Source organism: Pinus tabuliformis, chromosome 6 (assembly GCF_031772625.1).
Source record: "Pinus tabuliformis cultivar Carrire ecotype Pingquan chromosome 6, CPIR1, whole genome shotgun sequence".
Classification (NCBI taxonomy): Eukaryota; Viridiplantae; Streptophyta; class Pinopsida; order Pinales; family Pinaceae; genus Pinus; species Pinus tabuliformis.
In genome coordinates this window covers 657,912,587-658,200,944 of record NC_142292.1, presented here as the reverse complement: position 1 = coordinate 658,200,944, position 288,358 = coordinate 657,912,587, and the positions used below count along the sequence as shown (strand labels likewise).

The 288,358-nt window shown below is 39.1% G+C and overlaps 1 protein-coding gene and 1 pseudogene across 1 annotated transcript; one reads left to right on the top strand and one right to left on the bottom strand.

The window, feature by feature from the left end:
* Nucleotides 1–2,818: 2,818 nt before the first annotated feature.
* Nucleotides 2,819–9,562, top strand: LOC149260321 (homeobox-leucine zipper protein HOX33-like; annotated as a pseudogene).
* A 65,628-nt stretch (nt 9,563–75,190) lies between these two features.
* Nucleotides 75,191–261,961, bottom strand: LOC149260320 (metaxin-like protein). The gene is made up of 7 exons (XM_089420239.1): nt 261,814–261,961; nt 261,518–261,693; nt 140,435–140,775; nt 140,216–140,292; nt 139,959–140,019; nt 76,186–76,330; nt 75,191–76,027 (listed from the first exon to the last, which is right to left on the bottom strand). Exons 2-7 carry the CDS (start codon nt 261,681–261,683, stop codon nt 75,834–75,836), a joined length of 984 nt encoding a protein of 327 aa, XP_089276365.1. The 5' UTR covers nt 261,684–261,693; nt 261,814–261,961; the 3' UTR covers nt 75,191–75,833.
* Between the last annotated feature and the right edge of the window lie 26,397 nt (nt 261,962–288,358).

Genomic DNA, 288,358 nt, shown 5'->3' with positions numbered 1-288,358 from the left:
TTCATATCTTGATCTGTTCTTCTAGGTCCATTACCTTATTCATCTCCTAGTGTGGTCTCACAGTGTTACCTCCATGGAAATATTCTTAATCAAATATGATGCTCTTAGGGGTTTTAGTTACAATAGACTCGTCCTTTGCAAAATTGTGTCCGAAATTCAGAAGACATGATATTGTTATTCACTTATCCTCTTATCTAGGAATTGTTCCAAGCATAGGATATGGTGGGTGACTTCACGTAGACATTGTTCCAGGTACTATTGCACATCATCCCCCAACCCACATGGCCCTAAGTTTATCTTTCATAAGACTTCCACCTAATGTGACAACCTTAATACCATTGAAAGCAACATGGGTGATGGTTTCAGTCTACTTTAATTTTCCCATGACGAAATAATGTTCACCTTCCACTATAAGGAGTCTATGTTGAATGGCCACTATGATGATTTGATCATTGGATCTAGATGATTAGGTAGGTTATTTATTTCAGGGATTGTTTCGTACAATTGAATAATAAATATGACCCTGTAAAGAGTAATCTTCAATGAGAATAACATATGGTGAAGGAATAGGAGGGAAATGGTTATCCAACCATTGCACATGATCCTCCATCCCATCCATATTTTTTATTTTATCTAGTTGAAGGCCATTCCATGATGGTCGTTTTCAGTTGAGAACTATTACACAACTGAAAGGATTTTGGGTGAGGGATGTAGTCTACTGCATTATTCCCACTTAAGGAAACAATATACTGAAGATTCTATACTGAAGGGCCTCTATCTTCCCTTTTCCCATTTTATAACTAATTAGGTTAGTTAAATGATCACGACCATTTGTTCCTCCAATAGAATAATATATACAATCCCCGACCAGAGGAATATTCATAGAGAATAATTCTTGAGGAGGGATAAGGTGGTGATTTACATAGAAACTTTTTCATCAACCTTTAGTGTGCACTATTTAATGGAGGGTTACCCTCACAATATAAATGGATTTGGACCTCCATATGGGAAGACTTAGGTACTACTAAGTGGATTTGAGGGAAATTTTGATCATAATTTTTGAAATTCCTATGTCGCACCTTAATGGATGGAACAACGAGGATACTAGAATTGGTTATGAATGTCTCTTATTTAGTTTTCCCATGTCTTATCATGGTCATGGCACAATGTAATCATGGGAAAAATTCCTTTTTATCCTCAAAGGTTTGTGTGTTCTCTCCAATGTTCTTTGTAAGGGGTGTAAACACCCACCCTACCTCTTCCCTCTCTCAATATTTCCCAATGAATTTATAGAAGTGGAAGGATAAATTTCTGCCTCTACTACCATTCAATCCTTACAAATCCTTTACCCATATATAATTCCTTCATCCGCTAGTAAATCAACCTCCCTATTTTTTTCTGTAACTTGCATCATGCTAAACCCTTAAAGGATTACAAAAGAAACATAGTCCTCATAGTCCATAAACAAGATTGCCTTACTAAGACACTTTAAAGGGTGGATACAATCAGCAAAGAATCCTTCACATAATTAATCTACTTCTTGTTAAGCTTTTGGAAAAGAAAAATCCCCTAGAAGATATCAACAAGTTCAAAAGTTTTGTTTATTATCCTTTGTCATCCTCAAGACAACTTACGGATGGCATTTCCAGATAGGTTGTATTTTATGCCCTTGGCACCTGCAAGTCTTATGTTCTCCTTGGACATTCCATCAAAGAGAAGTTCTTGAAGGGTATGGATAAAATGACTTCTTGGATGGACACAAGATATCCAAAGTCGTGGGGCTTTGGAGCCAATATCACATTTGAAAGATTTAGAGTCCACGGACCTGTCTTTTCCTATTAAAAATTGGATTTTAACAACCCTCTCTAGAGGGACATGGAATACCTCAAGACATGGGGCCTTGGATCTAATCATGCATTTGAAGTCTTTAGAGAATATAGACCTATCTCTTCCTTTTAAAATTAGATTTTAACAACTCTCTTAGAAGGAAAGTTGTTTGGGCTATGATTTTGTGAGTTGGTTCCATGTCATCAAAAATCAGTTTATTTCTGGCTTTCCAGATTCTCCTTTGAGTAAAACTATTCAGCAACAATGCCAATCCTAGAAGATAATATTCTATTATGTGGTTTCCCTTACCTCATCCATGTCTACATCCTCAATAACTATTCTTTCACCACTCAATAATTTGGGAAATTGGGATTGTTGTTAGTGTATTAGAAATTCCCACAAATACCAACAAAACCAGTAAAAGGATTTTAGTGCTTTGGTGAAAAGGAATGAACTAGTAATACTTTCATTCACTACCGTAACAGAACATTCAAGCAATTAAACACACTAGATACATAATAGAGAATAAGTTCCCCATAGAAAACAATGATTTTTTTGCTTGGAAACCCAAATGGGAAAACCAACGTTCAATGGGTTTTGATTCTTGCTCAAAAAATAATTACAAGGGGTGAGTTGTGTAGTCTCAACATAGATTTTGTGCATTCTTACACACTAGCAATAATTGCAGATGGATTTGGTTCATACAAACAATCACATTTTCATGTTGAATCAAGTGGGTGAACATATATGATCGCTCAAGAACTCATACAAATCAACTCACCATGACCACAACTATAGATCATCGAACCTTTGGTCTAGTGAGAAGCAGGAGCCATATCGGTCAATTCTATTAATTACAATGTGGGGAGGTATTTAGATAATAAAGTGAAAATAGATTTGAAAACTGTTAAACAAGACCTTCTAAAAGGCAGTAGGGTGATAATGGGTCATTGAGAAAGGATGAATATTTTTGGAGGGATAGGGTTAAGAGATGGGTCTTGCTTCTCTTGGTGGCTCAGTTGTTCATATTGTAGATCATATGGATTTGGAGGAAGTGTAGCATTTTCCATGATGATCTACTAAGCGGCTTGATATATGTAGCCTTTCCTTCCCCCCTTTGTTGTCTTATTCCTACACTTATCATGATGCATCCATATATTGTTCCTGTCGTACTATGCCCATTGTATGAATCATCTACCATACTTTCCCAGACCATGACAATAATGGTAAAGTCATCTAATACAATTTCTCTCTATTTTATTTTATATAATGACTAGGCACCTCATGGCCCATCTAAGTTTCTAATGTAATTTCCTTTGATTAGGCATTAAAAAGTCCATGCCAAATAACAAAGGATGTTTCAGGGGAAAAAGATCCAAGCAATAGACATCTATCTGCAAGGCGAATATTGAGCAAGAGAATGAACAAGAGAGATTTCAATTAAGAATTTTAACATTTTCTTCATAATTGGCATTGCTTCCTATTGTTGTTGAGGGTATGTTATTAATCAATTTAGGAGTTTGATTGAGGCCATAAATGGATTCTCAAATGATGACTCAACTTTGATGGGTACTAATGACATGGAGGAAGACTATTAGCATAAACACATCTCTAGGTAAGTTTTTGTGTTCTAAGATTTCATTTTCTTAAGGGCTTCCATCTCTTGGTTTTGGCATTCTTTGTGCAAACGAAACTATGCTATTACAAGTTGATTTCTCGTGTTGTCAAAATATATACTTTCCATCTTCAGTATAATTTGAGGGAACTTAAGGTTCAACTATTTCTGTTGAGAGACTTTTGTCATGTCTGTGGTGCCTATACAATGCATCTTGAATGTTATGAACTGAGGTTTTTTCATTTCCAAATAATGAAGTCAATTTCTAACTTATCGAGTGGACAGGCTATATCCCCAACATTACTTATCCCTTTCTTGCAGGAAAATTGTTCAACATGGGTAGATTTATCCAATTATATCTATTTTGTGGCCATCTTAAAGATAAGTTCTTTTAGACTTCCTAGATCACAAGTTAGTTGCTTTGGAGATGGCCAATTCATGCCCACCATAGGGCATATTGTTCATCTTGAAGGGTGAAAGCTATTGTGCTCAGTAATTTAATTTGTTTTTCTGAATTCAGGCTTCTATGATCCATAATGAATTGAGAAGAGTCTTTCAGTAGAAATCACATAGTGGAAGTTTTGTCGACACATTTCGAACCAACCAATGTGGTTGATCATCAGGACCATATGAAGAGGCAAATCGTGGCCAAGGCTTAAATAGAGAGTGTTGAAAAATGTGCAATAAGAAATGTTAAATTTAGAATGTGCTAAAAATAGACCTGCTAAAAATAGCATGTCTAAAAATAGTAGTTTGGCCAGTGAGGTCATTGGCCACATTGGGTGAGAGGTGAAACTACTAAAAATAGAAAGTTCTAAAAATAGCATTTCTAGGTCCCTTCCTATTTATAGCAGTCCCTAGTCTATCTATAGGAAGTAAATTAATTTTGATCTTAACAGTAGTTGGAAATATTAATTAATTAATTCAGTTGAGTTAATTAGTTAAGGAAATTCGAATTCGAAGTCTTTGTGAGCATGCACATGAGTTGTCCCACTGATTGAGGAATTTATCCTTAATTTCCTCCACTGATTGAGGGAATAAGTATGAGTTCTATAATGAGAGAATCAGTTGACTTAGTTCTAACTAGTCAAGTCCAGTTAGATTATTTTAACAAGTTGTTAAAATAATAAAATATAGTTTGTTAATGCTTGCATGCATGTGACAACTATTATTTTAGATAACTGAGGATTCACTCATGGATAACTGTTGCATGTCAGTTCTGTCAGAGACCCAGTTGAGATTAGATGTGGGACAGTGTACTATCAGATGCTTGGATATTTTTAGTAAGTATTCCTTGCATGGAGAAGGATCTATTATAGGAGATTGGAGGACTTGTGGCCTATATATTGAGGCCTAGGTAGTCCATGATTTTCATCTTCTGATTGAAGATCATCAGAGTACAGAGAGAGCAGGACATCTATTGAGCTGATTCTTTTTGTATGTTGAAGAGGATTTCCACTTGATTGATAATACAGTGTTGGGGTTTTACGCTGGTGCTTTCCCCAGTGATATATTATGTGTTATGTGTGATTGATTTCTCTTTATCAGTTATGCATGTTTCTACTTGATGTTGCTCATGAATTCAATTATGCTTCCGCTTAATGTTTTGTAGAAGTAGAATAAGTATTATGCTTTAGGACATTTCATATATCGGTTTGTTCTATGGGTGAAATTTCTATATGGTATCGGAGCATAGGTGATCAAGCAAGAACAGTGTACTGAGAGGAGATTTCAAAGTTTTGAGTTTTGGGCCGAGAGTTTGCAAAGCAGATCTGAAAATTTATGTGCAAAATTTTTAGAAATAAATAGCAGATTTGGATTCCTTGTGGAAAAATACCCAAAATAAAAAATAAAAAAAAATCGGCTGAATCGGAGTTCGGATGAGGGAAATATCGCTGATTTAAAATCAGCTCCTTTTTTAGAAAATTTCGTGATGGCAGGAAAGTGGAAATAGATTGGTGTGCTAGCCAAGAACCTGTATGCACTTGAGGTACAATATGCATGCAAAGCCTTGAGGAGCAAGGCAAAGGTTAGATACTTGGTGGTTGAGAGGGAGAGTAAATTACCTCTCAACATGCAGAGCCAGAAGAAGTCTCAGACAATTATGGAGGAGCCACGATTAGTGCAACAAATTCAGGAGGTTGTGGAGCAACCATAATAGGGGAAGCTGAGAGGAGATCAAGTAGAGGCATCTACTCATGCAGAGACCTCCAGTAGGGGGAAACTTTGAGCCAGATGGGCTGAGGGATCACATGCAGCCTTACCTCCAGGTAGGAGGTGGGGCGATATAGAGTGATCGTCCCAAGGAGGGGCAGGATCTTTGAGGTACCCAACCTCTTGGATGAGACCTTGCTACGGGAGCCCCGATGTGGAGTAGCAGGAACTAACTGATTGGGTAGAGATAGATGCAGATGGAGCAGCAGAGAGAACGACAGTGCAGGGAATCCCAGGACAGCGCATAGCTAGCAGGCTATAGCAATGCGAGAGGCACAAGTGTTTTGCACAGTGCTAGGTGGCACAGAGAGGTGTGCAATGGTGCGAGATGCATGGAGATGTTGTAGTAGCATAGATGTCAGAGAGGGAGCACTTTTCAGCAGCAGGTAGAGCTTCAGCATCAGAGTATGTTCCTAGCCCAACAGAGTGGTCATTTGGGAGTATTTTTGTTCCAAGTGTTGTTGGAGCAAGTGGACCGGGTAGATGTGTTGCATGAAAAACATTCCAGAGTTACAGGATCGGGTTCGAGAGAAAGCCTTTCTTGTTGAGAGGGAGTGTTGAAAAATGTGCAACAAGAAATGTTAAATTTAGAATGTGCTAAAAATAGACTTGCTAAAAATAGCATGTCTAAAAATAGCAGTTTGGCCAGTGAGGTCATTGGCCACATTGGGTGAGAGGTGAAACTGCTAAAAATATAAAGTTCTAAAAATAGCATTTCTAGGTCCCTTCCTATTTATAGCAATCCCTAGTCTATCTATAGGAAGTAAAATTAATTTTGGTCTTAACAGCAGTTGGAAATATTAATTAATTAATTCAGTTGAGTTAATTAGTTAAGGAAATTTGAATTTGAAGTCTTTGTGAGCATGCACATGAGTTGTCCCACTCATTGAGGAATTTATACTTAATTTCCTCCACTGATTGAGGGAATAAGTATGAGTTCTATAATGAGAGAATCAGTTGACTTAGTTCTAACTAGTCAAGTCCAGTTAGATTATTTTAACAAGTTGTTAAAATAATAAAATATAGTTTGTTAATGCTTGCATGCATGTGACAACTATTATTTTAGATAATTGAGGATTCACTCATGGATAACTGTTGCATGTCAGTTCTGTCAGAGACCCATTTGAGATCAGATGTGGGACAATGTACTATTAGATGCTTGGATATTTCTAGTAAGTATTCCTTGCATGGAGAAGGATTTATTATAGGAGATTGGAGGACTTGTGGCCTATATATTCAGGCCTAGGTAGTCCATGATTTTCATCTTCTGATTGAAGATCATCAGAGTACAGAGAGAGCAGGATAGCTATTGAGCTTATTCTTTTTGTATGTTGAAGAGGATTTCCACTTGATTGATAATATAGTGTTGGGGTTTTATGCTGGTGCTTTCCCCAGTGATATATTCTGTGTTATGTGTGATTGATTTCTCTTGATTAGTTAGGCATGTTTCTACTTGATGTTGCTCATGAATTCAATTATGCTTCCGCTTAATGTTTTGTAGAAGTAGAACAAGTATTATGCTTTAGGACATTGCATATATTGGTTTGTTCTATAGGTGAAATTTCTACAGAGAGCAATGTAGAGACCCTAATATCACGTAACATCTATATTAAACAATTAGTTATTAAAAAAACAATATTTAATTTATGATATTAAATAATTAAAATCAAATATTATTAAATAAATTCTATTAACAATTAATAATAATAAAAAATATATAACTAAAAACAATCAGAGTCAATCTCTAAACAAGGAGCAAAGTCAAAAAATGTAAAAAGGAGTCAATAACCTAATTAGTAAATAATTAAGTCAAGATAATTTAATAAATAAAAATAAAAATAATTAATGGAAAATAAAGTAAAATAAAAATAATAATTAATGAAAATTAAGAAAAAAATATTCAAAGTCGAATAAATAAAATTAAATTCATGGAAAGAAATAAAAATAAGAGGGATAAATGAATCAGGGTCAACCATAAAATACGGGGTTGAGGCCCATTAAACAAGGAATATGCAAAGTACTAAAAGGAGAAAAGAACGAACAAGAATATAAAATACTTAAGAAGAAAATAATATAAACTCTAATTAGAAAGGACACCAATACCTGCAAAGATAAATAAGAAAACAAAATAATTCAAAAAGAAACTAACAAAACTAGGAGGACAGGACAAGGACCTAACTTCTGCTAATATTCCAGCAAATAATTTGAATAGAGACAATGGATAGAATATTAGCAGAAGTTGGGTCCCTGTCTTGTCCTCCTAGTTTTGTTAGTTTCTTTATGAATTATTTTGTTTGCTTATTTATATTCGCAGGTATTGGTGTCCTTTCTCATTAGAGTTTATATTCTTTTCTTCTTAACTATTTTATCTTCCTGTTTGTTCTTTGCTCCTTTTAATATTTTGTGTATTCCTTGTTTAATGGGCCTTAACCTAGTATTTTATGGTTGACCCTAATTCATTTATCCCTCTTATTTTGATTTCTTTCCGTGAATTTAATTTTATTTATTCGACTTTGAATATTTTTATTTCCTAATTTTCATTAATTATTATTTTTATTTTTACTTTATTTTCCATTAATTGTTTTTATTTTTATTTATTAAATGATCTTGACTTAATTATTTACTAATTAGGTTATTAACTCCTTTTTACATTTTTTGACCTCACTCCTTGTTTAAAGTTTGACTCTGATTGTTTTTAGTTATATATTTTTTGGTTATTAACCATTAATAGAATTTATTTAATAATATTTGATTTTAATTAATTAATATCATAAATTAAATATTATTTTTTCAATAACTATCCGTTTAATATAGTCGTTACATGATATTAGGTTCTCTACATTGCTCTCTATTTAAGCCTTGGTCGTGATCTGCTTCTTCATATGGTCATGATGATGAACCACACTGGTTGGTTCGAAACGCATTGGCAAAAATTGCACTATGTGATTTCTACCGAAAGACTCTTCTCAATTTAATTTTTGTTCAGAGAACATTCATGGATTGTGAAATCATTCCATAAGCAGGTAGTTTTCTTAAATGTTTTATAGAAGTAGCTATATATTTTAATCTTGGAGTGATTGTACCAATAGTTCTTCGAGACTGTTAAGTTGGAAGGGCATGATCTTACACAAGAGGAAGTTGTCCTCTCAAGAGATATGGTTTTGTTGCAATTATTATGTCCAATTTCATGCTAAATAATTTTTAAAAAGTTTACATATTTCTAGAAATAAGATTTAATTTGTTTATTTATTTTCATGAATTGACAGGAATGCAGTGGAATTGGTGAAAAGGCAACTAGAGCTCTTGTATAACTTGCTTTTGCTCCAATTGATTCATCATTTTTAGATGATGCTCCTTTGCTCCCATCTGGTTTTTGAGTGGTTGCACTAGTCTCAGAAATAGTGAGCACGGTCTCTAATAGAGGTGGCAAATAAAGTTTTGTTGTTGATTTTGAAAAGAAATAGAATATGGTAAGCATATTGTAGACATGGACTATATGAATTTGTACCAAGTGATCTTTGTGATTAGGTATGATTGATTGGGATGTTTAAGAAAGTTAAATGTACATGATGTAGGATGGTTATATTTCAAGCAACGTGTTAGATCTTGCTTCTTCCTTTGTGGTTGGATTAGTTACAACTTCAACTTTTATTAATCAGGGAGGAAACTCATCAAGGTCAAAATATGTGTTGACTATTGCTTACCAAATTATTTATGAGAACAATATGCAAGATAAGTTCGCCATTATGGACCATCAATATGTGCACAGTGTCATCACATATGTACAAAAAAATTGTTATAGCGTTAACTCCTTCTAGACTGAACCCTCTTCTTGGATCACAGCCACTTCCTGGCACCCTAGGATCACTGACACTTTCTAATTTGATTTTCCAAAGCTATAGGTAAAAGGGAACATCTAAATTTGTTGTTTCTGAACTATTAAATCCCTTATTTAGATAATAAATACAACTATTCGATAATAACTGATATGAACAAATGAGCCACCACTCTCATGATAATGATAATCATTTGATAGTCCTCACTTTCCAATGATAATAGCTTAGCAATATTTTATGAGGATATTCCCAGGTAAAAGACGTAGGTTACTTTGATGAAACTGATACGCCTCAACAACATCTCTTAGCCAAAGGTATTTTATTAGGATGGGGCCAAGTAAAAGGTTTGGGATTTGGGCTCACTCCCAATGATAATAATCTAATAATAGCAATGTCATTCAGACTTGACCCAGGAGATAAATTAAGTAAGTATTATGGAAGCTGGTGAATACTGTCTTAAGCCCGTAACACAGAGATACTAAGCTTGAGAAGCTATTTGTGGTGGACGGAACCCGTAAAGATGGACCAATCTGTGTGTGAAGAATTCTCATTGAAATTAATGAAATTGCATCGCCTCCTTGTTGAATTTGACATTGTTGGCATTAGAGGTCATGGATTACCCAATTATATAAGATAAATCAGTCATTCCCTCCAATATTTCCAATGAATAACTTTTTAAATTTTATTTTTTTATATTATCTTAAGATTTTTTTCCTGGGAAAATAGTCTTTTTAACTATTACATTAATGTTTAAAAGGTAATTTATTTCCACCAATATGTGTGTGTCTTTAAAGTTTTGAATAGTCTTTTTAACTATTACATTAATGTTTAAAAGGTAATTTATTTCCACCAATATGTGTGTGTCTTTAAAGTTTTGAATCAATTTGGATTCATTTTGATCTTGAATATAAAATCAATACGAAAAAATTAAGGTTTTTTTTAACATTTAGAAAATGTATCGTTGAGAGTTATCAATATGTAAAGTGGATTTTCACTTGTACATTCTTAGCAAGTTAAAAACAAATCGAAGACTTTTATATTGGAAAATATGAAATGCATATTCTATCAAATTTAATAAAATACTGAAAGCTTGGGAATTTTTGTTTGGATCACATACTAAAGATCTATTTTGGAAGTTATAATACAACAAAAATTGAATTCATGACTAGTTCTTTTAATTTTATATTCATGTCAATTGAATCCATCTACCTAAATTTTAACATTGCAGATAGATTTAGAGAACCCCTTAAAGGGGTCTCTAAATTTTAACATTGTAGATGGATTCAGAGACCCCTTTGTCACTAAATTTTAACACTGCAGATGGATTCATAGACCACTTTGTCTCTAAATTTTAACACTGCAAATGGATTCAGAGGGGGTCTCTGAATCCATCTGCAATGTTAAAATTTAATGAAATGTAATACTTCAATCTCAAAATTGCAATTTTCCATTCTCGGAGTGACACAGTTAAAAATGACTAGTTCATATACTTGTTGTACTTTTTAGTTGGTCATATTTTTATTCTTGGGATATAAGAGTCATTTATGTTAATCATTTTTACTTTTGTCACTTATTATCAGGTCATATATTTTAGACCTGGACTAAATTAATCATTTAAGTTAGTCTCTTTTAGTTGGGTCACTTATTATCTAGTCGTATATTTTATCCCTAGACTAGATTAGTCGTTTTTAATTGGGTCACTTAAAATTTCTCAAATTTAGTTGTAATTCACTTGAAATAATTGTGGTGACTAGCCTTTTTTAGTCGCGTAGTCACTAATCTCTCATTTTTCACTAGTGTAACATACACTAGAAATATAAGAAACTAATCATTCACGGATGAGTTTGACAGGGATAAATATTTCAGTTGGTGATGACCTTTGTCTTGATAATCATAATCCATGAAAGATATGCACTCTAGTCCTAGGTTTAATACATGAGATTTGCATGAAGAGGAATTAGCTAAATAGGAATATTTCACTCGATCAAAAAATCTATCTTGAGGATTAAGAGAATTAACTTGAAAATGTTGAAGATCCTTCAAGAGCGATTCACATCCAGTGACACAATACTGAGAGAAGAGTTATGCGAGAAAATTCTAATCTTACCTAGTTCAGAGATCTCATTAGGATTGCAAGAACTTGATATAACCATCAACTAAAGTTGAAGTGCCTCGACTTCTTGACAAGTCCCTGAACTTTCAAATGTTGAATGATTGAATTTTGAAAGCATGGTAAAGTCAACATTTGTGTGAATATAGCTATCATCAATTATTTCAACAAGATAGGTATTAATCAGATGGTAGTTTTCGGAATCATTAGTTTCATCAGATGTGTCAACGTCACCAAATATATTACACAAATTGTAAGAAACATGTTCAATGATTACCACATCATCTTCTTCATCATGGGTAGCCTTACCACCGTGTGTCAACTTGATATCTAACGCATCAGAATGTGAATTGGAAGAACATGATATATCAATTTATTTATTACATACATCTCAACATAAGGGCTGGTGAGTTGAGGAATACATTCTTATGAGAAACTCTTCTATGATCAGATTAGATTCCAGATCAAAGCTTTGAAAATCCAAGTCTTCTTGTGAAAACAAAATATCATCCAATGTACTTGGGAACTCATCACCATGTTTAGTAATGGAGTTATTCTCATCAAGGTGATGGTTTCCTAAGACCTTATCTTGGTTAAGAGATTTAGTTTTATTCAACTAATTTCCAAGATCAAAATATCCTTGATCAACCAAGAATGTAGAAACATCATCTTGACATAGAGGAATTTGAAAAAGGGAAGAGAGATGGAAAGATTCTTCATCATTTTTCTCCTCTACCTATGAAATGTGACCACCTTGTACCAGATTACCATTTGGACCAATATATTGAAAATCAAGAGTGCTTACAACAATTACTGGTTGAGTGGATTGATTAAGAAAAACAAGGTACAAAGGGTCATGAGGTGTACATGATAAATGATGGTAGGTACCACTTGAAGAAATAATATATTTAATCAGATCAAATTCAATATTAATATTACGTGCATTAATTTCATCACAATCAAGGGATCAACCTTCACACTAGTCTCTATGAATGTGTCAGAAATTCAAGGTTTTTTTGGATAATATCTTGATCATGGGAAGGATATGAAGGTGGGATAAGTGGATCAATAGTTCGATTTTGGGATTTCCCAAGTTTAGCAACAACACCAAATACTACCTCGTTTGGCAAAGAAAAGGGAGGATGAGAAGGGACAACGATAGTAGCAAGTTCCTCCTTTGGGATTTAAGATGTGTTAATATCAATATAAGTTGGAAGAGAAAAATAAACCAAGGATTCATATTCAAATTGTTTCAAGGAGATGAGAACAAAACATTGAAACTTCTCACTCATGAAATCCCAATCCACATCTTCCTTGGAAAATTCATAGCAAAGGTGAAGAAACCGATCAAAAAAATCCTCTAATGATTCATCGGGTTTCATTCTAAGTTGATTGATCCTTTTATATACATCTTGATAATCGTACCTGTCAAAATCTTCATGAATCTCCTTAACAAGTTTCTCAAATGAATGAATAGAAGCAACTAGTAATGTATGACACCAACACTTGACATGACCTTCAAGTGTGAGGGTGAATAGTCTGGCCATGACATCCTTACAATGTATTCCATTAGAAAGATAGAAATGAGAGAATTGAATCATATGTCCAAGCACAGTTAGTTCTCCCTCACCATTGAATTTAAATTGAGACAAGTCATGAATAATTTTTGTGAGGATTGTAAGATCAAGTTCTTTGGAAAAAAATCTTGGGATTATGATTTGGAGATGAGACATTTCAAGATGAAGATTCAAAATAGACTCAACGAGTTCAACTTGTCATATTGCCCTCCTTCTAGCGCCATAATTTTGGTGGTGCTGGAAACCAACAACATACAAGGGTTCTCCCTAGTATGAAGTCCCAATTAGACCTAACATCGTTTGGGATAGGAACCCCATTCGGAATAAAGGCCCGATCGCCATTATAATTATTATAATTGGCTAAAATTATCAACACAAGAGAGTATGCACATAAATTTGTGATAAGCAAGTGAGTTAACTTTGTGAAACACCAATTGCAATGCATACAAAGCACTTTCATGAGCGAGAAAAGAAAGAGTGAGCCTTTAGTAGAAAATTAATAATACTATCCTAATAAAGACACACATGAGCATAGGAAGATTCATTAATTAATTTAAGAAATAGTTCACAAAATCACAATGATCATGAAAGCAAGTAACAACGCACATTCAACAAGATATATAATAAAGCCAACAAAATAGTTCATTTTTATTAGTATGTATCAACATAAACATATGTCGTAAACATTAAAAGAATAGTTTTACAACATCCACGATACATGCATGAAAGTGTGCCATCTCTAAGAGATTGAAGATATTAGTGAGTTCCAAGTACACAATTACAATGTTGCACCACTAGCCCCAATAGTGGAACATTAAGCCACTACTTTCTTCTCCAAATAATGATATCCTCTCCTATGCTAAGCTTGATAAGCCAAGGTGAAAGACCTTTTCTTGAGTTATGAGGGTTCATTTATAATAGATGAGGTGACTCTTCATCTCCCATGTGACTCTTGATCTCCCCCATGACTCTTGGGCTACCATGAATTTTGAGCATCTATGTGACCTTTGAGCTCTTACATGACTCTAGGGCTTCCTAGTGACTTTCCACATTTCATGTGTGACCGTTGGGCTTCCACACATTTTACATTTTCTCATTTTTTGGAAATACAAAATTACATTCCAAAAATTGTGGCAAAATACATGGACAACATAAGACTTTTGTGATGACACTTTAAGAAGCCATATTTTGGTGAATGTGACATAAGACTTCATTGTAATGTATCAATTACAAGTTCCTCTCTTTGTTGCTATGTCTTCAGTTCTTCATGATAGATTTGACTTGCACTTCATCCTCACCCTCCAAAGGGTCTGGATAAGTATTGGAACCTTCTGAGTCAACATGAGTTGACATCCTTCTATTGTGGTCCAAGATTACTTTACTCCTACATGATAGCATCTTTGTGTCTCATCTCCACAAGTGTCCTTATTGTAACCTCTTCTTGTTGACCTCCTTAATCATCATCTTGCCATGATAGGATGATACACTTGCTAATGAAGTTCACTCATTACAAGACAATATCAGTCCCAAAATCACTTATTTTATCTTGTGTAAATGTTGATTTTGAAGGGATATTGCATAAGGGTTAAGAGAGAGGCCTTCTTAGGTGTAGTGCATAGGGTGAAGAGGCAAGGAGTGGAGGACTAGGCACTAGGAGGGTGCAGTGTGTAATGGAAAGGAAGGAAGATACATGTTTGTGTGTAGTGCAGAGGTTTTGGACGAAGAGATGACAAGCTTGCTCACTAGGAATGCACAGTGTGCAGTGCTTAAGGATGAGGATCCAGTTATTGCATAGGTGAGAATTGTAAGGGTTGAAGGATGGTCCCAATGTCCACTGAAAGTGTGTAGTGTGTAGTGGAGGTAAGACTCGTCAAGGAATTATACAATGGGAAAGTCCAGGAGACAAGGGTGGCAAGCTTGGACATTGTACGTACGCAATGCACAATGATTGAGGTGAGACTCTAGGGATTAAACATATTTCCATTGTAAGGGCCTAGAAACGGCCCTACTATCCACTGAGAATACACAAAGTACAATTCAAGCTAGGGTTGGTGATGAGCCCCAGTATTGAAAAAGGAGTGTTGCAACTCCCGAAGCTGTCATCTTAAATTATCAACCTGGGGTTCGTACAAACTTAAGAGGTGTTGACAATATATTTGCAGCATGCAATGTGTCCTTTCATTGATCTAATGCAATGAAGTGAATGCCATGAAATCCAAAACTAAACTAATTTCAGAAATGGAAATGTTACTCTACTTGCAAAAGGAAACCTAATTAATTTTGCAGAGAGGAAAGATTATTCTACTTTGCATGAATGTAAATGTTAATCCTATTTGTATAAATTTAAACATTAACCTATTTGCAGAGTGTAAATGGTACATCAAAAGGAAACCTAGTCTATGAAATAGAACTAACAATGTTAGAAATGGAAACCATACCTTAATATGTATGAAACAAAATGAAATCATTCTTCAATCACTGCATTCAAGATATATTTTGTCAATAGAGTTCACAAGGTGCTTCATAAAATAATCATGAAAATCATCATTATGCTCTTCAAGTCAAGAATCTCTCCACTAATTCAAACTATAAGGGTGAATTGCAATGGAGAAGAGGCAAGGCTTAAGAATCATGGATTCAGATCCTAGGGGTCATGATTCAAGCCTAAGAGATAAAAACCAAGTTTTTGGAGTAGATCTGGTCAAGTTTACATTTGCTACAAGAGGTGCTACAGGAAGCCTAGTTTTGCTACGTGAGTGAGATAACTTGTGAAATGCCCAAGTAAATCAAATGAAGATGAGATAGGAATATTTTATTTATTAATTAGGATTTCCAAGGACTCCATTCCAAGAGGAATCACTCCAAAATACCCTTGTTAACATGTGTTAAAAAATAGCAGAAAATTACTACTCTAAAAAATAGAAATTCAAGAACTAGTGAACTAGTTAACCTACCAAATGCCTAACCTAATCAAGTGAAAATTCTATGGGGTAAATTTTTTTATTAACTTAAATGCTTTTATGACCCAATGAAAGTAGAATCAACTCAAATGAAGCTCATTAAGACGTTCTAAAAAATATCAGAAAATTACTACTATTTTTCTACGAGGGACTTCTAGAAATTCTAGATTTGTGGACTAGTAAACCAATCCAAGTAGCTCAATGATGACTATGAATTTTCAAAGTTGTTATAATGATGCATCATTATCGTGAAAAACAACTCACTTCAATCATTGAACCAATATGTCCTATAACAACAAACGCATGAATAGTAAATGCAGAAATAAGAGATGCAAGTGAAAAAGACATTCAAAGGAAGTAAAGAAATTGTACAAGAGGGATCTGAGGATCCTAGGATGGCCAATCCCAAGAAAAGGCAGAGATCTATGGAGGAAACAAAGCTTTAGAGGCTAAAAATGGCACCAAACTTCATTATTTGAATCAATCCAAATACATCCCTACTAGAAATGAAAGTGGAGCTACAAAATAACGAGTTTTCTCGACAAGAAGACTAAGAAATACATGCCTCTAGAGGAAAATTTGAATTTGTACTTATAAAAATAGAAGAGGAAACATTCTTCTTGAAAGGAGACAACTTTCCGCTCCAAAATCCCTCAAAAAATGGATCTATTTCCTAACACTAGGAATCTTCATTAAATGACAAGGAACACATTCCTAGATTTTCCCAATCAGTCGAGCTCCAGAATTTGTCAAGAATTTCATGATATTCAGTTCATTTACTATCCAATCTTGGTCCATATTGTAGTAGGGATCAAGTCCCTATATTATCCCATTCAGAACTTACTCCATATTCTCTCCATATTAAAATAAAAATAAATAATATTAGGCACATAATATGAAATTACCTCTAAATCTTCCTAAGATCATATTAAAGCTAAAAGACATTATTAAGTATAGAAGGAGAGATTTAATATAGCCTTTATGTGCCTAGGAAATGTTATATGGGCCTTAATTTGTGTCTAATTTGGAGGCCCATCATACCCCCTATTGAAATTATTGCTCATCCTCTGAGAAACCTATCTAAATTCTTGCCGTATTTTTCTTCTTTTATGCCTCAGATGTATTTTCATGCAATTCCCTTCATTATCTCAATGGAATATGGTTTGGATGGTTGTATGCATTGGATGGCCTTCATGGACAAACTTTCCATGGTGGAAAGTTGTACCTCCTTTTCCAGTAGTTTCTCCCTTAACCTATTGTTTTCTAATTGTAGTTTCTCTTTCATGACATACTCCCTTAGCCTTAAATCATTCAATTCCTTGCTCATTTATTTCACTTTTTCCTCCATGAGGCCCACATCCTCTACTTCCTTGGATTTTTCAATTTTCATCCACTAGTGAGTTCTATCTCTTTTTGTAATAAATTTGTAATAGGATCCAATACTAGGCTGTGGAGTGGGCTCTTGGAGTCCTTGTGGACCTTCTCCCTCCTCTTGAGTTGTTTTTGTCCCTTCCTGTAACACTTTTTCTTCATCCTGTAGCAATTATTTTTTCAGTTGTAGCATCTTTGTTTGCACCCTTTCCATTTCCTTTGAATATTTCCTTGCTCTCCAAGGCTCTAGTGGTTGTTCTACACAAAATTTTTATTCCTATAGCACTCGGATAACTTTGTGTAGAAAATTGTTCCTTCCTGTAGCACCTAAGCTTTGCATACCAAGAGGTGGTGGATCTACCTTTTATTTTATTTTTTATTTTTCAATTTTTTTCTCTTTTTTCATTGCATGCAAAATAAACTCAGAGTGTTCTTTTGTTAATTGATTTGGACCTCACTTACCCCTTGGCACTCCTTGTCCTCCATTATGACTAAATGATTACCACCCACTTTCTCAAGTCCTCTTCATTTTTGTCTTGTTCCTCTCCCACACGCCCGGGTGTCTTGGTGGAAAAGTGAAGCTAACTGCTAGATAAGGTCGTGGTTGCTTTGCAACTAAGTTTGACTATAAAAAACTTTTCCTTCATACACTTACAACATTTTTTTGAGCTAAAATAAGTTTTTCGGAGAGGTTTTGAGGATTTCGTAACTGGGCCTTACCCTTGATGTATTTTTGCAGGTGATATTGAGGTTGCTCATATGACTGTTGAAATTGCCTTTGGTGGTTCTAAAGCTACTAGTGATGATCCTTTGATGGTTGCATGCTTCTTATGAACAAAAGTAATGGCTGATATGTTGGATTCTTGAGGTGTCATCTTCTTATGCTCATTTCTCCATGCATTGGCTTTGCTCTAAAAAATTCTCTTGAAATGTGCTTGACTGATCGAAGTTGTCACTGTAGGCCTTGTTGATGGTGGATCAAGTTGTTGCTATTGGAGATGATCAATGACCCTGTAGTAACCCTGCAGAAGTTTTGTGGCAACCCAAGATCAAGGAGAGGATCCCTCAATGCCTCATGTTGGTTAATGCTTCATTTTGGTGCTTCCCAGTGCTTTTGATTGTGGTTCTAGAAGGCTCGTGCAAACTGCTACAGGACTGTGTGTATTCCTGTAGAAGTCACATAGACCCTCCTCGTATCACTATTTCCTTTAGGTGATACCTTTAAAAATATTGACAATTCATGAGTAAATTTTTGACAAGGAACAAAGACCCTTTTTGTGGTGGAAGGGATGGAAAAAGGGATGAAAATGGGTTCTTTTTGTATACATAGATAAAATTGAGAGTGGAGAAGAGGTCAAGTGGTGTGGAAAATGAATTATGAGGCTATGGTGTACCCCTCCTCTTGTTCCTAGATGAAAAACATAAGATCTTTGTAGCATAAAAACTATGTTGGTGCACGAAGGCCTGATAGCTTGTAGATTTAATTGTTAAAAATACACATGGGTATTTAAAATAATTATTTATTATTATATAAAAATGTATAAGATTGATTTGAATGTACAATGAGGGCCCTGCTTTTATACCTCAATAGGTGACCTTTCATGAATGGGCATGTCTTTTAGACATGCCTTTTCACTTAATTTAATGACTAATTAACCTAAATAGTATTTAATTATTTAATATTTATATTTATTTTATTTAGCTAATTGTTATGAATTATATTCATAACAATCTTAACCTTTTTTGCATGCCAATCACGCTCCTATAGAAATTCTGGAATGCTCTTGTAGTAGAATTTTTGTGTCCATATCTTTCAAAAGGTAGATTGGATTGAACGAAAATTTGGTGAGCATGTTTCCCTCATCCTTATGCATCTCCCCATAAAACATCTTGGCCAACAGATGCACGAATATTGAGAAAAATAAAAAATGACTGTAGGTGATGGAGGCCAATTTCTCAAAAATTGTGAACTGGAATTTTTTGAAATTCCTTGAGCATGTTACCATCATCCATATGCATCTCACCATGAAACAAATCAGCTAATGGGTGCATGGTTTTCAAGATATGGTAAAACAAAATTATGCCCTGTGTATTTTAACCTCCTGTAGCAAAACATAACCTTCCTGTAGCATTTTAGGACAACAAGGAAAATGAATGGGAAAGGCTTGGAAATGATAGGTGGATGCTGGAAATGGATGAGGCTGATGGATTGACATGGCCTTATTCTTGTTGGAGCCTCTAAGGAAGGAGGAGAAAGCCCAAGTTTGACTTTCTTTGACTAGGTTTTTTATCAACTTTTTTCTTTTGGTGCTAACTTGTTCTTGTTGCTTGCAAAGGTTGGAGAGCACCTGCATTCAATAGAGAAAGATACATGTAGAAAATAATTTTTTTATTTTTCAATTTTCAATTTTTTTCATTTTTCTTAGGCCTACTAGTTGTCTCAATAAGGTTTTCAAATAGTAGGTCTGCCTAGGCACCTCAAAGAAGGTTTTCACCTAGGATCGTTTCCATTTTTACTTCTTTCTTTCCAACCCAATGACCGCCTCAAGGAGGTTTCAATCAATGAGTCAATCTTAAGTTCCTCGAAAGAGTTTTTCACCTAAGATTTTATTCTTTTCCTCTTATTTTTTCTTTCTCCATTTTTTTATTTTTATTTTCTATCCTACTCTACTTGAAGAAAACAAAATCTCTTTCAAGTATAGGAATACTTCCAATGGAGCCATGTGCACATCAACATGACAAATAAACTCATGTGTAGGCTTGAAATATATGCTTTGACATGTACCTGAATATGAGATACCAACTACTTTAATTGAAATGAGATCAGGAATTGTTAAAGAAGAGTATGTTGTTGCAACTTAGTGATTGTCTGAAACTAGATTTCAATATAGTTGTGATGCCATTGATTCACTTGCAAATTTGGATCACTTTCTGTGAACTCTTCTACCACAACATTAAAATATTCTTCTTTTTGTTGATTATTCTCTTGAACACATATAGGATATGATGGTGAACATGATGGAACTTACTCAATCTCTGATTTTGATGTCTTCTCTCCATTAAGTAAATCCCATGATTCTTTGGTCTCCCCATTTGAAATTTCTTCTTCTAGATGTTGTCCTTCAATGGCATCAAGAGAATATATTTTTTCAATACCTTTCCTGAGCTAAGATGAATACCATTTAAAGCAAGAGGGTATGTTTGGAAGTGTTGTACCTCAACATTGTAAGCAGGTTTAGCTACCTCAGTGTTTGGGTTTGAAAATGGTGGTACAGGTAGCTGAGTGGGAGTGAGCCTTTGAGATGGATGTGGTTGAGGCTGTGGTTTTGGTGGAGGTGGATGGTAGGGATAACATGGATTTGGGTATGGAGGATATTGTGGATTTTTCCCATAAATTCCTTGCCAACCTTGTTTCGAAGATTGGTTTTGGGGTTCAGATGGCCAAGGTTTCCAAGGAAAGGGTGTGTTACAATTACTTTAAGATGAATGTGCATAACCTTGAAATTGAGAATTAGGTTCTTGAATCATACGAGGTTGACTAAGCTGCCATGGTCCTCTTGGAGCTACATAATAGAGCTACTTTGGTGATTTACTTGCTCCATTGTCTTCTTGGTAAAATTCCTTCAACCTTGGTAATGATGGACAATATTTGGTAGCATGTGATTCTGCATGGATAACACAAATATCGATACCTCCTTTTTGCTCATTTTTCATTTTTAACATTTCTACTTATTCACTTAGTTTGCTAAGAATTTATGTTTTAAAGTTATCAAGTGAAATTCCAAATTCAACTTGACTTACTAATCTTGATGTTGATTTACTTACTCTTTCCCTTCCTCTTGATATGTGCTTGCATGTTTCACAAATTTCTTCAAATGATAATTGGTATACATCACCTCTACTCTTGAGATCAAGGAGATCAATCCACTCATCCCTAATTGTTCTTGGTAAGAGGGTTTTTATTATGTCAAATCCTAAATGTTGTAATTTTTCCCTCTTAACATTATACATAAATATACTATAAGATCCTCAAGGCTCTCATCGTATTTTTGGGTCATTCTAAATATATCTTCTTTAATATCACAAACTTTATATTTTTCTAGAAATATATTTTTCATATCATTCCATGATCTTATTGAATTAATCCCTAAACTCATGAACCACTTAAGACCTCTATCCTTAATGTTGCAAGAAACAAACTCAATTTTTTAGTGTCTAGTAAGTAACCATAAGATCTACAAAGGATTTCAAATTCAAAGAGAAAGGTTTATGGATCCTCTGACCTCATACCATGGAAGTTGGGAAGGAAAGATGGAGGGATGTTCTTCATATGAACATTGACACCAATATCTTGAAAGGGAACTCCAAGAGGATCTTCTTCATTGTCATCATCTCCATCCATTTATTCTACCTTCTCTTCCACCTCTTCTTCTACCTGCAAAAGTGGATGGTGATGTGGTTCTTACTGCATCATGTGATCAAATGGGGCGTTTTGGTGTTGGAGAAGTGATTTTTTTACGTTTTTTATATTAAAAAATTGAATAAGAATGCTAAAGCAATGCACTTTTTTGAAATGAATTATACCTAATGCAATTTTTTTTTTTTCATAATTAGATCAACTAGGGAAGAAAATAATGCATACTTTGACACCTCCCTGATAACTGCACCAAAAAGTGATGAGACCCGATATTGCAGCAAGAATGTTGCAACCACTAAGGCTCTCAACTTAAATTATCAACACAGGGTTCGTACAAACTTAAGAGGTATCGGCACTATATGTGCAACATGCAATGTGTCATTCTTTCGTTGATCTGATGCAATGAAGTGAATGCCATGAAATCCAAGCCTAAACTAATTGCAGAAATGGGAACATTACTTTATTTAGAGAAAGGAAACCTAATTACTTTTGCAGAGAGGAAATCCTAGTTACTTTTGCATAAATGAAAGGCTATTATGCTTTACGTGAATGTAAATGTTAATCCTATTTGTAGAAATGTAAACATTAACCTATTTGTAGTGTAAATGGTACATCAAAAGGAAGCCTAGTCTATTCAATAGAAATAACAATGTTGAAAATGAAAACCATAGATTAATATGTATGAAACAAAATGAAATAATTTTTCAATCACTGCAATCAAGATATATTTTTTCAATATATTTCATAAGGTGCTTCATAAAGTAATCATGAAAATCATCATTATACTCTTCAAGTCATGAATTTGTCCACTAATCCAAACTGTGGAGGTGAATTTCAATGGAGAAGAGGTAAGGCTTAAGAGGTAATTTGGTCTTACTCAATCACATATTCATAGCCTAGGGGTCATGATTCAAGCCTAAGAGACAAAAACCAAGTTTTTGGAGCATATTTGATCAAGTTTACACGTGCTACAGGAGGCCATGTTTTTCTACAAGAGCAAGATAACTTGCCAAATTCCAAAGCAAATCAAATGAAAATGAGATGGTTTTTTAATTATTTTTAATTAGGATGTCCTTGGACTCTGTTTCAAGTGGAATCACTCCAAAATACTCTTGTTAACACGTGATAAAAAAATAGCAGAAAATTACTACTCTAAAAACTAGAAATTCAAGAACTAGTGAGCTAGTTAACCTACCAAATGCCTAACCTAATCAAGTGAAAATGATATGGGGTAAATTTTGTTATTAAATTGAATGCTTTTATAACCCAACGCAAGTGTAATCAACTTTAATGGATCTCATTAACCTTTTTTAAAAAATAACATAAAATTACTATTATTTTGTTACAAGAGACTTCCAGAAATTCTAGATTTGTGAACTAGTAAACCAATCCAAGTAGCTCAATGATGAATATGAATTTTCAAATCTGTTATAAGGGTGCATCATGATTGTGACTTTTAAAATAACCTACAAAACAAATCACTTCAGTCATTTAACAAATATGACCTACAAAACAAATCACTTCAATCATTTAACAAATATGACCTAAAACAACAAAAGCATGAATAGTAAATGTAGAAATAAGATATGCAAGTGAAAAAGACATTAAAAGGAAGTAAATAAATTGTAAAAGAGGGCTATAAGGCTCTTGGGATGGCCAAGACCAAGGAAATCAGAGTCCTATGGAGGAATTCAAATTTAGAGGCTAAAAATGACACAAAACTTTCATTATTTGAATCAATCCAAGTACATCCCTATTAGAAATGAAAGTGGAGCTATAAAATAACAAGTTTTCTCGACATGAAGACTAAGAAATACATGCCTCTAGAGGAAAATTCGAATTTGTACTTATAAAAATAGAAGAGGAAACATTCTCCTTGAAAGTAGACAACTTTCCCCTCCAAAATCCCTCAAAAATTGGATCTGGTTCCCAACACTAGAATCTTCATTAAATGATAGGGAACACATTGCTAGATTTTCTCAAGCATTCGAGCTCTAGAATTTGTCAATAATTTCATTATATTCAGTTCATTTACTATCCAATCTTGGTCCATCCTGTAGTAGGGAGCAAGTCCCTATATTATCCCATTTAGAATTTACTCCATATTATGCAAAAATAAATAATATTATGCACACAATATGAAATTATCTCTAAACCTTCCTAAGAGCATATTAAAGCTAAAAAACATTATTAAGTGTAGAAGGAGAGATTTAATATAGCCTTTATGTGCCTAGGAAAGGTTATATGGGCCTTAATTTATGTCTAATTTGTAGGCCCATCATACCCCCCTACTGAAATTGTTGCTCATCCTTTGAGTAACCTATCCAACTTATTTCCCTATTGTTCTTCTTTTATGCCTTAGATGTATTTTCATGCAATTATATTCCTTAGCTCAATGGAATATTATTTGGATGGTTGTTTGCATTGGATGGCCTTTATGGACAAGCTTTCCATGGTGGCAAGTTGTACCTCCTTTTCCAGTAGTTGCTCCCTTAGTCTATTGTTTTCTAGTTGTAGTTTCTCCTTCATGACATACTCCATTAGCCTTAAATAATTTAATTCCTTGCTCATTTATTTCGATTTTCCCTCCATGAGTCCCACAGCCTCTACTTCATTGGATTTTGCATTTTGCATCCACCAGTGAGTTATGCCTCTTTTTGTACTAAATTTGTAGTAGGATCCAATATCGGGCTCTTGGAGTCCTTATGGACCTTATCCCTCCTCTTGAGTTGTTGTTGTCACTTCTTGTAACACTTTTTCTTCATCATTATTTTTTTAGTTGTAGCATCTTTGTTTGCACCCTTTCCATTTTGTTTGAATGTTTCCTTTCTCTCCAAGGCTTTAGTGGTTGTTCTACACAAAATTTGTCTTCCTATAGCACTCTGATAAATTCCTATAGAAAACTTTTCTTTCCTATAGCAACTAATATTTACATGCCAAAATGTGGTGGATCCACCTTTTATTTTATAATTTTTGTTTTTATTATTTATTTTATTTATTTTCAATTTTTTTCTCTTTTTCATTGCATGCAAAATAAACTCAGAGTGTTTTTTTTGTTAACTGAGTTGGCCCTCACTTACCCCTTAGCTCTCCTTTTCTTCCATTATGAATAAATGATTACGACTCACTTTCTCAAGTCCTCTTCACTTTTTTTTTGTTCCTCTCCCACATGTGCGGGTGTCTTGGTGGAAAAGTGAAGCTAACTGCTAGATAAGGCCGAGGTTTCTTTGCTACTAAGTTTGGCTATAAAAACATTTTCCTTAAGACACTTACAACATGTTTTTGATCTAAAATAAGTTTGTAGGAGAGGTTTTGAGGATTGCATACATGGGCCTTACCCTTGATGTATTTTTGCAGATGATATTGAGGTTATTGATATGACTGTTGAAGCTGCCTTTGGTGGTTCTAAAGCTGCTAGTGATGATCCTTTGATGGTTACATGCTTCTTTTGAAAAATATAATGGTTGACCTGATAGATTCTTGTGGTGTCATATTCTTATGCTCATTGATCCATGCATTGGCTTTGCTCTAATTTTTTTCTCTTGAAATGTGCTTGACTAATCGAAGTTGTCACTATAGGCCTTGTTGATGGTGGATCAATTTGTTGTTGTTGGAGATGAGAAGTGACCTTCTAGTAGCCCTGTAGAAATTTTTTGGATGCCAAAGATCAAGAAGATGATCCCTCAGTGCCTCATGTTGGTCAATTCTTCATTTTGGTGCTTCCAAGTGATTTTGATTGTGGTTTTTGAGGTCTCGTGCAAACCGCTACAAGACTGTGTGTCTTCCTTTAGCAGTCACATAGACCCTCCTAGGATCATTATTTCGTTCAGGTGATCCATTTAAAAATATTGATAATTCATGAGCAATTTGTTGACAAGGATCAAAGGCCTTTTTTGTGGTGGAAGGGATAGAGTAAGGTGTGAAAATGGGTTCTTTTCGTGGACTAAGATGAAAATGAGAGTGGAGAAGAGGTCAGTGGTGTGGAAAATGAATCATGAGGATATGGTGGACCCCTCCTCTTCTTCCTAGATGGAAAACAAAATATCCGAACCCCTTTTCCATGCCAATCACGCTCTTGTAGCAATTCTAGTCACTCCTATAGCAATTCTAGAATGCTCCTGTAGTAGAATTGTTTTATCCATATATATCAAATGGTAGATTGGATTGACATAAAATTTGGTGAGAATGTTTCCATTATCCTTATGCATCTCCCCATAAAAAATATTAGCCAATGGATGCACGAATATCGAGAAAAATTAAAAAATGGATGTAGGTGATGGAGGCCAATTTCTCGAAAATTGTGCACTGAAATTTTCTAAAATTCCTTGAGCATGTTACCATCATCGATATGCATATCACCATGAAACAACTCGGCCAATGGATGCACTATGGTAAAAATATTTTTTTCCTTGTGTATATTGGCCTCCTATAGCAAAATAGAACCTTGCTATAACATTTTAGGACAATGAGGAAAATGAATGGGAAAGGCTTGGAAATAATGGGTGGATGTTGGAAATGGATGAGGGTTATGGATTGACATGGGATTGGTCCTATTGGAGCATATGAGGAAGGAGGAGAAAGCCCAAGTTTGACTTTCTTTGACTATGTTTTTTTATTAACTTTTTTCTTTTGGTGCTAACTTGTTCTTGTTGCTTAAAAAGGTTGGATAGCACCTGCATTCATCAGAGAGAGATAAATGGAGCAATTTTCTTTTCATTTTTTTTCTTTTTTTAGGCCTACTAACTGCCGCAATGAGGTTTTCAACTAGTAGGTCTGCCTAGGCGCCTCAAATGAGGTTTTCACCTAGGATCTTTTCCATTTTTTCTTTCCAACCCACTGACCACCTCAATGAGGTTTTCAATCAGCGAGCCAATCTCAAGTGCCTTGAAAGAGGTTTTCACCTAATATTTTATTATTTTCCTCTTATTTTTTATTTTTCCATTTTTTTATTTTTATTTTCTATCCTGCTCTACTTGAAGAAAACAAAATGGCTTTCAAGTATAGGAATGCTTACAATGGAGCCATGTCCACATCAAGATGACATATAAAGTCATGTGTAGGATTGAAATATATGCTTTGAAATCTACCTGAATGTGGGAGACCAACTTCTTTGATTGAGATGAGATCGAGAATTGTTGAAGAAGAGTGTGTTGCTGCAACTTAGTGATTGTTTGGAACCAAATTTCAATATAGTTGTGATGCCCTTGGTTCACTTGCACATTTGGATCACTTTCTATGTCCTCTTCTACCATGACATTGAAGTATTCTTCTTTTTGTTGATTATTCTCTTGAACACATAGAGGATCTGATGGTGAACATGATGGAACTTCCTCAATCTCTGATTCTAATGTCTTATCTCCATCAAGTGCAACCCATGATTCTTTGGTCTCCTCATTTGAATCTTCTTCTTTTGGATGTTGTCCTTCAATGAAATCAAGAGAATCTCTTTTTTTCAATACCTTTCATGAGCTAAGATGAATACCATTTAGATTAAGAGGATATGTTTGGAAGTGTTGTACCTCAACATTGTAAGTGGGTTGAGCTACCTTATTATTTGGGTTTGGAAATGGTGGTACAAGTAGTTGAGTGGGAGTGGGCCTTTGAGATGGATGTGATTGAGGTTGTGGTTGTGGTGGAGGTGGATGGTATGGATAGAATGGAGTTGGGTATGGAGGATATTGTGGATTTTTCCCATAAGGTCCTTTCCAACCTTCTTTCCAATATTGGTTTTGGGGTTGAAATGGCCAAGGTTGCCAAGGAAAGGGTGTGTTCCAATTACTTTGAGATGGATGTGCATAACCTTTAAATTGTGAATTAGTTTCTCGCATCATACCAGGTTGTTAAGCTACCACGGTCCTCTTCAAGCTACATAATAGAGCTTCTTTGGTGATTGACTTGCTCCACTGTCTTCTTGGTAAAATTCCTTCAACCTTGGTAATGATGGATAATATTTGGTAGCATGTGTTTTTGCATGGATAACACAAATATTAGCATCTCATTTTTGCTCATTTTTCATTCTTAACATTTCTAATTTTTCACTTAGATTGCTAAGAATTTCTATTTTAAATTTATCAAGCAAATTTCCAAGTTCAACTTGACTTACCGACCTTGATGCTAATTTACTTACTCTTTCCCTTCCTCTTGATATGCACTTGCATGTTTCACAAATTTCTTCAAATGATAATTGGTATACATCACCTCTACTCATGAGATCAAGGAGATCAATCCACTCATCCCTAATTGTTCTAAGTAAGAGGGTTATTGTGTGTCAAATCCTAAAACATGTAATTGTCACCTATTAACATTATACATAAATTATTATATTAGATCCTCAAGGCTCTCATCTTATTTTTGGGTAATTATAAATATATCTTCTTTAAGATCATGATATTTATATTTTTCTAGAAACAGATTTTTCATATAATTCCATGATCTTATTGAATTAGTCCCTAAACTCATGAACCAATTAAGAGCTATATCCATCAATGTTTTCAGAAACAATCTCAATTTTTTAGTGTCTAGTAAGTAACCATAAGATCTACAAAGGATTTCAAATTCAAAGAGAAAGGTTTCCGGATCCTCTGACCTCATACCATGGAAGTTGGGAAGGAAAGATGGAGGGATGTTCTGCATATGAACAATGACATCAATATCTTGAATGGGAAATCCAATAGGACCTTCTTCATTTTCATCATCTCCATCCATTTCTTCTAACTTCTCTGCCACCTCTTCTTATTCTACTTGCAAAAGTGGATGGTGTTGTGGTTCTTACTACACCACGTGATCAAATGGGGTGGTTTGTTGTTGGAGAAGTAATATTTTCATGTTTTTATAAAAAAAAATTAATAAGAATGCTAATTCAATGCAATTTTTGAAATGTAATATTCCTAATGAAATTTTTTGTTATTGCATAATTGGATCAACTAGGGAAGAAAAAAATGCATACTTTGACATCTGCCCAATAATGATGCCAAAAAGTGATGAGCCCCAGTATTGCAACAAGAATGTTGCAACTCTCGAGGCTCTCAACTTAAATTATCAACCAGGGCTTCGTACAAAATTAAGAGGTGTCAGCATTATATGTGCAACATGTGATGTGTCCTTCTTTCATTGATCTAATGCAATGAAGTGAATTCCATGAAATCCAAGCCTAAACTAATTACATAAATGGAAATGTTACTCTATTTGCATAAAGGAAACCTAATTACTTTTGCAGAGAGGAAATCCTAGTTACTTTTTCAGAAAGGAAATGATATTCTACTTTGCATGAATGTAAATGTTAATCCTATTTGTAGAAATGTAAACATTAATCTATTTGCAGAGTGTAAATGGTACATCAAAAGGAAGCCTAATCTATGCAATAGAAATAACAATGTTGGAAATGGAAACCATAGCTTAAGATGTATGAAACAAAATGAAATCATTCTTCAATCACTGCATTCAATATCGATTTTTTCAATAGAGTTCGCAAGGTTCTTCATAAAGTAATCATGAAAATCATATTATGCTCTTCAAGTGATGAATCTGCCCACTAATCCAAATTGCAAAGCTAAGTTGAAATGGAGAAGAGGCAAGGCTTAATATTTATTTTGGTCTTACTCAATTGCAGATTCATAGCATAGGGGTCATGATTCAAGTCTAAGAGACAATAGCCAAGATTTTGGAGCAGATCTGGGCAAGTTTACACATGCTACAGGAGTGCTACAAGAGGTGCTACAAGGGACCCTATTTTGCTACAAGAGCGAGATAACTTTCCGAATTCAAAACTAAATCAAATGAAAATGAGATGGTAAAAATTTTGGTATTAATTAGGATGTGCTAGGACTCCATTCCAAGTGGAATCACTCATAAATACCCTTGTTAACATGTGTTAATTAATAACAGAAAATTACTACTCTAAAAACCAGAAATTCAAGAACTAGTGAGCTAGTTAACCTACCAAATGGCTAACCTAATCAAATGAAAATGATATGGGGTAAAAAAATTTATTAACTTGAATTTTGTTATGGCCCAATGAAATTGTAATAAACTCAAATGAATCTCAATAACACGTTCTAAAAATAGTAGAAAATTACTACTATTTTGCTGCAACAGACTTCAATAAATTCTAGATTTGTGAACTAGTAAACCAATCCAAGTAGCTCAATGATGAATATGAATTTTGAAATATGATATAAGAATGAAACATTCTTGTGAATTTTTAAATAACCTACAAAAACACTCACTTCAATCATTTAAACAATATGGCGTACAACAACAGAAGCATGAATAGTAAATGAAAAAATAAGAGTTGCAAGTGAAAAATACATTCAAAGGAAGTAAAGAAATTGTACAAGAGGGCTCTAAGGCTCTTGGGATGGCCAATCCCAAGGAAAACCAGAGTCACATGGAGGAAACTGAGCTCTAGAGGCTAAAAATGGCACCAAACTTCATTATTTGAATCAATCTAAGTACATCCTCACTTGAAATGAAAGTGGAGCTGCTAAATAACAAGTTTTATCCACAAGAAAACTATAAATACATGCCTCTAGAGGAAAATTAGAATTGGTACTTATACAAATAGATGAGGAATCAGTCTCCTTGAAAGGAGGCAGATTTCCCCTCCAAAATCCCTTAAAAAGTGGATCTAGTTCCCAATACTAGGAATCTTCATTAAATGACACGGAACATATTCCTAGATTTTCTCAATCGGTGGAGCTCCATAATTTTTTAATAATTTCATGATATTCATTTCATTTATTATCCAATATTTCTCCATCCTATAGTAGGGATAAATTCCCTATATTACCTCATTCAAAATTCACTCCATTTTCTCTCAATATTCTGCAAAAATAAATAATATTAGGCACATAATATGGAATTATCTCTAAACCTTCCTAAGAACATATTAAAACTAAAAAAACATTATTAAGTGTAGAAGGAGATATTTAATATAGCCTTTATGTGCCTAGGAAAGGTTAGATGGGCCTTAATTTATGTCTAATTTGGAGGCCCAATCAGTTGGTCCAAGCTTGCACAATGGGAAAGTGTAAGAAACAGGGTTGAGTGGCTATGCTCTAAGGTTTCTCAATGTGCAGTAAAGGGGGTTGTCCTCAAGATAGGGGTAGTGCATATGTATATGGGGGGTTCTCATCACTGAGGCTTAGGAGTGCACAATGCGCTCATCACTTGGCCAGAAGGTTGAATGTGCTCATGACTTGTGCAAGATGTGAGAATAGGGAAGTACTCCAAATTTGACTAAATGTGAGATCAATGAGACAAGAGAGTAAGAGTATATAACATGTTTTCAACATGATCACACACACACACATATACACCCAAGCACATAATAATAGGATAAACAGTATCCAAAACCAACATGCGTATAGTGAAATGATAATAAAGGGACACTTATCTCGAAGTGCAACACTGAGGGTGCATGTCTTTATGACATAAGTGTTGATTGTAACCAAAATATGTGCTATGATATTATGGTAGATGGCATCAACTAGTGTAAGAGAGTGCAATGGAGCTACCTATAAAAGGTGTTCTGAGGTGCTCTTAGGATATGCGAAAGAAACACATGCAAGAGTGAAAGCGACACATGCAAAAACAAAAGAAAACACAAGCGACACATGAAAGAATGAAAACAATCAAAGTGACTCTTGAAAAAGATAGATCAAGAAAAAACATCACATGGAAGGGCAAGAGAAATAAAAAGTGACACTTGAAAAAGTAAAAGCGACAGTTGAGAAACTCACCCAGAAGATGGGGCATTTTCAACCATGAGTGAGAGTGCTCCTTGATCTCAAAAAGTGCATAAAGATGTGAATGTGAGATGAGCTCTGGGTTGGAATCTTTATATAGGGCAAGCAGTCACACAATTAGGGATAGGATTCGTGAGGGAACTTATTGCATGTCGGGAAACTAGGAGTCAAGATTGAAATGTCTTCCACTAAGATATGTGATAATATTTCCTTGAAGAAGAACACTCTCATTATCAACAAAGAGTGTGCAATCACTATATGTAGAGGATGCCCTTACATTTTCATTGGGAACTGTGCAATCATTGTTGGCAAGGACTATGCAGTCACTGTGAGCAAGGATTGCGTAGTGACTATGAGAAAGGATTGTGCAGTGATTGTGAGCAAGTATTGCACACTCACTATGAGCAAGGGTTGTGTAGCATTGTCACTATGAAGTGCGCTTAGCCTATCTTAAAATTGTGCTTGTGAAGACATCAAGAGCTAGGCATGTGAAAGCAAGTAAATCGACACTTAGATTTCCCAAAGGAAGACTTGATAACTTAGACAACATGACCGACCATGACCATAATGGATTGAAACAAAACATGGCATGACCATAAGGAGGCTCTAAAATTTGAAGGTAGGAAAAAATTTGGAGGGGGTTGTAGCAGCTACAACATGGGGAAAGGGTCAGCAATGGGCCTTTGAGGAGTTAAATAAGAATATCAGTCAGACATCAGTTTTGGAATTACCAAAATCGCAACATCCATTTGAAGTGGAGACAAATGTGAGTGGGTATGCTTTGGGAGAAGTCTGGATGCACGGAGGAAGGCCTATATATTACCATTTTGAAGTATTTCATGGGGAATTTATCAACTTTCATACCTACGACAAGGAGCTTTATGCCCTGGTGCAAGTTGTGAAGAAGTGGAAGCACTATCAGATGGGAAAGGAGATAATAATCCACAAAAATCACCAACCATTACAATACCTACAAGCCCATAGTAAGCTACAATAAACCAGGAATTACAAGTGGATCGGGTTTCTACAACAAATTCATTTAGTGATAAAGTACAAGAAGGGAAGCACAAACAAGTTGGGTGGCACGGTTTCAAAGCCGCCCACATCAAAGATCAAAACTTTGAGAACTCTTATGCACATGGATCCATTCACCCATCATGTATACAAAGAGACATACTAAGAGGATGAGTAATTCAAGGAGTTGTTTCAACAATTACAGAGTCAAAGTCATATGCACAATGGCAACATCATTGAATACCATCTTTAGGATGGGTTACTTTATAGGCTAGATAAGTTATATGTTCTTAAATGTGAGCGATTGTAGTTTATCGAAGAGGCTCTAACCTCCAATTTTGTAGGGCACAAGAGGATGCATGCTATGTAGTACCAACAAGCCTAGTAATAGGAAACATGGTCTATTTCATCCCTTAACTATACCCACTCGTCCCTAGGAAAGCATTTCCATGGACTTTATGGGAGGTTCAAAACAACTAGGAAGGGACATGACTCCCTATTCGTGGTAGTTAACAGGTTCAACAAGATTTGTGTTTTGATGCCATGTAAGAAGACCATCAATAAGCAGGAAGTAGTAAACTTGGTCTTTGGACATGTTTTGGTGCACTTTAGGATACCAAGGATAATCTTTCAGACATGGACAGGAGATTTCTTAGTGTGCTTTAGAGTACATTGTGGGAGAAGATGGACACTAAGTTGAATAGGTCTAAATCATTCCATCCTCAAACAGATGGGAAAACAAAAACAATCAATAGGACTTTGGTGCAACTTTTGAGGGGTTATAATAAAAATCATTCAAAGGCTTATGATTAAAATATGGTACAACCCTCTTATAATATAACGATCAATAGTTCTACTAGTAAGTCTCTATTTGAAACTTGTTTTTGATATTTTACACCTTCACCTTTGGATATTACATATGGGAGATACGTAGGAGTAAGGGAGGATCTTACAAGGGATGACTTGAGGGCTGAAAAATTAGTTGAGAAAATTAGGCAGATCCATATACATGTACAGGAGACAATACAAAAGTTACAAGAAAAATATAAGGTCAGGCATGATTAACAGAGAACAAAGAAGTCGTTCAAGGTGGGAGACAAAGTATGGTTACAATTAAGCAAGGAGAAGCTACAAGGCTCTGGTAGGAAAATTAAGGCTTTGTGATATGGCCCATTTCAGATACTAGAAAAGGTGGGAGATAATTCGTATAGGCTTGGTCTACCCCCATACATGCACATTTACTCAATTGTGAATGTAGAGAATTTGAAACTCTATGAACCTTACATGCTAGATCAATTGTGATTTGGCACCAGATGCTCAAGCAGAGTTGACATAATATATTGTTCTGTAGAAGAGGTATAGAACTACAAGACAAGGGCAACATGACCTATGGAAGTTTGAGTTGAAAGGACAACTTCTAAGCAAAGCTAAATGGTACACTAGAGGGAAGGTGGAGGAAACATTTCCTCATCTCATGAAGTAAAAGCCTTTGGGGACTAAAATCATCCCAAAATTGGGATGCGTGATCCAAATTGGATCATAATATTGTGTTTCATCCATCTCAATGCTTTTAGAGTGGAAAAAGTGGGGGAAATAGCTTACAAGACCAATTTTACCTGGGGGACCCAATTTGGAAAATTGGGGTATAAAACCTTCTGGGAGCATTTTGAGGCATCAAAAGACATTTTTCTTTGGGGAAAAATTTTCCACTTTAGTGTCAAAACTTTTTCCATACTCTACACACAAATACCTTTCTAACATCACAAGAATTTCCTCAATCAGATTTCATCTGCAAAAGTTATTCCACTCGAAATTTGGCCTTCCTATTTTCACCACCATAATTTGAGAGGATGCCATGTCAACCCCCATAACTCATGGAAAATGGGACATCCACATGATTACGATAAGGTAGTCAAACCTAACAACTAGTAAGCTATTGTGTTGTGTTATAACTTTACCACTAGGAGGAAAAGGGGTATCATTCTTTTCGAGTGCATTTGTTATATAGATTAGCAAAATAACGAAGAGGGATATGGAGAGAGCACACAGAGAGGATATGTTCACTATAGTATCCCATGGGCCACATGACATACTTCTTAATATTCACAACTATTTTCTATTCAAAGAAAGAGAGCAGAGTGACCCCACCTTCCAGCTGGGTTTTCCCTCGAAAAGGTTTCCCAGGTTATATCTTGTGTCAAATCGTGGTTTGTGAGATTTTATTTCATTGTTCTCTATTTTTTACATAAATTTTAATTTGCACGCATATGCAATAAACAATAATCTACATATCCAGAAATCTAAAGAGAAATAAAACAATAATAGTCTATAATTTGGATTTTTAAATATAGTTTTGTTAGATTTTTGTGAAGAATGTTGATTTTGCATAGAACTACATTGTTCTTTGCTTTGATAATTGCAATTCTTCATTAAAACATTAAGTCACCCCATAAAATTATAACATTATTCATCAGCATATGCAACTATGTAAAACGAATAATATCATCATCATCAATGCAGCAAAACATAAAGAAACAATAGAAGAAAATCATGCACACACAGAGACACCAGGATTGGTCGAAGACCAGGGCAAAATCCATTACCTGGAAAACCCTTGGAAATTACTCTTCTTCTTAGATCGTCACTAAATGATTCAGCAAAATAGAGCACAATGATCCATATCTTCATCAATGCAACAAAACAAGTAGAACATCCATGGCATGACCGTAAGCATGCTTGTACTCAAAGCCCTGATTATGAGGACTATAAGTGCAACTGTCATTGACTGTAGTCAACTACTAAATATTGTTGTCACTGAACGAAATCTTCGAAATAATGATACTTCATATTTTGGTTCGAGACGCTCCCTGAGACACTCTATGTGAGTGTCTGAGATTGACCTAGATGATCCCAGGTAAACTATATGCGAGCGTCTAGGACTAAACTGGACTGCGGAAACCCTAGCCTCTCGAACACTCCCTTAGACACTGAGTGTTAGCGTCTGAGACTTCCCGGTCGCTCCTTTGACAATATTGTACCAGCGTCTAGGGACGAAAATCCTTAGTTACGAGCGTGCATCCAAGACTCAAAAACCCTAGACATGTGCAAGCTTTGACCCTGTAGTTTCAGACCCTTTGAGTGAGCTTTCCTCCATCAGACTTGTGCAAAAAAAACAATAGAGAGTGCCTAATGATTCTGTCCAAAATGAGCTTGAGGTTCATTCTATTTATAGGCTTTCATGAGGGTTAATTTGATGTTGAGGCCGACCTGTCCAATTGTATATGTGCATAGGGTCGACCTAATTTAATATACATGAGTAAATAAATAAATCCAAAAACCAAATTTCTCTTGTCCAAATAAGCTGATCTTTAGGTCGATTTTGGTTTAATGCAATCATTATCTCCATTATGTGAGCTGTCCAAAGTGGAATTTGAATGCAGTTGCATAATTTTAACACTCCCTCTCAACTAGGGATAATTATACCTCCCAATATTTGTCCATTGATCAATATGCCACCCTGGTATCTCAAGTGTCATCACTGATAATCTCTATCATGTATTCATCATGTCATGATAGTCATCACAAATCATTAATGTACATCTCAATCCATCCCTTTCTTATCTCTTGATCGTCCCTGCTCATATGTTGAACATTCTCAAATCTAGAAGAAGAAGAGTTCGTTATTGGAGGGGAGCTTAAGCTACCACCCTCTATTCATCAGGCTATTGTTTGGTATCTCTGCCCGGAATATCATTCAGTGAGCTACAACCCAAAAATATATCATCAGGCTACTACCTAGAAATATGTCGATGGGATACTACCCAAAGATATATCATCAGACTACCACCTAGAAATATGTCGATGGGCTACTACCCGGAATATTAGTCAGCGAGCTAAAACCCAGAAATATGTCATCATGTATTATCATTGGATAGCATATCATCAGGGAGTACATCTCAACCTAGAACCATATCGGGGAGCTACTACTCAACCTGGAATCTCATGGGGGAGCTACAAATCAACCCATATCGAGCAATAGGTAATATAGGGGAGCTACTACTCAACCCATCTTATCGCATACTGATCTTCCCAGTAATGACCCTTAATAGTCATGTGGTATAACACCTGCATCATAATCCTATCTTAAGCGAGATACTCGACTTACCAAAGGTAAGGATCTCACTCCCCCAAGCCTCCTCACCCTTTGGGCAGAAAGAGAGGGATAATCCCAATAAGCCCAACTTGTGGGTTTGATGCCAACTCGAGTATACTCTACAAAGACCAAGATAGAGTAAGCTACTAATCCAACCCTGTGGGTAACAGATAGGGGTGATACCCTATTGTACAGAGTTCCCTCAACCCCAGGATCCCTCTATCTCAATTCCACAGCCTGGGAGCTCAAACAGGGAGGAAGAGTATGGCTCAGTGTCCTCGATCAACAATGCTCTCTACAGCAACATATTTCTGGTAATCATCATGTCTCAATAACATTTGTCTCCTATTCATATAGGAAATCAAATCACATATCATGTTAGAACATAAATAATCATATAAATCACAAAAGGATACCATAATCATCCTCCCTCTCATGGAGGTTCCAATCAAAATCCTAAGCATGTCTCGAATAGCTGCACTGTCTCAATATATGAAATTATCTCAATTCCAACTATATATATGAGATTCTTTGCCTCTCTATGTTATCACAATGTATCCATGTCATATTTAGAACTTTCTAAAACATCTCTTCTAATGCTTCTTCATTCTGCCTCTTAGTTAGTCATCCTGGAAGCATCATACTCAACTTCAGTCGTGCTACGAACCTCTCATCATGGAAGATATCATACTAAGGAAATACTCATATGTTCTCATCTCATCAATAATGATCACAATCATCATCATCATATCCATATAGCCATTTATCATAGGAAGAATATCTCGGACCAAGAATAGATCATCTCATGCAAATATCTCAAAGGATGCTTGGTGGAAACTCTATATGAATGAATCAACTGAGGTTCTATGTACATCATGTATGTATATGGATGGATGTTCAAAAATAGAACATCTATGCTTCAATCAATTGTTGGTTTCCAATTCAAGTTCAACAATATCTCTTCAATCTGAGTGTCCAAGGATTTGCATTTCCTCTTTTTAATACTTCTTCAATAGCTTCACAATATAGATTATCTTTTCCCACTTTTTTCAAAAATCAATTCATCATGCCATGATTCATCATCTCGAGCTTCAGAAGCCATCTCCCTCTATTTTAGATCATCAAAGGCTCACTACATGTCAAGAATAGACCATCAGTGTATAAAAACCAAAACGAAAATCAAAGCCATACATTGGAACACATCATCCTAAATTCACTAGATAACAGTCAATGCGGACATATCTGGATCAGGTAGTTTGCTTCATGCAATGCTCTCTGCAAATTTAACACTTTACTGAACCAAATTGCTCATCTTTTCATAAATCAATATTGTACCATCAACTAAGTCAGCTCATCAAAGTCATCAATATCATAGTATCAATTCTCATGCCAACAAGTTTTCATCTATCATGCCATATCAATCAAGTATTAATCATAATACAAGTTATTTCTATCACAATATAAGTCATCGGAAGTGACTATGCGCATATATCATTCTCATCAAATCATCAATATTCAGATCGAATCATTAGACATTAGGTCAAATCCAAATTTGTTATCGTAGAGAGATCTATAGTCCAAAAAAATATCTCAATATCTAGTCAGAGTTCTAAATCATTGTCAAGTATCATGTAAAACTTCAAACATTGCTTATCTATATTAGTCAACCAAATCCTTTGTGTCACAAATTTCAATGGTTAAATCATAATGGCATATCTACATTCTTATCTCGGTCAACTACAAACACAAGTTCATGTTATAGAAAATATCTAAACTTTTCTTGCTCACAGATCTTTCTGTATTCATATCTATAGGATTGACATGCTTTAGGTAGACATCTGATTTCATGCACAATACTTCATTTTTTTGTTATCAACAATTCAACCCAACAACTTCAGAAATCAGTTTAGAGTGGCACTATATGTCAAAGACACCTTGATTTAGACTTCAGACAGCTTCTAAAACTTCGAATGATGGTCAACTGTAGTCAAACCCCTTTGACAGTCCCTTCAGGTTAGCATGGGAACATCTTTACGTTCCTAGACGCTGCCTTAGCCTTAGCATGTGTGTGTCCAGGGATGAAATCTCCCAGTTCTGTGCCTGCGTCCGGAATAGAAACCTTAATTTTTGTACAAGTTTTAGATCTGAGACTTTGCTACAGTTCAATAATGTCATATGTACATAAATCATAATTCAATAGTACAGAATGCAAATAGTAATATGAGTGAGAATCTTGAGAAGAGATTATCCCTCTGACTGGGAATCTAGTTCATTCATCTTCATTCATGTCATCAACCTGTCTTTACTAGTGTCATGAAACAACATATCTGTTAGATCATAAACATATATCTATCATCGTCATCAATATCATGTCATCAATCTTTCATCAAGGGTTAGACTTGAAAGATTAGGGCAGCAGACAGATGTGACATCATATCTCAAGGATCATGAAAAATAACACTTTCTATCATCGCATTTTACCATATGCTATAGTTACTCATCACATCAATACATGACCACAGTTACACTTCTATCACCATGCTTATCATTATAAACAAGATCAAGTTAGGTCATTCAATAAAACTTTATCAAAACAACGAGAGTGTCAACCCTTCCATGAGCATAATATTATCATGTATAAGAATCAAGGAGCTAACCTTCTATGTGAAATCCATCATCTCTTATGCATGTCAAGTATCAAGAGTATCTAGAGTCAAGGTTCTATATTTATTTATGGGATCAAAATATCTGACATCAAGTATATCAAAGATCAACATAGAATTAAAGAAGATCAAAAGTGTTCAATACTAGGTGCAACATTTCATCATAAATCAAATCACCCTCATATGTATGTATGGACCATTTGATAAAGATATATGCTCGATAGGGATTAATAGCTAAAACATAATAATGAAACAATATATCATGCATACCTTGAAATATTCAAGTACCTGTGCACCTTCTCATTAAACATAGGCCGATTGTAGCACTTTTTCATCTTTGGTATGTATTTCCACTTTACTCTTTTCCAAATCTATCCACCTTTACTGCATTTCAAATGATCCTCAAGAAGGATCCACTTATCATAGCTCATCAAGGATGTTAGCAACATCCATATGCTTAAATACACATGTAGGAAGTATAGACAATAATCATAATAATCAAATCCATAAGTATAAACAAAAGTAAGGACATAAGGAAGCATCATAAGTCAAGAAATACTTATCTTCAATGACAGGTGATCCTCTTCCTCTTGAGCCAACCTTCAAGAGTCATCAATATCTATAGTCCATATACAAATGTTGCCTTCAATTATCTAGCGAGGCCTACTAGAGAATATCCCATCTAGGGCTTCATCAAATATTTCACAAGTTCTTGAGCCTCTTTACATTGACCATACTATATATCATGTATTTTCCATAAACTAGGGTTTCCTATTCAACCCTAACCTCATAGAATCCATCAAACCCTAATAATCAAGTTACCTAGGGTTTTCTTAAAACCCTAGAATTCTTTTAGGTATCCATCATCCTCTTCTTTCTTTCATCAATGGTGTCATCATTAGGGTGATCTATGTTGCCTTTCTTCAGCCTAGCTCTGAAACCATGTTAATTTTTCATAGGGATACAATGTTCTTTGCTTTGATAATTACATTTCTTCATTAGCACATTAATTTCACCCCATAACATTATAACATTATTCATCAGTATATGCAACTATATAGAAAGAACAATATCATCATCATCAATGCAGCAAAACATAAAGAACAACCTTGCAAATTCTTCTTCTTCTTAGATTGTCATTAAATGATTCAGCAAAAGAGAGTACAATTATCCATATCTTCATCAATGCAACAAAATAAATAGAACACCCATGACATGACCCTAAACATGCTTGTACTCAAAGCCATGATTCTAAGGATTGTAATGCACTATCATTGATTGTAATCGACTATTGAATACAATTGTCACTAAGCGGAATATTTGGAATAATGATACTTCATAATTTGGTCATGGACGCTCCCTGAGACACTCTATGTGAGCATCTAAGACTGACATGGACGCTCCCAGGTAAACTATATGCAAGTGTCTAGGGCCAAACTGGATTGCGGAAACCCTAACCTCTCGGACACTCCCTTAGACACTGAGTTCAAGTGTCTAAGACTTCCCAGACGCTCCTTTGAACATACTGTGTGAGAGTCTAGGGATGAAAATCATTAGTTTTGAGCGTGCATCCAAGACTAAGAAACCATAGATATGTGTGAGCTTCGACCCTATAGTTTTAGACCCTTTGCGCGAGCTTTCCTCCGTCAGACTTGAGCGAACCAAACAGTAAAAGAGAAGAGAGTGCTTAATGATTGTGTCCAAAATGAGCTTGAGGTCCTTTCTATTTATAGGCTTTCATGAGGGTCCATTTGATGTTGAGGCCAACCTGTCCAATTGTATATATGCATAGGGCCGACCTAATCCAATATACATGAGTAAATAAATAAATTCAAAAACCAAATTTTGCTTGTCCAAATAAGGTGATCTTTAGGTCGATTTTGGTCCTCTTGAAAAGAGGAATTCAACGCAATCTTTATCTCCATCATGTGAGTTTTCCAAGCTAGAATTTGACTGCAGTTGCATAATTTTAACAAAGAATTATTCAGTGGAATATCCATGATAGTTTACCGATCACAAACATGGGAAATAATCTAGGGTTTAACCTAGAGGAGATTGATTGAGGAAGAAAGGAGAATTTGGAGATATTTGGTGGTGGTTATGGTTTTCTTAGTTTTCCCTAGCTAGGGTTTTGGAGCTTGAATAATTTCCCTAGCTTATGATAAGCTCTGAGTATGTATATGTAGTTCAATTTTTTTTTATATAAATAAATATGAAGGTTTAAACTATCCAAAATTGTGTAATTACATAATCAATTTTTATCTTTCATTGTTTTCTTGATTAGGTAATTTAAAACATTTGTTATGTTTATTTTATGTAACATATTGCTAACAATGTTAAGTGATTTAATATAAATCATGAAAATAATTAACGAAATTTACAATACAAAGTTGGCAAATATTTTGTATCTCTTCTCATGGGACCCCTAATGGGTTGAGTTGGAGTGATAAAATATTGTCCCCTATTTGCTTATATGCATTAAAATTTTAAATAACCCATAAGATCGAAGTTTAAAGGGGCTAGAGCTAGGAAACCTCATTGTGAGGTGAAAATTTAGCTATCCAAAATTGTGTAATTACATAATCAATTTTTATCTTTCATTGTTTTCTTGATTAGGTAATTTAAAACATGTGTTATGTTTATTTTATGTAACATATTGCTAAAAATGTTAAGTGATTTAATATAAATCATGAAAATAATTAACGAAATTTACAATACAAAGTTGGCAAATATCTGGTATCTCTTCTCATGGGACCCCTAATGGGTTGAGTTGGAGTGATAAAATATTGTCCCCTATTTGCTTATATGCATTAAAATTTTAAATAACCCATAAGATCGAAGTTCAAAGGGGCTAGAGCTAGGAAACCTCATTGTGAGGTGAAAATTTAGTTTTTCATTAAAACCAAAGAATGCAGAAATTTCTACATTCTCTCTCTCTCTCTCTCTCTCTCTCTCTCTCTCTCTCTCTCTCTCTCTCTATATATATATATATATATATAAGCTCATAGAATCAAGATGAGCTAAGAGTAATGGGCATACTAGCTTACATTGGTTCCAAGTCACAAATCTCTTTATTAGCTATATTTATGGGTTAAAACATGAACATTGATAACATTTTTTTTAAGCTCATAGAATCAAGATGAGCTAAGAGTAATGGGCATAATAGCTTACATTGGTTCCAAGTCACAAATCTCTTTATTAGCTATATTTATGGGTTAAAACATGAACATTGATAACATTTTTTTTTTTGAGATGAAAATAATTGAAAAATCATTGTGTCAACTTTAAGTGGTTTAGCACACAAATGTGAATGAATCCAGAAGATGTTTCCCAATTTTTAGTGAAATGTGGCAATGAAAATTTGACAATTTACATGTTTTTTTTTAAATTAAAGTCCTATAAATTCATAAAAACTTTATGAATTTTGCAGTGCAATTAAAAATCATTTATGGGGAATTGTGATATCTTTCTGATGAAGTTTTTCCCAAAAATTAATATGTCATTTAATTATATGTTTGCCATTAAAAAATTTAATAAGTGACTTTTGTTGTTATGCAACCAACTCACAAAATAGAAGAAAAGATAGATCAACGACTTGAGAAATAGCCTCTTCGAGGGGGAAACCTCCTTTACATCACATAAATGAACAATTATTGGATGATACAAATGACAAGACCTCATTTCTATATATAGGAGTCTAAGGGGTCACAATATAATTAGAGCCTACATAACAATAATAATATAAGGGCACAACAATAACAATAGTGGGCTTTTATGGGGCACAACAATAAAATTATGGGGGCTACATTAAGAATAAAAATAAGGGGACTACACTATCATTATAGGGACCTAACATGCCTCCCTCCTTCAAAAAAAGTGTTGTCCTCAACACTTGACTAGTTATGGATGATTTTGTATGAAATTTTCATCCTCCCATGTGGAATCTTCAGCGATTAATTTCTTCCACTTAATGAGATACTCTGAAAATTATCAATTCTGTAGTTTTCGGGTTCTTGTTTCTGTGACCGCTTCAAACTCCAATATGATTTTTCCTTCTTTGTCAAGTTTTGGAAATATTGTTTGAATTGGGAGCTTGTCACCGATCACCTTCTTTAAGCATGAAACATGGAAAACTTGGTGTACTCAAGAAAACCTTAAAATTAATTTATTTTCCTTTCTGGTATCTTGATGCATTTTTCTAAGATGAATTTGTTATATATAGAAACATATTTAATAGCTTGGAGGAGATGGATTTGAAACATAACCTCTCGAATTCACCTAAGGGGTCATTTCATGAGCTAGTGTAATATCTCCTAGCTTTTAATCTTTAAAAAGAGGTGTTTGTTGAGGAATAGGTTGTTAATCTTATGGAGGAGTATCATTTTCCATAGATACCTTATGCTCTATGAATTATGTAATGAGAGGAGGGGAATTCAAAATGTTCCCTAGCCTTAACTTGACTTCTTAAAAATCCATGAATTTTAGTACATGGTTATGTCATTATTGTACCTTGTTAGATCTATCTATTATTTGGATTAGGTGCTTGTTGGGAAAGGCATTGAGGTTACTTTATGATTTTTTGGTTATTGTCTTTTGGATCAATGGACTTTTGAGGTGGAGACGTGACTAATGCTTGTTGCTACCCATTTTAAGATGTTCATCCCTATGGAGGATTAGACCATTGTTGGTTTTACATTTGAGGTTGGTTTTCATACTTCCATTGTTAAGTTTGCATTGTCTAGCTATGTTAATTAATAGCATATCAATGTTGAGCATGCATTTGTGCATTATATCCAAAAAAATATTGGGGATGGGAAAAGCATACCTAATTAAAATGGTTGAGTTAACATGTGTCTCCTCTTGTTGATTAAACATAGTTGCTCCATAATCTCCCAAACTACTTGGTAAGTAGCCTTGATACATTTAGGAAAAGAACAATTAGAGATTTTTGTACCTCTTCTTTCTTCCTCTTTATCTACATTATATCCATCAACATAGAAAATTATAGAAATTAATGTGTAGATATAAAATTGCTCATGTAATTTACTAAAACACGAGACTCAAATCTACTCTACTCATCTACGGAATTGAATTCACGATCAAGAACTCAAATCATAAACATGCATCAATAATTAACACACATACACAAATATTTATCTAGGGGAAAGCAACTACTCAAAACCCCTTCCTATATGTATTGCATTAATCAAAGAATATGGATGAATACATATGCTTTCTCAAGCTTGAGCACAACCTGCAAGTGTATAGTCTATCCCTCTACCTGACTGACTGAATCTAGCCAACACTTAGCCAATTTTCAAGCCCTCCAAGATCCTATTTCCTTGTGTTCTTCCTTGAGGAATTAGGCCCCTATTAATTAGGAAAATCCTCAATTAGAATTATGCAATCCTTCTAGGCTCATCCTCTGACTACATGCACCACCTGTACACTTCAAAATAGTCTACAACTGATAGTACACTGCCTTGGAACCTCCACCTCAACTGGGTAACTCGAATTCTCTGCATGCAACTGTTATTTTTGGTTGATTGATCAGTTAATTGGTTGATCACTGAGCGTGACTGAAGTCACACTGCACAACTTGACCTTCCACTAGTTCCTCTAACAATTAGAACTAGTTTAACTGACAATAACTCAATTTAACTAAATTATATTGCTATAAATTAGCAATCACTCGTGCTCAATTGAACTCAAGTCTTCCAACTTGAATTATCTAAGCTAATTGGGTGACACAAGCCATGTCACTCAAGTTAACTCATCCAAGTTGTCTACTGAAATGGAAATTCGAATTTTCTCTAGTTTGACCAAGGAAAATCAAACTGAGATTTTTCTTGCTGCATTTTCAACACTCCCTCTCAGCAAGAAAGGGATTATCAGATACCCCGATCCTGCCTCTATGGAACTCAAATTTACCATTTGAAAAATCCTTTTTCAAAATATATGCATCTTGTTCCTCTGTTAGAATGTAATCAAGAAACATGATTCACCTCTACACACAATCCCGTAGATGGTGATACCAGATATCTATATGCTTGGATTGATCATGAAATACTGGATTTTCAAAGATCTTAATGCAACTTTGATTGTCACAGTATATCACAGTAGGATCCATCATCTGACTAAATAGTCCCACAATAATCTTTCTCATCCAGATCGCCTCACATGATGCTTGAATTGCAGCCATGTATTCTGCTTCTATTAAGCTGAGTGGCATTGATCTTTGCTTCCTGCTGTACTAGGAAACTGTTGTGGAACCAACATTAAAAATTACCCTTGATATACTCTTCCTATCTAATGGACTCCCTGCCCAATATGGATCTATGAAGCCACGCAGCTTCACTCCCTATGTTCGTTTGTACCATAGTCCAAACTGGGTGGTGCCTCTGAGGTACCTTAGAATATGCTTAGATTCCATCCAAAACAATTTGGTTGGCCTAACCATGCTTGACTAAGTTGGTTGACTGCATAACACATATTAGGTCGAGTGTTCACCAAATACATTAGTGAACCCACAAGTTTTCAATAGATGGTAGCCTCCACTACTTCACCTGAAGTAGCATCCTCTTTCCTCCAATTGGTGGCTAGAGGTGTCTCCATGGGTTTGCTACTCTCCATGTGAAACTTATTTAGTATCTCAGTAGCATACTTTCCTTAAGAAACAAACAATTCCCCATCTCTTTGTCATACTTCCAATCTGAGGAAATAGTGCATAAGTCCCATGTCCTTCATTTCAAATTCTCTTGCAAGGTCCTCCTTGCAAGATCTGATCAACTTATCATCACCCATTAAAATCAAATCATCAACATATAAGACAATAATCAAAAATTTACCTTCTACCAATATATGATAAAGGTTTGCATCTACTTCACTTTTGGTGAAGGCCAAACCAGTGAGATAGATTTCGATCCTAGTGTACCAAGAGTGGGGTGCTTTCTCGAGGCCATACAATTCTCGCTTGAGTTTGCACACATGTGACTCTCAATTAAAGGTCTCAAAACCTTATGGTTGCTCAATGTACACCTCTTCCTCAATAACTCCATTGAGGAATGTTGTCTTTACATCCATCTGGTGGATCTTCCACCCCATCTGCACTGACAAAGAAAGTATAGATCTAATGGATGAATACCTTGCGACTGGTGCAAAGGTTTCCTCATAGTCAATTCCCTCAACTTGAGAGAATCCCTTGGCCACAAATATGAGCTTATACTTCTCTATGCTTTCGTCTGTCGCATGCTTTACCTTGAAGATCCATCTTGAACCCACCATTAATTTATCTGTTGGTCTTGTGACCACTTCACAAACATTGTTCTTTACAATTTAATCATATTCCTCTACCATTGCATCAACCCATACATATTTCTATATTTCTTCCTTGAAAGAGGATGGCTCAATGTCTACTAACTCAGTCATTAGAGCTATGTAGCCAGTATATTGTTCTGGTGACCTTCTTTGCCTACACTGAGAAGTGGGTGCTCCCACGGTCTCTCTGGCATCATGCAATAGCCTCTCATCTTCTCTGGTTCATTTTCTCCCTTCTCTATATGTTTCTGCTTAAGTCGTTGTCTCCACTCTCTGTTCCTCAACTTGTGGTTGCTCCACAACTTCCTGAGGTTCCTCCTTTGGAGCCAAAATCTCCTAGTCTGGTTGCAACTAAAGCTCCTTCTCAAGAGAAAATATCATTGTCTTCTCTTCATTAACCTTCACATCCCTTCAAACAACTGTCATCTTGAGGGATGGTAAGTACACACGGTAGTTTTGAGGAGTTTCTATGTAACCTACAAATACCCCCAACTTAGTTGTTGGCTCAAGCTTCTTCCTAGAGTCTTTGGAGACATGGCAGTAAAAATATGCTCCAAAGATCCTGAAGTGAGACACATCTGGCTTTCTCCCCAAGAAAGCCTCCTCCGGTGTAATCATTCCTATAATCCGATGAGGACTCCGGTTCTACAAGTATACTGTTGTGTTGCATGCCTCTGCCCACAAATGCAGTGGTAGGCCTTGGTCATGCAACATCGCCCTAGTTGCTCCCACAACACTATGGTTCTTTCTCTCAACCTACCCATTATGTTGTGGGTTGTGGGGTGTTGTCAACTCCCGTCGAATTCCTTATTTTGCACAAAAAAGTTTAAATTCATTCGACATGTACTCACCTCCATTATCGCTCCTAAGAGCCTTCATGTTCTTGTGGGTTTCCTTCTCTACCAGTGCCTTGAATTCAAAAAACTTGGAGAATGCCTCATCCTTCTTCTGCATGAAGAATATCCAACACTTTTGTGAGAAGTCATCTACAAAGATAACATAATATTTGTGCCTGACAGTGGAGGTTGTCGAGAAAGGTCCACAGACATTAGAGTGGATCCTTTCAAGGACTGCATGTGCTTTGCTATCCCGATCATGGAATGAGGCTTTTGTGTACTTCCCCAAGGTACACCCTTTGCATGTATCTTGTTTCTCAAGTGCTCCTTTGGGGAGGCTTGTGGTTATCTATTGCATAATCTTCAGGGCACCATGATGCAAATGTCCAAGTATTTTATGCCAAATTTCACTGACATCGTGGCTCTGCACCTTCTCTACCTTCGTGCTTAATGTAGCACAGTCTTCCACATCTAGATTGTACATGCTATTCAAACGAACCCTGATCTGCTTCACCTGTCTCGTGGCTATGTGTCTTAGGAATGCTTTCCCTTTGCTGAAGATCACATTGTAACTACAGTCTTCCAACATTGCAACTAAGATGATATTTTTCTTTATGCCTGTAATAAATATGACATCGTCGAGTTTGAGAGGGGAAATTGACTCCCTTTGAAAGGTGATTGTACCAATACCGGTCGCGCTATAACTTCCATCATCTCCCATCTCGATGTGCATCTGGAGATCTTTCTCCTCAAGGTCACTAAAAAAATATTTGTTCCCTGTCATGTGGACTGAGGCACCACTATCCAAGTACCACACGCTCCCCATCATTGTGCTCACCATGCATGTGATAAGGGTAAATTCAAGTTCGAACTTTGAGGCCAAAGCTTCATTTGCCTCTCCTCCTAAGTTCTTCTTGCTCGTCTTTTTGTGTGGACACTTTGTGGCATAATTCATGAATTCATGACAATTGAAGCATTTAATTTTGGACAAGTCTTTATTCTTTCCCCCTTGACTGGACTCTGGTTTGGATTTGGATTTCTTCCCTTCCCCTTTCTTTTCCTTTCCAGCTAAAGCACAGTTTTCTTCATACTCACACTTGGATGAAATTCCATCTCAGGTATTCTGCCTTATTTCCTCATGTACCAAACCTGACGATAAGTGTTCCCAATTTGATAGTTTCTCCCTCTCGTTCATTGAATATTGGTAGCTATGCCAACTCTTGGGAAGGCTTAGAATGGCTAGGCTTACCAAATCATCTTCTACAAAAGTAACACCAACTCCACCAAGTTCATCACGACATTGTATGAACCTACACAGGTACTGCTAAATAGGGTCATTCTTCTGCATCTTGATATTTCAAATCTTGTCCTTAAGCACCAGTTTCCTATGGTCGCTACTATTCTGGAACAAAATTGTCAGGGCTTGCCACATTGCATACGGAGTTTCTTTCCCGTGGAGATTTGAGACAATGTGGTCCTTTAGTCCCTCCATTATGATTCTCCTCACCTTAGCTACACACTTCCTCCATTCTACTAGAACTTTGACATCAGATGATACTCGTTCTGGAATGTTAATCTCAACAAATTCCTTCAACCCATTTTCCTCCAGCACCGCCTCCATGCGGTCCTTCCAAACAACAACGTTTGAGCTGCCCTCAAGGACATACTCAAGTCTTAGACCATAGAAATCCATCGTGCTATCTCTAAAGAATTGATCCTACAAATTTGATCCTCCTACAATAACAACTTCGAAATTCCTACTCTATTGTGAATCCTACTCTGATACCATGTAGAAATTAATGTGTAGATATGAAATTTCTCATGTAATTTACTAAAACACAAGACTCAAATCTACTCTACTCATCTGTGGAATTCAATTCATGATCAAGAGCTCAAATCATAAACATGCATCAAGAATTAACACACATACACAAAGATTTATCTAGGGGAAAGAAACTACTCAAAACCCCTTCCTATATGTATTGCATTAATCAAATAATATGGATGAATACATATACTTTCTCAAGCCTGAGCATAACCTGCATGTGTATATTTTATCCCTCTTCTCGACTGACTGAATCTAGACAACACTTGGCCAATTTTAAAGCCCTCAAAGCTTCTATTTCCTTGCATTTTTCCTTGAGGAATTAGGCCCCTATTAATTAATAAATTACTCCATTGGAATTGCGCAATCCTTCTAGGCACATCCTCTAACTGCACGCACCACCTATACACTTCGAAATAATCTACAACTAATAGTAGATTGCCTTGGAACCTCCACCTCAACTGGGTAACTCAAATTCTCTAGATGCAACTGTTATTTTGGGTTGATTGATCAATTAATTGGTTGATCACTGAGTGCGACTGAAGTCACATTGAACAACTTGACCTTCCACTAGTTCCTCTAACAGTCAAAACTAGTTTAACTGACAATAACTCAATTTAATTTAATTAGATTTCTAGAAATTAGCAATCACTCATGCTCAATTGAACTCAAGTCTTCCAACTCGAATTATATAAGCTAACTGAGTGACAGAAGCCATTTCACTCAAGTTAACTCATCCAAGTTGTCTGTTGAAATGGAAATTCGAATTTTCTCTAGTTTGACCAAGGCAAATCAAACTGAGATTTTTCTTGTTGCATTTTCAACACAAATGAATGTTAAATGTCAATATTCATATCTTATAATAAGATTTCTATTTCATTCTCTGTGATATTTGCAAAATTGAATGAATGTGAGGTAGAGCTCTCGCACCCTTACTTTTCTTTTTTGTATACCTAGAGTCGTTTCTGAACACTTTCTTGTTATCTTCATAGCCAACAAGATGTCTCTATTTGCAAGAAGGTTCAAATTCTCCATAAGTTCCTCTCTTACTCCTTTAAGAAACACAAGTTTGAGGGTGTTGTCATCCAACATGAAATTATTATACCTCTCGTAACTAAGTCGAAATCTCTTAATAATCCTCTAGGGATTCATTCTCTCCTTGATCCATTCTAAAGATCTCATCTCTAGTATGTATATCCTTACAATAGTTTGATATGACCTCAAGGGGGCATATACGGGATTAATTGTATATGATATAACCCAAAGTGGGGGCATATATGGGGTTAAATATACATATAATGTGTAAATGTGTATGTAATAACGTCAAGTTGATAATAAAGAGGCCATGTGCAATGTATCAATAGGTATATATAGAGATCATGTAGTTATTATTTAAGATAAGTAATTTGGATATATGATTGTATTGGGTTATTTGGAAGAGTTTCTCCTATTATTTAAAAAGGAATTTTGTTACTTAACTCTCTTATATATCTTGCAGTTGTGTTCCACACTCACATTGGTGTACATTGTGTGTACTTGTGTTTTATTATGATATTTTGAGTATTTAGTTCATAACATTTGGTATCATAGCTATCCCCCAAGGTTATTTCAATTGGTTGAGGCCCCATTGTTAAAGAACCTTTGTTATAGAGAGGTCACAGGTTCAGTTCTCTCGACACACTCAGGGCCAGGCCCTGTGGTTGAGCCAACAAGAAGTGATCCCTTCTTTTGGATCTATATGGTGCAAATACCCAGTGGATGTAGTAGTGACTGATCTCTGAGGTCTGTGAACCACATAGAAAAAAGGGAAAAAAAAAACCATTTGATATCATAACTATGATCCTCGATTTTTCTCTCCAATCAAGACAACTTGGAATTTTTGTTATAACCTTTTTTCTTTCAAAGTTTTAAACAATAAAATTTTAAGGAGATTAAGGAGAAATATCAATGTACTAGTTATCAAAATTTCAAGTTTTGTTCCATTATAGTTTCAAAGATATATTGTATGGAAGATAAGGTTTGTGCCTAATCAAGTAATCAATGTTAATGAGTCGTCTTGGAATCCTTGCTACAAATGTTTTTTTAGGAAGTCTAATATAGTGAAAATTTGTGGGGATTGAGAAAACATATCATAGTATATGTGGTCAAAATATTAGGTTTTGTTTCTTTGTACTATCAAAGATATAATCTATGAAAATAGGGCTTGTAACTAATCATGAACGAGTCATTTTTTTATTGTTTCTATAAATTTTTGTGGGGAAATTCAGGTAGTGAAATTTTGAGGAGATGAAGAATAAATATTATGGTATAGGTGGTAAAATTTCCAAGGTATTTTTCCTTATACTTTCAAATATATACACTATGGAAGCTAGGATTTGTGACTAGTCTTGAAATCAGTTTAGAACGAGTCATCTTGGTATGTTTGTTGTAACTTTTTCCTAGAGATGTTGTAGATTGTGAAATTTTTAAGGACATAAGGAGGAATACTAAAGTACCTTTTCTAAAAAAATTATCTTTTTCACTATAATTGTATAATTATATCCCATTAAAATTATGGCTTTTGACCATCCCTAAAACTAGCCTCAAGTAGGTGTTCTTGGTAAAATAGTCGTATCTACTTCTATAAATATCAAAATTGAGTTCACTAGTTTTGTTGGATATAAGATGGGTTATATTATTTTTAATGAAAATTTCAAAAACTTATCATAAAAATTGGATACGTAGAATTTCATACAATTTATCTCTCTAGAAGAGTCCAAAATCAACAAGTTTTATGAAAGTTAACATAGCTTTCACTTGGCACATAAAAAATAATTCACTTGTGGAATTGAAGAAAAGACATATAAGAGTATTACAGGGCAAATTTGTAGACTTGCAAGAGTTTAAATTGTAGAGATACATCAAAATGAAGGTCGACTAGCAAGACAATCTCCAAACCAGGGTTTTAAAAGGTATGTTAACTTAAAATTATCATAACTTTTGATTGAGATATCCAATTGATATGATTAAAAAACCATTGGAAATATAAGAGACAGGAAATTATATTGGAAAAAAAAATAATAGAAATAGTTATCATTATTTATAGCATATTTATGGTGCAAGTTGAGGATTGTGGTTAGACCTCACTTAACAATCGGTAATACCTAGATTTATGGGAATGGTGATAAAGGTGAAATCAATATTATGGAATGGATAAGGATGGAAAATGAACATGTTTTAACTCATTTAATGGGAATAATTTATTGTAATATGAATCTTGGGGATGGTGGATGAGTATTGACAATGAAAATAGAAGAAATGTGATAATGAAGTTTTTGAGGAGTTATTCTGGAAAGGAAAAAAATGGATCAAGGACTAAAAAATGAAAAAAAATGCATAAAATTGAACATGGTTTCAAATAAGAAAAAGAATTTATCAAGAAGAAAGAGGATGAGTAATCTAAGATACAAAACCTTAATGAAGCACTCACTAAGGAGATTCAACAATTAAAAGAAGAAAAGAAAAGAAAAGGGAAGTGGTCAAAAGGATGAGTCAAGGGAAGAATTGAAGCAGATAGATGAAGAAATATGCATATTATGAAACCATAATTAAAAGAAATATTGGATGAGGTGAAGATAATGAAAGAAGTAAAAGAAGCATTGTGGAAAAAAAAAACCCTTAGATAAAGAGACTACCAAAAGACTTGACGAGGGAATCTATATGAAGGTTGAGGAATCTCTAAATACAAATGAGGTAAATTTACAAGAGGTTGAGAAATCCCCAAATACAAATTAGGTAAAATTATAAATGCAACCCAATTCTTTTATTTTTATTTTTAATGTTGTTCACGGACACTGAAGATCATTGGTCGCTACGTCCATAGAAACAATCCCGGGAAGATCCACCCAAGGGATCACTTTAAATCACATCGGCTTATTTGACTAGCCTAACGCCAAGATCTTCGAGGAGAATTGACGTCATCACATCCCATTAGCAAGGTGTTTATACAACGGGACTCTACCAATTGAGCTAACCCTTGGGGCTAATTTTGTCATAATCATCTCCACTTTCAGATCTTTCATTTTCATGTTCAGAGTTATCAAATTCATGTTCTACATTTTTCCTCTTTAAGGGGCCTTCCTTGCCCCCTTCTGCCTCTATATCAAGAGGTTTGTGGCTTGAATTTTCAGTCAAATCTTTTATCGGCTTCTCTTGCTCCTCGCTTGCTTTCAACAAGTGTTCATGACCAGATCTAATGTTGTCCAACTCTTGTCTTAAATATATTACAATATCTAGGAATTGGGTTGTTGGAGGTGTATTTTTTCCTCCCAACTCAACCCAAACCTCTCCTCCTTCACCAGGAGGTTGGTTAGAGGCTTCTGCCATGTTGCACTTCTTTGCTAATTTCTATTGTACCTTATTGCACAGAACAAAATTACATTAGTTTTTTTCCTAAAACATAATAATTATGCAATTCATTTTTTTTTCACTGTGGTTTGACCCTTAGGCCTAGTTTTTAAACCTACATCTCTGACACTATATGTAACATACCTCAAATTCACATACCAAAAAAAAAATCTTATTCATATAAGCATCAAAAGGTAACAACAATTTTATTACATATGGTCTTTATTAAATTTGTCCCACTATAGATTCTCTAATGACTCCAATAAGTTACTTAAATTCTTTGAATCTAGCCTTGGTATCCCTGGATTTCCTATTTTACATTTGTATATATTAAATATGGGTCTCGTATCATTATGACCACATTCTTATTAACTATATCTCATAGTCTTCGTTCTAACTTATTGTTGGCGGAAAAGTTTAATTTGAGTTTGACCCAGGGTTCAACCGAGGGTGCCAATAAAGAGGTCCACATAGTCTAGCACTTCGCTGACATTCTCACCCCTTTAGAACAAAGGATCGTCTCACCTGAGGTGATCCAGAACCATAAAAGGATGTAGGGGATCTAGATCTGACTAATTAGGCAATTTGCGCAACTATTACCACATTCATTTACATCCATTCGACTCATGCACTTAACAGAAAATATACATATGTAGAAAATTTGAGAAGGGCCCATAAAATACACAACCGAATATCAAAATTCCCATCCTCCATATATTATTAAACAACAGATTTCAGTTCCATTATGTCACCACCATTACAATTTGCAGCAATTATAGGCTTGCGCGTGGATATCAAAATCGATAGGAAATATAGAAACAAAACATTACAAGCTCACATCTCAAACATTACATAACATCAAAATGTTGCAACACAATCCCAACATATACAAGCCCTATCTATATTCCTCGCACGATTTGAACTTTGTGGCACCGTCTAAACTTGTTTCTCGCTGCCTTTTGTCTTCTTTTATAGTCGTGTTTTCTTGATCTAGTCTTCAATATCTCGATCGCTTGATCCATGGTTTTCCAATACCTAGGGCCATTACCTTAGTTATATGTTGACTGCATCAAAATTGACTCCTAGTTCTCCGACACGCACCCTTATATTCAGCTATGCAAGTTCCAAAACATTTCGCTGCCACTGATTTTTTGATGCTCTATTTTCGGCAGTTTTGTCCAAAACGTCATTCGCAACCGTTATTCCTTCAGAAACGAAGGACCCAACACGCCCCAACCACATCCTATTGACTTGCTCTCGAGTCAATGTGTTGTTGTTGCTGCTTCTGAACTCTGTGTTGGCTGGCTTTCACTTGGCTCAGTTGTGGTACCTTCAAACAAAGGACCCAACTCTAGAACAGTCTAAAGAGTTGACTTATTAAAGCTTTGTGAATGTGGAAACAGAGGAGTTCCATGGTTCCAGTAGTGTGGAAACCTTAGCTGAAAACTCAGTAATTGTCTTCTCACTAAGATCATTAAGTTGTGACTCAACAAGTACTTGAATCTACTTATCTACAACCATGGACAGAGCACTCAAAGTAATAAAATCCTTATGAGCCTCCGAGCAGAGGTCGTGGAGAACTCGTTGGTTACTTGGGTTGCATCTTCCAACTAGTTGATTTGGGAATTGAGTACACCTGCCTAATCTAGAAGTTTCTTCTTGTCTTCCAGGTCGAAGCTCACCATTGCTTGCTGAAATAAATTTTGGATGTTCTCGCACAAGGGATCCATCGCTGCATTCGTCTTCATGACAACACCACTTCCATCTGAGATCTAGCGGAACATGCGCTGAGATTCTTTCATAACTTGGGGAAAAGTAGCGCAAATAGAAGTGGCAATCTGGAGCTTCTCAGTGATCTAACTATGATAGGTTGTTGAAGGATCAGACGAACTCTGTTGCATATTAGTGGCAATGTCCTTACGCTCTACATGTTTGGAAACAAGTTGCTTGCATGTTGCTTCAACCATAACACAACATTCGGAAAGGGAGCAAGTAGCAAGATCTCCAGGTTGCTCTACGGCATATGGAGGAAGAGTAGGCCATAAGGACTGCAACTAAGAATGAACCACATTAACCTGGGTCTCCAATCCTTCCTTCTCGAGACGCAATTGTGTTTGTACCGCTTTGGCGACATTTAACTGATGTTGTTGCTATTCATAGGTGACCTAAAGGTTGGTGCACCTAGTTTTTGTTTGAGCCAAGCGATGCTCCAACTGAGAAATTGAAGCATGAATGAACTGAAATAACTATGGTGAGGATCATACACTGAGGGTGTCAACCGAAATTGTATCGGTTGGTGGGAGCCTCGATTGTAGTGGTTGGCTACTAGCAACCGAATTTTCTAACTTATCTTGTGGCGAGGACTCCCTCTATATGGAAGTTTCTTTATTTTGTGCAATTCGATGGAGAACAGGGTTTGGGATGAAAGTAATAAGATCATGTTGTTGAGCAGCGAGAGAGATGACTTGACGACATTTCTCAGGGTCTTTCATGAAGTCCACCACTTTCTCAGCAAAAAATGGTGAAGTGGATGAAGATGGATGAGGTGATGGATCAATAGGAGGTGGAATGGTTGATGGTGGGGGAATGACAATTGTAGGCAGGCTAATAGAAGTAACAAACACAGAATTGGTCTCAATGTCACCTAGCTCATCAGCGAGAGTGGACGAATCAGAACGGTCAGATACAGTTGTTGGGGAAGATTGAGGCGTTCCTTCGGAAGCTGTATGCGCAGATAAAGGCTTTTCTTCATCAATGGGAATAGCAGGGTCAGTGTATAGGGGTTCGGCATCAAGGTCAATGAAAGTGGAAGAAGAGATAGTGCTACAAAATTGGTGAGGTGAAAGAGGAGTAGGAGTGGTGGTGGGTGGAAGGTTAGATGTGATACCAGGCGATGTAGTAGACATAGGAGAAACTTAATGTACTTGAAGAGTTTGTTGAACATAGGAACCTACCTCTGACAAAGTAGCATAGGCCGAGCTCACGCACTCCTTATCCTTCTTCAGTAGAGGATGGATTCCCTCTGACACATCTTCATAATGCTTGCGCGAAGTGGAAGGGGCCTCCTCAACGATTTCATTGTGTCAAAATTGTAGAAGATTTGTCCATCTTGCTGCCATGTGATGACCCCAGGCCAAGTGTCAACTTCAGAGTGGAAATCATTCTCACTGATGTAGAACGGCGGTGGATGGATAGAGAAAGTGTCCAAAGAAACATGCATTGGTTGAAGATAGCAAGAACTATGAGATATCCCAACATAAACCGGAGGACTGAGTATTTTTCCAATAGAGGGAGCAACACCCGTGAAATAGAATTTCACACAACGACCATCTTGTTGAACCAGAGGCCAAATGTGAGGTCGTTAAATTTTTTGTTCACTATATCTTCAGTGTTGCGCCAAGATGCATACATATAAGCAAGAGGTTCATCTTCTGCAATTGTGGTGAAGTCATGGCCTTCTGGTGCACACCATTTATACATAACAAGGAGAATAAGAAAAAATCCAAAAAAAATAAGTGGACCAAGCATAGACATCGTTGGTAGCTTCAAATAATTCATGAAAGAGATAGATGGACCAATTCAACTGATCACCATGGACAAAGGGTTCTGCAACAAAAATGGCATCCAACGTGCATTCTCCTCTGGTATAGTGTCGCATGAGCTTAGTGGTGCTAAATTTCACAGCAACCTGAATTGGCCTATTGTTGATCATATCTAACACAGCTCCTCGGCCTTTGCAAGCGGCAATGTATTTCTTATACAAATTGCTTTCATCTGTCTTCTTGCCACGCTTAACCGTTTTCTGAAACGCTGAATAAACATCAACACCATAGGCAGAGAGTCTGGTGATTTTGTGGATATATGTTTCATGAATGGGGTATTTGTGATCCAACCAAAGAGAACCCCCATGAAACGAACTGATAAGGAACTTTTTGGAGCGTGTAATCTCATTGGTGGTGCCAAACACAAGTAAATACCATAAAAGCAGAAGGGTGGACTTCTTTAGTGGACGGAAAACGATTCTAACTTTAATGGTGGAGCGAGCATTGGGGCGGGTATTGGGCTCCATAAAAACATCAATCTAGAGCGTAAGGAATAAGGTGGGATTAGACAAGTCGTTATCGACAAGGTGGGCTTTTTCATACTTACTCAATAGATCATCCTCACAGTGAATACGGGAATCAATAGGGTACAGACTGACAGAAGACTTAGCCTGGTGAACCATGTTTGCGGAACAATAGATGTATATAAATCAGACAAGAGGACGAGAAGGTTCAGGGATGGGCGGTAGTGGAGCTAGAGCAGAAACTAAAAATGCGCGAAGGGAAAAGATGAAAGTGAAGTCGACAAGCAGGAAGATATAGAACAATCGAGGAGAGGGGGATTTAGTCGTTAGGCACGAGAAGTGCGACTTAAATTCAAATAAATGACAGGTGATCCAGACACATACTGACGAATGCAGTGACATCACAGGAAATCTAATGGCAGAATAAAACCTTATCGTAAATTGTGATATAGATTTGGTAACTAACTATGGCATGATTGGGAATATTGACAGAAAAGACAAGCATTAAAGACTCTGACAAGACAAGATATGACAAAATCTCCCCAACCACAATTGGTTGCAGAAGGGCACAACTAAAAAGAGACCACACTTGCGGAAAATATGAAAAATACAAACTATAAAACTGAGGAAATAATTTATTGACACAACTATCCTAACTCCTACCTACTACTCTCACAAGGAGAGGACACTTTATTTTGAAGTCGAAGCAGAAAAGTAGGGCTTCAGGCAAGCGCCATTCACCCATCCAAAAAAAAGAGTACCATCTAATTGAGCAAGCCAAACAACACTAGAATCTTTAATTTCCATAACATAAAAAGGACCAAGCCAATGCATTTGGAGCTTACCAAGATTCTTGTGACACTTGTCATAAAGTAGCGCTTGGTCACCCATGGAAAATGACTTCTTGATGTGGTGATCACGCCAAGCCTTCTGGCGCTCCTTCTCAATTGTTTGATGAAAATACGCAAGAAATCGAGACTCGTCCAGTTGTAATAACTCATTTACTCTATCAGGAATTGATTCATCTTCATACATTTGAGTTGCATGAGAAATGAAAATATTAGGAACAATAAACTCAGCAGGAACAACAGCTTCTCTTCCATAAACTAATTCAAACGGGGTGTACATATGTAATCGTTTGACAGTAGTTTTGTAGGCCCACAAAGTAGCAGGAACCCGTTCATCCCAATCATCTTGATTTGCAGAACAGATCTTAGTAAGTCCCCTCTCCAAGATTTTATTAAATGCTTCTACAGTCCCATTGGCTTGCGAATGATAAGGAGTGCTCTTATGATGTTGTATCATGAAATTCTGCTACAGTGTCTGAATTGTTTCATTAATAAAATGGGAACCTTGATCACTCATCAGGCTATGAGGGAAACCAAACCTGGTAATAATATTCTTAAAGATAAATCGAGTTGATGTATTAGTAGTGCAGTCTTTGACCGAAGCAGCTTCAGCCCAACGAGTCAAATAATTTGTTGCGGTAATGATATATCGAGCATGTGTGTGACGAGCAGGAGGGTGGATCGATCCAATAAAATCAATAGACCATTTTTCAAATGCAGTGAGTGCCTGCATTGGATGCAAGGGAATTTCATCTCGACGCAACGGTCGACCAACCCATTGACAGACATCGCAAGTCTTTGCATATTGTTTTGCATCCTTGAATAGAGTCGGCCACCAAAGACCAGCTTGTAAGACCTTTCAAGTAATAGATTTACCTCCAACATGTCCCCCTGCAACTCTAGCATGACATTCCCACAATACTCCTTCGCGTTCGTGATCAAGGATACAACAACGTAAGACCTGATCAAGCCCCATCTTATATAATTGTCCTGCAATAAGTTGATAGTTTGTTGCTCTAACAAATAAATGTTTTTTTGCACCGTAGTGTAATCGGAAGGGCACTAAACTATAGCAAGAAAGGTAGCAATCTCTTCTAAATAGTCAGGGATAGCTTCGATGCGGAACAAATGAGCATCTGGAAACTCATCATCAATCAGTCCCCCTGACTCTCCTGACTCCAACCTGGACAAATGACCTGGTCCCACATTTGACCTTACCAGCTCGATAATTACTTCAAAAGTGAACCCTTGGAATAACAGCAAACACCAACAAATTCTTCCTTCAAGCACAGGGTTATTAAATAAATACTTCAACATTGAATGGTCTGTGAAAAACTTGAACAGGCCTCCTAGAAAGTAATGTCGGAACTTCTGAAGAGAATACACCATCGCCAAAGCTTCTCGTTTTGTGGTAGTATGGTTCTTCTCCGCATTGGAAAGTTTTATGATTGCGAAATAAATAGGATGATCAAAGTTTCCTTCACCTGGTTACGTCAGGATAGCGCCCAAAGAAATCCCAGATGCATCAACATGGACGTGGAATTGCTTGTTCCAATCAGGATAAACTAAAATAGGTGCACTTGCAAGCTTCTCCTTCAATGTATCAAATGCAACATCACATTTAGCGGACCACATAAAACGCTCAGAGTTCTTAAGGAGCCTTTCAAGCGGAGTTGTAATTTGAAGCATAATTTCTTATGAATCTGCAATAATAACCAGTATGTCCCAAAGTGGAACGCAATTGTCGAACCGAGGTGGGTGGTGGCATATTTAGTATCACCGTGACTTTAGTAGGATCCACACAGACTCCCTCCTTGCAAACAATATGCCCCAATAATGTTCCAAAAGGCACAAAAAAAATGCATTTCTTTAGGTTCAATGATATTTGGAGTTGCCTGCACCTGTCAAACATAACCCTCAACAAGCTAGGGTGATTCTTAAGCAAACTATAAACAGTCCAATCATCCATGTAAACTTCCAAGAACTTGTGTATATATTCACGGAAAGAAACAATAACAATACGGAAGAACACAGTTGGAGCATTCTTCAACCCAAAAGGCATAACATTATATGCATATGATCCCCATTCAGTGGTGAATGTGGTCTTCTTTTTATCTTCTTCCACAATGCGTACTAATGATATCCCGAGAAGCAATCAGTAAAAGAGTTAGCTCTATTTCCCCCAACATTGTCCAAAAATTCATCGTTGAAATGGGTTGGAAATGGATCATGCACGCATGCATTATTGAGGCTACGATAATCAACACACACCCATATTTCATATGAATCCTTCCTATCCTAGATAACAATGGGACTTATCCATTCAGCTTCATCAACAGGGAATATGAGGCCAACAGCGATCATTTTGTCAATTTCTTTCTTAACTTTCTCCTTGACTTGTGGATTCAACCTGTAAGGTCGGTGCTTAACGGGTTTTGCATTTGGCTTCAGTGCTATTTTCATCTCTCCCAAATCACCTTTAATTCCCTTCAATTCTAAGATGGAACAGGGAAATAAATCCTCATATTCTTTAAGCAGATCAAAAATTTCCCGCATGGTTTGATCATCCCAGTAATATCTAATGGAAGCAAGTTTTGACCTATCTTCTATACCAATATTCATTTTTTTCAACTTAAGCAACTGCAAATGCGAGCCATCGCATACAGGATCCTCTTTAATTTTCTGCTCCCCTTCAGACTCTTTGAAGGATAAGTGCCTTAACTCCTCTAAATCATCATTTGGGTCTTTGTTAACTTTACCGCAAACAACATCTTCATGAAACCCTGAGTCATACTGGTGCACAAAGTCTCCATACCTGTTGCATTCTGCTAAAGCATCCTCACCTGAAAACAAGACTCCTATAATAGCTCTAAGATTTTGCGCCATCTTTTCATCAGCATAAGAAAAAGAGAAGTCTCTCCAAAACTGAGTTGTCTATACATCCCAATCTATTGTCAATACTTGCCATTGTTGTGTCCCTTTTGTCTTTATAAGTAGAGCATGTTTATGTTAATTGGGTTTATCTAAGATGGTTAGAAAGAATTATTGCTATCCTCCCCACCCAGGTTCAATTCTCAAAAGTGACATGTTGAGATCATATCAAGTATATTATTGTAATGGCTTCAAACCTTGTTGTAGCCTTGAGCCATAAAGAATATCTCACTCTTGCTTACACGCTGGAGTTTAGGGTGTTTGGTTACAGGGGAAAATAATAGGACATGTTTATACCTAGGATAAGGCAACAAATTTTTGAGGGAATTGTTAGGGATGGTGACCTACCACTATTTATTATGTATATATGAATCAATCATTCGATAGATTCAATTCTCACGATAATTGGGACCTCTTGGATGTAGTTCCTAAAAATGAGAACTATGGGACATTATCTTGGCCTTCTTGACCTGGATGCAGCAACTCACATATCCTAGAAGAAGAGTCCATTGTTGTTCGTGTGTCTGTTGGTATTCATTCATTCATTGAGCCATGCTGACACAGACACCAAACCCAAGGATTTATCTTTTTCCCGACGTGTATTCTACCTAGGGTTTTGTATTCGAGGTTTAGCTTAGGCACTTCCATGGGGTCATGTGTCGAATGACAAGGGATGTGTTGAGATGTTTGTGTTGTGTGGAAATCCTTTCTCGACTTTTCTATCCTTCATACTGTATTTCAGCTCTCCCTAGTTCTCAACCATGGGGTTCGAGTGTTTTCGTCTGTTTTAACCTTCAACTACATTGTGGTCAAGAGAAACAGTGAGACCTCGCAAAAGTCTAAGTTGGTCATTGTCAAGGAAAATTCCATAAACGGTAGAAAGAAAATGAAAAACATATTCGCTACATCATAAATTGGAATCGATTGTTATGTGAAACGGAGCAGCCAAGAACCAACGGAAGTTTGCGTTCGACCAGAAGCAATAGAACCTGTGGGAGATTGAAAAGATGAGACAAGAGATGAGACGAGGATAGGGTTTGGGTTGCTTCTTGCTATATTCTTGCCATCGGTCTTACTGCAAATGGCCAGGAATTTTGGGTACTATTCAACCCACATCCTGAAAACAATGACGATAGTTCGATGCCGCTGAATGCAGAAGCGTTGGTAAGTGACACAGACAACGTGCGATTTGTGACTGTCGAGACTGGGATTCCGGCAGGATTGTCTTCAGAATTGATGATGAGCGGAGTCTCTCTGCAACCGGAAGCGAGATTTTTCTTCCATAGATTTTTTCCAGTATAGTCGAAATCTTTAAATGCTTTATCTGCTTTGTGTAATCACAACCGAATCTGTGTGAATATCACAGGCAGAGTAGTATTCATCATATTTCATTATTTGGGGGTTTTTGAAACGTTTAATTCGCTGAATTTTTTAAATATGGAATCGTGGATCTCAGACTACATGTAACTACAATTTCGGAGGAAATTTTAAAATTCGTTGTTTCAAGCACCGAAGAATCGAAACAGTGCGAAATGCTTTCAAACATGACAACGAGAGAAGAAATTCCAAAACCTGTGGAAACAAATAAACTAAGGCAAGTGAAAATTGTCTCATCCGCCAAAGTTGGGAAGTGGGTTTGGGTCAATGCCAAACAGTATTGGAGTATTTTAAAACGAAGACTAACCCGTCTAAAATGGGAGCAAACAAAGAAAAAATGGTCTCAAAGAGAAAGTACTCGGGCCCCTCGCAATAAGCACTCAAACAAGTCCTCTCTGCAAGCATGTGGCAACAAGTCCAAAGGAAAAGTAATTTATGATTTTTTCTTCTATAGTCCCACATCCACCCCTGGTCATCTAATCTTTATGTGAAAGAATTGTTAAATGCAAAACAGAGGTTGGAGGTTTTAGAAGCTAAAGCGCAGGAAAAAGATCTTAAAATCCATATAATAACAGCTGAGAATAGGCTTTAGCAGAAAGCAATAAAGTTTTGAAAGAACAAGTGGCATTGTTATAGGAAGTTCTCCTCATAGGGAAGACAGAATGGCAACGCATGAAGGCAGATGTGCAAAACATACAGAAATTTGTAGTGGAAAGTATAGAGGTCGTGAATGTGAAACCATCCCAGAATAAAGGGAAAGTAGTTTCCCAAATAGACAACCATGAAGAGAAAGAAAGAGAAGAAAGGAAAGGAGATTCCACAAAAGTTTCCAAAACTTGGGCTCAAGTTATTAGCAATTTTGCTAATAGGGAAGGAGAAACAAACATTCGAGTTGACAACATGCAAGATAGAGAAAGCAAAGAATCAAACATAATTATTAAAGGGGTGAAAGATTGGGAAAAATGAATTACTCTTGACCTTGCAAGGGACTTCCTGAAAGACAAATTGTTATGGCAAGGACAAATATGCCAAGCATGGAGGGTGGGTAAGTTTAACGGTGAGAGGGTCAAGCCCATAAAAGTCATCATGCCTAGTTTGCATGATAAATATATCATTCTAAGCAAGAAGCATCTCTTGAGGGGTTCTTGCTTTTTTCTAGAAGAAGTTTTAACTGTAAGACAACATGAGGAAAGGAGGGAAGAAATGTTAAAGGTTAAGGTAGCAAGAGATGAAGGCAAGAGAGCATGGATTTATAAAAGTACAGTTGTGATAGCGCGATTTGGACCTCCTTCCAAAACAAAGTAGCAAGATGGTAATAAAGAAGAGGCAACAAACTCTTCAACAAGATATTAGGAAGCAAACTCAGTATGGGAAAGCAGGGACAGACTCAATTGTGAGTCTTGCATGTCAAAATAAATAGCAATCAAGTCATACCCAGGTTACCTTAAGATTAGTGTGTTGGAATTGTAGAGATTACCCATGGAGATGAGGGCTTGGGTTGGGGCCTATTACGGAAGATAAAGACATAATTTGCCTCATAGAAACACATGAACATGAAGGGCTCAAGACACCTTTGTTTGAAGGGTACTGGAAGATGGCAGTGTGGAACATAGCAGCAGGGAATGGTGAAGGATACGGGGTATCATGGTATTAGTGAGGGAAAAAAAAAGGTCGTCTCATTCAATTAGAAAAAGAATACTCAAATAAACAATTCATTTGGTTTAAACTATCGAAAAGTGGAAATCGCATCAGAATTGCAACATGCTATGTTGCGCCGCAAGCTTCAAAAATCTACAAAAGTAGAAGGCTTGACCACAAAGATCGTTTTGCAACCTTAAAAGAAGATATTGCAACATATTTTCAACTAGGTGAAGTCCTTATAGTGGGTGATTTCAATGCTAGGACTGCAAGTGAGCAAACTAACATTCTTTGGTGTAAAGAAGACTGCGACCCTATTTGACTTACAAAAGAAAGTAATCATTAGTGGGAAAGAATTTCTGAGGACAAAGGTTGCAATCTCTTTGGTGAACAATTGCTTACTCTATGTGGGGCCTTCGATTTAGTCATGTGTAATGGCTTGACTAGATGGGCAAAGTCCGGTAATTTTACTTACAATACTTACAATGGAGCAAGTGTAGTAGATTATGTAATTTGCTCGCATGGTTTGTGTGAGAAAATGGAGTAAGTTTCGATTGGAGATCAACTTTGGGACTTAAAATCAGATCACATGCCAATTTATTTAAGTTTCTCTTGGACTAGGAAAAAGCAATTAGAGTCAAAAAATCTAGGTGTTCAACAAAATCCCCCAAAGGGCAGAATTCTTTTGACTCCAGAAAATTGTAATACCTTCAAAATGACGTTAGAGAGGCTCTTCGAGAAGGAGAAAATCTCAATTCATAACTTTCATAGTCACGATTTAACACATTTAATTCAAAGTGCACTTGTAGAGTGCAAAAGAGCAAAAATTAAGAAGTCTGAAACAAATTGCTTTTCAGTTAATGCTTAGTTTGACAAAGAATGCAAAAGGGCAAGGAGAATGTGGAAAGAGTCAAACAAGGATAACATAAAGCTCAAAGATTACAAGCAGATATTAAGAAAGAAAAAGGTTGATTTCATGGTTTCAAGGAGGGAAGAACTAATCTTCCTTGGGAAAAATAATCCCAAATTATTTTGGAAGGAGCTCCAACCGAGAAAGATGCAAACTGAAAATAGTATTACAGCTTCTAAATGGTTTGACTATGCAAGGCAACTCTATGAGCAGGATCCCAAGGTTGACCCTCCCCCCTTGGTCAACACTAATATTGAACTCTTCACGATGCAAGAGGTAGAGATGGGTATCAAGAAGTTGGGTGTTGGAAAAGCAAAAAACTTAGTTGAACTCCAAGCAGAGTATCTAAAGTGGGGTTCAAAGATTCTTGCACCTCACATTACAAAAAAATTCAACAACATACAATAGTGGTTCCCCACAGATTGGACAACTAGTATGGAAATACCTCTTTTCAAGAGTGGTGACATCAATAATCCCTCCAATTATAAGACCATAATGATAAACCCTTTGTTTGCAAATTTATTTGGAAGCATGCTAGAAAATAAAATCAACAAGTGGGTGGAAGAAGGAGATAAGCGTGCTAAAGGCAAGCAGGTTTTAGACCTAAACATTCCACAGTTGATCATTGTATAACTTTAAGGCACATCATTGAACAAGTTTGAGAGAAAAAGGAAAAAGTCTTTTGTTGCTTTGTTGATTTCAGAAAAGTGTTTGACTCAGTTCCTAGGGATAAGCTTTCGCACGTAATGGAGGAACTTGGGGTCCCTAAACATTTGAAAGCAGTTGTGCATAGGCTGTATGAAAAGGTGAAGGTCAAAATTAAAACTTCAACAAGCATTTCTGAAATTTTTAAAAGCAATATTGGGGTCAAGCAAGGTTGCCCCTATCTCCTACCCTTTTTTGTTTATACATCAAGCAGCTTGAAGAGTGGTTAAATTCACAAGGGGGTGATGGTATCTATTTGGGCAAGTTTGTTATAGGGCTTTTTTTGTATGCAAATGATCTTATTATGATTGCTAAATTTGCTTATGGTTTGCAGAAGCACTTACTATCCCTTGCGCATTTTTGTAGAAGAGTGGAGATGCAAGTCAGTGTTAGCAAAACAAAAGTAGTGATTTTCTCTATAAAAAAAAACATAACTAGCATAAGTTCTACATTTAAGGCAATATTCTGAAAGAAGTTGTGGATTACAAATACCTTGGAATTGACTTCAACAAAAATCTACGCTTGGATGGTTGTAGAAAGAAAAAAACTTTGGGGGGTTGGAAAGCATTTTATGCTTTTCAAAATACGTGTAGAGAGACAGAGTTATTGGATTGGAAAACCACTCAAACTCTTTTTGGGCTTCTAGTGATTCTATTGATTCTCTATGGTTGTAAACTGTGGGCCAATAGTACATTTGACATGTAGTGGAAACAAATTGAGAAAACTCAGAAGTGTTTGATTACAAACAAATTCAAAATTAAAAGTGCAATTCCTTATGCTATTTTGTTAAGTGAAACAGGCACTGATCCTATTGAAGCAATTGCTATGGTGCGAGTCATAAGGTATTTAAAAAAAATTGAGCAAATGTAAGAGGGCAGATGGCCTAAGGTTGTCTTTAATGACATATTGTGCAAAAGAAAAAATACTTGGATGCAGCAAAATAACAAATGGTTTAGTAAATGTGGTATTTGCTTAAACGTGTCCCATAAATAGTAAAGAGATCAAAGCTTTTGTTATGGATAAGTTCCACAAGCGTGGTTTTGTTTTGGAAATCCATTGGACACAACTTCTACTCAGATGTGTTCTTTGGATGGAAACGTGAGGAGCGATGGGAAGGCGGAGGTTTCGAACGCGGGTTTGGATGGAGCCGGGTCCTGACTGATCAGGGCTAGGGTCACCGTTGGGCGCGACGACCGGAGGAAGGGAGCTAAACGCACAGGTGTTTACAGTAACCAGTTAAGGTGGAACGGGCAGCTGGAGGTAATATCTTATTGGTTTGGGCGGACAGCTGGGAATAAGGGTTAAAACTTTTTGACCTCAGCACTGGCGGTAACCCGTTTCTGTTTCTACCTGTAATCTGCTTTTGTAACTATGGTAAAATCCAAGGAGCTCGTGGATTTGGACCCGGTTATGGAAGACATACTGTCAGTTTGGGGTAAAGACCCGACAGCAAAAAACATCGAAAGGTACTTTGGAGAGTCTAGGTCATGCAGAACTGGTGCCCTTTCGCCAGAATCGCACAGGATTCATCAATCGTTCATCCAACTGACCAAAGGATATGACGAGAACGAGTTTCTACATCAAGGATTTCTTGGCGCACAGCAACCATCCAGCCCAGGTGAAGGATCTCTGCATGCAAGCTTTCGTCACTCGAGCCATGGCAGTAAAGGGAATATGCCCTTCGAAGAGCCAGTGTTATCCGGGGGCCTAGAAGACATTGTCAATTTCATTACAAGTGCATAGCGGACGGGTGAGAAAAAGGTCGGCAGAGTATCAGCTATAACAAGGGTTTCCATCGGGAAAGAACAGGGCGCCCCAAAAGGATATGGAGGCCGGCCAGAAAAAGCGATAGCAGCATCCTCAGATCCACAAGTGGAAACACATGTAGAGGTCCCGGGTTTTCAGGTAACCCTTCCCCCTATTGAAAATTCTTTCCGAGAGGCTGAGGATCCTCCTTTTTCTCATACACCAGAGTCAGGGCTCAATCGTTCAAACCCTAGTTCACAAAGGGTCGAAGCAGATAGAGAGGTTCGGGAGGAGGATATTGGCGGGAGGAAAAGAGGCGAAAAGCGTAAAAAACAAAGACCTATTGGTGAGCAGGAGCTGGAAGGGAATTTGGTCTTAGGAATGGAGGTGAGCATTGAAGAATCTCTGGAGGTGGCTGACTGCACAGTGGTGGGCAGAGCAAGAGGGAAGAAATTCACTTCTAGCTTTCTGCAAGAATGGGGAGAAAAGAACTGGATGGTAGGAGAAAAAAGGGCTTTCAAAGCCTCAACCCTGGCAAAAGGATGGTTTTTATTCAGATTTGAGAGCAAAGATGCGGCCGATTGGGTGATTGCAAGAAATTGGGTGATTGGGAACATCCCTATCCTCTTGAAGAAATGGACACCGCTGTTTGATGCAGGCCGTGAGAAAACCGATGTCTACCCTGTTTGGGTCAGGGCTCCGGGTCTGCCCTATTTTCTATGGACGGAAGCGGTGTTCAAAGCCATAGGGGATAGACTGGGAAATTTTCTGGAAGCTGACATGACCTTCAAACAAACTCGAAACCAAGCCATGGCTCGAATTCTAGTCAGCTTAAACCCCGGCAAAGGACTTGCAAAGAAGATAAACCTGCAATACAAGGATATGGTTTTCGAGCAGATATTGGACTACGAATATCTGCCCTTCAGGTGTCACAGGTGTCACGAGTACGGGCATCTGGCGAAGGAATGCCCTCTTGGAAGGCGAAGGCGGAGATTTCAAAAGGCGTCGGCACAGTGGGAGAACGTTTACAGTCCTTTCCAACATTTTCAAGGTCAGAACCTCCCTTCTGATCTGAATGATGCTGATAAGGAGACAGTAGCCCAGATGGAAGTGTTGCCGACGGAACAAGCTCATCTGGACAATCAGGTCACCTCGACGGACAAGGAAATCGACCTGGAGAAAGCCTCCGCAAAGGAACAGCCACCTGAAAGGCCATCACAACCTTCTGAAGGAGTAATGGGTATGTGTTCTGATTCATATATTCCTCCAGTTCATAATGCAGAATCCATGGATGTTTGTATGGATCTTTCCCCTTCGAAAAAATTTGTTTCTTTCAATATAAAGGATAATACTTTAAATCATGAAGAAATTAGAGAGGGTCTTGGCATAGAAGATATCTCGGCCGCCCTACCCTCCCTTGATCTGAACAGTGAAGGTGTTTCTAATGATCCTGGGCCTTCGGCTCCTCTCCCTTCTTGCCCATATAATCTTCGTTCCCTCGATCAAAAGCCCATCATCCCCGTCTCAGTAGGAGGTATTGGCCCTCTTCCCTCCCAAAGCCAATCTAGGAAAAAAAGAGGTAGAAAATCCAACTTTTCCATGGCGCAGATTAAAGCAAAGTTTGATGTAGCAGATGGAAAACAGCAGTCTATCCCAGGGGCACTTAGAGCAGCGCAACCCCCAGAAGAGGTTATCAAATGATCTTGTCTTCATGGAATTGTAGGGGTTTAGCCAGTAAACCCAAAAAACTGGTTTTGCGGGAGATGTTTCTTAACTCTAAAACTGATATCCTTTTTCTCCAAGAGACTCTCGGAAGTGGAATAGAAGTGGAATCAGCCTTAAATGCTTTGATGCCTGGATGGAGATTCATAGCATTAGATTCAGAAGGCCACTCTGGAGGGTTGGCCATTGGCTACAAGGAAGGAAGGATAAAGGTCAGTAATCTGTGGGGGATGAAACAGGCCATGGGAATGGAAATTCAGTCCACAGAACTCGCTTTTCCCCTTTCCATTTGCAATGTGTACGGCCCCTGCCAGGATAGGGTGTCTTTCTGGAATGATCTGATGTCAAAATCTTTCTTGAAGGACAAAAATTTGGTGCTGGGAGGGGATTTAAATTTCTCTATAGGAAGAGCGGAGGCATGGGGTCCTTCGGCCAAAGAAGACCCCCTGACAGACTTTTTCTTAATTATGTTCATTGTCAACAACCTTCTAGACATAAACTTGCTCAAATTAAAGCCTACTTGGAGAAACAGGAGAACTGGGGAGGCTAGAGTGGCAAAAAGGCTTGACCGGTTTCTCATAAATGAGGAGTTGGCAGTCAAAATCCCTATGTTCAGACAATGGATTGAAGAAGGAGGGCTATCCGATCATTTCCCTATTTTCTTGGAACTCTCCTCCCCTCCCCCAAAGCCCCCTGCCCCTTTCAAGTTTAATTCTTCTTGGCTGCAAGAGGAGTCTTTTTCAAACCTCTTCAAACAAACATGGAAGCACCCGGAAGCCAATGCACCAGAGGATAAAGGCTTCTGGTTTATGGAAAACCTCAAAAGATTGAAGAAAGCCACCATAAGCTGGGCAAAGGCTAGAAAGGAAGCCCAGAACGAGGAATTCACAAAGATAAGTGAGGAACTTAAAAAGTTGGAAAGCATAGAGGAGGATGGCTATCTGTCGCAGGCTTCAAAGGAAAAAATTCTTCATCTTGAGAAACTTAAAACTAAAATCCTCCTGGATAAAGAAGAAGAATGGCGATTAAAAAGTAGGGCAATCTGGCTTAAAGCTGGAGATGAAAATACCAGGTTTTTTCACAATTATGCCAAAGGGAGGAAATCAGCAAATACTATATGGGCCCTAAAAAATGAAGAAGGAAGGGAAGTGCAGACTTTTCAATCTTTGTCAGATTTAGGTCAGAGACACTTCCAAAATCTCTTTGCAGATCCAGGAGCAACTACTATTGCTGAGGTAATAAGGACAGCTCAATGCTTCCCGAGATTCTTGGAGGAGGATGAAGCGGAGGACCTTAACTGTGAGGTTACCAAGGAGGCAAAAGAGAAAAGCCCTGGACCAGATGGTTGGTCCATAGAGCTGTTCCTCCACTTTTTTGAAATTATAGGAACAGAAATTACAGAAGTGGTGGAGGAGGCCAGGAAAAAAGGTGAAGTCTATAGTCCTTTTAACGCCACGTTTATAGCCCTTATCCCAAAGAAGGAAGTCCCGGAAAGTTTTGAAGACTTCAGGCCAATATCGCTATGTAATAGTATCTATAAAATCATAGCAAAAGTGATAGCAAACAGAATCAAACCAATTTTGTCAAGACATATATCAATGGAACAGTTTGGGTTCTTATCGGGAAGACAAATTCATGAAGCCATCGGAGTAGCTCAGGAGGTCATGCACAGTGTGAAGCAGAAGAACAAGAAGGGTGCTGTAATTAAAATCGACTTATCAAAGGCATATGACAGGATAAATTGGTTATATCTCAGGATGCTTCTAACTCACCTTGGCTTCAAACCTGCTTTTATCAGTTGGATAATGGGTTGTATTTCAAATGTAAGCTATGCAATTCTCATCAATGGAGCAGCCACTCCTTTCTTCAAAGGGCAAAGGGGTCTGAGGCAGGGGTGCCCTTTGTCCCCCCTGCTCTTTCTACTAGTTGCGGAAGGTCTCAGCCAGTTGATCCACAAGGCCAGAAGAGAGGGGAAGGTAAAAGGTATTGAGGTAGCCACAAATTTATTTATCTCTCATCTCCTTTTTGTTGATGATATATTGATCTTCACAAATACTGAGCTCTCTGAAATAAAGGAACTAAAATCTATTTTAGATCTGTTTCTGAAAGCAACTGGCATGCAGATAAATCATAGGAAATCCCAGCTGATAATGACAGGTCTGGCAGTTCAGGAGAGGGGAAGGCTTCAATCGGTCTTACCTTTCCAGCCAAGTTCTCTGGATCTCCCTTTCAAATACTTGGGTTTCTGGCTAAAGCCAAATGCTTATAAGAAGGAGGATTGGAACTGGCTGATTGCAAAAATAGAATCTAGAATCTCACATTGGAGCTTCAAATGGCTCTCGAGAGCGGGCCGATTGACTCTCATAAAGTCCGTGCTTTTGGCCATTCCAGTATATTGGGCTGCTCTAACGTGGGTCCCCAAGGGTATTATGGAAAAGATCAGAAGACTTTGCAGTAGATTTCTATGGGATGGTTCCAAGGAAAACCAAGTGCTTCCATGGGTGGGCTGGGACAAAGTGGCAAGGTCCAAAGAATGGGGTGGTTGGGGGATTAAAAATCTTCCAGATTTCAGTCTTTCTTTGGCAGCAAAGTCGGGCTGGAGGCTGATAAAGATGGAAAATTTATGGACCAGAGTGATAAGAAGAAAATATATAGACCCGGTGCCTTTGGAGGATTGGATAAGGAACCCGGTCAAGAACTTGCAGAATGCATCTGTGATATGGAAGGCTACAGTGAATTCGTTCAAGGTAATTGAACAAGGTTTGGCATGGAAGATTGGGAATGGCAGAAATCTGAAGATTGGGAAAGATCCGTGGATCGGCTGCAATGAAAATTATGCCCTTTCACCTGAACTAATTAGGCATTTAGAAGGTAAAAACATTTTTACTCTAGACCAGGTGGAAAAGGTGGGTCATTCGAGCATTTGGTGCCAGGCATGGAAAGATGGTGAGGACCTGCAGCTCGATCAGAGGTGGTGGAATGAATGGTCTTCCTTCACTCAAGAACTTGTTCGTTCTAATGTTAGAATAAAAGACTCTCCAGACAGCCTGATCTGGGCCCACGGAGAAACAGGCGATTACTCCCCAAAAGAAGGATACAAGTTCATCCAATCCAGGAAAGGGTGGGTGAATCCAGAGTGGTGGTCAAAACATATTTGGAAGCTCAAATGCCCAGCTAAGGCCAGACTTTTTCTATGGTGTCTCCTTAGAAGAAAAGTACCTACCTGGGACATCCTCCAGGCTAGATTCATGTATGGCCCTGGGAGGTGCTCCCTTTGTAAAGAAGCAGAGGAAACAATAAACCATTTGTTCCTTCAATGCCCGGAAACTGCAAAAATCTGGAGGGAGGTTGAAAAGTTGTTGAATAAAAAATTTCAGTGGGGAAATGGGAATCTGGACGAGGCCTGGTCAAATTGGTGGCAGCATTATCCGGATGGGAACCTGAGAAATCTCCCGCCCATCATTTGCTGGGGAGTCTGGCTTGCTAGAAACAAAACAATCTTCCAAGACAAGGGAACCTAGCCCTCCGTCACAGCCATTCAAGCGGTTTCCATTTTCGCTTCCATCCCAGAACCTGAAGAAAAAAGACCTCAAAATCCAATCAAGTCAGTGCAAATCAAAGATGGTATTCCTTGGGCGTTTTTTGATGGAGCTTCCCAAAACAACTCAGCAGGTGCAGGAATCGTCATTCACATTAATGCTCATCACTCCCTCAAAGCCTCTGTCGGTTTGGGGTCAGGAACAAATAACTTTGCTGAATTGTCAGCCTTAAGACTGCTCCTATGTTGGCTTATTCAAAGAAACACCTTCACTATTCAGATCTTTGGAGACTCCCTCAATGTTGTAAACTGGGTTAACGGAAAAAGTTCTTGCAAAAACCAATTATTGAAACCCATGCTAGAAGAAATACAGGTATTAAAGTCATCTTTTAACTCTTTCTCCATATGCCATATCTACAGGGACAGCAACGATGACGCGGACAAGCTTTCTAAGGAAGGTTTGCAGCAAGCTTTGGGAGGGTGGAAAATAGTGGAAGATTGTCAAGGACAGATCGTTTCATCAGATGTGCCGCCTTATACATAATTCTTCAGCTGATGCTTTTGTTTTTCGTTTATTATCTCTTATATATATGCTTAGACTATTTCACACAGACTTCTTATATACAAAAACTCGGTTCCATATCTATTTTTTTGTGGGCTGTTTTCCTCTCTGTTGAGGAGGCCCAAAGGCTGAAATGAATGCTTGTATTATTGCTTTTTGATCTGTCTCTTAAAGACGAGGCCATCTCTGGGTCATAGCTGTATAGCCACAGCTGTTTTATACTGCAAAACTGCTCTGATTTCTGTGTTCATAAAAACAGAAAGGAGACTTTTTTGTGTTTGTATGCTTGGTCTAGCAAGCAGTTCTTACGGAAATGCTCAGCATATGCAATGTAACTTTTTATTCTCTTAATAAAAAGTTCGTTTTTTCTTCGGAAAAAAAAAAAAAAAAGTTCCACAAGCGTACTTGGGATAAGGAGTTAGGGAAAAAGAAAAAAGTATTATATTAAGTGTTTAATCCCACTCATAATCATCAACAAAAAATGTACATAGAGGCCAATATTTCTTGGAGAACCAAAATTCTTATTGCTCAGTTAAGGACTAATTCTCATCAACTCTGTTGTGAAACAGGGTGCTAGAAAAGGCCAAAAGAAGTGTGGGAGGAAAGAGTATGTATTTTTTGTTCTTCCATAAATGTGGAAACAAAAAAACATTTCATTTTAGAATGTGAGGCCGTCAAAGACAACAAGGAAAGTTATGCGGATATTCTGGCAACTAGCTCTTGGGATAATCTATTTAGTGATGCGGATATTCTGGCAACTAGCTCTTGGGATAATCTATTTAGTGAGGGGTTTTATTGTGAGGCTTCACAGAAAAAGGGCCGAATACATCAATACATCAACCAGCTGAAGAAGCAATATGTCTCATAGGCTATCTTTAGCCTTGTGGACGTTAAAATAATTTTCTTTCTTTCTCTCTTTCCATTCCTACCAAAAGGGGAAGATAAACACAACATAATGACTATTCTATATAGGAAACTTCAAAGATAAATAACAAAACAAATCTTTCCAGAAAACCAATGGAAGAAGGTGAAAACATGAGTCCTCCAAAATTATGGTATATCTGTGCTATGTAAGAAAGGAAATAAGACATACAAGTAAATAAATTTTACTGGTAGTAGTTGTATCAACTGTAATTAGAATAGAAAATAATTATTAAGAAACAACAATCTACATAAATAACGATGCCATGAAAAATAGGGAAAATATTCATATACCAAATGCAACATCTGCCCAGCAATATCCATGATAATAAACCCTAAGAAAAACGTAGGCTGAGATATACATTATAGGCATTAATCGATATATAAAAATTAATCTGTCTAATATGCATTACTGTCATTGTGCACGCAAGAGACTTAGCTCAGGTTTTTCCCAAGCCCACTATGCAACGTAACAAAAGGAAGCCCGAGTGTTGAACCCATCCACTATAAGAAAATAGAATCATTGGCTTTATCACGATATACGAGCACGGGAAGAATAGAAAAGTGAGCTCATTCACGCAAGGGATTAAAATGTGCAAACTCGTGCTACCCATGAAATTAGGACTGAAAATCATAGTTCGCAAATGAGTAATCTCATCTTCCTTCTGGTGAGGCTTCTGATGACTCATACATTTTCTAAATTCAACCGCTTGTCCCTATTCCTCATACCTTTTCTAAATTCAACCACTTGTCCCTATTCCCGGTTAGAAGAATCACTCATATGATAACTTGAAAAGCTGAACTCGCTATATCTGCGAGAATTTTATTTTAGCCACAATACTGTAAAATTCATTTTCGACCAAGATCAAAGAAACCTTTTGAATTGCAAATTTGGACTCGGGTGCACTATTCTGTAAACCGTGTAAGCATCCCAACAAGATGAAAATCTTAAACCCCCTCTCCATTAACTGCAAGAATGGTCACTTAAACAAGCTTCAATTTCTAGTCTTCAACAATCATCCCATCTTCATCCTCCATTTCAACTTCACCTTCGTTCATACTGCCCATGAGTGTCAAGAACACAAGTACAGCAATAAATTGTGTGATTAAAAAGTACTTGGCCCGTTTCCGAAAAGTCTTTTCTTCTTCTGTTTTTGGTTTTGTATTCTTCTCTTTTGGACCTCTATATTTGGCACCTGATGACAGAAAACTTCCATAAGTGACAATAATTAAGTCATTTGGCATAAAGAGATCTCTTTTTCATTGATGAAACTGTTGAATTTATTTTTATAGTCACGAAATTGTCTAACTATAGTTCATATGGTTTCACCTCCATATGAAGTTTGCGACTTACCTGTCCTTGAGCTGCTGGCAAATCCCGGAACAGATCTGAGAAGTGGCGATGAACTGCTCGCCTCAAGGAATTTACTTTTCAGATTCTCAGCATATTTAACGAGGTTATCATGTTTCTTAAGTTCTTGCCTCAATATCGATGAATCCTGTAACACAGCAACTTGAGATCAGATGCGTCTCATGGCCTTATATGACATTAAATTGGATATTTGGGAAATGCTGACTTCAGCACTCCAGTCTATTATGAGAGAATTGTTAATGAAGTAAAACTGAAAATGCTGACAATGCTTTGGACACTCAGTGATTCTTAATCCATGTTCTTCTGCCAACAAAGTTAGAAGTACCACATAATGGAAGACACCTGCAAGTATTAAAACGAATCAAACATGCTCATGACACAAACAGAATGCAATATAAAAGCTTGCTGCTTGCATTTAATACCTTGTGAAAATGACTGACAAGAATACTGGGTCTAGCTGCATTTTTCTTTCAAAACTCAGAATAATTCCCCCATAAATAGGAAATCACTGACCAAATAACTGTGATAGCAGAAAAGTCCATAGTAAGTTTTCCCAAATTGCGAACCTAACAACAAAGGTATATCTATTGCCCTGTTGAAAATGACATTTCCGAGATTAAGATTACAATTGTGTTATCAATCTCCAAATTCACCTAGTTTGGTTGCAACAATCGACAAGCATGCCAATGCAAAGCAATCCAATATGCCTAGCCCTTTAAATTATTTGAGATCATGTAAGCCATCCATGGCTTCTCTAGTTCATCAAATTGATTTGCATTATTTTACAAGTATTGCCATGTAACCTGTATGGCTATGCTACTATTACAACCAACGAAGTGATTTCTTTAATATGGCTGCAACATAAGAAATGACAAACAAAATAAGTGAATGGATAGTCCAGCACCAACCTCACTCGTTACTGCCAGCAAGGATCTAGATAGGTCAACATTGAGCATCATGTCAATATTTTATAATGGCAAAGGACAGTGAAGCTAGAGGATCAAGACAATGAAGGCAAAATGCCAGTCAAGCCCTCCACAACAAGCACTTAAATAAGCATCCATTAATATACGTTTTGGAGTCATGCCATGTCAAATGTTCTAGCTTGCTATTGTATTTCATGTGCACAAGGTTTGCTATTGTACTTCGTGTGCCTGTACACTTGAACGGAAACTATTATTTATTGCTATAGGTGGTTAGATTTCAAAATTAAAATTTTTAAAAGAGCTCTTCCAGCAAATGCAAGCAATTTGTGAAGGAATAATTCATACTGGTGATATTTAGTAATGTAAATTATGCACAAATGGGTACATACAAAACCAAGAATGAAAGAAGATATTTAATAATGTAAATCATGCACAAATGAGTACAGACAACCCAAGAATGAAAACAAAGAGAGAAGTTAGTGATGAGGATCTCATGGGATCACTTGCGATATTTTACGAGATTATTATAGAGATGGTTGAACCAACTAGCTTATTATAACATGTTTGTTATGGTCACATCATGTTATATAAAGGAACTGTTACCTACCCAAGTGGGTAACCCCTAGGAGAAAAAATTTCTCATATTATTTCAGCTTGCCAGCCACTAGCCTTGTGATAATCCATGGATACCTAGCCTGAGAGCCTCAGATGCCTCCTATCCATGCACTAGTCAGTGCTTTATTACATCTGGTCTACTCAACCAATGAGAATGGTGTTGAATTTTCTACAAGAGCAAAGTAGAATACTATTTTCTGCCAGATAATTACTACCTAATGATTCTTCACACAGTATTCTTATGTTGTTGATATCATCAAGCAATTACACTTCATAAAATATCAACAATAAATGCAGCAGAAACAGTAAAGATCAAAGAAAGACAGCCATGCACAATAGAAACAATATTTTTACCCTGGGAAACCCAACCTTGGGAGAAAGCCCAGCAACTTTTCTTAGGAGAAATTATTCTTCAGCAAGGTTTACAAATCAACAATTTGTCTAGATATCTGTGTCAAGTACATATCCAAATAACAGTCAAAATCTAGTCAAAGTAGCAGCAGGTCAATGCTGGTCAAACTTCGGCCCTGCGGCTACTGCGGTCAAATTCCTATACATGTGTGGCCCTCCTGCAGCTCAGTCAACTCTGGTCGAACTCGTCCCAAGACAGTCCAGTCACTTGGGTCAAACTCGGTCAAAAGAGAGAGAAACAGCTCAGTCAAAACAGTCAACTCGTCGTCCTTTTCTCCACACATGCGACTATCCAAGAGGCCTCAGAAATATGAAGAAACTTGCTCGGTGGAGAAAATGAAATGTCACATCATTTATATATACTAGTCGAATGGGGTTAAATTTACCCAAGGGGCACGCCATTTCAAGAGCTGGGCCGACTTGGTGCCCCCTGCCCCCTGCCCCCCGCCCCCCGCCAGGCCAAAAAAATATATATATTTTAATTTTTTTAGGCGGGCTTGGAGACCTCTTTGGCATATGGGGATACCTCCCAATGCTACATAAAAATCAACAAATGGGTCATCAAATGAGGTACATTGACCATTTTTATAATCACGTGTTTTTTATTTAAGGTATAAGTTCATATGAATCATAAGATGAATTAGATGATTGACCGCTTTTGGTTGTACCCTTGTGCCCATGCTTCAACTTGGTGGTTTTCACTTGCCCCTAGTCCCGTGTAACCCTCCTTGAGGCCTTTCTTCTCACTGTTTATGAGGGGCAAAAATATGAGGCCCTAATTGATGTTGCATGTCCATTGTAACCTGTCCTCAACAGTTTTCATCTCTCCCTAGTACCCACATCCCCTCTTTGGGTTGATTGCTATTTGTCACCAGTATTTGTTCCCTGTTTTCCTCATCCTTGACTAGGGGTCCAAAAAAAATTGCCTGAGGTTGATGCAACAAAAAGAAAAGAAAAAACATATTGTCATAAATGTTAAAATGCAATAAATTGGCAAGGATAAATGAAAAGTGCATGGACAAAAGCCTAGCCTGAGCTCTACCACCTTCATTAGCCCTCACCTAGTTCCTGGCTAATGCATGAGCTATTTAAATAAAAGGAACTTTGATAATCCCAACCATGACGGGCAATAAAATGCTTCATCTTTAAGGGGTCTAATGAATCCAATAAAGCTTGTAACCCAAGCTAAGTATGCAAAAGAAAAAGAAAATCAATGAAGAAAAAAGGCGCACAAGAGGGGCAATAAAAATAGGTCAAGGAAAGGGGTTAACTCAAGTCCCACGATTTCTCCCTCTTCACATAATAATGCTCAAGGATGATGGAATTTCATAACTGGTACAAAGATTGTGGTATCTCCATGAAGTAAGCCCCTACCATGTCATTGACCACTAGCACCTAATGATTGATGGGTTGGCCTAGGTATTGTTGAGATGTCATCATGATTGTCATTGATGGCTCAAGTCCCTAACACTCTATGTATCAATATGGATCAATTCTTTATTGGTAACACTCTGTCCCTAACCAGTCTTGTATCAATGAATTAACTGAAATGTTATGAAAATGGCCTTAAATATACATGTAAATACCCTCGAAATTACTGTGCCCTCACACCTTGAATTTCTGGAAAAATCATGGTTACTTAACCCTGTTGAACGCCCTTAAAACTAATTCAGAAATGTCAGGTCAGATCCTACATAAACTCAAGTCGGCCCCTTAACCAAGAGACTGTTAGAAAATGTAACTAGGTTCGGTCTTCAAAATAACATTTTCTTCATGCCTATATTTAAAAAAAAAATGTATTTGAGGCAAATCCCATTGAGACTGTCAAAAGAAAAGAAAAATGATTTTTTATATAAGTCCACAAAAAGATTAAGTCGGCCCTCCTCCATCATGTAGGCTCAAGACCCCAAGTGGCACCACTTTGGACCCCATGGGCAGCTATATATGAGAGACATTTCAATCTCCTTGGAATATATTCGAATCACTTGTATGAGATCATCTACTGCAGTTGTATGAAGTTGAGAAAGAGAACGAAGTAGAGATGGGTCGAACTACAACATTTTGATAGAATCTGAAGCTGCTTGGCTAGGGTTTTCTTGAAGAGATTTGACCAAATTTGACTAAGACTTGGGAGGCCTAGTTTGAGGAGGGTTTGACTTGATCTTGGGTGGCAGGATTGACTTTGATATTGCTCATTGGACTATCTTGGAGCCTAATTTCTTGTGTCTTGTGTATTGTGCATTTGTGATCTTTACTTTCCTGCATATTGGAACTATCGTATAATTGCATATTGAATAAGAAGAACATCTAAGTAAAAAGAAGACACGTAATTCACAAGTAATTATCAAGAAGAAGAAAACCAAATTATTGTTATCAAAACCCTTGGTTTTCTAACATGGTATCAGAGCCAAGGTGGAAGAATGGCAGTTTGAAGATCACACTCAATTGGCATTCTCATCAACATCATTGAAGTCTACATTCAAAAGGATTCAAATCTTATACTCTTTGTTCGTTGACTGAGACTCGCATCTCTTTAATCGATTCATTGACTGAATTTGTTTTGTGGTTCGCTTATATAATATAAGGACTCACATCTATTCTTTGAAGAATCACACTATTTATGTTTTGCTAAATTATTCTGCGAAGCATCATTTTTGGCATTGTTCTCAGTGACATTATGTGTGACATCGAATTATGTTTCAGTACACATACATATCAAACAGTGGCTCTGTAATCCACATTCAAAAGACCACTCTTTGTTTCATATTTGATGCTCGCTCAATCTTTTTGTAGCTCGATTTTTATCACTGTGTCATTGTATTTGTGGTTTGATTCCTGCGGCATCAAATTATATTTCTGTGGCATCACATTGGGCTTTTACAGTAACTCGCATGAAAGCTCGCTCTGTGGATTTAATGTGACTCACACCATGGCTCACAATTAATATTTAAAGGCTTGCGTATGCTCTCTCTTTATGTGGAAGTGTTATCATGAAATTCCCATTTTTTTCTAAACAATGGCATTTCATATATCTCTGTGGAAGTGACATTGTACATAACATAGTAGCATCTCTCTTGGTGTTGCTCTTAGCATCGTTATATAATTGTGATATGGCTCGCATTGGCACTCTTATATTACATTGACATCGCACTACATCACATTGCTTTACACACTGACATCGCACAGTGGCACGCTATAATTCTTGTCGCTCACACCTGCATTCCCGTATAATAATAATAACTCGTACATTACTCACATGGCTCGCTTGTGACGCATGTATCTGTGGCTGACTCCTACGATTTTTATGGCTTGCATTTTGGACATGCTTTCCCTACATGGCACATATCTCTCCAATTCCTATGTTGCAAAAACAATAAAACCGTGAAGCAACGATTTATATAACTGTATGGGATGACGTTGTAATTAATAAACTGTGAAGTATTCTCATGACGATTGTGACAAGCATGAGGAGTTGTGACGTTTGAAGCTGACCTATATGTAAAGATTTTCGATACATCACATACATATAGCTTTGGCCCGTGCTAATCTCCAAGACTCGTACATATTTCAGTGATTCACAATTATGTCTATGGCCCAAGTTCGCATTGTCTCTATCACTATGTGACCTGCAAACTTGAGATAAGAACAGTCATATACATGACAACAATTTGGAGTGAAATGGTGTCGACTCTAAATGGAAGTGAACCTAGGCATATCCATGACTATGACCTTGCTATATGATGACAGTTGACAGTAAGCATTATCTCGGTAAATCGTATTTTTCTGTGGAGTAACTCTTTCAGTGACTTGCTCTTGTGATCGCTCGCATTTATTATTAGTGACATAACAGTGGATCGGTGAATTAACTATGATTCGCTCTCGGTTGGCATCATTGCATGAGGCATTGCATATTATTACACGATGGCTTACTCCTGTGATAGATTGTGAAGTTTTTGTCTAGCCACAATTAGAGTGGTGACATGGAGAGCCTAGAATGGGTTTGCGCAAGAAATGGACAAATGATATTTAGCAGCCCTAATTCTTGGAATAATAGAAATAACAGTTTTTTAAGTTGCAGGTAATATTGCATGAAGTCCAAGAGCAAGAGGGAGGAAGCTTCTCTTAAAGAGATAAGTACCATGTATTGCTTATGTCTATTGATGTTTTGGGTACTTTCTCGTTTATATGCTTTTTGCATAAGATGATATGAAAGAATGAGACATGGTTAGAGTACTTTCCTGAAAGATTTCTATGTTGAGACTGGTTGAAAGGTCTTGGTTATATGAAGGAAAGTTTCAAAAGAGTTCTCCCAGTAAGAGGGAGAGGTTCATGATGAAGCCTTTATGATGCATTGATTTGATATGTATCTAACATATATAGTACCCATGTGATATAAATGTTGATCTCATTGTTTGACATAAAGGATCTTGGAATGGTTTGATATGAACTTGAGGCTTGGTAGAAGCCTACTGAGACATGATATTCCCTTGATTGAAGAATGAATGTTGTACTCGTTTCAATGGTACATGGAATCAAGATCCGATGAAAACCAGGTTGATGGATGGTAAAACTTATTTGTAGAAGTTATCCATCATGATATGAACAATTGGTTGATTATTTGTTGATACATGTATTGTTTAATAGATGTGACATTACTGACTGTTTCTGCTTGAGATTTGTTCCATGGTTGACAGGAAACAGGTTTCTGATGCATCAAGGAAGACTTGAGAAGCAGGATGGCTCCTGGAAAAATGTTTGATGGACAAGATGTGTTGTATCCAACCTTGAGACTTTCAAAGAGAACTATGTATGATAAAAGGTCAAGGCACTTGATGTTTTGGGTTGATATGTGACTTGGAGTCGAGAAGCTATGATCTCCACAAATAACTTCTGGAACAAGTTGTGGGCTTGTGAATATGTCCTCCCAGGTTAAGAGGAAGTGAGGGCATTGCTCTTCCCGGACTAAGAGGTGTTAGAAAATCGAAAAGGCAGAAAGATTTTCTTTTGTTGACAACTACTTGTGATCTACGAAACCTGATTCGTCCTCCCCCCCGTGTCCCGAATCCCACGAATCGGACACAATTCTCTAGGACACGTGTTTGATTCTTGTGTCCAGCGTGTCTTGGAGTGTGTCCAATGTGTCCTGGAGCGTGGAGAGTGTCCTGGAGTACACCCATCTATCATTGTTGAAGATTGTAGATACATGGTTTGCCTCTTCATTCATCATGTTGAAGAGGTTAAGGGAGGTCAAGACCACTCTTGGGGCCATGGTTATTTCAGAGTTTTGGTCTTTTTGGAGAAAGACAGATCAAGCAACCTCAAAAAGAGTGAAGGACACAATGTTAGATGATGCTTGGTGGGAGAGGGTAGATCTCACTATTAAGATCATGGACCCTATCATTACTTTGCTACGATTTGTAGATACAGACCAACCCATCCTAGGAGAGGTTTATGAGGGATGGGATTCCATGATTGAGTTTGTGAGGACCATTATTTTACAGAGTGAGTGCCCCAAGTATGAGACATCATCAAAGGCCTTCTTCACCACCATACAAGATATTCTTGTTAGTAGATGGGACAAGAATTGCACACCTTTGCATTGTTTGTCTCACTCATTGAACCCAAAATCCTACAACCATGAGTCGCTGAATGGTGGAACTTCCCGCAGATTCTCTCCTCACATGGATGGTGAAATTTCAAAGAGGAAGGATGCATTGAGGTAGATTTTTTAGGATAGAACATCCATTGATGAGGTGGAGGATGCTTTTGCAGAGTTTTCCACTGGCACTAGGTGATTTGCAAGCTATGATGTGATTAGGGCTAAGAAGCCCTATTCTTGGTGGGGAACTCATGGGACAACAAGCCCTCCTCTACAGCAGTTCTGGAGTACACCCATCTATCATTGTTGAAGATTGTAGATACACGGTTTGCCTCTTCATCATGTTGAAGAGGTTAAAAGAGGTCAAGACCGCTCTTGGGGCCATGGTTATTTCAAAGTTTTTGTCCTTTTGGAGAAAGACAGATCAAGCAGCCTCAAAAAGAGTGAAGGACACAGTGTTCAATGATGCTTGGTGGGAGAGGGTAGATCTCACAATTAAGGTCATGGACCCTATCATTACTTTGCTACGATTTGTAGATACAGACCAACCCATCCTAGGAGAGGTTTATGAGTGATGGGATTCCATCATTGAATTTGTGAGGACCATTATTTTACAGAGTGAGTGCCCAGAGTATGAGACATCATCAAAGGCTTTCTTCATAGAGTGAGTGCCCAAAGTATGAGACATCATCAAAGGCCTTCTTCACCACCATACAAGATATTCTTGTCAACGAATGGGACAAGAATTGAACACCTTTGCATTATTTGTCTCACTCATTGAACCCAAAATACTATAGCCATGAGTGGCTGAATGGTGGAACTTCCCACAGATTCTCTCCTCACATGGATGGTGAAATTTCACAAAGGGGGAAGGATGCACTGAGGTAGATTTTTTAAGATAGAGCATCCCTTGATGAGGTGGAGGATCCTTTGTAGCATTTTCCACTGGCACTAAGTGATTTGCAGGTTATGATGTGATAAGAGAGAGGGGGGCTAAGAAGCCCTATTCTTGGTGGGCAACTCATGGGGTAACAGGCCCTCCTCTACAGCAATTAGCCATGAGGCTCCTCTCTCAGGTGACTTCAACCTCTTGTTGCGAAAGCAATTGGAGTACATATGGGAATTTTGATTTCAATGACTTAATGAGAAAACTGCAGTTTCTTGTCTTTCTCCTATTGGATCATTGATGAATCTGTCACAATTGTATTTGTATGCATAATGTTAATTTGTAAAAGTTACAAATTTTAAATTTACAATGTAGAATCTAGATCTATCTCTGAATTTCTATCATGAATGAGAATTTGTGTAAGAAATATCTATTTAGTATTAATTTATAATATATATATATATATATATATATATATATTTAATAAAATAATATATAACGTTTCCTAACGTGTCCTGTTCCTGGGGGGTCAACGTGCCCCTGTCAGACACTCGAATTTTTGTGTCCAGCGTGTCCCATGTGCCCATGTCAGGTGACTTACGTTGTGATATCTTTGTGTTCTTATTAACCTTCTTATGTTCTTCTTTTATCTTAATTCATCAAGCAATTACCAAAACCAAAACACGAAGATCAAGGACACCCGATGTAGGCACTCAGCCAGGGCTAAAAACCCTATATAGGGGAAAACCCAGTGAAGAACTCTTCCTTCAGTAATTCAAATGAGATAGACCAAGACCCTAGATCAACAGACCGTCCTCCTCTACCAAGTTAGCCCTCAAATTGTTCTTCCAACCTTCAAAGATCAACTGCAATGATATTGCATCAATCTTGCTTCAATACTGCATCAAAACTGCATGAAGGACATATTTTCGACCCCAATGCATCAGAATTTCGGCCCAGCTTCAAGACTGCAATTTCAGCCCTCCAACAGCTTCAATTCCTTTGCCTGTGTGAGACAAGAGAGAAAGAATTTTGACTTCCTTAGCAAAATAATGACCTCCTTCTTCGCTACCCCTTTCCTTCTTCCTTCTTGAATTTCACACTCTTAATTGCTTCCAGCTACTGCAATTCAAACTTGTGTGTGGTGTGCTCCAAATGAGTCGAGTTGCTCCAATATATAGTGAGTCTGTGAGGTCAAATTCCCTTGTTGAGGCCGACTTGTCCTTCCTTGAGGCCGACTTGGTGGAGGAGGCCTAAATGACTTATTTTATATTAAAATAATTTTCTTTCTTGACAAATAAATCCCAAGAAGGGTTCTTTTCATTATGATATGGACAAGGACACTTGACATAAACCCTAGAAGCCTGTTACCGCTCAAACTAGCAAGAGATCTAAGGGGAATCCCTAAAGGGCAAACGTTAGGCCAAGGGCAACAAAATGGAGTCCCTAAAGGGAAAACGTTAGGCCAACGGCAACAAAATGGAGTCGTAACCCATTGTTACCTCAGCTAAGACTCCCTTCTATTTACGGACTTTCACCAATGGGAGGAGACTCAGTATGTGTGGAGTCACAAAATGAAGGATGAGTCAATGGATATGAGTGACCCGAATAGCCTTTTCTCGGAACTTGAAGGATAGAGATTGCTTGCTTTGTAAGCAAGGTACTAGGTAGTCTAGGCAAATGAAGAGAGGATTTGAGAGTTAGGTTTATGGAATAAGACGTGTGAAGGAGTTTCCCAATCCCTAAATACTTGTCAGAATTGGTATCCCGAATGGTTCTTGAAGAATGGTTTCTCAAAGGAGTGGGACCACATGGGGCCAAGTAGACCTAGTCTAGGGTATGGGGAAGGAATGTAGCAACCAATGATATTCTTACCCTAGACAAGGTGGAGAGAGGATCAAAGAAAATATAATTACTCAAAGATGTTGGTTTGACCTTGAGAGTGCTAGCCTTGGGGATGGCTAGGCAATTTTTGGTCCTAGAGCTAGGGCTTGGCTTTTCTCCCAACTCCACCGTCGGAATGTCTTCAAATTTGGAGGAGGGCTAGAGGAAAGGCCAACGCAAGAGACCCTAGGAGATTGAATTTTTTTAGTGGCTAGCTTGTCGGGAAATTGATGTCCTAGGCACCCAAATGTGGCTAGACTTGGGAGAAGGTGAAAGAATAAGAGTTTTGTTGACCACCCTTAGCAGATCGGTGCCTTAATCCTTGGGAGAATGGAGTCTATGTTGATTATGTGTAAGATTTCTTGGTTCCTAGTCAAGGAGGCCTCAAAATTACTTCACAAACCCTCTAGGTTAATCCAAAGTGATGATGAGAACTGATCTCACCTCACTTGTATTTATACAAATCTTAGGAGTTCGAATTAGCCTCCTTGGCCTACATAAGCCCCAAAAATAAAATAATGTGCTAATAATACAACTTTTGGTGACAAGCCCACCAAACTAGCTCATAAATGAAAAGGTAAGCCTCTCAAGAGGTCAAATAATAATCCATGCATATCGTAGGGCCCTCTAAGAGGCCTAATGAGGTCCATGGGTGCCACAATGAATAATAGGGGTTGGGCCCTTATAATAACCTGTGGTGCTCCAAATGACATGTGGGGGCACACAAGTGTCCTCATGGGTCTCCAAGCAAATCGAAGATGCCTATAGGTGACCTACAAGGGCTAGGCTGATAATGTAGGTGATGCCACATCATCGTACAAGTCCTGGATCATCTGCTAAGTGTATGGTTTAGATCTGGAGCCAGCTGGCCATGATGGATCAAGTGTATCTTCCTCATCCAATAAGTGAACCACGAGCAATCTCTGAATGGCTGTGGGGATCCATGAAGTTCCATCTGCTTTTGTGGAGGCCCATGACTCTCAACACTCACCCTATATGTGCCAATGTAGCCCTCTAGAGGATTAGGACCCTATATATGGAGACCAAACCCAAATGGAAACCATCTGTAATCCTGTATAAGATCTAATGCGTCCCCTAGCCTTCCAGTACAACAAGTCATTAGAGAAATCGAGTTAATGAGCTTACTTCATCATGGACCACAAGTGGGAACTTCATAATGGCCCGCCCTTCGATAATGAGCTTCGGGATGTGCCAATGTCTCCTAAACTCCTAATGGGGTTAACCAAGTATCTTATTAGGTGGTTTCTACCTCTAAAGGGGATAATATAGTCAAGGTACATTTGTCAAAAGGTGGTGGCATGTGACAAATAGGTGGATGAAGTAGGGGATGAGAAGGGGCAGCCCTGGGTCACATGTTGGGGTACAAGGGTAGCTAATAAGAGGGAAGCCCACACTTGGGTTTATAATGTGTAGGAGGGAGCAATCGCGGTACATGAAGGGCCCCGGCCTTGATTATTCCACCCTTCTTTATATGTCTTTTTCCTTTTTATGATTTTCATTGATTAACTACTCCAGGCTCAAGGGGTTACAGCGTGATGTGTAAGATATAGCAGTGGAATCCCCCTTTTAAGGTGGGACAGTTCATCGCCCACCAGGGGTTGGGACAATCATGGATTCCTATATGATGAAGAAGGCTCATAGAACCTGTAGGAACCAGGGTGATGGCCATGATAATGGGGTAGAGCTCATGTATTGGCTTTTGCCCACATGCTAAATGTTTGTCCCAACCATCTTTTGCATTTTGTGGTACTTTTCCTGTTGAATGTGGCCATATATACTTTTAACTTTCTTTTTAGCTGCATCAACCTTCGGGCTTCATTCCAAGACATGACCCAAGGTGTGGGCAAGGGGAAGGGGCATGCTAACCCTATGTGGACCCAGTGGGGGAATGTGGACCCAGGTGGGAGAAATGATGAATGGGGTAAAAATGAATGGAAAGAGGGTAATATAGGTGGATAAGGGAGCCAGACCACACAACCAAAATCAGGGTTTCCCATGAAATACCATCCCTAGAGCCAAATAGTCAATAAAAGAGATCCCATGGGACTAGAATCCAAGGTTAATACGTAAAAGGGGTCTAGGGGACAAGGGCACAGGCCTAACCCATTCTTTCTGTCAAATCCCCCCATTAATCCATTCCTAGAAGTGTCCATGATAAAAAACCTACAATACTTAATTTCCAAATGACAAGGCATACCTTTAGATTCGGCAAGTCCAGCTTCAAACGTACAATCATGGCAGATGGGCGAGGGACCACATGGTTGGCTTAGGTGGTGGAGAAATGGCACAATGAGCTAGCTGGTCGCTGCAAGGGGTTGCTGGCTGTCGGCTGAGGACCATCTTGGGGCAAAAAATTCTACTAGGGATATTACCCACAAAGTGGTGGGTAACATCTAGCTCCAACTGGGGCGTGATCTCTCGAAGAAGTGGGCAAAGCTATTCGAACGGGAGGTCACAAGAACTCCAGCAATCTCTTGGTTACCATAGACATGTCACCTGCACATATAATAAATGGAAAGAAACACGGGGCAGCATGCTTTCGCGACGTCTCATGATCACACATGCTAATATGTTAGGCCATAAAATCAACAGAAAATAAAATATGCATCTATCTATCATGAGGAATATCATATGATGTTATTTCTAATGCAAAAATCAGCATGCAATGCATCCTACTCTACCATGCATATGATACAATGTCAAGTGCTAGGTATAATCATAGACCCAATGCAACCAACATGTCAATCGATCAATACAAGAATGCATGCTTCCATGATTATTTTTGCAATGGACTCGACAATGGGAATAATAATATGAGGGGTTGTGAGGGAGGGAGGTGGGAAAACAAGAGACCCATATGCCATAGAAAGGGATCCTGGAAGAAGAAAAAGACACCAGTCGAGAGGATTGGGTTTGACCCTTCAACCAGGAGATGGAAATGTTAGTAACCCAGTATATGAATCTTTGATGGAGAACTATCTCGAGGTTATCATCCTTAGGGTAAGAAGGGGTGAAAGACTTAGACATATTTAGGATGATACTATTTTGGTCATTGGGAAAACAAGAAGTGGGCTCATCATCGTATTTGGGGAAAAACCATGATTCCTGGTTCTTTATAGGGGAAATCAGCTCTTCATCAAAACTAGGGGGATGAACATCATCACAAACATCTATCTCCAAGGTAGGGGAAGAACGCTCAAACATGGAGAAAAACCCTTTATCGGTGGCATGGCCTAGGGAAGCATCCTCAATTTCTTCTATATTAGAGTCATCATAATTTCCCACAATCTTGGAAGGCTCTTCTTTTATTGAATCATCTTGAAACATAAAGAAAAGACCTTTCCAATCACTAGGAAGGGCTTCATAAGGATCAACATTGTTATTCAGAAGGGGCAAAGCATTTTCTTCTTCCCTGAGCTCATTCTTATGGACTTGAGGAACCATGGGGTCTTCATTTCTATAATCACACCTAATTCCCCAATCAACAACCCTAAAGTCACTCTAGACTCTGCTTATTTGACTATCATGATCTTCCTTAGAATCCTCAAATTCTTCACTATATATTTGGTGTTGGTTAGAATGCCATTCATTCCCTTCTTTAGACAGGGAGGATTTTTCCTCCTTCATTCGTTCCCGAAGAATGATCTCCAAGGTATTTACTACATGATTTCGATAAAATGCCTCAAGAAGAAGGTCATCAGTAGGACTCTCTTTATATATACTTTTCGTGTTATGGAGCCTTTCCGATTGCTCACAATAGTGGGAGAAAATCTCTTGGGAGTCATATGTGGCCATCAGTTTCCTGCAAGACTTTTCACATTCCATCATCCATTCTTGCAATATCTGAGGGCTCTCGGGGTTGAGATCTTCCTCATTGTCCTTAGAGGATATGCTTTCCAATTCATGAGTCTCTCCCTTGGCATTATTATTAAAGTACGCATCAATAAGAGGCTCTTCTTCAAACATAAAACCATATTCAATAACTTCCTCCTCTTGAAGGGCCATATCTAACATTTGGGATATGTCTTCATGAGATTGGAAACTCGACCCTTCATGCAACAAGAACTGCGTAATCAACATTGGAAGAGAAGGAATGCTTTTAGGTTTACATGATTCAAGCCAATCAATACTTGGGGCAATGGATAGGACAAACAATTCCATTTGGTCACAAGGTTGAGTTATATTTTTCTTTGAAAGGTACCTTATGAACCTTACCACGTGGTTGGCTGTGAAATGTGGATCCCCATCGAACATTGGCATATTCTTCATGGATTTCGATGAAGGGCATCTTGGGGTCCCTGTCATATCTATGGCGGGAAAATATGTGGTCAACATGTTGCTGGGTCCTTAATGACATGGGAGTCGCCAAGGTGAATGAAATTGCCTTAACAAATGCTTGCTTCACCCTACAAGCATTGACTTTGAAGTTCAATGAAGAACTAGGGCTTTGTTCTTCCAATGGAGTCACCAATAATGATATGTCAATATGTCGTATAGGGAACAAAACACATGTTTCGTGTCCCTGGTAACGGCGCCAAAATGTTACCACTCAAACTAGCAGGGGACCTAAGGGGAATCCCTAAAGGGAAAATGTTAGGCAAAGGGCAACAAAATGGAGTCTTAGCCCACTATCATCTCAGCTAACACTCCCTTCTATTTACGGACTTTCACCGATGGGAGGAGACCCAATATGTGTGGAGTCACTAAAAGAAGGATGAGTCAACGGATATGAGTGACCCGAATAACCCCTTCCCAGAACTTGAAGGATAGAGATCGCTTGCTTTGTAAGCAAGGTACTAGGTAATCTAGGGAAAGGAAGAGAAGATTTGAGAGTTAGGTTTATGGGATAAGACGTGTGAAAGAGTTTCCCAATCCCTAAATCCTTGTTAGAATTGGTATCCTAGATGGTTCTTGAAGAACAATTTCTCGAAGGAGTGGGACCACATGGGCCCAAGTGGACCCAGTCTAGGGTATGAGGAAGGAATGTAGCAACCAATGATATTCTTACCCTAGACAAGGTGGAGAGAGGATCAAAGAAAATATAATTACTCAAAGATGTTGGTTTGACCCTGGGAAGTGCTAGCCTTGGGGATGGCAAGGCAAGTTTTGGTCTCGGAGCTAGGGCTTGGCTTTTCTCCCAATTCCACCGTCGGAATGTCTTCAAATTTGGAGGAGGGATAGAGGAAAGGCCAGTGCAGGAGACCCTAGGAGATCGAATTTTTTTAGTGGCTAGCTTGTTGGGAAATTGATGCCCTAGGCACCCCAATGTGGCTAGACTTGGAAGAAACTAAAAGAATAAGGGTTTTGGTGACCACCCTTGGCAGATCAGTGCCTTAATCCTTGGGAGAATGGAGTCTATGTTGATTATGTGTAAGATTTCTTGGTTCCCAGTCAAGGAGGCCTCAAAATTACTTCACAAACCCTCTAGGTCAAGTGAAAGCAATCTTGCAGCTTTTATACTTCAAATGCACAAGAGGAATGGCTTATCAAGGTCAAATTTTACCCCTAGGATATTTCGCTCACACTACATGGCCCATACATGGAGAGAACGTTATAATAGAGACAATCCCACAATATTAAGCAATAATTTGCATGCAGCAATTAGCCCTAAAGCAACAAAAAATCCCAAACAAGCATATATGACAAAAGTAACAAGAATAACATCAAAATTTCGTACTTACATGCAGTAGAGTATATCAAACCATTCACAAATGACAATAGAGAAGCTCCGAGAGAAAAAAGACCAATAACCATACATCAAAATTCATCCATAAATGCTCCAATTCATCCTCTAGAAAAAGTGTGAAATTCTCTAAAGAGAGAGATCCAATCCAAAGTGATGATGAGAAATGATCTCACCTCACTTGTATTTATACAAATCTTAGGAGTTCGAATTAGCCTCCTTGGCCTACATAAGCCCCAAAAATAAAATAATGTGTTAATAATACAACTTTTGGTGACAAGCTCACCAAACTAGCTCATAAATGAAAATAAAAGCCTCTTAAGAGGTCAAATAATAATCCATGCATGTCGTAGGGCCCTCTAAGAGGCCTAATGAGGTCCATGGGTGCCACAATGAATAATAGTACCCTCAAAAGCAGTGGACAAGGGGTTGGCCACTTGTAATAACCTATGGTGCTCCAAATGACATGTGGGGGCACACAAGTGTCCTCATGAGTCTCCAAGCAAATTGAAGATGCCTAGCTCCAAGCCCTTAGGAAGCCAAAATGGCCTAAAGAAAATGAGGAAATTAGAAGAAGTAAATGACAAGTAGATTCATTCCCCTCTTCCAAATTTAATCTCTATGATTAGAAAACCAAAAAGAAAAGGGCGTATAGGATCAAAAGTAAGCTTGACAATATGTTTGGTGGTTTTCAAATAGGAGATCTAGTGCTAGTAGAAGATGACTCTTACCCATATAAGATTCATGCAAAGGTAGGCATTGGTTATTTCTATTTGCCTAACCTTGATGGTATGAAGTTGCCATGGTAGATAGAAAGTTTCTTAAATTATATTTTGGAACTTGACTCTTTAGTTTAGATAATTTAGAGCAAGTAGGATTGTGTCTTACATTCTTGATTTTCCATCCCTCCTTGCTTTCTTCATGCTAATTGTTTTATAAAAGTCGATAATTTTCTTATTTTCATTTCAAAATTTAACTAAATTTTAGATTTTTTTTCCATATCGCAAGGCAAACAATTAGCACGTTGCTCAATTACTATTAATAGTCTCTTTAGAGTGATACAGGTAACAGCTTTGCAAGCAGCATGAAATGTTGGGTTTCCCATGCACTCATTGTTCAAGCACATGGATCATATTCACTATGGTGAGCACATGTCCACAAGTTGGAGCAAGATGTTACCCACCCAAGTGGGTTACCCCTAGGAGAAAAAATTTCCCCAACTCTGATCAACTTGCCAGCCGACAACCCTATGATGATCTATAGATAGCTAGCCTCAAAGGCCCTCCAACCATGCTTTGGTCAATGCTTTATGACATCTAGCTTATTTATTGGTCACTAGAGGTCAAGGGGAGACTCGAGGTCTCACAACTTTATAATTTGAAATATTCTAAATATTTTATGGACATTTTAATCTAATAAGGAAACATGAAAGTATGAGGTGATCCCCTAGTGGACACCTAGCAAGGCAAGGCGTGCCAAAACTAAAATATCTGGCTAAGTATCTCCCTAATCAAGAGCGCTATAGGAATCTTTGATCACAATGTCGAAAGAGAGCTGAGCGGCAGCTCTTCAAGTCCCTATAAAAGCAATAGTAGCATATCCTCTTATATTATGGTATTAAGGGCAACTGAAAATGAGGTGCATCTTGGTATCCAACACTTGTAAATGGCACATATGGCAGATCCTCTATGGTTGAGGCATATGGTGATAGGTCTCCACCCAGATTCTGTGAGAGTCCCCCTAGAATTGGCCTAGAGCGATCATAAGTGACTATATCTAGTATCTTTGTGTGTATGGGGATTTGATATGATGCCATCCTACAAATCTAAGAAGTGCTCTAGACAAAAGGCCATCTTCAAGCCTAAGCCCTCTAAGGGTGAGGTCCAAGTAACCTAGATGTACAATCCAAGTAACAAGCCTTAATTACAAGTTTATTTTGATTGTTCTACAATAGAGAGGTTACATGCCAACCTCATAGCTCAAAAACATATCATAAAATGTCATAAATTCCCACACGTATGGGAAAAAGAACTCCTCCACTATGACATCATCCTCCAAATGAGCTCTAAATGCCACAAGTGGGTGTCATGTGGGCTAATGAGAGCTCCATACTCCAATATGTAGCTATAAGATCATGGGCATGCCTCCATACCAAGACGTTATCTCCATGGTGCCCAATGTCGCCCTCTAAAGGGTAACAGGGATGACGTGCCACTCCTCTACTCAAGCGTCGAGGTTAATAAGTGATGTGAAAAGCCTTCTTTATCATCTCAATGATAACCATCATCATCTGGGTTTCAAAACAAGCAACACCCATCAAGCAATGTCAAAACCAACCTGGGGACATCCTAGGTCCACTAGGCACATCATCAACGTCTTCAACACCAAGCTTTATGGGCTCAACATTTCAAAATATGGATACCTCATAGTGTTAAGCATCATGAGGAATCATAAAGTAGCCCAAACACTATGCTTTGGATGGGAAACACTACATCAACAAGGTCAAATTCTCTCTCTAGAATGGGTAAAACGGCCTCTACAATGGTTCTGATAAGGAGGGCAATCATATCTCAAGAGGCCTCTATTGTTGTGACAATACCACCTGACAAGACCCTCTCAAGATCAATGAAAATCAATAATCATTATGTACAATAACCATAAATGCATCATAGTGGACCATACCTAATGTTGAGGGCACAATGATACTTCACATAAATCTCACCTTCAAATGTCTAACTAGATCAAGTCCCGTAAGCAGGTTACTTCCTTGTATTAGGGATGGTTAGATGGATAACCCTATTAGGTGTTTCCAACCCCTAAGGGGAAGAGACATGTTCCAAGTTAGCCCATCAATTCATAGGTGTGTGTGAGAATGGTGGCAATAGAGTAGGAAAGACTTCAAGGCAAAGTGCCATAGCCAAGTGACCAACTAATGGGGATCCAACATCCTGAGTGTATAGATGTTAGGAGGGAGGAATCACAGAGGCATGAGTTACCCCTTTCCTCTATTGAAATATGTAACTAGGTTTGGTCTTCATAATGACATGTAATCATGATTTTATGGATTTAATGAAAAGAGAAAAATAAATTTATTATCGTTATTCTTGAGGCATGGGTTTCATGCTCAAGGGAAATTTATTTTTAGGTCAAGCTCCCATTGAGAGCTTCTAGGGCTTGTCATTAAGTCTACAAGTCAAGAGAGTCATTGTCATGTATGGAAGACCCATTTGGTCATGTTACATATTGTAAAGAAAAAATTATTTAAGTCAAAAGACCCTCTAAGACCTCACCATAGTGCAAAAGATCAAGTCGACCTACACATATAGACAAGTCGGCCTAAAAAGGTGCAATTCGACCTAGTCAAAGACCTATATAAAGGAGACTTCGACTTCACTTGGAGAATACACATTCACTCACCAATTTGTAAAAGGAAGACTTGAAGAAGACGAGAAAAGCGAGTTTTCTTATTTGGTTTTGGGTTATATTCCTCCACACGTGCGAAGATTAGGGCATCATCTTGCAGCAGTAGAAACCAAGTTGTAGTCACTTCAAGAAGGCCGAGTTTTTGGGTCAAAGGAAATCTATCTTGTAAGCCAAGTCGATAAGAAGAAGGTCTCATCTCTAGCGAAGAAGAAAAGAAGGACAAGGTCTCCATCATTCTCTCACACGTGTCACTTAGGGTTTCTGCAAAAGAATTTGCTGGGCAGGTCAAAGTTAGAGAAGAATTTGCTAGGCAGGTCGAAGTTGCAGAAGAATCCACTGGGCGGTTGAAGTTGCAGAAGAATTTGTTGGGAGGGTCAAATTTTCAAAAGAATCTACTGGGAATCGAAATTGCAGAAGTCGTTGAGGTCAAGGTTGTTGGAAAGCCGGAAAGATTTGAATTGGTCTTGGAAGGTCTAGGTCAAGGGTCATAGGTCTTCAAATTCGTCAATTGAAGTTCTATAAGAAGAGAAGAATTCTTGTGGGTTTTCCTCTCAGTTTGAGAAGTTTTGGCCCTGGTTGATCACATATCTCTTGTGTCCTCTTGTCTCTTGTTCTTTGTGGTTTGGTTGTTGTTTGATGATAAGAACACAATAATAATAAATTTGAAGAAGAATCTAATCATGATAAGTTAAGAAAAGAAGGTATCACAAGCAGTTATGATAGTAAGAGAAATCTCCTAATCTAGCTACCCCTAGATTTCTCAACATGGTTTCAGAGTTAAGGTGACTACATCAAAGGTAGTTTGAAGAAGGACCACCAAAAGGAGCATCAAGAAAGGTCAAGGTATCAAAGAGGACATCGAACCATCAAGAAGGGTTACTTAAGGACCAAAACAATCTAAGGATCACCAAAAAAGGACCATGTGAAAAATTTGAATCTAACAAATCAGAAATCCTACTACAGTAAGTTGATTTGCATTACCTGTTTGTGTTCTTCATTGTAACAAGTTATTTTCATCATTATTCAGAAAATATTAATGCAAATACACTGCACCGTAGACCAATATACAGATAAAGTATAGAAAAATAAATGAGACAACCACACAAAGGACACACTTATTTTTGGACTAAACGTCCCCGGAAAAACCCAATGTGGGAAAATTGGTGCAACAGATATGAGGGTTTTATTATTATGCAGATTTCTGAATACAACTAGGGTGCCATATCCGACTCACCCAACAGAGAATAAACCCGGCAAAAGTACCTCTATCCGGAGACAGATATTTTGGCGGATCCAGCGACTGGATGAACAAACCCCATGGGTGATTGCACTATCCCCAGTGTTGTGCAGTGATGCCTGCGACTATCTCTGCGCTAGAACTACATTACCTCCTCTAGGAATTGTATCATCCTCCCAGTGAGCCTTCCTGGCTAAGAAATCAATCTGCTGAACTGATAACCAATCTGCCTCACAGAAATCCTAGCGTTGCCTCTAAGTGACTGCATCAGCCCTCTAGCCTCTGCGTCACCCTCCTAGAGTTGTGTTGTCTCTCTCTGGTGTTGCACTGCCTCTCTGTTATGTATTCTCGGCCTTGGACAAAAAGTCCCACTACCGAATTGCCCCCCTCCTTGCACTTGAATCTTACTCCGAAATTCTCAGCAAACCACGCCCCAGAATTTCAATCTAGCTCAAGTGTTGCTCTGTGTGTGTGTGTGTGTTCTCCAACTGACCCCAAGCCTTCCTTTATACTTTTCCTGTTGAGAAATTATCGGTCGTGATTTAATCTCTATCAGTGACTAAGATTAAATTAGACTTGATCATCGTCACTTAGAAGCTTCTCACCCATATTTACATTAATTCACTTTAATTATTTTAATTTCCTAAGTTTTAACTTAGGCACCATTAAAAATAATTAATTATTTGAATAACATGTACTCCGGGTGGAATTTCTCCAAACGATTTCTGGGTCTTGGAGATCTCATGTGTTCTAGCCCCTCCATAAAATTTCGGAGCTAGAGCACATCCAATGCTACCCAAAAATCAACAGACCATTCATCATATTTCAATAATCATTACATCTCAAAAGCAAGAAAACCTCAAAAACCCTAGCTCATCCGAAGAAAGATTCTACACTTGAAGCATTCCTAGGAAGCTCACACAAAGAAGACCTCAAGGACCCTACCTCCACTCAAAGAAGGACCACACATTGAAGCATCTTGAAGTCACTACATCCAAGGGAAGAAAGAAGAAGCATTACCATGATCATCAAAGAATCAAGGTGATCTCCCTCTCTTTGAAGGATCACCTTTAAAGAAAGACATATTCCATCATCCACATTATCAAGAAAGGCATTAAGTAGAAGATATCACCATTAGGAAGCATCTTTACTTAACAAGTATCTCTATATTTATGTTTGAATCTTCTATCAAGATGACTTCATTTTGCCAAGAAAGCAACAAATTGGTTGGGTTAACAAACTAATTTGCATGGAAAAAGAGGGCAAATTTGATCCTCGTAGAAAATGAAATCATTGATCATGTTAAGGGTTTAATTGTCGAACCACCAAAAGAAGAAGCTCAAGCTCAAACAAAATACATGAAGGGAGAAATAAGGGCTCAAAGAATCCTTTTAGAATCAATCAAGGATTCTCTCATTCCATATGTAGCAAAATTGGAAAATTCAAAAGACATATGACAAACTGGTAGAGCTATTCTCCATAAGTACTACAGGAGAAGTAATATCACTGAGAACCAAGCTCTATAAGAAGATATCAAAGAAAGAAGGAATAGCCTCATACTTTATGAGAGTATCATAAATATGAGACCTATTGCAAGAGTTGGTGGAAATAATGTCTGATAAAGAAATGACAATTGTGGTGCTCAATGCACTACCTGATGAATGGGGCAACTTCGTATCAAGCATCTATGGAAAGAAGGAAGCCACCCCATTCAATGAACTCTGGTCATTGTGTAAAATTGAAGAAACCATGTTAAAAGAAAAAAGTGATGTAGGACCAAGCGAACAAGTTCAAGCATTTGCTGCCATGGCTAAGAGAAAAGGAAAGTTTGGGAAGTTTGGTCCTCAGAAAAAGAAGAAGATCAATATGTCAAAGATCCAATGCTATGGTTGTCATGAATATGGGCACTACAAGAGAAATTGTCCTAAACTCAAGAAGGACAACAACAAAAGAGGAAGGGAAGAAGCCCATGTCACTGAAGAAGTAGAAGAAGTTGAAAAGAAGAAATCAAAGAAGGCGGAAGTGAGAGATCTCTACTACGACTGAGATAATCTCATTCATTGTGTTCTTTTTTTTTTTAGTTTTCATCATGGTAGAAAGCATTGTAAGAATGATAGGATGCATCATATTAGAAGCATACAATTGAAGCAAGAGCTCGTGACATCCTTATAGAAGCTTGAAAGATAGTTGAAGTAGAAGTCTACATGTATGTAGCAGTCATCATAAAAAGGAAGGAGCTCTTGGTAACCACATTGATAGATAGTTTATATGGTTGAAAGAAAGTCATCTAGCATGGTAAAAATAAATCATCATATACCATCATTAGGAAGGAGCATTTGCAAGATGAGGATAATCTTCATTAGAAGGTTTGCCTCTACTTCGAAGAAGCAAGTGTCTCGTTGATCATTCCACCTTGTGTGGGATACATTGTTTAGAAGGATGATGGTATGGTGGCAGGCAAGTGCAGTAGGTCAAGATGGTTGAAGTACTTTCAATCAAGGAAAGGAAGCTGCCAAAGGAAGTCTAGATGGCCCTAAAGGAGAAAAGAGCCATGTATATGTTTAAAAGATTAAGTCATGTCATCGTATAGTTGTCGACAGTATGGGTAAATGCTCTACCTCATGAGCATGATCAAAGAAAGGGAATCTCCTCCTTTGGAAAGATGCATGAAGGCGTGATTCACATATTGACAAGATGAAATCAACATAATATGTCTTCATATCGAATATGAGGTAGTTGGTAAAAATGAAGGAACCATGGATGAAAGTTCCTAGGGAAGCAATATGTGAAGAAAGAAAGAAGAGATCGTGAAAGATGCAACTATGGTCACATAAGAAAAGGAAATCAGCATTCGATGACTAGAAGAATTAGACATGACATCTCCATAGAAAGTATAAAGACCCTGATAAAGTCTACAAAGAAGGGAGACCCTGAAAATTGAGAGTCTTGGAGATGTGTTTATAAATGTGCAAGATGTTGATGTTGCAAGCAAGCAAGATGTCATGATGAAAGGCCATCACAGAAGGTAACTTTGATTTGATGTTCAATTTTTAGTTTTGAACAACATCAGGATGGGTTGATACAAGGCTACCGAAAGAGAGTTATAGATGTCACCTACAACTAGCACTCATGTGGTTGCATGAAAGATCACAAAGGAAACATGACTTGGAAGAGGTAGTTGTATGAAGAAAAACCTGATGTGGCCTAGAAGATCACTTTCCGACGAAGAAAAGGATGACATGGCTGACATGGTTCGTGAAGGAAAGTGATGAAGGCTCCAGAATGAAGAAGATAAATTCATGACATCGAAAGAAGGAGCACCCACAAGCAGCTGATAGTACCATGATCTCCCCTAGATGAGAGGGAGTTTGGGTACATTCCTTTATAGGAAAAGGTATATCTTCCCTAGTTAAGAGGGAGAGATAGACACATCATTCTTGTCTTCATATTGTGAAGAAAGAATGGAGGATTGGGTAAGCATCTAGCATCTGATACTCTTTGAGAATGAATGTGGTAAGGCATTCAAGATAACAGAAGTCGAAGAGGACAGATATTCTTTGAGGATTGGGAATCCAAGATAAGAATAGTCCTGGAAGTACATACCATGTGAACACCCGCATGGGGTATGTGCCTTGAGAGCCAATGATGATGGTGTCTGTCAGTCATTAGTCTCGCCAACGTTGTGCTCTGATCTTTCGGAGAGATAGAGTTGTTAGTCAAAGCCTTTCTATGTGACAATGTTGGTTGGTATGATGCTAAACGAATGGCTTACCAATCTGACTCTTCTTATGAGAATTCTTCAAATTGAGAATGTCCAAGTACCTTGTATGGATTATGAATATACCTCCCTAGTTAAGAGGGAGTGTTGTAATATGTAACTAGGTTCAATCTTCACAATGACATGTGTAATCATGATTTTATGTACTTGATGAAAAAAGAAAAATAAATTTGTTATTGTTATTCTTGAGGCATGGGTTTCATGCTCAAGGGAAATTTATTTTTAGGTCAAGCTCTCATTGAGAGCTTCTAAGGCTTGTCTAAAAGTCTACAAGTCAAGAGAGTCATTTTCATGTATGGAAGACCCATTTGGTCATGTTACATATTGTAATGAAAAATTTATTTGAGTCAAAAGACCCTCCAAGACCTCATCATAGTGCAAAGATCAATTCGGCCTACACACATAGACAAATCGGCCTAAAAAGGTGCAATTCGAACTAGTAAAAGACCTATATAAAGGAGACTTCAACTTCACTAGGAGAATACACATTCACTCACCAATTTGTACAAGGAAGAGCAAGAAGTGCGAGGAAGAGAGACACTAGAAGAAGACAAGAAAAGCGAGTTTTCTGATTTGGTTTTGGGCTATATTCCTCCACATGTGCGAAGCTTAGGGCATCATCTTGCAACAGCAAAAACCAAGTTGCAGTCACTTCAAGAAGGTCGAGTTTTTGGGTCTAAGGAAATCTATCTTGCAAGTCGAGTTGATAAGAAGGTGGTCCCATCTCTAGCGAAGAAGAAAAGAGGGACAAGGCCTCCATCATTCTCTCACACGTGTCACTTAGGGTTTCTGTAGAATAATTTGTTGGGCAGGTCGAAGTTGCAGAAGAATCCACTAGGTAAGTCGAAGTTTCAGAGGAATTTGTTGGGCAAGTCAAAGTTGTAGAAGAATCCACTGGGCAAGTCGAAGTTGCAAAAGAATCCACTGGGGATCGAAATTGCAGAAGTTGTCGAGGTCAAGGTTGTTGGAAAGCCAAAAAGATTTGACTTGGTCTTGGAGGGTCTATGTCAAGGGTCATAATTCTTGGAATTCATCAATTGAAGTTCTATAAGAAGCGAAGCATTCTTGTGGGTTTTCCTCTCAGTTGGAGAGGTTTTGGCCCTGGCTGATCGCCTATCTCTTGTGTCCTCTTGTTTCTTGTTCTTTATGGTTTGGTAGTTGTTTGATGGTAAAAACACAATAATAATCAAGTTGAAGAAGAATCTAATCAAGATAAGTAAAAGAAAAAAGATATCACAAGTAGTTATCATAGTAAGAGAAATCTCCTAATCTAGCTACCCCTAGATTTCTCAACATCCTCGACCTACTTTTTCCATCCCTTTGGTGTACATTTTACTTCTTTATGATTTGCTTTGATTTGGATGCATAGCTCAGAAGCCCAAGCTTGGAATTAGGGATGGTTAGATAGATAATCCTATTAGGTGTTTCCAACCACTAAGGGGAAGTGACATGTTTCATGTTAGCCCATCAATTCAGAGGTGTGTGTGAGAATGGTGTCAGCAAAGTGGGAAAGACCTCAGGGCAAAGTGCCATAGCCAAGTGACCAGTTAATGGGGGTCCAACATCCTAAGTGTATAGATGTAAGGAGGGAGCAATCATGGAGGCATGAGTTACCCCTTTCCTCGACCTACTTTTTCCATCCCTCTGGTGCACCTTTTACTTCTTTATGATTTACTTTGATTTGGGTGCATAGCTCAAAAGCCCAAGTTTGCTTTCGAGATTTTGCATTTAATATCCCTTGAAGAGAGTCAATTTATCACTCATCAAGATTGGGATAATACAAGAGTTCCTTTTCATAAATGAAGCATCATGTGCTTGAGGAACTAGGTGATGACTAACAAGGAGGGTAAAGCTCATGCTAGTCTTTTGCCCACGCGTTAGTCAAATGTGCTAGCCATATTTTGCATTTTACCTTTTTCTTTCATTATGGCTTTCTTATGCTTTTATCTTTATTTTAGATACATCAAGCTCCAAGGCAAAGTTTTCCAACCCAAATTTAAGGATGAGGATGAAAGGGTGTCGATCCCCATGACAAATGACCACCAGCGAAAAGAATGAAGATGGAATAATGGGAAAAAGAGGTCCCATTAGACTAGAGTCAAAGACTAACCTCCCAAGTGAAGTGAGGGAACAAGAATATAATCAAGATCGGTCAATCATCCAATTTTCCCCTTGATCCATATTAGTATGCCCATAACATTAAGTGAAATCACTTGATTACAAAATGGTTAAAGTACCTGTTGATGGATGACCCACCTTCCTTCAAGAAGGAATGTCAGATGGGAGAGAGAGATCTAACCAACGCAAGAAGTGGAGGATTTTTCCATCATGTTACGCGTTGATCATATCGAGCTAATGTTGGTTGGTTGTCAAAGGAAGAGAATTTTTTTCTCCTATGGGTTACCCATTTTTTGGTGGGTAACAAGGCCCAAGGCCCTAGAGCCTCAAACCAATGGGTAGGACCTAGTACAACATGTTGATTCCAAACCCCCTTGTCTTGGGTTGGGACCATAACCCAAATGACCACAACCAATGCCCTCCTGTGACTAGAGTAATTACTTCTTAATGCTTTCCATTGGGGCATATGCCCTCTGCCTTATTATGTCTCTGGGCAATGGATGTTTTTTATGTTTATGAACAACATGATATAGGTATGTGAGTAGGTGTTTTGGCCGAGGCTAGCCTACGTTTCTAATTCTTGGACTCACTTGTGGAGTCTGAAGTTGAGACCCACTTCTTTTCATTGAAGTCATGTATATATTTCTCTTATTAAAAGTTAAAGCAAGTTTTATTCAAAATAAACTTTCTCCAAAATGTATTAAGGACATTCCAGTGCATGACACCTTACAACCAAATAACACTCTAATGCAGAAATTCCGTATTTGAAAAAATCAACAAGATGACATCCCAAAACAGCAAGCCACTCTCCAACAAGAAACCAAGACACGTATTCAATCATGGGAAAAAGTAGCTCAAGGTAAGGACAACCCCCCCACCCATGTGGAGATCGAGAAAGTTGTTCAAGCCAAGCTAAGGGAACAATGCACTAGAAGAGCTTGGGAATTGAATCTAAATATTAGGGGGCTTCCCTTACCCTCACCTTTCATGGACCCCATGCAAGTTGGCACCATGTTTCTACGAGATAATCTTGAGATTTCAAACCTTACTTTGGAGAGTACTAGGTTCGACACTAATTCTACACCATTCACCTAGTTCATATCAGCTAGAGATAAACTTCAGGCTCTTCGTGCTAAGCATAGACTATTCTCCCTTCCAAACAAGATATTTTTTGATGAGGATCTCACTCAATCCCAAGTTGCAGAATTAAAACATTCAAGAAAGTTCGTGGCAACAACTCAAAAGAAAGGGAAATGGGTGGTCATTCATAACCTACAAGCAATAATTTGGGACCCGCCCACCCCCAATCTACCCTCGACTCGAAGTCTCTAAATGAAGGTCCCAATTGTGTGCGGCAACAAGGATCAAGTCTCTCCACTAGTTGTTAAAATGGCACAATTTTCAATTCTCTTTGTACATTTAATATCCTCTTTCCATTGAGGCTCATGTGAGCCTTCTCTAGCCACACCCAAACATAGCAAGTTATCATTGGTTTTCAACATGTCAAGAAGGGACCAAATCTTCTAGAGGAGTTAGAGGTTCAACTAGAGTGGCTTGTTTGGCCAAGTACTCTCTCATGGACCAGGTTTCCCCTGCGAGTTTAGATGAGTTTGTTGTTGAAGGAAATACAACCAGGCTAGGTCTTCATAAATGTAATTTTGATATTTGTATTTATTCAAGAAAAGAGAAATTATTTTTGTAATATTTGTCAATGAGTTTCTTGCTCATTGAAAATAGGTCAAGCACATTTTTGTGTTTCTAGAAAGTCAAAGTCAAAATGTAATTATAATAAGACCCTTTGAGGGCGTGTTACATCAAGTCAATATACAAGGTCATGGGAACACCTTTAAGATAAGTCAAATCCTCTCCTAGCATCAACGAAATCTCCAAGCAACAAAACGATGGATAAGAGTTGAATTATAGTGCAAATTGTAAGTCGGCCTAAAAGAGGAGGGACAGACCTCTATTTATAGAGGTTGTCCACTCCTCATTTGATATACTTCACTCTAAAATCCGCAAGCAAGAAAGAGGACGAAGTAGGACGAGAACAAGCCAAGGTAAAGGGTTACAAGGGCAACATAATAAGAAGACAGATCAGCGAAGGTAAGAAGGATATTTCTAAAGCAACTACAGTGACATGCGCGAGGTCAAGGAAGATATGACTACGGCCATAGCAACAGAAAAGTATAGGTCAACATATCTCACTGTTTTGGGTACAAACAAGGTCTACAAGACCTCTCTCTACAAGCGAAGGAGAAGCCCTCATAAACGAAGGAAGAAGGACCAAGATCAAAGTTGAAGGGATTGTTTTCTAGGGCAGAAAACAGTCACATGTGCGAGAATCAGAACTTTGTATGCAGTCATAACAACCCTACACTCAAGTTAGCTGATTGATAGAAAGTAGAAAGGAATCATAATAAGAAGAAGGGTCTCATCAATAGTGTCTTCTTTAGATCAAGTGCTACAAGGTTGCTAACAAGGTGGAAGAAGAACGAAGTACTAGAAGAAGGAGGACAAAGTGCCGGAAGACAGAGATATATGTGCCGAAAGTTACAGTGCTAAAAGAGGAAGGATTTGACTTATGCTTGGAGGATATCCTAGTCAAGGGTCTAGGGTTTGGCAGTTGTTAAAATAAGAAGCTTCAATAAGAGAAAACTTACAAAGGGTTGTTTCCCTGGCATAGAGCCAAACTTTGTGTTCTTGTTATTTTGTTTTGGTAGCAGTTTGATGAAGTACACACATATGCACTAATAAGAAGAAGAAGAAGCATAAGCTAACAAGAAAAGTAAAAAGACTCCACAAATTGTTATCAAGTAATGAAGAATCATCACAACACTACTTTGCCCTAGATTCTTCAACATGGTATCAGAGGGTAGGTGACACATCAAGGAAAGGGCAACTCAAGAACACTCATCAAAAGAAGCATCTACAAAGTTGAAGCATCAAGCATAGAAGTCTCAACCACTTCAAGGACAAGAAGGGTCTACAATCCATCATTCATCAAGGAGGTCTACAAAGCTAGAAGAAGAGCCTTATATAAAGGCACCTACAAAGAAGAGCAGATTGAAGACCTACATCAAGCTACAAGTCTTCAAACAAATCTCATCACCAAGCAAGTCCACTTGAAGGCAACTTGAAGAACATCAAGATCCAGGGAAGACTAGCCATCAAGTCTTCAAGGAGGAAGCCAATCCATTACATCTCAAAATCTATCAAGTACATGTCCCCTTCTGAATATACATCAATGTCTTTTTGCAAGGAAAGCAATAAATTGGTAGGTACCAATAACTTTCTTGCATGGAAGAAGAGGATTGATCTACTACTCAAGGAGAATGAACTCCTAGAGCATGTAAAAGGGAATATCACTATCCCTGCTAAGGAGCGGACTCAAGCCTTAGCCAAGTACAATAAGGATGAGACAAGAGCTCAAAGGATTCTAATAAAATCAATCAAAGACTCTCATTCCATATGTCTCCAAATTTGAGACATCGAAAGAAATTTAAGATAAGCTAGTAGAGCTATTCTCGGTATCCACAACTGGAGAAGTAATATCTTTGAGAAATGAATTATACAAGATGAAGATAACAAAGGAAGGAATACCTCCCTACTTCATGAAAATCTCTTAAATGAGAGATCAACTTCAAGAGCTTGGGGAAGTCATGTCTGACAGAGAGATGACAATTGTTGTACTCAATGCTCTACCTGAGAAGTGGGGAAACTTCAAATCTAGCATTTATGCCAAGAAGGAAGTAACCACTCTCAGTGAAATGTGGTCTCTATGCAGAACAAAGGAAACCAGACTTGAGGCAAAAGAAGATGTGGGATCAAAGGAGCAAGCATTTGCTACCATGGCCAAAAGAAAGGGTAAATTTGGCAAGTTTGGTCAACGAAGAACAAACAACAAAGACATGTCCAAGATCCAATGTTTTGGATGCCAAGAATATGGACACTACAAAAGAATTGTCCTAAGCTTAAGAAGGACAACAATAACAAAAGGAAGAGGGAAGAAGCTCACATAACTCAAGAGATGAAAGAAGGAAAGAAGCAAAAGAAGGAAGATCCTCCGGATCTCTACTATGACTAGGTCAAACTCTTTACTTCTAGACTTCTTTCAAAGTTTTGAGTAGAATATAGGAGCATGTAGGAATAAATTAAATTGCATGGCTAGAATCACCCTCTAGAATCTAGCAACATGATGTACATAAAGTTCTAGACTCTCATGTAGATGTAGCATTTATGAGAAGAACAAAAATGCATAAGTAGAAATATCTTCTAGAATATAGGAGCATGGAAGATATAGCTCAAGATATTCATGTAGAAGAAGCATACCTAGTATAGGACCTCATATATGATGAAAGAAAATTGATCATGATAAGAATCTTAGAAAACCTACTTCATCAAAAGAAAGGAAACATTTGTAAGGCAAGGATCTTTAAGATCCTATGATGGAATCTTCAAAAGAAGGTTCATGAACCAAGGCAGATGTCTCATTAGGAATCCCATTCATGGGATTCAAGAAAAGGGATGATATTCAGGGAAGCTAAGATGAAGCAAGAAGGGCCACACCAAGGTCAATCAAATGAAGCAAGGATGATCAAAGGAGAATCAAGATGAGGTATGTATGCATCAAAGTTTAAGTCATGTTATCATTTGTATATTATTGAGTCATGGGTATAGTTCTATAACATGATCAAGCATGAAAGAATCTCTTTCACCAAGGACATGCTCGAAGGCATGCACTACAATGCGATGAAGGTCAACAAAAGAATATGCTCACATAAGGAGCATAAGATTGCTAACTAAGAAGCAAGAAGAAATGTTGACAAGTCCAGAAAGCAAGCAATAAAGGAATGCTCTCACAAGAAGCATTAGATGGTTGACCTAGCTATCTAGAAGCAAATGAAGAAAGAGATCAAGCATGTGAAGAACACCATGACCACCAAGAATCACTATCTGACAAAATGCCTTGAAAATATATCTCCCGAAAGAAGGTAGGACAACTCTGATAAAGAAAGGACCCTTGACACCTATGAAGGCCTTGGAGATACAAAAGGTGCAGATAACTGATTCTACTCTACAGAGATGTCGTGATGAAGAAGCCATCCAACAAAAGAAAAAGCAATGTTGAAGCAATATCAGGATGAAGTCATGATGGGCTACTAGGTCAAAACATGTAACCTAAGCAAGTACTATGAAGCATCCATGAGAAGAGTGTTCCGAGGCATGGACAAGATGACAAAGGAGTAGCCAAGATGACAAGAAAACCTGATAGTCACTTTCCACGAAGCAATGACATGACAAACCAAGAAGGAAAGTGATCGATGGATGGTGCCCTACCTAGAAGAAGTTTGAACAAAGACTTCATGACATCAAGAAAGGAAGGAGATCAAGCAGTTGAAGGACCCACGAAGAAGAAGTTGTTGATGAAGAAAAGAGTCTCCAATTAAGAGGGAGTTCTGACAGGTCCCTGATCAAGAGGGAGTTTCTGGATCACTCGTGATTACAAAGGAGTGACAATTATGTTTTCCATTTCATGGGTCATGCACTAGCCCAGGAGCAAGAGCCATAAGTCTAGATGAAGGCCATGAATGGAAATGTAGACACAAGATAGACACAACTTCCTTGTCTTCACTTGGGAAGAAAGAATGGGAGGATTAGGTAATCATCTGGCATCCGATACTCTTTGAGGATGTGTAGGGAATCCAAGACAAGAGTGGGCAAGAGGACCGATATTCTTTAAGGGATGGCAACCCAAGATAAGAATAATCCTAGGAGGTCATACTCAGACAACACCCGAGTAGGTATGTACCTTGAGAGACAATGATGAAGGTGTCTATAAATCATTGGTCTCGCCAGCATTGTAGCTCATGGTCTCATAAAGAGATGGAGTTGTTAGTCAAGGCCTTGCACTATGACAATGCTGATGAATATGATGCTATAACAGATGGATTGCAAATTCGGTTTCTCTTATGTGAATTCTTCAAGATTGAAAATTGCCAAACACCTTGTAATATTGTATGAATAACTCCCTAGTTAAGAGGGAGTGTTGAAGGAAATGTAACTAGGCTAGGTCTTCATAAATGTAATTTTGATATTTGTATTTATTCAAGAAAAGAGAAATTATTTTTGTAATATTTGTCAATGAGTTTCTTGCTCATTGAAAATAGGTCAAGCACATTTTTGTGCTTCTAGAAAGTCAAAGTCAAAATGTAATTATGATAAGACCCTTTGAGGGCATGTTACATCAAGTAAGTCAATATACAAGGTCATGGGAACACCTCCAAGATAAGTCAAATCCTCTCCTAGCATCAACGAAGTCTCCAAGCAGCAAAAAGATGGATAGAAGTTGAATTATAGTGCAAACTGTAAGTCGGCCTAATGGATAGTCAAGTCGGCCTAAAAGAGGAGGGACAGACCTCTATTTATAGAGGTTTTCCACTCCTCATTTGATATACTTCACTCTGAAATCCGCAAGCAATAAAGAGGACGAAGTAGGACGAGAACAAGCCAAGGTAAAGGGTTACAAGGGCAGCGTAATACGAAGACAATTCAGCGAAGGTAAGAAGGATATTTCTAAAGCAACTACAGCCACACGTGCGAGGTCAAGGAAGATCTGACTACAGCCATAGCAGTAGAAAAGTATAGGTCAACATATCTCACTGTTTTGTGTACAAACAAGGCATACAAGACCTCTCTCTACAAGCGAAGGAGAAGCCCTCATAAACGAAGGAAGAAGGACCAAGATCGAAGTTGCAAGGACTGTTTTCTAGGGCAGAAAACAGTCAGACGTGCGAGAATTAGAACTCGGTATGCAATAATAACAACCCTACATTCAAGTTAGTTGATTGATGGAAAGTAGAAAGGAATCATTATAAGAAGAAGGGTCTCATCAATAGTGTCTTCACTAGCTACAAGGTTGCTAACAAGGTGGAAGAAGAACGAAGTACTGGAAGAAGGAGGACGAAGTGCCAGAAGACAGAGATATATGTGCCGAAAATTACAGTGCTAAAAGAGGAAGGATTTGACTTATGATTGGAGGATATCCTAGTCAAGGGTCTAGGTTTTGGCAGTTGTTCAAATAAGAAGCTTCAATAAGAGAAAACTTACAAAGGGTTTTCCTCTCAAGAGTGGAGAGGTTTTGTCCATGGTAGAGAGACAAACTTTGTGTTCTTGTTATTTTGTTTTGGTAGCAGTTTGATGAAGTATACACATATGCACTAATAAGAAGAAGAAGAAGCATAAGCTAACAAGAAAAGTAAAAAGACTCCACAAATTGTTATCAAGTAACAAAGAATCATCACAACACTACTTTGCCCTAGATTCTTCAACATTTGCTAGATTCATGCGAATTTGACTCAATGGATTTACCTCCCTTCTCAAAGACATTTATGTGGCAATTTGTTACTTCCCCCTGCTTCATCTTACTTGCTATTCACAATGAATCAAACGGAGATCCCTAATGGGACCTTTATGCAAGCACCATCGGTTAATTGAAGTTAAAGATGGAAGGGTTATGTTAAATTTAGCAGTGCACTATATTTGGCAGAAGAACCCACATGTAAAGCTAAGGCGCGGTCTTACTTTCTCTTAGTGGTGACTTAGGAAATTCTCCAATTTTCCTATAGTCAAAAATAGTAAATTGAATTAAGCATGCATGGAGATTTTATCTCAGTTCTACTTTAGTTCAATGAGGCAGTTTGAGTCAAGTTCAAAAGGCCAATTCGCTTGAGTTATAGATGTTAGTTAGACTTGAGTTTAGTGAGGTAATTTGACTTGGGTTCAAGGATCCAGTTTGCTTGGGTTGAAGAGCAGTTTGATCCCATAAAGAGAAGAGCACAAACTTGGTGAATCATATGATTATGCACTAGCAAGTAATAGTTTGAGATCAAAGTGTGAGATTAAGGAGAGCTATTAATTTTATATAACAATGGTATATTCTATGCTTGCAACAATTACTTCAATGTCTTTTATCAGCCCAATGACAATTTCCACTTAATTACCAATAGCAATCACATTGACAGTAGCTGTAGATAGAACATAAACAATAAATGCAAAAGACAAGACAAGACAAGAGAACACCAGAATTTGGCTAATGCCAGTGTAAAACCCCAAGATGTGGAAAACCCTTTGATCAATTCTTCTTATTATTATATCAAATGTTCAACAAAGAAAGAGAAAGTACAATAAAGTCAAAATTGATTTGCCAATAGATGATCAAAACCACTGTCCAAAAGAGCCCAATCAAATCTGTGATTTTGCCCTTAGTCAATAGCAGTCAAATAACAGCAATGTGTGCCCTAACCAGTCAATGGTCAAGGTCAAAATAGTCCTTAGCAACTCAGTCAAAGGAGAGAGGAACTCGGCCTCTCTCTCTAGTCAAAGTCAGCCCAAAACAATCAACAAATATGCAGTCAAAGTTGGTCAATATGAAATCAACCTTGCAGTCAACGCAGGTTAAAGTGCCCAAAAAATTCTCAGTTTTTGTGCCAGTCACTGCGGCTTACCCAAAAAAAAAATTTCCCACAAAAGTCGTAGTCAAAGAGGTCAAATAGCTCCTTGGTCAACGTTGGTTAACGCCCAAAAACAATTCTACAATTCGGCCCAATCAAAAAGTCACTTTTGCCCTTCGCAAATGTGAGAGAGATCCTGCAATTCTAAGTTGTACGAACCAGTAGGAGGAGAGAGAAGATATGTTGTGTGATGATGAGATGTCAAATGAGGTTTGAGGTCATCCATATTTATACAAGTCATTAAGGGTCATAAGACATGTCGCTTGCGCTTCATGAGCCCGTTGACCACTACGTGTCAACTACCCATAGCAGTACACCCCCTTTTTCGCAAAAGGGATAGCGCTTGATCGACGTGTCCATGCCATTCGACTGTCATCATCAGCCCGATCATGTTATGTTGTAAACCCAGTCTGCATGTGTAAATTGTAAATAATCTTAGCAGATCTGAGTCATGTATGTAAATTGCCTAAGCAAACCTAATTTTCTAGTGATAATCTACGTTCCAGAAGGTTTTTTGTCTCACTAATCCATGATCGACAGAGTTTTCCTTCAGCCTAACCCCAAAGCCGGAATGGATTTTGTCATTAGAATCTTAGGGGAATCCTAGTGTGCTTAGAGTCTATGTAAAATTAATTTGGAAATAATTCTAACTATTTGGTTAGGTTATTACAAATTGCTTGATCTGCTAGATTATATTTGTGTTGCAAGACTGGGTGGTCTATGAGGGTCTATGTCAAATGGGTTTTCCCCCTTGAGATGTAAAATTGTAAAAGTCATGATGTAAAGTATCTTGAGGGTTAGAAAATGTTTTATCCCCTCATAAGTCCTAAGTCCTAGGTCCTAGGTGATTTTTCCAAAGGCTAAATTCGAGGATCCAAAAATAAAAAATATAAAAATATAAAAATTATAAAAAAATAATAAAATTAAAATAACTAAAATATAAAATAAAATTTAAAAAATAAATTAAAAATAAAATAAAATAATAATAAATCAAACTTTTGAGGAAATAAATGCAAGGTTTTAATTTTTTAATATTTAAATGCATTTAAAATTTTCAACGGATGAGATTAAAAGGGATTTTGATCTTCATCGACGGTCGAGATCATTTTGACATGGATCACTCGAACTAGCCGTTGGGAAATTTTCCTTTAAATAGGGTGTCAGGGGTCATTTGAGAAGATTTGATCTGAGAGTCGTGTGCTAAAGAAAGCTATCTTGTAGTCATTTTTTGTGCAATAAAGAAAGACTTTGGGGTTGAAAATCTTGTTGGTGTTACTCTTCTAGAAATGTTGTAAGATGTTTTATTTTTCTACATAAATTTAGTTTCAACCATTGATGATAGCTTGATGAAGATTGATTTAGGCATAGGTATCTTGTCTAATCTCTAGGGTTTGAATGATAGTTTAATTTCTGAATATAATGGTAGGTATCTCCATTTGATCTGAATTTCACTGTTGTTTTCTCCCTCTATGTTAATGGTTGATTTACGTTGTGCAAGATATTCTTAATTTTGACTTTACCGGGCATTAGGGGAAGTTCTCAACTGAACCAGCCAACTCCCGGATTGCGTTTTCTGAAAGAGCCCAGCCAGTGTTAATCCCGGGCTTATCATTAGAATTTTGGTTGCGGATGCATGAAGGGTTTTCTGAAGCACCTCACATTAAGTTTAAAATTCTGAAAATATTTCTGTGGCATAACGATAAATCTAGCTACCTAGAGCCTTCAATTTGTAAATACTGTAATTATTTAGCTGGTTCTTAGGGTTTTTAGGGTTTCATTTATTTTTTGCATTTTCAGGTTCTGGCTGTTTGTTTTCATTGTTTTCAGGAACAGGTTGCAGGTTGCAGATCTGAAGTCGATTTTGAAGCCAGATCTAGGCCCTGGAGGGTAAGATCTGGCCTCAGAACTAGCTTTTGCAGGTGCATCATTTTGCAGTCCAGGATTTCAGATCTTGTCCAAATCTGGAGAAATTTTTTGGGGTTTTATTTGGCAGCAATTTTCCATTTTGTTTACTGTCCAGCAAAGTTATTTTCAAAAAAAAAAAATTCATTAAGGGTTTTGCTGCTGTCATATTTCTTTCACCTGCAAACGAGGGGCAGCCCTTCCATTCCACGACTTCTCAATTTGTTGTTGATCCTGCATGCATCCTGTAGCAGTCGTCACACTTTCCAGCTGCACGAAATCGTTATCTTTTCCTCATTGCTACGGTTTCAACACTCTTTCTCGTTGTTGTTCAGTTCCATCGCATCCCTCTGGCAGCCTCACTTTTGTTGTTCCATTCCACGCAGCCAAGTCACCATCTCCCCATCCGCAGTCATTGAAACCCTTCAACGCAGCTCCATTTTTTCCTTGCCGCAGCTTCATCCTCAAATGTTGCAAGGCTTTTCGCTGCTCCGCGTCCACCAAACATTAACCTCATGCTATCGATTTTCCACTTCACACCAGCGCGTTGCATACTCTTCATTCACGCCCCCTCTGCCGTCCAACCTTCACGCCAAACCTGCATAATAGTAACAGTTTTCCCCACCACAGCTCTGCTCCCTTATCTCTCCACATCATCCACGCTGCCATTCACCTCTCCCACGCAACAAAGCTCCCCGTTGCCTCATTCCTTTCGCTCTGTCGGTAGCCTTACTCAAACAGCTCCATCCGCTGCAATCCATTCCATCGACGCTACTCAACCTGCATCTCAGTTTCTCCACACTGCCATCAAGCTTCCTCGCACCTGCAAACAGCAAGCAAAACAAGCGTGAGTTCATTTTTTATTATGTGTGGGTAAAGTTAGGGTTAGCATAGTTTGTTTTATTTCTTTTGATGTATGCATTTTAATTTTATTTTCAGGTTATTCAATTTTCATTTCATTTAAGTTTATAGTTAGTTTAGCTTAGGATTGGTCTATTTAGATTTTATAATTTATGTATATGTGCCAGTTAAGTTAGCGTACTTTTTCCTTTTTTGTATTTAGTTGTTAAGTTCTAGAATTAGATTATTGTTAGTTTTAGATATATTTGATTTCAGTTTTGTTTTGTTTTTATTTTAAATTTTGATCTTTATAAAAAATATATAAAAATCGATTTTCATTTGTTTTAGATTAGACTTTATTTAGATTTTAGTTTTGTTTCATTTTAAATTTAAAATCATAAAATCATAAAAATTAACAAAGGCATAAAAAAAAAGTTAATTTTTTAGGTTTTAGATTTGAGTTTTTTTTTTTTTTAGAATTTAGATTTTCCCTTTTTTATGTATATATGATAAAGTGTTAGTTTTAGATTTAGATTTAAATTTTATTTACTTAGATTTTAGTCTTGTTTTATTTTAATCTTAGAATTTTATAAAAATATAAAAATATATAAAATTAAAAAATTTTGAAAAGCTTAACTAAAAATTGAAAATTCATTTTTGGTGACTTTTGTGGTATCTATGTTCCATTTCCCTATAGTTAAATGCACTTAAATGTTTATTTAAAGTTAGCTATATGAAAGTGGTAACTAGTTAGCATTTAAATTTTATGATCATTTAAAGCATTTGATTTTTTTTGAAGTTTAATTGTTGGAACATTGTTAAAGCATTGTGAGTTTATTGAATATCTTGCATTGCTTGGGTTATTTGATGATAAATGATTGTTTTACAAGGTTCATATTTCTGCAACATTTAATAAATAATCATTTAATCATTAACTCCATAAGGCACTGGTACATTAATTTCTAAAATCAATCAGGTGCTAAATTGCCTTGTTGTGTCTCCCAACCCAACTGGTCCACAGTTGGTCTTCTTTTATCCCATAGGGTCTACCCCCCTTAGCCTCAGGAGACAGCTTAAACGGAGAGATCGGGGATCAGGGTGACAGCCCCCGGTCTGAGCGTTGTCGCGCTGCCTGGGCAATCTGTGCGACAACAAAGCCCACATGACGATGTGGCCGACCTTGACAATTTACACGTGTGGGATTGACCTCAAAAAACATATTTCTCCTTGTCCAAATTTAGTGATCTTTAGGTCGATTTTGGTCCTCTCGAAAAGAGGAATTCAATGCAATAATTATCTCCATCAAATGAGTTGTCCAAAGTGAAATTTGGCCCTAGTTGCCAATTTTAACAAGAGCACATCACTTAAGGAAGCTGAAATAGCTTGCGCAAGGAGGCAGTTCAACCTATACAGTTGGTACAGTTACACAAGAGGGGTCAAATTGGTCTAAGGTGTGTTGGACATTGTGTTGAAGAACAGAGAGTTGGAAGGGAATTTTTCCCAAGTGATTTGTAATTAATTACTGAGATTTTTCTGAGCAGATGAATAAAAACACAAATTAGTAAGTTTTCCCTAGTTGGGGTTTCCTGGGTATTTTTGGTGTTTTGTTATTTGTATTCTTGTCTCTTTATGAATTTATTGTCCACTGCAAATTTGTTAGAATCCTCAGTATATTTGATCAGTGAATTTTACAATTCCGTTTTCTAGTTCTTGCATCATAGTATTATTCAAATTAGTTGTTGGGTATTAGAAAACTAACATGGTATCAGAGCTGTGAACTAATTGAAGACCAGAAAGCAGTGTATTTTCCTTAGAAGCAAATGACAGTTACAATGCAGAGTGCGCAGTTTCCACAAGAGCATTGTCTTTTCTTGTGAAATCAAGTGCGCAGGTGTTTTCTCTAGCAGGCTTGCGCAAGGGTGTTTTTGAGCAGTTCAAGTTAGAGCATGGCATACCTAGGTCTGAGATTTGAGGACCACCTTGATGGGGCCTCAAATTTTTGTTCTTGGAAGGAGAGGATTGGTATAGTTTTGGAGGAGCGGGGAGTTTGGGAATTTGTGGAGAGTCCACCAGCTGCACCAACGAACCCTCAACAACTGGTCCAACATAATAAGCAGGACGCAAAGGCCAGAAGAATAATCCTTGAAGGATTCAAGGATCACATCATACCTCATCTTTCTAGAAAGAAGACAGCTCAGGCCATGTGGACAGTTATCTTAGGGTTGTACCAGGGTACGAGTGAGGCCAGGAAGTTGGTACTCTGAGATAAGCTCAGAAATATCAAGATGACTAAGTCTAAGTCTATGATTTCGATTTCTTACCTAACCAGATTCACCGAAGTGAAGGACGAGTTAGTCAGGGTTGGAGAGAGTCTCATACAGAGACCTTGTCATTTTTGCACTATTGGGTTTTCCCAAGTCATGGGAAAACTTCATTGATGTAGTGAGTTGCAGAGAAAAGTTACCAGATTGGGAGCGGCTAATGAGTGATTGCGTGCAAGAGGGGATCCAGAAGCAAGCTAAATTTGGGTCTCATGCAAAGACTGAGGAAGAAGAAAACTTTGCCCTGGCTAGCAAAGGGGGCAAATCCAAGAGCAAGAAAAATGCAAGAGGGGTCAAGTCTAGTTTAGAAGGCAAGAAGAAGAAAAATCTCATCAAAGTGAAGTGCTTCACTTATCATCAGTTTGGGCACTATTCCACCAAGTGTCGAAACATGAAGAATGGATCCAAGAATCTTGCATGGCAAGCTCAGTGGCCAGCAGCGTATGGTATATTGATAGTGGAGCATCCTTTCATATGACTAGTAACAAGAGTTACTACAACCAGTTGACAAAGAAGGATATTTTCTTAATTCAGGCTTCTGTGATTCATAATGAATTAAGAAAAGTCTTTCGGTAGAAATCACATTGGCCCATGTGATTTCTACTGCAAGACTTTTCTTAAAAGAAGGATATGTTGTTTCATATAGAGATGGGAGATGATGGTAAGTACCTAGTGTAGGGCGTGGGTATAGTCAAGTTTGAGAGGGAATCTGGGAACCCTCTCTACCTTCGAGATGTCATCTATGTCCCAGGGTTGAAGAAAAATCTTATTTTAGTCTCAACCTTGGAGAGAAAGCAGTATGAGGTTAACTTCAGCAAAGGGAAGACTTTCATCAAGCCTCTCAACTCAGGAGCAGTTAAGCAGATTGGAGTTAGGGTGAGGAACCTCTACAGGCTACAGTTTGAGACAAAAGCGGCCTTGAGCAGCAGAGAGATCAGTGTTCATAGATGTGACCTTGGGGAGCTTTGGCATAAGCGTATGGATCACTTACACCATGAAGCACTGAAGATTTTGAGGCAGATTGCCACAGGGTTACCAAAATACAATGTATATCAGCGTGCCGTGTGCAAGGGTTGCACACTTGGCAAGCATGCCAAGACATCCTTTTCCAGCAGAGACTGCAGGGCCAACAGTATCTTGGAGTCGGTACATTCGGATGTATGCAGACCATTTTCTTCTCCATCCCTGATGGGATATAGAAAGGGTGGAGGATCCACCAAATGGACGTGAACACTGCCTTCCTTAACAGAGTTGTTGAGGAAGAGATATATGTTGAGCAGCCTGAGGGATTTGAGACTTTCAACAAAGGCACGCATGTTTGCAGGCTGAGGAGATCTCTTTATGGGCTCAAGCAGGCACCAAGGGCATGGTATGCCCAGATAGACAGCTACCTTCTCGGATTGGGCTTCACTAAGAGTGAAGTTGACCCCAACCTATACTACATTATGGTTGAGGGCCAACCTCTCATTTTTGTGTTGTATGTTGATGATTTGATATTGACGAGGGATGAGGAGCTCATCCGTGACTGCAAAAGACACCTTGCAAAGGAGTTTGAGATGAAGGATACGGGTTGATGCACTATTTCCTTGGGCTGGAGGTATGGCAAGGTAATGGACAGAAATTCTTGGGACAGGGCAGATACACACAAGAGATTCTCAAGAGGTTCCACATGCAAGATTGCAAGCCCATGACCACACCTCTAGTGACAAATTGGAGGAATATAGATGCTACCAGAGGTGAGCGACTGGATGCTACTCTAAACAGGCAACTCATAGGGTCATTGATGTATCTTGTGAACACACAACCAGACATTTGCTTTGCAGTTAACCAGTTAAGTCAGTTCATGGTTGAGCTTACCAGAGTGCATTAGCTTGTTGCCAAGCATGTGTTGAGGTATCTCAGGGGCATAGCAGATGATGGGTTGTTGTACAGGCAGGTTGATGGAGTGAGTTTTCACAGATTCACAGATGCAAATTGGGCAAGGGGTTCAGCAAACAAGAAGAGCACTGCAAGTTGTTCTTTAGCCTTTCAGTGTTGGGTCAACAGTTGTTTCTTGGTTCAGTAGGAAGAAAAGATCAATGGCGCTGAGCTCAGCTAAGGTCAAGTACATGGCTTCCAGCTTGGCACCTTGCAAGGTTATTTGGTTGAGGAAGTTGTTTGTCAGGTTGTTTAGTCAAAGGTTGGAGCCCACGGTCATAAACTATGATAATCAGAGTTGTATCAAGCAATTTGAAAATCCAATGTTTAATGACTGCTCCAAACATATCGAGATCAAGTACCACCATATTAGAGATTATGTTTAGAGGGGTAAAGTCAAACTTCAGTACGTACCAATAGAGGAGAAGATAGTAGATATCTTGACCAAGGCATTGACAAGAGGCAGTTTTGTCAACTTCAGAGATAAATTGGGTGTTGTACAAAACACCTTCCTCTCTAAGAGAGAGTGTTAATTGAAGTTAGAGATGGAAGGGTTCTACTAAATTTAGCAGTACACTATATTTGGCAGAACCTGCATGTGAAGTTAAGGCGCAATCTTACTTTCTCTTAGTGTTGACTTAGGAAAATTCTCTAATTTTCCTATAGTCAAAAATAGTAAATCGAACTAAGCATGCATGGAGATTTTATCTCAATTCGACTTCAGTTCAATGAGGCAGTTTGACTCGAGTTCAAAAGGCCAATTCGCTTGAGTTCTAGATGTCAATTAGACTTGAGTTCAGTGAGGCAGTTCGACTTGGGTTCAAGGAGCTAGTTTGCTTGAGTTGAAGAGTAGTTTGATCCTATAAAGAGAAGAGTGCAAACTTGGTGAATCATATGATTATGCAGTAGCGAGAATTTGTGTTTTTGAGCTCAAGAAAATAGTTTCAGATCAGCATGTGAGGTCAAGGAGAGTGTATCACTTAAGAAGGCCAAGATATTTTGTGTAAGGAGGCAGTTCAGCTTGTACAGTTGGTACAGTTACGTAAGAGAGAGTCTGAATTGGTCTAGGATGTGCTCCCACCTAAGCCCATTTTCCCAGGCCTCATTTATGTTGATGCCAAATGCACATGTCTTTCTTCAGTCATTTAGGAAGTTGCTCTTTTGTCCCAACCCCATCGCACTAAATCCACTTTGCCTCCATTGTAAACTAGATCAAGCCCTATGAAAATGGTATAAAAATCACTGCAACTTCTCCATCATCAACTTCGGCATGCCGTCACTCATACTCTCCCATCCCAACCCCATCTTAAAGTTTCCTATCATCGCTTGCTTCGTCATAAAAAATGCCGCTTCATTTCCCAATGGAGATGTGAGCTAAGAGCTTCCCTTATCCATTCCCCTAAACATTTTTGGCACACCTTTTTCCCTCACCATTCTCCTATCCTTCCTAAGCCAAAATCTTGTTTACCCATACATCCTCCCTATATGATGTCCCTGAACAACCCCCAATCTAAGTCACCACTCTCCCCACTTCTTGTTAGAAAATCAGAAAGGCAGAAATATTTTCTTGTATAGATAGTTACTTGTGATTCTTTTATCTTTATGTTCTTCTTTTATCTTTTAGTTCATCAAGCAACTACGAAAATAATAACACAAGGACATATGTAAGCGGATAGCCAAGGCAAAATCCCTATCTAGGGGAAAACCCAGTCAACAATTCTTCCTTCAATAGTTTCTCGAGATAATCCAAGACTCTAGACCCAGACAGAGATTCCCTCCACACCAAGTCAACCCTCAATCCTTCTTGCAGATGACAACCCTTTCAAAGCAACTTCGACCTAGCAACATCAGCAGTAGCTTCAACCCAGTAGCAGCTTCGACCCAACAACAGTAGCAGCAACAGTTTCGACCAAACTTGGAGAACTTCGATCTCCCTTGATAGTCCTCAGAACAGGGTGAGAATTGTCCCAAGATTTCGATCTTGAGCTTTACTATCTCCTTCCAGAAACTCGCACTCCTTTCCAACCCTTCTTCTAGCCCTTTCTCAACTTCGCACTTTTCCAACTTCCAGCTTCAGAGATCAAACTATGTGAGAGAGAATGAGATACTCCAAATGAATTTGAACTCCTTGTATTTATAGCCCTTTTGTGAGGTCGAATTACTTGTCTTGAGGCTGACTTGGTGTGGAGGAGACTAAATTCATTTTTGACTCAAAAATAATTCTTTTTACATGATCCAAAAGCCCAAGAAGGGTCTCTTTAAATGTACAATGACTCTAATGACTCAGAATAAATCCTAGAAGTCCTCAATAGGGAATTTAAACTAAAACATGATGACCCAAGCATGAAACCCATGCTTTAATAAGTCATAATAATAATAATAATATTTTCTTCATTCTTTTGATAAGTACATCTCAAATACATTTATGAAGACCGAACCTAGTTACAAATTTCAACACTCCCTCTTAACTAAGGAGGTATTCATCAGTACAAGTACAAGGAAGATCTCAGAACACATGAACCATGAAGAACTTTAGGCACCACAATGCCATGGACTAGATTCCTAACCAGGGAAATCTATCCAAGGTCCTTCAACAGTTTAGGCACCGCAATGCCATGGACTAGATTCCTGACTAGGGAAATCTATCCAAGTGGGACTAAGATGGACTAAAGCTTTCAGCCTCTCTAGGTACCATCAGGCTTACTTAATAATCATCAACCCAAGGATCTAGGTGCGTATCTAAGGTCAAAGCTCTATGACCAACGCCACCCTCCCTACTTCGGGACCTAGACATCAACACATAGTGTTGGCCAAATGTCCTCCCAGGCAATGTCTTACTCACAAAGCCTCAACTTCCCGATCGGTAACAAATCCTTCCCAATCAAACAAATCTCTCCAATCAAATTGATCATCAACTCTAAACATTTAAAGACATAATATCAAACTTCCGAGAGATTTATCTGTACAAACACAACCCCAATTAGCAACAAACTTTCAAATATACATAAACAGACACAAACCTCTGGGGTCTTCCAGACAACTTGATGTTGCTTCTCAATTTTTCATAGTAGGACTTAGAGCTTTCCCATTGAATCGTGACAAAAGATTCCTCAACCATATAGCTTCCTTTCCTACTTCTCATGCAGCAACATATTCCACAAATTGATCCGTCTTTTCTTATGTTAGTAGCCCTTCAAAATACAATCTCCAATTTTCTTCACTCACTCATGGCCTTCACTAAAACTTACAGTTGTTAGTCATGGTCTAATGCATAACACATGAAGTACATAACCATATCCATCACTCCCTCTTAACCAAGGAGGATCTAATCATTCCTATACAAGGAATATACCCAAGCTCCCTTTTAACCTAGGGAGATTCCTTTCATTCAAGCTCCCTCTTAACTTAGGGAGATTTATTTCATTCTAGTTCCCTCTTAACCTAGGGAGATTTCATCCAGGCTCCCTCTTAACTTGGGGAGTTCTACTTCTTTCTACGACATCGGAGAATCTTTCATGGCTTCCAACCTTCTCATTGTTGAAAAATGTAACTAGGTTCGGTCTTCATAATGACATGTAATTGTGACTTTTGTAAATGATGTAATAAAGGAAATAAAATTATTTTTGTAAGCCTTGCTTCATGGGTTTCATGAGCAAGTGATTTTATTTTAGATGGCTCCCATTGAGAGCCTTAGGATTTGTCATTAAGGTCAATGAATTAATGTCATGTATGAAGGGCTCTTCTTGAGCATATGTAAAATGTATATGAGTCAATCTAGTGTCTAGAAAGCCCTCCAAAAGACAAGCACAATCCTCTTGACTTGATGTCGACCTGCAATATAAAGTAAAGATCACGTCAGCTTACCTTAAGAAGACACATCGGTTCACTTGGTTCATGTCGGCTTAATAGGATGGACAAACCACTATAAATAGGTGGGTATGATCTTCGCATAAAACACAGTTCAGAAATTTGGATACTTCTGTAGTTTTCAGTGGGTAATCACAGTGAAAAGTTCGGATAGAAAATCACAGTCCAGAACTTCGCATGTCTCTGATTTCAGTGATTGGTAGCAGCGAAGAGGCTCGGATCTCCTCTGATTTGGACCACTGTTAGAAGGATACAATTCAAAGGCTACAATTTTGTGATGGTAAAGGGAATCGAATCCCTCTAAGGTTCAGATTACAATGACAGTGAGTATGTGACAAGTTTGGATGCCTAGTTAAGAATGTGAAGAAGGAACAGTGATAGTCTTTTCTGAACCAACAGAATTTCGGATGTCAGAAGAAGATCTCGGTGCTAGGAAGAGGTCTCAGGATTCGGTGCTACTGTTGAAGAAGAGATTTGTATCATGACAGTGACCTCAAGAACTACAATGATCTCATGTGATGCAAAGTAGAAGAAACCGAGAAAGAGTAATCGAAGAGAAGAGGACTTGTGTCTTGGTCTTGGAGTGGCTATTAGGTCAAGGGTCTTGGTCTTGGTATTCGTCAATTGGAATCTCTATAAGAAGAATTTGTGCGGGTTTTCCTCTCAAAGAGTGAGAGGTTTTGGCCCTGGCTCATAGCCTACATGTTGTGTCTCTTGTCTATATATGTTCTTGCATTGGTTACTGTTTGATGAAGAAGAACACTAAGAATCTAACATAAACAAGATCCTAATCTAATCAAGTACAAAGCATTCACAAGCAGTCACCAAGAAGAGAAATCATTTAATACTAATGCCCTAGATTTCTCAACACTCATCAGAGTTATCATGATCATCATTATTCATATCATGCTTATCATATCAACTTTCTTTATGAACATCTTCACTACCTTGAAGATTATGTACCTGCACAACTTAGATAGCAAGTACAACCAAATCTATAGAAGCATGAAGTTAACCATATCAAAATCATGGAAGCATTGAACTTTATATATTAGATGCCCAAACTTAATTGCAAACAAGAGACGCATACTCTTCAACTTCTTGCTAGGGTTTTTGTCATAAACCCTAGACTACTTCATCAAGACCTTGAGCATTTCATTACAACTTTCATTACATCTAAGGTTTCAATGTTTCTTCCAGAGGCATGACATACCCTACTACATCATATTGCAAACCCTAGAAACAATTTAAACAAATATAGATCTACAATGTATCTAACAATTCAAAATTCGTATGTTAGACTTCTCACTAGGATTTAGTGCAAGATCCTAGATTTCATACAGGAGCTTTTAATAAACCAAAACCAATCACAGCTCAATTCAAAGTAACAAAATGACTAGCTTTCACTACGGTTTGTTGCAAACCCTAGATTTTCTCAATCAAACATCAATCACAACTAAAAACTCAAATTTCAACAGTCTTACACAAATCTCATGTTATTACATTGTTATCATATATCAAAGATTTAGACCTCTACTAAGGTTTAATTACAAAACCCTAGAATTCACAAATACTATCATCCTAGAGAATCAAACTTCAACTAGGGCTTAGTTCCAGACCCTAGGACTCATGACCATCAATAAACAGATCATCTAGGATTTCATCATCATGCACAAGCATATCATAACATGTGTTAGTCAAACCCAACTACACAAATATCAATAAGAGTTAGACATAACAAACTTGATCGAACTAGGGTTTGATCAGACAAACACACACATCAAAGATTTAACTTCTTAGTTATCATAAGGGTCGTACTTACACACCCTACCAAACCCTAAAGATCTAGGGTTTCAATACAAGAACACTGCAAACCCTAAATTACCAATACTTCAACGGTTCAGGATTTAAGACATTACAATTCAACCCTAATAAGTTAGGGTTTTCATAACCATACCAAAACCCCAAACATGACATCATCAAAGCATCAAGCATTTTCTCTAGACTTCAACAATAACCCTAAGTAGGCTAGGGTTTCTACACATAATCATCAACATACCCTTAAGTTAGGGTTTTCACAATGAACCTTTCTAGGGTTCCATAAAAGTAATCAAAGATATGAGGAGGATAGATGTATCTAATGATGAATCACCCAATCAAGAATCTTCAAGATTCAAGAGAGCTAGACAAAAAGATGTTAATAATAGTTTATGAGGAATGAATATGGAGAGAGAAAAAATTGTACTTCAAAACATACCTCTTGTTTCTTAACAAACCTTGTAATTCCAATTCTTTGTTTTTGAGAGGCCTTCTTCCTTGAATCTTCGGCAAGTTTTCCTAAACAAGGAAAGTAAGAGTAGAAATGTTATTAGTATTTAATGCAAACAAACTTAGATAAGGGAAACCAAATATAAAAGATAATACAAGGAGTAAGATACTTATCTTTGGAAAGTGGCAAGGGCTCCCTCTTAATCCAAACTTGAGAGATATGTAAGGGATAGAGTCCCTAACAAATTGGTCTTTGACTTCGGAACCTTCCATCTTGTTCTTCTTTGGTGAAACTTCTTCGACAAAGTTTTCTTCATCCATGTTCCTTCTTTTATTCCCTGGATTCTCAGGACAATCCCTTTTATAGTGACCCATCTTGTGATAATTATAGCATTGGCCCTTTGGACTTCTTGAAGGTTCCTTTCTTCTTGGAATAGTAATTAGAGATTTTCTCTTCTTCACTCTCCTTGTTGATTTTAAAGATATTCTGATTCCTTCTTGACTGCATGCATTCCATCTACTTATTCGGCTTATGGTCAAAATCTTTGTTTTCTTTGCTTCACTTGATTCATCTATAGGCTTCTTTACTTTTCCTTTGACTAGATCCAAAACTTTATTATTTTCGAGGATTAGATCTATCCTCTTTTTCAATGACTTGTAATTTGATGCTCCTTATATGATTCCTATATCAATCCTTAAGACCCCTTCTAGTAGATACCCAAGACTGCCTTTATCCTCCTTCACCTTAGCTTTGATACCATGTTAGAAAATCAGAAAGGCAGAAATATTTTCTTATATAGATAATTACTTGTGATTCTTTTATCTTTATGTACTTCTTTTATCTTTTAGTTCCTCAAGCAATTACGAAAACAATAACACAAAGACAACAGATGTAGGTGGACAGCCAAGGCAAAACCCCTATCTAGGGGAAAACCCAGTCAACAATTCTTCCTTCAATAGTTTCTCGAGATTATCCAAGAATCTAGACCAAGACAAAGATTCCCTCCACACCAAGTCAACCCTCAATCCTTCTTGCAAATGACAACCCTTTCAAAGCAACTTCGACCTAGCAACATCAGCGACAACTTCAACCTAGTAGCAGCTTCGACCCAGCAACAGTAGCAGCAGCAGTTTCGTCCAAACTTGGAGAACTTCGATCTCCCTTGATAACACGGTGAGAGTTGTCCCAAAATTTCGTCCTTGAGGTTTGCTATCTCCTTCCAGGAACTCACATTCATTTCCAGCCCTTTCTCAACTTCGCACTTTTCTAGCTTCCAGCTTCAGAGATCGAACTATGTGAGAGAGAATGAGATACTCCAAATGAATTCAAACTCCTTGTATTTATAGCCCTTCTGTGAGGTTGAATTACTTGTCTTGAGGCTGACTTGATCTTCTTGAGGTCGACTTGGTGTGGAGGAGACTAAATTCATTTTTTACTCAAAAATAATTCTTTTTACATGATCTGAAAGCCCAAGAAGGGTCTCTTTAAATGTACAATGACTCTAATGACTCAAAATAAATCCTAGAAGTCCTCAATGGGGACTTTGACCTAAAACATGATGACCCAAGCATGAAACCCATGCTTTAATAAGTCATAATAATAATAAAAATATTTTCTTCATTCTTTTGATAAGTACATCTCAAATACATTTATGAAGACCGAACCTAGTTACAAATTTCAACACTTCTTACCATCTATTCTCCTACCGAGATCTTCGAAAGGCCATTTGGATGATGAATACTAGTAAACAGCAAATGAGGAAGGGTTCCATGCAGAGCTCTTCAAGTAGGGATTACATGTTATAGATAGCCACCTTGCTAACTTATCCAACCATGTGGTCTGCATGGCTTTTCTATAGTCTTGGTCGTATCACATCATTCCCCTGATTTACCAATCAAGCTCTAGTATGAATCCAACAACTACAGGATGATCATGGTTGGCCACATGTTTTCCAAACTCTATTTACAACCCTCCATTTGCAGTTTTCTTAGGCACTTGAGAGGAGGAAACTCAGAGCTAGAGGACAAGCTAGATTCAGACAAAAGCACCAAACCATTGACCACATCCTTACACATCGTGCCATTATTGAGGAGGCATGACACCACTCTTTGAAAGCCTACCACTACTTTGGGGACATTCGGAAAGCTTTTGATTCTATCCCCTACGAGGCTCAATTCCAAAGACTTAGATATTTGTATCTCGAATACATTATTGATTGCCATCATGCACATCTATGAGTCAACTCTTAGTCATCTATGCATAGCACAGGGAATTTCATATTCTATTAGGAGTCCCATTAGGGTTAAATAGGGTTTCCCTCTATCCCCCACATTATTCGTGATCCACATTGACAAACTAGAATCCTTTTTGCATGAAAACACCCAAGGGGGAGATGGGTCTGTCCTCCATCCTGTTTCGATTTCTATCCTAATTTTTGTTGATGACATGATCCTCTTAGCCTCGTCCCCTAATGGGTTATAGAGATAGTTGGATGCCTTGGCCCTCTTTTGTGAGCTTCGACAATTGACAGTCAACTTGGGTAAAACCAAGGTCATGATCTTCAACAAGTTGAAGAAGGCCCTCTTTGATCACCATTTCTTTTTCAGAGGGGAGGAGATTGAGATCACTTGCTCATATACTTACTTGGGAGTTCTCTCTGTTGAAGAATTTAACTAGTGTCGGTCTTCATAATTGTATTTGTCAAAAGAAATTTTATTATTAAAGAAAATAACTTATTAAAGCATGGGTTTCATGCTTAAGTCAATGTTTTCTAGGTCAAAGCCTCCATTGAAGGCTCCTAGGTTTTGTCTTGAGTCAACAGAGTCATTGTCACTTTTATTAGACCCTTGCTTTTGTATCATGTAAAAAGAATTATTTTTTAGTCAAAAATGTCATTTTTCACTTCCACACCAAGTCGGCCTTGTCATCATGAAGTCAGCATGGATTAGGGAAATTTGACCCAGCATAAATGTTATATATAGAGAGGCAGCTAGACGTATTTGGAGCACTCACTCATCAAGTTCGATCTACAAGAAGAACAAGCAGAAAAGAAGAGCGAACTAGTTGGAGAAGAAAGAAGTTGGGAAGACCTAAAACAAGTTCTTGAGCTATCTATTTCTCACACATGAGAAGTTTCTGGGCAGCTGTTGGGGTCGAAATTCTGAATCTATTGCAGGTCCAAAATTTTGTAGTTGGGGGCCGAAAATTTGTATCTGGTGGCCAAAAATTTGTAGCTAGGTGCCAAAATTTTGGATTGTAGTTGCAACCGGGAAGTTGACAATTGGAGACTTTGGCAGGGGTTATCTACAAGGAGGAAGGGCTGACTTGGTGAATGGAAGAGGTCTTTGTCTAGGTCTAAAGGGTCTTGGATTGTCTCATCTTGATTTGAATCTACTAGTGGAAGAGTTGGACTGGGTTTTCCCCTTGGAGGGGTTTTGCCCTGGCTGAGTGCCTACATCTTATGTCTCTTGTTCTTGTGGTCTTCATATACATTTAATTTGGTAATTGTTTGATTAAAGATAAACTAATTATCAAGAAAGAGGAATCAAACCCTAATTCCTATAAGCATTGATTTCTCAACATGGTATCAGAGCTAAGGTGGAAGAAGGTTGAAGATCACTTTGTTGGCTATTATTTGAAGAAGGGAAAAGCAGTCTTCGAAGGAAAGGTTACTCCCTCAATAGCAAGTTATTTGAAGATGGGTCTCAATATCATGGGATTGGAAGGATCATTTACAATCTATCTAGGAGAGTCAAGCGTGAAGGATTCTTGGCTACACTTACAAGTACACTTGATGATGATAATGCAGGGATCATTGATAGTGGATTCAAGGCATGTGACGAGAGAAAGTGGACAACTTCTTACTCTATCAAGGGAACCATCATCACATGCAGTGGAGCTAGGAGACAACAACAGTTATGCAATCAAGGGCCTTGGATCTACATCATTGAAGCTGGAAAGTGGAGCAAAGCTACACCTCAACAACATCCTTTATGTCCCAGGTTTGAAAAAGAATTTACTTTCCATTTCTTGTTTAGAAGATAAAGGAGATAGGGTTGCTTTTGTAGATGGAAAAGTTTTGGTTTGGGGAAAGGATTCAAGTATTGAAAAGGCAAAGGTTATTGGAGTTCGTGAAGGAAGACTATATAGAGTTATAACACCATCTCCTCAAGCCCTAGTTCACATGGAGATCAATCCTATTGAACTTTGGCATAGAAGATATGGGCATATTCATTACAAGATAATACCCTCTCTTAGTCAAATGGTGAAAGGTATCCCCAACATCAAGGAAGATCATGAGGGAGTATGCAAGGGATGTGCTTTGGGAAAGAATACTACGAAACCTTTTACAAACAATGATACAAGGTCTAAGAAGATATTAGACCTCATCCATTCCGATGCGTGTGGGCCAATGTCTAATAAATATCTTGGAAGCCATATATACTATGTGACCTTCATTGATGATCACTCTAGAAAGACATGGCTCTATCTTCTCAAGACAAAGGTCAAAGTATTTGAAAAGTTCAAGGAATTTAGATCCAAAGTTGAGACCTTAGCTGAAAAAAAGATAAGAACATTGAGATCCGACAATGGAGGGGAATACACTTCAAAAGCACTGATTGCGTATTGTAAACAAGCAGGTATTACGGAGTTCATTGTTCCCTACAACCCCGAGCAAAATGAAGTAACAGAAAGGAAAAATAGAATCATTGAAGAATGCATAAGGACTATGATATTTAATCAAGATCTACCAAAATTTCTATGGGGAGAAGTAGTCATGACAACTGTATATATATAAAATTGAAGTCCTCATAGAATCCTTGATAATATGACACCAAAAGAAGCATTCACAAGGAAGAAGCCTTGTGTAGACTATCTCCTAATCTTTGGGTGTCCCGCATACATCCATGTTCCAAAAGACAAGTGAAAGAAGCTAGACTCTACAAGTATAAAAGCTATCTTCGTTGGTTATAGCCTTCATCAAAGGCTTATAGAATCTACATCAAGGAAGGAAGATAAATTGAAGTTAGCAGGGATGTTATATTTGATGAAAACCATGACTACAAAAGATCCAAGGATATACTAGTGAAATCTGATGAAGAAGAACAACAACATAACAAGGCACCTGCAAACCAAGAAGAAGAAGAAGAAGAAGGACCAAGTGAGCTTATTCAACCTATAGTCATTCCCAAAACAAAGAAGAGGCCAAATTGGTTAAAAGCTACACTTGAAGATGTCGAAGGACATGGAGCAACTAAAGAAACTTTCAGAGGAAGCAAAATACCAAAGAGATACTCAGGATATGCAACATACATGACGAAGTTAATCGAAGCACAACCAACTACCTTTGACGAAGCCACTCATCAAGAAGAATGGAAGAAAGAGACGCAGGAAGAATATCGATCCATCATGAAGAATGGGGTTTGGGAAATCGTTCCTAGATCTAGTGGCAAATTGATTGTCACTTCCAAATGGATTTACAAAATTAAACATGCCATTGATGGAACCACAGATAAATACATAGTCAAATTTGTTGCAAGAGGTTTCTCACAAGTGGAAGGAAAAGATTATAAGAAATCTTTGCTCCTACTGCCAGGTATACTACTGTTAGATCTTTGGTTTCACTAGCTACTACTATGGGATGGAATATCCATCAAATGGATGTCAAAAAAGCATTTCTAAATGGAACAATTGATGAAGAAGTATATATTGAACAACCGGAAGGCTTTGAGATAAATAGCACGGATACTCATGTTAGCAGACTCAAGAAAGCTCTATATGGCTTAAAGCAAGCTCCTAGGGCTTGGTATGCAAGGATGTATACATATCTCTTAAGAATTGGGTTCGTCAAAAGTTCTGTCGATGCAAACCTCTACATCAAAATAGTGAAGAATTAAACCAGTCATTACACTACTATATGTGGATGAATTAAACCTCTAGAATGCAAGAAAATGTTGGCAGTAGAATTTGAAATGAAAGATTTGGGACTCATGCACTATTACTTGGGCTTGGAAGTTTGGCAGAAACCTGGTGAGATATATCTTGGTCAAGGTAAGTACATAATCAAGATGTTACAAAAGTTTAGTATGATGGATTCCAAGCCTATGACTACTCCCATGATCACAAATCTCAAGAAGTTGAGAAGCTCTGACTCTAGTCTCGTCGATCCTACAAGCTATTGTAAGTTGGTGGGCTCTTTGATGTACTTGGTGAATACGAGACCTGATATATGCTTTGTTGTAAATGTTCTTAGTCAATTTCAGTTGGAGCCTCGTCATGACCATTGGATAGCTGCCAAGCATATCTTGAGATACCTACATTGTACAATTCAACATTGCCTAAAGTATGATGGAAAGGAAGTTAAGTTAACAGGTTTTACCAATTCCGATTGGGGTGGTAGTGAGACTGATGGAAGAAGCACTACCAGTGGTTGTTTCAGTTTGGGATCTGTAATGATTTCATGGATGAGTAGAAAACAAGATCTTGTTGCATTAAGTAGTGCTGAAGCGGAATATGTTGTTGCATGTGAAGTAGGAAAAGACATTGTTTAGTTAAGAAAACTCTTGTCAGATTTGTTTGGAAATCCTCTAGATCCTGCAGTGATAAATTGTGATAATCAAAGCAACATCAAGATGTTTGAAGATCCCATATTCCATGCCAGGACAAAGCATATCAATAACAAGTACCATTACATTAGAAGTTTGGTACAAGATGGGGTCGTGAAGCTACAATATATTTTGATGAATGAATAGGTAGTTGATGTACTGATGAAATCTCTTCCAAATAAGAAGTTTGAATATTTCAGAAGCATACTTGGATTAGTTGATGTTACAGATTTAGTTGATAGGGAGAGATGAAGCATCTTGTGGCAACAAGATGCTTGGGAGGACATCTGGTCGGCCTATGTGTTGATGTCTAGATCCCGAAGTAGGGAGGGTGGCGTTGGTCATGGAGCTCCGACCTTGGATACACACCTAGATCCCTAGGTTAGTGTTAGAAATTAAAAGCCTGATGGTACCTAGAGAGGCTAAAGCTTGAGTACACCTTAATCCCGTGCGATTATAGTACCCTGGTTAAGTATCTAATCTGTAGCACTGTGTGCTAGAACTCTTCGTAGTTCATATCATTTTGAGATCTTCCATGTACCTTTATATGTATGTAATTATGAATACCTCCCTAGTTAAGAGGGAGTGTTGAAGAATGTAACTAGTGTCAGTCTTCATAATTGTATTTGTCAAAAGAAATTTTATTATTAAAGAAAATGACTTATTAAAGCATGGGTTTCATGCTTGGGTCAATGTTTTCTAGGTCAAAGCCTCCATTGAAAGCTCCTAGGTTTTGTCTTGAGTCAGGAGACTCATTTTCACTTTTATTAGACCCTTCTTGGGCTTTTGTATCATGTAAAAAAAAATATTTTTGAGTCAAAAAGGTCATTTGTCACCTCCACACCAAGTCAGCCCTATCCTCATGAAGTCGACCTGGATTAGGGAAATTAAACCCAGCAGAAAGGCTTTATATAGAGAGGCAGCTCGACCTATTTGTAACACTCATTTATCAAGTTCGATCTACAACAAGAAGAATCAAAAAAGAAGAGTGAAGTAGCTAGAGAAGGAAGAAAGAAGCTGGGAAGACCTAAAATGAGTTCTTGGGCTATCTATCTCTCACACGTGTGAAGTTTTTGGGCAGTTGTTGGGGTCAAAATTTTGAATCTATTGCAAGTATGAAATTTTGTAGTTGGGGGCCGAAATTATGGTTTATGGCTGCAACTGGGAAGCTAACTCTTAGAGACTTTGGCACGGGTTATCTACAAGGAGGAAGAGTTGACTTGGTGATTGGAGGAGGTCTTTGTATAGGTCTAAAGGGTCTTAGATAATCTCATCTTGATTTGAATCTACTTGTAGAAGAGTTGGACTGGGTTTTCCCCTTGGAGGGGTTTTGCCCTGGCTGAGTGCCTACATTTTGTGCCACTTGTTCTTGTGGTCTTCATATACATTTAATTTGGTAATTGCTTGATGAAAGATAAACTAATAAAGAAGTAAAAGAAGCCAACATAACTCATAAGTAATTATCAAGAAAGAGGAATCAAACCCTAATTCCTATAAGGAGCGATCAGGGGAGCTCCCTAGTCTTTTTTGCAAATTGGTTTTTGCAGTAACATTCCAAAGGCATTTTTTTTCAAAGAAACAAATAATTTTTGAGTGGGACAGTCTAATGATCAAGCCTATGGCCCTAGTATTGATATTCGATTCACGGTAATGTTAAATTCTTAAAGTAAAAGTGACATTCTCCTTAACCTTCATTTTCATCCTTTTACTTAAATTTTTAACATTACCATGAAATGACTCAGGATGTTTTAGAGTGGTTCAGACCTCATTGGATTTCATATGGATAAAGTAGAATTTTAGATCTCATTCAAAATCCAACAGACTTATCAGTTTTTCAGGATTTCAGGATTGGGGGGATTGCAATGTTTCCATTGGATTTTGTCATGTATTAGGGTATGGAACTCGTATTTAATCAAGAGCACGAAACCTTCTATGTACCTTGATGTTAATGACATTGGTTGTCGAACTCCTCTCATGACCCTACTAAAAATGTACCCATCACTCAAACAAAATCTTCACTGGACATGCTATGTTTTTTCTATCTTATGTTAATGCTTAGAGGGTGATATTAATGACAAAGATCCCTATACAGATCCAAAGGTAATGACAAAGATACCTCTGGATATTAATGCTTAGAGGGTGATATTAATGACAAAGATCCTGATTTTCCAACAAGACTAAAAAATTAGACATTTCTCGTGGCGGCAAGAAGCCCAAGCATTAGCGGTAGATAATAGATTTACTTGTCTTTTCTAATTTCTAGTAGTTTTTATAACTATTGACTCTTTCATATTTATTATGATATTTTTTGTAAACAATATATGACAATTTAAGTTTGAAGTTGGCAATTATAACTCATTGGTAATGAATTATGAATATGATGCTTCGTGAAAGTTGAAAGTTGTTTCATTTCATTTTATAACATTCCATTTCATGTTAGATATTATTTATTGTAATGGTTACACTTAGCTTACAAGTACAACTTTGGTGATCAATGATGATAAATGTTATATATTGAATTTTGAAAGCTTGAAACTTTAAGATTGATGAATCATGAGACTCAATATGTTGTATGTTACTATGTTAATAACTTGAGGACGTGGTTGATGAAGATTATAACTTCTAGATGATTGTTGTTATATGGTTCAATCTATGTTTTTTATGCTTTCTATATCTATTTCATCATTCTACATGCTTTTGTTGACATATATGCATCAAAATATAAAAAATATATATTATATAAAAAATTGCTCCCAAACCGGGAGCTTCTGAAAATGTCGCTCCTACTCCCGCCCCGCTCCCAAGTAACCTTGGTTTGGAGACCAAATTTATTAGTCTTGTTGATCACTGGAGTGACACTTGATGATTATATGAAGACTCCATGCCCAAGGATGATCCAGAGAACACTTGTACCATCAGATATCATCAGTCAACATTCTTTTAACTCTACTTCTATCTTCTCATCATCTTTCTTGTACCCAAATTCCACACCATACAGGGAATTGTAATAAGTGATAATAGTAATGATGAGTTTTGAGTCTGTAACAAGCCTAGGATGTTGGGACTCGATCAGCAAACGAGTACACCTTGGGGTGTTTCTTTTTTAGAGGCGGATAATTTTATGGGTTTTTTCACTCACTTTTTACCCCAAAGCCGGGGTGATGGTTGAAGGTTGAGCTCCTAACACATCTTAGTGTTTAGAGTCGATGTATATTACCATACTAGATCACACAAAAAATTCGTGGAATTTGGTTGGTCTAGGTAGTCATTTTTTAGTTTTTTAGATTTTCCACGCTATGGAAATTGCAACAAAAATTGTACTTGTAATGTAATAAGTGATGTCTAGAGAAGTTGTATGGGGTATGAGTAATGAAATTTACACCTCTCACGCTCAACTTTCTACTATGAGACACTTTGAGATGTTAAAAATGTGTTTTTAACCCTCAAAACCCACTTTTCCTAAGTTTAGTGGGAAATTTGGCAATTAATTAAGCCAAAAATTAAATAAATGGAGAAAAATAAATATCCACACATGTTAAATGTTGTGGAAATGAGGTGGAAATTATGGGGGAATTAAAGTGATGTCCCAAGGTGATGTGGACTCCTAAAATCAAGGAAAGGACATGTACTCAAATAAAATCGAATTTCTGGCATTAAATGAGAAAGTTGCTTACTTGAAAATTCGAATTTGCGAAGTTAATGCACATCTGGGAGGATTTGGAAGAATATTTGGTGGATATTTTTGTGGGAAATTGTCCCCACATGGATCACCACCCATATACACTTGTCATTCCATCATAAAATTCGAATTTGGCACATAAGGGAAAAAAAAATGATGTCCACTTGCCAAAATTCGATTTTTACACTTGGCATTTGAGCTCCATTCAACAAATTTGAATCTCTTTGGGATTGTCACCTCATGCCACTTGTTTAATCACTTTTACATTGGGATTGGCTCCAATATCATTTGTCATTGTCATTCTTCATTAGGATTTGCTCCCAATTCTCTATATAATAAAGCCATGTGCTCTCATGTTGTATCATGTAATAAGCTATTGGGCTTGAGAAAACTCTGTCATTTTGTATTTGCATACTTTCTTAATATAATCAAAACTTTGGGGCTATCTAGCTGGTGTTCTCTTGGCGTTATGAGGTGATGTCCTTTCATACTACTGTTATTGTGTTTAATTTCTTTCGCATGTTGAATTAATATTAGTTTATGCTTGCCATCTTGCTTGGATTGATGTGTGCAAGCTATCTTGCACATATCATTGATTTAGAGTAGTATTCTAGGGATAAGCTTGCCAATTCATTTTAGGAGGAATGTTTGGTTTATCTTATTCATTATATTGCTCTAATCTTGTGCAAACTAATACATGTTTCAGTGTGTATGAAAGATTTTTTGTATTGTGTGTAGAAATCCATCTGAAAGTGGGAAAAATCTCAATTAGATCAACTCACTCTTAGAGTCACAGCGATTCAAGACTCAGCCATTTTTTCGCTCCAAGTTTTCCATCCAAGGAAGAGCAAAAGGGAGTCTTTTTAGTCTATAGCTACTTGATCATCCATTTAAAATTCAAAATACTTCTTTGGTTCTAGTTCTTTCAAAGTTATATCTCCTATTCAAGAGTCATTTCTAAAGCTAAGCAAGTATGGGGGTTCACTCCCATTACTTGAGCTAGTACTTTGTAAATTAAATTCTAAGTTTAGTTTTGGTTTCTTTTTCCTAATTTCACACTGACAATTGGTATTTTTTTTTGTGTTTTGCAACCCATAGGCTTGAGCATTGGGCAGCAAGGAGCTTGAGGAGAAGCTTTGGAAAACTACTCACTCGTGTGTATACAGGACCCCCTTACGTTGTCCAAAGACTGTTTTCTAGGGAGGCCATAAGCACTTGGGAGAGACTTGCAAACTCATCTAGGTCACGGGCCTTTTGAGCCTTCTGAATCTCTTTTGGAGAGTTTTTTCCATCTTCAAGTTTGTTGTTGTTATATTTTTGGGGAGAGAGTCTAGCTTTGTTAGAGTCCCATCTTTGTAAAGATCTCTCTCGTATTGTGGGCTTCCCTCTTAGAGGTATTTTTACCCGCTTTAAGTGCTAATAAAAAATTAAAAAAATTGTTGGAGGAAGCTTGGGATTTTTACCATGGCATCCCCCTTCCTCATTTAGAGGAGGGATTCTTGTGGGTGGCCTAATCTTGCTTTTAGTTTTTTTTTTAGTTTTCTAGCTTTTAAATTTCATATTGTGCATGCTTAAAATCAATATATTTCACTCCATGTGCAAATTTTTACTAATCTTGTATTTAAATTCCCACATGCATATGCTCTCAAGTTTTGCAAACTATTTCTCTTTGAAGCATTAGTTTAATTTGGGGAATTAACACAATTTGCACTTCATCTAGGCATTTTAGTATAAGAAGGCCCCAAGCCTCATTAAAAGTTGCCTCCAACTTAAGTTGGTTGAATAGTCTTTTAGGGACCCTCTACCTCTATTGACTCCTCATTGTGAGATCCAAACATTTGGGCGAGGATGAGGTCTAAGGGCTAGAGTTCAATAGTAACTTTGCTTTAGCACTAATTAATAAAATGAACCAAGAACAACATTCCATCACATTTCCTTTGGTTTAAAGTCTCACATGCAAATCTTATTTCAAGAGGTACTTTGGAGGCAAGCATTGTAATTTCTTTTAATTTTGCAACAAGTTTAATTTTCTTGTACTTGAAAATTGACTCATCTTTTGGTTTAATTGCATATTGTCATGAATGGTTGATTTCACTTTCAAGTACTATTATTTTAGGTTGCAAACTTAATTGCATGTTGTCATCTTGGTCTAACATTTGAGTTTTTTTGTATCCTTTTGAGCAAGATAGTTTCCATGCTTTGATTTGTAGACTTATTCATCTTGAAAGCATTTATAATATCTTGTGCTAACAATTTATTGTTTCAATTTTCAAGGTTATTTTGGCTTTCCATTTGAAAGCATTTCACTTCATTTTAAGCCAAAAAAAATTCATTTCTTAAAGAGCAAATACTTGGAAGGAACTAGTTGTTTATGTATTTCATGCTTATCTTATGATGTTTATTGTTCATATCAGTTTTTGCTTATAAATCTTAAATAGATAATCTATTTAACTCTAACAATTCTCTTAGAAACTCACATCCTTTTTAAATTAACTTTTCATTAGGGACCACCCCCCTTAGCTAACCTAGGAGATAGCTCAAACAAAGAGAGGCAGGATTAGTTTGACGGCCCCTTCTCTGAGTTCCCTGCCACCAACCACACCTTGTGGGTTGAAGGTTTTTCTCACTAACTTGTAGGTAGGTGTAGGCGGTAGGGTCAACAAGTCTAACTGGTCTTCAGTAGAGAGAATACAGCTCATGCTCCTTGCCACATCATCAAGTGCAAGAAAATAGTTCATCGACCCATTATCCTCGCAAAGTTTGGTGCTCACCCATGTTGACTTGAGACAATGTTTGGCCTTGTTTCACTTCGACATCTTCAAGGCTTCGCAAATACAACTAAGGGACGCGACCGGTTTGTGTACTTGACCTAATGTTCATTAAAATCCTTAACAGCAACTAGTCCTCTGATTCAATCTCGGTCTCAGTACAGTGGAGCCTCAAATGCCCTTAGTTGAGTTGGTGTTATGGTGGACCAACTTCCTCCATTTAGATATTCCCTGTGTACTCAATCATCTTTTACCATCCAAATAGGAGATGTACAATCATTCAAGAGGATATCTACAAGCGATATATACAAGTCACTTGGATAAACCCTCGAGATGGGTTACATCTAAAGATGGCCTTCTATTGTAAACACTTCATGATGATGAGGAATGGCCTCATTGCTCAGCTCAATTACACACTCCGCCATTGGATGCACGCCCTTCGAATCCCCTTGGGACAGTTTAGAGTTGGCTCTCATAGAATGTGGATTGAGACTGACAATGAGATTGGTTGATTTGATAGGATTTGTTAATTGTGCCAACTCCCAGACATTGAGACCAAGGAGCATTTCATCTTCCATTGCGAGATTTTATTGCTTGTTCAAAGGCATCTAGACTCTATCCAATTTCTATTGATACCTAGACCAAATATGTCTTGCTCTTTAAATGCAAGAGGACCTCAAACCACACATTCTCCAGCCTCCTCCTAGACCTAACACTGCTTAGTGAATTACTTCTTTGTCGTGCTCCCACTAGCTAGGGGCACCAAGAGACAATTTGATAGCAGCATTTCCTCTAACTCAAAATTGATGTAAGCTTCAGGGACCATTCCCCCTCTCCAAAGACCTTAGAGACATCACTAGACCAAATCCCCTACCAACAGGGAGAGGATATCACCTAGACATTAGCAATGGATTACTTCTTCCAAGCAGCAGCGCAGTAGCAGGTCAAATCTTCCTCTGACTCTCCCCCATGGCACCATTCTACTTTGAGTTTCCTCCATTTGGCCTCGGATGGTGGGAGAGAGAGATCTAGTGGAGCATGACCTTATCCCTAGATCCCTTCCCTCTATATATCTACCTCCCAGTGCACCCGCCCACATATGGAGTTGAGAGTTCTCCAGGTTTTAGCATATATACCTCATGTCTTACTTTCCTTCTTGTTCTTTATACAAGAGACATTTTGGTACTCCTCTGTACCGACATCATTGTACTCACCAGTCCCATTGACCTACTTTTGTGGCCATTTGTTGGACATTAATATAATTATCTTATCTTATGTTATATATCCTTGGATTAATATGGACTTGTAAAAGAGAGATATCTGAAAATGAAGAGAATCTGATTAAGGGCATAATACATATCAATGACATAGTGAATTCACACCGAGCTCAAGAGAGGACAAGAAGTCAACTACAAATTGCATCCATAAAACTTTAAATGTTCTTGGTACTGAAGCTCCTCCCTCTCTTTCATGTTACTCCAAAGGTCAATTCTGCTAAAGCTGGGGCTTCAATCCTGAAGCTAATATCTTCTAATGAAGGTCCATGAGTACATTTTAATGGGATGTCAAGGAAAAATTACAGATTGCTAGTGTGGGACAGCTCAAACATTTCAGGATCTCCTGTCTGAAAAAAAATTCAGATAGTAAGTGCAGGAAAACACCCCTAACTTTTCAGGTAACTGGTCTCACTTCTAGAGAAATCCAGAACCGCATTTTTAACTTTTCAGGGATTTCATTTCTGCCCTTCAACAAGGACTTGGGGGTTCATCACTGTTAAGGAAGCTCAATGAGAGCCTTATCAAAATGTTTAAGATGCTATAAACAAGGGTATGATCAGGCTGATTATTCCTGGTGACTCAAAGCTAGTGAGGCCAGTGATGAAAATGCTGTGGTACACAGCTAGGAATTAAAGCAATCGCTAAGGAGTTTAAGTTGTTGATATAGCTCATTTCTGAGGTTTGTATTGAGAATATATGTAGAGATGGCAATGCTCAGGCAAATGCAAATGCCAAGGCTGTGCTTGCCCTCTTTCATAAAGAACTGATTGTCAATGAAGCACAATAGCAATCTGTTCCTTTGTGAACAGATTCTGTTAAATTAATCAGTGATATTGATTTGTACCATAGGTGCTGATAAAAATAATTTCCATGTAAATTTGAGAGCAAGATACAATCAATGAACTAAAAAATTAGCATCTTTGTAGAGGATCACTCTGTGACCTGAAGTTGAAATCACTGTCCTGGGCCAATTATTCATTTGTATGTACTATGAACAATTGAGGAATATGTTTCTTATGTATAAAGATCATAATCTATATTCTTGCGGTTTCAAAGAGGAAACAGTGAAAGGGGACATGACAAGCAGGTCAAGCAATCTATAATTGGGAGTTAGAGTTAAGTGAAAATACACCCATTAAGTGTTCTACCAACATCCTAAAATATGCCCAAGCTGATTCAAATGATTATTGACCAAATTACCAATAAAGTAAGAACTCACATTGAATGTGTGAAGAACAAATAGGATGTGTCCAAGAAAAATAGCATCAAGACTTGTAGGCCTGCAAAAAAAATAGCATTCAAGTTTTCAATAACTTGTGATTTAGATAATTCATCTCTTAATCCATTACATAGTATTCAAAATATGTTAACAGAGTTTCAAGCAATATGTTAACAGAGTTTCAAGCAATTTGTAGGCAAGCATTGTTAAAAAGCCCAACTCCAAAAATGAAAAAGCATGTATGGCATTATGCACACTTATTTTCAAATAAGAACGTTTGATCTCCTAATTTTGTTGAGAGTGCCTCATATGCTCCAGCTGCATTCCTGTACAGCTGTTGAAGCAGTCCAGTGAGAAACTGAATTATAGTATTCTCAAGCAAAAACATGCATTCGTCCACAGAAAGGATCACATATTGTATTATTATGTACCCAAAAAGCATCATAAGAAGTGAAGAGATATCAGCAACAATGTACCTCTGCTTCTCTCTCTTGACCATTACTGGGATACACCCCAAGCCGTTGCATTACAGTTCTCCTCTGCTTCCAATAGAGGATCTTCCCAATAGGCCAGGGGAGATCAGAAAAATATATTTCATTTGCAACTTTGTGATTATGGTTCACCCAAAGCTCAAAGAGAGCTGCATCATTGAGGCATGAACAGATCAATGCCTTCAAAGCCAACCAATCAGAAAGACTATGGCTGGGAATACCAGAATCCAGGTCAACAATGTCCTCTTTACTAAGAAATCCAAATATTCCACCAGTTTCGTTGTGGAATCCTGCAACGTCTCCAAATTCTATTGATGGTAGGACATCTGTAACCAGGCATAGAGATAACATAGAATCATAATCGAGGAAATTGAAGAAACCAAATGGGAAAATATCAACAATGCTCCTTAAGCCTTATACATGCATGCATTAAGAGGCTGAAAAGCACAAAGACTCATAACAGGTCAATATTTCGCTCAAAACCAGTGTTACATAGGGATGTGCTCTCCTTGGTGGGGGGCACAACTCCCACATTTTCCAAGTTTCCAGAATGGGGAAACTCAATGAGGGGCATTTCCCCATGTTCCCTTTTGGGTAAACTTGGGGAAATGCAGGGGGTTTCTGCAGGAAACTTGGGCATCCCCTCCAGAAAGGGTGACTCTCAGGCATCCCCCCATGTGTTTCCCCAATCCTTGGAAAATATCATATTTTAAATCCGAAACGCAAATATAAATATTTATTTCATGCTTTTATTGTTCATGTTTGTGACTTGTCAGTGTTTCTCATATATTCAATTTTATTTTTGGATTTCAGACAGCTCCCTATGTAAGGGACCCCAATGTTTCCTAAAATTTGGGATGAGTATCGACACATCCCCAAACACATTTCCCTACACCTGCATCCTCCTATCCCAGAAACTTGGTGAAACGTTGCTCAAAACAAAAAATAAAACTGAGCCAATAGGAATCTGAGAGAAGTGATTACATGACAATGCAAGAAGCATGATTCCACGGGAAATGCATACATAAAAAATGCCACGGGGTGGAGCAACAGACAAGGGACTGAAATGAAACGAAACCAATGTCATCCGATGCTGAAACAACTAAGGAGCTATGATGCCAACAACATTTTACTCTAGGGAGTCTTTTAACCTCACCAAATTATTTGTGTTTGTAAACACGGATAATTGGCAGAATTTTCTCCCAGATATACCCCAAAGCTAGGGTGGAGCTCATTGACGAGGACTTAGGTGAGTCCTAGTGTTATCAAGTCTGTATTTTTCTCATACTAGATCATGTGTCTTGTCGCAGAATTTGGTTGAAGTCTGAAAAGTCTGAGTCTATGTGTATTTCCCCTTCTAAGGTTTGAATTAATTGCAATATCTTAGACGTAAAAGTGTTATCTAGAAATATCTTTGGTGAATGGTTCCTCATAATTAGAATACCATTACTTTAATATTTTTAGATACACTTAAGGGTATAAAATTATTTAATCTCCTCTTAAGTCTTTTTAAATTTAATTTCTGACAAAAATAAAACTAAAATTAGCCAGAAATTATCCAAAAAAAAAATGAAGGGAAAATAAATTACCCTCCAAATGGAAAATTCATCAAAAAAATATTTGAGGCTATTTTCAAAGGAAAATAATTCAAGTCAAAAATTAAATGTCTCATTTCCAAGGCACAAGGACCCAGTCCAGAAATTCGTTGGACCCAGAAGATTATTTTCTCCAGCAAATCGAATTTTTGGGGCAAGCAAATAATTATTTTGCACAAGTAATGAAAATTCTATTTTTTTTGGATGTCCTCCATGGTCCAAAAGTCAAAATTTGACCCCTCCAGCATAGTGAAGAAGGAAGGTCGAAATTTTCTGGAGATTTGTGCCAACTAGTCAAAGGATCGAATTTTTTCTTCTGGGATCAAGCCATGGATCAATGCAACTAGTCATTATTTCCACTTGGAGGGGTTATTCTCTCTCATTTTTTCTATATAAGGAAGCTATCAAGCTCCTCATTGTAACTAGAACAGTGTTGAAAATCTTTTGTACTTAGCTAAGCTCTGTTGGAATTTCTACATTAATAAAAAGTCTTTGGGGTTTCAATTCAAGTTGTATTCTCGCTTGATGATTCATGGTATGTGTTGAATTTATTTTTATGCTCTAATTGTTTTAACTAGAGATTATTGTTTCATTGACAGTTGTTGGATTATCTATTAGCACAGGTATCTTGTTTTAGGCACTGGGTTAGAGTAAGCACATTGAACCTAGCAGATCTAGCAGGCATCTCTAGATCTCTTGACTTATGTGAATCGAGCCCCTCTGAAACTAATAATCTATCTTTTGTGTAGATATTTTCAGACATTCAGCCCTTAGGTGTGACCCAAGTACATGGACTTCAAGGTGATAGCATCTTGTTTCAACTCTGAGCTTATCTAAAGATTTATTGTGCAGGGTTTGGATTGGTACATTAAAACACAAACTAAATCTATCATTTATTTTCAAAATCTACTTGGGCTATAAATGAATTATTTGCTAATTAGAGCTAATATTTTCTTGTAGATTATTGTAAATAATTTGTAAATTATTCTAACCCTTGCATATTGTTTTTCTCATTTGTAAATAATAGTTTTGGGGTTTTGTTTTAGAAATTTCTAGATCTTGTGTCTTGGGCTCTATTTATTTATCTTGCAGGTGTGAAGGCTTAAGGATTTCAAGGATAATTTGATTGTGAAGAGCCTTAGTCCTCTCCTAGCCTAGACAACTAGGGTTTCTGGGTATAGAGGCCTAAGGAGGAGTCCAAGCAAAAGATCAAGGTCGTTCAAGGTTTAAGGCCTGATCTAGGGCCTATAGGCCTAGATCTAGCATACCCACCTCTCCAAGCTTCAATGCCTAGCCTAGAAGAGGAGGTCGCTAGCCCTAGGAGGGCTTTTTCATTAAAAATTCATGGTTTTCTTGTCATTTGCTAACATCTGAAGCTTGTTGCAGGTGTCTCTTGTGAGTTTTCATCATTGATTTGGGCTCTAAAGATCATTTTTGTGCTTGTTTGAGGCAGCCGCGGGGTTTTGAGGACTAATTAGCACTAGCGACAGGGTTTTGAGGCCTCTAGGCCTTGGTCACAGCCCTTATAGGGCCATTTTACCCTAGCTGCAGGCCTAACCAGGACTTGGCCGCAGCCCTTATAGGGCCATTTTACCCTAGCTGCAAACCTAACTAGGCCTTGGTCGCAGCCCTTATAGGACCATTTTACCCTAGCTGCAGGCCTAACTAGGCCTTGGAGACTAGACCGCAGGGGTTTTGGGGTGCTACACTTGCTCAAAAAAAAAAAAAATCCCCTAATCCTTCTTTGATTGCAGGCCTAAAAGCATTGATCTCAAGGGTTTTCAAGTGATTTTTCATTGTGATTTTTTTGAGTCATTAGGGCTTGAAGTAGAATTATTTTTGTGGCTAACTTTTGTGTTTGCAGGCCCTAATTCACTTGGAAGAAGGGTTAGAGGGCTGATCTCATTATACCTCAACCATCTAAGGCCATCTAACCCTAGTAGGGAGGGCCTAGAGCCTCTTTCCTACTAGGTTGCGAGCCTCATTAGGCTTCCTAGCCCTAGCCGTGGAACTTGGAGGGCTAGATCCATCATATATATTTGTTTTAAGGCTGATTCACTGGTGTTGCAGGTCTTTCTGAAGGGTTACAAGGCCAAGATATCAAAATTTCCAAGACCTAGTCTTGTTATCTAGTGTTGTACAAGCCTGATCCATTATTTGCATATGTATTTGGGCTAACAATTTGTGGTTGCAGTGTTCTAAGAAGTCTGCTCCTTTTGTTTCAAGCTCACCTCTTCTGATTGCAGGGATTGGAGGAGTGTTCTCTCTCTTGGGTAATCCCCAAGCTTGGCATAGCCTACTAAGGGTTTGCATCTCCATCCCTCTCTTTTCACTGTCAAAATTTGCATCAGATCTGAAGTATTAACAACAGTGATATAAATGACATAAGTGGTGGCATATACTCACTAAGAAGAGGTCCTAAATCTAATCTAAAATAATCTCAAGATCCTAAAAGTGGTTCATTAAAGAACTTAAGGATAAATTCATCATTGTTTTACCTCATTTGCAATTGAAATATTGAACTGATATCTTTGTAAATGACGTCTGATCAGATTTGAAGTGTGTGCTTAGGAATTAAATATAATGAGCATTATAGACCTAAAAGTCACTTCATAATTGTTTGAAGTCTTGTCATTAAAATAGTGATTGAATTCAAGTAGATTGTGGGACTGTTATTATGCAATTTGCGGGTTGATATATAACAGTGATATATTGCAAGAAGAGCTCTTGAAATATCCGAAGTAACATTGGTGTCTTGATAATAGCCTTCCATTCCATCTCTTGCATTTTTTCTTAACATTTCATCGACATTAGAGGATCTCTCTCATTTCAAATTCGTTAAAGTGCTAGTTGCATTTGACATATTGCATCTTTGCATTATCTTGGCATTCTTGGATCTCATTTGTGTAGTTGCATTTGTTTTATTGAAAAATCATTGTTAACAATCTCGTATTTCATTGCACTTGTGCTTAAGAGAAATTGCATCTCTTATCTAATGAGAAGATATTGTCTTTGATTGCTAAGTAGCATAAGAATATATTGCTTTCATTATTGTGCTCTAAAGTTTATCTTACAAGAGGAATCTAATAAGTGTCTCGGATAATTGGAAGTGTTTATCTAGCATCATTGAGATAGTCTTTCAATTATTCTCTAAGTGCTTCATTTAAATGCTCTTGTCATCTTGTGTTGAATAAGCATCTTTGATTTCCAGAAATCTAATCTTATTGAAGTACCTAACACATTTAATAATCTCAATGAAGCAATCACTCACATCTTGCTTCTTCATTCTAGGTTAGAAGTGCATTTCTAAAATTTACCTCCAAGCATAAGCTTGGTTGTAAAAAGATAGGACCACCTTCTTCAAACAATTTGAGGACTCAAGACCCTCATTTGCAATTAACATAAGTGACCTTGAAGTTCTCTTGCAGGCAATCCCTTGTAGTAACGAAGGCACCTAGGTGGTTAGAAGTCCTGGGTAGGTATCATTAATGAGGCCTTAGCCTCCTTCCCTAGCACTTCTCTCTACAACTTGTGTTTGTGACTAGTTCCAAAAGAATTGAGAAGAAAGATTCACCTAGATAGGGCATCTAATTAAAATCTACCAAGAGCTTGCATCTCACATATATTTAGGTCCTAGATTTCATCTAGTATAGAATTTGCATCCTGCAACAATTGTTCATCCGGTAACTTGGAATTCTAATTCCTATTAAGCAAGTAATTAATCTCCTAAGGCACTTAATTTCAACTAAGGCAAATTGTGCTTAGTAATTATACTTAATAATTATACTTGCCTCTTAATTTCAACCAAGTTGCTAGGCCATTCAGTTGTGTCTCCTTGACTTGTTGGTTCCCAACAAGTTGTTCATCATCTCAACCATAGGGACTACCCCGCTTAGCCTGCATCCAGGTGATAGCTTGAACGGAGAGGGCAGGGATCAGAGTGACAACCCCTGCCCTGAGCGTTGTCGCATTCTGCTGTACAATTTGAGCGACAACATTTTTTGGCGCTATTGTCGAGGAGCAATCTTTTGGTCCTTGGCTTTACAACATTTGATAATCACCTTTTCCTTAATTTGACACCATCACAACATTTTCTAGCGCCTGGACATTTGGGTTAGTTTCCTGTTTGGGTGGCGACTCCACTTATTCATCCTTTCACAAGAGCGTATACTAGAAGAAATCCTAGTAGTTTGGTTAATCTTGCATTGGATCCTAAAAAGGCCCTTAAAGCTCGATTAAACAAGTTATATTCTAGTAAGCATCTTATCTTTCTCGGACAGGAAGTCGTTCCTGATATCCATTTATTTTTCCCTGACCTCGTCGAGCAAGACACCATGGATTTTTTTGCTCCTTGTAACTTTGCTAATATACAGGGTCAGCCTCATGATCTTCCAAAGAATGGTTTGGACAAAATTCCTTCTTTCCAAGGGAACAATGCAATTAGTGTTGAAGCTCATATCAAAGCCTTTTCAACTTTCTTGTGGAAACATGCCAACAGAGCAACTTACAATCACGAAGATGTCAAGATGAAGCTCTTTGTCATTTCCTTGGAAGAAGATGCATTGGATTGGTTCTTAGACAAGCCTAACAATTTCTTTGACTCTCTGCAAGCCATTTTTACTGCCTTCAAAGATAAATACGGGGATAAGAGAGAAGGAAGATATTTACTAAGAGCCAACAGTGATATCAAGAAAAAAGAAAATGAGACCATTGATGAATTTAATAAGAATTTTAATGGTATTATTAAAGACATGCATCAAGATTATAAGCCCACTGATAAATCTTTGTTGGAATACTATCTAGATGCATTTAGTGTTGATACTTCTTATGAGTTGAGGCATGCTAAGCCGAATGATTTGAAAGTTGCTCGGACTTTAGTCGAAGAATTGGAAAAAGATAAGAAAGCATCTGGAAAGTCTGAGATTCCTAGTTTTGAAAGAGGTCCAGCTCAGTCTAGTGAGCCTAAAGGAAAAGAAGTCAAAGAGTTTGACCATGATCCTATTAAAGAGTTGACTCAGTTAATCAAGGATATGAAAATTGAACATGCTAGGGAGATGAGTGCCATGCAAACTAGGTTGATTCAGATGGAAAGATCACAAGCTCAAAATTCTCAGCTTAGAAATATTAACAACAAGAATAATATTCCATGGCAAAAGAAGAATCCTCCAAATGAGCAGAGACTGCCAAATCCACTTGAATCCGCGAACGTTGTTGATCAACCTTTGCCATTCTGCAGACCATGTGAAAGTTTTCACGAAGAACGCTCTTGTGCTTTTGCCAGAAGAATCTTGGATGAAGGGACAAGTGAGCAAATAAATATAACTAGTCAAGATTCTCACTTGTCTACTAAAGAAGAAGATCATGATATGGAAATAATTCCTTCATCCTTCACCATCAACAATTTCAGTGATGAAAAGGATCCAATTATAGAATTATATGGAGAAAAGCCATCTCAGGAGCAAATCTTGGAAATTGCTAGAAGTAAGGGATATACTTATCGCAAGAAAAATAAAGACCAAGATAAGGAACAGATTGCTTCTAAAACATATCAATCAGGTTTGAAAATTGATTGGGTCACATGGATAAACAATGCAAAGATTTATGTCCATGTTCTTGAGCTTTTGAAGATTCCATCCCAAAGAGCAACATTCTTGAAGGCCATAGGTATATCTCAATAGGATAAGATTGTTGTGCACCACAAGGATGAGGAAATCTAGTTAAAGGATTTGAATTGTTAAATGACGAATGAGGATCATCAGCCTTTCTTCTTAACTGTAATGGTGAATGATCGTTTATTGCACAATTATACGTTGGGTTTTGGGGTTTCAACCAATGTCATGACTAAGAAAGTCATGGAGTAGCTGAATTTAAGAATATCAAGGCCTTATCATAATATTTGCTCCATTGAAATCGAAGTCCTTGGTGTGATCAAAGACTTACAGGTTTTCTTGGCAGCATTCCCATATAGGATAATCACCATGGACATTGTTGTTATAGATGTTCCTGATGTATGGGGAATGCTCTTATCTAGGAAGTTTGCAACAGATCTTGGAGGGTGCATTCAGTTGGACTTATCTTATGCTACTATTCCCGCTACTAGGGGTGCTATAGTCAGACTTTACAAAGAAATCGAAAAAAGGCATCATGTTGAAGATCCCAAGAGGCCCAACAATGCAGAGGTTGAAGGGCATCCTACATAATATATTGCAGTGTTGGCCGATTTCTTTGAGCCTATGGAAGAACAAGCCCGAGACTCCACATCATCCCATCTCATGAAAAGGAAAAGGAAATGGAAAAGGAAAAGGAAGAGATCTGATTGGTTTATAGAGTACAGCATCGAGGCCTCTCATCATCCTAAGAGGACCAGGATTCAATAGGAAACATCAAAAAAGCAGGACATAGATCCACTCGTGATCAAACAGCTTCTCCAGATTAGACCACAGGGATGACATCTAATGCCATGGGGCATCTTTTGTATAGTATCTCTAACCCTACTCTCTTAGATATATTCTATTTTTGTCATTAGATAGTTTCATTATAGAATTTATGTTTAGTGTTTTCAGATTGTATTATTAGAATAGGATTTCTATTCCAACAATTCATATATATGTTTGATGATATTTGTGATGATTTTGATATGTCACAAGTAGAGCCAGATGGCGACCATGTACATGTCAACAGTCCAAGAAGCAGAGTATACAGCAATGGAACAAAATTTTTGTGTCAATATCATCATTGTAATCCAAAATTCTTCTTTTGTAATGTAAAAATGATTCGAGTATAAATATTAAGCCATGTAATAACACCTAGGTAAGCTTATGATTCTTCTCAATGGATTTCACTATAGGGGATTTTTTAACCTCACCAAATTATTTGTGTTTGTAAATACGGATAATCAGCAGAGTTTTTCTCCTAGATATACCCCAAAGCTAGGGTGGAGCTCATTGATGAGGTCTTAGGTGAGTCCTAGTGTTATTGAGTCTACATATTTTTTTCATACTAGATCATGTGTCTTGTAGCAGAGTTTGGTTGAAGTCTGAGGAGTTTGAGTCTATGTGTATTTCCCCTTCTAAGGGTTGAATCAATTGTAATATCTTGATGTCAAAGTGTTATCTAGGAATATCTTTGGTGAATGGTTCCTCATAATTAGAATATCATTACCAAAATATTTCTAGATACACTAAGAGGGTGGAAAATTATTTAATCTGCACTGGACAATGTTGCACGAAGCGGGAGCGAAGCGGAAGCGGAAGCGGGAGCGCGGAAGCGTCATTTTCCAAAAATCTAGGAAGCGAAGCGTCCGCGGAAGCGTCTGCTATATATATATATATATATATATATTTATATTTTTTTGCATTTATACTCAAAACAAACATCCCAAATACCAAATTAATTGTAGAAGACATGAAAACATGCATATTTTTGCATAAATCAAGATAGATATGGCATCCAACGGAATCAAAGTAATAATTGTTAAAGAATTACCTCAAGACACTAGGTAGCTTCATATACATTACAAATATGCTCAAGAAGAGCTCTTTAACAGATTTTGACTCTTTGACTTTCCTAGACCTATGGAATGAGCAAGAAACTCATTCATATAATTTACAAAAATAATATTTCTTTTCTTTACAAGTACAAAGATCAAAATTACATGTATAAATACCGAACCTAGTTACATTTTCTTCAACACCCTGTAATTTTTTGGACTGATTACAAACTCAAGAAACAATACTGACATGAATGTACTGGGCATAATATTACACAGTTCTAGGGATTTATTTAGAGTAATAGAACTTGGTTTGAACACAATGAAGGGTCTTTGAAGTAGCACTCAAACCTCATAAATTGTAGCCACAGTAATCCTTTGGGAGTACCACGTCCATACCACTGTTGTACGCTGCCTTTGCAACCTCATGAAGCTACAGCCCACCCACAGTGCCAGATATGTCCACTCATCCAACCCAATAGCTTGTTATGCTATTGCAACTATGTTTTGTGTTAGGTACTAAGCCACTCAACCAGCCAACAAAGGGAGGACTCAATTAAGTACAGGTTCCAGTCTTCTTTCCTTCCAAGTTGTGTTCAGCAAATAGTTACCACAATAAGAATCAATCACGAGCAGACTCTTTAAAATGATGAACTCAGCATTCTCTCAATGAAAGGAATCGACACATAAACAAAATGTTGGTGCCTAGAAATTCATACCCTTTATCCTTCCTTGCTCAATGACTTACCCAATTCATATAGGAACTTAATTTAATACCATACAGTAGCCGCACGATCATATGATGACAATGCTAGCAAGGTTACATGGTTTCTTTACAGAAATGAATATATGCTCTACACACACTCATTCACAAGTCTTCTACGCACAGCACATTACACCACAATAATCATGCAAAGAAAATATAGATCGTCTAATAATGAAGTTTTGTCAATAATAACCTTGCAAGGAATTTCCCGTCGATTTATAATGAATCTCGACCAGACAGCGATGGAAAATCACGCCCTTCTTCTATTTCCAACCGATCGCTCGATCCCATTCGGTAGGAGTTATGAACACAATCTTTGATGGTTGTGCGTACTTTGATTCCGTTGTTGACTTATAAAAATTTGTTAAAGAATCCAACGGAATCCAACGGAATCAATACCATTGCCCGCGCGGTTTTGGAGGAAGCGCTCCGAAGCGCTGCGTGAAGCGCACGCTTCCGGGCCCGAAGCGTGGCGCTTCGGAGGCCCGAAGCGCCATCCGAAGCGCGCTTCGGGGCCCACGCTTCCTAAAATCCAGGAAGCGCTTTAAAAAATCCGAATCGCACTTCGCAGTTTTTGGAATCGCGCTTCCTGGGGCGCTTCCGGAACGCTTCCGTACGGAGTGCGATTCCGGCCTAGGATCCGGGGGGGGCGCTTCCTGCAACGTTGGCACTGGAGTCTTTTTAATTTTAATTTTTGGCAAAAATAAAATTAAAATTAGCCAGAAATTATCCAAAAAATAAAATGAAGGGAAAATTAATTACCCTCCAAGGGGAAAATGCATCAAAAACTATTTGAGGATATTTTCGAAGGAAAATAATTCAAGTCAAAAATTAAATGTCTCATTTCGAAGGAAGAAGGACCTAGTCTAGAAATTCGTTGAACCCAGAAGATTATTTTCTCCAGCAAATCAAATTTTTGAGCCAAGCAAATAATTATTTTACACAAGTAATGAAAATTCTATTTTTTTTCGAGGTCCTCCATGGTCTGAAAGTCAAATTTTGACCCTTCCAGCATAGTGAACAAGGTCGAAATTTTTTGGAGATTTGTAACAACGAATCAAGGGATCGAATTTTTTCTTCCAGGATCAAGCCATGGATTGATACAACTAGTCGTTATTTCAACTTGGAGGGATTATTCCCTCTCATTTTTTCTATATAAGAAAGCTCTCAAACTCCTCATTGTAACTAGAACAGGGTTGAAAATATTTTGTACTGAGTTAACCTCTGTTGGAATTTTTGCATTAGGATAATGTCTTTGGGGTTTCAATTCAAGGTGTATTCTCGCTTGATGATTCATGGTATGTGTTGAATTTATTTTTATGCTCTAATTGTTTTAACTGAAGATTATTGTTTCATTGCTAGTTGTTGGATTATCTATTAGCATAGATATCTTTCTTTAGGTACTGGGTTAGAATAAGATCTAGTAGGTATCTCTACATCTCTAGAATTCTTGTGTGAATCGAGGCCCTCTGGAACTAATAATCTATCTTATGTGTAGAGATTTTCAAACATTCAGCCCTTGGGTGTGACCCAAGTACATGGACTTCAAGGTGATAGCATCTTGTTTGAACTAACCCTTGGGTGTGACCCAGTACATGGGCTAGGCCTTGGAGACTAGACCGCAGGGATTTTGGAGTGCTACACTTGCTTAAAAAAAAAATCCCTAATCCTTCTTTGATTACAGGAATAAAAGCATTGATCTCAAGGGTTTTAGAGTGGGTTTTCTTTGTTAATTTGCCATTGTGAATTTTCTGAGTCATTAGGGCTTGAAGTAGAATTATTTATGTGGCTAAATTTTGTGTTTGCGGGCCCTAATTCACTTGGAATAAGGGTTAGAGGGCTGATATCAACATACTTCAACCATCTAAGGCCATCTAGCCCTAGCCGTGAGGCCTAGAGCATTTTTCCAAATAGGCTGCAAGCCTCATTGGGCTTCCTAGCCTTAGCCACAGCACTTGGAGGGCTAGATCCATCATATATATTTGTTTTAAGGTTGATTCACTGGTGTTGCAAGTCTTTTTTAAGGGTTACAAGGCCATGATATCAAAATTTCCAAGACCTAGTCTTGTTATCTAGTGTTCTAAAAGTCTGATCTATTATTTGCATATATAATTGGGCTAACAATTTGTAGTTGCAGTGTTCTAAGAAGTCTGTTCCTTGTGTTTCAAGCTAACCTCTTGTGAGTGCATGCATTAGAGGAGTGTTCTCTCTCTTGGGTAATCCCTAAGCTTGGCAAAGGCTACTAAGGGTTTGCATCTCCATCCCTCTCTTTTCATTGTCAAAATTTGCATCAGATCTGAAGTATTAACAACAGTGGTATAAATGACATAAGTGGTGGCATATAATCACTAAGAAGAGGTCCTAAATCTAATCTAAAATAATCTCAAGATCCTAAAAGTGATTCATTAAAGAACTTAAGGATAAATTTATCATTGTTTTACCTCATTTGCAATTGAAATATTGAATTGATATCTTTGTAAAGGAAGTCTGATCAGATTTGAAGTGCGTGCTTAGGAATTAAATCTAATGAGCATTATAGACCTAAAAGTCACTTCATAATTGTTTAAAGTCTTGTCATTAAAATAGTGATTGAATTCAAGTAGATTGTGGGACTGCTATTATGCAATTTGTGGGCTGATCTATAACAATGATATATTGCAAGAAGAGCTCTTGAAATATCCTAAGTTACATTGATGTCTTGATAATAGCCTTCCATTGCATCTCTTGCGTTTTTTGTTAATGTTGCATTGATATTAGAGGATCTCTCTCATTTCAAATTTGTTAAAGTGCTAGTTGCATTTGGCATATTGCATCTTTGCATTATCTTGGCATTCTTGGATCTCATTTGTGTAGTTGCATTTGTTTTATTGAAAATCACTGTTAGCAATCTCATATTTCCTTGTGCTTGTGCTTAAGAGAAATTGCCTCTCTTATCTAATGAGAAGATATTGTCTTTAATTGTTAAGTAACATAAGAATATATTGCTCTCATTATTGTGCTCTAAAGTTTATCTTACAAGAGGAATCTAATAAGTATCTTGGATAATTGGAATTGCTAATTTAGCTTCATTGGAATTGTTTATCTTGCTTCATTGAGATAGTCTTTCAATTGTTCTCTAAGTGCTTCATTTAATTGCTCTTGTCATCTTGTGTTGAATAAGCATCTTTGATTTCAAGTAATCTAATCTTGTTGAAGTACTTAACACATTTAATAATCTCATTGAAGCAATCATTCACATCTTGCATCTTCATTCTAGGTTAGAAGTGCATTTCTAAAATTTACCTCCAAGCAAAAGCTTGGTTATAAGAATATAGGACCACCTTTTTCAAACAATTTGAGGACTCAAAATCCTCATTTGCAGTTAGCATAGGTGACCTTGCAGTTCTCTTGCAGACAAACTCTTGTAGGAATGGAGGCACCTAGGTGGTTAGAAGTTGTGGGTATGTATCGTTAATGAGGCCTTAGCCTCCTTCCCCAGCACTTCACTCTACAACTTGTGTTTGTGACTAGTTCCTAAAGAATTGAGAAGAAAGCTTCACCTAGATAGGGCATCTAGTTGAAATCTACCAAGAGCTTGCATCTCACATAGATTTAGATCCTGTTATCCACCACCTATGGGTAGTGAATATAGGAGAAATTGTTTCTCCTAGAATGTCCTCATTCGGCAGCCAGCAACCCCTTGCATCCACCAAATAACTCGATGTGCCATTATCTCCACCACCTGAGCCAGCCATGTGGTCCTTCACCCACTTGTTATGATTGTATGTTTGAAGGACAGACTCCCAACCCTAAAGGTATGGTTTTTCATTGGTATAGTTGAGTAATTTTCCTTACTTGTTATGGGCACTTTTGGGCATGGATTTATGGGGGGATTTGGCAGAAAAAGTGGGCTAGGTTTGTACTCTTGTCTAGACTGCCTGATCCCATGGCTAGCCTTGTATCCTAGTCCCGTGGAATCTCCTTTACTGGCCACTAGCTTTAGGGTTGACACTACTTGGAAAATCCTGACTCTGGTTGCATGGTCCTGCTTCCAGACACCACATATATCACCCCCTTCCACTCATTTTAGCCCTATTCATCTATTTTTCCATACAGATCCACATGTGTCCACTGGATCCACATAGGGTTTGCCTCCCCCTCCCCTTGTCCACACCTTAGGTCGGGCCTAGAACGATGCCTCGGAGGTTGATGTAGCTAAAAAGAAAAGAAAAGGAATAATTTGGTCACTCTCAACAAGAAATGTACCACAAAATGCAAAAGATGGTTGGGACATACAAATTCAACACATGGGAAAAAGCCAAACATGAGCTCTACCCCTTATCCATGGCCATCACCCTGGTTCCTATGGGCCCTAGATGAGCCCCCTCCATTGTTAAGTAACCCACGATTATCTCGACCCCTAGTGGGCAATGAACTGCCCCACCTTAAGGGGGTATCCACTACTATATGCTACACATCATGCTCTCATCCCCTAGAGCCCCGAGCAGTTATGAAGAAAAATCAATCAAAGGCAAAAGGCATATGAAGAAGGGTGGAAAAAAAAAGGTCGGGTTAACTCATGTACCACAATTTTCTCCCTCCTACACTCATATACCTAGGTGTGGGCTTCCCCTATTATAACTAGCCTTGTACCATGACATGTGGTCTAGATGAAAAACCTGATCCCCACTTCGTTCCATTACTATATTATTTGCCACCTAACACTTGAGGGATGTACCATGGACATGTCACCCCCTTTAAAGGTTGAACCGCCTAATAGGATCCTTGATTAGCCCCTTCTTGAGCTTGAAGACACTTGTACATGCTAAAGCCCACTATGGTAGGGCATTCCACCATGAACTGCCCCATTGATTGCATGACTTGTAAGTTCTTTTACTTGATTATTCTAACGATTTGTTGTATTAGAGGGCAAGGGGACGCATTTGTTCTTATGCAGGATTGCACGTGGGTCTCCATATTTGGCTTGGTCACCCTATACGGGGTCCTGGCCCTCCAAAGGGCCACATTGGCACTTGTAGGGTGAGTGTTGAGAGCCATGGGCCTCCACCATAGCAAAGAGTACTTCATGGATCCCCAGCACCACTTGTTGATTGCTCGTGTTCCACCTTTTGGATGAGGATGATGCACCTGGTTCACCATGCCCATCCAGCACCACACATGCACCATACACTTGGCGGATGTTCGTAGGTCCAAAGGATGTCTCCCGCTGCAAAGGTGGGGCTTATGTCATCATCCTAGCCCTTACAGATGGTCTACAGGCATTTTCGATCCACTTGGAGACCCATGAGGATGTCCTTGTGCCCCCACACCCACTTGGGAGCACCACAGGTTCTTGCTTGGAAAACAAGGGGCCAACCCCTTGTCCACTATGTTTAGAGTCCAGTTTTACATCATGGCAACCCTTGGACCTTATTAGGCCTCCTCAAAGGCCCGACGACTCATTATATTGATCATTTCCCCCCCTTGAGAGGCTTATTCTTGTTTTATTGAGCTATTTTGGTTAGCTTGTCACCAAAAGTATTGTTATTATGCACATTATTTTATTTTAGGGGCATTATTAGTCCATATTAGGCCATTTGAATCCCTTAGAGGATTGTATAAATAGAAGTAATATGACTCATTTTCATCACCATCACTTGGATTGGATTAGTATCTCTTATGAGATTTTCACACTTTTTGCAGTGATGAATTTTTGGTGCTTTTCTTGATGCACTATGATGTTTGGATTTCGCTATTATCTTTGGAGCTTCTCTAATCTAAAGTTGATAAATGGATATACTCTCTCTCTCATGTAAGTCAAATTTTTTATGTTATTCTTGTTATCTTACTGGTTAACTGCATGTATATTCTTGTATGGGTTAAATGTAATGCGAAATTCTTTTGGAACATTGAATAAGTGATTAAATGCATGCGTTGACCTTTGAGAGGTTGGGTGAATGTTCCTAGATGCACATCTTAGGTTAAAGACCTCGAAACTGTCTCCTTCACAACTTTGAAGTATAAATCTATCTTGATCTAGTTGTTGCCCTTGTAGAGGATATCAATGATCAATTAGGACTCCTTAGCTCGTGAAATTCCATGATCTATGTGTATCTTCACTCCATTAAGCCCAAGCAATAAGGCATTGATTGTTGTATCTCTTTGGTGGTCGAAATAACATTTATTTTCTTCATTTATTCCAATTCTAGGCCTAACCCAGAAGGTCTCCTAGGGCATCACACGAAATCATTTGTAGCCATCCCAAACCTTTGAAAATTGGTCCATTACTGCATTGTAGTTTGCTCAAGAGATCCTCCAAATTTCAAGCAATTCTGATGGTGGAATCTCGAGATATAGCAAGCCCTAACCACAAGACCATATCTTGCCCTAGGTTGATTTTTGGGTTAGTGGACTCATCAGGATCATTACATCCAACTCTCAAAAGAAAAATTCTCCTTTGATCCTCTTCTCTTCCCTAGTTAGGTCAAGCCCCTCCTTGGTTGATCAACCCCATACCCATGACCTAATTATGGGTCCACTTGGTCCTATGTGGTCCCACAACTTTACAACTCTAATTCCACAAAGATCACGTAAAGGCGAATTCTCCATAAGGATTTTCGGCTCTAGGAAACCTCTTGACAAGATATATTCCCTAGCCTCAAGAATCCTCTTAGCCCTTCCCAAAGAGCATATCACCTTGCTTTTCAAGCAAGAAAGCCATATAATTGAGTCTCTCTTGTGAATAGGCCTTTAGAATCACTCCTTATCCTCTTATTTGATCCATTCATCAAGTGATTCCCCTTATACCAGGTCTCCTCCCATCAGTGAAAGTCCATAAAGAGCAGGAAGCCTTAGTTGAGGTGACAGTGGACTATTGCTCCACTGTTGCCCTTAACCTAGTAGTTTCTCTATAGGATCCCCTCCTAGGACCCCTACTAGTTTGAGCAGTAACATTTGGCGTCATTGCCGGGGACACGAGACGTGTATTTTGTTCCCCATACAACACAATGACATATCATTATTGGCGACTCCATTGGAAGAACAAAACCCTAGTTCTTCATTGAAATTCAAATTTAATGCTTGTAGGATGAAGCAAGCATCTATCAAGCCATTTTAATTCACCATGGGTATTCGATCTTAATCCTAATATGCAAAATCATGAAAAATTGACTATTGTCAAAAAGAGATTAATATATGTCATACATTTGCAAAACTCAATGATCAAGACCTTCAAGAATTGCAAAAGAATGTGGACAATTACGCTGAGCTTTATCAAGATTTATTAGAGAGCATGGATAAGGAATTCATGCTTAGGTCTCATGGGTCTACACAAAAAAAACATTACATAATGATGTGTGCCTATGAGAAGGATCCTAGTCGTCTCTTTGACTTTGTTGGCCTAACCTGTGCTTTTAATATTCTGACTGACCTAATCAATGAAAAATATTATAATCAGTCACAAAGCCCCACAAAAGGTAATCAATTGGATGATCAAGGTGACATTGAAGAAAGTTCAAATGTGAAGGATCATCATGAAAGTGAGGAATATATGGAAGAGTGGAATCAATCTAAAGAAGATAGTGATGAGGACCTTCAGGATGCAAACTTAAGGATTGAGAATGTGCATGGCATGAGTGAAATCCCTATTGAAGCCCGTGAGGATGAACACGATGAAACAGGGACTTTCATCCAAGAAAGGGTACCTAAGGATATGAATATTGTAGCTCCTTGTGAAGATGACATTTCTGATTTCTTGTGCATTTGTGAGGGAAAATGGGATATGGGCAGCCATCATTTTGACAATGACCCTATTTATGACGCTAACACAGAAAATGAGTTTGAAATTGATTCTCCTTTTCTCTATGACATTACTCATAATGATATCTCTACTCACACCATCGAAAGGGAGGATTGTGGTTTTCCCTCACATGAAGAAAGTTTATTGGAAATGGTAGGCCCCATTTATGACACCAATGACACTGAAAAAGGCCTTGTTTTCCCATCCCTTCCCTAGGATCCTAACAGCATAGCCACATTACCCCTGAGTCTGCACCTTGCCCTTTCTCACATTAGCACCATCATCGATGATCCTTTCCCCTCTTAGGAATGATGTTGAGGAAGAACCATCCATTAGTTGTATCCCTCCTCCCCCCTCATGCCCTCGGTATTTTGAATATAATCATCATGAGAAACCTGCTTCTTGTGTCTCCCCTTGACATCGACCTCCCTTTCCTCCTAGTTATGATCCTATGGTGATCATAAAGCATGACATTAATGATCGTGACCATAATGGGGATGATATGCCTGAGGTTGCTATCCACCGAAGGTTTATGAGCTTAATTGTTGATAAATCTATATTTTGGTTGGATGAAAGGATCATGTGGAATGGATTGCATCCCTTGGCTCCCTCTTTCCCATGAAACTCCATGTGTACTCACCTCACTTTCCCGCCTTCTGCCCTTGTCACCTTCCATGTTGTCATTCCTACCCCTACCTTTGGATCTATTACATGAGTAAGCATAAGGGCGGTTGCTTTCATATTGACTGGATTATATGTTGGTTACATTGGGTCTATGATTACACTTAGTATTTGGGTGATGTAACATGCATGTTAGGGTAGGATGCATTGCATGCTTATTTTCCCATTAGAACTAACATCATATGGTATTTTTCATGATAAAATAGTTGCATTTAGATTAATTTTCATTTTACTTGTTGAATTTTTTTAGCGGCCTAATACTAAGCATGGGTGATCATAAGACACCACAAAAACATGTTGCCCCGTGTGCTTGGTCTTTGATATGTGCAGGTAATAGGTCTACGGTACCAAGAGATTGTTGGTGTTCTCGTGACCTCCCGTTCGAGTAGCTTCATGCACCTCTTTGAGAGCTCATGTCCCAGATGGAGCCACATGTTACCCAACACCTGTGGGTAGAGAATGTAGGAGAAAAAAATTCTCCTAGATGGTCCTCAGCTGGTAGCCAGTATCCCCTCGCATCCACCAAATAGCTCGATGTGCCATTATCTCCGCCACCTGAGCCATCCATGTGGTCCCTTGCCCACTTGTTATAATTGTATGTTTGAAGGTGGGTCTCTTGACCCTGAAGGTATGGCTTTTCATTGGTATAGTTGAGTAATTTTCCTTTCTTGTCATTAGCACTTTTGGGCATGGATTGGTGAGGGGATTGGTGTTGAAAAATGTGTAACTAGGTTCGGTCTTCATTAGTATGAAATGTACTATTGTAAATGTAAAATGAAAAAGAAATTATTATTATTATTGAAGCATGGGTTCCATGCTCAAGTTCTTTTATTTTATAGGTCAAGCACCCATTGAGTGCTTCTAGGGTTTGTCCCTAGTATAAGAATCAATGTCATATATGGAAGACCCTATGGGCACATTGTAAATTGCAAAGAAGAAAATTTTATTTTGTCTTGAAAGTATCAAAATACCACCAAGATCAAGTTGGCCTAACAAGTTGTCAAGTCGGCCTACATGAAGAGCCACATCCACCCTTGAGGAAGACTATATATAAGAGGAACTCGTCCTCCATTTGAATCACTCACTCCCTCGTCTCTTATGCGAAGAAGACAGAAGAAAAGGAAGTCGAAGAAGGAAGTGCGAAGGAGAGAAGGTTGAAGAAGTCGAAGTGTTTGGGTCTTTCTCTATTCTTCTGGAAGTGCGAAGTTAGGGTTTTTGCGCTGGGATATTCTAAGATTCGATTTTGGTAGCAAGAGAAAAGGGAAGGCAAGTGAAGGTCTCTTAGGGCATCTTACTAACCCTAGGACTCAAGTCAAGGCAAGCGAAGTCAAGAGGGACGATGTTAGAGGGAGATCGAAGTCTCCTAGAGAAGCAGCAGCAATTTCTAGGGAGCAGAATTTCGGATCTACTGGGAGGTCGAAGATATTGCAACAGGAAGTCGTGGAAGACTTGATCTTGGAGGGTATTTGTCTAAGTCTAGGCCATGGTATTTGTCAATTGAAAGATCTAAAAGATAAGAAGAGATTTTTGGGTTTTCCCCTCAAGAGGAGGGGTTTTGGCCCTGGCTTGCAGCGTATATACTATGTCATTGTTCTTACTATTTTGGTAGTTGTTTGATGTATTGCACATTGGAATAATAACGAACAAAGCTAATAAGTAAAAGGTAGCACAAACAGTTATCAAGTTAAGAGAATTAACATATTCATTGCCCTATTGAATTCTCCACAATTCGGCGAAAAGGGTGGGCTAGGTTTGTAATCTTGTCTCCACTGCCTGATCCCATGCTTAGCCTTGCATCCTAGTCCAGTGGGATCTCCTTTACTGGCCACTAGCTTTAGGGTTGGCACTACTTGGAAAATATCGACTTTATTTGTGTGGTCCAACTTCCAAACACCACATACATCACCCCCTTTCACTCATTTTAGCCCTATTCATCTATTTTCTCATCCGAGTCCACATAGGGTTGGCCTCCCCTTCCCCTTGTCCACACCTTAGGTTGAGCCTGGAATGATGCCTAAGAGGTTGATGCAACGAAAAAGAAAAGAAAAGGCATAATTTGGCCACTCTCAATAGGAAATGTACAACAAAATACAAAAGATGGTCGGGACATACAAATTCAGCACGTGGGCAAAAGCCAAACATGAGTTCTACCCCTTATCCATGGCCATCACCCTAGTTCCTATGGGCCCTAGATGAACCCCCTCCATCATTAAGGAAACCATGATTGTCCCAAACCCTAGTGGGCGATGAACTACCCCACCTTAAGGGGGTATCCAATACTATATGCTACACATCATGCTTTCATCCCCTAGAGCCCTGAGCAGTTATGAAGAAAAATTAATCAAAGGCAAAAGGCATATGAAGAAGGGTGGAGAAACAAAGGTCGGGTTAACTCATGTATCACGATTTGCTCCCTGCTACACTCATATACCTAGGTGTGGACTTCCCCTATTATAGCTACCCTTGTACCATGACATGTGGTCTAGATGAATCCCTTGATCTGCACACTGTTCCATTACTATATTATTTGCCACATACCACTTAAGGGATGTACCATGGACATATAACCCCCTGTAAAGGTTGAAACAGCCTAATAGGGTCCTTGATTAGCCCCTTATTGAGCTTGGAGACACTTGTACGTGCCAAAGCCCACTATGGAAGGGCATTCCACCATGCAGTGCCACATTGATTCCATGACTTATAAGCTCTTTTACTTGATTATTCTAATGATTTGTTGTATTGGAGTGTAAGGGGACGCATTGGATCTTATGCAGAATTGCAGGTGGGTCTCCATATTGGGCTTGGCCACCCTATACGGGGTCCTAGCTCTCCAGAGGGCCACATTGGCACTTGTAGGGTGAGCGTTGAGAGCCATGGGCCTCCACCATAGCAGAGAGTACTTCATGGATTCCCAACACCACTCGTTGATTGCTCGTGTTCCACCTTTTGGATGAGGATGATGCACCTGGTTCACCATGCCCAGCCAACTCCACACATGCACCATACACTTGGTAGATGTTCTAGGGTCCAGAGGATGTCTCCCGTTGTAGAGGGAGGGCTTATGTCATCATCCTATCCCTTACAGATGGTCTACAGGCATTTTTGATCCACTTGGAGACCCATGAGGATGTCCTTGTGCCCCCACACCCACTTGGGAGCACCATAGGTTCTTGCTTGGAAAACAAGGGGCCAACCCCTTGTCCACTATGTTTGGAGTCCAGTTTTACATCATGGCACCCCTTGGACTTCATTAGGCCTCCTCAAAGGCCCAACGACTCACTATATTGATCATTCTACCCTCTTGAGAGGCTTATTCTTGTTTTATTGAGCTATTTTGGTGGGCTTGTCACCAAAAGTATTGTTATTATGCACATTATTTTATTTTAGGGGCATTATTAGTCCAAATTAGGCCATTTGAATCCCTTAGAGGATTGTATAAATAGAAGTGAGATGATTCATTTTCATCATCATCACTTGGATTGGATTAGTATCTCTTATGAGATTTTCGCACTTTTTGCTGGGATGAATTTTTGGAGCTTTTCTTGATGCACTATGATGTTTGGATTTCACTATTGTCTTTGGAGCTTCTCTAATGCGAAGTTGATAAATGGATATACTCTCTCTCTCTCATGTAAGTCAAAATTTTGATGCTATTCTTGTTATCTTACCGGTTAACTGCATGTATATTCTTGTATGGGTTAAATCAATGTTACTTGGGAGCGGGAGCGGGAGCGGGGAACGGGAACGAAAACGAGAGTGGGAGCGACCATTTTCAGAAGCTCCCGGTTTGGGAGCGAATCCGGGAGCGATTTTTTAGAAATATATATATATATATTATATTTTTTAATTTTTGATACATATATGTCAACAAAAACATGTAGAATGATGAATTAGACATAAAAAACATAGATTGATCATTGAACCATATCACATCAATCATCTAGAAATTATAATCGTCATCAAGTTCATCAACCATGTCCACAAGTTAGTAAAATACATATTACAACTGCATCTCGTGAATCATGATTCATCAAATTCAATCTTAAAGTTTCAACTTCAAGCTTTCAAAATTGAAAATTCAATAACATTTATCATCATTGATCACCAAAGTTGTACTTGTAAGCTAAGTTTAACCATTACAAGAAGTAATATCTTAGATATTTCAAAGTCCTAACTTCTAACTGTTAACATGATATGAAATGTTATTAATTTATTAAATGAAACATGAATAATGAAATGAAATGAAACAACTTTAGTCTTTCACGAAGCATCATATTCATAATTCACAATCATTACCAATGAGTTATAATTGCCAAGGCCCAACTTCAAACTTCAAATTTTCATTGTCACAGTGATATATTGTTTACAAAAAATATCATTATGACTTGAAAGAGTCAAGAGTCAAGATTCAAGGAGTCAAAACTCAACAGTTATGAAAACTAAAGTCTAATAGAAACTAAAAAAGACAAGTAAACTGTAAATCTACATGTGGCCCTTGCCACGAGAGTCTCCAAGAGTATAAGCAGGTCGTGGTGGTCTTCTAGGAGTCTCCCGCACAGACCGACGACCAGAACTAGAACCTCCACGTGAGGGTGTAGATGGAGGTGGCGACAGCAAAGGAACAAGACTCGGACCTCGAGCACTGCTACTGGATGGTGGAGGTGGAGGTGGCATGGCTGCTGCAGCTGCTTCATCTTCATCCCTTACAAGTTCCTCTTCCAGTTCTTCAAGATGTACAATGCCATCCTCCAAATTGTCATCCTCTGGGTGATTGTCCCAAATTTTATATGTGGGATCCTCATAAGCCTGATCACAGTAATGACTCAACAACCTCAAGTTGTAGTGCACATAAACCAAGCTTTCTGCTCGGTTTTCATTGAGTTTGTTTCTTTTCACATTATGTATGTAGCTGTAGGTGCTCCAACACCTCTCTGCAGAAGAAGTATTTACAACCTGTGAAAGAACTTTTTTTGCCAATTTTGGCAAAATTCCCTGGCCGCTATATGTTTCCCACCATGTGAGAGTATCAAATCTATCTCTGTCGTCCATTGCATGGAAGTTACCATACAAACCAATGCCACTGAAGTATTTGCCTATTTCAAGGCGCACAGCTACACATTCCTCCCTGTCAGGTACCAACTTTTCTAATGCTTCCAAATATCCTCTAGTTACCTCTGCATCTAAATGGGGTTTGGTCCTAATCCCACCCCCTGGTGCTGGTTGGCCCAACCAATATGTAGAGTAGTATTTTGGCGTAAGGATATACGCCAAGCAATGTAGTGGAAGATTAAGTCTATTCCACCGTTCACACACACAATCGTGAATCAGATTGTACAAGTCGGGATCTCTGTTATGAACAATATCTTTTATTTCCCCCAACATGGTATCCATCTGCTCATACACCTCGCCAATCACTGGTTTGTTTGTATCTGCAAACCGAATCATGTGATAAATGGGCTTGGTGAAATCCAATACTTGCCTCACACTTGTCCAAAACTGACCATCAAGAGCAGCCTCCTCCACCAGTTCAAAACCTCGCCTGTCAGCTGCATTTGTAGCCCTTTCCTTTAATACCTGCCAATGTGGACTTGATACCATGCTAGCCAATGACTCTCTTACCTTCAAAAGGCGCCTGAAGGTGAGGTAATAGCTACCAAATCTGGTCTTTGCAATCTTCAACAACTCCAATCTCGAGTGACTGTGGAAAAGGCCATGGGTATTGCTATGATTTGTAATAAATTTTATCATTTGTTTGCCTTTCTTGTACAAATCACCAATCCATTGGTATTGTGCATTTTTGTTTTTGACAACATCATGCATCAAAAGGTTCAATGTGTGGACCAAACATGCAAACCAAAATATGTTGGGGTATTTATCCTCAATAATTGCTCTCGCTGCCTTACAATTAGGAGCATTATCAGTGATGACTTGGATGACATTGTATGGCCCAATACGGTCAATTGTTTCAAGTAATGCTTCTGCAATGTTGATGGCGGTCCTGAACTTGTCTGAGTAATCATATGCAGTTAGAAAGATGGGACCACTAACAGACACAGCAAGAACACTTATCAATGGCTTGCCTTTTACATTTTTCCATCCATCAGATACAATGGACACCCCATGGTCAGTCCAAAAACTTGTCATTCTATTCAAAGAATATGATATTTTTGCTTTTTCATGATCAAGGCCAATGGTTCTTGCCTTGTCATACCCAGGGCTCTTGTATCCTTTAGGGGCATCATTTATGGCAGAAACCATTTCGTGCCAATAAGGTGAGCGAAGAACATTGAATGGTATCCCACATGCATAAAGAAACCTGTAAACCTTAGAATCCACATCATTCCTACACCCCTCATCAAGGAAATCTGATATGGTTCTACGCCTTAAACCTGATGACCCTATGCCTCCATATCCACTGCCTTGGGAGGATGTTGAAGGAGTTCTTTGTGATTGTGAGCTTGGTTCAAAGAAACCCCTTGATTTTTTTTATTTGTATTGGGCTTCCTCCTCTTCCCTTATGTATTTGGCTCTATCCGCTGCTGACACCACTGGACAAGTTTTGATTCCTATTTGTTTGTCTCCATCCCATGGCCTTTTCCCGAAGAGGTGTCTTCTAGCACGGGTGTATGAACCTGTGTAATCATTGTTGCAATGGGGGCAATGAAATTTAGTGGTTCCACCCCCTCTCCCTGTTTCAGCCCTATTAACATATTTCCACAATGAGGTTTGGTCTTGTTTAGTTTTTTGAGGGTCATGTTCACCCTCCTCCAGCGCCTCCTCACCGGGGTTTTCATCAATTCGACTTTCTCCAGCTTCTTCATCCCCCTCTTCAGTTTGGCCCCTCCGTTTCCTACTCTCCAGCACCATAATAACCATAAAAGGGACCAAGAAGAGGAAAATGCCAAGAAATATAGCCAGGTCCATGGTGTTTGATGTTTGTAGGGTTTTGAATCTGCAAATTAATTTAATTTATTGGGATTAATTAATTTAATTTATTAATTTAATTTAAATTCATGATTTTTAAACTAAATAAACTAAATTAAATTAACTAAATTACTACCTAACTAAATTAAACTAACTAAACTAACTAAATTAAACTAACTAAACTAACTAAATTACTAAGTTACTTACCGCTTTGCAAGCTTGCTCCTCGCTCCTCGGCGCTTGCTCCTCGCTTCTCCTTGCTCCTTTGATCTTGCTCTCTAAGAAACTCAACTCAACGAAGTGATAATGAATTTTTTTAGGCCCATTGGGCTTTTAAAACAAAAACAACCAAAAAAAAAAATTAAAATTTAATTTTTTTCGGGTCTGCGGAAATTTTTTTCGCCGGATCGCTTTCAGCGCCGCCCGAAACGCTCCCGGAGCGATTTTTTAATGCTCGGGAGCGATCGCTCCCCGATCACTCCCGGGCTTAAAATTTCGCTCCAAGAGCGACGGAGCGATCGCTCCCTACAACGCTCCCGAAAATGGCAGGGAGCGCAAATTTTTTTATAGGGAGCGCGTTCCCGACCCGCTCCCACTCGGAGCACGCTTCGAGAGCGGGTTCGAGGGGGGGGGCGCTCCCTCGTAACTCTGGGTTAAATGTAATGCAAAATTCTTTTGGAACCTTGAATAAGTGATTAAATGCATGTGTTGACCTTTGAGGGATTGGGCGAATGTTCCTAGAGGCACCTCTTAGGTTAAAGACCTCGAAACTTTGTCTCCTTCACAAATTTGAAGTATAAATCTCTATTGATCTAGTTGTTTCCCTTAGAGAGGCTAGCAAAGATCAATTAGGGCTCCTTAGGTCATGAAATTCCATGATTTATGTGTATCTTCACTCCATTAAGCCCAAGCAATAAGGTACTGAACCTCGTATCCCTTTGGTGGTCAAAATAACATTTATTTTCTTCATTTCTTCCAATTCTAGGCCTAACCCAGAAGGTCTCCTAGGGCATCACATGAAATCATTTGTAGCCATCCAAAACCCTTGAAAATTGGTCCACTACTGCGTTGTAGTTTGCTCAAGAGGTCCTCCAAATTTCAAGCAATTCTGACGGTGGAATCCCAAGATATAGCAAGCCCTAGCCACAATACCATTTCTTGTCCTAGGTTGATTTTTGGGTTAGTGACCTCATCAAGATCATTGCATCCAAATCTCAAAAGAAAATTTGTCCTTTCATCCTCTTCTCTTCCCTAATTAGGTCAAGCCCCTCCTTGGTTGATCAACTCCATACCCTTGACCTAATTTTGGGTCCACTTGGTCCTATGTGGTCCCACAACTTTACAACTCTAATTCCACAAAGATCACGTAAAGGCCAATTCTCCATAAGGATTTTCGGGTCTAAGAAACCTCTTGACAAGATATATTCCCAAACCCTAGCCTCAAGAATCCTCTTAGCCCTTCCTAGAGAGCATATCACCTTGCTTTTCAAGCAAGAAAGCCATATAATTGAGTCTCTCTTGTGAATAGGCCTTTGGAATCACTCCTTATCCTCTTATTTGATCCATTCATCTAGTGATTCCCCTTATACCAGATCAACTCCCATCGGTCAAAGTCTGTAAATAGTAAGGAGTCGTAGCTGAGGTGACAGTGGGCTATCACTTCATTGTTGCCCTTGACCTAGTAGTTGCTCTATAGGATCCCCTCCTAAGAAATTTTGATGGCAGGGCAAATCCCTGTGGAAATTTCATATAGAGAGCCATTAGCTCCTTTGGAGTTTTATGAGAATCAGATAACTGAATAGTCTTCCTTCTTTGTTGAACTTGCTTTCTAGAATCTCCTGTAGACATGCTAGATAGTCTGCTTGTAGTTTGTTTTGAGCCAAACTTATCTGCCACACTGAAGGCCTCTAATTTCTTTGCCTTTTTTGAAAGATTGTCTTCCTGAATATCAATTTTTTTTTTTCCCTTTCCCTTGCTCGAGTGTCTACTTCATGCTTTTGGTTCTTCATAATACTAGAAAGCTTACTACTTAGTAATGGATTTTGAATTGGAAGACACGTCAGTAGCAACCCCATTTGATGATTGATCCTTACTAAACTATTACATTGCCACATGCAAGCTCAACATTATCATTTTTATCACCTGACTAGGAAATCAAAGATCCTTCTACTACCTTGGCCTCTTTCTTATCATCTTCACCTTCGATATGAATACAAGGCTTGACATTCTCGGATGTGTCTCCCATATATGATGAAGCTTGAATTCTCTCATATGTTAACAACCTAAAAATCAAAATTGCTTGGCATATCTCCTCTGGGTGGCCACTTTCAGTGCCATGTAATGGATCTACTGCAAGAAACAATAAATCCTCCACAAGTTGAGGAAGAAGAGATGCAAAACATGCCAAATCCACATCTCTGAATGACCTTTTGACATTTACCCCTACCCGGCAATAAAGTTGAACATCCTTGATCATCATCTTTAATTCCATCCACTTCATGATGATGAGAAGCATGAAAAACATCAGCCAGAACCTCTTCGGGCATCCTTCACTAGATCAACAAGTGGTTGCATGTCATCATTCACTGTAACCTGTTTTTCAGGAGACAGTTGATTAGGATACAAATTCATTGCATTCTGTGGGAGAATGTTTGGCATTGAATTAATTTCATCATGACTTGTTTCTTGTATTGTCTTCTTCCCAACCGTCTGATCTAAAATGGGCACAGACTGAGTAGTTGGGAAAACATCCACCATTGCTTCATTTGCAAACGTTAAAGCAACTCCAGCAGCTACATTGATTTTGCTTCCTGTAGCACTTTCAGTAGTTTCAAATATTCCTCCAAGGGAGCCCATTTCAGAAGCTATGTGAGTATTGCCAACATCTTCATGTGTCCTTGGGATGCATTTATCAACATGATGCATACCAAAATGTCCTTCAACATGATGGCCTTCAGGTATTTTGGACATCTCCATTTTGCCAGAACTAGTGACGCCTTCGTCCTTTTTGAGAAGATTCACATTGGCATTCTTTGATGCATGTCTGGGATAGCTATCTATTCCCTGACCCTCTACAGCAGCAACTGTTGTAGGAATTTCCAACTTATCTAAACAAGTTTTGTCCTTGGGACTTAAGTAACCCCCATGATTTGAATGCAAATCTACAAGTTGAGAATCATGATGCGAACCAGATTGCCATTTAGGAACCTTCAAAGTGGCAATACCATCCACCTTTTGAATATGCACACCTGTCAGTACTTCACTTTCATTTTGAGATTTGGTATCTGATATTTTTACTCTCTTTCCATTCCTTCAATGCATCACCAATATTGTACAAAGGTTTTGCATTCAATCTTTCTAATGATTGCAATTCTTCTTTAGTAGTTGAAGAGGACAACTTAGGATCAAAACTAGGATTAGTTCCATGCCATCATAAGGGACTGTCGGTGGCTCAGAAATACTTTCACTAAATGCACCTTTCATAAAATCATGCCCCTCTTTATGATCATCTCCAAGGATAATATCATTCTGCATATCCGAAATAACACCATCTGCTAAGGCCTGGTTCACTGGATTTAGATTTTCATTGCTTTTATCTGAATTTGGAGTATATTGAGAATCTGGTAGTGTATGATTAGCATCCACTTGAGAGGCAATATCATCAGATTCAACTGAGTGGTGATCCCTTCCACACAGATCTTCATCAATAGGTTCCTCTTGTTGCAATCCTCCACCAGACTCACCACCTTGCTCGTCAGCATCCATATCAAAATATTCTAAAACTGAATCTTCCTTGTCCCTTTTGACAGTATTCTCAGTAGTCTTATCATCCAGATTAGAGACCAAGTTCAGAAATCCAACATCCAGATTTTCTTGAGGTTTTTCTCCATTCAGTGGCCCATCCTCTGATCCAGCAGAAGAGTCACTACCAACTGTACCAATTCGATTGTCAAGATACTTTCCATTTTCACAATCAAGGGGTGCACTAGCTGTGGCAACTAAAGTTGGCATTCCATCTTTCAGTTGATGATTGGACAATTCATCACAACCACTATCTTTATTTCTTTCAAATAAGTCTGGCTGATTGCCTACCTCCTCTTTAGGGGGATACAGCCATGTCCAAGCTTTTGCCTTTGCTTCATCTTTACTTATACTTTGTTTTTCAGGCTTGGGCTTATGATTAGAATCGCTCAATTTGTTTTTCTTGCCACTAGTCCAGAAATCATTCCATTTCCTTATATTTGCCTTCTGTTGTGTGTCCAACTCCTCTAATTTTGTAAGAGCCACTCTGTTCCAATATTGCAATTTTTTTACAGTTTCTGCTTGCTGCTCTTCCAACTTCCTCCGAGCCTCTTCATATTCCTTGCCAAAGAATGCTTCCAGCTGGTCCATCTTCACACATCCTCCAGGCTGGCAGGATTCCAGCTTTGATACCACTGTAATAGACTAGGGTAATTTTGCCCTAGTATTCTTGCACAACTAGGATTTTATTCACAATTTTTCCATCAAATTCACAAGGTAATGATTCTAGTACAAATATACAGTCAACAGTACGGCGCAGTATTACCGTTCAATCAACAAGTGCATTCAGATAGATCAACCAATTCAATATAAATCCTCAAGAGTTCGAGTTCAACAAGGAAATGTCATCAATGTAAATCACACAACATCTAATGAAATCACCAATACAACAATAATTCGACCTAATTACTACAGAACTCCAATACTTGCCTTAGATCTGATACTTCAGCTCTGTCCTACTCATTGTTCAATAAATCTTCCTATCTCGTGACAGGCTTGTGCAATTCCTGTTACAAGATCCGCATTCAATTTCCAGACTAGTTAGCTTCTCGCACTGCTTCAGAATGAGCTCAGATCCTGCCTCAGATTAAGTGGCCTTGACTCCTGCAAAAGGGTTTTGGTCTGCGAATGGAGTTAGAACTTCTTGCTCGGCTCTACTACAGGAAACCCAGACCTCTCAACTGGGCTTCACATGATTACTCACAGTCTGCTTCAAAGTGTTATACAGACCAGGTTTGTAGGGCTTAGTTGTGACTTGATTTAAGTCAACCCACAAAGGATTTATAAGAATTTGACCTCAGATTTCTTGCTCGGACTTCATCTAGCAGGGGACTGCAGCTTGTTGCCAATACAACAATTTGTCCAAAAAGAACACTTTCCTGCCACAGGGTGGTCTTAGTGCTTAGCACAAAATTATAGAAAGGTTTCGTTGCTCCTTGCGAAGAGAAAACCTGAGCCAGAACAAAGATGAGAACAAATAGAATATCACTGCCCTTCTAGATAGTATTCTTGTCCCAGAACAGAAAGAAAAGATAGAATGGTGTCAACTAGGGTGGAATCTTTCACCACCAAAATTGACAAGAAAAAGGGGTCTTAAAAACCCTCAAAGTTAATGCTCGAAAGACAAATGAATCGATCCACCATGATGCTCCAAAATGAATTCAACCCTCTTGTATTTATAGATTTCCTAGAGGAATATATTCTCTTCTTAATTGATTGAGTAAATGTTATTCCAAACCCCAATTTTGGGTTTCTTAGCCCAGCCGCCCCAAAACTTGCCCAACATAGGATGTTTTGGGGTTTTCCCCTTTATTGAGGATTATAGCCTACAAGGATCAATAGGCTACTTCATCTCTTGGACAATTAATTTCTCGGGAACATTACAAAAGTCCTCTTGCTTTGCTATGTTCTTCCATTTCCTTCATCTACTACCAAAGCCTAGGCAACCCTTGTCATCAACCTATGATCCTCACTAGGAGGTCATGGGAGAACAATTATAACCAAGCAAAGGATACATAGACAAGAGACTAATCAAAAATTAAAGACAATAACAATAGTCTTAATCAAAGAGAAAAGATATAGAATACTTATCTTTTGAGAAAAGTTAGCTCCCTCTTAATCTTAGACTTCTTGCATTCATCTTGCAACTTCATCATCCTCGTCCTAAACACCAGCATGAAGTTATATCTTCCTTGCATAGACTAGGGTTTCTTCTTCTTTCAGCGAAGGCAATCAATCCTAGGGTACAAACCCTAGATCTTTCTTGTTCAAACCCTCGCTAGGGTTTATAGACCAACACACTAATTGTAGCTTGATAAGATTTTTCCCTTAATCCTCTTCTTAACTTGCTAGGGTTTTGTAAACCCTAGACTTCCAATCTGCAAGTTCTCTTTTATGCCCAAATGCCAAAACCTTAATGTCCGTCATTGTTTCCAAGGAATGACATCAATCTTTTGTCCAACATCTCCTCTTTACTTAAGTGACGACACCAACCAATGAATCTTGCAACTTTTGTCTTGGATATGAAAGTAACAAGTTTCCATCAACCCTTAAGACAATCAACATTTCTTCGAACTGCTTACTTCAAGGAGATAGGTCGGCTTCTTGCAATGCAATTCGTCTAAATCTCAAAGTCCTTTTATTATGTATAGAACAGAAGTTTTTTTGATAATTCGGCTTGTTTTTTGAGACTTCACAAGCTTCTATTAACGAGGCTTCTTTGCTTCAGGATTATAACAACTTAGCATATTTTCAATGCCTGAGGCTATTTGGCCTTTCATTAATGGTCCTGAGGTCTTGTGGTTTTGAACAAGTCTGAGACTTGAACTGAGGCAATTCAACCTAAATGTAATGAATTTCTTTTTCAATCTCTTGATCTGAGGTCAGCTTTGTTCTAAGGCATATGCTCTAAGGTCTGAGATAGGACTTTGAATTATTTGTCAATCTGAAACCATGGATTGAGAATCCTTGACCAACTTTTGACCCTGGATCTTATTGGCATACAATGATAGCTCACAAAGACCCTATATCTCTGTAGTGCCATATCCGCATCAGGATAGAGGACATGTAACCCCCTGTAAAGGTTGAAACCGCCTAATAGGGTCCTTGATTAGCCCCTTATTGAGCTTGGAGACCTATGGTGACAGGATGCAACACAATGATAGGTGAAGGAGTCACCTTAGAGAATCCGTTAAAGTATCATGTCTTCAACTGATCTCATGTATCATCTTCTTAGAGATAATTTATGCTCTTAATTAGATAAGTCAAAGTGTTGACTTCTGTTGTAAATGTAATATCTCTCTCTCTCTCTCTCTCTCTCTCTCTCTCTCTCTCTCTCGCTCTCTCTCTCTGTTGAACAACTGAAGAACATATAAGAAGAATTGATCAAGGGTTTCCCCACATTGGGGTTTGTCCCTGGCTAGCGCCACATCTTGGGTCCTCTTGTCTTGGCTTGTCTTCAACGATTTATGTTTATGTTCTATCTGCAGTTTACTTTAATGCTAATGTGATTGCTAATCTGGAAAAGATATTGAGCTAACTGTGCAAATTGAAATAAATTGCTCTAAGCATAGAACATACCTAAAATTAACATCATGGCTTGACCAATATTGTGTTGAAGTTTCTAAGTTTACTTAGTTTAGAAACCCTTCATGCACTTTTTCTGATTTATTCCTACCTACTTGTTATTTTTCTTTAACAAGTTATTTACAAAGTAAATACTAAAAATAAACACTAGTGAATGCTCAACATATTACAGATCAGCAACTAAAAGAAACACGAACAAACACACCACATGACACCATTATTTTTGGACCAATGTCCTCGAAAAAACCCAATGCGGGAAAACCGATGCAACTATTTGAGGGTTTTCTTATTAAGCAATATCAGAGTACAATCTGGGTGCCGAAATTGGCTACCCAACAGAGAATTTCCTTAGCAGCTATACCTCACAGTTTGAGAGAAATCTCCTAGCTGAAACCCCGGAAAATCCTTCCAGCAGCTCCTCGGCACAAAACTACTCTGCCCAAGCTGGACTGCGTCAGCCCAACGTCTACCCAATCTAGACTGCGTCAACCACTCTCTGTCTCACGCTGGCCCTGCGTCAGCCTTTCTTGGCCTGCGTCAACCCCAAGAGGCCCTACGTCAGCTTTCTGGGCCTTTGCGTCAGACACGCTGGCCTCTCTCTGGTGCTCTGGGCAACACTTAGTTGTCTCTGCGCGGCCTTGCGTAAGCCCTTGCTGGCTCTGCGTCACTCTCCTTGGCTGTTGCGCTGCTCTCCCGACACAATCTCTGCCTTCTCTGTTTCTACGTACTCAATGCCCCTCAGCTGCTATCTTGATCACAGATTCTATCTCTCTTAGCAAACCCCGCTCTAGAGAATAGAATGATTGATCACTCTGGTGTATTCTCCAAGTGACCCTCAAGCCTCCTCTTATACTTTTCTTGTTCATATCTCAACGACCAAGATTAAGTCCCTAATCAACGACTAAGATTAGATTTGGCTTGATCCATGTATTTTGGATGACTCTAACACATATTCATATTAATACACATTAATATTTTATTTTCCCTAAGTTTAGACTTAGGGACTCCATTAAAAATATTAATTATTTTAATATCTCCTGATCTGTTTAGAATCTGCCCAAACCCTTTCTGGGTATTGGATATCTCATGTGCCCCAACCTCTCCACCAAATTTCGTGGCTAGAGTACATTCGATGCTACCCCAAATCAACGCTCCCTCTTAGCAAGGACTGTGCTCTAGCAATACTCCTCACTGAGTATTACTCTGATCATCCGGCATCGGTACCTGTGCTGATGCTAGGCCTTCCTGCCCAACATCCTCTGCACTGTTGCATCTTACACTACTACCCATGGTTCTGTCATTGCCACTGTTGCATCTGTATGACAGTGCCCTCTACATCTGTGCTGCTGTTGGTCCTTCCTCCCAGCACTGCATTTGCACTGCACCTCCTCTCATCATGTTGCATCGTGCTGCCCACTGCTGCACTGCAACTCAGTTACTGAGAAGTAAGTAACTGATCTCCCAACTGACCTCCCTATTGGGCTAGAAACACCCACTGATGTTGAAGCTCCCTCTGCCACTGACAAGTGCTCCCTCTCTCTAACCTCTGCACTACTGCAACAACTCCTTGCATCTTGCACCATTGCACACCTCGTTGTGCCTTCCTGCACTGGTGCAACACTCCTGTGCCTCTCGCACTGCTGCAGCCTGCTAGCTCTGCATTGTCTCGGGACTCCTGCACTGTAGCTCTCTCTGCCGCTCCATCTGCATCCGTCTCTACCCACTTAGCCAGTCCTGCTACTCCTCGTCGGGGCTCCCGTAGCAAGGTCTAATCCAAGAGGTTGGGTACCTCGAGGATCCTGCCCCTCATCGCCTGTAGTTTTCCTGACTACAACTCGATGTCTCCCCACTTCCGCTCAAGTGGTGTGTGTGCACTCATGGCACAGTCATCGTCTGTCAAAACTTCCTTCTCTGCCCATGCTAGCGTTGCCTTAGTCTCGGAAGACTCTCCCTTACTCTTCTTCCTTGGACACTAGGTCGCATAATGAGCCATCTCCCCATAGTGGAAGCACTTGATCTTGGAGAGATCTTTCTTCTTCTGCTTCTCCAGCTTTCCCTCAGATGCTAGGGCCACATCCTCCTCCTCCTGCTTGACCTTGATCCCTTTACTGCTGCTACCTGTCTTCGACTATCGTCTGATCTCTTCCTGGCGAAGAGCTACCCACATCTCGTCCCAAGGTGAGAGAGTCCCTCTAGCCAGGATACTCTGGAAAAACACTTCCCAATCTTCTACGACAGCATTCAGGGTTGTCCTCACCATAAGTTCCTGATCTAGTGTCGCTCTTATAGCAATCAACTGGTCTCGGATCTCATTCAGTCCTCCAAGGAAGGTGTCAATTAATTGACCCTTCTTCATCTGATACGACCTCATTTGGTTCTCGAGCAGCATTCTTCTCTGCACAGAAGTATGCTGGTACAGGTTCTTGAGAGCCTCCCACATCTCAACTGTCGTTTCCTTCTCGGCTATATGTGGTACCACATGATCCTTGACCCCGTCAAGGATAATGCACTTGGCCCTCGCCATCGCCTCTTCGTACTTGTCGTTATCATTGGGGTCGACTGGGATAGCTATAACCTTCAAGGCGAAGTTCTTGACACGATTCCTGTCAAGCACTGATAAGATTTTGGCCTTCCAGACTGCGAAGTTTAATGCTTCGTCCAATCTATCCTGGTCTCTTACCCCGTGTAGTGCCATGACGCTCCTCTACTTCCCTCCTGGAAGTTCTCTATTCGACTCCTCTGAGTCTCTACTTCCCGTCTGGAAGTTCTCTTCTAGACTCCCTCTGAGTCTTGATTTCCCTCCTGGAAATCCTTCTGCCGCTTGTCGAGATGCCCCCTACTCTGATCGTCTTGTGCAACTGCACTGCTGATCCAGGTTCCTCGGCTAGAAACCCTCGGTAACAACTCCTCTGGCCCTACTCTGTCAGGTACTGTTCTGACTACAATACCTCACCAGCTCCACTCTGCAATATTTTTGCAGCCTTCTAGACTCTAGCAACTGCCTCTCTATGAACTGCATCAGCCCCTCTCTGCCTCACGCTGGCTCTGCGTCACCCCAGATGGGTCTGTGTCAGCCCTGGGATGCCCTGCGTCAGCCCTCTGGCCCTCTGCGTCAACAACGCTGGCCTCTCTGAGGCTCTGCGCAGCTCCCGGCTTCTTCTGCGTGGCTCTGGCTGGCTCTACATCACACTTCTTGGCTTCTGCGCTGCTAGAAACAGCTTCTGTCACCTCGGGACAGTTGTTTTCTACTGCTATTGCTCCGCTCGACTGATGTCTCTTAGTCCTCCTGTGATCTGCAATCATGCTCCGATACCATGTTGAAGTTTCTAAGTTTACTTAGTTTAGAAACCCTTCATGCACTTTTTATGATTTATTCCTACCTACTTGTTATTTTTCTTTAACAAGTTATTTACAAAATAAACACTGAAAATAAACACCAGTGCATGCTCAACATATTACAGATCAACAACGAAAAGAAACACAAACAAACACACCACATGACACCATTATTTTTGGACCAATGTCCCCGGAAAAACCCAATGCGGGAAAACCGATGTAGCTATCTGAGGGTTTTCTTATCAAGCAATATCAGAGTACAATTTGGGTGCCGAAACTAGCCTACCCAATAAAGAATTTCCTTAGCAACTATACCTCACAGTTTGAGAGAAATCTCCTCGCTAAAACCCCGGAAAATCCTTCCGGCAGCTCCTCAGCGCAAAACTGCTTTGCAACCCTAGCGTCTGCCCAATCTAGACTGCGTCAACCCCTCTCTGTCTCACGCTAGCCCTGCGTCAGCCCCATGAAGCCCTGTGTCAGCTTTCTGGGCCTCTGCATCAGACACGCTGGCCTCTTTGGTGCTCTGCACAGCACTTGGCTGCCTCTGCGTGGCCCTACGTGAGCCCTTGTTGGCTCTGCGTCACTCTCCTTGGCTGCTGCGCTGCTCTCTCAGCACAATCTCTGTCTTCTATGTTTCTCTGTACTCAATGCCCCTCCGCTGCTCTCTCGATCACTAATTCTCTCTCTTAGCAAACCCCACTTTAGAGAATAGAATGACTAATCACTCTGGTGTATTCTCCAAGTGACCCTCAAGCCTCCTCTTATACTTTTCCTATTCATATCTCAACGGCCGAGATTAAGTCTCTAATCAATGGCTAAGATTAGATCTGGTTTGATCCATGTCTTTTGGATGACTCTAACACAGATTCATATTAATACACATTAATATTTTATTTTCCCTAAGTTTAGACTTAGGGACTCCATTAAAAATATTAATTATTTTAATATCTCTTGATCTGTTTAGAATCTACCCAAACCCTTTCTGGGTATTGGAGATCTCATTTGCCCCAATCGCTCCACCAAATTTCATGGCTAGAGCACATCCGATGCTACCCCAAATCAACATATTTTTGATAGTAGATAAACCAACTAGGGCATCATACATTTTCATTGAAGAGTTAAGATTTGCAATAGAAGGGATCAAATGATCTCTAACGGAATATACAATGATACTTCTAGCCGTAATGTCATCTTTCTCAAATTTTGATTTCTCTAGATCCTTTTCGGGTTCAGTGATCTGGCCTTTCACAATACCCAAGAGATCCTCCTTTGCAAGAAGAAGATCGATTCTTGTTTTCCAAGCCCTAAAGTTTGTAGCTCCCTCTAATTTGTTTTCTGCCTTCATATGGGAAGCCATAGTCATAGACAAGCAAATAGATTGTAGATATAGGTCTTCCTCAAGAGTGATCTCTTACCAAAGCTTCTTCAAGAGTGATCTCAATGTCCTTCTCGTCACCAAACCTCTGATACTGTGTCAAGTTTTCAAGTGCAATAGATGCAAGCACAATAATTCTGAAATACTGATAATTACTTCTAATGATACAGATCTTCTTTTAACAATTCTAATTTATCATTAAGTAATTACACTTCAGAAATTCAACCGTGAAACCATAAAGACAGTAGAGATCACAATGCACAAAGAGATATTTACCCTGGGAAAACCCACTTAGGGTAAAAACTCATCAACCTTTTCTTAGAGAGATTCTTCAGTTCAACAATAGATACATCTAATGTTGCTAGTCAACTATGAGGTCAAACTAACCAACAAAGCTTATGGCCAAACCAAGTCCACAGCGCTCAAGTCAAACTGCCATGTAACTCGGCCTACCTAGAAACTGTTACCTACAATTCACACATGCGAGGTCTAGAGAGAAATGTGAGGTAGAAAGAGAGAGAGAGAAAGAGAGAGATCTTCGTCCTTCATCTTCGTCCTTCTTGTCCTTCGCTTGGATGCCCATAAACTTCTTTCTTGTGTCAGATCGAATGGTGCCTTTGTGGAGGATATCAAATGCCTTTATATGGTGTTCTGCCTTCGCAAATGGGTGTCTCTTCACTGGGACCAACTTGACTTGAGGGAGAGCTGACTAGACTATTTTGGAGCCAAATTTTCAAAATTCAAATTCCAAAATTTTCTCTTTTAAATCCGACATGAAGAACATGTCTTACATAAATTCTTTTAAGGACTAAATAATCAAAATGACATGAAGAATGTGTCTTATAAATTTTTTATACATTACAAGGGCTAAAATATACATTATGAGGGCCAACCATAGCTACAAAATTCAACATGTGATACTCTTATGGTTACTTCACCTATGATGATGATCTCACTTGATTTTGAACATTTGTTTCAGATGCTTGCTCTTGTGTATAGTTGCCGTACCTTGAGGGATTGATTGACACTTTTGTTAGAAAATAGCAAGGAGAAATGTTTTCCACATAAGCTTGGAGCTAGCATGTGGAAAATTTTCCTAAAGTGACTTGGGAATTAATTTAACTTTATGAGATATAAAGTTAATGAGAAGAAGTGCACTTTATTAATGTCAATGAGAGATTAAAACACAGCCATTGGATTAAGAGGGACCAAAATTAAATCTCAACCCTTAATCTTGGTGGCTAGATGGAAGGTCAAAGGACAACCTCTCTTGTCTTTGTAGTGGCACGAATCCCAAGGAGAATCTCCATTCTTGTGTTGAGTGAGAGACTCATGCAGAGGGAGGTTGAGCTGAAGGAGGACGAGTTGCTGAGTATAGCAGTCAAGTGGCACATTTTCAAGACGAGTGTTGGCATGAATCCCAAGGCAGCATGAAAATTAACTGCAGACTGTACAGCTGAGAATAAGCAATCCATATAGCAGTCAAGAGACACGAAAATCGAAGTTGAGAAGGGGCATCAATTCTAAGAGTGTTGTACCATATAGCAGTTGTTTACACACTTTCCAAAACAATTTTGGTGTTGATTTTGTGGTTGTACAGTCCGTACAGGCTGTACAATTCAGACAGCAGTGGACACACAAATCGAGGCAGGCCAAATAGTGGATTTAGGGGCTTTTTTGGCTTGAAAATCAAGATAAGTCTGTAATTTCATTGTTGGGTTAATTCTACTGTGTAAACTCTAATTGTTGAAGCATAATAATAAAATCCTCCCTCTCCCAAACTGCTTTTTTCTCCAGGGTTTTTCCAAGGACTTTTGCCTAAAAATTTCTGAGTAAAATTCCATGGTTTGCTCAGTTATTTGCTGATTTAAAAGTTCAGAATTTGTCATCTGTGTTGTTGTTCATAAAAATCAGAATTCAATTTGTTGTGTGAATGCAATTTTCTAAGTATAGTTTTTATTGGAATTGTAACCTGAGTGTTGACAAAGTGTTTGACGAAAGTTCTACAAGTGAAATTTGAATTGTAGTGAACTTTCTGAGTGGTTTTCTTACATGGTATCAGAGCTTGGTTGTTCAGATTGAATCAGCAATTGCGACAACACCTTGTACTCAATCTTTGTTCAACAATTGAAAAGGATTTCTTACTTTTGTCATGGTTGTTGGTTTGCAGTTTGAGGGCAGATTGGAAGGAGATTCAAATTTCAGTGCATGGAAGGAGAGGATTGTACTGATATTGGAGGAGAATGAGGTGTGGGACATCACACAGAATGTGTGTGCTATTCCTCAAGATCCAATTCAGTTGGTAGCCTACAACAAGAAGAAGGTGAAGGCAAAGAGGATTCTTCTTGATGCAGTCAAAGACCATGTGATTCCTCATATCACAGGTAAGACCCATGCTTTTGAAATTTGGGAAGCACTTTGCAAATTATATTAAAGTTCAAATCAAAATAGGAAATTGGTGCTTAAGGAGAAACTAAGGAGCACCAAGATGACAAAAAATGACACAGTCTCTTCATACCTTACCAAACTAACACAGATACGTGATGAGTTGGGGGCTATTGGAGAAGGAATGGATGACTCTGAGTTGGTTAGAATTGCCTTAAATGGCTTTTCTAAACCATGGGACAGCTTTGTGCATGGGATTGTTGCTAGGGAGAACTTGCCTGATTGGGAAAGACTATGGGATGATTTCATGCAGGAGGAGCTGAGACTTGGGGGTTGCTCTTCTAGCCAGCAACTTGGAGATGATGAGGAGAATGTGGCCCTTGCAGCTAAGGGCAAGAAGAAATTCAAGAAGGGGCCCAAGGATGGGGCCAAGAAGAAGGGTTGGCAGAAGAACGATGAGCAAAGTTAAATGCTTTTCCCACCATAAGATGGGACATTATGCGGTGACTTGCCCAAATAAGAAGAAGCAGGTTGCAGCTTTTGCAGAGGTGGATGAGTTTTCCACATGATTTGAGAAGGAGTTCTCATTGATTGCTTGTCTTGCTTCTAGGGTAAATTCCTCAGATGCTTGGTATATTGATATTGGAGCCTCATGCCATATGTTTGGTGTCAGAGAGTGCTTTACTGATCTCAAAGAGGATGGCGTTGTTCGTTAGATGCTACTTGGAGATGGCACCATGGACAAGGCAGTTGGGTGTGGAACTGTTCCTTTTGAGAGGGACTGTCAGTGGCCTATGACAGTGAGGGTCCGGGATGTTTTGTATGTCCATGGGTTGAAGAAGAATGTGATATCAGTTTTCACCATCAAAGATACGGGATTTGAGGTGTTGTTCAAACATGGACAAGTACTCATCTACCCTTAAGGGGTCCTGTATCACTTTGGCCAAAGTGATTGCGATCAAGCAGGGGAAGTTGTACAAGCTCATGCTTCAGCCTAGTCATGCCTTGATTCACAACGGCAGCAGTAGCAGAGACATATGTGAGCTATGGCATAGGAGGATGGTTCATTTACATCATGGACCTCTCAGGATTTTGGGGGAGATTGTCACAGGATTGTCTGAATTCAGCGTGGAAAATGGGTATGTGTGCAGAGGGTGTGCTCTTGGGAAGTACACCAAGACTGCTTTTCCAAGCAATGATAGCAGGGCAGCAGGTATACTTGATTTGGTTCATTCTGATATATGTGGTCCGATGTCTTCAGTCTCTCTTAGTGGTTATAAGTATTATGTTATATTCATAGATGACTTCTCCAGGAAGACCTGGATCTACTTCATGAAGACCATGGGTGAGGTCTACAAGCGGTTCCAAGCGTTCAAAGCTCTTGTGGAGAACCAAACAAGAAGTAAGATTCGGGTGTTGAGGTCGAACAATAGGGGTGAGCATACACCCATCGTCTTCTTGGAGTTCTGTGAGAAGAAAGGCATTAAGAGAGAGTTGACAGTTCCTTACAACCCAGAGCAGAATGGGGTTGCTAAGAGGGAAAACAGGGCCACTGTGGGAGCAGCTAGAGCTATGTTGCATGATCAGAGTTTACCATTCTTTCTTTGGGATGAGGCTTGTAGCACCACAATATATGTTCAGAATAGGTGTCCTCATCGTGCATTGGGGAGAAAAATTCCTGAGGAGGCTTTCTCTGGGAAGAAGCCTGAGGTTGGGCACTTTCAGATCTTTGGGTGCCTGACATGGTCACATGTCCCTTCAAAGAAGAGGAAGAAGCTAGAACCCATTGCAAAAAAGTGTATCCTTGTTGGGTAAGGCTTACCATATATACATCCCTTCCTTGAGGAAGGTTGTTTTGAGGAGGGATGTGAGATTTGAGGAGGATAGAGCCTTTTGGAGATCTTTTGAGGGAGAGCAACAGGGACCTCAGGCACAGGTTCCTAAGATCACAGGGCCACAGAGTTCAAGAGGTACAAATTCACCTAACACTAGTTCTACACCAGTTTCAATTGTCACTGGATCCCAGATTGTCAATTCACAGGGTACTGGCACACCTAGTTCAGTGTCTCAGAGCACTGGTGCACCGTCTTCAAGTGTACAGTCTTCGACTACACCTTTAGTAGATGAGGAGGACAAGCAGGATTATGCCACTCCATTGAGGAAGAAAGTAAAGAGAATGCAGGAGCTCTTGAAAGAAGCTAAGGAGTTAGTGGGGAGTCCCAGGAGCGTTGTCAAAGAGAGTAAACCACGAGAGAGGTTTTGCAGTTATTCGGCTATGGTGAGTAGCATCCGAGAGGCAAAGCCTTCTTCATATAAGGAGGCAGCAGATCAGCAGGTCTGAAGAGATGCCATTATGGAAGAGTCTGCTTCCATCATGAAAAACAATGTTTGGGAGGTGTTCACGAGACCAAAGGAGAAGTTAGTTGTGACTTCCAGGTGGCTATATAAAATCAAGTATGTTGCAAATTGCAGCATAGAGAAATACAAGGCAAGATTTGTGGCGAGAGGATTCTCATAGGTGGAAGGAGTGGACTATGAGGAGACATCTGCACCTGTTGCCCAGTACATTTCGATTAGAGCGGTGATCTCCATTGTCGCAAACATGGAATGGAACATACACCAGATGGACACAAAGACCGCATTTCTAAATGGGCTTCTACAGGGGGAGGTGTACATTGAGCAACCATAGGGATTCGAGATTCATGGAAGACAGTCTCATGTGTGCAAGTTGAAGAAAGCCTTGTATGGACTGAAGCAAGATCCAAGAGCTTGGTACTCACGGATTGAATCATACTTGCAATAGATTGGTTTCAAGAAGAGTGAGGCAGATCCAAATATGTATTACATTTGTATTGGAGGAGAGCCTCTCATTCTTGTCTTGTATGTAGATGGTTTATTCATGATAGGGGAGGAGAGACTGATAGTTGCTTGCAAGCAGGCTCTTGCTTCAGAGTATGAGATGAAGGACATCGGGTTGATGCATTATTTTCTTAGGATGGAGGTGTGGCAGGAGGATGGGCATATCTTTCTGGGACAGGGCAAGTATGCAGCTGATATTCTGAGGAGATTTAAGATGGAGGGTTGTAGGCCTATGGCTACACCAATAATCACCAACTTCTAGAAGTTGAGCACTTCTAAGGGAGAGTTGGTGGATCCTACTTTCTATCGTCAACTCATTGGTTCCTTGATGTATCTGGTAAACACTAGGCTAGACTTGTATTTTGTTATTAACACTCCCAATCAGCGTCAGGTGGAGCCCAGGAGAGTGCATTGGATTGCAGTAAAACATGTGCTGAGATACTTGCAGGGGGCAGTGGATTATGGATTGCACTATGTGCGAGGGGATGGAGTCCACCTGGTTGGCTACGCAGATTCAAATTGGATAGGCAGTGCAGTGGACTCGAAGAGCACTTTCGAATGTTGCTTCAGTTTGGGCTCCGCAGTTTTGTTATGGCTCATTGGGAAACAACAATCAATGGCACTGAGTTCAGCAGAGGAAAAATACATGGCAGCTAGTCAAGCAAGTTGTGAGGCCATATGGCTTCGCAAGTTGTTGGTGAGTTTGTTTGGACAACAGTGGGAGCCCACTAGGATTTACTATGATAATAAGAGTTGCATCAAACTCTCCGATAATCTAGTATTTCATAAGCACTCCAAACATATTGACATCAAATACCACTTCATCCAAGATCTGTCCAGAGAGGAACAATGAAGTTGGGATACATTTCCACTAATGAGCAAGTTGCGGACATTCTCACGAAGTCCCTTATGAAGGGAAAATTTGTGTTTTTCAAGGACAAAATGGGAATGGTGAAGAACACTTTCCTATCTAAGAGGGAGTGTTAGAAAATAGCTAGGAAAAGTGTTTTCCACATAGGCTTGGAGCAAGCATGTCAGAATTTTTCCTAAAGTGGCTTGGGATTTAATTTAACTTTCTAAGATATAAAGTTAAAAAGAAAAAGAGCACTTTATTAATGTTAATGAGAGATTAAAATGCAACCATTGGATCAAGAGGGCCCAAGATTAAATCTCAGCCCTTGATCTTGGAGGCTAGGTGGAAGGTCAAAGGACACCGTCTCTTGTCTTTATAGTGGCACCCAAGGAGAAGCTCCATTCTTTTGTTAAATGAGAGACTCATGCGGAGGGAGAAGGTCGAGCTAAAGGAAGGAGGATGACTTGTTGAGTATGGCAGTCAAGTGGCATGATTTTCAAGACAAAAGTGTTGGCATGAATCCCAAGGCAGTCTAAGAATTATTTGCAGACCATACAATTGAGAATAAGCAGTCTGTACAGCATTCAAGAGGCATGAAAATCGAGGCTAAGAAGGGGCACGAATTTATGAGAGAGTGCTATACCGTACAGCAGTTGTTTGCATGCTTTCCAAGACAATGTTGGCATTGATTTTGTGGTTGTACAGTCTGTACAGGCTATACAATTTGAACCGTGGTGAGCATGCAATTTGAGGCAAAACATACAGTGGATTTGGGGGTTGTTTTTGTTGAAAATTGTAACCAAGTTTGGTCTTCATTATGGTGTAATTGTAATCATGACATTGTATATTCTTTATAAAGAAAGAAAAAAGGAAAGAAAAAGAGATTATATTTTACCTTTGGAGTATGGGTTTCATACTCAAGCTTGATTCAAAAGAATGTTCTTCGTGCTTTTAGGTCTTCTAGGTCTTTCTAGGTTTTCTAAAGTTGTCTCAGGGAAGATCTTGTTGGGGTTTGGCTTGGGGCTTGGAGGGTTTGTCAGCTTTGGTCTTGGGGTCTTGGAAGTCTCTTTTGTAACCAAATTCTAAAGAAGAAGAGAAGCATTTTCTAGGTTTTCCCCTTGGAGGGGTTTTGCCCTGGCTTGGAGCCTATATCTTGTGTACTCTGTCTCTTTGTGATCTTCATTGTTTTGGTAATTGCTTGATGAATAGAACTAAAGAAGTAATAAAGAACCAACTAACATCACAAGTAATTATCATGATAAGGAAAATAAGTTCTAATCTACAAGTCTCCATATTTTCTAACATGTTATTAGAGCTAAGGTGCAAGAGACTCATGTCGAGGGAGAAGATCGAGCTAAAGGAAGGAAGATGACTTGTTGAGTATAGCAGTCAAGTGGCATGATTTTCAAGACAAAAGTGTTGGCACGAATCCCAAACCAGTTTGAGAATTCTTTGCAGACTGTATAGTTGAGAATAAGCAATTTGTACAACATTGAAGAGGCACGAAAATCAAGGTTGGGAAGGGGCACGAATTTCTGAGAGAGTGTTGTACCGTACAGCAGTTGTTTGCATGCATTCCAAGACAATGTTGGCATTGATTTTGTGGTTGTACAGTCCGTACAAGCTATACAATTAGAACTGCAGTGGGCATGCAATTTGAGGCCAGACATACAATGGATTTGGGGGTTGTTTTTGTTGAAAATTGTAATTAGTTTCAGTGTTCCTTATGATGTAATTGTAATCATGACATTGTATATTCTTTATAAAGAAAGAAAGAAAAAATTATATTTTATTTTTGGAGTATGAGTTTCATACTCAAGTTCGATTCAAAAGTATGTTCTTCGTGCTTTTAGGTCTTCTAGGTCTTTCTAGGATAAAGAATAATATTGGTCATGTGTCATAGTCCCATTTGGACTCATTGTAATGAAGGAAAATATTTATTTTATCGAGAAAAAGCCATGGATAATCCCAAGACCAAGTCAGCCCAAGGAGCAGATCAAGTCGGCCTAAAGAAGGGAATTCGACCCTTAAGAAACATTATATAAAGGAGTGAAGCTCAACTCATTTGGACACTCATCTCAAGCAAGTTCAATCTACAATAGCGAAGGTGAAGAAGAGTAGCTAGGAGGACGAAGAAGAGGAGCAGAAGTCAAAGTCTATCAAAGAAATCTCTTTCCTTGTCTCGCTAAGGTTTGTGAAGCCGCTAGCTGCAGAAGGCCGAAACTTTGAAGCAATTGCAGGAAGGGCTGAAATTTTGTTGTCAGGGCCAAAGTTGCAGCATCAAGGAAGCAGTATCGAAGTTCTAAAGTTGTCTCAAGCAAGATCATGTTGGGGGTTGGCTTGGGGCTTGAAAGGTTTGTTGGTTTTGGTCTTGAGGTCTTGGAAGTCTCTTTTATAAGCAAATTCTAAAGAAGAGAAGCATTTTTTGGGTTTTCCCTTTGGAGTGGTTTTGCTCTGGCTTGGACCCTATATCTTGTGTACTCTGTCTCTTTGTGATCTTCATTGTTTTGGTCATTGCTTGATGAACAAAACTAAAGTAATAAAGAATCAACTAACATCACAAGTAATTATCATGATAAAGAAAGTAAGTTCTAATACACAAATCTCCATATTTTCCAACATGGTATCAGAGCTAAGGTGCAAGAAGGAGACTGATGATGGGTCTTGGTCTGGACTCGAAACGTCGATTGAAAATGATCATTGTGGATAAAACTCCGGAATCAAATTCTTCAGATCACATCTTTGTTGGCACTATGGAAAGGGGTTACGAGGAAGGGTTTCAAGGTTCTTGGAAATCTCACTACATCTATCAAGAATTGTCAATGGAAGATCATCTCCAAGATCACAAAGGAAGTAGCAAATAGAAATTTGTTCCTCGCTTTATCTGGCACATTCAAGGAGGAAAATGTATGGGTTATTGACCGCGGTGCCTCCAGACATATGACAAGAGAATGTAGTTAACTACAAACCCTATCTAAGGGAAACTCATCTCATTTTATCGAACATGGAGACAACAAGAGCTATCCAGTGAAAGGCATTGTGTCTACATCATTGGAGCTCGAGTCAGGTGGAAGCATTCACCTCAACAACATTTTATATGTTCCAAGTTTGAAGAAAAAATTACTATCTATTTCTTGTCTAGAGGATAAAGGTGATAGAATTGCTTTTGTTGATGGCAAGGTTTTGGTTTGGGGTAAGGGCTCAAGTATTGATGATGCTAGGGTAATTGGGATTCGTGAGGGGACATTATATAGACTCTATACACCTCTAGCCCAGGCTCTAGTTCACTTGGATGTGAGTCCTTTTGAACTATGGCATAGAAGGTCTAGACACATTCACTTTAGGATTTTGCCATCTCTAAGTCAAATGTTCAATGGCATCCCCGAATTAAAGGAAGAACATGAAGGGACCTCTAAGGGATGTACTCCAGGTAGTGACACCAGATCTAAGGAAATTTTAGATCTCATACACTCGGATGTATGTGGACCTATGGAAGTAAAATCTCTTAGTGGGCATCAATATTATGTAACCTTCATTGATGATTACTCAAGGAAGACTTGGTTATAACTTCTCAACAACAAGGATGAGGTATTCGAAAAGTTTTAGGAGTTAAAGAATGAAGTGGAAAACCTAACCGAGAGAAAGATCAAGACTTTGAGGTCTAATAATGGTGGAGAATACACCTCCAAGGAATTAATAGTTTTCTGCAAGAGAAAGCTCATTGTTCCTTATAATCTTGAACAGGATGGCGTGGCAGAAAGGAAGAATAGAACTATTGAGGAATGTGTTAGGGCTATGCTACATGATCAAGATCTCCCTCAATTCCTATGGGGAGAGGCATGCATGACAGCTATCTACTTATAGAATCGAAGTCCTCACAGGATTCTTAACAACATGACTCGGAAGAAGCATTTACAGGAAAGAAGCCAAGTGTGGATCATCTTCGAATATTTGGGTGTCCTGTGTATATTCATATACCCAAGGACAAGAGAAAGAAGCTAGATCCTACTAGTCTAAAGGGCATCTTTGTGGGATATAGTGCTTCATCAAAAGCATATAGAATCTATATCAAGGAGGATCGTTGAATTGAAGTAAGCAGGGATGTCATCTTTGATGAGAGCATAACTTACAAGAAATCAAGAGATGTTCTGATTGACTCTGATGAAGAAGAGATACCTATCTTTGAGGATATCTCTAGGGACAATGATGGTCAAGAGTAGACATCTACTCAAGAAAATGTTGAAGGTCCTTGTGAACCCATACAACAAGTGATTATTCCAGAAAATCGGAAGAGGCATGTTTGGTTGAAAACTACTCTTCAAGAAGCAGAAGGACATACAGCATCAGGGACCTCCAAGGAAAGTAAAAAACCAAAGAGGTATTCAAGATATGTTGCATATATGACAAAGCTTATTGAAGCAGAACCTTCCTCCTATGAAGATGCAGCTAAACATCAAGAGTGGAGGAATGCTATGCAGGAAGAATTCCAGTCCATAATAAAAAATGATGTCTGGAAGATTGTCCCAAGGCCAAGAGACAAATCTATTGTCACTTCAAAATAGATTTACAAGATAAAGCACGCTGCAGATGGGAGCATAGATAAATACAAAGCAAGGTTTCTAGCAAGAGGCTTCTCACAAAAAGAAGGAATTGATTACGAAGAAACCTTTGCTCCCACAACTAGGTATACAACCATAAGATCATTGGTTTCGTTGGTTGTTACTATGGGATGGAACATCCATCAAATGGATGTCAAGACAACTTCCTGAATGGGACCATCAATGAGGAGGTTTACATTGAGCAGCCTCAAGGATTTGAAATAAATCAAAGGGAGACTCATGTCTGTAGGTTAGGGTCTGCAGTACTCTTGGTAAAACCAAGTCTCAATAGGTGTGCATCGATTCTTGCATTGAAGAAAGCTCTATATGGCTTAAAGCAAGCACCTAGAGCTTGGAATGCAAGAATGGATGCATACCTATTGAGACTTGGTTTTACCAAGATTACTACATACCCTAACCTATATATCAAGGTGGTCCAGGATGAACCAGTTATCATACTCTTGTATGTGGATGATCTACTAGTTACAAGTGTAAAGCATCAGAGTCAAGAATGCAAGAAGTTGTTGGGTTCCTATAATACTAGTGATTACCGCATTACTATTGTAGTTGTACCCCTTATTAATATTGTTGTGCCCCTATTGTCCCCATATTGTTATTAATGTGCCCCATAGAATCCCTCTATTATTATTTTTGTGGCTTTATATTATTATTGTTAGGTCGGCTGGGTTATATTGTGACTCCTTAGACTCCTATATAGAAAGGAGGTTTTGTCAATTGAATCATCGAAGAATTGTTCATTTATGTAATGTAAAGGAGGTTGCCCCCTCGAAGAGGTTGAATTCTAAGGCGTTGATCTATCTTTTCTATCTTTTCTTGAGCTGGTTTCATAACTTTTGGTATCAGAGCTTTGGATTCTAGGGTTTCGCTGCTCCAAACAGGTCATCGTGGCATTTTCGCTATAACTTTTTTTCTGCGACGTTTCATAAGCGAAAAAAAAAAAGACGAAATCGCACTGAACCTTGAGTCCGAAATTCAGAGCTTTTCGCGCTATATTTGCGGAGATATGATCTGAGGAAGTTGGTCTTTTTGCAAACCCCTGAATTACATTCCAAACAGGTGACCTGAGGAAAATCATCATAACTTTCTCTCTGAGCATCGGATTGAAATTTTGTAAGAAGGTACAGAAAGAGGACGGACTGTAGTTTCTTGTATATATTTTTCAGAGCCAAAGGTTGAAACAGGGACACGTGGCACGTCGTACAAGTTCACTCTACTGAATTAGTCTATAATCAGGTCACTGTGGGAGATTTGGCATAATTCTTCATTGGAGAATCCAATTGGGGTCAGACTAGTGGCATTGGAAAGAGGACACAGAAGGCTACCGCAGATCGCAATTTCAGAACTGGATGATCCGAAATTACAGAGATAAATCAGAGGCAATATCGAACTCCTACAAAGTGAAAAAAGGTGTGTAGATTTTTTAAATTTTTGCTTAAGCTTGGTTTGAAAAATTATTTTGAATAAATTCAAAGGGCATAGTAGAGCATTAGAATCGGTAACTGATGCCCCGAGGAAAGAAAATGCAAACACCTAGTAAGCAATCTGAAAGCTCTAGCATGACTCATGAAGAAGAGGAAGAAATGCTACATGATATATCAAAATTACAAGACCAAGTGCAACAAATTTCACTCTCACACAAGCTAACAGAAACTAAGATAAATGGCGTGGAATCTAAGATAAAGGGCGTGGAAGCCAAAATTGACGATTTGAAGATAGATTTGAAGGCAGATTTGACAAATTTTCTACAAGAAATACTTACTAATGGTGAAAGGGGAGTAAAGGAAACTCATGATGCAAACAAAGGAAATGTTAATCATGATTCCATAGACTCTAATGTTGGATCGAAGACGCACCATATTCCAAAAATCGATATGAGGAAGTTTGATGGCAAGGATCCCGCAACATGGATATTACAGATGGAGCAATTTTTCGATCTCAATAATGTGCAAAACACACAAAAGGTACGTATTGCAACTTTATATTTGGAACCAAATCAGTTTGTATGGTATCAATGGCTTTGCTCTCGTAAACAATTTATCACTTGGGCAATTTTTACGGAAGAATTGATAGCACATTATGAGAATACAAAAAGCAACACTTTTTTTAGCCAATTGATAAGTCTCAAACAAAAGGTTTCAATAATGGAGCACATTGAGGAGTTCCAAAAATTGAACATAAGGGTAAAAAATATTCCAGAGGAGCATAGGATTGATGTGTTCATAAGGTCTTTAAAGGATAATATCCAACATGATGTTCGCCTTTGGGAACCTAATTCATTAGAGAAGGCATTCAGGTTAGCAAGAAAAATGGAAAGCAAAATTATGGCAACCAGGAAGCATACCACTCACAACTATAAAGACGGAAGTGTCGTTGCCGCTAGTCTTCCACAACCTATAAGGTTGACACCACAACAATTGGAAGAAAAAAGAGCAAAAGGGCTTTGTTATAGTTGTGATAGCAAATACACTAAAGGTCATAAGTGTGCTGAGAAGAAATTATTCTACATAGATTGTGAAGAGGAAGAAGAAAAGGAGCAAGAAAGGTCAGAAGAAGAAAAGGAGCAAGAAAGGTCAAAAGAAGAGGATATACTCCAGGAACAAAGCCTAGATGAAGATCAAATGAATCCGACCATATCTTGTAATGCATTGGCGGGAATTACCACTCCTCAAACCATCAAGATAGAAGGACAAATCAAGAAGAAAAAGGTAATAGTGTTGATTGATTCAGGAAGTACCCACAATTTTATTCATTGTAAAGTAGCAAAAGAATTGAATTGCTTCTTATATCCAGCACTAGAGTGTCAAGTGATGGTTGCAAATGGAGGAACAATAAATTGCTCTGGAAAGTGCCATAATATCAAGCTATCCATGGGAGAATATGTATTGACTAGCCCAATGCTTTCCATTCCAATGGGAGGTGCTGATGTTGTACTAGGAGTCCAATGGCTACAATCCTTGGGTACAATAGTTTTTAATTTTCAAGAACTTTTCATGAAATTTTCTGCGGAAGGAAAGGAAGTTGAATTAAGGGGTATTGCAGGGAAACCGGGAAAGATAATAAGCTCTAACAGTATGACAAAGCTTCTAAAAAAGGAACAACGAGGCTTAATTGCACAATTATGTTCGCTAGATGTTTCCACATCGAATTCATCTATTTCTCCAGATCTCGAAAAAGTCTTGGACAATCATTCCAAGGTATTTGAGACTCCCAAAAGTCTCCCACCTATTCGTGATCATGATCATGCTATTCATCTGATTCCAGGAAGTGTTCCTCCAAACATCAGGCCGTACAGATATCCCTATGCCCAAAAGAGTGAAATTGAACGTATGGTTGCAGAAATGCTAGAGGCTGGTATAATTCAACCGAGTCAAAGTTCTTTCTCTGCTCTAGTAGTATTAGTGCACAAGAAGGATGGATCATGGCGTATGTGTCCGGATTATAGGGAGCTCAACAAGCTCACTATTAAAGATAAGTTTCCCATTCTTGTCATTGATGAATTACTGGATGAATTGCATGGATCAATTTACTTCACCAAGTTGGATCTTCGTTCAGGATATCATCAAATCAGAATGAAGACTGAAGACATTCCGAAAACAGCATTTAGAACTCATGAGGGTCATTATGAATTTTTGGTCATGCCTTTTGGCCTTACCAATGCACCTTCAACATTTCAAGGTTTGATGAATTCAATTTTCAAACCATTCCTTAGAAAATTTGTGTTAGTATTTTTTGATGATATACTAATCTACAGCAAGTCTTGGAAGGATCATGTTGAACATGTTGACAGGGTGCTACAACTATTGGAGGAGAAACAATTATATGCAAAAAGATCCAAATGTTTCTTTGGAGTACAAGAGGTGGAATATCTGGGTCATATTGTATCTCATGAAGGAGTTAAGGTAGACCCTAGCAAAATTAAAGCCATTAAGGAATGGAAAATCCCCACATCCATAAAGCATCTGCGAAGATATCTCGGGTTGACAGGGTATTATCGCAAGTTTGTTAAGAATTATTGGAGAATAGCAGCACCTCTAACAACACTATTGAAGAAAGATGCATTTTCATGGACTCCAGAAGCAACAAAGGCCTTCAAACATCTTAAAGAGGCAATGTCCCAAGCACCTATCTTAGCTACACCGGACTTCACAAAAACCTTTATAGTGGAATGTGATGCTTCAGGAAATGGAATTGGTGCTGTTTTAATGCAAGATGAAAGACCCATTGCTTTTGAAAGTCGTCCAATCAAGGGAAAGTTTATACACAAAGCTATTTATGAGAAGGAAATGTTGGCAATACTCCATGCACTTAAGAAATGGCGACCCTACCTAATGGGAAGACACTTCAAGGTGAAAACAGATCATGATAGCCTTAAATACTTTTTAGAACAAAGATTATCCTCTAAAGAGCAACAAAAGTGGGTCACAAAGATGTTGGGTTATGACTTTGAAATCATCTACAAAAAAGGGAAGCAAAATGTGGTGGCAAATGCACTCTCAAGAAAGGATGAGGATGTGGAAGCATTGTTGTGCGCCATTTCTATTATCCAACCAGATTGGATAAACGAAGCAAGGGAGGAATGGAAGAATGACGAAGAAGTGTGGGCACTTATTCGAAAGTTACAACAAGATTCCAGTACGTCGGATACATTTAGCTGGAAAAATGATTCGTTATGGTACAAATATCGCTTATACCTCTGTAAAAATTCCCAGCTAAAACAGAATATTCTTATGGAATTGCACACTTCTCCCTTAGGAGGGCACTCGGGATTTTTAAAAACTTACCACAGGGTTAAGAAGGAATTTTTTTGGGATGGCCTTAAATCAGATATTCAAAAGTTTGTGGCGGAATGTTTGGTTTGCCAACAAAATAAAGTTGAAACAATTAAGACATCGGGTCTATTACAACCTTTATCCATTCCAAGCCAACGTTGGGAGGAGGTTTCTGTTAAACACACATGGGCAGCAAGACAAAATATGAAAGATAAAACATGCAATACCATTTTTATTAACAAGAGATTTACATTTATAGTACATTATGTGACTCTTGGGTTTCAGATCCCAAGGCCTCTTGGACTGCTTTTGTCCATTCGACTTCCACACTAACCCATTTAGGATTAGGTGTCCAACATTCCCCCCCTTAATCCGAAGGGTTATGTATGAGTCCAAGAAGAGAGCTGTAATACAAAATGTGCAAAAAATGCATGGCAGCACTAGGCTGAATGTGCTCTATGAAATGTTGGTATAAAGGGCAGTGGTTTAAGGATGACCACCAACACTGGAACGCTTAGTGCAGTTCCCGGAACTCTTCCAAAACTGGCAAGAAACTGAAGTTTTCTGCTAGAGGAAGTGATCCTATTGTTTTAAAGAGGGAAACCTTCAACCATAAAAGGGAGGTCTCACCCCGCATAAAAGGTAAAACTTCAACCTGAAAAGGGAAGTCTCAAGCTGTGATGGTTTAAGGATGACCAACAACTCTAGAATGCTTAATGCAATTCCTGAACTCTTCCAAAACTGGCAAGAAGCTGGTGTGTTCTGCTAGAGGAAGTGTTCTCAATTTTGTTCCAGGAATGCTTCCAAAACTGGCAAGAAGCTGAAGTCTTCTGCTAGAGGAAGTGTCCCAGATTGCCAACTGAAGGCATGTTCACGGGCATCTTTGTCTCTGGCTACAACTCTGAAACTGGTGTGGCAGGTTGTGGCTCAGGCTCGCTTGATGTGACTTTGAAGCTTGTAGATGACCATCATTTCCCCCCCTGTCAGATACAAGGTGAGAAGATGGAGAAAACTCAACTGCAAGACTGTTCAATACTCTGGAACAAGTTCTGACATGTGTTTGGAATATCTTCTTGGCTGTTGATGCCCATTGCCAAGAAGCGATCCATCTAAGATGAATCTTTGTTCTTGCAGGACGTTTGTTTCTGAAGCATCTGTGTGAAGAATGGCTGGTTTTATGACAGTGCTTACATGGATGAAGATCAAAACAGTGATCTTTCAGATGGCCAACTCGGTCACAGTGTTGGCATTTCACAATCTGTTGTTGTTGTTGTTGTTGTTGTTGTGGAAGAGGGGCAGATTCTGGAACAGCTGAAGCTGAACTGTCATGAGAAGCAGGTGAACTGTCATCAATGAATCCAGCACTCTGAAACTGAATGGGCTTTGAGTAGTCTGGAATATGAAAGGACAAGTCCTTGTCATATCCAAGACCAGTTCTGTGCTTGTTGTGGACAAGTTGTTCCCAAGGTCTGATGATGGGCTTGGGAAGTGCAGACTGAGTTTCTGCATCTGCATATACAATTGCTGCTTTATTGGGTACTGGATCTGAATGAACTTGAACAATATTGACTTGCTGTTTATGGGAGTCTGCTTCATTGTTCTGAACAGAAACAGGTTCAGAATGACTCCTTCGTTTTAATTCTTCTTGCTGTAGCTGTGTTTCAAGCTGCAAAAAATCAATTTTCTCCTGTGCATTATACAAGCATGTCTGAATTTCTGAGAGAGATCTTTTGCTGATTTGTAATGTGTCATCAACAGTAGATTGTATAAGAGTTTTCATGAACTGTAATACTTCACTGATTCTGGCCATTTATGCGTTAAAAACTGATCAAAACTACTACTTAATGCAGAAAAGTAATACCCACTCACAGTACACAGCAATATCCTTTATAAATGTCAGCAAATGATCAGTGTGCAATATAAAGGATTACAATCAGCTCACCAAAATCTTTATGCAGCAGTGGAATCAAGGAATCAATGCACTATAATGAGTTTTAAATACAATGCCACAATTGGGGCAGCAGCAACTGCAAACTTGTTTGGATCCTTCAAATACTCCTTCACTTTCTCGGCCAGTGGAAAAGAATAGTCAACTTCAATAGCGACTGCTAATACATTCTTGTAACTATTGATGATAGCATGTGGAGCAGCTGCAATTGTGGGATTACAGATCGCTAGAGAAAGAGTTGTACATAATCTCATAAACTACAAATGGCTTGCTGTGGTGTGAAAATGATGATCTTCCAGAACAGAAAACAAATTCCTCCTGTGGCAATGATATTAAAAGCTCTCGGTCGCTTTGTCTTCAATATGATAAATGCCACCAAAAATCTTTAAAAAGACTTTGATATCCAATGCCCCACATAAAATTCAATGCGCTATGGTAAATTCAAACTTTATTGTTTAATATAGGTGGACTCTGCAAATTGTTACTTCTGTTGCCGTATAAATAACAAATATTTTCACCGTCCTTAAATAAATATGTAGATGTCATGTACATTGCTCCTCAAACAAATAATAGCTTGCAGCAACAAAATACAAAAATGAGATTGAGCTCTAATATCGTATTTTCAGGCATTATATAATCTTGCTGTGAGCAACAAGCCTTCTTTGTATTCGAGTCAGGCTCTGAGACAAGAATAGTTTTCCCTTCTCTGATGCCAGCTCCTGCAGCCTCCTCTGAGGTAAGGGCCTTCTTGCTGATTATCCTGGTTCTGCTGCCGTCTTGTGTATCAAACACAATCCCAAAAGCTATCAGGGCGCTGGAACAGACAAGGCCTGAGATTCCAGCTATGGAATACCCAACTCAGAAAATGGCAAAACAAGGAGAAAAAGACAGATACCAACTTGGGCTCTTAGCACATCAAGAAAAAGAAAAGAAGCCAGGCATTGCAGACCGCCATGGATAACAAATAAGCTATGAACAGAGAACGTCAGAACGATATACACAGAGCATATACCACAATGAACTGCATTGACATGATTGGCGAGGAGGGCGAATATATAGGGTGGATTCTGCCAATTTCTGAACTAAAATACTCAAGAGTGATACATGAGGTTCGACCTTGGCGCCAATAAACAACAAGGATGTGTTGAGTTGCAAGAGTGCCAGAGGAGAAATATTATCTGTCAAAGAATTTTCGATGAGTGCATCTCTTGAAGCACAGTAACAAATTGACCCAACCAAAAGTTGTATTCCTTTCGTCCTTAGTAACACCGTCAGATGATTTTGACTCTGAGTTGCTTCAGCAGCCTGCAGAATTAATGACAGTACAGTAAAACCTTTGCTAGCACTCTCTACCGTAGTCTTGTTAAAAAGGGATTGAAGGTCTTTCTGGACCAGAACGAAATGAAAGAAGGAGAAGAGATAACTTCTCAAATCAAAGGCGCTGTCCGAAGCGCCTCCATCCACGTCGCCATTTTCTTTCCACGATATGCTGAATCACAATGGTGTTTGGATGAGCTTGTGCTCATGAGGGAATCAGGTAGTACCATTATCCCGGTATTTTACCATGTCAAACCTTTCGAGCTCAAATGGACGCGAGGGGAAAATGGCTTGTATGCTAAAGCCCTTCACAACCTCGAAACCAAGAAAACGCACGAGGAGAAACTGCGATACGATTCCGCTACCATCGAAAATTGGAGAAATGCTCTTTTTGATGTTGCAGAAATAAGCGGTTTTGAAACACCCAAATCACGACAGACATACCATGTTAATGTAATACCATTCAACGCAATTCAACTTTGGACGGGCATAAACTCGGTGCAGGGTCGAGCTTCTCTCCGAATTCGATTATAACGAGCTTAAGTCCCAGCACGACGACGAGGGCGAGAGAAGAAAGTTTGACAGTGCCAGAGATCAGTTTTACTCGTCTGCTCTACTCGCTGCAATTTGTAAGTCAATTGAAGTCGAGGGAGGAATGGTGGCGTATAAAAAGAGTGACAATCGACAAGAGACGAGAAATCTCAAGACCAAGATGAATAGATCAGTGATGAAGATTTCCAGAATCGAAAGACAATGGGACGATGATCCATGGCTAAATGATGTGAAATCAATTCGTGGGACATCAGCCAAGATGGTTGCAGTGTTCAATACTGAAAAATACGAAGCCGAGGCTGCATATATAACCAAGCACAGAGAACTTCGTCTGTCCTTTCAGTCTAATATGACATCTATAGCACAATGTTCCTCTGAGTGTAAAAGTGATTCCACCTCCAGCTGCCCATATTTATTTTCAGAAGCTTCAGGCAACAGCAGCGTATTATATGGGAAATGAGCAGCGTAAAGAATGCATGAACTTGGACAAGGGATGGTTGATGTTTATGGAGCTGAGAAGCAGGCAATGAATTCTGGACATAGTCGGCCCGATTCTTCTGAATTTGTAGAGGCTTGTGCAGTGCCCAATAGTGATCAGAAGTTCCTACAGGAGACGTTGAAATCTAATAATGGTGCACTACTGTCAACAATGGATTGGGTTGACAGTCTAACCAACATAAGCATTGGGGATCTTTTGAATGAGGCATCGCGCACAGAGCATGGCAACAGCTACGAGTGCCATTCTGTCAATAGTGGTGCCCGTCCTCAACCGTTTCTACATTATATGGATTCCTTTGATGCTGCTATTGCTGCACAGGTCCAGAAGTTCAACCTTCTCTTGGATATGGCGGAGCCTCCAGTGAAACCTTTGTGCGGTGGAAAGAGAATATTTTGTCGGCAATGGAGGGCACGCAGGGTTCAGAAATTAGAGATGATTTCAATCACAATCATAGTATGGACAGTGTATTGGCAGGTCGGACCAGCGCTTTTATGAAACATTTATGGATTTTATGTCAGGACAGCCAGAGAGCAATCAACTTATTCGGATGAACAACGCAAACGTTCCTCTGTCAAGTGAATGTCAGGCGCAAACGTTCCCATGTCAGGTGAATGTCAGGCGCAGGTAAAGAATGGCACAAATTGCGCTGGGTGAAGGAGCGTTTCGTGTGCAGAGAGCAGCGTATTAAATGCAGGTGGAGCAGCGCTTTTAAATGGGGCATTTATGGACAGAGCGCAGTGGTGACAGAGGCGTTGATGACAGAGGCGTTATAAGGCAGCGCTTGAAAAGAATATGGCAGAGGGCCAGGACTGCTCACAACAGAGGAATGGCAGCGCTGAAACAGGTGGCTCACAGAAACAGGTGGCTCACAATGGAGCAGGGCAGGAGATCGCCCGCTCTGATACCATGTTAAACACACATGGGCAGCAAGACAAAATATGAAAGATAAAACATGCAATACCATTTTTATTAACAAGAGATTTACATTTATAGTACATTATGTGACTCTTGGGTTTCAGATCCCAAGGTCTCTTGGACTGCTTTTGTCCATTCGACTTCCACACTAACCCATTTAGGATTAGGTGTCCAACAGTTTCAATGAATTTTATCACAGGTTTACCCAAAGGGAAAGAGTGTCATCATGGTGGTAGTTGACAGACTTACCAAGTATGCACACTTTTGTGCATTATCACATCCATTTAAAGCCAGTAAAGTTTCTACTGCATTTATGGAAACAATTCAAAAGCTACATGGAAACCCAAAGATTATTGTAAGTGACAGAGATCTCATTTTCACTGGAAATTTTTGGACAGAATTATTTTCTTGTCTTGGTACTCAGTTAGCTCATAGCTCATCTTATCATCCTCAATCTGATGGGCAAACTGAGATAGTAAACAAATGTTTGGAAGGATATCTTCGTTGCTTTGTATCTGATAAACAGACACAATGGGTCAAATGGTTGCCTCTGGCTAAATGGTGGTATAACACTTCCTTCCATACAGCAACAAAAATGACCCCATTTATGGCACTTTATGGGTATCAGCCACCATCCATCACATCATATTTAAGAGAAAATTCTAAGGTTCAAGCAGTGGAACATCACATCGAATATCAACAACAAGTACTCCAACTCTTAAAGGATAACCTCGTGTTGGCACGGAATAGAATGAAACAACAGGCAGATCAACATCGCAACGAAAGAAGTTTTGATGTAGGTGGTTGGGTATTCCTACGGCTACAACCATATAAGCAAATGTCCCTCAAGCAAGCTAAGAAGGATAATAAATTATCACCAAAGTATTATGGTCCATACAAGGTGTTGCAAAAGATTGGTACTATGGCATACAAATTGGAGCTTCCTGCAGCTTCTCGATTGCACCCAGTTTTCCATGTTTCATGTTTAAAGAAGGTTATAGGCGATAAGCTACCAGTTCAAACAATATTGCCAGAACTTGACGAGGAAGGAAAAATTATATTGGAACCAGAAGCAGTCACGGAAACAAGAACTCGACAGCTACGAAATCGATCAATTTCAGAGTATCTTATCAAGTGGAAGAACTTATTTGCTAAAGATTCCACATGGGAGGATGAAAATTTTATACAGAAGCATCCGGAACTACTCAAGCGTTGAGGACAACACTTTTTTGAATGAGAGGGGCATGTTGGGTCTCTATAATACTAGTGATTACCCCATTACTATTGTAGTTGTACCCCTTATTAATATTGTTGTGCCCCTATTGTCCCCATATTGTTATTATTGTGCCCCATAGAATCCCTCTATTGTTATTTTTGTGGCTTTATATTATTATTGTTAGGTCGGCTGGGTTATATTGTGACTCCTTAGACTCCTATATATAGAAAGGAGGTTTTGTCATTTGAATCATCGAAGAATTGTTCATTTATGTAATGTAAAGGAGGTTGCCCCCTCGAAGAGGCTGAATTCTAAGGCGTTGATCTATCTTTTCTATCTTTTCTTGAGCTGGTTTCATAACAGAAGCAGTTAGCAGTTGAATTCGATATGAAAGATCTTGGGATTATGCATTATTATTTGGGACTAGAAGTATGGCAGAAGCCAGGAGAGAGATATCTTGGTCAAGGTAAGTATGTGATCAAGATGCTTCAAAAGTATGGCATGATGGATTGCAAGCCTATGATGACTCCTATGATTACCAATTTAAAGAAGTTGAGTTCAAAATCTAGTTCAGTGGATCCTACTTGCTACAAACAATTGATTGGGTCCTTGATGTATCTAGTAAATACAAGACTGAACATTTGTTTTGTAGTAAATGTCCTAAGTCAGTTTCAGATGGAGCCAAAACATGATCATTGGATTGCAGCCAAGCATATCCTAAGATATTTACGTGGGACTATATATCACTACCTCTGGTACACTAGTAATGAAGTCCAACTCGTGGGATATACAGATTCAGATTGGGGTGGCAGTGAGACAGATGAAAGAAGCACGACAAGTGGATGCTTTAGCCTAGGATCTTCCATGGTCTCATGGATGAGCAGAAAGCAGGATACAGTTGCTTTGAGTAGTGTTGAAGCTGAATATGTTGTTGCAAGCAAGGTCTGTCGGGAAGCAGTTTGGCTCAGGAAGTTGCTATCAGACTTGTTTGAAGGACCGCTTAGCCCTACATGGATACATTGTGATAATCAGAGTTGCATAAGATTGACGGAAGACCCAATGTTTCATGCTAAGACGAAGCATATAAATAACAAGTACCACTACATCAGAAGCTTGGTATGAGATAGGGTCGTGGAGTTGCACTATCTACCTACAAATGAACAGGTAGCAGACATACTAACTAAAGCGTTACCAAACAAGAAGCTTGAGTACTTGAGAGGTAAGCTTGGTTTCGTGGATATCTCTTTCCTGATTGAGAGGGAGTGATATCGGATAATTCTTGTCTTGATGCGTCAGGCACTAGACTAGGACTAATAACCGTCAGTCTTAGTGAAGGCCATAAATAACGAATGGAGTATGAAGGATTGGATAAGCATCTAGATTTTAACTTCTTATGGATTGGAGAATCCACGAAAAGAAGTTGATGACCAATGCCCATTAAGGATGAGGTAGGGCATCCAAGATAATAGTAGTCGAAGAGGATTGATATTCTTTGAGGATCCAAGCTTTGGAATCCAAGATAAGAATAGTCCTAAAAGGGCATACCTTATAGACATCTGGATGGGGTATGTGCCTTGAGAGGTAGTGTGGTGCTCACGTAAAGCCTCCCAGCATAGTGCTCATAATTAAAGATGAGTTTGTCCAAATAAGGCCTTCAGGGACAGTGTTGGTTATGATAAAGATGCTTGACAAAAGATGGCTTATCAATCCGACTCTTATTATGAGAATGCTTCAAGATTGAGATTCCTTGTACCATGAATATCTCTCTCGTTAAGAGGAATTGTCGAAAATTGTAACTAGGTTCGGTCTTCATTATGATGTAATTGTAATCATGGCAATGTATCTTCTTTAAAAAGAAAGAAACAAGGAAAGAAAAAGAAATTATATTTTATTTTTGGAGTATGGATTTCATACTCAAGTTTAAGTCAAAAGCATGTTCTTCGTGTTTTTAGGTCTTCTAGGTCTTTCTAGGATAAAGATTGTCAGGCCAGGGTAACTCCAGAATGAATGAGCGTAAGAAAAAACTGATTGATTTATTCATTAGCTAACTATTAGTTATATACATAAATATGACGGATCAGTTCATCTTCTTGATGACTGTCCAGTTCACCCATCCGTTGAGGATTAGGTGTCAACGTTCCCCCCCTTAATCTGAAGGGATGTTGGTGAGTCCAAGCATCGTTCTGAATCTTTCAAGCTTTTCTCTTCCAAGCGCTTTGGTGAAGATGTCTGCAATTTGCTCGTTTGTGGAACAATGACGAAGATGGATTGTTTTGGCCTCAACATGATGTCGGATCAGATGATATTTAGTATTGATGTGCTTAGTACGATCATGGAACTTTGGGTTCTTGGCCAACTTTATTGCAGAGGTGTTATCAATCATGAGTGGAGTTGATTGTATTTGTTTTACCTGCAAATCTTCAAGAATTTTCCTGAGCCACACAATTTCTTTCGTTGCTTCAGCTGCTGCCACATATTCTGCTTCTGTGGTGGAATCTGCTGGTATTGATTGTTTGCGTGATCTCCAGGAGATAGCTCCTGATCCAAGACTCATAGCATATCCTGAAGTAGTACCCCAGTTTCTTTGTCTCCATCGAAGTCTGAATCAGAGTATCCAATCAAGTTGAAGTCGTCCACCTGTGTATACTGGATTCCAAGGTCTTGAGTTCCCTTCAAGTACCTTAGAACTCTTTTTGCAGCAGACCAATGTCCCTCACAAGGCTTTTGCATAAACCTGGAGAGGATTCCAACAGTAGATGAAATGTCTGGTCTGGTAGTAGTGAGGTAGATGAGACTTCCTACAAGCTGTCTATACTTTGTTGCATCCTCAAATTCCTTTCCTTCAATAGATGTGAGCTTCAAGTTTTGTTCCATTGGAGTAGAAAGAGGATTACACTCTGTCATGCCAAATCTGTTTAACAAATCTCCAATGTATTTCTTTTGAGAAAGAAATATGGACTTTGGATGTTGGGTTACTTCCATGCCAAGATAGTAATGAACATAGCCCAAATCAGTCATTTCAAAAATTTTTCCTAATTCTTTCTTTATGGATGCAATATAGCTTTCATTGTTCCCTGTCATTAAAAGATCATCTACATATACCACAAGATATACAACTGTTTTGCCAACTTTCTTGACAAATAAAGTTGCATCATCAAGATCAAAATGATTGAAGTTGAGTTTCAGAAGATGCTCAGTTAGTTTTCCATACCGGGCTCGTGGTGCTTGTTTGAGGCCATACAAGGACTTCACAAGTTTGCATACTTTATGTTCATGTCCTTTCACAGCAAATCCTTCAGGCTGGGACATAAAAACATTCTCTTTTAGATCTCCATTCAAGAATGCAGTTTTTACATCCATTTGATGGACTTTCCAACCGTTCTGAGCAGCTAGTGCAAAGAGTGTCCGGATGGTGGCCCATTTTGCTGTGGGGGCAAAAGTTTCCTCATAATCGACCCCTTCCTTCTGTGCAAAACCTTTTGCCACAAGCCTAGCTTTGTGCTTGTCAAGTGAGCCATCAGCTTTGTATTTGTTCTTGTAGACCCACTTGCAGCCAATTGGTTTGGTTCCAAATCGAGGATCAACCAGCTTCCAAGTGCCATTCTTTATGAGGGCATCATACTCCTTCTGCATCGCTTCTTTCCATTCATCATGAGAAGCAGCTTCTTTGAAGGAAGTTGGTTCAAAATCTGTAGACAAGTTCAATTCACAATCATAAGTAACATCCATATCAACAGGTGAATTAGAGTTATCTACATCACCTCCATCTTGTCGGTTTGTATTTCTGGTTCCTGTTTTTCCAATTTCATCAGGATGAACACTTTCAAGTGTCTTTGTCAGCCACTTTGGGGGACCTTTCTGAGATGGTCCAAGCTGCTCTATTGATTGAGTTGGGTCTGAATCAAGATTGAGTCTCCCAATTCTATCAATTACATCACTTAAAGCATCATCCGTTGTTGGAGTGTCATGCAGGGGAGATTGTTCTTCAGAAGAAGATTCCACATGTTGATCTAGTATAGGAATCCCCCTTCAAGATGTGGAATCTGATTATCAAACTCTTGGAATGATTTCGGTTTTGTGAATCTATCCAAGCGATCAAGTTGCCGCTCAACAACACTGTCAGATTTGGATGATTCAAGAAAAATGACATCTCTAGATAAAACAAACCTTTTATTTACTTCATCATAGAGGCGGTATGCTTTAGATGTGTTTGAATACCCCAGGAAGATACACTTACGACTTCTAGCACCAAGTTTGTTTCTATGTACCTTTGGTATTAAAGCATAACAGGTGGAACCAAAGATCCTGAGATGTTTTACCGAAGGAACATGTCCATACCACAATTCATAAGGAGTCTTGTTTCTTATAGCATTAGATGGACATCTATTCTTTATATATGCAGCACATAGAACAGCATCAGCCCAAAACATTGTCTTTACATTTTTGAAGAAAAGTATGGATCGTACCATATTCAAAATTGTTCTGTTCATTCTTTCAGCTACACCATTCTGTTGAGGATTATAAGGCACAGTTGTTTGATGTTTAATCCCATGTTGGCGAAGATAGTGTTCAAATTCATTTGATGTATATTCTTTTCCATTATCAGTGCGAATAGACCCAATATGAGATTGTGCATCATTTTCAATCCATTTATGAAAATTCTTGAATGTTTGAAAAGCATCAGATTTGTTCTTCAATAAATAAACCCAACACATTCTGGTGTAATCATCAATAAATGTCATGATATATTTATTTCCATTTGCAGAAGAAACAGGCATTGGACCACATAAATCTGAATGAATGAGTTCAAGCTTCCTATGTGCTCTTGAATGTGAATCATGAAAAGACTGTTTGCTATGCTTTCCTAGAATGCAAGCATCACATTGCTTATGTTTTCTAAGAATTGTAGGCAAACCAGCAACACCATTTTTCTTCAACAAGCGGAGACTATCATAGTTTAAATGTCCAAATCTAGCATGCCATAATAAACTTGACGGAAGTGTACCTTCTTCATGATGAGAAATATATGAGAAATGTTGTGCATGAGCAGAAGTTCCTTGCAGTTTAAGAAGTCTTTCTTCTTCTATACCCCTCATGACAAGTGAGTGGTCAGATGCCTTTCTTACCTCAAGCTTGCCATCAAACATATGAATGGAGTGACCTTGCTGGCGGATGTGGACCAGGGACAGCAAGTTTCTCTTGAGCTGTGGGAGATATAGAACATGGTCCAGAAGAAAGTCTGGAAGACCAGGCAGTTTAAGCATGATTGTGCCAAACCCTGATGGCTTGATTTTTGACTGATCTGCAAAGTATAATGCTCCATCAACATTGTTAGTGAAATCTTCAAAAAAATCTTTCCTATGAGTCATATGACAGGTTGCTCCTGAACCAAGCAACCAGTCATTTTTCGAAGAAGCAAGTGAAGCATTAAACAAATCTTCATTTACTCCAATGTTACATTGTGCCTCAATATAGTGAGCGGATTCAGGTGCTTTACCTTTGTCTGTGTCATCAGTTTTACCTTTCTGCTGATTTCTTCTCTGCTCAACTTTGTCCCATGGTAGCTTGCATGTAGAAGCATCATGTGATCCATTTCGTTTGCAGCGAATGCAATGCAGATCTGCCTTTTCTGCTTGAGAATGTCTGCCCCCCCTGCCTCTAAAGTATCTTCCTCTTCCTCTTCGTCCACCTCTTCCTCTTGTAGAATCTTGAGCAGGATGCTTTTCTTTATGAGCAAAGCAAACAGTCTCTTCAGAAGATTCAGGGACTGTTTTCTTTCCAAAGGCTTTCTCTCTTTCAGCAAACTTTTTCACAAGAGACTCAAAGGTTATGTCTTTAAGATTTCCATTTGCTTGTAAGGACTCAAGATAATTGGAGTAGGTAGGATAGAGTGCTTTGAGAAAGGCAATAAGAGAGATATCCAGCTCAACCTTAGTGGATTTAATATCATGCATTATAGACTTTATTTCAGATGCAAGAGTAAGGGGATCATTATTTTTCAGTTCAAGAGTGAAGAGTTTAATCATGAGCTGAACAACTTCAAGTGCAGAATGTGAATCATAGAGTTCTTTCAGCTTTTGTAAAGCTTCAAAGGCAGTGGAATAGGATGAAATATGACGACTTACTTCTTCATTTACAGATGCTGCGATCAATGCATAGGCTTTGTTGTTCATGTTTTCCCAGATGACAAGTTCTTTATCTGATGTAGGCTGCACAGGGTCTTTGTCTTCTTCTCCGACACACACTCCCTTCCACAACTCATTGTAGATGAGAGTGTGTTTTACCATCCGGGACCATTCAGAATAGTTCTCCTTGCCAGTGAGAACTATTCCTACCATAGAAATGATTGAATGCATTCTGTAAAAAAATACTTCTACTTGAAAAAAGAAAACTTCCTTACAGCCTTATGCACTATATTTTCTACAAATCCCTCTAATGTGTGACAGAAGGCATCAGAATTTCATTGAAATATTATATCACTTTATGCTTCAATACAGCATTATAAAAAACTGTGCAATATCACTATATCACCTCCACAAATGCTTTGATATATAAAATGTTTTGAATGATGTAAAAACTGCACAACACTATTCGATCCCAACACTATACCAAAACTGCTATCATACCATCACATAAACTGCGTAATCACATAAACTGCATACGGCTGCACAGGATACCATTTGAACAGAAGCTCCCACATTAAAGCTACGGAGGTTTAACATCTCGTGCCAGGGAGGTTTAACATCTCGTATTCCATATCTGGAGGTGCTGCTGCCTATTTAAATGCGCCTACGATTGCTTCGATAGGAAGAGAAACCGAAAGGAGTATGTATGGTGGCAGTTACGGGTACCCGTCCGCAAACAATCAATAATATTCAAAAGCTCTTTGAGATAACCAGCGTGCCCAAGAGTAATACAGTGGAATTTAATAGAATTGAAAGAGAAATGGAAATGAACGTGGGAGGACGGCGTAGGAAGACTTCAGAATTGGGGGCTTCTTATACGAGTGGGAGTCGACGAAGGAAATATCTTTTTGCAATGGAGTGAAGATGACAGACAACCAGAAAATGATATAAAGTCGTTTTGTAATGGAAAAAAGTGAGGGCACTTATTGCCTAAGCCCAACAATTATGTAAGAGGAGATGTGTTCACGCATCGCATGAAAGACGTTCAATGCTTCTACCGGCCTCCTCGCCTTTCCAAGGACAGCAATCAATGTTGTATATACATATCAATGTGGCTGTTCAAAATAGACAGAAAACTGACTGCGCCAAAAACTTAAATACTACCCACGAACCAGGACTTCGAAGCGCCCGAACAGGTATCTTAACTTACAAACCTTCGAACGCTCAGCAAACAACCCCTCTGCACAGAATTCTGCAAAGGGTGGCTCGAGATAATTCCTCCGTGCGGACTTCGACAGAAATGGTGACAGAATTGGCTACATCTCCGGTGTTGACACACACGGCCGCTCCTCCACTCTGCACAGGTTTTTGCATACTCAACGAACTTTAAAAAACTGCGAGCTCTCTCCTTGTGTCCAGAAAAGAGTCCGCATACAACAGCTAACTATCATTTATATGAGATTCGTCCCAAGCTCGGCTTGAACTGTAGAGATCTCGTGGAACACAAACCGTCGAACCACTTGAGAATCGATTCCAAATCTCAGATTGCAACACGTAGCTCTCAATTGATGGTCGAAGGGAGAGCAGAGGAGTTACAAGGAGAATGCAGATGCGCAGGATATAATGAGGCCGACAGTAAATGACAGAGATTTCATGAGGCAGCAGAAAACGGATGCGCAGAGATTCAATGAGGTGCAGGGAATCACGCAGAGGACAGAGCGCTGGCAGAGGCAGGAGTTACAGCTATTTTAGGAACTGGGACCTGTGCTCTGATACCATGTCAGGCCAGGGTAACTCCAGAATGAATGAGCGCAAGAAAAAACTGATTGATTTATTCATTAGCTAACTATTAGTTATATACATAAATATGACGGATCAGTTCATCTTCTTGATGACTGTCCAGTTCACCCATCCGTTGAGGATTAGGTGTCAACAAAGATAATATTGGTCATGTGTCATAGTCCCATTTGGACTCATTGTAATGAAGGAAAATATTTATTTTATCGAGAAAAAACCATGGATAAGCCTAAGACCAAGTTGGCCCAAGAAGCAGATCAAGTCGGCCTAAAGAAGGGAACTTGGCCCACAAGAAGGCTATATAAAGGAGTGAAGCTCGACTCATTTGATCACTCACCTCAAGCAAGTTTGATTTGCAATAGCAAAGGTGAAGGAGAGTAACTGGGAGGATGAAAAAGAGGAGCAGAAGTCAAAGTCTATCAAATAAATCTCTTTCATTGTCTCGCTAGGGTTTGTGAAGTTGCCAATTGCAAAATGCAAAAATTCTAAAGCAGTTGCAGGAGGACGAAATTACAAGGCCGAAATTTTGTTGCAGGGTCCGAAGTTGCAGCATCAAGGAAGCAGTGCCGAAGTTCTAAATTTGTCTCAAGGAAGATCTTACTGGGGGCTGGCTTGGGGCTTGGAGGGTTTGTTGGTTTTGGTCTTGGGGTCTTGGTGTTGAGAAATCAACGCTAGTAGGATTTAGGGTTTGATTCCTCTTTCTTGATAATTACTTGTGAATTATGTTGGCTTATTTTACTTCTTAATTAGTTTATCTTTCATCAAGCAATTACCAAATTATATGTGTATGAAGATCACAAGAACAAGAAACACAAGATGTAGGCACTCAGCCAAGGCAAAACCCCTATAAGGGGAAAACCCAGTCACAAATTCTTCCTTCAATAGATTCAAATCAAGATGAGACACTTTCCAGACTTCTTAGACCTAGACAAAGACCTCCTCCAACCACCAAGTCAGCCCTTCCCTACAATAGATGATCTTGACAAAATACTCCAAGTGACAGCTTCCCAGCAGTAGCTTCAGTCCAGAATTTCGACCCCCCAGCAATAGAACTTCGACACCCAGCTTCAGAATTTCTGACCCGTAGTAGACACAGATTTTCAGCCCTAACGACAACCCATAAATCTTCACACGTGTGAGAGAAAGATAGCCCAAAACTCGATTTAGGTCTTCCCAACAAACTTTGTCCTTCTCTAGCTTCTTCACTCTCTTTTTCTGCTTCTCTTTCTTGTAGATCGAACTTGTTGAGTGAGTGAGTGAAATAGGTCGAATTGCTCTCCTTATATAGCCTTTCTGCTGGGTTGAATTGCCCTCATGTAGGCCGACTTCTTGGGGATAGGGCCGACTTGGTGTGGAGGTGACAAATTACCTTTTTGACTCAAAAATAATTCTTTTTACATGATACAAAAGCCCAAAAAGGGTCTAATAAAAATGACAATGACTCTAATGACTCAAGACAAAACCTAGAAGCCTTCAATGGAGGCTTTGACCTAGAAAACTTTGACCCAAGCATGAAACCCATGCTTTAATAAGTCATTTTCTTTAATAATAAATTTTCTTTTTGACAAGTACAATTATGAAGACCGAAGCTAGTTACATTCTTCAACACTTGGAAGTCTCTTTTGTAAGCAAATTCTAAAGAAGAAGAGAAGCATTTTCTAGGTTTTCCCCTTGGATGGGTTTTGCCCTGGCTTGGAGCCTATAGTTTGTGTAATTTGTATCTTTGTGATCTTCATTGTTTTGATAATTGCTTGATGAACAAAACTAAAGAAGTAATAAAGAACCAACTAACATCACAAGTAGTTATCATAATAAAAATAATAATTTCTAATCTACAAGTCTCCATATTTTCCAACAGTTTTGTAGCACGAAAATCAAGATAAGTTTATAATTTCATTACTGGGTTAATTCTGTTTTGTAAATTCTGATTGTTGAAGCATAATAATAAAATCCTCCCTCTCCCAAACTAGTTTTCCCTCCAAAGTTTTTCTAAGGATTTTTGTCCAAAAATTTCTAAATAAAATTTTATGGTTTGCCAAGTTATTTGTTAATTTAAAATTTCAGAATTGGTCATATGTGTTGCTGTTCATAAACATCACAATTCAATTTGTTGTATAAATGCAATTTTGTAAGTACAGTTTTTATTGGAATTTCAACCTGAGTGTTGACAAAGTGTTTGACGAAAGTTCTACAAGTGAAATTTGAATTGTAGTGAACTATCTAAGTGGTTTTCTTACAACTTCCCCAGCACTTTAGAGAGGATGTCTAACCCCACTTAATGGCCCTTTAAGGCACCATAGCCAAGATGTTGACCACTTTATGAGGATCTTTGACTTTGGGATGTATTCAACATTGATCAATGATGACCTTCTCCTCTCCCTTTAGAGCTTGAAACGTTGCACATTGAAACCAGGACATTGCCTAAAAAGATGTACCCAAAGACCACAAGACTCCCCCAAGCTGGCATTATACCTTCTTGATGGGTGTTACCCTGTTTCTTGTTGAAAATGTAACTAGTGTCGGTCTTCATAATGTAACTCAAATGTACTATTGAAATATTTATTACATTCATTATTATTATTATTTTTATTTTCTAGTCAAAGCATGTTCCTCATGCTTGTAGGGTTATTTGAGTCAAAAAAATTTGTCATGAGCCAAAGAAATGAAATTGAGTCAAAGTCACATTCGGACTTCTTGGAAGAAAAAGAAAAATTATCTTATTTGAGTCAATGAATCAATTTGTCCTCCACAAGACCAAGTCGGCCTAAAGAGACACCTATTTGACCTCTTGGACATGTATAAATAGAAGGCAGTTCAACCTCATTTGATTACTCAACCAATCATTTGATTTATGTGCAAGAAGAAGGAAAACCAGCAAAGTCAAAGGAGAGAGGAGGTCAAAGGAGAGAGAAAATGATTTGATTTTTGCCCTAATTTTATTCACACGTGCGAGTTCTTCTGCAGTTTTTCTGAGGCTGTCACAGGCCCGAAATTTCAGGGGCCGAAAATTCAAGGATTGACCAGAATTCTGAGATTTGACCAACGTTCACTTTTGATGACTATGACTTGTTGGAGATGGCTTGGAGGAGGGTTGACTTGGGTATTTGTGGCAGTCTTGGTCTTGGTCTTGGGTCTTGGATATCTCACTTTGATCTGATTCTATAAGAAGATTTTCTTGGGATTTCCCCCTTGTGAGGTTTCTGCCTTGGCTTGGATCCTACATCTTTGTGTTCTTTGTCTCTTGTGATCTTCATGTTTTTTATTTTGGTAATTGCTGGATGAAGAAGAAACATAAATTTAATAAGAAGCTAACAAACATTCACAAGTAATTATCAAGTAAGAGAAATCAACCCTAATTTGTAAGCATCTTGATTTCTCAACATGGAATCAGAGCTAAGGTGAAAGGAAGGCAGTTTGAGGATCACATCTTGTTGGCATATTTAGACATTCTTGCGACAGTGAGACTTGAAGATCCGAACCTGTGGTAGCATTTGTAATCTGTGGTGATACTCTGAAAAGAAGTAATCTGAATTATTTGTGATAGAATATTAGAACTGTGGTTTGTGGAGGTAAATAAAAAGTACCCAGTGGAGTTTGAAATCTCTTAACCATTTATTCTAGCCTGCTCTTACTCAAAGTTTAAGGTTGAGTCTATAAAAGGATCAAAGTCTGTGCAGCAATCAATGTAAGTGAAGTTTTGAAACTCCCTCTCTGTGCAAAGACATTTGAAGCCTACTGTAGCAACATATCTTCTGTGGATCTGAACTACTATGTCTTCTATTGAATTCAAAATTTACTATGGTAATATATTCTAGGTATCTGACTTTACTGTGACACTATTTCTATACTATGAAAACTAGAAGAGAAGTCCGTAAGAGACTGTAGATGGGATCAAATTAAGGTGGATCATCTCTAATAAAAGACCAAGAACTTGTGACAGATTTGGTGACAGTTTTTGTACAATATCAGTTCAAGGATTAATCTATAGGATCTCTCCAAAATACAAGCTATCCGAGTTCTCTCTGAAAATGAGCATCTGAATTAAAGGTGTGACATATCTCTGTGGTTTATTATGACATCTGAACTCTACATATTAAAGGCATCCTATGTGAAGAAGTATATCTCTGAAGAATCTTCTGTGGAGGCATCTAAGTATTCTACTGCTAAAGACATTCAAGCCATCTATAAACCATACTACTGAGCATAAAAGAAGGCGTGACATGCAATTTATGGGATACAAACTTCAGTGACATTTTCTCTCTGTGACATGCCAAAGATAAAGATCAGAAATTTGTAAGTGGCATCTGAATTCTCTAAAAATTACCTATGGCAATGTATCCGAGATCTAAATACTTGTAGGAATATTCAAAACAGTGGCAAGCATCCAAAATTCTGTCAAAACAATTGGAACTAACCATCACATATATCTAAGACATGAAGGTAAGGTTCCGAGATATCTTGTTTTTTGAACAATACTTTGTATAGTTCCAAAGTTTACTCTCTGACCAAGCTTCATAACTCTGTGAAAAGATCTTTGTATTCTGAAGCTAATCTCTAGGCCAAGCTCTAGAGGGACAGTAGTAGTTCATCACTATGTCATTCGAAATACATTGAGTTTGATCTGAGGCAGTGGTTCAAGGTTAGACACTTCGCCGCAATGGAGATCTAGCACTAGTAATAGCTTTCTTGTGGATTAAAGCACGTTTTCTTGAGAGAGCTTGAAGGTTCATCTTGCTAGACCAAAAAGTAGCAGAAGGAACCAAGACCATGAAAAACATATTTGTAGAAGTCATAACCCTGTGAATTCCGTGGAAGAAATATCTCTGTGACACAAGTACATGATACAGCTATCCTATACATAGAAGAAGGACTGCATAGAAGGACTATCTACATCAAATAAAGCCGACCTATCTAGACAAAGCTATCAACCCAAAAGGAATTTCTTTGGTTCAATGAATCACACCTAGAAGCCAACCTATCTGACATTGAAAAAGGACGAAGGACTGAGGTCAATGTGAAGACCATATGAAGACCTGGTTGCAGAAGTGAATTGAAAGAGAAGTCCGATTTTAGTGTAAGCAGCCTCAAGAACAGGTAAGATTAAAATAGACACGTATGAAATCTTGCAATCAGTGACATGTAAGATAATGATCGCTTGTTAGATAGCAATCCATCATAAAAGGACCGATGTAGAGATCATTGACATGTTAACATTTGTAGTATCTCCTTGCATATGTAGACTGGTTTTTATGATCAAGAATAGAAAACATTAAAAGAACATTGCTAGGGTTTTGTAACTAACTCAATAGCAAGCTTGTAGAATTTGCAATTACTAACATGGCAGATCTTGAATACTTTGGAGAAACTAGGGTTTGTAAACCCTGGCAAAGGTTTGGGTTAGGAAACCCTAGGAATAGAAACCCTAACTAATTGTTTCTATTGTAAAAAGAAAAACCTAGTTCTTGAGAATGACAGGAATGACATCATGTTGATGTGAGGATAAGGATTGATGAAAAGGTCCAAGATTAAGAGGGAGTTGACTCTCCTTAAAAGGATAAGTATTCTATACCTACTTTCTTTAATTATTATTGTTGTTATTTTGTCTATGCACTTTGTCTTTTGTTCTTTCATAGTCTTCTAACAAAGGTTGCAGGTCAAGACAAGATCTATCTAAGCTTGACTAATAGATGGAAGATTTGGAAGAACGTAGCAAAGCACGAAGACAAGAAGAGAGTATGCATCAAAAGGAAGTCAATTAGATGGCAGCATGAAAGCAAGATTTAAAAGGAAATAAGTTTACCTGTCTCAGCTAGAAAGAGGAAGTTGTTAGATCCTGAATAGATACAATACTACTTGAAGTTTGAAGTTTATGATCAAAAGAGAAGTTGACAGATTAATGACAAGACCCTTTGGAAAGAAGTTGAAGAGTTTTGATATCATTGTACCATCAACTGATTGGTTCGATCCAGGAACACATTGATTGACAGTATTGATGTTGATAGAGATACTACTAATGATTGGAAGATGATATAATTTCTTGGAAAAGCATGAAAGCGGAATTCTATTACGAAGGAAGAAGACATGAAGGCTTGTGCAATTTAATGTGAAGAAGTTTGACTCCATAAGGTGTTTGAAGGACTACTTGATGACATGTTGAAGCTACATGAGGATTGACAAAGAACCAAGAAGGTTGAACCTCGTTATGATATGATGCAGATGGGAGCCAAAGAAACTACAACAGATCTCCATGAAAGAACAAGTAGTTGTTTCATTGATGAGTATTTTTTAGACAAGCTTAGGCTTGTGGTTGTTCCTCCCTATTTGAGAGGGAGTGAGGATTTCCTCCCTGGTTGAGAGGGAGTGAGAGTGGACATTGTATTCTCCATGTGTCATGCACTATGGCTAGGACTAACAGTCGTAAGCCTAGTGAAGGCACTAGTATGGAGAATGGTGGATTGGATAAGCATCTGGGACCAATACTTCTTAAGGAAAGGTATCCAAGATAGGAGTAGTCCCGAGGACCAATACTCTTTGTGTTGAGGAATCTAGGGCATTAGTGTTAGTTGATTTATCTTCCATTAGTGACTGCTTGTGAATGCTTTTTACTTCTTTAGATTAGGATCTTCTTCATGTTAGATTATTAGTGTTCTTCGTCGTCAAACAGTAACCAATGCATGAACATAAATACACAAGAGACACATCATGTAGTCATGATCCAGGGCCAAAACCTCTCACTCTTTGAGAGGAAACCCTGCACAAATTCTTCTTATAGAGATTCCAATTGACTAATACCAAGACCAAGACCCTTGGCCTATTAGCCACTCCAAGACCAAAACATTGCATCTCTTGATTGTCTTTTCTTCTTCATGATTCTTCCTTTGCTTCGACCTTCTTTGCATCTCCACATCACAGTCTTATCAAGAACCTTACATCATTGTCTTCAAGATTTTCTTCTTATTGTCATGTCCTTCATAATATAGAAATGTATGGTTGTGGTACCCTACAAACTGTCTCATCTTCTTCACATCACTGTCTTCTTCGCTGCTCCACTGATCACCATCACCGAAAACTCAAAGGATATCCGAAATTTGTTGATCATACTTGTGATTGTGGTATATATAGTGACTAGTCTTTGTTGTCTACATTCAAGAGGGATCAGAATTCCCTTCTCCATAGAATTATAATCTTGTAACCTTCAACTGTAGCCTCTACCGAAATACATATGATCTGAATTCTTCTGATGTCCCATTTCATCGAAATCTCAAAGATGCGAAGTACTGTTCACTGTAATTACCCACCGAAATTACAGAGGTATCTGAGTTTTGTGCTCTTCTTATGCGAAGATCCTAGCTGGGTATTTATAGTGGTCTGTCCCATATATTTAAGCCGACATGATAGTCAGAATGGATGTCTCTATTGATGTAAGCCGACGTGAGATCTTTCACATACTTTGGAGGCCAACTTTGAAGAGGATGGCAAGTGCTTGTCATTGGAGGGCTATCTAGACGTATACATTGACTCATGCTCAAGAAGAGCTCTTCATACATGACATTGACTCTTTGACTTAATGATAAATCCTAAAGCTCTCAATGGGAGCCACTAACAAATAAAATCTCTTGCTCATGAAACCCATGAAGCAAGACATACAAAAATAATTTTATTCTTTTCATTTCATCATTTACAAAGATCATAATTACATGTCAATATGAAGACCGAACCTAGTTACTTTTTACAACACTTTGAGGATAGGGAATCCAAGATAAGAGCAGTTTTGAGGACCAGTATTCTTTGAGGATGGGTGATATCCAAGATAAGAATAGTCATGTAAAGATATACTTGGTGAACATCCGGATGGGGGATGTGCCTTGAGAGGCAGCAGTGGTGTCCAAATGTATGCCTCCCGGGATTGGGCTTTGATCTAGTGGGAGAGATAGAGCTTGTTAGTCAAGGCCTTGCTATGTTTGACAATGTTGGTTATGATGATGATGATGCTTATCAATCTGAATCCCTTCTTATGAGAATATTTCAATTTGAGAGTATCATGTTGTGTCATTATGAATACCTCCCTAGTTAAGAGGGAGTGTTGAAAATGTAACTAGTGTCGATCTTCATAATGTAACTCAAATGTACTATTGAAATATTTATTATATTCATTTATTACATTCATTACTATTATTATTTTATTTCTCTAGTCAAAGCATGTTCTTCATGCTTGTAGGGTTATTTGAGTCTAAAGAAAATTTGTCATGAGTCAAAGAAATGTAATTGAGTAAAAGTCCCAAAGTCCCATTTGGACTTCTTGAAAGAAGAAAAAAAATTATCTTACTTGCGAAAACGAGTCAATTTGTCCTCCACAATACCAATTCAGCCTAAAGAGGCACCTATTCGACCTCCTGAACATGTATAAATAGAAGGCAGTTCGATCTCATTTGATTACTCAACCAATCACTCGATTTTTGTGCAAGAAGGAAAACCAGTGAAGTCAACGGAGAGAGAAAATGATTTGATTTCTGCCCTAATTATGTTCACGTGTGAGTTCTTCTGCAGTTTTTCTGAGGCTGTCACAGGGCCGAAAATTCAAGGATTGACCAGAATTCAGATATTTGACCAGCGTTTACTTTTGATGACTATGACTTCTTAGAGATGGCTTGGAGGAGGGTTGATTTGGGTCTTTGTGGTAGTCTTGCTCTTGGTCTTGGGTATCTCATTTTGATCTGATTCTATGAGAAGAGGATTTTCTTGGGTTTTCCCCCTTGTGGGGTTTTCTCCCTGGCTTGGAGCCTACATCTTTGTGTTCTTTGTCTCTTGTGATCTTCATGTTTTGTATTTTGGTAATTGCTTGATGAAGAAGAGAACATAAAATTTAATAAGAAGCCAACAAACATTCACAAGTAATTATCAAGAGAAATCAACCCTAATTTGTAAGCATCTTGATTTCTCAAAAAATTTGAACCAGTTTGATGATGATATTGACTTGAGATCCCTCTAGAAGGGATGATACACCTATCGGATGATGATAGCCCTATGATGTCACCCTCACGAGGTTTGGAATGATGTTGTGGGCTTGGTTCATGAGGACATGTTGATGAGGAGGGCTTTGCTTGATGAGTGGACACCTTGTTGATGGGGTGATGGTTTTAGAGTAAGAAGCACTCTTTCCACGACACATTTTGATGGAGATCTTCACCTTTAGATGATGACATCATCTTTGGAGGATCTTTTGCTCACACATGTGGGCTAAAAGTGTTGAGAAATCTAGGGCATTAGCATTAGGTGATTTCTCTTCCATTAGTGATTGTTTGTGAATGATTTTTACTTGTTTAGATTAAGATCTTCTTCTTGTTTGATTATTAGTGTTCTTCTTCATCAAACAGTGACCAAAGTATAAACATAAATAGACAAGAGACACAGCATGTAGGCTAGGAGCCAGGGCCAAAACCTCTCACTCTTTGAGAGGAAAACCCGCACAAATTCTTCTTATAGAGATTCCAACTGACGAATACCAAGACCAAGACCCTTGACTGTAGCCTCTCCAAGACCAAGACACGCGTCCTTTTTCCATCTTCTCTTCTCTTCCACTTCGACCTTCTTCATAGCATAAACCAAGATCATCTCTTCTCATGACAACGAACTGTCATGTCATCAAAAATACCTTACTGCACTTGATATAACACCAAGACAAAGGTATTATAAGGTAACATCTATATTGTGATTATATCCCCTACATAGATTATTGTCACTGTGATCTGAGCTTTGCTGCCTCTTTAGAGGGATCTGATTTCCCTTCAACACTTTGTTATTCCAAATTGTTATCTCATGTGTCACTACCCATCCGAAATACAGAGAGAGAGATTTGAATTTTGTTGACTGAGATTAGCTCCTCACTTCTTCGTTGTTGTACCTTCCTTGAACTTTCTTTTGCACTATCATCTGAACTATATACTATGACTGCCCATCCGAATGCATAGGATAATCTGAATTTCTGTTCTTGCGAATTCTCAGAGATATGTGAAGTTTGAACTTCTGTTGCCACCAAAAATTCCAGAGAGATATGACTGAAATTTTGTCTCTGTGGACTAGGTCGAGGTTGCTATTTATAGTTGTTGATGCATATTAATAAGCCGACATGATACTTCGAATAGGTGTCTCTTCTTGAGTGAGCCAACATGAGTTCCTTTATTCATCTTGAGGTCGACATAGGAAGAGGACTATGTGCCAGTCGTTGGAGGGCTATTTTACTGGATTACATTTGACATGACATTTACTCTTTGACAAATCCTAAGGCTCTCAATGGGAGCCATCAATCACTTGCTCATTAAACCCATGAAGCAAGACTTACAATAATAATTTTATTTTCTTCATTTCATCATTTACAAAATTACAATTACATGTCATTATGAAGACCGAACCTAGTTACGTTTTACAACACTCCCTCTAACTAGGGAGGTATTCATAATGGTACTTGGTCGTTCTCAATCTGAATAATTTCTCATAAGAAGAATCGGATTGGTAACCCATCTGTCTAGCATCATTGTCACATAGCAAGTCCTCGACTAACGACTCTATCCACATGATCAGAGCACAATGCTGGTGAGACCAACGATTCATAGACAACAAAATCATTGTTTCTCAAGGTACATACTCCACCCAGGTGTTCAAAGAGTATGACCTTCTTTGGACTATTTTTATCTTGGATAGCCAGTCCTCAAAGAATATTGATCGACGACTATCTTGGATGCCCTATCTCATCCTCAAAGAGTATCGGATGCTAGATGATTACCCAATCCTCTATTTTGTCTTCCCAGGTGAAGACCAGAATGATGTGCATATCTCTCCCTCTCAATTAGGGAGGGCATATCAATTCCAATAATGGAATGTACTCATTCCTATGAAAGGAGTGTACCTAAGCTCCCTCTTGGCTTAGGAATTTCCAAGTTTCTTCCAAGTAAGAAACTTGCTTTAAGGCTCCCTCTTAATTAGGGGCTTATAGCAGCTCCTCGACTAGCTGCTTGAAAAGCTCCTTCCTTCGATGTCATGAATTTCTTTGTCCAAGAATCTTCATCTTTTCTGGCTTCTACATAGGGCACAAACCATCCATCAATTTCATCCATGAGTTAGTCATGTCATTATTCCTTTCATCCGAAAGTGATCCATCAATCTTCATCTGGCCTTGCTTCATGTCATGTTGCTTTCTTCATGCCATATTTTTTGGAAGGATCTTACATCCTTCTATATGGTCCTCTTGGAAGTCATCCACAGTTCTTCCCTTTGGCAGTCCTGCATAAGCCCATCCAGATATTTGTTCAAAAATAAGAAATAAACACTTAAATCAAAATTACCTTTGTGATGGTCTTTCATCATGACATCTTCCAATGTGCATCAGCATCTTGTATGTTGAGACATCTCCCAAAGATATCCATTATCAAGGGTCTCCATCTTTTTCAGACTTCCATCAAAGTCTTCATATCTTTCCGGGAGATTTCCTAGTCAAATCTTTCTTGGTCTTTTGGATGTTGATTGCCTTTACCATGGTTGCATATCTCACGATCTCTTCCTTCCTTTCTTCACACATTTCATTCCCAAGAGCTTCCAATCAGAGTTCCTTAATTGTAGTCAACCACCTCATACTTCATATGAGGACATATTATGTTGATTTCATCTAGTGTGACCTATGCCTTCCTGCATCCTTTCAGAGGAGGAGATCTTTTTCCCTTGTTCATGCTTCCCAAGATAGAAGTAGTGATCCAGGTTACCTGCAACCATACGACATGACATTACAATATTAAATACAAACATACATACCTCATTTACCTTTAGGTCATCTAGGCTTCTTTCAGCAGCATCCTTGAATGAAAAGATCTTCAACCCCTTTATCTGCTACATCTCTTATGTCATCATGCCATCATCCCATGAACTCCACAAGTTGGAGTCCCTATTGAAACACTTCCTTCCTTTCTAGATCAGTGAACCCTCTAATGAGGATTCCATCAGAGAATCTTGAGGATCTTGTATATCCCTATCCAGCAGATGTTTCCTTTTTGACTTGATGTATGATGAGCCTTGTCCTAGATGACTTCTTCCTTTCCTTAAGTTTAAAATAAGGTTCCCAAGAGCTAAATCTTTCACATTTGACTGCCATGGATTTTGTTCCATCTGTCGTTCATGATTCCCTATGGTGATGTCATGAGCTCTTGTTTCTGATGCTTCCATGATGCCACGATGCATCTTATTATTTATTATAGCCAAAGCCTATAACAAAAGATTTAGGAGCAATGACAAGACCTTTTGTGAGGGAGACTATCTCAGCATAGTAGAGATCTCTTACTTCCCCTTCTCTACGACTCCACTTCTTCGGTCATATGGGCTTTTGTAATGTCCCAAATGGAGAAAATTTGGAACAAACCCTTCAAATCAAAGTATCAAGAACAGGAAATTGCCATGAAAAATCCAAACACCAGAAATTTGACTGAAGCCATAAACCCACAAATTGCATAAAAATCTCATTAAAAAACACAACATGAGGAACAATGAGAAATGCAGCAACCAAAATCCGGCTGCTTTATTATATATAGATATGTGCCAATACAATAGCTGGGAATGATCCTCAGGTCTTCAAACTGAAACAGAAAAACAATCACTACACTTGTGGCTTCTGAATGAACCCACCAAGTTGAGATGGGTGCTCGCCCAATCTCTCTAAATCACCCGAGGGTTTTTGTTCTGGGGCTACTGCTAAAGTAGAGAAACCGCGTTCTCAAACCTCTCCACAAGAAATAAAACTCAACTCCAAGATGTTCCCAAATGATCTCCTCCTCCCCCCTTTATAGATCTAATGGATAGATTTCCAAGCCTCTAGAAGCATCTTATTTTATTATTTTATTATTATTCTAGAAGCTCCTCCATTGACATTATCTTAAGTGACCTTTAATTTTATTTTATTTCACTTGTTACTTTTGGCCCTTTTTCTCCAATTAATTATTTTTCCTTGATTAAATGACTAATTAAAGTCATTTTTAACTAAGGAAAATGGCAAATCACCCACCATACCCTCTTCAACCACTGGAAGTCTCTTCTTAACATCCCATCTTGTAGATCTTCTCGTTTCGGTTCCAACGAGCTATTACACTGAGGTGTTCCATCAATTAATCTCCTTGGAATGCCACCTTGAGCATAATTAATTAATTTATGCCCAGTAATAACACTGATTTTTGAAAGTTGTCGGAATGCGACGGAACGAAAGGCAAATTGTGCGGATGATGGAATATGCCAAGCGAATGCCATCAAATCCCATAAAAACTCCCTAAAACTCCATCAGGACCCCTGATAACATAAACCTGCTCCACTGACCTGGTCATCCCCTGCCCTGGAAATCCACCCTAGTTGTACTATGAAGAAGAATAAAAATGGGGACATGATAATCCTCTCGCCCCAAGATTGCTTGCCCTCAAGCAATACAAATCTATGGACCAATATGGTGGCCCAACGCAACTAAAACCCAATGCCCAGATCCCGTGCAAACCACTAGGTGATGCTCTGCTCCTGTGTCAACCCATCATGAACAGACCCCTCAATGCCCAGATCCCAAACCAATCTCTGACTAAACCTGTCATCAACGAATCCTCCTAGATCCCAATGCCACCAAGAACAAATATCAAGGCTCCATGGCTCCTGTTGTGCTATAACTCCAACCATGAATGTTGCTCCATCCACCACATACCAACTCATCACCTCTCTCCAATCCAACCCTTGGCATAAACCAAGGTCAATCTCATCATGTTGATGCCGTGTTGAAATACTAATGAGTGGCCAGCCTACATCTTGCTGCCAACTGAAGCATGTGATATCCCTCACCTCTGAGGGCTCCTGCAATACAATGCTCCTCACTAAAAATGATACTCCATCAAAAGGATACCAACTCATGATCTCCTGCCAATCTAAGTCATGGACTCTGGTGTAAGGAACAAGTCTACTATGTTGATGCTGGTCCATGCTCAACTCATGTTGCTCTACCTGCTTGGACAACAATATCCATCGAGAGAACCCTGCCCCTCCCCCTGTAACGAGTACAAGTGGCCAAACTATGCTGCAAGCCCTGTATATGTACTCTTGGAGAGGGTTGCTGCTTGAAAATGTTGTAGCTCGGTTGGTTGCCACTACATTTGTTTGCACCTCATCAATGGGTAGACCCAAAGATGGATGCACTGCCATCTCCCTCGCCTGATAGGAAACTCCACGCTCCTCCAGTCCACCAATCTCCTGCCAAACTGTCCTGTCATACTCCAACATCTCCTGAGGACAAGTGTCAACGAATACTGTCACCCTGCCAGTTGTTTGTACATATGTTTGCTCCTCATCAATGGTTGACCCTAAGGGTGGTTGCTCATCCTCCACCATCACGGGTTCAATATGAACCTCCAACTGGCTCTCCCTAGAAGGCTCGCCATGCACATTGCGCACATCATCCTCCTCAGCTGACTCATTCTCAATCACCACTGGTGACTCATCATCCTGAATGTCTCTCCTGAGATCTATTGATTGCTCATCCTATGAATCTAGCATGTTGTCAACAACTCTACATGACTCATGCTCCTCGGAAACATCCTCGTACGAACCCATGGACTCACCCAAAGAAGAATCCTCATCGTGATGGTCAAAAGGAATCTCCATCTGCTCTACCTCTGTCATCTCCTCAGTGTCATTTGAGAATTTTTGAATCTACACATCGGAAATCCTACTGCAATCACTGGTTTATCATCTTCTACTTGTTCTTTACATTCAATAAGTTATTTAATTACTTAAACAACGATGAAAACACTATTGCAACCTACATATATGTACAGATCATGAACTGAAATAAACTGATACAATCACACAAGGGACACTATTATTTTTGGACAATCGTCCCCGGAAAAACCCAATTCAGGAAAACCGGTGCAGCATATAGAGGGTTTGTATTATTAAGCAGATTCTTGAATACAATTACGATGCCAAATGCGGCTCACCCAACAGAGAATATCCTTGGCAAAAGTACCTCTATCTGGAGACAGATATTTCGGCCAATCCAGCGATTGGATGATCAAACCCCATAGACAACACTGTTGTCCCCAGTGCTGGTCAATGATGGCTACTCCAAGCTCTACGTTGGGACTGCATCACCCTCTCAGTGAGCCTCCCTTGCTCAAAAAGTCTATATGTTGAACTACTCTCTCTCTCTCGCCCCACAGAAAAACCTCAGCGCTGCCTCTAAGGGCTTGCGTCAACCCCTCCAGCTTTTGCGTCACCTGCGTCAGCTCCTCTGACCTCTGCGTCACCCTCTCTGGCGCTGCACTGTCTCTCCTGGCGCTGCACTGTCTCTCCTGGTGCTGCTCTGCCTCTCTGCTATGTATTCTTCGGCCTTGGACTGAAGTCCCTCTGTCGAACTGCCCCTCACTGCAACTCAGATCACTAGCTCGATTTTCTCAGCAAACCACACCCTAGAAAAATCAAACCCTTTGATCTCTTGGTGTATCTCCAACTAACCTTCAAGCCTCCTCTTATACTTTTCATGTTGATGAATCAACGGTCGTGATCTAATCTCTAATCAACGTCTAAAATTAAAAAAGGCTTGATCCTCATCACTTAGAACCTTCTCACGCATATTCTTATTAATACACATTAATATTTTTATTTTCCTAAGTTTAGACTAAGGAACCCATTAAAAATATTAATTATTTTAATAACTCCTCATCCGGGTGGAATTTCTCCAAACGATTTCTGGATTCTTGAGATCTTATGTGTTCTAGCCCCTCCACCAAATTTCGAAGCTAGAGCACATCCGATGCTACCCAAAATCAACACTCCCTCTTAGCGAGGAATGTGCTCTAGCAATACTCCCAACTAGAAGCATCACACGGATCCACTAAATCGATCTTCTATGTTGCTGATGCTTGCCCTGTTTCCCTTCATCCACTGCACCGCTGCTTCCTGTACTGCTGCCCATGACTCTGCCACTGCCACTGCTACATCTGTACTACAGCTCCCTCTCAAAATATTGCCTCATGCTGCCCATAGCACCGCCACTGCTAACTGTGCACTGCAACTGTTGGCTTGAGGGAGACCTAACCCAAGTTCAGCGTTAATTAGCCAAACAAATCCCTACACTACTGGCCCTTTCGGCATCAGCCCGCGGAGCGCGGACCGAAGTCTCACCCAAAGCAGTATGGGGGGATGTTGGAACCAAGTTTCCGCACCCTGAGATGGTTGTGATGTCGTTTGATTCCTTCTATCCATGCCTTCGTGTAGGTTGCTTCTTTCTAGGGCTTGCAAGATGAGCCCTCTATTCTGTTCTTCCGTACCACCACGAAAGGGTACAGTCGACCTTTGCACAGCCCTAACCTACTGCTCAGGTACTTTCGCGCTGCTATGGTAGCGTGTCGTGCAAATTCCCTAATTAGTCTAAGTGATTTGCTTATCTCATCAAATACTTAAAGTTAACACCGCGTAAGCAGATATTCATAATTGCATTCAATTATTCAATGTAATTGCATTCATTCACGCATCATATAAGCATAATAAAGGAAATTCATACATAAAATATCCAAACGCATCAACAGAACAAAGACACAGAAATTGCAGAATATCTCCTTTTATTAATATCTTCCAAGTGTTACAACCTCTATCCGCCTTGCACACACAGCTGCAGGGGTCCGCGCACTTAGTTGCGGACTTCTACCCTAGGCCTTTGCGCACTCAGTTGCAGAGCCTCTACCTACGCTACGACCCAAGACTTAGGACTTCTTGCTCCAAAGCTATGACTCTATTACATCGTGTGTCCTTTTGTATCTCTAAAACTACTTAGAGCTTAGCTCTTTTTATACAATCCCATGGTCCGTCGCGCACTCAGCTGCGTACTTCTACCCTAGGCCTCTGCGCACTCAGCTGCAGAGCCTCTACCTACGCTACAACCCAAGACTTAGACTTCTTGCTCCAAAGCTATGACTCTATTACATCGTGTGTCCTTTTATATCTCTAAAACTACTTAGAGCTTAGCTCTTTTTATACAATCCCATGGTCCGCAGACCATGGGTAGATCTCTTACAACCGACTTTACTTTACAAAACCAAGGGCGAACTACCCTTTTTTACACATAACACCTACGCATTCCGCGACCACAAAATGCGGAGTCTTTACAATTATATTACAAAAATTGACTTAAACATCGGCTTTTAGCCCCAAAACTGCCCTTGGGGGATCCTACTCCCAACAGGCCCCCAACACAAACACCATGACCTGCCCTCAAGTCACTCAGTAGGCGTGGAGATCTTTGCACGAAGCCCGTCTAGCTCGACCCGGATGACCGCAACCTCGGCCGTGCACTGAGCTGTTGCCTGCTTCACATCTTCAACTGTCTTCTCAGTCACTGCTCCTGCGTTGTCAGCCTGAAGCTTTTGTTGCGTCGCAAGCTTGCCTTCAATGTTTCTTGTGACTACGTAAGCTTCCTCCAACCAGGGCTTTAGTCGCGCCTTCAGCACTGCTTCCTTGTGTAGCGCTGCGTCCACCTGTTCCTTCAGTTGCTTGGCTTCCTGCAGCTTGGCTAACCTCTGTGTCAGCGCGACAATTCGCGTTGTGCCCTTAACTTCGTCATAGCGTTGTTGTAGCTCGCGCGCTTCCGTCTCTAGCCTCTGGATGTTTGGGTCCTCTTGCAAGCTGGTCAAGACCTCAAACGATTGCTCGAACAACTGTGTGCAGTCTGCTACTGCACTCTCCACCGCCGCAACTGCTTCTGTGACAGTAGTCGCCCGCTGTTCCTTTACCTCTGGCGATGTTGAAGGCTGGGCCCTCAACTGGAGCTCTGTAATCTATAGGTTCAGCTCCAACTGAACTCGCGCCATCTCTGTCCGAGTGTCGCGCACCCCTGTGGCCAATTTGTGGATTCAGATCAGAGTCATAACATCACCTCCGAGAGACATTTATGTCGCAATCTGTTACTTCCCACCTATCTCGTCTTCCTACGCTATTCACAATAGCTCAGACGGAGACCCTTTTACAGACTTGTACTCTGACATCACCAAGTTTTTGGCAATAGGGGTAATCATTCTCACAGGGGACTTCAATGCCCGGACCAAAGACCTCCAGACTCCTATGCACGACCGGACAGAGGATATATTTTGCACTCAGGGGATTGACCCGACCACGATCAGCATGCACCGGACCTCTGAGGATCACTTGGGACCCACCATAGCCTATGGGAGATATCTGCTACAGCTGGGAGAATCTCATGAGCTAGTAATTTTGAATGGCCTACCATGTTTCCCATCCTCGCACTTCTTTACTTGCAGACCATTTGGAGGCGGGGCAAGTGTGGTTGACTACGCTATTGCAAACCCAGATCTCCTCCCTTACATCAAAAATTTCTCGATCACCCCCATCCCTCTCGCAAATCATGCACTTCTCTCACTCTCTCTGCAGTTTGACCTCCCAAATCCATCTCCTACTCTTCCCCGCAACCCTCCCAGGACCACCTTCAGATTTGAGGAGATTGACCCTGACCTCTTCTCCTCTATCCTCAGACAGACACTCCCATCAAAATCCCAGTTCACCTCTCTCAGCTCCGCCAAGTACAAATACCAGTGCCTCTCATATACAATCTGGAAAGCTGCGCTCCAATCCTTCCCCCATTCTACCCGTACCGCCACCACCTCCCGTAAACCGGGAAATTGCCCCATGAATAAATGGTATGACCAAGAATGCAAGTCTATGCATCAGGACCTCCGACACGCATTCCGAAACTCCTTACCAACATACCCAGACCTCTGTTCAGCCTACCGTCGCCTCCTCCGCCGCAAGAAGCGCCTTTTCATTGCCTATAGGAGATAGGTTCTTTCTACTCTCCTCCTTCTCTCCCCAAAAGATTTCTAGGGGACCATCCTTTCCCGATGCTCACCTACCCCAGTCGACCTGGATCCTGCCTCAATGTTCTCTCACACCTCCCAACTGTATGACATTCCTAGGCAGCCTTTGATTCAGGTTACTTCCCCCCCCACCCCCTGCCACCTTTTCTCCGACAAAGATATTAGAGAGGCAATATGGACAATGAATAGCAGTAGGGCAGCAGACGAAGAAGGCTTCCAGGCAGAATTCTTCAAGTATGGACTTCGCCCCCTAGTAGGATATCTGGTGGACCTTTTCAACCAGGTGGTTCGGGATGGATTTCCGGATGGTTGGTCACACCACATTATCTACCTGATCCACAAGTCAGGGCCTACTTCCGACCCCAACAACTACAGGACAATCATGGTTGGGCACACATTCTCCAAGCTATATGCTACAGCACTCCACAGGACACTCTCCCATTTCCTTGAGCAGAGACAACTCAAGGCCAAGGGCCAAGCAGGATTCCGCCCAGACCACCAGACGATCGACCACATCCTTACTCTTCGTGCGGTGATCGAGGAGGCTAGGCATCGATCCTCTAAAGTGTACTGCTGCTTTGTAGACTTTCGGAAGGCCTTTGACTTAGTCCCGAGGGAAGATCTTTTCCAGAGGCTAAGAGAGATTGGCATTTCCTCGACTCTCCTAACAGCTATCATGTGCCTCTATGAGGTTGTCCTTGGCCGTCTCCGCACAGTCGGTGGAATGTCGGATTTCATCCAAAGCACCATTGGAGTCAAGCAAGGATGCCCCCTTTCTCCTACTTTATTCGAGATCTATATCGATGAGCTTGAGTCTTTCCTCTGGGAGCATATCCAGGATACAGATGGGTGTCTTCTTCACCAGGTCCTGATTTCCATCCTCCTCTTTGCAGATGATATTGCCCTTATTGCCTCCTCCCAAGAAGGACTTCAGAGACAGCTCGATGCTCTCACAACTTTTTGTGACCGGAGGCATCTAACTGTGAACTTGGGTAAAACCAAAGTGATTATCTTCAATGGAGTCAAGAAAACCTCAGACTTCCACTTCCTATTTAAAGGAGAAGAGATCGAGATTGTCAGCACCTATACATATTTGGGAGTTCAGTTTTCAGGGCCTCGCTTCAGCGTGCGGCCAGCCCTTCAGCCTCGGATCAACAAAGGATATGGCTCCCTAGCCCTTCTGGAGAGGCAGTGTTTCCGGCACCATTTCCAGGACATCTCGTCCAAAATGAGCATCATGGACACTTTGATTCACCCCACAGTGATTTACGGCTCAAAGATTTGGGGTCCCTCTCTCCTAGAGTCAAATTGGGCTTCAGCGGAGCGGGTCTAGACCCTCCTCTTGCGTCGTTTCATTAGGTGCAAGCAAACAATTCCTGAGCACATCATTCTAGCAGAGTTCGGGGCTCAACCTTTACGCCTAGAGGTGATATTCAGGGTAGTGTTGCTCCTGCACAGGCTCCGAGGCCTAGCAGACACGAGGAAGGGTCGTGACAGATACCCATATTTAGCATATTACTCCTCGGAGAACATCGCCCATACGCAGACAGGCCGATCCAAATGTTGGTACACCGGCGTGACAAAGCTTCTGGAGGCTTCAAGAATCCAGATTGACCATCCCCCACCTTTTCAGTACTCTCTGAATGCTCCAGGCCACCTCCTTCCTAATTAGCAAGATCTGAATAAGATCATTAAGGAGGATATTTATAGACGATACATTCAGACCACATGGACCAATCCTCCTAATGGGTTGCGTCCAAAAATGGCCTTCTACGCGGAGCATTGCCTGGAGATCAGGGATGGGCTCATCATCAAACCCCAGTACACGTTCCAGCATTGGATGCATGCCCTTAGAATCCCCCTCGGGCAACTCAGAGTTGGGTCTCACAGACTCCGGGTGGAGACAGATCACCACATCGATAGCGCAGATAGAATTTGTCAGCTCTGTCACTTACAGGAGATAGAGACAGAGACACACTTCATCTTCGGATGCCCTGCTTACTACAAGGTTCGAGGTCGTTTCCATTGTCTCTTCAAGTCTTCTCAGAGTTTGACTAGCTTCCTCAGATATGTTGATCAGAGATGCCTTGCACTTTATCTCTAGAAGGCCTTCAGATTTCGGGCCCGTTTCTTCAGCCCCCCACCAGATTGGACACCACGCAGACGATCACGGACTTCTTTAGGGATACCATCAGCGCAGGGCACCAAAAGAACCATTGACTGACCCATAGACACTGAGACCAGATCAGTGTGGTCCCGGGGGAGGCGACCCACCAGACTGCACCAACACTCCAGGATTGGATCCACCCCTAGGAGGCACCCTAGAACCTCCAGGCGACAGCAACGTTAGCCCAGTATGCCCACAGGACAGCAGAGTTTGACAAGCTTCTCTCAGTTTTCTTCTCTCGACCTCGGATGTTAGGAGTAGGAACTGGGCAGGAGACTCCTTCCCCCTTTCTTCTTCTTCTCCTTCTCTGCTTCATCGCAGTGCTTTGTTTCAAAGCCGAGAGCTTCTAGCTTCTACATTTACATTTACTTAGATTATAGATGTATTTCTGCTTTTTAAGAAATGTTAAAGGGGACCGTTTGGTCCACCGGCTTGGCATGATGTAATCATTGTAACTAACAGTCCCGTTGATCTATTATGGTCATTTGTTGGACATTAATAAAATTATCTTATCTTATCTTATCTGTAGGACCTCTGTTCGTTGTTTATCCGCTGTTCGTTGATCACCTGGAGTGTGCGGTGCTCTCGGGCCCTCAGCTCTGCAATTACTCCATCATGCAAGAGGTGGAGTGCTTCGCGCGGAAGCGCTGTCAGGTTCAATCCAACTCTCTTCAAGGCGCTGACAATGGGCCTGTCAGCCTCATTTTCCATGGTCAGTGCTCCATCCGGCAATACTATCGCACTGGAAGCCTTCGTACGCAGCATATCGGCAGCCTCTGATGTGCCGATAGCCAAGTTGGTAGACGTCATACCAACCTGCAACACGCAGGTCTGCAACTCCTGCAACTTGGTCTCGATGGCCCCTACTATGATCTGTTGTTGCTTTTCAAATTGTTGCAGGGCCTCCGTGGTGACATCTCTGACTGTGTCACCGATGTCATATAAGTCGTCGTCCGTCAATGTGATAAGGTCTAGCGAGGTCTTGGTCACCTTGGATTTCTTTCTGGACCTTCCCTTCTCTATCTCTCTCGGGCGCTTAATGCGGGGAGACGTCTCATGAGGGTCTGCATCGTGCTGCTATGTGTCTTCCTCTTTGGTCTCAGGCGAAGGCAACCGCGCACCTTTGTCAGAGCCCCGCTTTGTGCCACCTATCTGTTTTCTTGCCTGCTCTGCTTGGGCCTTCTCAGCAGCCTCCTTTTTTCCTCTTTTCGACCAGCTGCGCCATCTTCAGCTTGGCCTCCTCCTTCTTCTTCTGTGCAGCAGACTTGCTTCCACCCACTGCCAAGTCCGTGGTAGTGCGCCACTCCGCCGGCCATTTATCAAGCACTGCATCGATGGCGTCATTTGTGGCCAGGTACGACAAGTCGTACCACTTCTGCGCAAGGTCCTTCCGCACCCTGATAGATACTCGATGGAAATCAGCTTTAAACTCAGCATAGCTCTGCAGGTTAGCGTATACCATGGGCGACAATCGCGGCTTGCGATTGATGGCCATCCTGATATTCATTTCCATCAAGATCCAGAAGATCTTGTTGTCCCAAACTCGCTCCGCGTCCTTGGTCGCCCACAGTGAAGCGTACTTCACTGCTTTAGGAAGGTCTGGCGTGACCAAAGGGAACTGGCTCTCCTCTGGTAGCTCCCATGCTACCAGCACAATCGACAGCAAGAGCCACACATAGTGGAATGTCTTGCTTTGCTCTTGCGCTTCGCGGCAGTTCGCCAAGAACTCTCCGCGAAGGTAGTCCGACAAGTTAAACTAGACTCCTTTCGTGCACTATTGTGCAAGCGCGACAACAGCCATCGGCACCTTGTTGGCGCGACATTTCCGCATCACCTTCCCTGCAAGGATCTGCGTTGCTACCTTCACAACAGGGTCGCAGATGCTAGAGATAGCGTACCCGCGCGGCTTCTTCACCAGCTTGAATTTCTCCTTCATTAATTCTATGAGCGCCTGCTCGCCACCCTTGCCGCCAAAGATCATAGCTGGATTTTCACCTATATACGGCAGGCATGTTATTCGGTGGATTAACATATCTGTGATGGGTATCGACTCCTCCAGCCACAGACACCCATCATGCACCAAGCACAGCAGCTGCTTGATGACCAAAACTGTCACCAGGGTGCGGTTATAGTGCGGCACCCAGAGCAGGTTCAGCAATCCTGCCTTCTCTACCCCCTTGAGCCACCTCCGCGGCTCCAACGTTGTCATTCCCATATTTGTATCTATGATGCGGCGCATCAGCTGTTTGGTCACCAGGTGCGGGAACTTCTCATGGTCCGCCAAGTCCCAGTCTTCAAGCTTCAGTATCGGCACTCGGGCCAAGCGCAGACCGTCGAAAGTAATTTCATCTAGTAGCAGAGGGGTTTGCAAGGGAGTCTTACTCTCATCAATGTCCTTTGGGACCTTGGACTTAGGCTTGCGCGGAGGGACATACTCCGACAACCGTGTAATGGGGTTCGCACCCTAGGTTTCAACCTCCTCTACTTCAACCCCCACATCCTCATCGTCCATCGAGATGTCTTCGATGTCCTCCTCCTCTGCCTCTAAGTTTATGGCCTTGCCCTTCTCCTGTGCAGTGGGCTTTGGTGGGTTTCTCCTTGGCGAGGCGCGCACCGATATGGCAGGCTGCTTGCCCTTCTTGTCCTTCACGGTCTCCTTGGTTGGGGTTGGCTTCAATCTCGGCGTTCTCAGCGATTTAGGGACCTCCGCCAATACTTCTGCCTCTCTCTCCATTTCCTGTGCCGGCTCCTCTACTACTTGTTGTGTATTGATAACTTCTGGGGGCGCTAACATGATCTTCTGCAAGAATTCCTGTGTGTCCGCCGACAAAGTCGCAAATACCCTAGAAACTATCAGAAGCTCGTATTGCTCACAATTCATAGGCGCCAAAGAGCTTAACAACTTAATTCTCAAAATGCCAAGTGTTTTTCGCTGGACAGCCACTTGTAATTTATAGGGCATTTTGAATTCAAATCCGACCATTTCCCCCAAAATCGGTTCATTAATGCCGGATTGGCAGAAGATTTTCAAGGATCTAAGCCATAAATTTCGTCTTAAATGTCGGTCGCCCGCTCCATTTGGCCTCACTTCTGTCGTCTTTTCATGAATAGTGACTTTAACAGTCACTTTCCGGCCGACCTGCGTGATTTCTCCCTGGGTAGCGCAGCTCCCTCCGCGTTGTCGCGGACCCAGTGACACTTCCTTGCTTCGCACCATCCTCTAATCACGCAGCTCCCCAACCCGGGCAGTGTAGCTTATAGTCACGCACCTCCTTTCAGCTGCCTGTAGCGCTAAGACTGTGCTACCTTCATTTAGTCACATGGCCGGACCGCCAGTGTATGGCTTCAAGCGACTGCCATTAACCTTTCCTGGGAAGGGTTCTCCATTCAAACTTACTATCACATAGCAAAAACAAGTCATTTACCTTAAATGTGCGCAACTTAATGTGTCGATCATGCCATGACTTTTCGCATTGCTTTTGGACTTGCTGGTGAAATCCAGCTAAAAAATATTTCTTCCTCCAATTCATCCAGTTGGGAGAGCCTCTCCTCTAGGGCTCCGCGATCCGTCATACCTGTGAGCGCTGCTATGTGCAGGCTAGGCACGATATACTCCATAGGCATTACCGCTTCAACACCATAGACAAGCCTAAAAGGGGTCTATCCAGTCAACTTCTTGCATGTCATTCGATAAGCCCACAATACTGCAGGGATGCGTAGGTCCCAATCACTTCGTTGAGCATTGCAAACCTTGGTCAGTGCATTTTTGAGCACTTTGTTGAACGCTTCCACCGTCCCGTTAGCCTGCAGGTGATAAGGCGTACTCTTCTGGTGGTATACCTGAAATTCCTCCGTTAGCGCGCTGATCGTCTCATTCAGGAAGTGTGTACCACAATCACTCATCAAGATCTTCGAACAGCCAAATCGCGTCAGTACATGCTCAAATAGGAACTTTGCGGCAGTCGTGCCCGTGCAATCCTTCACCGGCTGCACTTCTGCCCAATGAGTCAAATACTTCGTTGCGGTGATAATGTACCTTGCTCCCGTCTTTCCTTGTGGCTAAATGAGTCCTACAAAATCTATCGCCCATTTCTCGAAGGGTTGCAACGTCATTTGTGGATTCAAAGGCATCTCATCCCTCCGCGATGGTCTGCCAGTCCTTTGACACACATCGCACACCTTGCAATATGCTTTTGAGTCCTGATGAAGGGTTGGCCACCACAACCCTGCGCGTAGAATCTTCTGCGCAATTTCTCTCCCTGCATAATGGCCTCCCGCGGTGCCCCCATGAGCGTCCGCGAGGATGCTGCTTCTTTCGAACTCAGGTACATACCGTCGTAATATCTCATCAGTCCCCATCTTGTATAGATGCCCAGCAATGACAAAGAAATCTGCCACACGCACCACTAATTCCTTCTTTTGTTGGACAGTGTATCCTTCCGGTGCAGTTCTTGTTGTTAGGAAGTGTATTATATCCTCAAAATGACCATTCGCGACGTGCACTGCAAATAGCTGTGAGTCAAGCAATCCTTCTTCCAAGTTAGTAGGTTCCTCCCCTGTTTCGATGCGCGACAGATGGTCTGGTCCCGCATTCAATCGTCCAGGCTTCACAACCACTTCAAAATCATGCCCCTGGAACAATAAGAGCCCCCTGCGAATTCCCCCCCCCCCAACACAGACTTATTGACCAGGTACTTCAGTGCGGAGTGATCCGTATACATCTTAAAATGGTCTCCTAACAAGTATTGTCTATACTTCTGGAGCGCATACATCATAGCTAGCCCCTCGCACTCGGTGGTGGAATAATTCTTCTCCGCTTTGGATAATCTTTGGCTTGCGAATGCAATAGGATGGTCCACGCCTTCTCCGCCAGCCTGTGTTAGTACAGCTCCCCGCGCTATACATGACGCGTCAACATGCACATGAAACTCCTCCTTCCAATCCGGGAAGACTAGAACCGGCGCAGTGACCATCTTTTCTTTCAATATATCCAAGCTCTTCCTACAATCATTGTTCCAGTAGAATGTGACATCCTTCTTCAACAATTTCTCCATAGGCACAGTGATCTGTACATAGCCTTTGATAAACTTCTTGTAGTATCCCATATGTCCCAAGGTAGCACGCAGCTACTTCACACTCCTTGGTGCTTCCAAGTTCAATATCACCGCTATCTTCGTGGGATCTACCATCAGTCCTTGTCTGCAAACCACATGCCCCAACAGGTTCCCAAAAGGAACACAAAACAAACACTTCTTGAGATTGAGCGCGATCTGGTATCTTCGACAAGTATCCAGCATTAGGCGCAAGCTTGCTACATGGCGTTTAACTAGCCCAAATACAGTCTAGTCATCAAAATATACCTCCAGGAACTTATGAATAAATTCCTTGAACGCGGCAACAACTACGCCCGAGAAGATCACACACATTCTTCAACCCAAACGGCATCATGGTGTACTGAAAGCAACCCCATTCAGTCGTGAAGGTTGTCTTGCTCCTGTCCTCTGGCGCGATTTTGATCTGGTGGTACCTAGAGAACCCATCAGTGAAGGAATATGCTTCCTGGCCACCTACATTGTCCAACACTTCATCAGTGAACGAAGTTGGGAAAGGATCATGTACACAAGTGTCATTTAGCTTCTTGAGATCCACGCATATCCTTATTTCATCCTTCTGCTTTTTTTCCTGTACCACCATTGGACTTACCCAGTCAAATTCTTCCACAGGCTCAATGATGCTTGCTGCGAGCATCTTGTCTAGCTCTAAGCAGACCTTCTCCGTATATTTCGGATTGAGACAGTAAGGCCTTTGCTTAACTGGCTTCGCGTCGAGTTTCAACATGATATTCATCATTCTTAGGTCCCCGATTATCCCTTTCAAATCCGTAAACTTGGTAGGGAATAAATCCTAGTATTCGCAAGCAATTCAGCGACCTTATCTATTGTCGCGTCGTCCCATTAGTCTCCAATCTTCGCGAATTTGGGCTTTGCCTCAGTACCAATGTTTCCTTGTTTTGTTTCAACGGTGCGGTTATATCAGGGTTCTCAATCTGCGGCCCTTCAACCTCGCGGTGACCTTTTGTTTCCGGAATGTTAATCTTCCACAGATCCTCGTCCTCTTCTTCAGCAGTTACATTATAACATTCTAGCACGCGACTCAGCTGAGTAGCCCATTCCGATTGAATCAGGTCTAAAGGATCATGCGGTATCCTAAAGATTGTTGCTTTCACCTCTTCTAACGCTTCATCAATACTATCAAACCCATCCTCAAAACTAAATGTCAGCATGAACCCTTCCCGCAGGATATCCCATTCGCCGGTCCCATGGCGGAGCTCTGTTTCTACGTACCAATTCATTGGGACAACATCCAGAGTATGACAGAACAAGTGCACCCATTCAGGTTGGGGCTTTCTCCATAAGCTTGGGCCCATTTGGCCAAATGAGCATGCGGATCATACCTGCCCATCATACTTGTCTGTCATTCGCATCTTCAGCTTCCCAAAGCAAGTTCTCACCATTCTCCTACATTCGCGCCAATCATCAAAGCTTCCCTTGTGCGTAACCCACCATCTTGCGAGTGTAGCATGCAGTGCCCAGTCCAACGCCTGGAAGCGCTGCTTTTCTGGTACCTCCCTTTCAAATGCATCCAAAAAGATATCTACTTCATTCATACCATCATAAGTAGGCAGATTTCTTACTTTTGACGACACAATGCAACGATCGGGTCATCATGTTACAATTCAATGTAGTTACTTTATGTAACCGATTTTGCCAGCGTTTTATTTCTTCATCGGAGTCCGAAGTGCAGGAACTCTCGCGATCCCAAGTAATCCGTCCATCCGTGGTGGGATTCACCCAATCTTGGTCTCATGTTGTTATCTTATAGATATAGTCCAGATCGTCATCACTTTCATAATCGCGGATTGGTTCCGTATAGTGCGATCCTTCAGCCGGATCTAGGGGTATTATTACGCGCAGCGATTTCTTCTCGAAGATCATCTTCTGCTTCTTTAGATTGATTACTCCGTTCATATCAGTAGCCCAGTGAATTCCCAAGAGTGCAAGATAGGGATTGTTGTCATCCACTATCTCTATTACTTCAAAGTCAACCAGCACGCTCGCTCCCTCAATATCCACGGTCACCCCCTGCAGCCGCCCCATGGGGATGATCTTCTGTTGATTCGCCATCCTTAGCTGAATCAGAGACCATTGCAGCACAGGTCTCCCCATTCGCTCCCAAGCCTGCTTCGGTAGGACATTCGCATCTAACCTCAGGTCCAAAATAACCTGATCCATTCCATATTATCCTATCTACGTGGTCAGTTTCATCTTCTGTCCCGTCCTTGTTTTATGCTTGCCAATCTTTCGTACTACGCGTGGCTCAACCGGCACGGTTCTAGCGCATCTATTGATGAGCTCTTGTAACCCTTTCACAGCGTTACGCAGTAACTTCATACAGGTCTTCAGGAAAGTTGTGAGCATAGAGGGGTCCATCTCCTGCTCACGCTTATCCTTGCTTCTTGAGGTGGAGGCCTCAGCAAAGCTCTTCTTAGCTTCCATTACGGTTTCGCATGCGCGCTCCAAATCGAACTCAGCTTCCTTCGTCGGAGCTTTGCGAACCCACGTACTATCTTCTGGTTGTTTCCCCTTGTCATCTCCTATTGCGATTCCACTTCTGAGCACTATATTTACATTTGGATCCTCTTTGCACGACTCAGACCTCATCATCTGCAGGTTCTGAGTCGGCGGAGGTGGTAGCGCCCCTTTGTCACGTATCCTAGCTATCAGCGTAGGACAGTCTTTCGTTTCATGATCAAACAGCGTGCAATACTTGCACGACGGACGCGTTGGATTAGTGCAATCGCGGGCATAGTGTCCTGGTCCTCCGCAATTGTAGCAAATCAACTGTCCTCGACCTCTACCAGGTCCTCCGCCTCGGCCTCTTCCGCGCCCCTGAAATCCTGTCCGCGCCATCCCTGCGCTCTGGTCAAGGGGTCGTGTTTCGACCTGAACCCTATAGGCAGGAGTTCTATCCATCATCAATTCATAGCTCTTGCAAGCATGCTCATCATGTCCTACCCAATGTTTTTAAAACCGGAACCGGTGACCGGACCGGTCCACCTAATGAACCGCTCTAACCGGGACTGGTTTGGTCTAAACGAATCGGTTTTAGAAAAATACATTAAATAATTAATTTTTAATAAAACAAAACTATTTTTAAGATTTAAAACCATGATTCCAAGCCAATAGAGACAAAATATGCAAAGTTTGCTCATTTATATACCATGTAAAGGTGAATATATCAAAATGGCACCGAGTGCAATACATATCATCGACAAAATAGAAAAATACATGAGCAATGAGGCTCTAAATGGCCTATAAAGTCCAAAAACAACGCTGCAAGCTATGAGGCCATTGGCCTACTACAAGTCTACAGTGTACACATGATCAATCATCAAGTTCATCACCACTACTAGCCACAAGATCATCATCAGGAGCTACATAGACATCATCTGGTTCAGAGTCTGAGGATGCCTCAGCCTGATCTGCAACCTCAGTATCAATACCACCAATAACAATAGAAGTGGACCTAATGGAAGCACGAGTTTGTCGACCTGCACGACTAGTGCCTTCCATTAGTTCTTTGCCTTTCCTTGATGTCGCTACTGATCCTGGTTCTGAGGCCGCCACATAATCTGCTTCATCCCCCGCTAAAGCCATGTCGATATCAAAATCAACCTCAAACACAGGATCTTCAGTCTCCTCCACCCATTCTAATGTTGGATCAATATCGTCCAACACAATGGAATCTAGATCAGGTGTTTTGCTCATCATTTGGTTCCTCCTCGTCGAAAGTTGTATTGCGGGAAAACAAGATCATTTAATCGTTTTTGTTCCAAACGGTTTCTCTTCTTTGTGTGTATGCGCTCAAAAATAGACCAATTGCGCTCACAACCTGAAGCACTGCAAGTTTGACTGAGGACTCTAATTGCAAACCTTTGCAATTGAGGACACTGGCCACCAAATGACTCCCACCAATGTGCTGCAAAGAAAAAGACATTAATTAGTAACTTAGTTTATAATTTGAATTGTAAAGAACGTAAACAATTTTAACTTGAAAAGAAAAACAAATTGGAAATTGGAATTGCTTACCTGGTTGGTCCACATCTCTTGCCATCTTTGCCAAGTTTTTGCCAAAGGTACCACCTGCCATAGTGAAAACAGTAAGTTGTCTATGTATTTCCAACTGGTCTGCATGGGTAGGGACCATGCGCTCCAAGCAATCAATCAATCCAGCTCTGACCTCCCCATCATGCAGATCTCCTAGCCAATTTTTATAATGATACTTTGGGTTCAAAAAATACCCAGCTGCATGTATAGGACGATGGAGTTGATTGTTCCATCTGTTATCAATGATCTCCCATATACGGCCATATTTAGCTAACTTGTCCTTGTAAGCTGCCCGTATCTGCTCCTTTGCCTGATCCATAGCCTCATAAATGTAGCCCATGGCCAATTTTTCCCCATCCACCATCCTTAGCACCTTAACAAGGGGCTCGGTAATTTTCACAAGCTCTACAGACCTTTTCCAAAAATAACTGTCTAACACTTTCTTTTTGGTGTCTTTTCCATCTTGTCTACTAGCCCACCGAGATTCGGACCATTCTTCAGAGGAAAACATTTTCTGTAAGTTTTTATGTTGACCATTAAGATATTGCAACGTGAGGAAGTGAGTTGCAAATCTCGTAATTGCAGGCCTAACAAGCTCTTTGCCCCCAATGTTTTTCCTCATTAGGCTCAATACCCATGAGTGGTTGTAAGGGTATTTTGTAATGCACTTGGCATGCTCTACAATGCTTTTTACCCACTCCACTTTGCCTATATCCTCAAGCATGAGGTCTATGCAATGTGCAGCACATGGAGTCCAAAATATGGTCTTATATTTGTACTCAAGCATCTTTCCAGCAAGAACATAGTTTGAGGCATTATCGGTGATGACCTACACAACATGTTGCACCCCAACTTCCTAAATAATGTTATCCAAAAGCTCAAATAGAAGGGTTGCATCCTTCACCTTTTCAGATGCATCAACTGATCTCAAAAACATGGTTCCTTGAGGGCAAGAAACAAGGAAATTAATGATAGTGTGGTTCTTTCCATTAGTCCATCCATCTGACATGATGGAACAACCTGTTTTGAGCCATGAATCTTTAAACTCAACCAAATACTCATCAATGGAAGATATTTCTTTTTGCAAAAGACTCCCCTCAAGTCATGCATACTAGGGCCTTTGAAGCCTTTTCCTGTAGCTATAACAGAGTCCCACATAGCTTGGTAATAAGGTGAGCGAGCAGCATTAAATGGGATATCTGAATCATACCACCATCTAGCAATGTATTGATGAGAAGTTTCTTTGCATTGTTTTTTCCAATGTTGATCCAAAGTGGGTTGATGACTTGGCTGGGAGGAAGTGGGATTAGAAGAGGCAATGTTGGCAGAAGATGAGAAAAAACTTTGGATGTTTGTTCTCTTTGTTCCTTTTGATGGTTGGCCACAAGAAAGATGAAGATAGTGAAAGGGGTCATTGGTGGAAGGAATAGAAGTTGAGTCTTGAATCTCATAATCATCATATCCACTCTCTTTCATGGCTTCTAATAAGTCCCTCTTCCTTGCACTGTCATCTTGGATGGCCTTCTCCCTAGCCTTATCCTCATAAAACTTTTCAAGCTTGGAAATGTATTCTGCCCTAATAGGACCTAACACTGCATTTGGTGCACCACATGGCGTTACTTGGCCTCTTATCCCAGCGAAGTGTTGTTTCAATCTAATATTACCCCCACCTCCAATAGATTTATGGCATAATTTGCATATCATTTTTCCATCAATTACATCACAATGAACCCATGCACTGTCCTTTCCTTTTGGAGCCATGTTTGCTTGAAATAATTACAATTTGCAAAGAAATCTACCATTTAAAAAAAAATTGCACCTAAGCAACATGGAAAACCAAAGCTAAGTTTAGGAAAACAAATGCACATGCAAGCTACAAAGTTTGATAGCATAGAGCTAGAGATTTGATAGCATAGATGATAAAAGTGAGAAGTTTATAAATTTATAACACATAAAAAAATTTAATTCATGGACAGCAGTCAAATGAGGAATTTTCAAGTGAAAATCCTTACCTGGAAATGCAAAGTTGCAAACTAGCTTCCTTAGCCTCCTCTTGAAGATGCCAACTCACTGACAACTACAAACTATCTCCAAAATAGCTCCTACTCCAACTCCAAGATGACTACTCCGGCAAAAACTCAACACTCTCCAAGCTCACAAACAAACTCACAAACACTCATAAACACTCCAAATCAGATGTGTGAGACAAATGAGAGGGAGAGGGGCCTCTTAAAGGCTTGGAGAGGGTGTTTCTGGAGGGAAAGCACCCTTAGTTTCCCTCCAAAACCCCTAAACCTCATTGAGAAATGTGCTGAGTGGGGCCTCGGTGGGCATGGCCGGTAACCGGCCGGTTAGGACCGGTTAGGGCAAATTTTCGCCATACAGCCTCTTAAACCAAGGTTTTTCACTGGTTCCAACCGGCCAGTTAGACCGGTAACTGGTTAGCTAGGCCGGTTTTTAAAACTATGGTCCTACCGTCCTACAAGTTGTAGAACAGCTGTTGTGGTCCCTGTACAAACTTCTGTAACAAGTGACAATTATCCATGCCATGTTTTCCGGCTACCTGACAGATAGCACACCATAATGCAAGCCTCGCGCTAGGTCCTGCTTGAGCTTCTGGCCTTAAAGGAATCGGTCCTCCTCCTGTAATATAGTTTGCAAAGACCGAGCAATGGTCTTTGTCATGACCCTGATTCTTGCATTTCAAGCACCATACCTTCTCACGTACCTCTGGTCGAACCATTCTGTCCTGCTTCAAACTTTGCATCTCAAGGCACAAATTCTTCAACTGTGCATGGATCTGCTGAACTCCTAGATTTGGATCGCGCATCCGAGTTTCATGTAGTCTCATGGCAATCTCCAAGGCCTCTACCTGAGTTGTAATCTTCTGTTGCAACAGCGCACTCCTTAAGTGTGGTAGTACCGAAGCCACAAACCACTCGCAATGCTGTCCATCTGTCAAATTCATGTTGGCTTCGTGGATTGTACACTTCAACCTCTGATCTAGTTCCCAAGGCGTCTCGCCTGGTTGCATCGCGATCTCTTTGAATCCCACAATCGACTGCACCTCAGATTTAGGTCTACTAAATTCTCTATTTAGTGATGCTTGGATGTCTGCTACTCCAGCATTCGGGTTATCATTAGAGTATTTAATATACCAAGTTAGCGTGCGATCTTGTAGAGCACTAACCAGTGTCACCTTTTTTATATGATCATCTGTAACACCTTGAGCTTCCCATACAGCCCTCACAACGAACCAGAATTGGTCCGGGTCCTCATTTCCCAAGCCTTTGAACAAAGGCAACTTCACTGTATTTGCCATATTGAACTGTGGTGGAGGTGGAGGTGGTACGGGTGAAGTTGGAGGTGATGGTGGTGAAGTTGGAGGTGGTGTGGGCGGAGGTGGTATTCGCGGGAATCCTTGTCTTATTAACTAAATAGCACTTCGCGGAGAAACCTTCGTTATTTCTTCCTCGTCACCTCGTAGAGGAGAAATCAATGGACTATACTTCGGACCCTTTTTTCCTTCGTTCCTGTAAGTTTTTCCGCTTCGCGTAGTCTCGAACATCAAGGTAGTTGCATAACCCGTTTTTCGCACAATAGCATTTTAATCCAGGTATTCAAAGATTTTACGTACTTACCTCACGATCCTTTGAAAAAACGTCGCTCTGCCTCATTGTAGCTGACTAAGGTATCGACCGCGAATTCAGTCACAAATCCTCCTATGACGCGATCGAGCCAATGATCGACAACGCGGGCGATCTTATCCTCCAATGCTTCCAACCTTCGCACTAGCTCCGGGGTCCACACAATAGGACCGTCAAGTTTCCACCTTCCTTGGCTATCTGCTAGCTTCGCGATCCACTCGTATAGCTCAATAGGGAAGGAGCAGAAAAAGATCTCGTGGATCTCTGTATACAGGTATCTATCCAACCACTATTCCTTTGTCAGTGGCAGGTACCTGTTCTCCCGTGCCGCGAATTCGTGGATCTTCCTATCCAACCATTCTTCGATCTCCTTCTTAGTTGGATTCCAATGATACAACATCACACATCTCTTATGCAGATTCTGGTCCCAGAAACGGAACCATTTGTTGGCTTGAGGGGGGCCTAACCTAGGTTCAGCGTTAATTAGCCAAACAAATCCCTACACTACTGGCCCTTTCGACATCAGCCCGCGGAGCGTGGACCGAAGTCTCACCCGAAGCAGTATGGGGGGATGCTGGAACCAAGTTTCTGCACCCTAAGATGGTTGTGATGTCGTTTGATTCCTTCTATCCATGCCTTCGTGCAAGTTGCTTCTTTCTAGGGCTTGCAAGATGAGCCCTCTATTCCATTCTTCCGTACCACCGCGAAAGGGTATGGTCAACCTTTGCACAGCCCTAACCTGCTGCTCAAGTACTTTCGCGCTGCTATGGCAGCGTGCCGTGCAGATTCCCTAATTAGTCTAAGTGATTTGCTTATCTCATCAAATACTTAAAGTTAACACCGTGTAAGCAGATATTCGTAATTGCGTTCAATTATTCAATGTAATTGCATTCATTCGCGCATCATATAAGCATAATAAAGGAAATTCATACATAAAATATCCAAACGCAACAGAACAAAGACACAAAAATTGCAGAATATCTCATTTTATTAATATCTTCCAAGTGTTACAACCTTTGTCTGCCTTGCGCACACAGCTACAGGGGTCCGTGCACTCAACTGCGAACTTCTACCCTAGGCCTCTGCGCACTTAGCTGCAAAGCCTCTACCTACGCTACGACCCAAGACTTAGACTTCTTGCTCCAAAGCTATGACTCTATTACATTGTGTGTCCTTTTGTATCTCTAAAACTATTTAGAGCTTAGCTCTTTTTATACAATCCCATGGTCCGCAGACCATAGGTAGATCTCTTACAACCGACTTTACTTTACAAAACTAAGGGCGAACTACCCTTTTTGACACATAACACCTTCGCGCTCCGCGACCACAAAATGCGGAGTCTTTAGAATTATATTACAAAAATTGACTTAAACATGGGCTTTTAGCCCCAAAACTGCCCTTGGGGGATCCCACTCCCAACAACAACTCAGTTGCTAAGAAGTAAGCAACTAAAAAACTCACCCAAACCCTAACATGTTGGTCCGTATGGATGCCTCGTGATGCTGAAGCTACCTCTATTGCTAATTTGTGCTGACCCTCTACTGCAAACTGCTCTATGCCTCTCACGTTGCTATAACATCCACTACGCTGCCTCAGACTTTGGCAATCTAGCAATGCCACTGTTGCTCCATCACACCTCTCTCCAACCGACACCGGTCATTTTCCTACTGTTGTTAAGGGCTCCCGTGGCTTATGTGTTCCAAGAGTTTGGGCACCTCACGAATCTTGCCCTCCATGTAGTCCTCTCGACTACAACTCCATGTCGCCGCACCTCTTCTCTAGAGGCGCATGAGCACTCATGGCACAATCGTCATCCTTGCCTTCCTTGTCCGCTTTCGCTAGAGCAACCTTTTGAGTCAGAAGCCTCCCCCTTGCCTTTCTTCCTGGGACACTGAGCGGCATAATGTCCCATTTCCCCACAATTGAAGCATTTGACCTTAGTTATGTCCTTCTTCCTCTTTTGCTGCCCCGGTTGTCCTACCGATGTGAGAGTTGCATCCTCCTCCTCCTCCTTCTTGACCCGAGTTCCCTTCTCGCTACTCCCTTCTTTGGTCAACCTCCTGAGCTCTTCTTGTCGAAGAGCTGCCCACATCTCCTCCCAACCGGGGAAAGTCGCTCTGCCCAAAAGACTTTGAAAAAATGTATCCCAGTCCTCGGTGACTGCATTCAGGGCAGTCCTGACCATGAACTCAGGATTTGGTGTAGACCCCATGGAAGTCAACTGGTCGCAAATCCCTTGCAACTTGAGAAGGAAGGGATCTATCTCCTCTCCTTTCTGCATCTGGTACTATCTCAGTTGATTTTCTAATAGCATCTTCCGTTGCACGGAAGAGCCCTGGTACAAGGTGGTCAGGGTCTCCCACATCTCCCTTGTTGTTTCCTTCTCAGCAATGTGTGGTACTACATGATCTTTGACCCCATCTAGGATCATGCACTTTGCCTTCGCTTGGGCCTCCTTGTACTTCTTTGCCACATCAACGTCAACCAGAACAACAACCACTTTCAAGACATAGTCCTTGATGCGATGTTTATCTAGGATTGTCAGGATCCTGGCCTTCCAGATGACAAAATTGGATGCTTTGTCCAATCTGTCATGATCCCTCAATCCATTCATTGCCATCTCTGCTCAAAAATAAATTAGTTCTCTTCTCCCTCTCCTGCCGTCAATCTAGCAGGACTTGGATCTGGATTCCTTGGGCGCAAGAAACCCTCTAAGGAACAAGCTCCTCTCTAGACTCCCTTTGAGTCCTGATTTCCCTCTCGAAAATCCTCCGGCCAACTATCGAATCACTTCCTCTCCAATCCTCCTTTGCTGCTGCAACCCGGATCTAGATTTCTTTGGCTAGAAATTTGTCAAGGCAGTGACTCCCTCTACCTTGGCTCTGTCTCCACAGACACTATTCTGCACCAACAGAAACAGTGTCCCACCAGCTCCTCAAATCGAAATCTTCTCTGCTCCCTTAGCCCCGGCAACTGAAGAATCTGAGCCCCTCTGGCTCTGCGCAATCACTGTGTGAGTTGGATCAGCTCCTCCTAGCCACTGCGTCAATCCTTCCTGGCTGACGTGGCACTGCGTGAGCCTAATCTGCCCCTCTTCTACTTCTGCGCTGGCCTAGATAGCTGACGTAGCTACTGCATGGGCTCCTCCCAGCTACTGCGTCACCCTCACCTGGCTCAGAGTGCTGACGCAGGCACTGCGTGAGCCTCTGCGTCACCTTTTCTGCAATGCGCCACTCCTCCTGCGTCTCTGACTTTGGAACAGCGTTGTCTATCGGGATAGTTGCTTTTTTGCAGCAAATTCTCCAGATTTCTTGGCTGGTGTCTTCAGTGTCCTATGATCTGCAATGCTTTGATACCATGTGAGAATTTTTGAATCCAGACATCAGAAATCCTACTGCAATCACTAGTTTATCATCTCCTACTTGTTCTTTACATTCAACAAGTTATTTAATTACTTAAACAACGATGAAAACATTATTGCAGCCTACACATATGTACAGATCATGAATTGAAATAAACTGAGACAATCACACAAGGAACACTGTTATTTTTGGACAATCATCCCCGGAATAACCCAACTCGAGAAAACCGGTGCAGCATATAGAGGGTTTGTATTATTAAGCAAATTCTTGAATACAACTAGGGTGCCAAATGTGGCTCACCCAACAGAGAATATCCTTGGCAGAAGTACCTCTATCTGGAGATAGATATTTCAGCAAATCCAGCAACTGGATGATCAAACCCCACAGACGACACTATTGTCCCCAGTGCTAGTCAGCGATGGTTGCTCCAAGCTCTACGCTAGGACTGCGTCACCTCCTCTAGGAGCTGTGTCACCCTCTCAGTGAGCCTCCGTTGCTCAAAAATTCGATATGTTGAACTGCTCTCTCTGCCCTAAGAAAAACCCCAGCGTTGCCTTTAAAGACCTGCGTCAACCCCTCTAGCTTTTGCGTCACCTGCGTCATCTCCTCTGGCCTTTGCGTCACCCTCTCTGGAGCTGCATTGTCTCTCCTGGTGCTGCTCTGCCTCTCTACTATGTATTCTTCAGCCTTGGACTGAAGTCCCTCTGTCGAACTGCCCCTCACTGCAACTCAAATCACTAGCTCAATTTTCTCAGCAAACCACACCCCAGAAAAATCGAACTCTTTGATCTCTTGGTGTATCTCCAACTGACCCTCAAGCCTCCTCTTATACTTTTCTTGTTGATGAATCAATGGTCGTGATCTAATCTCTAATCAACAGCTAAGATTAAAACAGGCTTGATCCTCGTCACTTAGAACCTTCTCACCCATATTCTTATTAATACACATTAATATTTTTATTTTCCTAAGTTTAGACTTAGGAACCCATTAAAAATATTAATTATTTTAATAACTCCTCATCCGGGTGGAATTTCTCCAAACGATTTCTGGGTTCTGGAGATCTTATGTGTTCTAGCCCCTCCACCAAATTTCGGAGCTAGAGCACATCCGATGCTACCCAAAATCAACATGTCATTCAAGTATGAGTGGTCAGGTCCCCAAGGTCCCTTGCAGATGAAGCAAAGTCCCTTCCTCCTCAGCTCATTCCTACTGCATGATCCCCCAAACCTGAGTAGCTCCTCCCTGGTCAACTGTCTCCTAAACAGCCCAATGTTCTGCTCAACCAACCTTTCGGCTAGCTCATAAGTAGCAGGTGAGACCAGTTGCTCTCTCCTCCAAACAGACAACAATTGAGACTACAACTCCCGACAAATGGCATCACGGCCTCTCATACATGATGACAAGATGGACTGCATGTGTGCTATGACTATGTGAGGATGATGTTTCCTAATGCTGAAGAAGCATTGGAACATCTGTAGGATAAGATAATCACACTCAAGATCAAACATGACTTCATAAGTCCTAGTCATGGCCATAACTCCTAAAATCTCGAGCTTCTTCCTAAAAGTAGAGCCTGCATTGCTGTCCATGTCTCGGAAAGTTTCTATCATCAGTCTGAAAACTCTCTTCATAACATCATCATTGTAAGGAGTTATAGGGGTGGTTAATCTCATGATGTTACTGAGACAAGATACAATAGGAAGTCTAACCCCTTCACAAGGTTCCTCCAAGAACTTGTGTTGTATGAGAGCAAGCATAGCTGGTTTTAGAGCCCAAATTAGTTTCTTCCCTTCTAACTGGCTCACTTTGGAAAGGAGGGCATCTAGCTCATCAAGTTTGAAGAGAACTTTCCATGTGACCCTCAAGTGCTTCAAATCTGTCCCAAGAGCAAAAATCTTGTGTCCTAATTCCTGTCCCTCCTGCAAATCTTTTGGTGTCTCTTGCTGAAGAAGAGTGTGGATCCTTTTTGAGAATGGGTTGTTGTTTTTTGTGGGTCTTTGATCCATTCTGCGGTTTGTTGAGGTACTGTTGTTTTGACTTGAGAGGCAATTTAAATACTCCATATTTATTATAACAATACAAGGTTATGATAAGCAATGCAATACATTGTCCTGCAATCTATGAAAATAATGTTGATAACTCTCCAAAAATACTTGGCAGTCTCACTGCTATAGATGCAATCCTGGTTTGTTTGGACTCAACAATACATATCATGGACATTCAATACTGAAAGAACACCCTGTCTCAGTCACACCCGATCTATGAAATGTTCAGAAAATACACATATGTTTGCTTAATGCTGATATAATAACACCAAATCTGAGAATGAGCAAAGTTATAAATCGATTAGTGAAGAAAACAAATATAGGTAACCTGGAATATGCGTATCATCTCCTTCTGCATCACTCTTCCAGCAGTTGGCTCAATGCTTGAGCTACTTGTCCTCTTCTGGAAGCTGCTCCTAGGCTCTACACGTCTAGTAATAAGGGGTCACGGCATATGTCTACACCGACTATATGCATTCACCAGCTAAAGCTCCCCCATGAATTCCACGCGTTGTACTTCTCGGATTAGCATCCAAAGGCAGCCATGAGTAGCGTATGCCTTTGTCACCTCAAGCACACGTGCTCTATTTCTGGCGACATTCTTTACCAGAGCTCACGCACGGGCCATTTTCTCCTCATACAAATGCCCTGAATTGCGTTATTCACCCTTAACTCTTGCTTAATCAATCACAGAGAAGAACACACCATCATCCGACTCCCATCAATCCCCTTCTGCAATTTGGTTAAAAGAACATAACCGATGACATTCCACCAACAGTCACGACCATTAAATAGTCGTGTAATGCCAAATTTGGCTCTAACTTGGTTGGCGTACACACAAGTCACCAAATCAGTCAACGCATTCGACTCCAGCAATCATCGTTGACTCCTTTATCGCTCTGCAATGTGATCGGCCTCTCACGCACAGGGCAGTAGTCTATGGAATTTCCTCAGGCAACGTTTTAGGCAAATCCATGACAATGAAAACAGTGTTGGCTCTTGGATACGTTGGCTTCTTCTTCATATGTCTACGCTGATAAGCTCTACGCACAAACCATTGGTAATTCAAGACTTCAACTCGACCCCTGGCCCTGCATTAAGTGGACTGGTTGTGCAATATTAATGCAATCTCTTATTCCATAAGTTGAACATTGATCCAATCGTTAATCTTCAATTCTCAAATAATGTCTCTGTCTTGGATTAGCTGTGAAATCGGCTCCCTTACTTGACACGATCCGGTAAGCTAAGGAGAAATCAACTCAATTTCCTTGGAAAATTCTTATTCGGTTGTTGGAAATAAGTTTATGTTGCAATTCAGCGTAATTCGACACCCAATCCCTTGTAGTCGTAATCATTTGAACTCCCATGCACTGCCATGATCTTGCTCAACACACTACTCTCACATTAATAATTATGCGACCCAGATATGATGATAGAGGCATTGTCTCTTTCGTTCCATGCACAAGTCTGCCCAACGTGATTCCAACACTAATTAAATCTTGACCATATCTGGTTATAAACTCCGTCGAAAATAATGGATGAAACTCCAATGAAGTTTTAATGCATTGTTGTCCAAAGAAGTTGGGTCCAATTGATTGGAATTATGTCTGTGGTCAGCATTTGATGTGCTACAACTGCCCAATAAGAATTTCAGCCCTCGATCTGCCTCTTTGTTGATCTGCTTCCTAGCTGAGCAAAAGATGGAGGAAATTCCCAATCTGGCGTCAATGAGTGAAGGAACTTGATCTTCAAGAAGAAGTGCTCCTGCAATAAAATTACAAATGGATGCTCCTACTGGACATAAATTATTGGACGGCTTTTCCTTTTTTATTACTTTGCCCAGCATCAAAATATTTTGCAACGTCTTTTCTTTGACTCTTGCCTGACTTCAATGCGAATCAATATGTGGCCTTCCCAGATCTTCAAAAGTCTACTTAAACTTTCGGCCTCCCTGTATAGAATCCCTTTAATATTTGATCTCAGCTTAAGACAATCTTCAGAAAATGAAATGATTTGGCCCTTGCAACTGGTGATGCGACCAATGTAATGTCTTTGTCCAATGATTTGGCTTCTTCCACGATTAAACTTTTCGGCCTCTAGCTTCTTGGCTTCTAGAGATCAACCAACAACTCGACCATTGGGCAGTGGTTTCTGCCTCTCTGAGATCTGGAGCAAAATTCAGTCTCCTTGGAGAATAAATCAAAACCCCAACACCTGCAACAGATACATTTCTTTCCGGCACTATGAAGAATTGCTACAAATAAATCTTGAAACCCTAGAACCTTAATAGTTGCAACTGAAAAACCCGCAGGCTGAGCCAAAACTTAGCTCTGATACCACTGTAATGTCCCAAATGGAGAAAATTTGGAACAAACCCTTCAAATCAAATTATCAAGCACTAACAGGAAATTACCATGAAAAACCCAAACACCAGAAATTTGACTGAAGCCATAAACCCACAAATTGCATAAAAATCTCATTAAAAATCACAACATAAGGAATAATGAGAAATGCAGCAACCAAAATCCAGCTTTATTATATATAGATATGTGCCAATACAATAGCTGGGAATGACCCTCAGGTCTCCAAACTGAAACAGAAAAACAATCACTACACCTGTCAATTCTGAATGAATCCACCAAGGGGAGATGGGTGCTCACCCAATCTCTCTAAATCACCCGAAGGTTTCATCCTGGGGCTACTGCAAAAGTAGAGAAACCACGTTCTCAAACCTCTCCACAAGAAAGAAAACTCAACTCCAAGATGTTCCCAAATGATCTCCTCCTCCCCCCCTTTTATAGATCTAATGGATAGATCTCCAAGCCTCTAGAAGCATCTTATTTTATTATTTTATTATTATTCTAGAAGCTCCTCCATTGACTTTATCTTAAGTGACCTTTAATTTTATTTTATTTCACTTAAGTCACTTTTGGCCCTTTTTCTCCAATTAATTATTTTTCTTTAATTAAATGACTAATTAAAGTCATTTTTAACTAAGGAAAATGGCAAATCGCCCACCATACTCCCTTCGGCCACTGGAAGTCTCTTCTCAGCATCCCATCCTATAGATCTTCTTATTCTAGTTCCAACGAGCTATTACACTGAGGTGTTCCATCAATTAATCTCCCCGAAATGCCACCTCGAGCATAATTAACTAAGTTATGCCCAGTAATAACACTGATTTTTGAAAGTTGTCGAAATGCGACGGAACGAAAGGAAAATTGTGCAGATGATGGAATATGCCAAGCGAATGCCATCAAATCCCATAAAAACTCCCCAAAACTCCATTGGGACCCCTGATGACATAAACCTGCTCCACTAACCTGGCCATCCCGTGCCCTGGAAATCCACCCTGGTTTACTATGAAGAAGAATAAAAATGGGGACATGACAACTTCTTCTCTTCCTCTTTTGATATTGTCTCTTTAGGACAATCTTTATAGCATTGAATCTTAGCTATGCTCTTCTTTCTTTTCTAAGGAACGAATTTTCCAAACTTCCCTTTCCTTCCTGCAAATGTTTGAATCCTTTAACCTTCAACCTCAACCTGTCTTCTTCTATCTTGCATAGAAACCACAAGTTGTTGAATGAGGTAACTTTCTTATCCCCATGGATATTTTTTACCTTGTTCATCAGTTAGTGCATTTAGAACAATGATGATTATCTTCTTATCATCTCTCCCAGATCTCGCAGTTGAGATCTTATGAAGATAGCCCTTTATCCTTTGATACCTTCAATTTGTGTAGATCAGATCTAAGTGATGTGACCTTCTTTATCGCATCTTCAGAGAATAGCTCTACCAACCTATCATATATATCTCTTTGATGTCTCCAATACTGCTATATAGGGATGAGGGATCTTTGACTAATTACATAAGAATCCCTTGAGCCCTTTGATCCCTTTCCATGTATTCAGAGGAGATCTTTCCATTGATATGTTCAATGACATCACTTTCTTCGAGAACTATGTTTATCCTCCTTTTCCATGCAAGGAATTTCGATGACCCAACCAGCGTATAGATCTCCTTGCAAACACGAAGTCATTTTACCAAATTGATTAAAGAATGAAAGATACTTGACAAGTGAAGATGAAATCTTCAACTTGATCACTTTGATGATGGTTGAAGAAGATGTATTAGTGCTCCTTTTGGATGATCTTCTTTCAAATAAAAAACCCTTCTTCAGTGATACGAGATTGCTCCTTTTATGATGACAATGCCTTTAGATCTAGCTCTCTTTGTTGATGGTGATAGATGAGGATGTTTGTCGCTTCCTCGGATGATCTTCTACAAGGATAAGGAGGGGATCCTTGTTTCAATGATAGGGAGATTGCCTTATAGCTTTGAAGATGATGATAATGCCTTCTAAGATACTTCGACTTCTCTTGTAGTGTAGATCAGAAATGCTTCTAGGATTTTGATTCTCTCCAAGATGATGTAATCTTCAATTTTAAAGTACTTCGAGCTACCTTGCTTTGTAGATAACTTGATGAGGGTCTTTGTGGTCTTTTGATGATGACTAGAGGATCCAAAACTGCTTCTTCGGTCTAGGGTTTGATTCTTTAATGTAGATCTCGACCTTTTTTCTTTGATAACCTTCGACTTGCTATGATGCCGTTCTTGAAACTTGATCCTTGAGTGTCTCTTTGATTAGATGCCCTTCCTTTGACTTCAACACCTTAGCTCTAAAACCATGTTGAGAAATCTAGGGCATTAGCATTAGGTGATTTCTCTTCCATTAGTGATTGTTTGTGAATGCTTTTTACTTGTTTAGATTAGGATCTTCTTCTTGTTAGAATATTAGCGTTCTTCTTCATCAAACAGTAACCAATGTATAAACATAAATAGACAAGAGACACAGCATGTAGGCTATGAGCCAGGACCAAAACCACTCACTCTTTAAGAGGAAAACCAGCACAAAATCTTCTTATAGAGATTCCAATTGACGAATACCAAGACCAAGACCCTTGACCTAGTAGCCTCTCCAAGACCAAGACACATGTCCTTTTTCCATCTTCTTGTCTTCTCTTCCACTTCGACCTTCTTCATAGCATAAACTGAGATCATCTCTTCTCATGACAACGAACTATCATGTCATCAAAAATACCTTACTACACTTGATATAACACCGAGATAGAGGTACTGTAAGGTAACATCTATATTGTGATTATATCCACTTCATAGATTATTATCACTGTGATTTGAGCTTTGTTGCCTCTTTAAGGGGATCTGATTTCCCTTCAACACTTTGTTATTCCAAATTGTTATCTCATGTGTCACTGCCCATCCGAAATACAGAGAGAGAGATTTGAATTATGTTGACTGAGATCAGCTCCTCACTTCTTCGTTGTTGTACCTTCCTCGAACTTTCTTCTGCACTATCATCCGAACTATATATTGTGACTGCCCATCTGAATGCAGAGGATAATATGAATTTTTGTTCTTGCGAATTCTCATAGATATGCGAAGTCTGAACTTTTGTTGCCACTGAAAACTCCAAAGAGATATGACCGAAATTTTGTCTCTGTGGACTGGGCCGAGGTTGCTATTTATAGTTGTTGGTGCATATTAATAAGCTGACATGATACTTCGAATAGGTGTGTCTTCTTGAGTGAGCCGACATGAGTTCCTTTATTCATCTTGAGGCCGACATAGGAAGAGGATTGTCTGCTAATCATTGGAGAGCTATTTTACTAGATTACATTTGACATGACATTGACTCTTTGACAAATCCTAAGACTCTCAATGGGAGCCATCTAAAATAAAATCACTTGCTCATGAAACCCATGAAGCAAGGCTTACAATAATAATTTTATTTTTTCTTTACATCATTACATAAGTCACAATTACATTTCATTATGAAGACTGAACCTAGTTACATTTTACAACAAAAAGGAGGCTTGTTGTTATGTTTTATCATTGACATAATTATCTACTAGGTCAGCTTTTGACCTACTTAACTTGTAATCACTTAAAGTATTGTTTTTAGGGCTTTTAGTCAATTATTTACCTAAATCGACTTGGTTGCCCTCTTATAAATAGAGAGAAGTTGATTTACGTGATTCATTGTCACAGACATTCATTATTCATTGAGAAAGAGTGTGCACTAGTCTTCACTTCTCTTGGATGCAAAGGAGCATTGATGTAGCGGAGTGTCTTGGGTAGGATATTATTGCTTGGAGAGATTTTCTCTTATATTGATGAAATGACCCTGAGATGAATTGTGTTATTTCCTTGTGAGTATCTTCTTCCATTTTGCAAGTGTTGTAGAATTAGGGTTTCAATGAAATTTTCATTTTGATGTATTGAATCGTGTATGGCTTTAACATCTCCTTTACACAATTATCACAAACATCCATCAAAGATACTTAGTATAGCATTTCTTGACCTTAAATCTCCAATTGATTGAAAATCGCAAGGGTTTAGATGTCTTATGCCATTGACCTAACCCTTTGACTCCATATACCCAAGATTGACAAAGGGACTAGCCTAATCTGTGTCAAACTTTTACAAAAACTAAAACCCTAAATTTTGTTTTTATTTTTTAAAGGTAAATTAAGGTTAAATTATGGAAAAATCTACATTAAATAGTATAAAATGCATTGGACATCATAGCCTTATGATCAGGCTTTGCATCTTGTAAATTGAAAAAGGAAAAATATCATTTTTACGCATTTTTCAGCCATAATTTTCGGCTGTCGTCTCGGATTTAGTAGTTGTTTTTGTTGAAATTATGATGTTTTATGTTGTAACAATCACTTATTACAAATATCCTTATGTTGCAATATTAGATACGGAATTATAAATAGAACATAAATCAAATGCACAATAGAAGACAGCTAAGAACAAAATGAGACACATAGAATTTGGGTACAATGACCAGGGCAAAACCCACAAGGGGAAAACCTAGACAGATTCTTCTTCTATTAGAAATCAATTGTTCAGTAGAGATACAGAGTACAATGAGAGATCAAGAGAATGAGTAAGTTCACCCAAATCTGAACAAGTTGTAGCATGAAGATCACTAGTAGCAACAGCAAATGCACACACTAAATCAACACTGAAACGCTAAAGCACTGAATCAACCCTGGCTCACCAAGTTTTGCTCTTACTCTCCATTTCTCTCTCTCACAATCTTCTTCAACTCTCTCTCAAGTTCAAATTCTTCTTTCATAATACACAAGTAGTGAGGGGAGAAAGAATGAGGCACATATATATAGGAGGAGCAATTAATCCATGCCATAAAGGAGTACCTCACATGCCAAGATGAGTGTAACTCATTCCCATTTTGTTGAGAAATCTAGGGGCAACAAGTGGAGGTGATTTCTCTTCTTTGATAACTATTTGTGGTGTATTTTTACTTCACTTTATTAGCTTATGCTTTTCACTTGTTATTATTATTGTTCTTCTTCATCAAATAGTTACCAAACCATAAAGAACAAAAAGACAAAGGACACAAGATATAGGCAATCAGCCAAGGCCAAAACCTCTCCAACTCTGAGAGGAAAAACCACAAGAATTCTTCTTCTTATAGAATCTTCAATTGACAAATTCCAAGACCTAGACCCTTGACAAAGAACCTCTCCAAGACCAAGTCACAATTCTTCCCTTGAAGATCTTTTCTTCCTTCCAAGTCAACGCTAGTCAAACTAATTGCTACACCTTTGTTTTCAGCTTCTTCTTCAATTTCAGCCTCTTATTACAGGCCTGCAATTTTCAGTCCACCTGTAATTACAGAGATTCCACACATGTGAGCTAACTGAGGCAGATTTGCTTGGCTTCTCTCCTTCGCTTGGCTTGAACACTTCTTATGACTTCAGCTAGCAAAAATACTCCTTTCTTGGACTATATCTCGACTTCTTTAAGGTCTGCAATACCTTTCTACACAAACCCTAGTTGTAGTCACATGTGTGAGATGGATGACCCAAAACAATGCTAGAAGACTTTGATCTTCTTCTTCCTTCTCTTCGCTGCACAAGAGGCTCTCTTCTCTTTCTATTCGCACTTCTTTCCTTATCGTGGATGTTTGATGGATAGCCTGGCTGAGTCCTTATATATATAGGCTCTTCTCCCATGCTCTTAGGCTGACTTGTCATCATTCCTGGGCTGAAATGTCCTCTTGATAGGCCAACTTGCCTCTTTTGGAGGTCGATTTGATTGTAGCGCCTTGACATGGTCTTGGAGGGTCTTTTTGACTCAGATAATTTTTCTTACAATACGTAACATGCCCAAATGGAACTTTCATACATGACAATAACTTTAATGACTTGTAGACTCAATGGCAAGCCCTAAGAGCTCACAATGGGAGCTAGACCTAAAAATAAATTTCCTTGAGCATGAAACCCATTCCTCAAGATCAACAATAATAAATTTATTTTTGTCATTACATGAAATACATAAAATCATAATTACATATGTCATTATGAAGACTGAACCTAGTTACATATTTCAACACTCCCTCTTAACTAGGGAGGTATTCATAATCAATACAACGTACTTGGACATTCTCAATCTGAAGAATTCTCATAAGAAGAGTCGGATTGGCAACCCATCTGTATAGCATCATATCATCCATCATTGTCACATAATAAGGCCTTGACTAACAGCTCTATCTCTCCGCAAGATCAAAGCACAATAATGGCGAGACCAGTGATTTATAGACACCTTCATCATTGTCTCTCAAGGAACATACCCCACCCAAGTGTTTACAGGGTATGTCCTTCCAGGACTATTCTTGTCTTGGATTCCCAGTCCTCAAAGCATATCGGTCCTCTATGACTACTGTTATCTCGGATGCCCTACCACATACTCAAGGAGTATTGGATGTCAGATGCTTATCCAATCCTCCATTCTTTCTTCCGAAGTGAAGGCAAGAATGATGTGTCTATCTCTCCCTCTCAACTAGGGAGGATATACCCATTCCCATAAAAGGAATGTACCCAAGCTCCCTCTCAACCAGGGACTTGTCCAACCTCCCTCTTAGCTAGGGACTTGCTTCCAAGTTCCTTCTTAACCAGAAACTTGCTTCTAGGCTCCCTCTTACCTAGGGACCTGTTTCCAGCAGCAATTATCTCTTCTTTGGTGGAGATCATGGGACCTTCAGCTGCTTGTATAGCTCCTCCATTCGATGTCATGAATTTCATCTTCATCTTTATGGAGCCTTCATTTTGTAGGGCATCGGCCATCCATCACTTTCCTTCATGAACCATGTCAGTCATGCCATCCTTCCTTTCATTGGAAAGTGATATGCTTGTCCATATCTGGCTTTTCTTCATACAACTACCTTTTCCACATCATGTATCCTTCAGGATCTTCCATCCTTCCACATGAGTACTAGTTATAGATGACATCCACAACTCTCTTTCGGTAGCCCTGTATTAGCCCATCCAGATATTGTTCAAAAATAAAAAATGAACATCAAATCAAAATTACCTTTTGTGATGGCCCTTCATCATGACATTTGTTTGTTGCAACATCAACATCCTGCATACATATTGACACATCTCCAACATATTTAATGTCAAGGGTCTCCTTCCTTTCTAGACTTCATCCAAGCCTTCATATCTTTTTCCTGGAGATGTCATGGTCAATTCTTTTAGTCATCGGATGTTGATTTCCTTTTCTACGTGATCATAGTTGCATCTTTCATGATCTCTTCTTTCTTTCTTCACATATTGCTCCCCAAGAACTTTGTCAACCACCTCACACTCCATATGAGGATATATTATGTTGATTTCATCTAGTCAATATGTGAACCATGTCTTCATGCATCTTTTCAAAGGAAGAGATCCCTTTTCATGCTCATGTGGTAGAGAACTTACCCATGCTCTCTGCAACTAAATGATGACATGACTTTGTCAAACATATGCATACATACCTCTTTTCTTCTTTTGGTCATCTAGACTTCCTTCGGCAGCTTCCTTTTCCATGATTGAAAGTACTTCAATCATCTTAACCTGTTGCATTCCTTTGTCATCATACCATCATTCAAAGTTTCAAACAATGAATCCCATCCAAGGTGGAATTCTCAGCGAGACACTTGCTTCTTCCAAGAGATGAACCTTCTAGTGAAGATTCCAATAGAGCATCTTGATTATCCTCATCCTGCAAATGCTCCTTTCTAATGATGTATGATGAGCTCTACACTAGATGACTTTCTTCTACCCATAAGTACTACTTATGCTTCCAATGAGGTTACCAAGAGCTACTTTCTTCTAATGATGACTACCATAGACTTCTACTTCAGCTATCTTTCAAGCTTATGGTGACGTCATGCACTCTTTCTTGCTTCAATCGTATGCTCTTATGATGCCATCTCCTAAAATGAAGCATCTTATCATGCTTCAAGAGTTTCCTACCATGATAGTTGTACTTTACAAAAACTGAAAAGATTCTGGTGGAGAAGATTATCTCAATCATAGAAGAGATCTTTCATTTTCTCCTTCTTTGATTTCTTATTTTCAGCTTCTTCCACTTCTTCAGTGATATGGTCTTCTTCCCTTCCTCTTTTGTTTTTGTCCTTCTTGAGCTTAGGACAATCTTTCTTGTAGTGCCCATATTCATGATAGCCATAGCATTGGATTTTTGACATATTCTTCTTTTTCTAAGGACCAAACTTTCCTTTTCTCTTAGCCATGGCAGCAAATGCTTGTGCTTGCTCATTTGATCCTACATCACTTTTTGCCTTCAGCCTGGTTTCTTCAATTTTGCACAATGACCAAAGTTCATTGAATGGGGTAGCTTCCTTCTTTCCATAGATGCTTGATGTAAAGTTGCCCCATTCCTCTGGAAGTGCATTGAGCACTATGGTGGTCATTTCCTTATCAGACATTATTTCTCCCAACTCTTGTAGTTGGTCTCTAATTTCTGACACCCTCATAAAGTATGAGGTTATTCCTTCTTCTTTTGATATCTTCATCTTGTAGAGTTATTGTCTTAATGAGATCACTTCTCCTGCAATACTTATGGAGAACAATTCTACAAGTTTGTCGTATATTTCTTTTGATGTCTCCAACTTTGATACATAGGGTATGAGGGGATAATGGATTCTATGAGAATCCTTTAAGCCCTTACTTCCCCTTTCATGTACTTTGCAAGAGCTTGAGCTTCTTCCTTTGGAGGTTTAGTGATTGAGCCCTTAACATGTTCCACGACTTCATTTTCTATGAGGATCAAATATGTCCTCTTCTTCCATGCAAGAAATTTTGATGACCCAACCAACTTGTTTCTTTCCTTGCAAAAAGACATTTTGATAGATTCAGATGTGGACATACAGATACTTACTTGTGAAGATACTCCTTGATGACAAATCTTCAACCTACTCCCTTCTTGATTTTGATGATGATATTGATAGTCGAAAATGACTTCTTGATGCAGAAGTCTTCTTTCAAAAATGATCCTTCTTGATGGTCTTCTAGTGTTTCAGCCCTTGAGTGTCCTCCTTTAAGCTACCCTTCCTTGTCTTGTCACCTTAGCTCTGATTCCATGTTGAGAAATCCAGGGGCAGCAAGTGGAGGTGATTTCTCTTCTTTGATAACTATTTGTGGTGTATTTTTACTTCACTTTATTAGCTTCCGCTTTTCACTTGTTATTATATTGTTCTTCTTCATCAAATAGTTACCAAACCATAAAGAACAAAAAGACAAAGGACACAAGATATAGACAATCAGCTAGGGCCAAAACCTCTCCAACTCTGAGAGGAAAACCCACAAGAAGTCTTCTTCTTATAGAATCTTCAATTGACGAATTCCAAGACCTAGACCCTTGAAAAAGAACCTCTCCAAGACCAAGTCACAATTCTTCCCTTGAAGATCCTTCCTTCCTTCCAAGTCAGCATTGGTCAAGCTGATTGCTACACCTCTGTTTTCGGCTTCTTCTTCAATTCCGGCCTCTTATTATAGGCCTACACTTTTCGGTCCACCTGTAATTACAAAGATTCCACACGTGTGAGCTGATTGGGGCAGATTTGTGAGGCTTCTCTCCTTCACTTGGCTTGGACACTTCTTCTTGTGAATTCGGCTAGCAAAAATACTCCTTTCTTGGACTATATCTCGGCTTCTTTAAGGCTTGCAATACCTTTCTGCAGAAACCCTAGCTGCAGTCACATGTGTGAGATGGATGACCCAAAACAATGCTAGAAGACTTTGATCTTCTTCTTCCTTCTCTTCGCTACACAAGAGGCTCTTTTCTCTTTCTATTCGCACTTATTTCCTTGTCGTGGATGCTTGATGTATACTCTCTTGAGTGAGGTCGAGTCCTTCTATATATAGGCTCTTCTCCCGTGCTCTTAGGTTGACTTGTCATCATTCCCAAGCCGACATGTCCTCTTGATAGGCCAACTTGCCTCTTTTGGAGGCCAATTTGATTGTAGCACATGGACATGATCTTGGAGGGTCTTTTTGACTCAAATAATTTTTCTTACAATATGTAACATGCCCAAATGGGTCTTTCATACATGACAATGACTTTAATGACTTGTAGACTCAATGACAAGCCCTAAGAGCTCACAATGGGAGCTAGACCTAAAAATAAATTTCCTTGAGCATGAAACCCATGCCTCAAGATCAACAATAATAAATTTATTTTTCTCATTACATCAAATACATAAAATCATGATTACATATGTCATTATGAAGACTGAACCTAGTTACATATTTCAACATATTTAGGAAATGTAACTCATGCCATTAAGGAGGTACACATGCCTTTGTAACTTTTGCTTTTAAGAGAGAGTGTAACATATGCATTAAAGAGTGCGTAAGAGGAATCTTTTATGACATGCTTTTATTGAGTGTAAGAGAATCTTTTATGACGTGCTTTAATGAGTGTAAGAGTGTAAGAGCATTAATGAGAGTGTAAGAGGAATATGCCATGCCAATAATGAGAGTGTAAGAGAACATTATTGAGAGCCATGATTGAGTGTCTTGAAATTCCTTTTAATAATAATATTAAATAATATCATAAAGAGGATAATAATAATATTGATGATAAAATATTAAGTCGAGATTGAACTATTAGGATTGATTAATGATAAGAAGTGATTTTTCATCAACAATACTTGATTACCAATTGATGCAAGGTGATTTACTATCTTGAGACTTTCTATTTTTAGACTTTCTACTTTTAGATTTTCTATTTTTAGAAATTCTATTTTTAGACTTTCTATTTTTAGAAATTCTATTTTTAGACTTTCTATTTTTAGAAATTCATCCCTGAGCTGCCAATTTTCAACAGTTTTATTCATCTTCAGCCAGTGAAAAATTGTTGCAGCCTTTCCTTTATTTACTCATTCAATAGTCTTGCTTATTTATTGTTTATCATTAATTATAGGTTGTTTTGCTATTGCTGTCATAAATTTTGCATTTTAAATTGTGCTTATTATAAACCCTAATTTATAACAACAAATATTAAATTCAAAGTAGCATGTGTTTAGGATCTATTTGAGCATATCTAGAACTATCTTAGCCCTTTAGACTTAGCCATAGGTTCTCTGAACACGTTACCTCATCTCACCCAAAGCCCTACCTTATTAAATTTTATCTTTAAGTGTTTATTTAGCTGAATCCTTGAAGGGTATTTAGCCTTGGAATTCTTGGATTACTTAATCTCCGATATCTGCTACGGAAGCTTCCCTTGTGAGGATAACATCCATCCACAGAACAGCAAAGGAGCAGCTACTAAGGTCATAGTGGTGGTTGATCCCACTGTTGCCCTCAATCTAGAGTGCTTAGTGAAACTTTAACATCCATCCACAGAACAGCAAGGGAACAGCTACTAAGGTCACAGTGGTGGTTGATCCCATTGTTGCCCTCCATCTAAAGTGCTTAGCGAGACTTTGGACTAAGGTGCTAGATTTTGCACTAACATAGACTTCACTGTACCCAATCAGTGGCCTACAGACTGAAGAAATCTTATCAACAACTTCATCTCAATCTTCGATGTTACTAAACATTTAGGTAACAACACTTTGGTTCAGGGCTTCTTCCTTGAAACCCTTTGGACCTTTTGCCCATTTTGTTCTTCTGGACTTCCTAGTGCTTGATTGTAACTCTTTAAAGCGTTCTTCTCTGGTCTTGCTGTCTCCCTGCTTTTTCCTAGAGTTGTTTTTTGGCACTCTCAATGTACTCATCTATTTTTTATCTATGGCATTCTCTTGCAGACGCTTTAGCCGTCTCAATTTTGAGCTCGTTTTTGCAGTCCCATTCACCAGCATTGGCAACTGGTGGACATTAATATTTAAATTTAATTATTAGAATTTGCAAAGATGACCTCCTCTCTCCAGACAGCCATTCTTTCACATTCATTCTCTCGGCTAATGCATTAACTCAATTAGACATAAGGGCTTAAATTTTCGGCGAAGTATAAAAATTCCAGGATATGAAAAGTACTGAGATAAGAACATCAGACATATGGATTATTACAGTTTTCTACCCGTGCTCCTTGTGGGTTCCCGTATATAACATAAAACTCATCATTATACAGCAAGTCCATGACATGATAAGCAATACCCAAGAGAAAAAAGCTAAAAACCATCATCACAGGAGAAAGCTTATGGTCCCAATATATATTTCTGTTGGGAAGAATAATGAGATGAATATAACAAAAGCTTACCTGAGTCGGGATTGAGGAGATTATAATGGGTACTGAAGGAGATATTGGCGAGTCTGAGATATATGTAGGCAGGCAGGCAAACTGGGCATGCGGTGGGGAGTCCGTAAGCTGATTTTCTTACTACCAGGACCAACCCATCTCCGCCTTCTCCTTCCTGTTGCTCCATATTTTTATCTCTGCAAGCAATTTTTTTTTGTCAACGCTACGCCAACAGACTCTGATGTTCACAAATTTTGCGTTTTAAGAGCAAATATGGACTACCATCTGCTTTTTGGATTCACATGGAGTACCCATACCAATTCTAAAGTCTGGAGAATCAGTAGCTCTGAGTATATCGGCAAAGAACAGACAGACAGGTTTAGTGATCTCACAAAGCATAAACATAAGGAAAGATTAAAGATCCCGGGTGCCTTAATGTACGGTTATCCTACGTTAGGGCATTATATATAAAAATTCACTCCTCATACATAAGGAGATGTAATAGTTGGGCTATCGTTGGAAATGTGTTTTAATTATTTTTGTTAATAAATAAATAAAAATGCTTCACAATGAATAAAGGTGGGTGTTTTATTTATTTTTTAATATTCATGTTTAATTGTATTATGGTTCTAGATTGTAAATTTTTCATTTATATTTTTAAATGTATAAATGAATGTGTTATCTTAAAATATATTGTGTAAATTTTATAATTTAAATTTGCAATTTACAAAAATCTGTATTTAGTTTTAGGTGAAATTGGCCGGAAAATATGTTGGAAAATGGACAAAAATATAGAATGTTTAAACTATCTATATTGCAAAGAATATTAATTGATTTTTTACATATAGTTTAAGGTTAGATGTCACTAGAGTATACAACCTCCTTATTTAACCAATGATATTAAGGGATATTGGCTTAATAAGTTGAAATGTTTTCTAAGTTTTGCAATTAAAAACAATATATTAATTTGGTAAACAAATAGGTTATTAGCTCGAGACCTAAAGGTATTTAATAAGAGTTGAAGTCTACCTACCTTACAAACCACCAACAAATTATTTCAAATGCCAAAATTTTATTTATAAAAGATTATGTCATTGCACAGTATAATCTTGAGATTGTGTCAACAAAGGAGTTGATAAATCTTAAGTGTTATAAACCTTTTTTCCCTTTAAAAAACAAATAACATATTTTAAAAGGGGTTGTATTATATTTATATTAATATTAATCAAAAAATGATACATTCATGGACATCGTGGGGTCCACCAAAATGGAAACTATACTACCATCAGCATATCAGAGTTTGTCTTGAATAGATCTTAATGTACTTATAATGTTTGTAAAAACCAAAACAAAGTATTGTCGAAAATGCAGTAAACAAAGATAGCAAATATGACATATGAGGAGATGGAAACATAATAGTACTAGCATCAAGGAACATTACGAAGGAGTGGTGTCGAAAGGGGCTAGTTGACTAGGCCCACAAGTTAAGATAGCCAACTAGACTCTATAAGTCGATATGTAAGTTGGTTTGACCTTCCAATCAAGCCATCCCACTAGTAGGGTCAACTCATTCTGTTGGTTTAGTACCAGTTTTATTCTCTTTCCACTCTCTCTTATCTATGTGTTACATGTATATATTTGCTTATATTCACTTAGTTTCTTCTTGGTCTATGGATTTGCTAGTAACCAATGTATACAATTCACTAGATTACAACAATAGTTTCATTATTGGTAATTCTTGAACCTGAGTCAATCTAGCGGGGTACACATAACTATTGAGTTTGGAAGAGATACGAGAGTGGTGGGAGAGAAAGATCAACAACTACCTAAAGAATTGTTCATGTAGGAATCAATTACCATTGGCAAAGATAAGGCCACAATTTTTCACAGAGACTCGCGATAAAAATTTATTGAGTCAATCCTTATAGAATTGAAAAAGTACATTAACCAGCCTTCTGATGTGTTATCTCACCAATGATCAATGGTCAATGTCAAAGATCATCCACGCAGGGAGGACAAATCTACTTGAGTGGGTCGAAGAAATACTTCAACATTACTATGAAGAATAACCAATTAAGGGTCGTATCCCAATCAACAAGATCAAAGAATAATTTACACAAACTTCCATGAAGGGGATTTTTTATAATCCCTTCTCTACTACACAAATTCCTCCTACATAAGGGTGGTAGCAATATAGTTGCATATTGAGCACCACTACATGAATCATTGAGCTCTAATAAGGAAGAAAGACAAGATGACTAAGAGTGGCTTTTAGAATCCTCTTGCAGAGATACCAAAGAAGCCTAAGATTATTTTTTAAAGTAAATAATTATGTTTGTGTTTTGCCACATTGTCGACCAAGAGTAAGGTAAGGCCAACAATAAGGGAGTAATCATCCATGAGGTGCTTATTGTTGGGACGGGGTCCCCTGGGTCAGTTTTGTTAAAATATTGTAAGTCTATGCATTTTGACGAGCGGAGTGCGCAACGCACATGTCAAATAGGAGTCAAGGGGTTTTAAGGAGATCAATACCATGGTTTGCGGACCATGGTATTGTAATAAAAAAGAGTATAAAAAGGTGTCTTAGCGAGTCTAAGAGAATCAATGAATGAATTCATGATGAGATACTTTTGAGTCTGTAATTGTAGATCTTTTTGTATTCAGGCGAAGGGGAAGACTCCTGCAGCTGAGTGCGTGGAGACCTTGGTAAGTCCACAGTTGAGTGCGCGGGCCCCTGCAACTTTGTGCGCAGGGTCTAGAAAGTTTGTATAAGAAAGATCTGAAGTAATAAAGAAGATTTGAAGCAATTTTGTGTCTATTTTTGTATACTTGTGTATTTTTTGTATTTACACACACTTGAATGGTAGTTATCTATATTTTGTCTTAAGTACTCCACGAAGATCTAGATCTACTGTTATATGTTACTTTATGCATGATTAGACATTTACGTGAAGTTTGTATCTCTGTTTAACTGAAAATCACTTAAGTTCCTAAATAAGGGTTCACGAAGGTCAAATCGGACCTAAAACTGCAGAAAACGCCTTAACCACATCACATAGCCTTCTGGATGCAGAAGCCTGGTTCTAGCATCCCCCAATACTGCCTCGGGTGAGACTACAGCTTGCGCTACACAAGTTGTTGCCGAAAGGGTCAATAGTGTAGGGTTTTGTTGGTTAGCGTGGCTAACTCTAAACCTGGGTCCAAGCCCCCTCAAGCCAACAAATGGTTTTGGGCCTAGATGATTTGTTACAACTGTGGAGAACCAGGGCACTTTGCATGCGACTGTCATAATCCAACACACCCTTTGTGTCAAAATTGTCATCAATTCGATCATGTTATAGAAGATTGCATGATCTTAATAGCGAATATGCAGGAGAAGAAGAACTAGCAGCCAATGCAGAATATTTAAATGATGAGATCTGAGCCACGCGAAGATGATCCCAATATCAACATAGTCACGCGAAGCAGTGTAGCCACTGGTGAAGACAAGGTTGAAGGCAAACAGCCAGAATTGGATTCATGGTTCCAAAAAACTGGTGAAAAGAATGTTGGGTTTGATTTACACAGAGAAAAAGAGACGTTCATGGAAGCAAGAAAGAGTTTTATGGATCCAGGTGCTTCTAGGTCTAAGAATCATATGTCGTTAGTCCCACAAAAGGAGAAACCTGAAGAAGTTACTGCAACACAAGATTCAGATCCCACAGTGTTAAAATCATTTTTGCAAACCTACATGAAGTTATTACAGAATCAGAAGGTTGTAGAAGGACTGCAAGAACTGATAGATAATTGTGCAAGCAAGGATAAATTGTTACCAGGATAGCGCGCAGTCAATAAGGTGAACCAAAGCAAGAAGAGAACTAGTAGGGAGATGCGGTTGACTGCGTAGATTGGTGATTTTGAAATGGATCAAGTAATCCTAGACTTGGGCTCTGATGCTAACATACTGTCGAAGCAGACTTGGGAACGTATGGGAAAGCCTAAGTTACAGTGGTCGCCAATTCAATTGCGCATGGCAAACCAGCAAAAGATAATTCCAATGGGGCGCCTACATGGAGTAACTGTAGATATTGAAGGAGCAAGAGTAGTGGTTGATTTCGAAGTTATTGAGATCGTCAATGATAGTAATCCATATCCAACGTTGCTCGGGATTGATTGGGCCTTTGACATGAATGCAATCATTAACTTAAAGAAGTGAAGCATGGTATTTGAAAATAATGAACTTCGAGTAATTGTCCCGTTGGATCCAGCTAAAGGTGCACGATACATAGAACCGAACTGTGACTATTATGAAGATGACAACATTGAGCACATCTATAAGTTAACTGCGTGAAATGAATATTGCATCAATCCTATCGCTGATGGAAGGATCATTTGGGAGAAGGACAACTCCTACCAATCAAATTCAGACGAAGAGTTAGAAAACTGGCAGAATCAGTTGCATGAGGTCTCTACGCTGAGATGTAATTGACTTATAAAGTCGCTATGTTGTGTATCTATTGAGGTACGTAAATTACCCTATTATGATGGCTTGGGTGATGTCAATATATTTCTTGACCATTTTGAAAGGGATGTACTAGAGGAACATCAGTTCCAGGCCTTAGATCTAGCATTAAGAGCTATGTCTGCAAGATGGTGGGGTACACATAGGGATAATTTCGCCAACTAGAAGGAATATCGTAGAATTATGCGATTAAGATTTGGCTACGCGAACACCCGACTCACTGAGAAATACACAGGGAAGGATGATTCACACAAACATCTGGCGAGATGGATTAAGCTATGCGGTGAGATACCTCAACCTGAGTGGGTGCATATATTTATTCATACCCTAGATGTTATCCCAAAGAACTGGTATTCAGAAATAGATCTGCGACATGGGACCACCAATTGGGATGAGATGAAAGAAAGTTTCTTGCTGACGTTCAGTTTTGAGATGGGTTTAAATGTATTGATGAAGCGCTTCAGGAAATTAAAGTAGTTATCTTCTGAACATTCGTCGAACCTATCACATGGGTACAACCTGACTCAAGTACGCAGCTACAACATGCTTTAGAATGTTACAATGTGACAACGGAAGAAGCTGATAAGGATCCATAGAATATTAATATCCCTGAATTAGGGGAACAACGCGAAGTTGGTGGACCTAATGCAGAGATCCCTGATATTTTTCAACCGATGCGCACAAAGCAGGTAAACATTGGTTTAGAAGCAGAACCAAAATTCGCAAACATTGACGATTATTAGAATGAAGATATAGTGGATAAGGTCGTTGAATTATTACATGAATATCAACATTTATTTCCAACCAAGTTTTCTGACTTGAAGGAGATAGTAGGAGATTTGGGGATGATGAAGATCAACTTAAAACCTGATGCGAAGCCAGTTAAGCAGCGTCCCTATTGATTGAATCCCAAATACAAGGAGAAGGTACGTGAGGAACTCGATAAGATGCTTGCGGCCGGAATAATCGAGCCTATAGAAGAATCCAAGTGGGTTAGTCCTATGGTGGTATAAGAGAAGAAAACGAAAGGCGATATCAGGATCTGCGTAGATCTGCGGTAGTTAAACAATGCATGTGTGCATGATCCATTCCCTGCGACATTTACAGGTGAGGTTCTCGAGAAGTTGGTGGACAGGAAGCATATTCATTTACAGATGGATTCTCGGGATACCACCAAATTTCAGATTGCGCCAAAGGATAGAAGCAAGACTACCTTTGCTACAAAATGGGGGTCATTCCAGTATACAGTCATGCCTTTCGGACTCAAAAATGCTCCGGCGATTTTCTCAAGGGTGGTTGTCGCGACATTTAAGGAATTCATTCATAAGTTTTTGGAAGTCTACTTCAATGATTGGACAGTATTTGGGCTGGTTAAAAAGCATGTCTCTAGTCTGCACCTTATGTTGGATAGATGTAGGAAGTATTATATCTCCCTGAAATTGAAGACATGCATTTTTTGTGTACCTTACGGAATATTGTTAGGCCATGTTGTCTGTAAGCATGGATTGATGGTAGACCCTACTAATATCGTTGTAATTATCAATCTAAAGCCCCCTAGGAATGTAAAGTAGCTACACGTGACATTGGGTCATACTGGGTACTATAGGAAGTTTATTAAGGCATATGCGCAGATCACTGCGCCCATGGAGAAGTTGTTAAAGAAGGATGTTACATTTTGTTGGGATGATGATTTTCAAAAGAGCTTGGATACTCTGAAGGAGAAGATGGTTACGACGCTAATCCTAGTATTCTCAGATTGGAAGAAGGAATTTCATGTACATGTGGATGCGTCTTGCATAGCGTTGGGAGTCATCTTAACACAACCAAGAGCAGGAGATATCGATCACCCAATTGCCTTCGCCAGTCGGAAACTATCTAAGGCTGAAAAGAACTACTCAACCACAGAGTGTGAAGGTTTGGCCATGGTTTATGCACTACATAAGTTCAGGCATTATCTACTAGGTGTGCACTTTAAGATGTACACAAACCATTTTGCTTTGAAGTACCTGGTCAATAAGTTTGTGTTTGGGGGGGGGGGAGAATCTATAGATGGTTGCTCCTTTTCCAAGAATATGATTTTGAAGTAATAGTGAAGCCCGAGAGATTGAATGCTGGACCAGACCACCTTTCTCGGATCGAAAATGGCGAAGAGCCTACAAATATTGAGGAAGGATTACCTGACGCGCAACTCTTTGTTGTCAGGGTTGCGGATGAGCATTTTGCAGACATTATTCAGTTTTTATCTATTGGCATAGCTCCTTAAGGTTATACGACACAGAAAAAGAAGGAATTAGTTGTCAGGGCTACAGATTTTTCTTTGATTGAAGGACAATTATATAAGATGGGGTTGGATGAAGTTCTACGCCGATATGTTCCTGAATATGAAAGACAGAGTATTCTAGCTAAAGCACATGATGGTGTCACTAGAGGACACTATCCAGGTAAGGCTACTGCACAGAAGATCCTATGAGCAAGATTATGGTGGCCAACGGTACATAAAGATTCCAAGGAATATTGCAGTACGTGCATTGTCTGTCAAAGGACCGAGAGACCATCGCGAAGGGATGAACTTCCATTAAATCCACAGGTCACATTACAAGCATTTGATAAATGGGCAATTGACTTTGTTGGACCTATTCAGCCACCGACACGTTATATTATCACTGCGATGGAGAACTTAACTAGGTGGGCCGAGGCACAGTCTGTGAAGGATTGTAGCACAGACACTGCTGCGAAGTTCATATTTGAGTTTATTTTGTCAAGGTTTGGATGCCCGAAGACTCTGATGAGTGATAGAGGGTCACACTTCCTAAATGAGACAATTGCAGCTTTAATAGAAGAGTTCCAGATGTACCATCAAAAGAGTACACCATATCACCCCCAGGCAAATGGCACTATTGAAGCTTTCAACAAGATCTTGGAGAATGCCCTCACAAAGGTCTACAATGTTAATAGGAATGATTGGGATGTGCGCATACCAGCAGTTCTATGGGCATATAGGACTACCTGTAAGAAATTGACTGGGAAAACACCCTTTCGATTGGTTTACGGACAAGAAGTAGTAATGTCGATGGAATACATAGTGCCCAGCCTAAGGATCACAATGGTAACCGAGATGGTAGATCACGACATCATGGAGGAATGCCTCGCGCAGTTGTTGGCATTAGAGGAAGACCACTTTTTGGCTGCATTTCATCAACAGGTAGAGAAATCTCGAGAAAAGGCATGGCACGATCGTCGCATTAAGCAACGTGCCTTCGAAAATGGCAATTTGGTCCTAATGTATGATAGCAAGTTTACCACATTTCCGAGGAAGTTTCAGATGCATTAGCTCGGACCGTATGTAATTAAGGACATTTCAGATGGTGGTGCAGTTCAACTCACAAAGCTGAATGGGGAAATATTTCCTGGTAGGATTAATGGGAGCAGGTTGAAGGTTTATAGGGACAATCCTACCCCTGCATAGTGACTACATGGCCGCAGGAAAGTCTTAGTGCTTTTGGCAGTTGAAACAAAACACAGGACTATAAACTACTCTACCAAGGGAAATTTTTATTGAAGAAGGAAGGTTGCGCGATGTTTTGGAAGAGCGCACAGGTGGAAACTGTGACGAGGTAGCTACGCCACAAGGAGGATTGTTGCACGACATGCCCAGAAAGTGACCATTGGAACAACTACATTTGATTTGACAGCAATTTTGTCGTTAAAAGGAACAAGGGAAATGCATTTAAGGCACAAATCTAGGAAAATATGCCGCCAAAATCGCATTTATGAAGAAGATTTACGGGGGAATAGACAATTTGAATTTGAATTGGGTTATAAATATTGCACCCTGCTCCACACTTGGACACTTTGATTCTTGATAAAATGTTATGTGTTGTTGCGCTTAAAGAGCCGAGTGTGTTGTTGCATGTCTGGTTACCTAAGTTGGGTAGAAGTTGAGCAAGAATTCTTGAAGAGAGGGTTAGGAAACATCATGACTGCAACACCACCAGTCCCTGCTACAGCACCCAGGTCACCGAGGCCAAAGCCTACTGCCTTTGCGGCAGGAGAGAAAACGCAGAAAAAGCCACAACAGCCCCCGGTTTGGAAATCACCAAGGAAGATCCCAACTGAGCAAAGGAAGAAGGGTAGAATGGATAAAAACAAGCAACCTATGGAACCTCACAACCTAGACGAAGAAGAGATTAATGTAGGGATTGAGGATATTAGCGCAGAAGGTGTGGAGACAATTTCTTGGTTTCCACCGTATATACCACCACGGAAGCCTACCGCCAGAGTAACTAAGGACCCCGACTTTGTAAAATTCAAGGTATTCACGTCGTTGCTGTCATAGGAAGTACCTATTGAGGGCAACTTGTTGGCCCGGGTACCATATCTAAATATGGAAGATTGGGATTTGGCGACCATGAGAAATTTCCACAGCTGGAACCCAACAAGTATTTGAAGATGATCTACTATGAGGAGGCGGGTGTTACAAGACTGGAACCAATGAAGTGGGTGGCTGGTATTGAGCGCGTAGGGTTGCTCAATATGTTGTATGTCCCGCATTTTAGCTACAACATTATTAATACCATTTGTGTGTGTCAATTGTTGGTGTTGGTCCATGATGGGTGTCTCTAGCTAGGAGGGCGCATCACAATTGATGACATGCTGATACGAAGGATCACAGCGCTACCATATCAGGGTGCGAACCCCGTCGATGCTTTTGTGGGGAAGTCACAAGAGAAAAAGCTTGCGGATCAAATGAAAAGTGACTTCGGGTTAGTCAAGAAGTCGCGAGGATATGCCATCAATTCCATCTCAGATGAAGCTGTGCGGTTTGCTGCACAGATCCTGGCAGGGAAAATCATGAGAAAGTGTCGTCCTGATGAAGTGATGACACCAATGGTATCCTTGGTTGTGCAGTGCAATAACGGGGTCCAATTCAATTGGGAAAAGTACCTGTGCCAAGAATTCTTGGATGATTGTCGTGAAGCGTAGGAGGAAGGAAAAGCATTCCACTACACGTGGTTGTTATTGTTGATCGCGCTGATAGCTTGGAGGATATATTGGCTTGAATTTCGAAATGTTGGCAAAGATAAAAGTGATCCTCAACTTGAAGCCTCTGATAAATAAAAAATATATAATAATAAAAAATATTGGGACATACTAAATATTAAAGAATTTCATTCGACATTACCCGGACATTGCGTTCCATATCGATTAAGTATTGAAGAAAGATGTCGTGTATGGAGAAATGAATGAAATAAGTCTTTCAAGTTATAAAAATAAAATAAAAATAAAAATAACAAAATAAAATTTCCCAGTCATAACAGTGTTAGCCCAACCCAACAACAATAAACCATTTAAATGCCTTCACCAATTACATATAATTGAAGAAGACCAACTTCACACATTACACCAATAGGAGACTCAGAAGAATCAACAAAAATATTGGCACGATAGAAACATTAAATCAAAATACTTGAAGCTAGGTGACCTTGCATAGCGATATGACAAAATGGTCAAAGGCAAGCTGATAAAACTAGAAACTATAGGGTTAGGGCCCATTGTGATTGAATACATTTGACCTTCGAGAGTTGTTTGGCTAAGGACACTAAAAATGGAAGTTGTTCTAATCTATTGTCAAAGGAGCACAACTGAAAATATATAATCCATAACATTGTTGGCATGTTTGCTAGGTTGACAACCACACTATAACAATCTAACTTACCAACCATTGTACATTAATACATTTTCATTAATTAGATAGAGTATATGTCATAGAAGTTGTAATAAAGTATTTAGTTACAAAATCAAGTGCAATAACCAACAACCCAACAATAAGTACTCAAATATGACTTCCCATAAGCAGAACAAATAACGATAAGACAAACCCAAGATTTTTGCAACTTGTTGAATCAAAAGATGCAAAGCCAAGATTGAAATTGAAAATACTATCGACATATAAGAAGAAAAGATCAAAGAAATAAGTATCGACAATGCCACAGTAGAATCAACTAGCAAAAGGAAACTGATAGATCCGATAGAGTCAACCACAAACCTCTTAGATTTAACCTAAAAAAATGATTAAAGCATAATCAACATGGGATACCCTCCCAATGAGCTCGACTTGACAGGGAAACTATCCATCATAAAGAAATCCCACAGGACATCACATAACTTATAGGCACATGCATTAAACATGACGCGGCAACAAATATTTTGGGAAATGCACTGCATTAATGAAATAAATCTATCAAAAAATTAACGGTGACCAATACTTCATTTTCACCATTCTTGCATATTGAGCATCAATTGCATACTTTGAGTTCTCAAACATTCCTGAGTTGTTGGATCTCCCATACCTAAGTCAATCTGACACCAACCTACTTGAGTTTTTGTGCAATCAAGAGTACGTTGTTGATTTTAAGATGTTGAGGATGAGGGGATAGGTTCAGATGACCAAAACCCTGGTGGAATTGTACACCAATGTGCAGTTTGATAAAACCACAAAGACTGAGCTGGAGTTTCACCTCCACAACAATACATAAGCAAAGTTGGAGGAAATTCCATGGGACAGGTAGTGGCTCAACTTTAATCAATGGGCATTAGTCGATAATAAATGGATAGCAGTGTTGGCATTCCTCCATGTAGGTGGAATCCAAAATTATTTAAGTGCCCCATTGATGCAGACTTTAAGGGGTGGAAGGAGGAAGCTTCTTAGTTCATTATTATTTGATTTCATGAAGGGGTCATGTGGTTCAAGCATCCAATCGAAATCACAGTCGGCATAATCCATATAACTACAAGGTTCCTACATACAAGTGACAAGATATAAAAAACAATTAATTAGAACATGTGGATCCAGGAATTGATAGGAGGAATGACTAGAAAAATTCAAAAGGGCTCATGATAAGTGTGTTTAAGGAACCACACATGAAACAAACTTGCATTATAGTAGATCCATGCTTTACTCTAACAAGTTGGCCGTCAAATGGTAAGCTCAACATGCAAGAAGCAATTAGGAAAATATTTAGGACGAGCAAGTAATACAACTAGATCGACCATCTAGCCGACATTATAAAAACAAATTGCAACAATGCCACGAAATAGGTAAGGCCATAAGGTTCCCTACCCTACTTATTTGGTTGGCCATGGTCCAAGTCTTATTAATTGGGGATACTGCTTTCACTAAAAAAGTTGCTCTAGCAATGAAGAATTACAAGTATTTTGTTGTAAATTGGTCGAGGAAGATGGAGTCCCTTTCTTAATGATATTTTATGAGACTAGGTTACAAACTTGAAAAGGGAATCCCACCGTTGGAGAGTAGCTCAGCATATTCAGTAGGCACTTCCATTTACATCACACATATGACTACAATTACACTCGGATATCATCTAATAAGTTAATAATCACCAAGTGCAGCGTGAGGACTTGTCATATCGACCAACTACACTCAATATATATATGATGAGTTTAGTTGACAGACAAGTACAAAAATACCCATCCATGACGCAGCGTTGCACCTAAATGAAGAAGTTATGCTACCTTTGATCGACGGTGAAAAGGAGGAGGAATAAGATGTTGAAATGTATATTCAACAATTCAAGGTTGACTTGAAGTCAACAATGCTATGGTGTTCCCAACCCCTAACCGGGCAATACCACTCTCAACAACACTGCATAAAAACCATTCAATTGTTGCGGAAGCGTTCATATTCTTTTCTCCTAGCCTGGAACTGGGACCCGAAAATTGAATTAAACTTCAATGTAGAACGAAATGTTTATGTAATCAATATGCAACATATGTAATGCACAATTAAAATACATCAATGAAAGCATAAATATCAATTGTATGGAAATCACACATAATAGAAACTCATGAAAACAAACCCAAGTACTTATCTGTTGAAAAGAGTCGACTGGTTCCACCTAACCATATACCATATGGTTCATAAGCTCAACCTCATGTCACCCCCGATCCAGGACAACAACTCCAAACGAAACAATTGACAAACAACAACAAAAACCCAAGCCACAACACCAACCCTAACAACCTCTATCTCCAACCATAGGCTCATGTCCCCCTAACCAACACCCAAGTAACGCAACCTGAAACCCTCAGTTGTTCCTACCTTCTAGGGCATCTTATGGTTGGTCAGACCAGTATCTGCCTACAACTTTAGGAGCCTTGTTGTTTCCCAGTGTCCAAGAACCAAACAACCAAACCAAATAATTCCCCCAATCGGTTTTAGAGTCCAACTAAGACTATTTGACTATCTCCAACCAAGTTTCCCACCAGAACTCCATGGCATCGGGCCATAATCAGGGCCAACAAACCCTCTGATCCACTAAGCTCCCGAAGCTTCTTTGGAGTTCACATAAAAACCAAATGCATTCCTTTGCACAATTAACTTAATAATCACACCCCGACCAGTTCTAGAGTCCAACCCCACGACTCACTAGTCGTCAGTTACCAAACTCAGTTCCCTCAATCTGTTACTAAATAATGAATGAATGAATGAATCATAATTAAAACAAAGCCATCGTCCTTTTTAAACGCATGGCCCGAGCTGGCCATGTGGAACTCACTGAAGTCGTATCAGCCCTAGTGCGCACTTTTCCACCAAACTCAAATATTTCCTTTTTCCCTTGGAGTTGCATACCCCTTACTCTTTCCATGGAGTGGGATCCACAACCAGCCTTATTTTATTAAATTATAAAATCATGTACAAATATACAATATTTACATCGTGGCATCCCAGGCCACTTAGCCAAAACCGACACATCAATATCCAATGCAACTACATGGGCACGCAGGCCAGATAATATATCATTTGACTCACTAACCTAATATACTGAGTACATATATTTACATGATCAAAATAGGTAGGGGTATCACATTCCCCCCCCCCCCCCCCTTATTTTATGAATTTTCCTTAGTGCATCATATATACAAATATATACAAAATGTCAGTAAAAAAAGGTGAGGGTATTTTGCCCTCCTGACTTCTTCTTGCTCCTAGGACACATCCTTAAGATCGAGCACAGTCCATTGTACCTTTACCATGCCTATGGCTTGATTTCAGAGCACCTTGACCTTGTTGTCCAAGGTATGCACTGTCTGAACCTGAAAGTCTCCCTCGGGTTCCACTTGAATCATTTTCCAATAAATAACATGATTAGTGCCAGGGACATATTTCTTAAGTAATGGAACATGAAAGACATCATGAATATGCAAAGATGCAGGCAATGAAAGCCTATATGCAATGGGTTCGATCCTCTCTAGGATCTCAAATGACCCACAATATTTGGCTGACAACTTGGCACAATTTCCCAATTTTATTGAGCTCTTCTTTGCTTTTACTTTGAATTCCTTGTTATTTTTGTTCCTGTTAGCATACCTTTTTCCTCTATACTAGGCAACTTTCAAATCTTATTTGATCTTAACCTTCTATTCCTCCATATACTTAAGCAACTCTAGACCAGACATGATTCTGTCCACTGGGTTAATCCAACTCACTAGAGTATTACATTTTTTGCCATACAAATCCTCAAACGAGCTCATTTTTAAAGATGTCTGGTACCTGTTATTATATGAAATTCTACCAAATGAAGGTAGTCCTCCCATTTTGATGGTTTATCCATCAGGTACATCCATAACATATCTTCATTTATTTGATTTACCTTCTTGGCCTGTCCATCAGACTCTGGATGACATGTTGTGCTAAAATTTAAACTGGTACCCAACCCTTTAAATAAACCAATCAAAAAATTTGGTGTGAATTATGGATCTCTATCCAAAATTATTTCCTTCGGCACATCGTGAAGCCTGGCTATTTCCCACATATAAATGTCTACAATATTTGTTGCGTTATGCATTGTTTTCACTCGAATAAAATGAACAGACTTTATAAGCTTGTTCACTACCGCCATCTCTTGTCATTCTAGGAAAACTAGTAATAAAATCAACTAACACCACCTCCCATTTTCACTTAGGAATGGGAATTGGTTGAAGCAAACCAACTCGGTGTTTATGTTTGGCCTTCACCTGCTGGCATTTCAAACACCCTGCTATGTAATTAGCCACTTCCCTCTTTAAACCTGGCCAATAAAATTGCTTCTTAACTGCCGTCAAATTTTTCTAGTACCCAGGGTGACCAACAAATGACACCCTATGCATTTCCTGTAAGATTTTATCTTTCGCAACCGGCACATAAATTCTACCTTTATATAAAATAATACCTTTCGGACCCATATCATAATCCTAATATTTCTATTTGTACCCTGTTGTAAGTCATTCTTAATATGCATATATTGTTGGTCCAATTGTCCAACTTGTACAATCCTACTCACCAAATCTATTTCATAGCTACTAATTGTTGTGGCAAGCACAAAATGCACTCTATGGATGAGTGCATTAGCTACTCGATTCTCTTTTCCCTTAATGTATTTAATTTCAAAGTCATATTCTGCTAGCAATTCGAACCATCTCACTTGCCATGCATTTAAGTTTGGTTGTTCAAATAAATATTGCAACAAAAAATGATCAGTTTGTAGTTCAAATTTTCAGCCCATAAGATAACGGTTGCACATTTTGAGTGCGTGGATAATAGTTACAAGCTCCAAATCACGGGCATTGTAATTCTTCTCATGCTCCTTTAATTTCCTAGATTTATAACAAATTACTTGTTTGTTTTGCATGAGCACTCCACCCAAGGCCTCTTTACATGCACTAGTGCATACCAGAAAATATGCATTTGGATGAACAATTTTTTATACTAGAGCTCTGGTTAATAAAGCTTTTAACTGTTGAAAAGCTACTTCACACTCGGGTGTGCACTGAAATTTCACACACTTTTTCTACAAAGATGTAATGGGATGTGCTATTTTAGAGAAGCCTTCGACGAATCTCCTATAATACCCAGTCAAGCCCATGAAAGATCAGACTTATGCAATGTTCTTCGATGTTGCCCATTCATTGATAACCTTAATTTTCTCCAGATCTGCAACTATTCCCTCTTTTGAAATGATGTGACCCAATTAATGGATATGTTTATGATAAAAAATAACATTTACTCAACTTAGCATATAGTTGATGATCCCTGAGTACTTGTAGTACTAATCTAAAAAGTTGTGGATGCTCTTCTTCAGATTTTGAGTACACAATAATATCATCAAGAAACATAATAACAAACTTGTCCAGATAATCCCTAAAACTCCATTCATTAGACACATAAAAACTCTTAGTGCATTGGATAATCCAAAAGGCACCACTACGAACTCATAGTGCCCATAACGAGTTATGAATGTTGTTTTGTAGATATACTCTTCCTTGATCTGCAACTGGTGATACCCGGATCTTAAATCAATTTTGGAAAACACGTTTTCCCTATGAAGCTTATTGAAGAGATCATCAATTCTCGATAATGGATATCTATTTTTTATGGTGACCTTGTTCAATTATCGAAAATCAATACACAATCGCAAAGTTCCATCTTTCTTCTTAACAAATAGAATCAATGCACCCCATGGTGACACACTAGGGCGTATATAACCTTTCTTCAACAATTTCTCCAATTTCATCTACAATTCTATATGGTGTCTTAGACACGGGAATTGCTCTTGGCACGAGATGAATAGAAAATTTGATATCCCGCTTCAGAGGTAATCTTGGTATTTCTGCAAATACATCAAAAAATTCTTGTAGTACTGAGTAATTTTCTAAATTAACTTGCCGGTCCACATTCTTTTCCTTCATAGGAACCACAAGGATCTGGCATCCTTTCCTATAATTATTTTTCAACTGCATAGTTGATATCTCTATGATAGATATTGTCTTGGGAATCCCTTGTACCTTTCTTTTTTTGTCCATCATCATGCATACACATAAAAGTTTTGTTGTAGCAGTCAAGGATTACATGGTGATTTTCTATCAAATCCATGCCAATCAAATAATCATGTGCACCTAATGAAATTACATTCAAATCCATTGTGGTGTTCAGCGCATTCATCTCAATTGGGCATTCACTAACCAACTTTGAGACTTTTCTCTTCATGCCTGTAACTAGTTGTACTAACTAAGGTTTGGAATTTCTAAATTTCTTCATATTAAAATTTTCAACCAAATTCACAATAATATAGTTGTGGCTAGCTCCAAAGTCAATTAAAACAATATTGGATTAATTGTTAAGCTTACCTCAAACCTTTATCATATGTGCTTGATGTTCTACTTATCGGTTATCCAAAGTTGCATAAATTTTGGGCATGCCCCTGCACACATCTTCCATAGTAGATATTGCTTGAATGTTATCTACAGTACTCATCTTCTCTGCCTTATGAGGACAATCTCAGTACATGCGGTCCCCTTTACAACCCCAACATTTGATGGGTGGAAATTGAAGCTTCTTGTCAGCAACATCTCCCTCTTGTGGCTGGTTAGAAGCTAATGCAGCTTATTGGCCTACCTAAGGATTGTTCTTAAATGGCAAGGGTTTGAAATCCCTTTTCCTTTGCTTGATAAATCTCTTCTTCTTGTTGCCTAAATTTTCAATAGGACAGATCTATTTTTTCTTTGTTCATACAACTATTTTGCTTTCCTCATGGCTACCTTAAGAGTTTTTGGCTCATTGTACTTCAATTTATCAGCATAAAAAGAGGGAAATCCATTGATATACCTTCGTATTTTGACTTTTTTTGTCTGTAATAAATTTAACATACCTCAGTATCTCAGTGAATTTTTTACCATACTCCTCCATGGTCATTGGTCCCAGCTACAGCTCGAAAAATTCCTACATTTTTTGCTCATAATAGCTTTAAAATAGATACTTCCTCTAGAAATACTCATTGAATTGCCTCCAGGTAATTCGTTTTTCATCCAAATGCTTAATTTCCTTAAGTTTCTCCCACCAGAGATTGGCCTTGCCCTTCAAGTGATATATGGAAATTTTGGCCTCTAGATTTTAGGAATAGTTGAACAATTGAATATATTTCTAAATATATGCCCCGAAGAAAGAAAATGGAAACACCTAGTAAGAAACCCGAAAGTTATACTATGATGCATGAAGAAGAAGAAGAAATGCAACATGATATATCAAAATTACAAGACCAAGTACAACAATTTTCGCTCACACAAAGAGTAACCAAAAATGAAATGGAAGCTAAGATGGATAGTTTGAAGAATAGCTTAAAATCAAACATGGAAGGATTGAAGAATGACACGAAAACTAATATGGATGACATGAAATATAATATGGAAGATTTTAAGAATGGTTTAAAAGCAGACATGGAAGGTTTCAAGGAAGGTTTAACAAGGTTGCTACAAAAAATGCTTCCTAATGGTGAAAAGGTATTAGATGAAACTCGTGATGAGAAAAAAATAAATGTTAATCATGATTTCATAGACTCTAACATTGGATCGAAGACCCACCATGTTCCAAAGATAGATATGAGGAAGTTTAATGGCAAGGATCTCGTAACATGGATACTACAGATGGAGCAATATTTCGATCTCCGTAATGTGCAAAACACACAAAAGCAGGGAAAATTTTAAGAAGCCCCCCTAAATTTACATGTATAATAAATGGGTGAATCTCTATGGTATATAGGAAAAATGGAAGGCAATTTTATCAATAATATGATATGTATATATAATTTTTTTGCGAATCTCTCACCAGGCATGGCGAATATTTTACTCAATTATAAAATCTTGTGTTTATTGAATACACAAGTGAAATCATTGCATTTCTTTAAAATATCTTTTGAAATCAAAATTACCGAAATTACATATCGATAACCTAGTGGGTGTAGGATAAAATTCACCCGTGCCATTCACAGAAAGCATGAGAAAAAACCTAATACTATATATAAAACCAAGAAAAATTCAAATTCATCACTTCTAGGGACCTCTTAACCACCCTGCCAATACACAAGTATGTTCCTGTTTGCAATTAGAAAATTACCCAAATTACAATCTGTTTACTCAAGCATATGTTGGAAAGTTATAGAAGGATGACTAGTGCAATCAATCCATTCCTTTTAGCCCTGGATTTGTTTCTGTTTAAAACAGAAGTATACAAATATACTTGTCCAATGTCTATGCTTTAACCATTCACCTTAAGATGTTTTTACAATATAATTTCCTAAGTCTATTTAATATCTTCATTATCATAAAAACCAACCTATATCCATCTTAACTCCACATCTACCACTCTTATGGGGATGAAATCTATTTATCCCTTTGAGCACTTGGTAGACCTAGAATTAAGATGGATCTAAGATGATAGAATTTCCCCTTTAAATAGTCTATGCTCACATGAATACCATGGTATTACCATGGGTCAATACCATGGGTTATCATAAACCTGGAGCTTAAAAATTACTATTAGTAATTTATAAAAATTAATAGTTAATTTTTATTTTATTTTTTATTTTAACCAAGCTAAAATGTTTAACATACATTAAATTACAACATCCATTTTTACTCTTGATCGAATCAAATATTTTTTCACTCTATGCTAGTTTGCATATCACGATATTTGATACGTCTCAGGGGTTAGTAGATCCAAAGTAAAGATGGATTTATGCTGGTTTAATTACCCCATTTAAATAGGCTACATTCCAGGTGAATACCATGGGTCAATACCATGTGCCATTTTGGTGAATACCATGTGCCATTTTTATTTTTATTAATACTAATATTAGGGTTAATAATGTTTTTTTGCATGGTATTAATAACAATCTAGTCCATGTTATTTGTCCCATAGTATTTTGCCCATAGGTTTCACCTAAAGATAATGCATTTTTTGAGTATTCGTAAATATAAGGTGACTTATGGAGTAAATATAAAAAAATATTTTATTTGTTTACCATACCTCTCGTTTATTTATATTTTTATTAATTTACCATACCTCTTTTACAAATATGGCATTTGGCCCATAGGATTCACTTAAATAAAACCTCTTTCTTGAACCTTCATAAATAGAATGACGGTTATGGACTAAATATAAAAAGAGGTTTAATTTATTTACCATGCATCTAGTTTATTTATATTTTTATTTATTTACCATACCTTTTAGTAAGTATAAAAAGACGTTTTATTTATTTACCATACCTCCACTTTACTTATATTTTTATTTGTTTACACCCTTGCATGTATATAAGGTGACTTATGGAGTAAATATAAAAAATGCTTTATTTATTTACCATACCTCTCATTTATTTATATTTTTATTAATTTACCATACCTCTTTTATAAATATGGTATTTGGGCCTTTGGCCCATAGGATTCACTTAAATAAAACCTATTCTTGAAAATGGGCGAATGGAAGGTTGTAACTCCTAATTTCAAGGGCTAAATTTACCTTTTTTAACCTCTCCCTTAAAATAAGGTGGGCTATTTGAGGTGATTTGTAAAACTGTACTATGATACAAAATATTCGCCCACTAAAAGTTTAAAACCCCTTAATTTCGCCAAAGGGCGAACATTCGCCCCTAAAATTTTCTATGCACAAAAGGTATGCATTGCAACTTTATATTTGGAACTCAATCAGTTTGTATGGTATCGATGGCTTTGCTATCGTAAAAAATTGTCACTTGGACAATTTTTATGGAGGAAATGATAGCACATTATGAGGATACAAAGAGCAACACCTTCTTTAGTCAATTAATAAATCTCAAACAAATGGGTTCAATAGTGGAACACATTGAGAACTTCCAAAAATTGAATATAAGGGTAAATGATATTCCAAAGGAGCATAGGATTAATGCATTCATAAAGGATAACATCCAACATGAGGTTTGCGTTTGGGAACTCGATTCATTGGAAAAGGCATTTAGGTTGGCAAGTAAAATTGAAAGCAAAATTATGGCAACAAGGAAGCCTACCACTCACAACTATAAAGATGGAAGTGTTGTTGCCCCTAGCCTTCCACAACCTACAAAGTTGACACCATAACAATTGGAAGAAAAAAGAGCAAAAGGGATTTGTTATAGTTGTGATAGGAAATACACTAAAGGTCATAAGTGTGCTGAGAAGAAATTATATTACCTAGATTGTGAAGAGGAAGAAGAAAAGAAACTAGAAACGTCAAAAAAGATGATATACACCAGGAACCAATCCTAGAGAAAGAAGAAATGAATCCGACCATATCTTGTAATGCATTGGCAGGAATTACCACTCCTCAAGCTCTTAGGATAGAAAGACATATCAAGACGAAAAAGGTAATAGTGTTGAATGATTCGGGTAGTACCCATAATTTTATTCACTGTAAGATAGTCAAGGAGTTGAATTGCTTCCTATATCAAGCACCAAAGTGTTAAGTGATGGTTGCAAATGGAGGAACCATAAATTGCTCTCGAAATTGCCATAATATCAAGTTATCCATGGGAGAATATGTATTGAATAATCCAATGCTTTCCATTCCTATTGGTGGTGTTGATGTTGTACTAGGAGTCCAATGGCTACAATCTTTAGGTACAATAGCTTTTATTTTTAAATTTTTTTTTTGGGAAGGAAAGGAAGTTGAATTAAAGGGTATCATAGGGAAACTGGAAAAGATAATTAGCTCTAACGGCATGACAAAGCTTCTAAAGAAAGAACAACAGGGCATAATTGCACAATTATGTTCACTAGAGGTTCCCACATCGAAATCATCTATTTCTCAATATCTCGAAAAAGTCTTGGACAGTCATTCGAAGGTATTTGAGACTTCTAAAGGCCTCCCACCTATTCATGATCATGACCATGCTACTCATTTGATTCCAGGAAGTGTTCCTTGTTGAGCCTCAAACCTGCACCTTCCTATACATCCTCTCAGCCTTCTTTTTCCACTTACTTCATCCACCAAGCTGTTAAATCATTGCATTATAGTCTAAAAAGAGCTTCTGACATGGTTTTCTAACTATGCTTATGACTGTTGTTTGGTTTAGATTTTTGTTCAGGCAGACAGGTTTCTGCAGCCAGCACAGGATTCCGCAGCCATTTTGTTAAAAGCTATGCTACAGGTGTCCTATGAAGAAACAAGCCACATGGGCAAGCTACAGGTGACGGGTACATGGAACGTGTCCCTTCAGATTAGCCAAATCATCCATAAAAGGTCACAGTCAACAAGGGTCAAAGGCAAAGCCAACCAAGGTATTTAGCGGTGGCACGTCTATGTTTTGGGCACGTGAAAGTTTACGTGGCACAGTCCTCAGCTCACGGAGACATCGGCACACCTGGAGATCAACCCCGTAACCTGAAGCCAACAGCTACCACTCCAAAGATTTAATGGACATGATCACTGTTACGCTAGATCTCGGCTGAGGAGATCTACGTGTCTCTGGCAACGCAGTTAACAGCATAGGATTCAGTTAGTTAGTTTCAACACTTTTTCATTATAAATAACGCGTTGATAAACGCTGTGTAGAAGCTTTTTGGAGATGTAATTTCTGAACTGTTGTTATTATCACCCCACTGCACTTTGTTTTATATATTTTGTTGCTGCTTTAATACATGAGAAGACTACTTTCCTGAGCTCGTTTTTGTGACTGTTCGTTGACTGGCTGAGGTGGCAGAGGGCCCCTGCGCACTAAAGCCCTGTATAGTTTTCATTTGATTTTATTATGTTTATGTTTTCATAATCATTAGCTTGTTTATAACATGCTATTTTGATGTTTTTAATTCACTGATGTTTACATTTTCATTTATGTTTTCTTATAGCTGTCAGCTGATCAATGCTTTTCTACAGGTTTTCATAGGCAGCCCGGGCAAATTTTCATCTTTTTGATAACTACTGACATATGAGATCATCTTGTCCTTCTTGCTAATTTTCATTTTCTGAAGTTTAATTCCAACAGTCCTTTTTCAAATTGTGTTTTGCTTATTTATTTTTCTGCTACTTAGACATCATACTACTCATTTGTTTATGGTTTATTTCTATAGTCAAGTGACTCTATTAGTGAGGAATCAAAATATTACTTATTGTAGTGTGATTTAGTTATCATATTGCTTAACTTATTCATGATTGCTTCCCATAAGGTAGATTGAGCTGAAGGGTAAAGGATCAGAAGAGTTGAAGTAGTGTGATTAGTTTCCTTTATGCAATTTAATTTCTTGCAATTTAGATATCATATTGCTTAACTTGTTCATGATTGCTTCCCATAAGGTAGATTGAGCTGAAGGGTAAAGGATTAGAAGAGTTGAAGTAGTGTGATTAGTTTCCTTTATGCAATTTAATTTCTTGTCATTTAGATATCATATTGCTTAACTTGTTCATGATTGCTTCCCACAAGGTAGATTGAGCTGAAGGGTAAAGGATCAGAAGAGTTGAAGTAGTGTGAATTAGTTGCTTTGCTTTTAGTTTTTGAGTTGCTTTAAGTTCAGTTTTTACTTTCTTTTTCATACAGTAGTAAGGATACTGGGCCATTGTCATTAGTTCAATGTTTGATACATTTACTTCCTCTTAAGAATTGATTTCATTACAGTTGTTTTAAAGCTTTCTTTTTGAACACTTTTAAGTTTGGTAAAATAACTGTAGAAATCACCATTACCATCCATACTTAACTTTCATTTTCGCCATCACACATTAGGGAAAGATAAATCCAAAAACAAACTAAAAAACTCAAAAACGACAAAAGACTAAGGAAATGGTTATCTTGTATATATAGTACACTTCACTTTGTCAGTTTACGAATCCCGAATTGACATTTTAAATAGCAATTTAGAACACACTAAATTGACCAAACATTTTGGTGCCATTGCCGGGGAAGTGAAATTAGGTAGCCAATTTATTTATAAAAAAAAAAACAAGAAAATTTCAAGGAAGGAAAATTGATAACCTCTCAAAGTATGCTCTCCTCTTGCACTTAGTGTGATCTGGAGGATCAGAAAAGAGAAAGTTATTGGTTTAATAGTTTCTTGAGTATGCTCTCTTCTTGCACCTAGAGTGACCTGGAAGATCAGAAAGAGAATTATTAGCCCGACTTGAAGAAAAATAAAAAATGACATGCATAGAGCAAGAGATTCTAGGGGAAGGTTTTTAGCTAGAGCCAAGAGTTCGATTTTTACAACTCCCTCTACCTCAAGGAATAGACAAGAGACACCTCCATCATCTCCAACCTACACTCCTAGCCCTAGGATTCCTGGAATTCAAGAGACAATAGTTGAGTTAGGGGACTCTTCCTCACCATCCATCGAATCTGAATTAGAAAAAGATCATTTCTTTTCTTCTATAGGGAGACACGTTGTAATTGAATAAGTAGAATCATCTGAGGAAGAAGAGGGAGAAATTCCTCCTCGTTCACCATTAGTAGAGGAACCAGAAGACTCTGAGATCTCTAAAAAAACTACCATGACAGAAGAGGGAGTTAACGGATTTGGTAGAGGTAGAGGTACAGGAGGGGGAGGAGGAAATAATGGAGGAGGTAGAGGTAACAATGGGGGAAATAGGGATGGAGATAACTCATTTGGATTTCCTATAGTCGATGAGGACTCTCGAGCAACAATGAAAAATATTTCACCATCTGTCCTCCCAAACTTACATGGGTTAAGAAATGAAGATCCTGAAACATTTCTATTTGAGTTTGAGGTCGTGTGTCGAACCTATGATTATTTGGAAGACTCTCAAAAACCAAAACTGTTTCCTTCAACATTGAAAGGAGCTGCTTTGAAATGGTTCATGGGATTACTCATTCAATCCATTAGGACTTGGAATGATATGAAACAAACATTTTTGGATAGATACATGGATTATTGTATGCCTACCAACCACAAGGATGAAGTATTTAAAATGGTACAAAGAGAAGATGAAAACTTGGAGGATTTACTTGAAAGATTCCAATATAATCTGAAAAGAGCAAAAATGAGTAACTTAGATGAGGAGACCTTGAAAGCCCTTCTATTAAAAGCCATTAGAGATGAATGGATAGATATTTTGAACATGATGGGAAAAGGAGACATATCTCAACTTCCACTTCATGACATAGCAAAACTGTGTGTCCATCTCTCAAGAGGAAAATCTAAAACTGGAAAAGGGCCTAGAGATCCTTCTCTCATTAGAGCAAACAAATCTGCAACTGGATCAGTAAGCAGGGCTGAGATTGGCAATATGCTTGATGAATTCAAAACTGATATCTTAGGGAGCCTTAGTGAGCAGCTAGACACTCTTAAGATCCACAATAAGCAGAAAGCAGAAGCTGAAGCTTTAGCCATCTTTTGCCCAAAATGTAGAAAAAAACATGCTCTCAGGGAATGTCCCTTGGATGCAAAAGTTGTAGAAACATGTGCGATCTGTTCAAAGAATCATGAGACCAAGGATTGTCCTTCAATTCCTGGGCTCAAAGTTGTCTTTCAAGAAGATCCAAATACAATTGAATCTCTCTGTTTTGTTGCAAGGAGACCTTGGCAGGGGCAACAAAATCAAGGGTTTAACAACTCTATGAACTTTCAACCCCCACCAAATTGGAATCCTTGGCAACAACCTTGGTCCCAACCTCAAAATCCTTTTCAATCATGGGTACAAGGTATGCAAAATCCGTATGGGAGATTTGCTCAATTTTATCAATATCCTCCATCTTTTCAAAACCAACAAGCTCCACAACTTCCAAATCAAAACCCACAACTATCATTGCCATTTCAACAACAACAACCCTCTCAACAAAACCCAAATTCTCAACTCTTGCTTCCATTCCAACAGAAGTCAAATCAGCTTCCTTCTCAGCCATTGCCAAACCCCAATAATAAAAACCCTCAAAATGCTTACATGATAGAAGGTCAACAATTTCCTACCTATATGATTGTTCCTCTCAATGATGTACAACTCAGATCTGGTAGAGTTCTAGATAAACCTTCTATAGATGCCCAAAATCAAAGCATTTCTGAGGAAGAATCTCTTGAAGCCAATAAGGGTTCTGAAGCATCTCTTCAAAACCCAAACACTCATAAAGAAAAAGAAAAAGAGCTAACCCCTACAACTCCTATAGTTGAGCAACCTGCATCTGCATCCACACCTCCTTTTCCTGAAAGATTACAAATTAACAAAGGGGTGGAAAAACAAATCTTGTTGCCTGACTATGATTTTCTAGATGAATTGAAGAATGTCTGTATCAAGATTCCCTTGTTACAAGCCATTAAAGAGATTCCTATTCTAGCAAAAACAATAAAGGAGTTGAGTCTTAAAAGACCAGGAAGGAAACCTGGAGACACAAGAAGAATCCACATGGTAGGGAAAATTGCAGACATCATGATGGGAAAAATTACTATGCAGAAGTATGTAGATCTCGGTAGTCCAATTGTCAAAACACATATCAATGGGGTTGAAATTCCAAATACTTTGATTGATTTAGGGGCTGCTATCAACATTATGAGTAGACAGACTATAGAACAGCTGAAACTTCCTAATCTTCTCTTTACACCTACTTTACTGCAACTTGCAGATCGATCAATTATTAAACCAGACGGTGTATTAGAAGATATTTCAGTCTCCTTAGACTCTTGGGAATATCCAGTGGATTTCATGATTTTAACTCCCAAGAGTAATTTAGGAGGACATCCTCTCATCTTAGGAAGACCTTGGCTAGCCACAGCCGATGCTTTCATCAGTTGTAGGTCTGGGGATATGTATATTTCTGATAGTAATTCGACAAAGAAATTCAATCTGTATCCTCCAGCAAAAGCAATTACAGAAATAGGAGATAATGAATGGATTGATGATGAAGATACTATACAACCTGTCTTTACCATTTCTGAAGTTAGTGAAGATAGTCAAATTCTGAACACATTAGAAAATTTTGAAACATCTTCAGAATATGACAACACACAATTTCAGTTAGATTTTGACATTGAGTATTTATCATCTAGACAAATGTCTCTTTTCTCTATGGAAGAATTTGGTAGTTCCGCCATTGAGATATTTCCAGGAAAAACATTGAATATCAACAAAAATTTGGAGAGATCACAACAGGAAGAACTAACCAAAATCTTGCAAAAACATTCTATTGCATTTGCATGGGAGTATACCGATATGAAAGGTATTGACCCTAAGACTTGCATTCATCACATCTACATTGAGGAAAACAGTAGACCAATTAGACAACCTCAGAGAAGGATGAATCCAAACCTTAGGGAGATAGTGAAAGAAGAGCTCCAAAAGTTACTTAATGTAAACTTCATTTATCCAATTTCAGATAGCTGATGGGTTTCTCCTTTGGTTATAGTACCTAAAAAGAATGGTAAATGGAGGGTATGCATTGATTATAGGGAATTGAACAAAGCAACTTTGAAGGATCACTTTCCTTTACCCTTTATCGATCAGGTATTAGATACTTTAGCAGGCGAAAAGTATTTTTCATTTTTGGATGGTTTTAGTGGTTACAATTAGATTCAGGTAGCATCTAAAG

What these genes read in the sequence shown, in the direction of transcription:
- LOC149260320 (XM_089420239.1), bottom strand. Translation starts at nt 261,683, where the DNA reads ATGGAGCAACAGGAAGGAGAAGGCGGAGATGGGTTGGTCCTGGTAGTA. An exon ending in GTCAAGAGAGAGAAGCAGAG is followed by an intron (nt 140,293 to 140,434) that starts GTACATTGTTGC and finishes CTGCTTCAACAG; the next exon opens with CTGTACAGGAATGCAGCTGG. An exon ending in ACGTTCTTATTTGAAAATAA is followed by an intron (nt 140,020 to 140,215) that starts GTGTGCATAATG and finishes TTTTTTTTGCAG; the next exon opens with GCCTACAAGTCTTGATGCTA.